This window comes from Sebastes fasciatus, chromosome 17 (assembly GCF_043250625.1).
Source record: "Sebastes fasciatus isolate fSebFas1 chromosome 17, fSebFas1.pri, whole genome shotgun sequence".
Classification (NCBI taxonomy): Eukaryota; Metazoa; Chordata; class Actinopteri; order Perciformes; family Sebastidae; genus Sebastes; species Sebastes fasciatus.
The window spans coordinates 4,043,878-4,269,178 of record NC_133811.1 but is presented as its reverse complement, the minus strand read 5'-3'; the positions used below and the strand labels follow the sequence as shown (position 1 = coordinate 4,269,178).

The 225,301-nt window shown below is 41.1% G+C and overlaps 4 protein-coding genes across 17 annotated transcripts; all 4 read right to left on the bottom strand.

Annotated features, from left to right (window-relative positions):
* Positions 1-6,644: 6,644 nt before the first annotated feature.
* LOC141754948 (uncharacterized) lies at positions 6,645-12,485 on the bottom strand. Its single transcript, XM_074614418.1, has 3 exons — positions 10,741-12,485; positions 7,185-7,432; positions 6,645-7,096 (listed from the first exon to the last, which is right to left on the bottom strand). Exons 1-3 carry the CDS (start codon positions 11,210-11,212, stop codon positions 6,962-6,964), a joined length of 855 nt encoding a protein of 284 aa, XP_074470519.1. The 5' UTR covers positions 11,213-12,485; the 3' UTR covers positions 6,645-6,961.
* Positions 12,486-14,339: 1,854 nt separating this feature from the next.
* pleca (plectin a) lies at positions 14,340-179,707 on the bottom strand. Of its 13 annotated transcripts, XM_074614384.1 has the most exons (37): positions 179,389-179,706; positions 178,659-178,696; positions 171,859-172,029; positions 160,832-161,045; positions 61,115-61,176; positions 56,682-56,771; positions 52,801-52,878; positions 52,073-52,165; positions 47,971-48,137; positions 45,185-45,300; positions 44,975-45,081; positions 43,278-43,397; positions 42,718-42,813; positions 41,245-41,372; positions 40,518-40,611; positions 40,275-40,429; positions 38,953-39,295; positions 38,512-38,589; positions 38,100-38,261; positions 37,900-38,004; positions 37,700-37,795; positions 36,979-37,104; positions 36,563-36,715; positions 34,976-35,130; positions 34,751-34,877; positions 33,430-33,613; positions 33,224-33,244; positions 32,484-32,641; positions 32,022-32,200; positions 31,792-31,930; positions 31,284-31,640; positions 30,961-31,044; positions 30,780-30,884; positions 30,098-30,196; positions 23,442-26,789; positions 15,374-22,407; positions 14,340-15,243 (listed from the first exon to the last, which is right to left on the bottom strand). In XM_074614384.1, the coding sequence occupies exons 1-36, from the start codon at positions 179,570-179,572 to the stop codon at positions 16,207-16,209; spliced, it is 14,133 nt and encodes a 4,710-aa protein (XP_074470485.1). In that variant the 5' UTR covers positions 179,573-179,706; the 3' UTR covers positions 14,340-15,243; positions 15,374-16,206. The 13 variants fall into 13 exon arrangements, with proteins under 13 accessions (XP_074470485.1, XP_074470487.1, XP_074470488.1 ...); XM_074614386.1 differs by lacking the exon at positions 33,224-33,244 and having other exon boundaries at positions 179,389-179,707; XM_074614387.1 differs by lacking the exons at positions 171,859-172,029; positions 178,659-178,696; positions 179,389-179,706 and adding an exon at positions 166,367-166,875.
* LOC141754943 (general transcription factor II-I repeat domain-containing protein 2-like) lies at positions 108,160-111,967 on the bottom strand. The gene has a single exon (XM_074614409.1). The coding sequence runs from the start codon at positions 110,361-110,363 to the stop codon at positions 108,555-108,557; it is 1,809 nt and encodes a 602-aa protein (XP_074470510.1). The 5' UTR covers positions 110,364-111,967; the 3' UTR covers positions 108,160-108,554.
* Positions 179,708-181,728: 2,021 nt separating the features above from the next.
* Positions 181,729-197,355, bottom strand: eif3eb (eukaryotic translation initiation factor 3, subunit E, b). Of its 2 annotated transcripts, XM_074614411.1 has the most exons (13): positions 197,197-197,355; positions 195,518-195,635; positions 194,952-195,069; positions 194,756-194,798; positions 193,917-194,021; positions 192,809-192,934; positions 192,201-192,325; positions 190,515-190,641; positions 189,308-189,409; positions 185,517-185,626; positions 185,065-185,167; positions 184,694-184,828; positions 181,729-183,035 (listed from the first exon to the last, which is right to left on the bottom strand). In XM_074614411.1, exons 1-13 carry the CDS (start codon positions 197,284-197,286, stop codon positions 182,997-182,999), a joined length of 1,341 nt encoding a protein of 446 aa, XP_074470512.1. In that variant the 5' UTR covers positions 197,287-197,355; the 3' UTR covers positions 181,729-182,996. The 2 variants fall into 2 exon arrangements, with proteins under 2 accessions (XP_074470512.1, XP_074470513.1); XM_074614412.1 differs by lacking the exons at positions 181,729-183,035; positions 184,694-184,828; positions 185,065-185,167 and adding an exon at positions 185,240-185,321.
* Between the last annotated feature and the right edge of the window lie 27,946 nt (positions 197,356-225,301).

The following is a 225,301-nucleotide window of genomic DNA, read 5'->3' as shown; positions in this document are numbered from 1 at the left end:
CAGGAGATGAAGAAATTGTTAAAAATGAATATAGTGCAGGGTAACAACTGAGATACAGGACTATTAGAAATGTGAATATAGTGCAGAAAGTGATATAGTGCTGGATAATAAAATATAGGAGATATAGATATTAAAGGTCCCATATTGTAAAAAGTGAGATTTTCAGGTCTTTTACATCATAAAGCAGGTTTAAGTGCTTTATAAATACTGTTAAACTATCAAAACACTCAATATACAGAGAAATACACACAGCTCGTATTCAGAAATTGTGGATTTGAAACAAGCCGTTTAGATTTCCGTCCATTTGTGATGTCACAAATATGCAATATTTAGACCATTACTCGGTTTTAAACGTAAACATTCTAAATGTGTCCCAGTTTATTTCCTGTTGCAGTGTATGTAAATTACATCAGCTGACAGGAAGTAAACATGGACCCAAACTGTTGCCTAGCAACAAAATTCCTTTGCAATTCCGTTGAAATGCGCTAAAACTGAGTGTTTCAGACAGAGTAAATACAGGTATATTCAGGCAGACAGTATGAGGAAAATAAAGTGTTTTTTGAACATTACAGCATGTAAACATGTTCTAGTAGAAACACAAAATACAAGTATGAACCTGGAAATGTGCATGATATGGGACCTTTAAGAAATATCAAATATGGAATATAATGTGGGATAACAACTGAGGTAGACTAAAAAATGACTAAAGACTAAAATGCAGAATAAAGCCGTACATGGTTGGAGAATACAGTAAGACCAGTCTATAAAGGTGCAGAGTAGAGCTGTTGGTGGTGTGCAGAATTAAAAACGTAGCTCAGTCTATTAAAGTGCACTCTGTGTATTAAGTATCTGTCACAATTTATTCACATTATATATAGTTCCTCACTTTAATAATTTCCCTCTTCTCTCTGCATGTGTGAGATATTGTATAATAAATTAAATCTTTTACACAGAAAGTGCAGCAGCAGACCATTGGGAGGCACTCAGACCCTTCTGACAGCTTTTCTCTTGAGACATCAGATCACAAAGAGTGAGTGTGTGTGTGTGTGTGTGTGTGTGTGTGTGTGTGTGTGTGTGTTTGTATAACTCATGTCCATGTGCAGTTACATGTGTGTCGGCATGGATGCATGTCCTAATGTGTGTGTTTCCATGACTACTGCTATGAATTGTAGGCTCCCTGGACAGACAGAGAAGCCCCTCAACCTCAGTTACGTAACACACACCATCCCTGTGTGTGTGTGTGTGTGTATGTGGGAGTGGATCGTCTCACCACCTGTATCTGGTGGGTTGTTTCAGCTGTTCGGTGATGTTTGCGTCACCGGCTCCCCCTCGTCACGCCGCAGACCATCTGCCCAAGCTGGTGCTGATGGTCCGAGCCAAAGCGTGCTACGCAGGCCCGCTCTGAGCCACACTGTGCCGAGCGGCACCAGGTGGTGCCAGGCCATGTAACCCGGCTGCTGAAGTTTACAGTCAGACTGGGGGAGTCCCAGACAACAGGCTTTGAAATCAACATGCAGATACATTTTTCAGCTGATTTGTTTCAAGGTAAATTCACACAAATCGCCGGACAAGACATTATAAACATCTATAAACTGATTTTATGATGCCTTTTGTGTCATTGTGTTGCTTGAAGGTTCTCTATACAACATGCAGAGCATTATTATAACAGCAAAAAACTATTTGCTGTAAAGATATAGAGGAGAATGAGGTCACTGTCTGTGTGTTGTAATACGAGTTTCTCTGTGCTTTGTTTACATAGCCGGGCCAGCCACGTGTGCGTGTTTGTGCATGTGAGCGTGCTCCACTGGCTAGCTCACGGCCGCCGCTCTGCACTACACTCATATGATGGCTACAGCTTATAACGCCACCCCGACCCATGGCGTCATTGCGGAAGCGTAGCACACACCCTCCGGCTCCCCCTATAGGTAAACATTATTAAAGTGGCAGTAGGCAGTATGTTTTTGACATCATTGGGCAAAAAATCCATTTTAACTTTTCAGCATATTGTAATTCAAGTGTTCTGAGAGGAAACTAGACTTCTGCTCCTCCTCATGGCTCTGTTTTCAGGCTTTAGAAAATCTCTCCCGTGACGGGAGACTTTGACCAATCACAGGTCATTTCATTGAGAGAGCGTTCTTATTGGCTGTGCTCCGGTCATGTGACCGGAACTTGGCGTTCCTTCAACAGATTTCACAATGGCGGCGGCGTCACAAACTTTCTAATTTTACAGCTAAACCGTGCACTACAAGATGATTCTGAAAACATCTGAGGAGAGAAATAGACATTAATGTAACATAATATTAATTCATATTTGATCAGCGCTGCCTAGTTTGACCGTTTAGTCGGAGTTTGTGAGTGATTGACAGCCGGCTCTCATAGACAGCAGATGGACATCAGACCTCAGATAAGCTCTTCCTGCTTGTTTTCCTCCGGTCTGTGAAATCTTGCAGATGCCGTTAGGAGCACCGGAGGACACAGAGGCACATGATTTTTTTCAGGTTATCTGTTTCATGTACTACTATCTGGATATAGCAACTGTTTTATGAAAATAAAATCATATTTGCTCCAATCTTGCCTACTTCAGCTTTAACTCTGTCAGCACCGTTGCTGTCGCCATGTTGAGAGCCATTGAGAGGCAATAGATATGCTCTCAATTTTGCGTTTAGCACCTTTAAAGTTAGACCTTCATTTTCTTTGTTCAGACATCGTTCATATCACTGCTCATGTTAACTCTCACATCAATCAGAAATTCCATTGAATATTAAGGCTTTAATCACATCTTTATAGGCTAATTGAGAAGTAGCCATTACTGTGGTGGCATCTCAGTTGTAAACCCATGCAATAATGTTGCTGTGTATACCCCCCCCCACCCCCCCCCCACCCATCATGTCTGATACTTAAACTTACTTTAAAAAAGTGGAATGAGAAATTCACAGGATATTAAAAAGACAAAAAAAATGCATCTACGTGAGATATGGCACTATTTATACAAAAGTTTGCAAGCTTTTCAAGGAAAGGTGTAGAAAACTTCTTGTCTAAGACCATGAGAGAATTCCACCTTCAGATTTCATGTTTTGATTAAATAAATAAATAAATAATAATTTCCCCACAATTTAATATTCACACATGTACAAGTCTGCCGGAGGATGAATTCAGACTCTGTGTATGTGCACGAGACAGAAAGGAAAGAAGAAATCCACCAAAAGAGAAGTGCGTGTGAAGTAATGAGAGAAAAGTACAGAGTCAGTGTGAGTAAAGATTAGTATCACACTACAGATACTGTACATGTGGAGGATTCATGGTACCATGAAAGTTTGTCCACCAGGAGAATTGGGTGAAAGGTGAGTTAAATGTTCCACCTCGAGTCTCAATGGGAACCAGATGGCTGACCTCCACACACATGCGCTCACACACACATGCACTCACACACACATGCACTCACACACACATGCACTCAAACACACATGCACATACCTTTCTTCCAATTTGCCTAGTTAGTTCAATTTAAGATTGACCTTTCACTAACAGGCTGTAACTCCATTACATTCACTTCACAAGTTCATTAGAATCATCAAATCAATTTAGGGAAAACAAACAAGTTTTAATTACAAATTTGGACGCACAAAATCTAAATAAAAGTCACTAATAAACTCATTAAAGTCAGTTAATTATTGATTGTAGCTGAGACTCTGCAATCACACACTTCCCTCCTCCTGCCTAAAGAAAGATCTCATCCTCTTTTTACACTCTGCTGTCATCCCTTTAGCCTCATTGGTTGCCTTGAGAACCACACACGTGTATGTGTGTCCCTGGAGTTCTAAGAAATGTCCCCCATTTTCCATGCACTAGCACCATATAGGAAAGTCTCCTCATCAGTGTAGATGTGCATTGAAGTCATGCAGGGGCGAGCTGCAGCGCCTCCTGGTGGTCGGCTGTAAAGACAAAACACACAGTTCTGTATAATGATGAAATGAGATGACACTTCATCATCATAGTGGAGAAATTAAGAACATGACAGAGCTAACCATTATTAGGAAACTGCAGGAGATTAAAGGCCTAATCTGTATAAATTATAGATATTTTTCCACAACTGAGATATGGGACTATTAAAAATGTGAATATAGTGCAGAAAGTGATATAGTGCTGGATAATAAAATATAGGAGATATAGATATTAAAGTTCCCATATTGTAAAAAGTGAGATTTTCAGGTCTTTAACATTATAAAGCAGGTTTAAGTGCTATATAAATACTGTTAAACTATCAAAACGCTCAATATACGGAGAGATACACACAGCCCGTATTCAGAAATTGTGTGTTTTGAAACAAGCTGTTAGGATTTCTGTCCATTTGTGAACCTGACAGGTAGAGAGGTCATGTCTATAATGTTAAATCCAGTGGTACATGTCCACCAGGTCTGGTGAGGACCAGGGTTGCGTTCGAAAAGTCAAAACATTACGTCCTAACGTCGTTTCCTAACCACTTTTCCTTGACCTCGATGGAAAACGTCATGAGGTCAAGGAAAGGTGAGAAGGAGAATTCAGATGGATTTAGGAAAAGACAACCGTGGTGTTCAGAGAATCCGACTGCTCTTTCACTATAAGCTCCGTCATTATGATGCAACGGCGACGGATGTTAGTGACGCGGGTCCGCGGTGTGTGAAAGAGAGATACCACAGGTCTTCCTGCTGCTGGAACACTCTATCAACATATAATAAAGATCATCTGACCTAACAAGGACAACCAGTGAAAAATATCACTTCATTACCAAGGTTGGAACTGAAATAAACAAAGGAATATATGATAAATATTGAGTTAATTGTTGGAGTTATGGAGAAGGTGTAGGACCATATACTTCTTCCAACTTCTTTTGGGACATGTAATATTTATTTATGATTATTTGTTAATTTATTGTTTACTGTTCATTTTATTTGTTGTTCTTGTTTTATTTTTTACTTGTTACACGTTCCAAATAGTGGAAGTGAAACGAAATGGTTGTCACTGTCCACTCATATTAAACATGAATCCCAATTACTATATGAGCGTATGAAAATAATATGCAGGATAAGCATATCGTTTGTTATTATGAACGGCCGAATGGTGCGTCGCTTTAAATGCTGCGGCCGCAAGGAATTATGGGATGTCATTCTCTCCTTTCCTTTGGTAAAGGATGGTCCAGTGTATCCTCTGCTAAAGGAGATAATAAAGGAAGCATTGAAGCTCCTTTCCTTAACTTTTGGTGAATTCGAACAGCTCTTGTCATGGCTGCTACTGAGGTTCTTCCGGGTCATTTCACTCAGTTAGGAACCTTCCTAAGCAAAAAGGACTATTCGAACGCAACCATGGTCCAGTGTATCCTCTACTAAAGGAGATAATAAAGGATGCATTGCAGCTCCTTTCCTTAGCATTTAGAGAATTCGAATAGCTCTTATCATGGCTGTATCTGAAGTACTTCCGGGTCATTTCACTCCGTTCGGTACCGCAGCCCAGGCTGCTCCACTCAACCGGCCGTTCAGGGATGCTCCTGATTGGTTCCTGGTTTTCTGCTCACTGTCTCAAACAGGAAACAACATGGCGGCCTGCTCGTAAACTTTCTGTTATTCCGTCTAAACAATCCACCTAAATCTACTTCTGGAAACATTTTAATCCAGAAATAGACTATGCCACTGTTAAATGTAGTTTAATTTAGAACTATCGCCTAATTTCACAGCTCGGTCCAAGTCTCGTGAGCCGGACGCATCACGCTGGACGGGCTCATTTGCATAAAGGACTGTTCCCTCTTTTTCATTTTGAGGATCAGCCAATGAGGAAACTCCAACACTGTGCCGACCAATCGTGTGACGTCATCACTCAGTCAGTGACTGAACTGACTTTCTTACCACTGGAACCTGTTGTTACTGGTGTTGGATCTGTCTCCTCTAAAAAGAACAATAATAACTGTGATATACTGTACGTGCTTTATTTCAAAAAGAAACAGTCTGGTTCCAAATGCTGTTTCCTACTAAAATAAGCTCACATCAGACCTGGACTGCAAGAAAATCTGGTGCCTACCTTCTAAATATCTGATTTTTAAATAAGGTTAAGGAAGTGACTTCATTGCTTTAATCCCTCAAAGGCATTCCTACAAAGATATAAAAAGGATATTGTTGTGGACTGCTCATTTTGTCAACTTGTTCCAAAAGATTTATGTCACCTATTTCGGTCTTGTCCCCACTTTTATATTTTTTGACAACACATTTGCACTTTGATTTCCCAATAGGCCTACAGTATATTGATTCTGAATTTTCCCTATCCTATGAAAATTTATTGTTTGGCTTCTTTTCCTACCCTTCTACCAAAGCAAATCAATATTATATTATTATATTATATATATTATTATTATCAAACAATACACGGCTTCAATCGTATATTCTAAAAATAGAAAGTCTATCAAAACCATAAATCTTTTTACCCTGTATAAAATTATTATTAATTGCTGTATGTTTTCTGTCAGTGCTCTGATGCCCTGGCATCATCTGTGTTTGTATTTGTTCTATTTTCACTTTGCTATTTGTCAATGAAAGGTTTATTAAAAATAAAAAAAGAAGAAGAAATAGACCTTTGTGTTCGTAGTGTTGGCCTGTGGTCCAGCCAAAAAAAGATGGATATTAAAAGATAAATCCAACCAACTTTTATTTTTCTTAGTAAACAAGCATATTACAAATTATAAAACTAGAAATACAAAATAATTCTAATCTTCAGCTGGCTTCTTTTATCAACAATGCCACGCCGTTATCATATCAATATATTACAACCAAAAGTGTGCAGAAATGCCAGCAATTTGAACAGAACTGTTGTCAATCCATGTGTGTTTTAATACAAAACAGGAGAAAATAAGCAGGTTTGCCGACAAACTGCAACAAAACCTAAAGGAAGTAGCTCAGTTCTTATAGTCTAGTTCCTCTGTTATCTGGCTCATGGTGCTTTAATCCAGCTCTTCAATGTCTCGCTCCGTGTGTTTGAACCGAGGAGGCTGTGGGAGCTGCCTGGACATCAGCTCCTCCTGGAAGGACTGTGGGAACGGGGGTGGTTGAAGGGTGAAGAAGACCCGTCTGCAATCCTGACGTGTTGAAACAAATGCATGCATTTTTATTAGGTCATAATAGCAGTTTATTTTCACTCTACAGCAAAGAGGAACAGCCGCTTACAGCAGGAGGTCCAGGCTCAGGTGGAGGTGGGTGATGATGCGCAGCACCCGGCTGGAAGTGGGGGAACATCAGGGGTCCACGGAGGACGTCGTTGTAAAGCCCAACAGGCACGGGCGGGAACCACGGCACGTTGAGCAGGAGGTTCGGATACGGCACGTAACCGCTGGGGTGATGAGCTGACATCCTAAATGGGAAGTGAATAACGGGCAGAGGTGGAGCCTGGACAAATTCACCAGAGTGAGGGGCGTCTGAAAGGAAAGGTAAGACATTATGAGATACATTTTCCTTTCATTTTAGACTGGTGTTTCAGGGTGAGGGAGGAGGTTTCTCCATATCCAACAACATACCAAAATTCAGTCTAAACTGGCAAGAATATAAACATGATAACATTACTAGGGCTGCAACCAATGACTTTAATCTATTAATTGATTGTTTTGTATATGAAATGAAAAAAAGTGAAAGAAAATACCATCAAAATGTCTCAGAGCTCATGGTGACATCTTCAAATTGTTTGTTTTGTCGATCATATAGTCCAAAACCCATCTAAACTATCATACTCTATGTGGTGGAAGAAGTATTTACATCCTTTACTTAAAGGTCCCATATTGTAAAAAGTGACATTTTCATGGCTTATAAAGCAGGTTTAAGTTCTATATAAATACTGTGAAAGTATCGAAACGCTGAATCCACAGAGAAATACACACAGCCCGTATTCAGAAATTGTGCGTTTGAAACAAGCCGTCAGGATTTCTGTCCATTTGTGATGTCACAAATCTACAATATTTAGACTATTTCAAAGTTTTAAACGTAAACATTCTAAATGGGTCCCAGTTTATTTCCTGTTGCTGTGTATGTGAATGACAACAGCTAACAGGAAGTAAACATGCACCCAATCTGTTGCCTAGCAACGCAATTCTGTTGCAATTCCATTGAAATGTACTAAAACGGAGCGTTTCAGACAGAGGGTAAATACAGGTATATTCAAGCAGACGGCATGAGGAAAATAAAGTGTTTTTTAAACATTAAAGTATGTAAACATGTTCTAGTAGAAACCTAAAATACAAGTATGAACCTGAAAATGAGCACGATATGGGACCTTTAAGTAAAAGTAGCAATAACACACAGGGGAAAATACTCCACCACAAGTAAAAGTGTGCAAGTATTATCAGCAAAAAGTACTTGTAAAGTAGACTACATGTAGGTATGAAAAGTGAAAGTAGTCATTATGCAGTAAAATGTTCCCTGTCAGTGTTTTACTATTATTTCTGATGTTTCTGTATTAATATTCCTGCTGCATTCATGTGCATGTTGGATTTTACTGCTGTTGATGTTTATGGTTGTGCTGTTTTTAACTCTTTATATACTGTTGGGTAGTCTAATCTACAGTAATGCATCATATTCTATAAGATCATCATATGTTTGTAGCGTCGCTGTCCTATGAGAACCACGTATCTCTAAAAAGTCATAAAAACAGCCTGTTTCCAGCTTTGTGACGATGCATTTTCAGCTGATCCAAAGAGGCTTTGTAAATTGTCTATTTAAAAATCACCAAATTGAGATACATGGTTTTCACTGGACAGGAAGGGTATGAAAAAATGAAATCTGAAAAGTAACCTGTGACTAATGCTGTCAGACAAATGTAGTGGAGAGTAGACATATATATGTTTTATAATGGAAATACTCACGTACAAGTACTGTACTTTGTAATTAGTTACATTCGACCACTGTATAATATGAGCAAGAAAAGCAGCAGCACATCCTCACATGTCAGAAGTGGTAACCACAGAATGTTTGGCTTCTTTTGTTTGAAAAATGACTGAAACTATTTGATTTATCATAGCTGCTGATTCATTTTTGGTTTGATAATCTAATCGATTATTTGTCTTGAATTGTTTCAGCTCTAAACATCCAGTATTATTTTAATTAGATTACATATATTTTTTAAACATAATTTACTATTCTATTATCTTAATGATGATAATAATTAATTGAATCTGTTTTCCATTTGCATGACCTGTGCTATGTAAATATGAATTAGTATTACTATGAAGTCTCAAGAATAATAGTATCTCCATGTGATTTATAGGTCATTATTTTTATTAAATACAAATGGAGTCAGGGAGTCCAAAGTCTAATCATTTTAAGTCCTTTCAGAGTAAAAATAAAACGTACAGTATTTCCGTTAAAATATTGAAAGTGAGCTGCAGGTGTTGATGGCATGATGTGGCTCAGAGGGTAGAGCAGGTCGTCCACCAATAGGAAGGTCGTGGTTCGATCCCTGGCTGCTCCGGGTCACATGTCGATGTGACTTGAGTAAGATACTTGACCCCAAATTCGGTGTGTGAATGAGTATTTAGATTAGATCCTGATGGGCAAAGTTGTCACCTTGCATGGTTTATAGATCAGTTCATACATCAGTGTGTGAATGGGTGAATGTGACATGTAGTGTAAAGCGCTTTGAGTTGTCGGAAGACTAGAAAGCTATAATATAATATATAAACTATATAAATACAAGTCCATTTACCATTAATGAACACTTGGCCGTTAGTGTTTTCTTTTAAATAAATTTCAATAAAACCCATCTTGTGCTATATAATGAAAGAACATGGTCTCTATAAAGTTTATAAATTACAAAACTGTTTATTTAGCGTTAGATAGAAAATCCCAAATTGTAAGGTTATAGTTTTAGTATGACTTTTTTAATGGCATATTATAACCTACTATGATGACATACTATACTATGACTTTTTATGACTATATACTATATATTGTGGCATTTTTATGACATTCTATACTGTGACTTTTCCATGACATAATATACTCTGACTTTTTGACGGTATTTTTTTGACATTTTAATGGCATACAATACCGACTTCTTATTTTTCTTTACTGACACACTATACTATGACTTTTTTTATGACATTTATGGCAACCAATATTGACTTTTTTAAATTTAAATTTTTAAATGACTTTTTACTATGTATGACGTTTTTTTTATGACATTTTTGTGGCATACTGTACTATCACTTTTATGAGATAATATACTAGGACTGTTTTATGATATTTTTTATGACATACTATACTATGACATACATACTGTGACATTTTTATGGCATACTATATTATGACTTTTTCATGACATCTTTTGACAATTTGATGGCATATTAGAGGCTACTATGACTTTTCCATTTTTTTTTATGACATACTATATTATGACTTTTTATGGCCCAGTAGCACTCACTCATTCCCTGCCAGGCTCTCCATCTGATCCATGGACTGCTGATTCTCTGGATGTAACTTGTGAACTTCTCTTAATAACTTTTGTCAGCCAGTTTTGTCTTCACTTGTTTGTGATGCTCTAAAAGTGGATCATAATTCATTGTTTTGTTGTTATTTTAGAAAGTTGATCTATATCATAACAGCTCTGCTTATTGTAACCCAAGATCTATATTTATCTGTATAAACGTTCTCAGTGTAACGTTATAGCTAATGTGGAGTTGTTTCAATCTACACTTTAAACACATTATAAATAACGTTAACTGATCAAATAACTTACTGTAACGTGTAACGTTAGCTGGTCCTTCCTCTCTGGAAGTGAAGGGCAGCATCTTCCCGCTGTCCAGGCCGGCCTCAGTGTCTCCTCCCGCCGCAGGTCTCCTCCGCAGGTCGTGAGGGCTCCAGGTGGTGGTAGTGGCGGGTCGCTCCAGGGCCGCATCACGACGAGCGTCTCCATCCGCGGCCAACAACACGCTACATGTACCCTCAGCCGGGGGTTTGTCCCCGCTGTCCCCGGTGTGGACAGTCGTTCTCTGCTCTTTATTTCTGTCTTTCTTCAGACTCCTCTGGAGGCTCGTGGTCCTCGTCCGCTCTGAGATCAGAAAGCACTTCCAGCAGTCACAGTGGAGGAAGGGACAGTACCTGATGTGGCCCTTCAGCGGGACGAGGATGCCGTGATGGCTGCACCGGGTGCATTTGGGCTGCTGGCGGGGCCGCTCGGCCACCAAGGACGGTTCTTTGGACAAGGACATTGTTTGATAACTAAATGATCAGGTTTGAATCAGGTTTGAACCGCCTGATGACTTTTTAACACAGAAGCCCCCTCCTCTCACACCTGTTGGGACTTGTCACTACTACTATTACTACTCATTATGACCCAGGGGGAACTTTGTATAAAATGTATCATTTTCATGCGTCCATGCGTGGGAACATGACTTTAATGGCCCAGATACCCACAGAGACCAATCAGAGACCAATGAGTGACCAATAAGAGACCAATAGGAGACCACTCAGAGCCGATTGGTCTGACCCCAGGCTTTGCCAAGACACCTGGCCTTCACTAATACATCCATGGGCCCACACCATCTGCTAACAGCAGAGAGATGCTGCTGTGGGATGGGAGGATAGGCTGTATAAAATTGATATCAAATATAATAGGATGCACTACCAACAGGGTCAAGAACCATGGATGTATTTAGAGAACCAGAACTAAGTTTTCAGCTAGCTGCCGAAAAGTGAGACATCAGCTGGGAGAATGGGGACACTGTGGGAGTATGTGTGCACCAAGCATTTTGGCATATTGTATATATATATATATTGTATTATAACTTTTCGTGGCATTTATTGATGACGTTTTTATGACATGCTATGCTATGCCTTTTTTATGACACAATACTGACTTTTTAAGTAATTTATTATGAAATACTATATTATGACTGTTTATGACATTTTATAACATGCTATATTATAACTTTTTTTATGACATTTTTATGACTATTATTACTATAGCCTACTGTCACTTTTTAAGGCATTTTTTTATGACATACTGTTGTATGACTTTTTTCATATTTTTTTTATGGCGTATATACCATGACATTTTATGCTATTATAACCTACTATCCTACGACTTTTTTTGATGGTATTCTTGGGACAGTACATGAAACCTGCCTTGGCGGAGGTCTGCGCTCTCCGAGTGCGCTTCGACATACAATGCTATGACTTTTTTTTCGATATACTATACTATGACTTTTTTATTTTTGCGACATACTATACTATGACTTTTTTCGACATACTATTCTATGACTCTTTAAAAAAAATTCGACATACTATAATATTACTTTTTTAATTTTTTCGACAAACAATACTATGACTTTTTTATTTTTGCAACATACTATACAATGACTTTAATTTTTTCAGATTACTGACTTTTTTTCGCCATACTATACTAGGACTTTTCTTATTTCTTCAAAATACTATACTATCACTTTTTTTCGACATACTATATTTGACTTTTTTCAGTTTTTTCGACAAACTATACCATGACTTTTTTTTTTCTTTTCTTCATACTATACCATGACCTTTTCGATAAAAACTATACTATGGCTGTTTTCGAAACCGCATACTGCATACTACTGAGGAGCGCAGTATGCAGTATACAGTACATACTGTATACTGCGTTCCTCAGTAGTATGCAGTATGTGACAGTTAAAGTGATGTATTTAGCAGTATGCTAGACGAGGCTTAAGCCTTCAAACCAGCTCTTAAAGCACAGGACAAAAAAACTAACTTGTACCACTATTACAATATTATCAAAAAATACAACTTTGATTTTGTTGTTTATGTTGTGCTTGTTTACTTTATAAGATACTGCAGGTTTAAACTATTTATTCTGACAGCTCATAAAGAAGTCCGACAAACAGGATCATCAACGAGGAGAGACGGGAAATATAAAACATTCATCCACAACATTTACTTTACTCAAACTGCTTTTTCAGTTACAGCAAAAGGACTGATCTCCCTCCAGATATTAGAGAAATGTTAAAAAAGTGTCATGTTGTCTCATCAGGAACCTCTCTGCCCCGTCAGAAGCTGCTCTTTCCCTCTCCTCTTCCTCTCCTCTCCTCTTCCCTCTCCTCTTCCTCTCCTCTCATCTTCCCTCTCCTCTTCCTCTCCTCTCATCTTCCCTCGCCACTCTGCTGCTCTACAGCCGCTCTGTGAGCGTCACTGGCCGGCTCTCCAGCGAGCTACGCCCGCGGGTGATTGTGGAGCTTTTTAACTCGAAAAAAGGCAAATAAACACAGGTTCCTGTTAATTTATAATGGACATCTGTGTTGTGATATTTAAACAAACTATCCGTCAACAAGGAAATCAAAGCCTCTCGTCTACAGACCGGTCTCTAGAGAGCTCCAGCAGCTCATAGCGGTCTCTGAGCGTGACTACCCGGCTTGCTGGCAGCGACCCGGGCAGGCGCTCGCTGGCTGTCACGGTATTCTGTGGAGCTTCTAAACTCCGACAACGGTGGAACAAATGTTCGATTCGCCATCTAACTTCGTAAAACTGCCGATATTAATAATCTACACAGTAGATTTCTCGCCTCAAAAACGTTCAGAAGTGAATTTAGTGTTGAAATGGCTACAGAAAACGTAAAAAAAGAGCAGCTTCCGGCTGCTGTTTTTATACCCGTAGCCTGTGCTGTTCCGGCGCTTTGCATTGTGGGATACAGTAGGCGAGATAGACTGGTCCGATGCATACTGGAGAATTTTTCCAAATCAGTACGTCATCCGGGTATTTCTGGCATACTGGAGATTTTGCTTTTGTTCGCATACTGCATACTACATACTACATTTTGGCCAAATCAGTACGTACTACTAGTATAGTATGCGGTTTCGAAAACAGCCTGACTTTTTTTTCTGTTTTTCGACATACTATGACTATTTTTTTTTTTTTTTTAATTTTCACGACATACAATGCTATGACTTTTTTTCCAACATACTATACTATAACTTTCTTTTTTTTAATACTATACACAGTGGTTGGTTGGAGTTGAACTGTACAGCCACTAGATGTCAGTCTTCTATGGCCTTCCAAAACCATACTTCCCCCCCATTACCTGTAACATAACATCACTAAATTGGATACATTCATATTGGATTTTTGTGTGCTGTAATTTGTGGTGTAAAGTTATAGCTGTGCTAGGTAATTAAACATAGAAAATGTGTCTATAGTAATCCATGTTGATTCAAATCTGCTGCTATCTGATACAAATCATTTTGGCTTTAAATTTGATGAAAAATGGTCTTTAAAGACTATACCATGACATTTCAGATTTAAAGCCAACATTATTGTCAAAATTTAAAAATGAATAAACTTGAGAAAAAATTAATTTCCATGTTTATTTACATAGCGTAAGGTGTTAAAATAAAATTCCTTGTCACCATTTTATTATAAATACACCCTTTTCAACAAGGCTTGACAACCCTCATTAAAATACATCCTTCAAACCTTTTGAAACATAATAAAACAAATGCTTTAATGGATACAACTATTTCGTTTTTGCACCTTTTTAAATGTTAGTAAATCATGCAAAGCAGAAATATAGAATATGAAAATAAAATGATATAGATCATATGTGTTGCTTTACAAAGGAGAATTCAAATCAAAACAAGTATATGTGTGGAAAATACAAATACTGGGTCTGGTGGCAAAGCTTAAAGATCTTCTCAAAGAAATGTTAATTCATGGCTTTTAGCAACAGTACATATATTACATTACTTGTGTAGGGGGACAAATTCAAATGTAAAATCTTAGCTATTAAATATTCAAACCATACATTTTTAGCCCGGTGTGACTACCAGATCTATGACACTGAAATGAACTGTTAGACTGTGACATACTGTAGTTGGACTGTAAAAAGGCTTACCTGATAACACAGTAATTATACCATTATGGGTAGCATTGCTCTCTCAGTCATGCATCAGCCAGTTTACAGCGTAACCACTGCACCATGTTATACTGTAATACTCAACATCCCATTTAAGTGTTTGAGTATTTTGCAGGCACTTACAAAGCATGGTTTAGGCCTTTAAATGAGTTCAAGGTTAAATGCAAGTTTCAAAATGGTCCACAGTTAAAAGAATCTGATGAAACGTCGTATGAGCAAGTGTGTTTCTGTAGTGTTTGCATAAAGTTCTTGATTACAGTGAAGGCCACAGACCACATTAATGCCACGGGTCTCTGGAAGACATCTGCGCAAAGAGCTGGAGACGAACTGTGGAGAGAATATCTGAAACAGAAAAAAAATCCACATTGAACAACATTAGACTTTAGAAATTCAGAACCTAAATGACACAAACATAACCATGAAATTGCACTAAATTGAAGCATGATTAAATGCAAGTGTTCTCATAACGTACCTCTTTAAAGTGTTCAGAAAGGCAGGGACTTGTACAGTATGTGTTGGTCTTGAGGTTGGTTGTTTAAAGTCCAGAAGTGTCAGTTTGGTGCTGATGGTCATAATAGGCTACATAATCCTTCCATTTATGGGAGCTTGCTCTTTGAGGTTCACTTTACAAGGTTAGCATGTTGCTGTAACTCCAGGTTATAGGACAGACAACTGGGAATGGAGTAGATATTGGGAGAGTATATGCGGCAGTGTAGCCCAGGAGAAAAAAGATCTTGAAGCTTGGCATTCTTAAAGCAGACACTCTTAGTGTTTATTCCTCTTCAGGAGAGACTCCTTATTCTGCTCTGCAAAGTGGCATTTATCGTTCTTTAGCTAACTTTTCTTTTTTTTTCCAATATTCAGAAATATACACATATACAGAAAGTTTTGTTTGGTTCAATCAGGCTAATGGTAATGAACAGTTTCGGTTATAGTGTAACACGCACAATATTGCAACTAGAATCTTGTTTGTAGAACAGCAAGTTCTTATGATCTTAAACTTTAAAAAACAAAAAAATATCATGTACACTTGAAACTTTTGGGATAGATATTGGAAATAATAAACAGCTTTAGCGTATGCTGCAGTACGCTAATCAGAAAGTCTGATAAGATAGCAGAAACGTAACTAAAAGTAAATGTGACGCATACGATAATCAAAATTATTTAACTTGTATAAAATTAAATATTAAAAGTCCTGTAACGACCACATGCAGAGCAGAATAAAGGCAGTCCTTATTCCACTGAGAAGTAGGCATCTGGTGAGCACTGTGGCTTTATAGTGTATCCTTCCCTTAGAAAATCTCATCAGTATCGGCGGCCATAGCTTGGTGAACTGTAGGAAGTGGAAGAGAAGGTTGTTGTGAAACTTGATCCCGTGGCATCAATGCTGCCTCTTCTGGAGCCGGACCTGGAACCAGATCTTGAGCCGGAACGTGACCCAGAAGCGGAGCCTGAGCCGCTGACACTGTAGGGGCTGTAGAGGCCTTTGCTTGATTGGGATGATGCTTCAAGTAGTCGCAGACCAGTCCCCTCCTCTATCATGCTTCTTTCCATCGCATCCTTGTAAGAGATCTTAAGCTTGGTTTTAGGGCATGTGAGGTATTTTGAGTATGCGCTAACATCTCGTAACTTCTGCGCAGTGCGTGCATCTAAGGTGCCCTTCTTCACAGCCTCGTCTATGGAGACTCTGCTAGTAGCATCTGGTTCAATTAATCCGCCAGTGAGATACTGGACCTCAAGGAACCGCTGCCCGGCCTCATAGTACAGCCAGCCTTTCTTTAGAGCTTGGGCCGCTGACATTTTGGTTTTGGTTCTGGGATCCTCAAATCCATTGCAAGCCTTCTGGGCTAGACTGATGCGGTCCACCATGATTTTATCCACGAGCCCTTTGTTCATGGCATCTGCAACAGCGAATTTCTCTCCAGTATTTGGGTCGAGAATACCTCCTGTGCAGGCCTGAGCTTCCAGCAACCTTTGACCTGTTATATTGTCCACAAGGTTTCTGTGTATGGCCTCTGTGATGGACACCTTCTCCAGTGTTTCTGTGTCCAAGATTCCAGCCACGGGGCAAGTTTCCTCAGTTGGGTCGTTCCATGTGGTTGCTGGTGTTTTTATAGAAGGTATTGGGCTCATGGTGTAAGAGGAAGAGGAGCCAAAGGAGGATGAGCGTGATCTGCTGCCGCTCATGTTTCCAGACAGCATGTCTGCAAACTCTGTGATGGACAGAGTTCCTGCACGGTACTGATCCAGAGCCGACTTGTCAATCAGGCCCTTTGAGATTGCATCATCGATGTCGTACTGCCGACCAGACCTTCTGTCAATGATCATGGATTTCACAACTCCATCAGAGGAAGTGATGGTGATTTCCTCCCATTCGCACTCCTGCTCTGCGAGCTCCTGATAGGTCTGGTGGTCAATGAGCCCCTTCTGGTACGCCTCATACACGGACATCTCTTTGCCTGTCTCTGGATCGACGATGACGACCCTACGTTTGCGAACGGAGGACTTGGATGACGTCTTCCTCTCGCGCTTCTTCTCTTTGAGCAGCAGAAGAGCGAGGCCCGTTTCTGGGTCTATCATACATCTCTCCATCAGCTGCAGGTAGGTGAGGTTTTCCTCAGTGTTGGGGTCAAAGAAGCCCTTTGTGTCATCAGATGGGTCAGTGAGGATTTCATTCATTTCCTCATCAAAGAGGCCACGTTCATATGCTCCTTCAACAGGCAAGCGATGGCTCTCCTGTGGGTCAATGATTCCACCAGTAGCAATTTGAGCCTCTAGCAGACGAATGCCGTGGTCTTTCAGGATGAGGCCCTTTTTCATAGCCTGGAACAGTGAGATAACCTTGCCAGAATAAGGGTCCTTGTAGCCTGTGACTGCCCGTTCAGCTGAGTGGAGTTTATCTTTAAACTCTGGGCCAACAACGCCCATCTGAACAGCTTCGGTGACGTTTAGTTTCAAGTTCTTAATAGGATCAATTACATACCCTGTGGCAGCTTGAGCCTCAAGGAGCTCAAAGGCAGTCCCTGGTCTGATCATGTTCTTCTTCATTGCTTGGTAAATAGACAGTCGGTCTTTGCTAGACTCCACATACACACCAGCAATACAGCTGGTACCCTCCAGGTATTTCTTCACGTCTCTGCTGACCTCCTCCACTGAAATGCTACCCTCAGTGAGTTCGTCGTATGTCTTTTGGCTGATAATCTGTGAACGGAGCAGCTGGTCCACGGTGATTTGCTTCCTGAGACCCTTGAAGAGAAGTCTTCTATCTGCCAGCGAAAGTAGCCGCAAACCACTTTCTTTATCAACTCTGCATCTTTTCAGTAGCTGGGCGTACGACTGTTTTTCATCCGTCGTTGGATCAGTGTAACCTCGCACATCCTCAGTAGGTTCAGATATTCTGTCAAGCGTCTCCTTGTTGATGTATCCGCGCTGCATGGTAACATCTGTTGGGAGGCGGAAGTAGTACTCTGGATCAATTAATCCACCGGTGGCATTCTGGGCCTCCAAAAGCCTCAAGGCATAATCCTCAGGAACAAGGTCTTTTTTCATTGCTTGGAAGAGAGAGATCACTTTCCCGCTGTAGGGATCCTTGTACCCTGTAACTGCTCTTTCAGCAGAGAGAAGCTTGTCATGAAGTTCAGGGCCCACGAGTCCCTTGCGCACAGCTTCATCAACTGTTAGAAGTTCATCTTTTACTGGATCGATCATGAAACCTGTCGCCGCTTGGGCCTCGAGGAGATTCAGAGCAACTTCAGGCTTAATCTTTCCGGTCTTCATAGCCTGGTAAATGCTGATCTTTGGAGGGTTGTCTGACATGATTCCAGCAATGCAACCAGTACCAAAGAGGTACTGTTTGACTGACGGCATTTCCATTACCTCACGAATCGTCATCTTTTCTTGTTTCAAAAGGTTGTATGTGTGCAAGTCGATAATTCGTGCACTGTATAGCTCCTCAATAGTGATCCTTCTTCTGATAACATCACATGACATGCTCTGCTCTGACTTGAGAGTCTCCCTTTGTTCAACGATTTCAATGATGATGATTAGCATTCTTTCCTTTGTGATTTGCCCCGAGCGATACTGCTCCATGAGGCGCAGCCTCTCCTCCTCTGGAAGCATATTTGAGTTCATGATTTCCCAAATGGTCATAGTCTTTCCTGCGAAACTCTTATGAGGAATCTCAATCTGAGTGCTTGCTAGATCTGTTTGGGCTTGCTCCTCTGTGTACTGATAAGATTTCTCAACTGGAGCAGGAGCTTCAACCTTTGACAGAGGCAGGTAACACAGGCCAGAGTTGGCATCTCTCACACATTTCTCCACCAACTCTTTGTAAGTGACACTTTCATTGGTGTTGGGATTGGTGAAGCCTTTAACGTCGCCTGAGGGTTCATTGAAGGACTTGGACATTTGTTTACTGCAAAAGCCGCGCTGAATGGCCACGTCATTGGGAACACGATGGCTGCTGACTGGATCAATGATCCCTCCTGTAGTAAACTGAGCCTCCAGGAGAGGAATCGCATGCTCCCTCAGGACGAGCTCTTTCTTCATGGCTTGGAATAGAGAAATCTTATTGCCTGTATACGGATCTTTGTATCCAGTCACTGCTTTTTCAGCAGAGAGAAGTTTCTCATGAAGTTCTGGACCAACAACTCCAACCTTCACAGCGTCATCCACGGAGTATTTCAGATTTTTGACCGGATCAATTATGAAACCAGTTCCAGCTTGGGCCTCGAGTAGGGCTAGCCCAGTGTTTTGCTGCAAAACATTCTTCTTCATTGCTTGGTATATGCTTAACTTCTCATTTGAATCTTCCATAGTGATGCCATCAATGCTGTCTGTGCCCTGCAAGTACTTCCGTACCTTATCAGTTTCACTAACTTCTTTCGGCGTCTTTTTGCCCTGTTGGATTTGGTCAAATGTAGCCTTATCGATGATGTTGGAATCAAGCAAAGAGCTGGCAGTGACTGGTGCTCTGAGGCCTTCAAAACAGGCCTCTTCCTTTGTTTTTTCCTCTCTTTCCTCAACCATCGTTATCACGATCGTTATCAGCTTTTCAATTGTCACCTGCCCCATTCTGTACTGGCGAATCAGCTCAATTCTTTGCACCTCAGTGATGTATTCAGAGTGTATGATCTCCCAAATTGTGACTTTTCTGCCTTTGAAAGGGCCATACTCCAGCTCCATAGTTGAATGGTTCAAAGCCTCTTTTGTCTTAGCTTCTGTAATCTGTTTGTCTTCTTTTGGCTTTGCAGCCTTCTTTGAAAGAGAAAGCAATGGGAGTCCAGTTTCTTTGTCCGTGACACATTTGTTCATGAGCTGAGCATAGGTCGAATCCTCTTGTGTGTTCGGATCATAAAACACCTTTGTGTCAGCAGTGTTTTTGTTCAAGGTCTTGCTGATTTCCTCATCAAAATATCCACGCTTGCAGGCAACTTCATGTGGGATGCGATAGCTGTTAACAGGGTCAATAATTCCACCTGTTGAGAGTTGTGCCTCAAGCAGGCGGATGCCATGGTCTTTCTTGATAAGGCCTTTGTTCATAGCTTCAAAGAGAGACACCTTCTTTCCTGTATATGGGTCTCTGTAGCCACTGACAGCTCTCTCTGCTGACAGAAGTCGCTCATGGAGTTCTGGGCCCACAAGACCCGACTTAACAGCTTCATCAACGGGGACCCTCTCATTTTTGATGGGATCGATAACAAACCCAGTCGCTGCTTGAGCTTCAAGAAGGTTCATAGCAGTTTCTGGCGACAGCAATTCTTTCTTCATAGCTTGGTAGAAAGGCATTTTCTCCTTGGTTGGTTCATCCAACAATCCAGCAATGCTCGGCGTTCCTTGCAGTGCCTTCTTCACAGGCTCCATCTCAGAGATCTCTTTCACCGTTACCTTTCCGTTACTCAATTTGTTGAACAAGTCTTTGTTTATAATCTTAGACTCTAACAGTTCACTGGCAGACACCGGAGCCCTCAAACCACTAAACACATTTTCCTTATCCTTCTCCTTGTCTTCCACAACAGTGATGACAATCTTGATAATCTTCTCTACTGTGATCTTGCCAGTCTTGTACTGGCGAATCAGTTCTCTTCTTTGCACCTCGGTGAAATATTCTGAATTGATGACTTCCCAAATGGTGACAGTTTTGCCTTTGAACCTTCCAAAAGGCACGATGACGTTTGATGTGCTGAACACTTCTTTAGTCTCCATATCCGTGTATGTTCTCTCACTCTGAGCAGCTTTCTCTGTTACTGGTAATACCAGCAGTCCTGTTTCTGGATCTTTGGTGCATTTCTCCAGCAACTGTTTGTAGGTGAGTTGCTCCTGAGTGCTGGGCTCAATGAATAACTTGCAATCATCGCTGGGATCAGTGAGTTTCTTGTTCATGTCTGCATCAAACTGCCCTTGCTTGTAGGCGGTCTGAAGTGGCACTCTATGGCTATTGATGGGGTCAACGATGCCACCAGTTGCAAGCTGCACATCTAGGAATTTGGTGGCCTGCTCCTTTTCAATAAGTCCCTTCTTCATGGCCTCAAAGAGAGAGATTTTGTCTCCAGTGTAGGGATCCTTGAAGCCAGTGGCTGCTCGCTCTGCGGAGAGCATCCTGTCATGGAGCTCAGGGCCGATTAACTCCTCTTTAACAGCCTCATCTACAGAGAGGAGTTTATTTTTCACTGGATCAACGATGTAACCAGAAGCTGCTTGAGCTTCAAGGAGCATTGTGGCAGTGTTAGGAGTGATCTTGTTCTCTGTCATAGCCTGATAGACACTCATTGTCTTTTTGGATGGAGTCAACACACCTCCGACACAGCTCTGACCCTGAAGACATGCTTTAACTTTATCTGTCTTCCCGAGGTCTTGCAGCGAGACTTTGCCCTTTTTCAATTTGTCTAATTCCTTTTTGGTCAGGACACCGATGCTGTGAAGCCTTTCAGCAGGAACTTTCTCTCTGATTCCATCAAATGCAAACGGTGACATTGCTTCTTTCTTCGCTCCGTCCACTTCCACAGAGCCATTGAAAACTTTCTTTGTTGTTCCCACCTTCGTCATGGTGACTACCTGCTCTTCAGGAACCTCATCAGTCTGGACATTAATGTCCTTCGTATTGGAGGCGGCCTGTTTGGAGGCGACCTCAAGACTCTGAAGTTTCTCTCTGAGCTTTTTGTTTTCCTCTCCCAGGAGCTTTTCTTGTTCAAGCCTTTTCTTTTCAAGCACTTCCATTTCTTTCTGCTTGTTTTTCATGTCTGCTTCAGCCCCCTTTTGCTTCTTTACAGCTTCATCCAAAACGGCCTGAAGTTTCTTCTTCTCCTCTTCCATTAGCTTCTGCTGACGTTCTTGTTCATCTTTGAGAGCTTTGGCCTTGTTCACTTCACCCTCAAACTGTTTCTCAAGCTTCTTCTTCTCATCTTCAACAGCCTTTTCTCTTTTCAACAACAGTTCCTTCTCTGTGAGGAAGGTCTGCTGAAGAATGGCCTTCTGTTGCTCAATTTGTTCTTGCTGTGCATTTGCCATCTATTTGGAAAAAAAGAAGAACAAAATCAGTGAAATGTCAGTCATTGCATGTAAGCTATTAATATTCAGAGTAATAGTTAAACAATTTTTTAAATATTCTTTCTTGCCGAGAGTTGGATGAGAAAACTGACACCCCTCTGTATGCTGTGAAATCTGTCAAATGTTCATTTTTGCATCAAGTTTTTATTGTTTTCTCCAATGTTTTTAATTCTCTGTATGTGTAGTTTATAATGTAGCAAAACTGTTTCACTACTCTATTGCCTGTATGTATTATTCACTCCTGAGAATTTTTGAGGTGAAAAATCAATGGTGTAGATTTTGAATATTGGCAGTTGTACGAAAACATTTTCGGAGTTGAGAAGCTCCACAAACTGGTGCGGCAGCAAGCTCGAGCCTGTAAGCTGGCCAGCTAGCTAGCCAACGTAGGTGCATCTACGAGACCGGTCTCCAGCCAGCTCAGCTCCCAGTGGGAGAAACTGTTGTTTTTTCTCGTGAATACTTCCCACAGAACACAATTATTACGTGGCAAAAAAAGCATCACTTTTTTCCGGAACATGGCAGGTCTTTTGGAGCTTTTGCACCATGAATAAAGGCATCAACCAATTATATTGTTCGAAACAGGTTGAGTTGCGCCTTTATTTATGAAACATTGTTTGTTTAATCTGTACAAAAACTGAAGTGAACTTGACAGAGCTAGCCAATTTCAGTCTTTATGCTAAGCTAACGTCTCCTCACAGTAGTTTCATATTCAGCTTACAGACACGAAGGCGATATCAATGTTTTTAATTTAACTCTCGGCAAGAAAGTAGTATTTCCTAATAAGTCGTTCAATGTCTTCCTAGTGACCATTTGGACTGCAGTATTATGTTTTGAATGACATTCATATAAATTGCTGGATGTTACTTGAAGTCTCTGCAATTTACATGAAATGTTACATGTCCTTCTACAAATACTGTAGTTAGTGTGTTTAACAGGACTATGTTAATTGGAGGGGTTGTGTAAATTGACTATTGGCGTTAATTATGTCAAAATACCTCTTTAGAGTTTTTCTGAAGATCGTCCGCCTGTTTTTTCAGTTTCTCCCTCTCTTTTTCGAGGTTAGCGATGGCTTCCTTCAGGTCACCAGCCTCTCTGGTGCTCTGCAGCCTCTGTGTCTCCAACTTCTGCACAACAGTTACTGTGGTTTGTTTTTCTGTCTCTTCAAGACGCACTTTGGCTTCATCTGCTTGTTGCTTGAATTTCTTAGCCTCCTTTTCAGCTTTGGACTGAGCGTCACTGAGCTCTTTCACCCTTAATTTCAGTTTCTCTGCTTCAGCTGAAACTTCAAGCTGCCTCTTTCGCTCAGCCTCTAATGATTTTTGGAATCCCTCTGTCTCCTTATCAAGGCGCTGCTGGATCTGCTGTTTGTCCTCCAGTAATTTTTTAGCCTTTTCCTGTGCCTGGTTCTTCTGTTTCTGGAGCTCCTCTGCCTCAGCTTTTAATTTTGTAGCCTCCTGGATGGCCTGCATTTTCTCCTTTAGCATTTTCTCTGCAAGAGCCCTCTGCTCAGTCAAGTCCGACTCGGCGATCTGTCTCTGTCTGGCTGCCTCCTCAGCTTCCACACTAAGTCTGGCAGCATCCTCCGCCAGGCTCTTCATTTTCCCTGCTTCTTCCGCGAGTAATTTCTGTGTGTTATCTTTGTCTTTCTTCATGAGGCGCTTGTTTTCTCCCTCAATCTTAAGCTTGAGTTTCAGGAGCTCATCCATCTGGATCTTGACTTTGGACAGTTCATCCTCCACCTGCGCCTTTTGCTTGACGGCATCATTCACTTCACCTTTAACTCGCTGAAGCTCCTCATCCAACACAGCTTTCTGCTTATCAGTTTCATCCAGCCGCAGTTTGACCATCGTAAGCTCCTTCTCAACCTGAGACTTCTGCTTCAGTGCTTGCTCTGCTTCTTTTTTGTGCTTGGCCATCTCTGCATCAGCCTGCTTTTTCTGCTTTAGAGCCGCCGCTTCAGCCGCCGCTCGCTTGGAGGCCTCCTCCTCTGCCTCCTTCCGCAGCTTCTCTGCATCTTTTTGAGCTTTGGCCTGTTTCGCAGCTTCATCCTCTGCAGATTTTTTCTGCTTTTCAGCCTCCGCGGCTTTTTGTCGGAGCAGGGCAGCCTCTTTCTCCGCTTTCTCTTTGGCTTTCTCGGCCGCTTGTGCAAGTTTCTTAGCGTTTTCAAACTCAGCTTTCAGCTTTTCCTGAGCAAGGCCGTCCTCTTTGTTCTTGCTGAGAACGTCTTGGGCTTTCTGCTCTGCCGAACTGCATTTCTGTGCTGCCTCTTTGGCCAGAACCACCTGCTTCTCTGCATCTTTCTCGGCCTTGTCTTTCTGTTTGTTTGCCTCGGCAGCTTTCTTCTTGAGGCGTTCAACTTCCTCCTGAGCAGCTTTGCATTGTCGAGCTGCCTCTTCTTCCGCTGCAGTAATCCTCTTCACCTTCTCCTCTGATTCTTTCCTTTTCTTCTCTTCCTCTGCAGCGAGCTTTTTCAGTTTCTCAGCCTCTGCCTCGGCTTTGAGTTTGCTCTTCTGCGTCTCCTCTGCAATAACCTTCAACTTCTTTAACTCCACCTCCAAATCCGACTTGCCTTTTGATGCTTTCTCAAAGTTGATCTTAATGATGTGAATTTCTTCTTCAACCACCTTCTTTTGCCTCAGAGTTTCTTCAACGATTGTTTTTTGTCTCACTAACTCAGAATCAGATGAGCTCTTCAGGTGTGTGATCTTCTCTTGGATGTCTTGTTTATGCTGAGCGGCCTGATCCTCCAGCAGCTTCCTCTGATAAGCCTCGTCCTCGGCTTTTCTTTTCAGTCGTTCGTTTTCTGCTTCTTTAGCTTTCAGAGCGATCTCAGCTTCCGTCTTCAGACGAGTTGCCTCGTTGATGGCGGCCAGTTTTTCTTTGAGTATTTTCTCAGCCTCAGCTCTCTGCCGAGCTGCTTCTTCCTCCGCGGTCTGCCTCTGCTTCTTCGCCTCTTCAGCGACTGATCTCAGTCTAGTTGCTTCGTCGGCGAGTTGTTTCATTTTCAATGCTTCAGACTCGAGAAGCTGCTTGCTCTTTTCGGTGTTGGACTGCGTCTTTTTCTCAGCTTGTTTCTTCATCTGCAGAAGAGCGTCCATTTCACTTCTGACTTTGGCCAGCTCGTCCTCCAGTTGTTTCCTCTGCTTCTCTGCGGCATTCACCTCATTCTTTAGACGCTGGAGCTCGTTATCCAGCAGGCCCCTTTGTTGTTCAGCATGGTCAAAGTCAGCCTTCAGCCGTATGCATTCCTGCTCTGCAGACAGCTTTTGCTGGGCTACCTGTTCTGCAAAGTTCTTCTGTTTTTCTAACTCTTTCTCTGCATTCTCCTTCTGTTTAAGAGCAACGTCTTCAGCTTTAGCCCTTTTCTTGGCATCACGCTCTGCCTCAACTTTCTGCCTCTCTGCTTCCTCTTGAGTCAGACTCTTCTTTTGGGCCTCCTCTTCAGCTTGCAGCCTCAGGCGGAGCGCCTCGTTGGCCTTCTGTCTCCACATTTCAAGCTCTATCTCCGCTTGCTCCCTGGCTTTGTTAGCTTCCTCTTGTTGCTTCCTGAGTTTTTCAGCTTCCTCCTGCAACTGAAGAACAGTGCCCTGCTCCCTCTTCAGGGATGCCTCCAGTTTGGTTGCCTTCTCGTTGAATGACTGGGAATGGCTTTGCAGCTGTGTGGTGGCACTCTTTTGTGCCACCTCCTCTACCACCTTGATCTGCCTCAGTTTCTCCTCCTCCGCCTGTTTCATGCGCCTCTCTGCCTCCTCGGCTTGCATTTTGAATTTCTGCAGGTCATCCAGTGCTTTCTGCTTCTGCTTGGCGGCCTCTTTTTCTGCCTCGGATTTACGTTTCAGCTCATCTTCTGCATTTTTCTTTTTCTGAGTCTCTTCAGTCACCTGCTTGCGGAGCCTTTCTGCGTCCTCCTGTGCGGCTTTCCTGAGCTTCTCGGCCTCGGCGGCCGTGTCTCTGAGCTGCTGCAGCTCAACCTCAGCCGTGCGTTTCTGTGTTATTGTCGTCTCTAACTGGACTCTAATTATGTGGATCTCCTCCTCGATTCTGGTCCGACTGACTAGCGCCTCTTCCAGCTGGTGACTCTTGGACTTGATCTCCTGCTCGGACAGATTCTTGAGATGATGCAGCTCATGTTGTATGTTCTGCTTCTGTTTCTCAGCGTCCACCGCAACATCTTGCCTTTTGCTGGCTTCTTCTTTCATCTGCAGCTTCAGCTGCTGGGCTTCTTGTTCTGCTTTGGCCACAGATTTAGCATGAGCCTCAGCCAACTGTTTCTGTTTATCTAACTCAGCCTGTATCTCTGCCATCCTTCTCCTCTCCTCTTCTTTCAGTTTCTCAGAAGCTTTCTGTATTAGTAGAAGCAAAGAGGGAGCAAAGGGAAATGTTAGGTGTTAGACTACAAAGTAAAACTTCAATATGAAAGTAGTTCTAAACCATGTAGGTACATGAAAATGTAAATACATGACAATATGTTATAGTTAATTATCTACAACAGTTCTGTTAACTAGAGGGAAAATACTGTATTGGGAAATGCTTGTCATGTTCATTTAATGTGTGGCACACAGAATGACACCTTACTTCACAACACCACAGCACGAAACTACACTTTACTTTCATGCAGTTGAAGTATTTCATTTGATCGATGTTTTAAATAATCTGTATTAAAGCCTGATCGGTACTGTATATTATAGGCTTGTTACAAATATAAAAAATAACATGTATGTAGTAGTGATGATAGCAAACTCAGTGTAAGTATTGTCACGTTGTGATGAGTGTGATGTTGCTGCTATAAAAGGTAACACTTGATAATATCCATCATTTCCAAATGGTTTATAGATGCTTTACAGTGTAATTATAAACAGTTTAACAAGGTATTATAATCAAAAAACAATTATTAACCATTAACAAAGTGTTACAAACATCTGTCTATGTAATGTTTATAGATGTTTTACAAACTTAAAGGTTTACAAATAATATCTTAATCATTAACAAATATCTATATATATATAAAATGTTATGTGTGCAACAATAAACTGTTAAAATAACATCAATTATATAATTACTAATAATTAGTAAACATGAATTAATCATTTCATAGTCTGCAGTAAAATAACTATTAACTAAGTTTAATTAACAATAATTTTACCATTTAGAAGAAGAAGGCATATGTTATGCTGATGATGGTTATTATAAAGTGTTACCCGATAAAATACTTAATATTTTGGTTTCTAAAGGAACGTTTCTGCTTAATTGAATCACCATTCAATATTTAAATGTTAGAGTTGTTCTCTCCTCAATCTTTACATTCTTAAAATATAAACAGCTTTTTGTAAAATGTTTAAAGTCATTAATTCTTGTGCATCACTAGGGACATGTTGGCTTTTTATTTTTTTAATAATTTTGACTGTGTTAATGCATATGTCATAAATCTTGGCAAGGGTGTGAGTTTTTATTTTATTTTGGAAGTTCATCTTCAGCTCCTATAATAAGTTTATAATAAACTGTAACCCATTACAACCACAATGTTTGATCCCACAGCCACTACAGCATAAAATCATGCATTCTGTTATTTCAAGTTTTCAATCTAGAGCCCTGGCTTTAAAATAGTAGTTTATATTATGTTCCACCAGATTGAGACATTTTCTCATGTTTACCCTATGGGACAAAACCATGCTATTCTCCTGGTTTCCACTAGGGGCATCGCTGCTGTATTATGGAGCACTGCAGTGTTTGCTGCAATGCATCCAAATCAATGTTGTTGCTAATCATTGATGTATCCCAGACTATGGAAAAAAAAATGCCCCTAGCATTTAAAATATATATAATTTTTTCAAAAAAACAACAACAGTGGCATTATGTAAACAAACATTTGGCATTGGCTTTTGAAGGGTTAAAATTCTGAAAATGAATAAATATTTGGTAGTTATGATTTAACTCTGTGAAAGTGCAAAATAATACATGTTTAATTTTATGACAGTTTTTTGACATAGGACATCAGAGCAATTATTTTAAAGGGATGCACAAGGGTTAAGAAGAAATAATCAGGGAATAAATAATTAGCAGCATGCAAAAAGTATGAAGCACAGTGGGAAAGATACCAAACACAGGAAGTCAGAATTCAATTAGAATAGCATAGTGATGCAGCAAACACAGCATGATCGGATGTAACGCAGAACACAAAGTCAGCTTGGATTGAAATGGAAGTGACAGGACGTAAATCCAAGATCGAGGCACACTTAACTCTGACCACAGATAGGCGAACATCAAGAGATGAGTTATATTCTTTAGTAAAACGGGCGATTGCATTGTGTAATTGTACAGGTGATTTGACACCTAAAAGAGGAAGGTCCAACACTTTAGAAACCTGTCATTATTGAGCTCTAATTAAGCTCTGGTTTAGGACGGTTACATTTCTGGTACATTTGCATCAGCCTTCTATATTTATTTGCTAGTGCAAATCAGAAAGAAAAAAAAAAGTATTAGAGCTGAAACAAGTAGTCAATTAGACAGAAAAATAACTTGCGACTATTTTGACAATCGAGAGCAGAAATCGGGTAAAATATTTAAGATTTTCTGAAATGAGAGGATCTGCTGCTTTTCTTTGTCATATATCTTTGGGTTTTTGGCTTTTGTTCGAACAAAACAAGACATTTAAAGAAAGCTCTGCAAAGTTGTGATGGGGATTTTTCAAAACTATATTTCATTTCATTCAGACTAAAAGATTAACTAAAAAAAATGAAATAGTTGCAACCCTAAACACTGCTGATACAAATCCCAATAAGTGTTTTATGTCACATTATTATATAAAGACAATAGAAATAAAAACTTGCATTAAAAGTTGATATTTCCACTAGCAAAGCAAAACATGTTTACAGGAACCTGATGCCAATAGATCAGAGACACGAGACTTCTTAATGTACTGTGAACGGGTTCAATTATGAAAGGTCTCCAAAAAATGCTGAACCTTCCCTTCACTACAGACAAGGGTCTGATGTAGAGACGAATGACATGAGCTGAGAGGGTCTTTCTCTTTAAATACCTGGTGCTTTGGGGGTTAATTCATCTCTTAAGCGTGTGATTAATATTCATCATGCCAAAGCACTGGCGAGCAGGTTCAAAAGGAACAAACACAATAGAAAGTTAGAAAAGAAGAAAAAAGGGAGGGAAAGTAAAAAGGTAGATTGAAAAATAATAGATCTGAGAAGGCAGGTAGTGTGGGTGATTTCAAGAGGAAATAAAGAAGCAAATACTGAATCAAGCAGTTGTAAAATGCGATCTGAGGTCAGGGCTGATGCCTGCAGCCAAATCAGAGTCATATGTACAGACTATGTGACATGATTTGACTAAATACACAGTGTAAGGGAATGACAGACATATACCGTAGTGGGGATGTGATGTGCTGAAACCGTTTGCTTCACCACTGAACGCTGTTCTATCACTCTAAACAGACTGAGTAATCATATGTTTTGAGTGCCAACATTTTGGTAGCAATCGATGACAAATGATTCAATTTATAAAAATAAATTGAATTGAAATGATTTCCCATACATCAATCAGTTAACAAGGTAAGGGTGGCGTTGTTTGTGTTAGTGGGACTTTAGGGTTTTTGACAGAAGCCTGCAGCTGCATGTCTTCAGAATTTGTGTGTAATTACCTCTTCATCTCCTAGGCGGCGTTGCGTTTCCGTGATGAACCTAATGTACTGGCTGGTGAGAGTCATCAGCTCACTGTAGCGGGTTCTCAGAGTAACATACTGAAAGAAATGCAGTGGATGTACTTGACTTCAAAAAACATTCATTTTCTATCAATTTCTCTCACTCTTTATACTACAGTTAGTTCCCCAGGATTACGTATAGAATAGCTAAAGGGGATAGTTCTCATTTTTGAAGTGTGGTTGTATGAAGCCCCCAGCAGACAGGAATACCAGCACCGACTGCTGTGGACGGAGGCAGCAGCAAAACGTATTTAAAAAAAATCGATATCAGTTTACGTTATATTTAGAATGTTTTCACCGCTTCACCTTGCCGTCAGACAGCCCTTTCTGATGGGGAACTGAAGCTGTTGTCTTTGCTCTCTTCAAAGCCACCAGACTCCATTGACATAAACAGTAATTTTACCTCTCAGAACACAGGAGCTGCTGGTCTACCACAGCCTCAGTCAGTCAGTTAGTTTGTTTGTGTTATTGTGTGACTTTGGTGAATCCAAACTAACCCTTTAAAACACCAAAGTCACACAATAACACAAACAGATTCACTAATGGAGGCAAAACCATGTTCTGCAAAGTAAAGTTAATGTTTTGCACTCTGCTCTCCTCAGGTGACATGGGATAAACCTACCTCTTGAATGATATCATCAGATGCGCACTCGATCTTGAGTTTCTTTAAAGGAGATGCTATGGGATCCTGGAGGGCTTTGTAAGTCAAAATCTGGAGCTCGTAATCCTACAAAAAGAAGAAAATAATTTTAAATCAAGCCAGAAAAAAACTTGTTTGTTAAACTAAAAATATCAGTACGTACCTTGACTGAGTCGATGTAAGCCTTTGCATTATTCTGACAATTTTCAATCTTGTCCTTGTTTTTCTCAATCTCATCCAGGAGTTTCTATAAGTATAAATGAAAACATTAAAAACAGACATTTCACTATTCAAAATGCCTTTTTTTTTTTAACAAAAAGGAAAAGCCAGTGACTACTCTTATTATCATTACTATAACAGCAGGTAAGTCATTCAAATCAGTAAAGTTCACTCTTACTAAATCTGTACCATCAGTGTGACCAGCAGAGGGCATAATGACTTTACTTCCTTTTGCCTCATACAGCTCATTCTTTTCTTTTACAATACCTTCTCCTCTGCCAGTTGCTCCTTGAGAGCCTCGCCGTCACCGATGGGCACGGCTTGAATTTTCTCCTGCCTCTTCCTCGCTTCTCCGAGCCAGTGGATGAGCCACTCGTAGCTTACGTTGTAGGAGTTCATGTGGCGCTCGAGGAGGTCGAGCTCCCGCTTCCTCAGGTCGACCTGAGCGAACACGGCCTGCCAGCGCTCCAGGAGGCTGTTGACCAGCTGACGGTAATGCTCCAGCTCAGCATCGCGCTCGCTGTGGAGCCTTGTCATCTTGTCGTTGATAGCCGTCGCCTTCTTCAACTCGTCCTGCAGGCGGTCGAACACCGCCTGGTCGGTCTCTGCTTCGGCACGCATCGACTGTCGGACGAAAAAACAAACAAAGACATTACCTTTAATATGAAAGAAAAGCAGTCCAGTTTGGGAATAAGCATGACGCAGGTTAAGAGTTTAATCACAGCAAAATATAAAACTAAATATGTACATTGATTGTAGATATCGGTGAATATACCTTCAGCTGACTACGCTGGTCCTCCACCTCCTTATCGTTTGCTGGCACTTTGTTAACATCACGCAGACGAGTCTCATAACTCTTCAGTGTGTCTTCTGCGTCTTTAGTGTTTCTGATCACGACATCGATGGTCTTCAGCCTGAAATCAAAAGAGGTTTACGCTTCATAAAAAAGCACAGTGCCAGCCGGAAATTTATCGAGAAGAGTTCAGAGAGTCACAAAAGCCTCACTTGTCCAGATAGACGGTGGAGAGGCCGTAGACATGGTCCATCTTCCTCAGCGTGACGTCCAGTTCGGAGCGCAGCATCGGGGCGGAGCTGGTCTGCTGAGGAGACGCCAGAACCTCCTCCGTCTTCTCAGTGATGGAGTTCAAGTCTTTCTTTAAGCCCTCCAACTCAGTCTGGACTTTCTGTCATTGGAAAAAAGGGAAATTGGTTTAGGGCAGGGGTCAGCAACCTAAAATGGCTCTTTTGATTGTAAAGGTTGCTGACCCCTGGTTTAGGGGAATAATGGGATATGCAACAGGATACCTACTGGGTTTTAAACACAACATAACTAACTTTATGAAGCACTGCTAATCTAACAAACTGTGGCACGTTGGAAGGGATACTGTTTTAATTGAGGTAATTCCCTTTCCTTCCTGACTTTGTGTTCAGGTTTTGTATCTCAGTTTTTCGTTCTCGTGTCGTTACCATTTGCTCCGCCGTCTTCAGGGCGCAGGCTTTGAGTGGCTCCCTGTCCACGGGCTGGCGGAGGCGGGTTACTGTTCGATTCTCACAACCCTCCAGCCTCAGACGAAGATCCTTGATATTCGTCAGGTACGTCTTGCACACCGTCTCGTCTTGCTCTCCTGGTTGGATTGAAAAAAAAAAAAAAAAAAGAGCATAGATATTATTAGTTTGCAGAGAACACAATCTCTGGATAAATAAGCCGGTTGCTAGTCCAAGACTAAGTCCAACTTTGCATCGTGTGTAAGATATAGGTTTTAATATCAAACAGTACAGTATTAGTTACAGGATCTTAAACTTATTTACTTCTACTACTTTAAATACTTACATACATCTTAATAAACTACAGGGGTTTTAGTACAATTACTGTCTAGGATTTGTGAATGTATTCATGTGCACAATAATTGACTTGTTCATGCTTGATTGGTTCCATGTTGATTATCCATTATAGCGGTTAATTTATCAGTTAATTGATTTAATCATTCAGTGGTAAAGGTTGGAAATCAGCTGTTGTTAAACCCATGCACTGAGACAAGAATGCAACGATGAGTGGAGTTAGGAGGGATTCCAGTATCAGTGAGGATCACGAAGCTGATAGAGTTAATGGATGGAATGAATCATGACAACACACACACACACACAGTCCTGATCAGCCAATCACAAGCTCCTACTACACATCTGCCACTGTAACTGAAGCACCTTACCTGCTCTGGGTGGCACATAGCCTGTAATGTGAATCCAACAGTCAACTTACACTCAAATGACCATGACTGAATTTCAACACAAATGTCTGAGGAATGATTCAATGAGAAAATGTTTTGTCCAACTGAAAAGTGAATACACGTCTTAAAATCAATATCAGACCATGTTCGGGAGAATAAATGAAATATAACAATCAAACAGTTCACACCTTGCTCTGCAGAGCTGACCATTGTGTTGTAGTGCTGGTTGGCTCTGTTGTAGTTGGACTCGACCTGCATACGGTCCTCTGCCCCGAACGTCTGGGAGTCCTGGCTGTCTCTCAAGAAGTCCTGGTAGTGCAGCTCCAGGTTCCTCAGCGCTAGACGGTACTCCTCCACCCTCAGGGTCTTAAACTACAAGGGTGGGACAGGGACGATGGATATTAAACGGAAACGCTGTGACTTTATTTAGATGAATTCTTTACAGTACAACAAGTACAGTGTAATCTACGTATGTGTTAAGGAAAGTATTTTCTCCCTCTGTAGCGAGAGAAGATGACAAACCAAATGAAAATAACGTAACCTTTATGCACCAGCATTGTTAATTTGAAGTCAGATTTATGTTTGCATGGCGATTATGAAAACTACATGCAACAAGTACATGTTTCCAAAATGAGGTGAAACAATTAAACTAGGCTTCATTTGAATTTAAGTTAACTTACGGAAGCCCTGAGAGGCAAGTGATAAAGAAAAAAATTCTGGTGATCCATTTTCTGAGTATGATCTAAATTGTTTTCTCTCCTGAATTTTTTAGTTTTTTGCATTCATGTTTTCTTCCAGGTGAGTTTTAATTTCTCCATGCACTCTAAACACAACGTTCATATATTGTGTGTTAGGAAGTTATGTAAATAAAACTGAAAGAAAACATGAATGCTTTCAGTCCTGTTTAGAACATACAGTAGGGTAGTGGTGCACTTCAGCCTCTTGTGGCCATAATGAGTAATACAACAACAAACATCCTGACACAAATTTAAAAAAATAATCACCTGCCCACCTGAAAAAAAAAAATGGTAACTTAGATCCTGGCAAAACTTTTTTTTTTCACCAGTTCATAAGTTATAAACAAGGGAGAGAAAACAATTTAGATAATACAATATAGAAAATTGATAACCATAATTTTCTTTTTCTCACTTGCCTCTCCGGGCTTCCGTATTAACTTGAGAGTAACTGAAGGTGAACTAATCTGTTTCCACATAATGATTAAATGCTCCAGGTATTAATGCAGCAACTATAAAATGACCAGGTATACTGGCACAAATAATATCATGATTAGCAGACAATGTTAAACTACTCTTCAGCAAGTCTCTGGGTTAATGACTATGTCGATTTTAATGCTGAATATTTAAAAGTAAAAAGATATTGAGTTATATTTTCCTCCTGTCTTTGGTAACAAGTTCATGCTTAAACCAATCTGTCACTGTGCTTATAACAACTTTAAGGCTCTGTTAGTGCATTAGCCTTTCTCTAATACAGTATATCCTGTGTTGTTACCATGGTGATGTTCCAGGTCTTGATGATGTGGATGTCTCTCATGAGGTACTGCCAGGACAGCATGCTCTTCATGTCCACAAACATTGTCTGCCACATCGCCTGCAGCCTCTGGAGGTTCCCATCCAGTCTGAGGAAGGTTAAGTGGACGTTAGCACTCGCGGACTGTGTGCATGTGAATTTGAGTTAATCTAAGACACTTTGGGGGGGGGGGGACTTTTAGCTCACCCGGCAACACTGTTCACAGCGTCTTTATTGGTGGGTGGAACCAGGAAGCAGATAGACGGTACAAGCGCCTCGCTGCCTTTATCGTTGAGCACCCTCCACTTGAACGGCTGCGAGTTGTTCAACAGAGCACACTCGTCTCCTCTGTGAACTGTGATCTGGAGGAACAGAAACATAGATGCTCATATCTGACTGACTCAATCTACTACTTGATATTCCTGTAACTTACTGGTGTTTATTAAGAAAACTATTTCACTTCATTAAAGGGATAGTTTGGGTGTTTTAAAATGGGGTTGTATGAGGTACTCATCCATAGTCTGTGTATAGACAAATCCAGCGATTGCTTTATGTGTTCCGCAAGCTAGCGGCGGCGCCATTACTGCGGTTGCAAGTCGTAGTGACTGTACTGTCTGCTAACCGTGTTAACTGGTGATTTTCAGCAGAAAGCTTCTGTGGTTGCTCGTAGTAACTTATGTAAATGGTCGCCGTAGATAATAAACGCAGATGAGTCTGTATCTAAAATGGATTAAAGTCAAATTGAAGGCTTTTACGAGGACACCCACATGTTGTCTTCGTGTTTTCAACAGCTGCCGTCACTACGAGCAACAACGACACATTTGGCTGAGAGTCACCAGTTACCACGGTTAGCAGACACTTTGCACGTGTTCTGTTTGTGATGCCGACCGATTAATGATGTTCGCTTTGTGCTCATTAGGTTACCCTAGTTAAGAGCGTTATATTTTACAATAACACCACAGTTAGCTGATTGAGTTAATTTATTCTGTGGGACCACCGCAGTCCGTAGACAGTGCCTTTAACCCACTATCATTAGCTACGCTAGCTAAGCAGTGTTAAATTAGCAGACGCTTCACCATGTTAGGCTAACGTTCTTCTCAAACTACTAGACTTCGTTGTCAAAAGCAATGTTACATAAAAGTGAAAGTAAAAAATTGTACGCATCTTTAAGGATAGTTTTTTGTGTTATTGTGTGACTTTGGTTCAGATTCACCAAAGTCACACAATAACACAAACATCGAGGCAGCGGTAGACCAGCAGCAAGTTCTGCAAGGTAAAATTACTGTTTTTGTCAAAGGAGTCTGGTGGCTTTGAAGAGAGCATAGATAACGGCTTCAGTACCCTGACGGAAAGGGCTGTCTAACGGCAAGGTGAAGTGGTGAAAATATTCTGGTGTACACTTGGTGTGTCTAAAATCTGTTTTGCTGCTGCTGTTTTGCCCCGTCCACAGCGGTACACTGCTTTGCGCCCGTTCTGGTATTCCTGTCTGTTTCTCCAAACTGGGGGCGTGCCGACCGTCATCTACTGTAGGTAATACACATACTTTGTACAAGTATCTCATACAACCCAACTTCAAAAAATCCAAACTATCCCTTTTAATAGTGAACTGAAAGTTGGGCGCAGCTTTTGAACTCTTTGGTATTCCATTAAGAATTTGGCAACTATAACTATATTTATGAATATTTAAGAATTGAACGATTTCTGTGATTTTTATGCATGCAGCAGCAATTCTGGGTGTGTCTGAAAATATTTAAAATAATTAATGTGTTCAGAATAATAATAATAGAATCATACCTCCATCTGCTTGAAGTCGCAGACGGCCTGGACAGGCTGTTTGCCCTTTATTGCGGTAGCAGGGTTACGTGGTTTTAGCTGGACGATGGTCTTGGCCCTTCGCTTCAGGCCTTCCAGGTGAGTTTTGAACTCAGTCAGTTGCTCTTTCTCATCCTGTGAAAAACACAAGAAATTTATGTTTTATAGTGTTTCATGCACAATTATTACCGTTAAGCTTCACTAAGAAAGCATTTAGCAGGAGTACAAACTCATATCTCTCCTCACCACAGTGCTGTAGTGCCTCGTGCAGCTTTAAATCAACAGGTATATATCGTATAATTCCACAGCACACAGAACAAGTTGTACCCTTCCACAGACTAATAACAGTGTCTTGATTGTGTTTGGTAAGTAAACAACAGAACGGTGAATAAACCCACAGCTGCGTCCTGCAGTAGGTCTTCCAGCCGTGTGACTGTGACGGAGCGGTCACAGGTGTACTTCCTCTTCATCGTGTCTTGCATCTTTTTGAACTTGTCCTCCGCCTCCTTCACGTCAGAGAAAAACTAGACGAGGAAAAAAGTGGATGAGAGAACTTAACTTACATAAAACAGGCATCAACAGTAGGACAAAGTTAACACTTTATTGATAAAATGAACAGGGCACAGACAGTTTTTAAGTAAGGAAGTCTTGTGATGTGAGCAGAGGGCAACTCCGGGGTCTGAAAAGTGAAGCCAATGCTGAAGTGCCTTAAACTTGCATTCTTTCTTATAGCCAGCAGGGGGCGACTCCTCTGGTTGCTAAAAGAAGTCTGATTGTTTGAGAAAATGAGCCTACTTCTCACTTGATTTATTCCCTCAGTAAACATTGTAAACATGAGTTTATGGTCTCAATCTCTAGTTTCAAGTCTTCTTCAATACAGCATGATGTTCATTTAGTAAATTATGGTCCCATTTAGAGTCAAATAGACCATAAATAAAGCAGGGGATGCTTTAGGGCGCTACCACTGTTGGTGTCCGGTCTGGTAATTGTGCGTGTGTTCTTCGTAGATTTTTAACCCTTTCACAGTGTGTTTTCAGTTCATGCAAACCAACGGGTGATGTCACGGTGACTATGTCCACTTCTTATATACAGTCTATGGATGTAAGTTAGTAAACATACCTGGTAGTAGGCAGTGTTTTCTTTCAGGTGGGTTTCGACGCAGCAGCACAGCTGGAGGATCCAACTCCACTGAGTCTGCAGAGCTGCAGTGAAGGCCTGAGCAGGGAGGGTAGTGAGGAAGAAAAGGTGTTTTGATGAGGAGGGTACGGTCTATAGACTGTAGTAGTCAAGTAAGTCCTTCTCCATCTTAATAATTTTACCTCTATAGTCTTCCTGGCTGGGTGTCCGTCCCTCAGCAGTTTGTCTCCTGTGGTCTGGACAACGTTCATCTTTTGCTCCCTGAGCTCCAGATCTCTCATCAAACCCTACTCACAAACAACGACAACGATCAGAATCACATCACGGTCATCATCACTAGAAAGCACTGTGGGTAAACCTCGTTAGAACATCGTCACTCTACCGAGTAGTTGTCTTTCTTGACCGTCATGTTGGTGTTCCGTTCGCTCCAGTCGTAGTTGACCTCCTCCTCCTCTTTGTCATTCAGCCACATCAGCTCTTTGGTGGCTGCAATGACAAAGGCGTGAAGCTGGTCCAGGTAGTGCAGACGGGCCTTAGAGGCGTTCTGCAAAGGGGTAGATGACAAAAATGTTATAATACATTTTGAGGGACTGAAAGACTGGTTCAGAAGATACTGAAGGGGAACAGACGGCTAAAAAGTGACATCAAGGTATATTTTCAATGCTGAGATTGCTGGAAGATCACCGTTCCAACAGCTCAGTCTCTACTTGTTGCTGAAGTTGGAAAATAAATTCTTTATCCAGGTTTTCTGCAGGTTTCTGAAATTTATTTTAGTGTCTTTTTTTGTAACTTACCAGGAGTTTGCCGTACTGCAGCTCCAGTTTTCCCAGATACTCGCGATAGGCAGCTTTACTGGCAGGTGAGACCTGACTCTGGAGCAGGAAGAGGCAATAAGAAACATTAGAAACTATCCGTGGTAACAAATAAAAAAAACAACAAATTTTTTTTCTGTTCTGAAGAGACTACTTTATTCTAATGTTGATATATTCTTTATTTTATTTGAGATTTATTTAACTAGGTTAATCTGTTCAAATCTAAACCTCTGTTTGGAGAAATAAATACCATTTTGTGTCACTTTACTCATTCATATATACAAATCACTGAACAAATGTGAGGTGTTAGCAGTGATTCTTGAACCATGTTGACCATGTTACACCCAATAATCCAGTTTTCCTTCCCAGATAAAATATCTCTCTGCTCTATCGGAAATATATCCTCATGTCAGCAGCTTGTACCTCATCGGCCTTCGCCCTCTCGATCTTGGAGCGGAACTCCTCCACAGACTGATGCAGGCCGCGGTGGCTGCCCAGCTGGGACTCCACGGTGGGCAGGTCGGAGCCCCACTCCCCGTCATCGACCCGCCGCTGGTTCTCGTCCACCCAGCCCAGCAGATCTTGGATGTAACGCATGGTGACTTCATCCAGCTCGGGCCGCACCCTCATGGGGGCCTGCTGCAGGGTGGTGACCTGGGAGGTGTGGATCTGAGTCATGGGGATCTGGGTGGTGGTCACACCGGACTTGAGGCGCAGGTTGTACTCGCTGCGGAGGTTCACCAGCCTCTCGTGGAGACGATAGACTCTAAAGCCAGAATAAGAAAACAGAATGTCAATTAACTAGGACTGTCAAATTTGTTTTAACCCCACTAATTTAATTAACGCATTAATGCAACTTGCAATTTTTAGGGTGTAGTGAGCTTAGTTTTAAAGTTAGAGTGATGGTACCAGCATCACATAAAACTAGAAAACCTGAGGCTCCATTGGTACCGACCATGTTGTACTAGCTTGGCATGGCCATGTTCAAAGCGGTCCCTTGACCTCTGACCTCAAGATATGTGAATGTAAATGGGTTCTATGGGTACCCACGAGTCTCCCCTTTACAGACATGCCCACTTTATGATAATCACATGCGGTTTGGGGCAAGTCATAGTCAAGTCAGCACACTGACACACTGACAGCTGTTGTTGCCTGTTGGACTGCAGTTTGCCATGTTATGATTTGAATGCAGTAGCTGTGAGGGTTTCTGTTTTGTGTTGTTAATTGATTTCTAATAAATACTGTATACACATGCATTTGCATAAAGCAGCATATTTTCCGACTCCCATGTTGATAAGAGTATTAAATACTTGACAAATCTCCCTTTGAGGTACATTTTGAACAGATAAAAAATTTATGATTAATCGCGAATAACTATGGACAATCATAGGATTAATCAAGATTAAGTATTTTAATCGATTGACAAGCGTAAAATTAATTCTTTGAATCAACTGTATTTTATAATTGGTTAATTGTTTAAGTCAACAAGAACAACTGCCAATTATTCACTGACTCAAATTTGAGAATTTAAAAAAAATTTCTGCTTTACATTTTTGTAAATTATTAACTTTTGTGTTTTAGATTGTTGGTTCTACAAATTTCACTATAGTCACATTTGATCATATTAACAATTAATTGATTAATACAAAAAAAAGAGATTTGCAGGAAAATGAATAATGAAAATAATCCGTAGTTGCAGCCCTAATGTCAAAGTTTGTGTCATTTTAAGAGTTTGATCTTTGCACCTGCGGTACATCTGCTCAGCCTGAAGGTGGCGTCCATCTTTGAGCAGCTGAACATCATTGAAGAGGAAGCGGATCATTCCTTCTGCTTTCTCCAGATCTGCCTCCATCTCTGCAGTGTGCTGAGCAGGTCTCCCTGAGCTCAGCATCCTCACATCCTGCAGCGCAGAGACAGACAGACGAGTTACAGCGCTGCTGCATGTGGCGGCAATGACTTCTGGTGAAATAGTAAAGATTTGGTCTCACCGTCTGCAGCAGAGTTTCCACCTGGTTGAGCTGCTCCTCACACACCCCCGACTCCATCTGGACCTTACTGACGACCCTCTGAAGTCGCTCCAGCCTGCGGAGGGAGAGGACAAAGGTCAAAAAGCACTTTAGACAAAGTAAACTACCTTCTACTTTTTTTGTTTTGTCTGATGTGATTAACTAAAGTAAAAACAATCCGTTGACAAAGTGAAACTAAACGAGTGAAAAAAACTGAAAGCACTCACTCCATCTTCCGGCGGAACAAATACTTTAACTCGTATCCTTGATGCATGAAAGCCATGTTGGAGCCCTGCGTGTCCACTAAAGTACAGATGATGTTTTTAAAACTTTCCACAGCACTTTCTCAAGTCCTGGGAGATCCAAAACTAAAAGCTACGCCCTAACAACGTTGTTATGAAAGAAAGTTTATGACTATCAGATTATATTTTTGCGAGATTGTTGTCGTGGCAATGCCATGGTTGTCATGAGTTTGCCCTAACACGATTTTTACTTCCCATCCCACAAAGCCAACTCAGTTGCATTTGACTGCCAGAGTGGACTTTATCATTAGGAAATGAGTCATCCTCGTGGTCACACAGTAACCAGCTGATGATTCATTTCTCATCTGTATTTCTTAATATCTTGTGGGTTTTTCTTTTTTTTTTAAAACGTGGCATTTGCTTTGGCAACAGAGCATGTGATGAGGTTTGGATCGTGGTCTACTCACCTCTCAAACTCTGTCCTGAGGAGGCGCTCTCTCTCCAGTATGGCGATGTGCAGACGACCCCATTCCTTCTCCACGTCGAAGGGATGGTAACTTGGCGGCACTTTGATATGACCTGCCTGGACCGCACCCTGCAGAATAAGAAGCAGGTTAGGGCTGTAGCTAATGATTATTATCAATGAATCTCCCAACTATTTTCTCGATTAATTGTTCTGTCTATAAAATGCCCCAAAAAAAATTAAATATCACAAAACCCAAGTTAACATATTCAAATGTGTTGTTTTATCCAAAGATGGCTATATATGACAAACAAAAGTGTCACATTTTAAAAGTTGTAACTAGTGACATTTTGAAACAATTAGTCAGTTATCAAAATTGATGCAGATTCATTATCTGTCAATGGATTAATCAAGTAATTGATTCATTGATTCAGGTCTAAAACAGATTAGGTAAACTGTAGTTAAACATATATGTTAGGATTCTCTCAAAGGATACACACCTCAGTTTTCAGGGATATTTTACATTATTGTAAAGTCAGAAAGAGGGTACAAAGACAAAATCATTTGAAGGTTTCAGTTGTATACCCAGTAATTTTTCAGTTGTAAATGACTAGGCTTTAAAGGAACAATATGTAGCACTGACAGCTAGCGTTTCAAATGGGTAACAGCAGTCCAAATTCAAAACATTGGAGCCGTGGCCCGCTCGCTCCTCCGGTGTGACTGATAGCAGCCCACATTTTTTCGCAATTTTAGGGTTACCTTCTAGACACGACTGCGTTAGACTCTGGCCAGCAGCAGTTGGAATCACTTCACCGGCTGTGTGTCTCAAATACTCGCCGCCTTGATAACCAGCTGCACACGGACCAGAGAGAGATGTGCCGAGGCTTTTCAGGTTGGGTAGAATCTAACGTTAATGTTATCACTGTTGATCCAGATGGTTTGCTTTCTTCCGTGGCTGCAGAAGGCTGTTTGAGTGCCGATTTGTTTCATATGTGGCAACGGGGTGTTGAAATGGGCAGTGGACGGGATCACACCGGCCAAAACAAAAACAGACGTTCTGGACCGGAGAAGATCCTGGCTGTAGCATTGTTGTCAGAGAAGCCAGTATTTCAATTCAGCATGTTTCCTTAATCTCTGATGGCATATCATGGTCATTTTATGATTTATTACAGTAAATATATTACATATTGTTCCTTTAATCTATTGATAAATATTACACACGTTCATGTCACTTGACTTTTCATAGTGCTAACAGTCCGTAAAGTGCTAGTTTCCCTCAGACATAACAGTGGGTGGCAAAAGGTTAACTATCAAATTTAAAACTGGAATATGTCTCGGTAATATTTGTACAAAGACATATTGATATTTAAGCATATTGCAAAGATGGCTGTACAGCATAAAAATACCCCTCAAAACATTCTGTGTGGAAAACTGACTTTAAAAACTGACAGAATGCAGGTTTATTGGAGACGCTCACCTCAAAAGACTTGAAGATGTGTTTGGAGCGGTTCTTGTCTGCCTCTTTTGCAGGAAGCTCTGTTTCCTTAAACTTCAGAAACTGACGCCAAAGAACCTGCAGATCAGAAAGGGGAATAATAAATGTATCATCAGCTTCATCATCATTTGTTATTCTGCTGTTATGGTAGTCAAAACACTTTCATTCTTAAAGGAGACTTATCCTGCTCATTTCAAGGTTCATACTTGTATTTTTGGTTTCTACTAGAACATGTTTACATATTTTAATTTTCAGAAAACATTATTGTTCTCGTACTGTCTGTCTGAATATACCTGTATTCACCCTCTGTCTGAAACGCTCAGTTTTAGCGCCTGTCTCTTTAAGACCCCCTCCCAAAAAAGCCCAGTCTGCTCTGATTGGGTTGCAAAATATAGTGCACTTTGCAAAGGTAGTTCTCAAGCCGTGGGTGACATATTCTAATGAGCCTGCATGTGACATAGGAGGGGGAGCCAGATCTGAAAGGTGTTTTTCAAAGTGAGTGTATCATGATATGTCCTCTTTTAAGGCCCAGATCTACTCACCTCGATCTCCTCATAGCTGGTGGGGAACTTCCTCTCCTCAAAGACGAGGATGTGGTGTCTGATCCACTGCAGCAGCATGGTGACCAGCTCATAATACTCCTGCCAGCGAAGCTCCAGCTCCTGGAGCACAGACACAGATAGAGGTTCAAGTTAACTGAAGACCTGACATTTTTTTTATTACACAGAATTTATTTTTTTACTATTTTTGGCAGGATAGAAATGGGGCGGGGGGGAAAGAGAGAGAGGGGTGTGACATGCAACAAAGGTTCAAGACAGGAATCGAACCCGGGACGTCGAGGTTATAATGTATGAACTGTAACAACTCGGCTACAAAGGCGCTCCTATTACACAGAATTTCTAAAGCTGCTGATGCTATGACTCATCCGTTCTACATGTTTTCTTTGAAAAGGGATTATAAATTGGCTTATAGGCTTACTTTCATTTCGTTCTGACTTCAATCCTGTTTTATAGTGATAATGCTGATAGCAATATATTAAAGTAAGTAAGACATTTGTACTCCTTATTGCTTTGATGAGGTTGGACCCTTGTTTTATTGTTGCAATCATTGTAAACTGCTTTAAATAAACTATAACGACTATATAAAATATTATGGTGATCATTTAGGACACATTTAAAATACAAATATTCGTAAGAATTAGGGCTGTCAATCAATTAAGATGTCTTATTGTAATTAATCGGACATTAGTTATCTGTTCAAAATGTACCTTAAAGGAAGATTTGTCAAGTATTTCATACTCTTATCAACATGGGAGTGGGCAAATATGCTGCTTTATGCAAATGTATGTAAATATTTATTACTGGAAATCAATTAACAACACAAAACAATGACAGATATTGTCCAGAAACCCTCACAGGTACTGCATTTAACATAAAAAACATGCTCAAATCATAACATGGCAAACTGCAGCCCAACAGGCAACAACAGCTGTCAGTGTGCTGACTTGACTATGACTTGCCCCAATCTGCATGTGATGATCATAAAGTGGGCATGTCTGTAAAGGGGAGACTCGTTGGTACCCATACAACCCATTTTCATTCACATATCTTGAGGTCAGAGGTCAAGGGACCCCTTTGAAAATGGCCATGTCAGTTTTTCCTCACCAAAACTTAACGCAAGTCTGGAGCATCCTTCCTGACACGTTAGCACAACATGGTTGGTACCAATGGATTCATTAGGTTTCCTAGTTAGTCATATGATGCCAGTATCTTCACTCTAGCTTTAAAACTGAGTCCGCTACAACCTAAAAATTGCAGGTTGCATTAATGCGTTAAAGTGGCGTTAAAACGAATTTGCGTTGCTTTGACAGCCCTAGTAAGAACATATCTTGTAGGGCTCCCCCCTCTCAGTCGACTAAGATTTCTTTAGCCGATTAGTCGTTTTTTTAAGCTGAATGTCTTATTTCCAAGAAACTATATCTCTGGTAAACACCAGATTTAAAGTGGTGCTTTTGTGTGATTCTTTGTGGAGAAACTCAGTTTTACAGATCTGTTGATTAAATCAACTAATCGATCAGTCGACAAAATTGTATGAGTGTTAGTGGACTAAGAACTTCTTTGGTCGAGGACTGCCGTAATATCTTTTATTAGTTACCACCACATTTCTTGTCTCTGCTGCAAAATAACTTTATAGTTATCTAGAAGAAGATGAATTAATGATGAAGAAAAGAAGGACTCACATTGGCTTTGACACCGTCCTGAACGTCTGGTACCTGGGGCATCGCATCATACAGAGAGGAGACGTATGTGATGATGGATTTCTCATCTGGGTGGGGCACATCCACATCTGTAGAGAGAAGAAAAAAGGATTATTTTTTTTTGAAATTGACATTGCTTTATTAATTTGAATAGCAATGCTCAAATATCCCGTGAGTAAAGCGTTCTCTCACCCTCGGGGTCCAGCAGTCTGGTGACGCCCAGGTCTCTCTCTGCCACGCTGAAGGCCTGCTCCAGATTCTCCTGGTTGCTCTGTCGGTACACTTTACTCATGTCGATCAGAGTGGGCCTGCGGACAGCAAGAGAGAACAGAGAGTCGAAATGGGTTATTACTGTCAATCAAGACCTAAGAACCTTAAATCATGTGTCAAAGTTGAAAAAGTCAGCGAGAAAGACACTCAAGAGCCTACTCGACTAGTGCTGGTCTGATATATAGACGGCTGCCAGTTAAAAAAAAAATGGTATGTTAAATATTTCATATTTGATGCTGCTGTAGGCAGTTTGATCAGGAGTAGTGGGCAAGCAAAAACAAGAGTCCTCACTGCCAGAGAAGCTGAACATTCCCCCTACACAAAGGAGACAGACACATTGAGTACCTTTGAGTACACTTTGCCAGGAATATATATGCAGTCTAATAACATGTAGGCACAAGCTCAGAGCATAAAGGATAAAAGCGCATCTCATGCCTACAAATAGCAAAAAGATAGATAACTTTGAGGACACAGAATGTAGAATAGAGAAGACTTCAGAACATTTAAGATGAATTTTTAACAAGTATTCATACACTTGCACAACTCTCTGGATGTAGTATTGTTTGAGTGCCCGGGGTGGTTCTTGCTCCACATAGCAGGCCTGTCTGTAGGACAGTCTGTCCCTGCTCAGGTGGATGAGGTGAGGCTCTGATCCTGATTCGTGCTCCTCGGTCTGGGAAACTCGCCTGGAGCGAGCCCCGGGGCTGGTGGAGCCTCGGCCCGAGTCAAAGGAGTTCTCGGTGGGGATGTCCTCGCACAGCATGACCACCCGTTCCTCCAGGTCACTGGCTGAGCCCGCCGTGCTGCTGGAAGCACTGTTCAGACGCCTCTTCGAGTGAAACTTCCTCTTTAATTTCAACATTGTAACAACGGCGAAGTTCACGGCACTTCCAAGTGAGTGAGGTCAAAATATTAGCTTTTATATAGCAAAAAAAACATAACCAAGTTATGAAAAAAGCATCACTGATTTCATTCTGGCTCAAGTCCACCGATTAAATCCAATTCTCTTCTCATTGGGAGCTTTTGATCAGACTTCTGTTTCAACGGATCATCGCTGAGATTCCTCGCTGCAGCCGTTGAATCTCTGCACGTCCTGCTCTTCCTCCATCAAGATAGAACCTACTAGCGTACCTGCGTTTTGCTGCAACCTGCCGAGCCTCCAGTGAGCACGCCTCCAGGGCAACCTTTTCTCATATATGAGTGTGATACACCCACACAGTCACAGAAGACGCTCCCTTATTTCACACCGAACGATGCCAACTCAGTAGTTGTAAATGTTATTTTTGTGTCGTGTGGTGAGCCACCCCGCAGGGCTTGTTTGTCAGCTAGTATTCGTGGACGTTACAATGGATCTTTATGACGAATGTTAAGTTTTCACAGCAGGAAAAAGTGTGAAAGCATCTAATGTATAAAAACTTCTTAAAACATTCCTGCTGCAAAATCACTGTCGATTTGTAGTCCTGAGTATGTTCAAAACGCTCATATTTTTGCCCAAATAAGGCTGAATAAACTGCTTCTGTCAGAACTGCAGTGCCAGAGTTAGCAGAGAGACTTCTGTTCAGAAGCCATCGGAGTTAAAATGAATGAATGATGCTGTGGTATTTATCTTGATTTTTGATCTACAATAACCGATCCACTGTGCTGCTGAAATATGAATGTGTCATTCCTGCCTCTGAACCAACAGTGGCATAAAACATGAAAAAGTTCAGAGAGAAGATCTTCTGTCGATGTGTAAATCTCATGTCCTACGGTGTTACAAGATCCCAAGTCCAGGCAAGCTTATCTAACAAGAAAATGTTCCTGCATGATTTAAAAGAATGCTTCTAAAATGCACCAAGTCTCCATGGCATCCTTTCTAACGGCACATTCACACCAAGAGTGAAGCAAACTTTGCTACTGTATTTTATGCCTAGATGTTATGTTGAGTGTTGATGGAGCAGCTATAATGTTAGCACAGCCTGGCACTGATCGATCTGAACTCCATTCAGAAAACAAAAATTTTAAAAGTAGTTTGCTTGTCGTCTTGTGGACCGACTTGACAAAGCATGAAGTCAAACTTTTTAGAAATCTGCATTATTATGTAGTTATTCCGGCATCCTTTTAGTCTGTTTATTGCAATTAAATTACAGCACAGTCTGTTTGTTTTGGGTTCATACCGCAGTAGTGGCGTGTGGCTTGCTAGATACAGTCAATGCAATGGCGCTGTATGTGAATACAGCTCGCTGCCGTGTGATGTTAAGAACTTAGACACGACGGCGTTTGGTTTTCTGACATATCTGGGACTTACGCAACATATACAAAACAGCAACAGTGGTGATTTCTTCCATGGCTGATGCTGGAAAGAAAAGTTGTTGGTATCTATGGAGACAAGCTCCTTCTCCGCTCTTGTGCATCTAGCGTGAATGATCACAAATGATACCAGTGGTCACGTGAGTAAAGCGAGTTAACACAGCATAAGATAATCATACTATTGTTAGACAAAGAGGTTTAATCCCTTTTTCAGATCTTTTTGCAATGTATTAGTGCTGTTTATTGCATCAGATCTATGTTAAATTGGTCTTGTATTCCCCTGAATTTACCTGTTTATCCAAAACACCTCATGGTAAAGTACATACGTTTTAATAGTATGTAGTTTGACTCAAACCCTTTAACCTGGTAAGTCTTAGGGCCGCGCTCTAACCTCCAACTACTGAGGATCGGTGTCTCACCTGTGTTTGTGTATGACGGCGTTGAAGAGCTTGCCGTCCCTCCAGCTGGTGGTGAAGTTGTCGCAGCGCAGGCCCTGGTATCCCTCCGACATCCTCTGAGACCAGAGCAACAGCTTCTCTTTGGCCGTCATGTCGTCCGACTGGCCGTTCACCTGAATGTCGGAGATCTGAAGGAGGAGAGGGTGCAATCAGTCAGCGATAGTAAACTTACTTTGATTTCATTTCTTAAAAAGAAGCCCTAAACACTTGCACTGTAGCTCTTTGTAGCTTCCTTTTGTGGAGGGTTCTGATGACGTCTAGCTCTTGATCCTTTTGAGTTTGAATGCACTTATTGAAAGTCACTTTGGACAAAAGCATCTTCCAAATGAGTGTAACGTTATGTAAAAAAACAACAACACTTGGATAGCTGTCAAATTACAACCCACAAACAAAGCAGAGTTTTTCCTAATCATTATATCTAAAGCTTAGACGAATAGTGTTTTGTTCATTGAAAGGTCTTCAGGGTAAAATGACCTTTCTCATCTTGGCATAGGACTTTCCTTTTCTTTGATATTCCTCTATTGAATGTGATTGAAGTGTTGGTTGAAGGGCAGGAAAAATGTTTTTTTCCAGTTTGCCCTCTGATTTCTTCCTATAATTTCTTCCAGACTTGAGATGAGTCACATTTCAAACCTCAAATAACAACTACCACTTTTACTTGGTGGGCCAATGAAACATTAAACTCAGTCTTTTGGAGAGAAACACAAAGGCTTTGATTATGAGCCAGCAAAACAGAAATCATTAGAGTGTAAAGTCAGTTATACTGAATGTTCCAAACAATAAATACTCTAGCTGCTGTAAATGAGTGTTGGACTGTTTACCAGAACCTCCACAGGCAAATTCCTCTTTTTTTTTTTTTTTAGGAGCTGCAAGGCTATGAGTCACAAGAACATACTACTGAAAAACCATCAGCAATATATCTTCTTTTTTTGCATGAAAGAAGACAGACTCCAAGATAAACCACAGGTTTAATCAATCCAGATGTCATTTAACATAAATCCCTGCACAGGGCAGGCTTAAGGCATAGGCCATATACTGTAGGTGGTCGCCTTGGGCGCCACCTTCTGGGGGGCGCTGGTCGCCCTCTAAAAATAAATTAATTAATTAATACAACAAAAAATGCCGGATATACACTTACACCCCTGTAACTCTCTTTCTCAAATTTTTTCATGTGCCGGCCGCACTTAATTGTAGGGATGCACCGATGCCACTTTTTTTCAGACCGAGTACAAGTACAAGTACTTACATTTGGGTACTCGCTGATACCGAGTACCGATACGAGTACCGACACGAGTACTTCTCTGTGCCAAAAGACCCTCGTTAACAGCCAGCCGGAGGGTGTGAGCGACACACGACAGGCTGGGGAGTCCCGCATACAAGGCGGTGCGCTGCGACCGGCTCTAGGTCGGCTTGGAAAGGCTCGGGGCGAAGGTGGCTCGCGGCCGCAGCTTTACAGCGCTCCCCGCCCGGACCTCGCCGCACCGTGGACAAAGGGCTTGCTGCGCCCTCTCTCCGCGCCGGGGACGGCTCCCTGCTCCCGGTGCGACTGTCGACTGGGGCGGACTGTCCTTAGTGCGCCCCAACCATGGCGTGCCGCCAGATCGGGGCTCGGCCCACATAAAAGGCGCCAGGGGTCTGCGGCGATGTCGGCTACCCACCCGATCCGTCTTGGAGGGTGCAAGCAAAACCCTGTGGCGCAATGAAAGTGAGGGCAGGTGCGCGCCACCGTAAAGTGGTATTGGTGCCGTTGTATCGAAGCCGTTTTGCGAGTACGAGTACGAGTACATGAGCACAGTATCGGACCCGATACCCGATCGGTGCATTCCTACTTAATTGTTGATAAAAGTGTTGTTGTGAAACTGACTAAACACTTTTAAGCCAACAATATCAGGGACCAATTGTTTATCTATATTATAATAAATACAGTTATTTATGAAAACTAAAATCTTATTTTTTTTTGTCTTAAAACCATTGTGATGTCTGATGTGTGTTGCAGTTTACGGGGCTAGGATTAGGGTTCTGGGGGGTTGAGCCCTAACAGGGGGGGGAGAGGGGGTTCTGCCAAGGGCACCATAAGGGCTAGAGCCGGCCCTGGTGTCGACTCTGAGGGATTTGAATTTTACAATTTGATTTTGACAGCCGGTCGACTCGCTGTGTCTACTTTGCATGAATCCATCACCTAGTAGTTGCTGCCTGTGCCATATCTATGATCAGCAGTACAGACGGTACTTATGAAAAGTCACTGATGTTTGTTTTGGTCTGCTTGACGTACCAGACAGGCAGGGCTCTCTACAAAACTAGGCACATGTCGTAAAAAGTTGCAACAATCACAGGAAACCTTTTGAAAGTTAACTGTATGTTGTGTTTTTTTTAAACTTGACTATTTGACTTGTCTTGATGTAGAAAGCTCCACTGACTCAGGGCTCCAATCAGTCCACAAGAAATATCTGCAACTTGTATTTGAGTATATGGTGTCTATATCACTACTTTGAGATTTTCACTCATATATGAGATCAGAGAAACGTCCAGACGTGAGGTAAATCTGCTGTAGATGAGCTGCATATTATGCATGAAGTTCCAGTCCAGTCTCTTACTGGAACAACTGCGGTTTTATTACCACTATATACTATTTTCAGTGTTTTTTGGTATGCTGATGAGTCATTGCAGAACTAGCAATTTCACTTACAGGCTCTTCTTTTTTTCACAGGAAAGGGTGGAGGAGGGAAAAAAGAAGGCATCTCTTCCTTCTGCTATTTTCCCCTCAGAAGGGAAACCCCGGCGCTACAGTGTGGACGTGGGCACAGCGTGACTCAGAAGCTGAATGGAAACTGGACCTCCGCCCTCGCAGTCCCTTTTTAAAAGTGTTGAGAGAATATCGACTGCCTCTCTGTCACGAAGCAGGCCCGCTATTCATACCGTGTATTAGTAAACTGTGATCTGCACCTGGGGAGGAAATTCAGCTCTGATTGTGAGGACTAGAATGCACCAAAACAAAGAGATTATTATGGGTTTGTTTTGAAGAAATAATAGCTTTCTGATGACTAACTGCATCTACGTGGAAATGCCTTGTTTTATTACTCGAACATTGGATTTATGTTCGGTTAGAGAATAGTTTTATAACCTTGACGAACGGTGGGAGATCGTTTCTCTCGTTTCCACAGTAGTTTTTGAGTCGCGCCCACGTCTCCGTCCAGCTTTCTCATGGGAATCACTGAGTCACACGAGACGGGGAAAAGGATCCCACATCCACATCCCAACATAACCATCATACCCATTATAGCATCAAAGAAGCTCCATGTATTCCCACTTTTTCCCCCCCTCCTAAAATCTACCAAACCATCTGCTAAATGAATATCCAAACACGCCTTCTTCTCAATCAGAAACACATCTGCCCGTTGACGAATGCTTTCCTCCAATGTGGCCTTCGCTGTCATAGGTGGTATTTGATACTGTTTATGTTTGGGATCCGGTTTGAATTAGACCCCTCACAGAGCCGCACAGTACAGGACCACAGAAAGGAGTAAAACAAAGTCTGAATGAATAGCTTTTTTTCAATGTTTAGTCTTTGTGCACTCGAGGACAGGAGAAGCGGCGGTAGTTGTGTATAAGAGCGTAAGTGCTGCCAAATGTGCAATAAAGCCCATTTGGAAATGATTGACTGTTGGCCTCCGCTGTACTGGAACTGCTGTGTCAACATCAGGAGAATTTGAGGCTGACGATTGAACCTCAAAGAGGGAACGGCACTCTGATTTTCCTTACCGTGCCACGGAAGTAAACTAATCACAATGTAATGAAAGTAGACTGCATGAAATCCATGTCTCTCATAAAATGGAGGAATTTGATCCTATATAATTAATGTGCTAAACAGATAAACACCACATGTAGCTCAGGAAATGTGAGATTCCAGTCAGTTCAATTTGAATACATGCAAAATGCAAGTAAATGCTATTTAAATAATGACTGACTGAGCTTTTGTGTCCAATAATGTCTGTACTAGTTTAATGTCCCTGCCGTAAATACAGTAAATTAGAGCTAAATTAGCCCTTAAAAGTGTCCTACATACCTGGAAGTGAAGGATGATGGTCCAAATCAGTCCCAGGGTCAGCTTGGGGTTTCCATCTGCAATGTCATCATTCCTGATGTTGACCAGTTTGACCTGAAAGGTGCATGGATACCAATAAAACACAATCAGTCAGTTTTAAGGTTTATTTGAACCGTGAAGAGTTGAAACAAAGAAACAAAACTCAACAAGTAGGAAAACAGAAAAATCGAAATGCTCCTTTGATATAAATGCGCATTAAAAGTGGCATTATTTAAAATGTGCTATTCTACAAGAGGGTTAAACATTTTATATGGTATATATACGGTATATATGGCAACCATTTTTAACCTTTATAGAAAAAATGGACGCTACTGATATTTTGACCCCATATTATATATGGTTTGCTTATTCATTTATTTATTTGTAACTTTTAAATCATTTATTAAGTTTGTCTTACCACTCATTTATTATTATTATTTTTTTATATATATATATTTTTTTTCCGTTTATTGCATTTTTGAAATTCTATTTATTTTATTGTTAGTGTCTCTTGAATTTATTTTATATGCACATGTCCGTGTTTATGTAATTGATTATGTTTGATTACTACTTTACTAAATGGTACAATAATATTATAATATGGATGGGGCTCTGTTGGAGCAGAAACGGGAGGGGAATTGTACTGTATCGGTGATTTTAAATACCAACAAAGAAAACCTTGACAAAAACAAATGTCATTGTTTACTGACCTGTCTGTGTTTGAGAAAGTCCAGGGCGATCTGTACATTCTGCAGCTTGTGGAAGCGCATCCGGCCTTTCTCCCGCGGCTGCAAGAAACGAGAGGACACCAAACATCAGGAGGAGGTGAACACATGAGGGTTGTCTGATCAACACACAGCAAGGCCCCATGACGAGGAACAGGTGTGTCGGTGTCCAGCAACACCTTTTGTGCTTAAAAAAAAAAATCGATTCTACTGTAGAAAAATCATTACAGTCATGGTCTTAACTTAAAAGTCAAATACAGCAAATTTGAAGTGCGATTCAAATTCTGCGTGATTGTGATCAAAGCGTTTTGGTCAGACCGTCGACCAGATCTGACCACAAATGACCCGAAAATGCATTTCAACAAACCAGCCAGGATGTCTGCAGGTGAGAGCATGATAATGAATGATACGTGATATCAGCGATTCCCCCGATCATCAGTCACGATCCTCATTTTTTCTCTGAGACCTACAGTCAACTGTTTTCCTGCCCCTTCTGAAACACCTTTTACATCTTATGCTGTCTTAGATTTTAACTGAACAGAATCCATGAGCATCTATGATTTCTAAACCTGCACAGGACAGTTACCCCAGGAGTGATGGCCATGACATGCATTGGTGCTTCGCACTTTAAGCTTTAAGCCGGCAAGAAGCTTTGTTGCAGAATTAGTCAACATATCAGCTTGCAGTGATGGAAGTTTGGCCTGTGTTTTCAATACAGTGAGGAAACTAGGGATGTCACGATACCAGAAATTCAGTAGTCGATACCTATACCAGTGAAATTCCACTATTCTCGATACCAATTCGATACCAAGGTAGGAAAGAAAAACAAAACAATAAATCTCATGTACTTCAACACACACTCCTTTATCACAGTTTGCATACTGTTTTTTGTCAAATTTATTATTAATCCCTGGTTAATAATCCGCCCTCAAATTTCTCGCCAAAAACTAAATTTTACAAGATTACATTTGAACACATCATGATAACGTTATACTGTAATTTACCTTTGCCTCATTTTTACAGAATAAAGCTTGAACACGTCATAATGTCAATCAACCTCTGTGCATTAGCCATTAGCTTCGTTATTTAGCCAAGCGGTACTGCGCTGCTTAAAGGCAGCTAACAACTACCGTTAACTAGCTCTGCTCCTGTCGATTTCAACACGGATTCATTGTTCACAATGTAGCGTTAGCAGGGAAACTTTTTATCGTCCCATGGACGACTGGACGACGTTAGTCTCGAGCCCTGACGGTAACTACGGTATCTGCGGTACTGTAGAAAAACAATGATGTCACGTTTTCAGAATTTTGCTATTGACTTGGTACCAAAGTATCGGTTCTTGTGACATCCCTAGAAGAAACCCAATACTTGACCTTGTATGTTTAAATTCAGAGCTAGGGATGTTAATAATTAACCGTTAAACCGTTAACCGACATTAAGCATTTTAACCGATTAACGCTATTGGTTAAACGGTTAAAAGAAATATTAATAATTAATTAAAAAGCTGAGCAAAACTCAGAGGAGTGGCTCGTCACTTTAAGGAGACTAGCTGGTCCACCTTAACAGCCACCTTAAGAGAGTCTGAGCCGAAGTTGCAGGATACAGGAAGTTGGCTCTGGTCTCTTGAGCTCCCTGGAGCGGAGCGGAGCTGAGGAGTTGTAGCCTCGTAGCATTTATTCACTGACAAATAAACTGTACATACACTGCTGGCTGCTACATAACTCTCCTGGCAGTGACCTGGAGACAGTGAACGCAGTATCGTGGCTGCTTCTCTCCTGACGGTGAACTGGGGACTCAGTTGTCTGTTGTGCTCGTACACTGCAGCTGGCGCACCGCTGCATGCGAGGCACAAATGTTTTCGGTTAACGGTTAATAATCGTTTAACAAGGGTCGGTTATCGGTTAAGAATTTTTTTCAAAATTAGCATCCCAATTCAGAGCATAAAATAACTAAAGATTGATTTCATACTTTCCTTGCACTGATCTGTGTCTATTCAATTAAGTTCAGTTTGATATTTAACTAACAGAGACAGGAAATGCAGAACATTGATTCACGTTTATTTTTATTTTTAATTTTTTTTTATCAAAATGATATCCTCCTGTCCTGGTGATGCAGGTGCATGCAGGAACTGTTTTGTTAAAAAATCTCCTTGTTGGTGCGTTTAAGCACAATCCACTGATGTAAAGCTTTGGATTCATGAACCCGTCTGTCAGAAAATTAAACCCAGAAGACAAATCATGAAAAGGATTAAATGTCTTGGATGAAAAAGATTTTGTTTTGCAACCAATTCTGAAATCTTGGATGTGGGGTATGGTCCTTTAAGTAGATATTTTCAAGGTTACGCTCTTCACTTCTTAATGAAATTTGAATGTTAACTTGAAAGACGTGATTACTCGACTTCATATTCGAAAAATCATCATAAAATGTCTTCAAAATATCTGTAGAATGATCACACTAAAAGCTCTACTATGGAGGACGGAACCTGCCAGAATAAAAAATAAAATGAATAAATAAATAAATTACTAGGAAAAATAAAGTCATTAAATATAGCAAATACAATATTAAAAATAATTGTAGCCATTATTAATTGATAAAATGGGACATAAATTGATATTTCTGCTTTGATTTTCTTATTTATTTATCTTTGTCATAATTCCCCTTATTTATTTACTCTTTTCCCTTTTATTTATTTATGTATTTATTTTTATTAAATTTTGTATTTATTTATTTATTTTTGCATTATTTTGTAATCATTTATTTTTGCATTTATTTTCAATTTTTTTATGTATTTATTTATGTTTTTATGCATTTATTTTTGCACAATCTTCCCTTTGTATTTCAACCCTTATTTATTTCATCAAAGTTATTAATTTTTGCTTGCTTTTTTTATACATCTCTTTACACATTTCTGCTTCATTATGCAAATGATGGGGCTGTCATTCAACGTGTCATGTGGTCAGAGTGTATAGATCAAATATATGCTAAATAGATAAGCAATTCAAACAGAAATATCAATTTATGTCACATTTTATCAATTAAGTAGCATTTATTTTTAATATTACTTTTGCTACATTTTCATGACATATTTATTAATTCATTTATCTTTTTATTTATTTATTTTTGATTTTGGCAGGTTCTGTCCTCCATACTCTACTTACACTTCGCCTGACCCGACTCGCTCACTGATAAAAATGGAAGAGGACGATGTTGACACAGAAAGGGGACAATACAGGGAGTGTGACTGTCATCATGCACAACCCAGCAGCCACCTGGGGTGGTGACACATGCCACGCCCGACGCCCACAGTCCTGGCGCCACTCACCAACCGCACGTTCCTCACAACGTCACGTTCCCTCGGCTACCACAGCAAGAACATCGCAAGAGAGGAAGGCAGAGGCACAGGGGGAGAGGTCAGGGTAAAGGTCAGCAGGAATTAGATAAAGGAAAAAAACAGGGGTCAAACAAGTCAGTGCAGAAAGGTTACGAGATGGAAGCAAAGAATGAAAATTAGTGTTTTAAGGCTACATCACCAGAAGGTGTGTTCCCCAAAAACTAGTGCTAAGGTAAGTAAAGTAAAAGAGTGCGCATAACCTCAGCATGTTCTGAAATGTCCAAAAAACCTTGACAGAAAGTCAACTCATGCAAGAGTGGAGACAAAAAACCCAGCAGAATAATATTTGACTCAGATAAACATTTAGAGCAGTTCATGTTACAACAAGTGGACGGGATAGTCGAACAAATATGACGGCAAATTAAGTCAGTAGGACAGGAGAGCAAGGACAATAAGACAGGTTTGGACAGGACAGGGGGTTACAGCAGAAGCGGATGTCTCAATATCTAAAGGGTCAAAGGTCACGGAAGCTCACCAGTGTCTCTCCGGAGAGCACCTCCAGCAGGGAGATGAGGTTGTGTCCATCTCTGAGGTCCTCATACAGGTCAGTGATGTGTCTCTGGGACTGTGGAGAGAAGAGAGGAGACAAATGTTGAAGTTTTTCAGTGATATAATATTGATCCATACATTCAGTCTCCCATCGTGTCAACACCACTGCTTTTGCTTTCACACAGAATACAAACAGCCACCGGAACGGCTGACCACCTCAACACCAATAGTGGAAATAGATTTCACATTAGGCACAGACGCAGTCGACTGAATCTCGTAATGTTACCTAAAAATAAATAAAGCAACTTAAAGGGAAGGGCCAACACACAAGAACAACAACTGTCCGCCTTCTGCAGCGGCAACTGGGTCCACATTTGGGGTTCTTTTAAGAACTTTTTTCATAGTTTGACTTTAGTTCATTCCTATTGGGACTCGACGGGACTCCCTAAAAATTTGGTATTTCACCCGGATGCGCGTGGTTTTGCAGGACGTAGCAGTGCGCGCTTCGGCGAGCTCCGCGGCTGTTTCAGCACGCGCTCGGAGTGCACGTTCATGAGTTAGTTTTGTAGGGGTTTATTTCACAACAAAGACCCTGCTAGCTGTACATTATCCTGCTTATTACAGCTACTTGCTTGAGAAATCAATGATTTGACACAAAAACGGTCCGCCAGAGTCTGACATCAGAACTGCGGTCATAGCAACGGTCTGTTACACATAGCAATATGATGATGATTGACCAATCACAATCGAATATTCCACAAAGCTGTGTAGTAAACACTGGTATCGGATCGGTAATCTGTATCGGCCGATAACCAAAGCCCAGGTATCGCTATCAGTAGCATTACATTGGTTAACCTTAATGTTAAATATTATAACCCTAACATCACCAGTTTGTCAACAAATTAAAAGTGAATTTCAGGTCAGTCAATTTACAGTTGGCGAGTGTGTCTGAGAGTTGAGTTAATGTTATGTGTGAGAGTGAGAGAGAATGAGCCAAGTAAATGTGACCAGACAGTAACGTTAATCTTTAAGTTAACGTTTTATAGATCTACCCTGGATGCCTTCATCTTCATTTTCCAGTATAATGTTATGATGGTCAATTTGAGAATTTATAAGCAGTCAGGTAAAAGTCATAAGTGTATCTTTGTAAATCGACGAGCAATAAAAAAAAAAATAATTATACAAAAATCATCTCTGTTTGAAGTTACAATTAGACGTGAGGTTTCCTGTAAGTTTGATCTTGGGGGTTAGGTTAATAAACAACTTTAAGGTTACGGTTTTCCTATCTTATCCAAAAAGTGACGAGACGACCAAATGCGAGCCAACAATAGCGCACATCAGGCACAGGATGTAAGGCACTGCACCCCTCGGGTGAAAGTTTTTAGGGAGTTCCAAAGTTTGATACAATAGGTTCACTATGGCAAGGAACGTGAGCGGTTAGATAGATTACCAGTTGTAAACAAACACCCAGTTTAACCAGATTATCTTCTGTAAACCACGTAATTAGAGGTGAAAACCAAAGTGAGTATACTAAATTGCCGGTTATAATGCCTAATTGCATAGAAAAGGCGTGTACAGACAAGTATTGTAAGTAGGATGGGTCAAAGTTGAAGTATAAAGTTGGTCTGCGAAATCTAATGGACGTTTTCAATGTTTAGTAATTTCAAAGTTTGCCTTCATTTTCTCTCCCAAACCAGTTAAGAAAATCTTGGAGTTTGTTTGGAATCTCTCTGATCATCCTCTTGGATGTGGTGATGTTACTACACCTAATCACAGCAATAAAGTTATGAGAACTATGAAAATAAATCCCAGGATGCAAAGAAAAAGGTATAAACTTAACACTGATAACACTTCTGAAACTAACTGTAGACGTACTGCATGTCCCCTTCTACTTCGTGAACTGAAGTTGTCTTTTAGCTGTTGCAAACAGAGTTAGAGAACATGTAAAGACAAGTCACAATGTAGAAAAAGGCTCTTAAAGCAGTTAGAAAAGAGTCCAAGAGTTAAAATGAAGTGGAAAAAGGTCAGAGGTTAGCAGCGTAACTTATGGGGTATGACAGAGGGTAAAAATGTGAACATGAGACATGCAGGCAGAAATGAATGTATGTCCACTCAGCACTCTGCTCACTGACAGCACCTACCTCTGCCTTCCAGTGCTGGTGGGGAAGGATGGGAGGACAGGATATAGGATGGAAAGAGGAGACAGTTCGATGAGAGAGGTTATAAAACTGCAGGGACCCGTGAGGGAAAAGAAGAACAAAATACAAACACGCAGATGCTGTTTTGATTTGACAGACAAAGACAACTATTTACAACTGTTTTTCAGAATTTGCTTTTATGAATGTAAATCTGTTTCTGGTCTGGATTTTGCAGTGGGATTCATACAATTTAAATAAAACACAGAGTGATGTCTGGGTTTCATTCTCTGTAATATGAAGAGACTCGCTAGATGTAAGATGGCACTTTTGAGACAGCGGATGACCAAAATGGAGCGTTCCTTGCATCATAGTTAAATCCCATGACTCTGTTCTGTTGTGACCACGAGTCCAAAACGCCTCGAGGGCAGCCAGATCGCCGACCCGCTCAAGTTCTTTTGGGCATGAATCTGAGGGATTTGTTTCCCAGACAAAGACACAACGACTGGCGACAAAAGCCTGTTGAGCCGTCTCGGACAGAGCTCTGCGTCACAGGACGCACCCAGAAGACAGCAGACATTCCTCACAGTTTAACACACTTCAGTTCCTGTGTGAAAACAAGGATTCATCAACCTGAACGTGTCGGTTGAATAGCAGTAAGAGAGCTGCAACACTTCAAGGTAGAGCCACGCTGGGCTTTAGTTTAATAGTTGCTAAAACAGTCCCTGGGAATGTGATTAGTAGCAGTAAACAAACTACTGCAGTTTTGGTGTTTGTATTCTATGTAATTGAACTAGTCTGTTATTACTGTAAACCTGAAAGATTCCTATTATACACATGTTGGTATGTCGGTAGTCATAACATAACAACACATGGGTTATTTTCAGGGTAGTTTTGAAGTACAGCGTCTTACAAATACGTCCTCCCTGACACTCTCCACTCCTCTTGTAGGTGCCAAAAGATAATTCATAATGTGACCAAACGCAAATGTTTTCTAACTTTCTGAAAGCTTTCCATTGATGTTCATGAGTATGGTTCGGTCTTTTGCCTCTTGGTAATATTTAATCAAGACTAGAACTGCAAAGATTGGCCGATTAATCGATCGACAAAAAATGTATCTACAACAAATTTGATAATTGATTCATTGTTTAAGTAATTTTTCAGGAAAGAAAAAGCCTTCAAGCCAAACATCCTCTGGTTCCATCTTTGCAAATGTAAGGATTAGGATTATTATTTCACAGACAAAAGGATTAATTAATCAATCAAGAAAAGACTCTGGGAAAAATAATTCCTACTGATGTGCTGAATGAGTCAGCAGAACATTACTTGATTATCCTGATAATTTTAGCCAATTATTAAGTAAGTAACATTGACCTTTGATCACCAAATTCTAATTGGCTCATCCTTGAGTCCAGGTGGTCGTTTGTGCCAAATTTGAAGAAATTCCCTCAAGGCGTTCTTGAGATATTGCATTCACAAGAATGGGACGGACAGACGGAATCACGCATGCATAACACCTCCGACCACATTGATTATTTTTGTTGTTGTGTAATGATATTTTAGTGGATTCTTCATTAATCATTTTGTCAATAAAATGACACAAAATAGTAAAAAAAAAAAAAAGCCCTTGAAATCACTTGTTTCTGTCTATTGGCTAATAGTTTCAGCACTAATTCATTGATGCAGTAAATAATTGTTACTGTAGCTGCAGCCCTTTATTCTGCACCTGACTGCTTAGATCAGGAGCTTGCATATTACACAGAGGAAGTGTTCCTTTTTTACGGGTCATGGGCCAGAATGCTTGACAAGTATTGCCTTACAGCATCATGGCTTTCAAACATATTTAGCTCCCCACATTCAGAGTAGGAGTTAAGTCCTGCCCCGGAGCTTCCTGTTCCCCTGCGGAGCCCTGAGAAGCCGCCCTGCCCTGACAGTCTGGAGCCCAGATGTGAAACCTGACCGAGCCCGGCCCCCGATGCTGCTGTTCCTAAAGCGAGGCCAGTTGTCCGTGACTCACTCCCTCACATGCATAAAGTTAACACAAAGGAGGAGCCATTTGTTTAAGGTTTTTTCAACTTTTCCAAAGAGTTTCACTTTTCCATAGAGAGATATAGTGTCTCAAAATCTGATTTTGCTTTGTGTTCAGTTTCCAGTTTATCTGTTGTTGCTTCCAGCAGTGAGACTCGGTTAGATCAGACAGTCCATTATCTCCTAAGGGAACATTTCTGTGTAATTTAAGCAAGTGTAACCAGGTGGGACATGAGTTGCTGAAGTGGGATCTTACCTTCATCAGGTGCTTGTTGACCCATTTTGTGAAGGTCTTTTTCTGAACTCGGTCCCGTTCATCTGTGGAGAGACGGATCAAACAGAAGCTCAGTTTAATTTAATGTGTCGAAGCAAGAGTTGTTGTTTTACCCTATTAAGTACAAATCATATATACCTAACAGAAACATAACAGAAAAAAATGTCCAGAACATACTGGCTAATAAACATCTAACCTTCCAGCAAAACCTATTGTTTCATTTAATGTCAGCATGCTATGAAAATCATCTAACAGAGACAGAAATCTTGATCTACCGATCTGGATCTGAAAATTTTATTGGCTGGTGCATTTAATAATGACTTGAAATTGAAATATTTGATTGCCATACAACAATAACACAACTTGGCCTGTCACAATAATTACGTCATCGACTAATCGTACGATATATGGGCATGCCCCCGATCATTTTAACATTGATCCACTTATCGTACCATACATGGACATGACCTCAATCGTTTTTACGATATATGGACTTGACCTGGATCATTTTTACATTATCGACATAACGTACGATATATGGACTTGACCTGGATCATTTTTACATTATCGATTTAACGTACGATATATGGACATGACCTGGATCATTTTTACGTTATCGACATAACGTACGATATATGGACTTGACCTGGATCATTTTTACATTATCGACATAACGTACGATATATGGACTTGACCTGGATCATTTTTACATTATCGATTTAACGTACGATATATGGACATTACCTGGATCATTTTTACGTTATCGACATAACGTACGATATATGGACTTGACCTGGATCATTTTTACATTATCGATTTAACGTACGATATATGGACATGACCTGGATCATTTTTACGTTATCGACATAACGTACGATATATGGACGTGACCTGGATCATTTTTACGTTATCGACATAACGTACGATATATGGACGTGACCTGGATCATTTTTACGTTATCGACATAACGTACGATATATGGACGTGACCTGGATCATTTTTACGTTGACATAACGTACGATATATGGACGTGACCTGGATCATTTTTACGTTGACATAACGTACGATATATGGACGTGACCTGGATCATTTTTACGTTATCGACATAACGTACGATATATGGACGTGACCTGGATAATTTTTACGTTATCGACTTATCGTACGATATATGGATATGACCAATTGTTTTTACGATATATGGACATGACCTGGATCATTTTTACGTTATCGACTTATTGTACGATATATGGACATGACCTGGATAATTTTTACGTTATCGACTTATTGTACGATATATGGACATGACCTGGATAATTTTTTCATTATCGACTTATCGTACGATATATGGACATGACCTGGATCATTTTTTCGTTATCAACTTATCGTACGATATATGGACATGACCTGGATAATTTTTTCGTTATCAACTTATCGTACGATATATGGACATGACCTGGATCATTTTTACGTTATCGACTTATCGTACGATATATGGACATGACCTCAATCGTTTTTACGATATATGGACATGACCTGGATCATTTTTTCGTTATCAACTTATCGTACGATATATGGACATGACCTGGATAATTTTTACATTATCAACTTATCGCACGATATATGGACATGACCTCAATGTTTACGATATTTGGACATGACCTGGATCATTTTTACGTTATCTACTTATCGTACAATATATAGCCATGACCTGGATATTGCCTGTTGTGTTTAAATGCGTGTTTGTTTCCATAAGAATGTCACCAACATTTTAGCAAATTGATGCCAGAATAAACAGAAGGGTTTTCCCTACCATTATAAGACTTGGTCATTGCACATTCTGATTAAAAGAGCCTGAGAGTCCATTTTATTTATTGTTTTGGTTGTGTGGTTTTATTTGATTTATATTTGATTTATTTAGAATATAATTTTTTTTTTTCATTCTGAATAATCTTAAGAATAAAAACTTCATTGCTCTTTTAAAGAGTCTAAACACAAATTATAATGCTCACATAGGTTGATTACCTACCCATAAGACTCTGCTAATTGATTTTGTTCACATGGTGAATGAATGGAAATCAGTGGCTGCCCGGAAGAATTCAAACTACAGAAAATATAGAAGAATGATTCCCAAACTTTTTGGTATATGACTTCTTCAAAGGGAGCATAGCCTACTTGTTTCCCATCGTCACAGATTGTATATATCTACCAGTTGGGAACAGTTAGCCAAAGGATAACTTCTACTTCTCAGATTGGTTGATTTAATAATTTTTAGAGGCCAGTCAAATGAAGCGGAAATTGGAGCAAAAATCATTTAAAAACTGAACTTTTTTTTCTGCTTTCCCATCCTTGGTCATCCCACAAGATTTAATTTGTGACCCCTCAGTCGGGTCCTGACCAATTAGTTGGGAACCAATGCTTCAGAAGATGTAAACATATTTTGTATCTAATGAGCTAAAAACATCCAAAAACCACAGTTATGGTTCCACATCTGATGAGGCCCTTCAGGGAAACATCACTTTTTCCATCTGATAAATATTTGTGCCATAAACCAGAACATGTGATGTCAACAGAGACTGCAGAAGATGCTTCAGGTGACACAGAAAGTGACTGTACAGTTGAGTTCTCCCTCTCATGGTGGTACAAATTCGGTCCGTCAAAACAACAAAGGAAAAAACAGTGTCGTGCTTGTCAGGTGATACACCAGTAAACTACCTCTAACTTCCCCCAGATTAGCACCTCTACAGGAACATGTTTCACCTTGCAGAACTGGTGCTGTTTTGGTTTTGATTTCACTGTCTGATTATTACAAACAGAGCTCTCACATACCAGCAGGTACTGTACAGTAGACTGTACGTTGTGCAATGTTTTCCCTATTTTCTTTTTTTTTCAACCATGCAGCAACTCTGGAGGGATAAATACCACAGGAACACTTTCACCTCTTCACCTGGTGCTTCAATAAGTGATGAGAGTGGTTGTCAAAGGTCACAGAGGCCGGTGGGATGCAACTAAACAAGTCTGGATTCGACACAGTGTGACTGTTGTAGCTTTTTTTAAATCTGAGGGGACAGTGAAACATTATGTTTGTATTTTCAGCCACCCAGTGTGAGGAGCTTGATTACATTATCTGGATAAGAACTGTGATCAAAGCTCAGGCAACAGACGCAGCGATCAGATGAGGAGGGAACAGAGAAACCAAAGAGGTCGACATCCCGTGGTGCCAACGCCCGCGTCAGGGTGCCGTTATGTCGGTGACTCACAAACGCGCTTGTGACTGTAAGCACAGAAGTGAAATAAACCTCAAAAGCAAAGAAAGTATACGGTTTAATTTCATCATGAATGTTGAACAATTTCAACTGTTATTCCAGCTGCTCAGGACACTGTTGTTTTCTTCACGCCATCACATACAATGTCAGGAATCAAGGTCAGACAGACACTTAAACATTCCGAAACTCAAACCAGTGAAACAAATGACAGAAACATTTGCAAATCCCTCTTTACAAATAATCTGCTTGCTTGACTGACATTTGTAGCCTGAAGCAGCAAACAGAGCTGTGGATGTTTCCTTTCATCCGCTGATTCAAAGAAACTTCTAAGATGGAGAAGAGAGATATCAAATCTCCTGAAAGATTACTGTTTGTTCATGGCGGTATGGCTGTGAGGTATCGGCAAATCATTCTGTCGCTCCGTTACTGAATAACGCGGCTGTATTGTGGAGTGTCACACTGGATGAGACAACAAGTTTATCTTTTTATAATTTAGTTTTAAGCACAGGGAAAAAAAACAGGTTAATGCATCCGATAACTGCATCAGAAGACATTCATGGTGTTTTGAACTTCTTCAACTACAAAAAAAGAGATGCAACAGTTCGTCATTTTGCTTAAGTTATTTGGAAGTTCTTCTGTCTTTCTAACAGGCGGCCTTTCTTCTGAGCTGCAAAGATCAGTCCTCATCTCAAAATGGGTGTCAGCACAGCTGACCAATAAAAAGAGGAAAGCCGTGACACATGAAGGGGTGTGGCCCGTTTGATAAAAGAGAGGCAGGAGACCACAGCAGAGTCGCCAAAAGCAGATCAGACATTAAACTACATTATAGCATTTCTTCACAGAATAACAAAGAATTTCAACCTGGTGCGATGGATTCAACAATGAGCCGAGAAGAAAAGTCAAAACAGAGCTATACTTCTCAATCAAAGAATTACACTGCAGAGAAAATACAAAGATCTCTCCATGCCAGCACTACTGAATCAATGTAAAGATGACAAGCTCTACCTTTCCTGCTATCCATGGCCTTGAGCATCCCCTGGTAGTAGGACTCCTCTACAAAGACCCCGTCACTACCAACACTGTCAGAGGAGTAGTTCCTGAATCTCCGATCCATCGCCATGCTGGCCTTATCTCCGTGATCGACAACAAATCAGAAGCCTCTGCAGGTTGAGAGGCGATGTCGTCTACTTTATGAGACTTCTCTTTATGGCCTTGCCCTGCAATGCTGCTTCACAGTGTGGTATCCTGTAGTTAAGTGGGTGTGTTTCAAGCCACTGATTCAGTTCCTGAACACAAGTCTTACTCCCTTTTTTCCTCCCTTTGCTGTCTCTGACATTCTGTGCTCCAATTTTTTTTTTTTTTTTCACCAGCTCTTGCAAAATGCCTGCCTGCGGGCTACAATGTCAGAAGCTGTCATTCACCACACAGTGATCTGTGGAAAGAGAGGGAGGATTCTCCCCCCTGGCCCAGCCCTGTTAAGTACTGTACACCCTCCGACCCCACCCACCGAACCACACCTCACCAAAGACCCTCGCTGAGTGAGCACCCAACCAAAACGACCTCTGCACCGAGTTTATTTTACAGCTGTACAGGTTTTTAGTCACTTTGGATACGACAAGCGGCCAACTTAAACTTCAAAAACGTAAACTTTATTGCGTTCGTCATATACATACAGGACAGGTACATACATAAAATGTAACATCTGTATTTGAGCCATCCTAAGCATTAGGAGCAGGAGGAGCCAAAGACCAAAAAGGGTTTCTTTTTCTATGTTGCAAATATCTTATATTACTGACAAACATTTTCCAATGCATCAATTTTAGATTAATTTCAAGGTTGTTCAAGGACAGTCTGACAGCCATGATTTCAGCTGACAAACCACAATCAACCAACCAAAAAAAAACATCCTTTTTCACATTTTATTTTCTAGCAACGGAGCTTGTTGTGAGTGTAATGCTTTTTTAAAACTTCTCTCAAATCTGGTCCTTGAATGCAAGATAATATTTAAACGATTCCTGCTTTCCTGTTTTTTTACCAAAACATAAAAGCAAATGCATGTTCACAGCGATTTCAAGCAGGCTGCAAGTCTCTGAAAGCTGTTTTTCAAATCGTAAAACAAATACATGCAAATTAAATGTTGTCTGGAAGAAGGTAAATGTAAAGTATAAGCAAAATATAGTCAATGATATTTTACTATACATGTAAAATCTTCTGTATGCTACTTCCAGTCACTTTTAACAAGAGCATCAGCAAAAACTGCCAACAATAACGATGCCAAGAGTTATGGGAGACTAATCTTCAGAGAAAAGTCAGAGGTCAGGCTCAGCTTTAACTCGGGTCAACTTAGGAGGGACGGTACAAAAAAAACGCAAACTAACTATGGCGTTAAACTTGTTTGTCAAAAAGTCTGCACAGACCACTATTCTGGATAAAGGGGGGCATAAACGGTCTAGTGGAGCTTGTTAACCGCAGCTGAACCCCACATGCGCAGGCTAGCAGTCAGTCACCAGTGTGTGGTCGAAGGCACACAACACCACAGAGTCTCAATGAAAAGCCTGTTCCTCAACACAGAGAGGAGACCAGGCAGTGGAAACAGTCCTCAGCCATTTCTCGACATGGTACAATCACAAGAAGAAACCTCCTCTATCGGGACACAATTATGGGGAAACTGGCACCGAGTGGTTAGTTTCCGTACATGAGGGAGACAGCAGACGTTTGTTTTGGAGGGGGTGGGGGGGGGGGGGGTTGGTCTACAGGAGAGAATCCAGCAGCAGGAAGAATAGAAGCATTTAAAACTCTCTAATGAGAACAACCTGTGAAACTACCATTTTATTTGAAGCATTTGGCTTGGACTTATTTTTCTTAGATGAATTTCCAATCTTGAATAAGTTGCTCTGTTGGGCCAGTAACCAGTTGGCTTTCACTCTTAACAGAGTAACCACACCGCTGCAGACAATTATCCCAGACACAAGGCAGCTATTGTGGCTTCATGTGGATTGAGTGGACAGTGTGTCTATGTGCATGAGTGGTGAAAGAAAAGGAGGATTGTTACATCTGCATCTTTTATCATGCAATAAAACTTCCGTCCGTCTGTTTAGCTGCATAAATAGTCTCTGAAAGAAACACTTCTTTTTGCAAGTGAGGCATTCAGGAGCTCTGAACTAGCACCTCCACTCAAACACATTCATGTCCCGTAGCACCTAAATACCTGGAACACCTTTCACCCTTGGGGATATCAATATTCCGTGCAGATACTGACATAAGACAGAGTGAAGGAGAGAGATTTTTTTGATTCCTACACAGGCATGTGGCTTGTCGGGACATGAGAGGTGGAAGCTGCAGACCTCAACCTGACACTATAGGCTGTGTGCTGTAAATTAAACCCTAGGATGTACATTTTGACTGTCAGTAACCAAGGACAGAGAGCAGTCACACATTCTTTAGTAGCTCTAGAATCAGCCAAGGATAATGTATGTTAAAACAATAGGGCTGTCAAAGTTAATGCGATAACTCGTTAACGCAAAGTCTTTTTAACGCCACTAATTTCTTTAACACATGAACGTAACTTGAGATTTTTAGGCTGTAGTGGGCTCAGTTAAAGGCTAGACTGAAGATACTGACGTCGTATGAAACTAAAAACCCTGAGGAATCCATTGGTACCAACCAAGCTAAATAGCTGTGCTTTTGTAACCAACAGTTGAGAAAAATGAAGTTATTTGTAGGGCTGTCAAAGTTAATGCAATAATAACGCGTTAACGCAAATTCGCTTTAACGCCACTAATGTCTTTAACGCATTAACACAACTTAGATTTATAGGTTGTAGCTGGCTCAGTTTTAAAGCTAGAGTAAAGATACTGGTATCATATGAAACTAATGAATCCATTGGTACCAACCATGTCGTACTAGCTTGTTGCACAGGAGGTTAAATAACGCTCCAAACTTGTGCAAAATTTCGGCAAGGAAAAACTGGCATGGACATTTTTCAAAGGGGTCCCTTGACCTTTGACCTCAAGATATGTGTATGAAAATGGGTTATTAAAGTCAGAGTCAAGTCAGATTGATATTGAGTTTGCCATGTTATGATTTGAGCATATTTTTTATGCTAAATGCAGTACCTGTGAGGGTTTCTGGACAATATCTGTCAAAGTCTTGTGTTGTTAATTGATTTACAATAATAAACATATACATACATTTGCATAAAGCAGCATATTTGCCCCCTCCCATGTTGATAAGAGTATTAAATACTTGACAAATCTTCCTTTAAGGTACATTTTGATCAGATACAAAATGTGTGATTCATTTGGGATTAATCCTGATTAACTATGGACAATCATGCGATTAATCGCGATTCAATATTTGAATCACTTGACAGCCCTTAAAAAACACAACATTGTTGGTCAGAAAGTTTATATAACAAAAAGATTTGTCCAAAGGCTTATGAACTGCTAATTTCAAACATTTCACTTACAATTGGTGCTCTTTGCCTAACTGCATTTGAACTATTGCTGTCATGTTGTGCAGCTCCCAAAACACTGGATGCAAACTGTTAAATTTGTGCTGATTTCAGCTGACTGAAGTCTTGACACAGTCAGACATTGCAGTAAGATTAGTTTTGATTTATTGACTTAAACCCAATCTTGTACAATATTTAAAAAGGTAACAAAGAGGCACGAGCACTTTTAATGTGATGCAATTATGTGGCTTTAAAGAAAGTGGTCTTATCAACCACCTCCTGGTAGGTGCACACAGTGCAGTACTGTGTGGATATTTCTCCTTTCCCTGTTACCGATAACATGTGGAGATAAACCTGAGAGCTGATTTTTATGATGACAGTTCTGGCGTGAGAAGCATGAAAGTCAATGCATTCCTGAGGGGCGCGCCCCCACCCTCCTCACAGACGGGGGGAGCCGCCTCCCCGCGATAACACCACCCCCAGCCCGACAAACTGTCTGCCGGCTCATCTGTGCAAGTGACAGCATGCGATGTCAGTCACACTGAGGACAGGAATGTTACCTAACGCCGCGTATCATCTGGCTAGCAGGTCTGGATGGGAGTTTACGATGGAGGGATGATCGTATGAAAGTTGGACAGTGCAGAGGAAGAACTTTGCCAAGGTTGAGGAATGAAAGCCCCAGGGCATTATGGGGCAGATCCAACCTGGAGCTGGCAGTGAAGAAGACATGAAAGCATGCACCACTACAAAATAAGACAGAGCCCTGTCTGTTATTATAACCTTGAGGAATGCGTTCCTTTTCACAACACACACACAGGTGCTGATGGGCGGAGAGGAGGGGAAAAAAACCTCTGTGAGATGCAGATGGACAATGAACTCAGAGAACCCAAAAAGCAACAACACTGAGGAATTTAGTTGTCCTCTAAGTTGCCCACATGATGTTTTCTCTGCATAATTACACAGGGCTGATGACTCCAATTCACTTTTGGAATAGGAGCACCATTTTTAAGGGAGTATGCATTCAAAAACAACATCTAATTAGCCACATGTGGTGTTTACAATCTTGCGGTTATGGAAATATGAAGACTCCAGATTATTGCTGGATTTATGATCTTCAGATGCGACAATTAAAGAGAAGATGAGGTTATTGCTCAACACGGTTTGTCTCCCTCTTCTGTTGGAACAGCTGCACTACAACACATGACAAAAGTGAATATGCTATGATAATTTAACTAGTAGCTGACAACCCTCTTTGCTCCCTAATCACAGTTCAGACTACTGTTAAGAAAGTCTAAGGTCACTTGGGGCTTCGTGGTGTTGACTTATGCTCATGGACAGTCATTATGAATGTGGGAAGAGTGATTTGTGAGAGTGTGAGAGTGGTTGCCATGACAACACAGCAAAAACACACAGAGTCCGTCAGCGCACTGTTTACAGAAGAGCGGTTTTGGCCCCCAAACCTCTGGAGGACTCTTAGTTTAGGAGGAGCAAAAGCATTTCTCACAGCAGTTAAATGTCTGAGTCCACGCAAATACAGAAGATCTGATAAATTACAGATTATCTTTGTGACACATTCAGAGGGTAGAATGAGTAGGTAAACAAACATTTAGGAACATTTCCATCAATGTCAACAATTACCTATTTATTATTCCTTTAAAAGATACATTTTTAAATGAATACAAAATAAATGCAAAAATAAATAAATACATTTAACTTGATAAAAATAAAGAAAAAAGGGAAAATTTAATAGATAAATATGGGGGATTAATACAAAGGTAAATAAATAAAGAAGAATTAAAACAGAAATATCAATTTATGCCACATTTGATCAATTAATTAATGGCTACATTTATTTTTTATTTTTGGTACATCTAATGGAATTTAATAATGAATTAAATTAATTAATTAAAATAATTTATTTACCAAGTACTTAGTTTTTTATTGTGGCAGATTCTGTCCTTACATAGCAACTAACATTTTTTTTTATTATTGATGAATTCGATGATTATTTTCTTGTTAAATCCATTAATCAATTGGTTTATTATCATTATCAGAAAATAGTTGCATTTGAGAAGCTGGAACCATTATAAAATTACTTGAACAATTTATTGATTATTGAAATTATTGCCTCTTAATTTTCTGTTGTTAAATAATTGATCAGTTGTTTCAGCTCTTCATTACAGTATCTGCTCTGTAGGAGGGGAGGTAACCAGGTTATTGCCATCACTGATAAGGCTCATATACACAATGTTATCTTTATGTCAACTTCGATAAAAGTGCAATAAAAGTTAATAAAACGATAATACAAAAAAAGAACAACAATAACAAAGCTTTGCTGGGAGACGCCCACTCTTTTGACCCTCGGGGCTTGTTGTATTGTGGGTGGAGGCATGGAAAGGGTTAACAGCATCACCATCGACCCCCTCCCCACCAGACCATCCTCCTGTTACAGTGCGCTGAGAGATGGACGCGGCGGCTGAGAGATGGACGCGGCGGCTGAACCTACCTGCGCAGCACATCTGGCTGTACAGATGAGAGCCTACTTGTCCGCAGCTCATTTCATGGATGTAATTAGTTCGTCGGTACATCATCCCGTGCTCCAGCCCGGCAGCGCGCATCATATCCTCCACTTCGGCCATCCCCGCTGTGTGTTTGTTGCTGCGCGTAAAAACCCAACACAACAACAGCGCGCCTGACTTTTCCCGTAAACGCCCCCCGACCCGCGTATTTCTCGTGAGTGGAACCAGCCCTCAAAACTTCCCTGAGAACACACTGGAAACGCTGAGGGTCGTGTCAGGTTGCAGACACTTTGTCACAAGCCCGGCCCACTTTCTGTCCTGTCTGCTGAGATGAACCGGAGAGCTCTCCGCTGCTCCATCCTCCTCTGTTTGTCGCCACAGAGCGGAGCGCTCACAGAGCGATTAGTGCCGTTGAAGCGCGGCTGGGAGGGACATCCCCGAAATGAAACGGACCGGAGGGCTGTTTGCTCTGCTGATGAGGACTACACGATACATCCCTATTTTAGTCTTTGCCTCTCCCCACATTACATAACCCCCGGGCCCCTAAATGCAAAACAGAAACTAGAATAACTTCTGGGAAGACTCGTTTGATTTGATCACAACCAGTGAGAGACGCTCCTCTCTATTGTCTCACCGGTGACTGTTAACAGAGGGCTTAGTGCACGTTTAACAGATCGCATATATGCATCGTGTGCCAGCGGGTAATAAATTATCAGTTCCCCCCCCTCCACATGCACAACAGCTGAGGGTCATAAATAACTCCAACATAGGCGTCTTGTGTTCTCTATTTCTTTGCACAGCATTAAAGAACAGCCCACTTAAAAACATTCACAAGCTAGTTATTATATCGGCTTATTTTCAAGATAAGGCAGGATACAAACCACCATGACCAGTACTTTAAATCCATTTGATGTCCTGCAAAGTAAAATCTGGCCATAGGACTGGAATTCAAACACAATAATAGTAACAAAGAGATTTTTCAGCAACTTACTTCACTCAATTTAAAAGTAACAGTCATCTGTACAAAGCACCCACAATATTGCAAATAAATGTTATTTTTCTCAACTGTTGGTTACAAAAGCACATATATATTTTTTTATTTTAAGAATAAATTAGCAAGAGATCACAGATCTAACACATACAGTAACTGTATAATAGTGTGCATCTGTGACCTTTAAATGCCTCTATTGTTTGATTTTTCGCCATTTTGTTTGCACAAAACATTTAAAAGTTCGGTAAAAGGGAATCACCGAAATTCATTCAATTTGATGTAGCTGCAAATTTTAAACCCTGTGTTTAAGAGTAAGAGAACTGACTTCAATAAACACCAATACATAAATAGCTAGCTGTCAAAGTTAAAGTGATAATAATGTGTTAACGGAAAATTAGTTTTAACTCCACTAATTTCTTTAACGCGTTAATGCAATTTGTGATTTTTAGGTGGTAGCATTTCAGTTTTAAAGCAAGAGTGAAGATACTGGCATATGAAACTAGTAAAACCGATGAATCCATTGGTAAAAAACATGTCATACTAGCTTGTCGTGAAGGAGGTTGAGTGACGCTCTAAACTTACACTCAATTTTGGCAAGGAAAAACTGGCATGGCCATTTTCAAAAGGGGTCCCTTGACCTCTGACCTCAAGATATGTGAATGAAAATGGGTTATTAAAGTAATAGTCAAGTCAGCACACTGACAGCTGTTGTTGCTTGTGGATATTGAGTTTGCCATGTTATGATTTGAGCATATTTGTTATGCTAAATGCAGTACCTGTGAGGGTTTCTGGACAATATTTATCATCGTTTTGTGTTGTCGATTGATTTCCAATAATAAATATATACATACGTTTGCATAAAGCAGCATATTTGCCCACTCCCATGTTGATACGAGTATTAAATACTAGACAAATCTCGCTTTAAGGGACATTTTGAACAGATAAAAAATGTGGGATTAATTTGCGATTAACTATTTTAATCGTTTGACAGCCCTAATTGCAAATAACAATTTTTCTCAACTGTTGGTTACAAAAACACAGATATTTAGCTTTTTTATTTTAAGAATTATTTAGCGAGAGTAAAGATCACGGATCTAACAACTGCATGACAGTGTTCATCTGTGCACACATATAGCATGCTTTTCTTTAAATGCCTCTACTTTTGCACAAAACATTTAAAAGTTTGGTATCAGGTTTGTATCTCTGACAGTGATATTTAAAGTAGGAATGATAACTAAACTAATACATCCATCTGCTATTGAACAGTATTCAAATGTTGCAGCAGCAAACATAGCCTGTGTTTAAGAGTAAGAGAACTGACTTCACCAATTAATTAATTAATTAAATAATTGAATTAAAGCAATCTATCAAACTACAGTTGTGTCTTTAATGTTTAAAATGATTAAAACTTGGATTGAAGGAGGATGCACGTGTTCAGATATTTGCAGTAGTTAGTGCCAGAATTGTCCTAAAAGGAGTGATCCAGACGTTATCACCAAGCGTGTCGAGGAGACACGGCGGCGGGTCCTTCACCCTCAGACATAAACACAGATCAGAGCCGAGCTGCTGCCTCCTCAACATGGGCACACGGTGTTCTGTGTGTGTGACAAGCCTGACTTTACCACTAATGTGTTTTATGTTAGGTTGTGTATTGTGCAGGGCATGTGGGCGTGTACTGTTTTCAACACTTCCAATAACGGAATGTTTTTTGTCACTTTTCAGTAGAAGCAGAGCAAGCTGTCCTCCCTCCTCAAGTCTGTTATTACCGCCACGGTGAAGGGAGACAGGGGAAGTGAGTCACAGCTGCACGCCACCAGCCAAAATCTAAACCCAATCCTACTGTATGGCTGGTGGCATGTGGTTTAGCAGACACACACACAGCCGCCACTCTGTAGCGGCTCCTCCATGAACACTGGGTGCAGATTTGGGTGTGGCTTCCTAAACGGATTAGACATATTCAGTGTTGTGAAGTGAATCGAGCTTTCTAATCTTTTGAGTCTTTAGAGCGTACAAAATCGTTTACGGAAATCTCAAGTTAAAAGTCAAACGCAACAAGAGACGGGATTCATAGTTGCCAACCCTCCCAATTTTCCAGGGAGACTCCCATTTTTCATTGCTCCTCTCATGGTTTCCTCCCGGGTTCACACTTCTCCTGTATTTTTCCCAATTTATGGCAAATTTTCTCACTTTTTTTCCTTTTCATTAACCTGTTTGCACTGTACATCAAGTATACTCCCTACAGTTTCCATTCGAACGACAACAGAGCTACACCAAATATTGTTTCCTGGCGGAAGAGAGCAGTCTACGGTCGTGACACAGCAATGTTTGACCTCATGTTTGAGCTGCGCTCGCTGCTGGGTTCAGGGCACATCATAGCGTGCAGCGCCCGAAGTTGGGCTTTGCTCGACGTAGCGAAAAGCCGTCGTGGTGTGGCGCAAGCCGTTGGAAATAACGGGGTTCAGAGCGCAGTGGTGCCGTTGTCGCGTAGTGACTGAAAGGACCTTCAGTGAGTGAGAGACGGAGAGAGCTAACTGAAAGAAATACTGAAGCAGGGGCAAAAATAATGAATAAAAACTGATGAATATTAGTTTATGTTAGAGATTCACACTCCAAGTTTACGCCAGAGGGGCCAATTATTAATTTTTCTTTCCTGAGAATAAAGGTAAAATAAAAAAAATTAACATAAAAATGTTGTTGCAGTGTACTTATTATTTTTTTATTTTCATTCTTTTTAAGTCAACAGAATGCAGGAAACAAGGTCTCTGAAACTCTGAACATTTTTCTGGGGGAGGACCACCAGACCCCCCACCTGGGTTTTGAAACCTTGCCTATTTTTAAAGACTCAAGGTTGGCAAGTATGACCCCATTACAGAGCGTTGAAGAGAAGGTCAAGATCAACAGAAGCCCTCTGGCAGAACTTGTAACGGTTTATGATTTATGAAACACATAATCACTTAGTGCAAATGACTCTTAATTATGTAAGCACCAACAGACAACTCAGATTCTCTTAAAGGTCCCGAGGATCGGCTTGAGGCCTCGTGAAGGAAAACCACAGACCTCCTCCTCCTTCACTTTGTTATGAGCGTATCCAGGATACACAGTCCACCGTCCCCCAGTGTCGAGTTTACTACTGACGGCCGGCCTCCATGTGTGGCGCTCTGTGAGCTTTTTTTAAACCAGGCTCTGGGTGAAATCCCTTTTACCTACTTTCACCTTCCCACTGTGTCAAAGGCACCTTGTCGCTCCTGCAAACTAAAGTTCAAACTGGTGCGTGTGTGGACGAGCTCAGCATGTCCCGGCATGTGACACTGCAGATGGTTGGAAGTGTGGTCATTGTTTACATTACAGCTCCGGTACAAATCAAACAGAAATCGATCCCTCCTCTGATGAAAATGCGTCATTAAAGTACTGAGAAGCGCTGGGAAGAGGGAATGTGACCGTTGCTGATGTACAGGGTGTAGACTTATTGTCTGCACTGCGGCAAATACACAGCTGAAAGCAGATCTCTTCCAATGCAAATTGGCTGCATATTGACAGAAGGTAGAGATAGCACGCGGCCTAGTTTTGCAATGCAATGTTTGCCCGCAATTTACCAGTCAAACCGCTCTTCCAGGCAACCTTCATACTTCAGCTGTCCAGCTTTACAGAGTATACATACACTCATGCTGCACACATGAGGGAGGAGAGGAGGATCTGTTTCTAATTTGTTCTCACTTTTTTGCTTTTTGTTCTATGACTTGTATAGTAAGCCTTCTCATGAGCATTTTAGGAGAACGTTTTTGGGGTCTTTTTCTGACACTGCTTAGTCATCCAGTCATAACAAACCCAGGCAAGTCACTGTTATGAAAACTATACTGTTATCTACTCGAGGTGTGTCCTCCTCGACTTCCTTAGAAAGAGGATTGTGCAGTTTATTACCCGACCTAGACCTGTGGGAGCAATAAGGGAAAAGTACAGAGCCTGGCTTCAGTTTTAGCAAAACAACCAACCGTTTCAGGATGGTGTGCATCTTGTTACAAACAGCTGACAGCTGGATTCATTTCAAGTCAGTGTTAATTTCACTAACGAAAACTATGACAAAATATGTTATATACATTATATATAAGTATGTCGAACTAACTGCAAAGCTGCATCATTCAACCTGTTTTTCATTAGATAATGATAAGATACAATTTTATGTGAAATAAGTTTGACTAAAATGACAGAAATGTTCAAAATAACAGGACTAAGATTAAATACAAAAAATAGATGACAAAATTAAGAGAGAAAACATATAGACTAAAATTGGTTGACTTTTCGGTGACTAAAATTGGACTAAAAAGTTTTGAGTTGTCGTCGACTAAAACTATGAAGGATAAAAAATGACTAAAATGTGACTAAAACTAATAAGCATTTTTATTTTAAGACTAAGACTAAATCTAAAATAGCTGTCAAAATGAACGCTGTTTTAATTGCGAGCTCTGTGCAGGTAGAGGAGTTAAAATATGACTTGAGGCTACTTTTTATGTTTCAGGCTGCTTCATTGTCCAAGGTGAATCTGCGGAATTGTTTTAGAGTGTCTGTTGGCCAAACTGGTTTCTCATGATAGTTTCGGAGCGAGGGGAAAAAACAAAACAATTGCCCTTTATCTACACCTGCAGACTGCCAGGCAGACATCCTTTAATTTGCCTCTGGGTGTGTCGCCTGCAGAGGTGTGTTTGACAGCTGCCATTGTGCCAAAGCTGTGTCAACAGTGAAATAGGTGTGTCTGGTGACATTAAAAGCAACAGGTGCCTGCAAGTAACCTTCAGGCTGTTCAGTGGGTTGAATAGACAGTAATGCTTTTTTTCCCCCGTGGCAGCACATGTTTGGTATGTGAAGAGGATATGCTTAATGCCGAAGCCGTTTCAAGAAGAAACCGGCTGAACAAGTCTATTAACAATAAAGGAGTTACCACAATGAAGATAAGATACTCTGATCAGAGTAAACTCACATCAAGTCCCTTTAAGGGAGCCACACAACTCAAGCTATAAAGACACAACTTGGACGAAATGATGGAGCATTTTTTTTTTTTTTACACTATTCAAGGAAAAAGCCCCAGCAGAGGAGAAAAGCTGATGCTGAGGTGTGCACACCGAAGCTCTGACGGAGCCAAAACTCCCCCCACTCAACCAGAATACTCCACCCCCGACGTCATCACATTACAGACGGCAATTACGGGGTTAACTGCGACATCTCCATACCACAGGAAACCCAGACGTGTGAGGGAAAAAGAGGGGGGAGTGAGGAAGAGAGAGAGAGAGGAGTGTGTGCCACAAAAACGCACAGGACAGGAGAGAGCGGAGACGACGGACGAGAACAGCCGGCAAGAAACTATTTCAAAAAACCTACTTTCTTCTTTAGGCACCGTCATCTCTCAGTGAAGTAAGCCTTGTAGCAATGAGAAGCTTTCTCTTACCTTGCTTCTTCCGTACTCTCCACTGCCAGGCAAAGATTAAGGTAACAATGTGGCCCACAACCACCAGGGCTGGGAACACACTTCCAGGGGGGCTTGCCGGCATCGGGCCTGGTACAAAGTGGACAGTCCCAGGCTCTGAAGACTGACAGACAGGAGGGCTGGGGACGGGAGGGCTGGGGGGGGTGAAAGGTGAGGGGGAGTGGAGAGGGGTGTGCGCCTAGGGGTGTGGTGCCATCCCGGACTTTAAAACAAGCCGCACGGCCAAGTTGTCCGTGACTTTTACGACAGAGAGAGAGAGGGAACAACGAAAGAGCACCCCTCCCGCTCCTCTCTTCCCTGTGACTCAGTCCTCTGGCAGAAGTGGCTGCTCTCCCTACCTCCCTCCTTCCCTCCCTCTTTCCCCCTGTCCTTTACTCTAACAATTCCCCTCTTTCTCTTCTACACACTCTTCTTTGTTATTCTTAAATTGTACTTATTTCAAAATTAACTCTAATTCTCCCAGCACAAGCAAACTTCGCAGCCTTGAAGTAGTTAAAAAGAAGTTCTGTCCTCCTCCACGGCTCAAGTGACTCCACTGGTTTTGCCCTACAGCAACTGGCTCGGTGCTTTCCTCGCTCGCTGCAGCCTATCTGCAGGAGTTAATAATATATGAGGCTGTTTTGTGTGACACACACACGCACCCACACACACACACACACACACACACACACACTCCAGTCAGCCTTGATAAGCAGCAAAACGTAGCGCGAGTGAGATCCACCTTGAGCCCGTGTCAAAGTTTCCAACTCACTCCATAGGAGTTTCTCTTCCTCTGAATCCCTTTCAGTTATTTTCCATCACGGTTTACGAGTCACAGATCATCCAAGACCAACCCCTTCCTCCTTTTCCAAATGTTTATACTGAAGCCATGCCTCCCCGGTACATTTTTCCCCTTCACATAATAACCCGCTCGCTATCAATTCATTCTCATTATGCAACTTCACTATGCTTCCCTCGCTGTGCTGTAATTGCTTCCTTATGCTTGGTCAGCACAGCCAGTGCCTATATAGGCTTCCCAGAAACCTATTTAACTGCATTCTGTTTTTACCACCAACCGGTTCAAAATCTCCCTTAAAATGTAACCCTTAAATCAGAAAGTGCTTCTCACTCTTCCTCTGGAGAGGTCCTGCTATTAAAAATACTGAAAAGCCTTGAGGGGAAAAAAATCCGTTTAAACTAGAGTGAGCCCCATCTGACACTAGCCGTGTTTCCATTCAAATATTTGTATTCACATTTTGAGGTGAATTCGCATTAGAAAGCTGTATGGAAACTTAAAAGAAAATTTGATAAAACTTCCTGAATTGTGAAAAAAATATTGTACGCTCACAAGGTGATTTTTTGTCTTAATCGAAAAAGAGTTGACACGCGAAATAGATTATGGAAATAGATTTGCATTTGAATAAATAGGCTACAGGAATGAGTCCTGCAGTAAAACACGGAAATGAGTTAGCATTTTAGCACTTAGGGTTCCCTCGTCTGGAAGTCAATGGGTTTAAGTTAGATGCCTGAAATAAGGTCTGTGGTTAACACAAGCTGAAGAGATTTTAACGTTTTGTTCAACAATATAAAACACATCGATAAATACCCCACTCGTGAATTTTCAAGCCTTTATGCGTCTTAAAAATGGCGGTTGCTAACAAGTGGCTAAATGGGACTACTAAACGCCATCACGCCGACTCGCGCTCATGCAACTGTGGTGTAGTTCGTTTATAGCCTAACGTTAGCTTTTTACTTCTGGCGACTGCATTCACACTTCAAAACAACAAAACGTGTAAGTATCATAAACGTTTGTTTGCCACAGAGCTTATTTTCTGCAATAATCCAAAAAGCCAATGGAAAAATCCCATTGGCTTTTTGTCGAGGGAACCAGGGCGATGCTAACTTCCTGGTTGGCCTACAAAAATACGTCATCCCTGGAGCACTCTATTCTGACGTAGCGAATAGGGATGCACCGATACCGATACCAGTATCGCGTATTGGGTCCGATACTGTGCTCATGTACTCGTACTCGCAAAACGGCTCCAATACAACGGCACCGATACCACTTTACGTTAACCTCTCGTCGCCATCTTTTTGGTCCTCACGCTCCACCTCCCCGACGGTGCGGGCGAGACGGGCCGGTGGTGCGCCCGACCCCGCTGGGCCGGGATCCCACCTCAGCCGGCACACGCCGGCCCTGACTTTCATTGCGCCACGGGGTTTTGCTTGCACTCTGACTCGCGCGTGCGTTAGATTCCTTGGTCCGTGTTTCAAGACTGCCGACAACGCCACAGACCGCTAGCGCTTTTATGTGGGCCGCGGCACGACGCGGTTGGGATGCACTGAGGACAGTCCGCCCCGGTCGACAGTCCAACCTGGAGCAGGGATCCCTGTCACGGTGCGGCGAGGTCCGGGCGGGGATCGCTGTAAAGCTGCCACCGTGAGCCACCTTTGCCCCGAGCCAGTCCAAGCCTACCTAGAGCCGATCACGGCGCACCGCCTCGTATGCGGGACTCCCCAGCCTGCCGTGTGTCGCTCACACCCACCAGCTGGCTGTTAGCGAGGGTCTTTTGGCACAGAGAAGTACTCGTATCGGTACTCAGTATCGGCGAGTACCCAAATGTAAGTACTTGTACTCGTGCTCGGTCTGAAAAAATGGTATCGGTGCATCCCTAGTAGAGAACATTTAATTCACATGACCGATCAGCTGTTTCTGCTGCCAGCGTCCTATCAAACCCATAACGTGTGATTGCTCGTCTTCATCTCCGGACAGCATGAAACATTTCCTAGGTCTTGAACAATTCCTGAAGCCCTCTCTCCATTATTCTATCGTAGATGGTTAGATGGCCAAGCCAGTTCTACTGTGTTTACTGTCGGATTACAGACATGCGTAGCCTATAGCGCAAACTGCTGACCAAACTACTACAGTAGAGCTATGCAAGGACTATGAGCCCCTAGACACTTGATGGGTCTTCTAATAAAACTAACTGTAACTGCAAAATTAAACAGACAACACCTGCTTGCATCACTGTTGAGACATCAAACCATCTTTCTGCGGGGCAAAACGACATCTCTGCCAGACATTCTGTAGTCAGAACATCAAGCGGGGAACGTTACATGTACTTAATTGGTGTGCTTTAGAAACAGTGTCACGCAGAAACCCGACACCAAGACTGGTGTCATGATCGCACACTGATGGCGATGCATTGCCACACGTCAACCGTGCTCCATAAAACAAGCAGAAATAGTCGGTAAATATATATATACATACACACATATATATACTATATATTGTATACTGTATATACTACAATTTCAGTAGAGGTGGGAGGGGGGGTGGGGAACAGGCACACACTGTGTTTGTTTACTAGAAAGTTCATGTGTTTTTTAAGGGTGACTACAGGAGAAGATGGTTTCTGCCAACCAGTGTATTGCAAGCCTAGCGGCACATAGCGTTGACGAGTGTCCGGTTGAGAGTGAGCAAGAGAGAGAGCAACCGTGTGATTGGCGGTGAGCATGAAGTTATCAGTAACGTTATAGCTGTGAACGTTGCAGTGCAGTGTGTGTACAGTTCAGACTGTTGGTGATGAAATGCTACAACTAGGGATGTTAATAATTAAACGTTAACAGACATTAAGAGTTTTGACCGATTAATGCTATCGGTTAAACGGTTAAAAGAAATATTAAAAATTAAATAAAAAGCTGAGCAAAACTCAGGAGTGTCTTGTCACTTAAAGGAGAATAGCTGGTCCACCTTAACAGCCCACCTTAAGTGAGTCTGAGCCGGTGTTGCTAGATACAGGAGCTTGGCTCGGGTCTTGAGGAGTTGTAGCATTTATTCACCGACAAATAAACTGTACACACACTGCACTGCTAAATTCACAGCTATAACGCCACCGACAATTCACCGCCGCCACACACACAATCTGTCGGACAATCGCTAACATTATGCCACGCTGACAGACCGTATGTGTGTGACAACTGCGAGCACAAATCAGCAACGCTAAAGCTGCAATCGCAGCACAAACACACACGGTGTGTCGGACATTCCCCAACGTTACGCCAGTCAGACACAAGCTGCAGGATACAGGAAGTCGGCTCCGGTCTCTGGCTGAGCTGGCTTGAGCGGAGCAAAAGAGTTGTAGTTTCGTAGCATTTATTCACCGACAAATAAACTGCACACACACTGCTACACCTACGTTCACAGCTATAACGCCACCAACAACCTCACACTCACAGCCAAAACTGAACTGGGGACTCCCGTCAGCGAATATCTGTTGTGCTCCTGCAGCTGGTACACCGCTGCATGCGAGGCACAAATCTTGTCGGTTAACGGTTAATAATCGGTTAACGGTTGAGAACATTTTTCAAAATGAGCATCCCTAATAGCAGCCTATACCCAGTGAAATATCAGGAAGGGTATTAAAAATGGATTCCACCCTATGCCTAGTATTCAGGATTGAATTGATAAACTGTCAATATATTTAGACTATTTTGCTCTGGCATCTTCTCTAAGTTTGTGTTCAACATAATGTTATTATTTCAATGAAATGTACTGAAACAAATGTATATGTGACACAAAATGGCAATCTTTTATTTTATATTTATTTATATCTCGGACACTGTTATGACAGAGTTGAATGAATACATTTAAAGCCGCCTCAAAAGTAGAGCAGTTGGGAACAGAAGCTTAAGTACACTCACAACAAAGAGTGATTGTAGGTGAGTGATTTTCATCTGTTTGCAATCATTCTGGCTGAGACCTTACATGATCCCAGTTTCAAAACGTCAAATCCCCAAAGCCTTAGAAACTGGCATCTCAAATTGGCAATTAGTCTCATTGGAGACTGAGCAAAGGGGAATAAAACCAAGGGAGCCGTACGGACGTCTGGAATAAATTCATTCCAGGACTCCTTCATGGGAGGAGTCGGCCCCCTCCCACTCTCTTCACATGGTATGCATTTGCACAATGATTCCCATACTCCCATACTGCTCTGCATACCCACACGAAGGCAATAAAGCCGAACTTCACATCAGTCTCTGTTAAGTGAGAAGTTCTTTGGATTTTAGTTTAAATGCATCAATCGCTAATGAGAAAGATTTCCCCAATGCCACAGGTAGGTGAGCAATGAGAGGAATGTCTGAGATGTTGTTAATCTGCAATCTTCTAAAAAGATACTGATGCTGGGAGTGGCATTGTCCTCAGATGACATGCATAATGAAAGAAATTCTACTTAGCTTATTCCTGTTGTAGCATCCCCCCAAATGCACCGATAACAGAGTTTCAAATGAAAAGTTCCTGTAGAAAGCAAACCTACCGCCTGATTGTCCTGGACAGAAACAGCAGCATAAGTCCATCTCTGCTCAGCGTCTTCACAACTTTTAGAGAAAATACTGAAGTGCCAGGGAGTCAAATCTGACCTCATGACATTGTGTTCCGATGAAAAGCAGGGGGGGTGTGTGCTGAAAAAGCACAGGAAAAAAAGAAAAAAGGAGAACCAGAGGCACGGCTGTGAAGTGAAAACTAGACAGCGTTGCGAGTTTAACTTAATTTGAGAGGCTTCCTCAGTGGAAACAGCATCTCATGCGCGGTGGTTTCTGACGAGCCACTGGCTCGAATCCACGTGCGGGGCTGCAGAAACTCCCAGGGACACATTTTCTTACAGGATTTAGACAAAGAGCGGAAAACATGATTTTTGCCAGCAAGCTACTAAAACAAAGGCTTCTCTGTGGGAGCACACGCACCATATGGACAGGACGTGGATCATACTGTATGAATACAGAAAGAGATTTAAAGCTAAAACAGTAGCAGCTGGAACATCTTACTGATACTAGATAACTGAAATTAAAAAATGATATTAGAGGATATTTTCTATCAAACATATTGGCTATATTAGCAGACATCTATATAACAGTATCTTTGTATAAATGTATTGCTTCATTGTGGACCCTAATTCTTACTGTGGTTTAGTTAAACTGTGATTTGAGTACATTAACTGAGTACTATTCCTTGTACTACCCAGTTGCAGTAACGTTTATGACACACTTGGAGCTGAAAAAACGACTTAATTTGACAAAAAATTGTCAACAATTTGATTGATTGTTGAAGTCGTTCAGCAAAAATGCCAAACATTCCCTGTTTCCAGGGAAATATGAGGTATATTGTGTATTTTATAAAATTGCAACTTAAATATCTATTTTTGGACTGTTAGTCAAACCCTGTCTCGGGGTCTTGGGCTAAATTATCTTTTAAAGATTTATCAAAGAAAAAATCATTTGTGGCAGCCCAACAGATAAATGACAATACCAAGCAAAACTAAAACGCTGCGTCTGTTCAGGGCAACATACAGTCTGTGCATCTTAAAGGCATGTTATCTATGCAGCTGTGTCTTATTTCTGAGCCAACCCAGGTCTGGTACTTCACTGTGACGCCTTGTATTCACCCGTTCCAATCTTATGCAAAGGGAGAGACATGGAGCAGCCAGTCAGGGGCCCCTCTGCTGCCCACACCCCCTGGATTTAACAGCAGGGAACATGATCCCAGACACTGTCAGGCAGCGTGGGTGGCATCTAACTCAAGGTCTTCACTGTAAAGTTATGAACTCTAATCTGCTTCACTCTTATTCTCTAAATAAACACTTGCTGTACATCTGGGATCAGAATAAACCAAACACCGTGTGCACTTCTGGTACAGAAAAAACTATCCTAGGAACACTTAAAACAATGTGTTGTCACTTAATCACAAACACAAAGCCCTGTAGTGAACTGTTATCTGATACACTAGCAGTGAGAGACACACCCATACCTGCTTCATCCTCTTTGGTCCTCTACACAAGCGGAGACTCACCATAAAGTATTTCTGTGCTGACACCTTTTGGTAAGAAGACAGAACTGTTCTAACAAGGAAGACTTCCTACCTTGGCCGTGTTGAATCAAAACCTCCATGAAGTCTCTAGTATAATTCACTTCCATCGTAGCTCAAGCGGTTTCTTGTGGATTTCTCTATAATCACGTAATAAATGCAACACATGCTACTATGAGACAGCAGGTTGGTGACTGTGTGCTGCTGCGGTGGCTACTCCATTCAAATACAGTACGGTCTTTCTAAAATGTTGGAGTTTATGTTCATTGCAGGCTGGGCTAAAACACTGAAGGGGCAGATGAAAGGTGGCAACTGCCACATGTCCTCATCTGGACTGCTTCGCCCGTCTTGCGGAGGCACAGGCAGGAAAAGCTGAGTGTGGCTTAATGGGACTCACATTTCCCAGTTTCTCTCTCTCTCTGCTTAGTCATACATCAGCCCTGACAATGAAAAGTGCTGCAAGGTGGGCTGCATATTAATGTAAAGCCTGGAACATAAATATGTTGCTTATGCAAAAAAAGCACTGATTCTTCATAAATATTTATATGGGAATGATGGGAAATGCTGCATGTTCTGCCAGATGAAGAGAAAAATGACTAGACGGTCTGTGCACATAAATAATGTGCAATACAGTAGCAGGACAGTATTTAAAGCAGAACGCTTTTTCCCCAGCAGGGGGCAGAATGAACTCCATCAGAGCAAATACAACTCAATATCAAATATATCTATATGTACAGTAAAAAAAAATATCTTCTAATTTGTTAATGGATTTAATTCTGCACACGCCATGAAAAAAGGCTTTAATACTTTATATTAGTAAAATACCTACAACATTTAATATAAACTAAGTTGCTCTAGTGTGCCCCAATTTCCTTGAACTAAACTGTATTTATATATGTACAGCATATATATGTATTTACATGCCTTGATGTAATTAATGCCAGTCCACAGCACGATAAAGCCAATTAGAATTATAGCTAAAATAGTTTCCCCACGAAGATACACTGTGTGTCTGCGGTCATGTGTCAGTATAGACTATAAATAAATACTCCAGGGAGACTGCCTATAGGTCTGTACTCGTATGGAACAAGCATGTATCAGCAGCAGTGTTGGGCAAGTTACTCAGGAAGTGTAAAGGGATGTTCACATGCCGCGTCTATAAACGCGTGGAAAACGTCAGCCGTGCCGCTTTCATCCGTTTATCCAAAAGGTGCTTCCGAGGTTGCGCTACTGTCGCGCACGCTGTTACTAAGCGTGCTGAGCATGCAAAATACGCAGCATGTGTACGGCTCTTAATAAGTTACTTTTTGCTTATTACTCCTTTAAAAAGTCATGTTAAATTACTTGTTACCAAAAGTAATTAGTTACATTAGTCGTTATATCACTATATTACTTTTCATAACAATTACTAAGCTATGTGACCATGAACGAGGTGAGACTACATTAGAATCATAGCTAAAATAGTATCGGTCCGATATAATCTCATGAACGGTTTCACCAAATCAAAATTTATTGAAAAAAAAAAATAGATATAATCATTTCCAAAATTCACAAGTTTGCATTGCAATGCATTGCAGCATGCTTTTGCACCCTCGTAGAACCAGGCCTGTCTCTTCCTCTCTCTCAGGGCATGATCACACATACCGCCGGGGGAGATATTCACCTCAAAGTTCACCAGAGTTCAACTTCAACACGCGATGCAAAGCTGCATACTGACCACCTGCCACGCGTTCACATCATCGTAACATAAGCCTACCTGGCACAAAATACAAATCGCTCTCTGGTAGTGCAGTAATGCAACGTAACTTGGATTGATAACTGTAATATAATTACACCCGTACATTACTTGTTACTGGGGAAAATACTAATATTAGCATCAGCATTACTAAACTGATAATCTGCTACCTCTGCCTAACATACGTCACAGCTTTCTGTCCGATTTCGCCCCTAAATGTCTCTCACGAAGCATTTATAAATATTTGCAGAGTAGATAAAACAGAGCAGACGTACAGCATCACAGGCCACTCTAAATGCAGGGAAAGACACTGAAGTCTAACTGTGCAGAACAACTCAGATTCCTTAAGAGTACAGACAGTGGCACCAAAAGTGAACACTAAATATGCAAATGGTTATGTATATTGTTTTAAAACTCTTGCTAGCACAGATGTCCCCTTTTTTTAACACAAAATTAACACTGAGATTTGTGCAAACATCTACATTAAAGCAATTATGGGATTCTTCTGTGAGATTGAAATTTATATATAAAATTTACACTTAATATCTGGTCATGCAAGCGAGCCAAAAAGGTTGGCTCAATTCTTCATGCATCTAGTAAAATGACACCTAATTGGCAGTCTGGTTGCTATTTAGCTGTATGGAAAATGACAAGAGCATTACTTGTATTGTTAGGAGATCTAATTATCCCTCTCTCAACCTGGCGAACACAAGCAGTGCCCATAGCAACGCCCAGACAGCCTTTACTGCAGACAAGAGGAAAGAGGAGGAGGAAGAACTAAGACAAACTCAAACCTTCCAGGAAGTCAGGCCAGACCCTATGAACATGCTGCTCCCTCTCAGGGTCCTCCGAGAGGAAGTCCTGGTCTCCTTGAAGCAGAGCGGTCTTCAGGGCAACAACTGGACACTCTGAAGAGACTATGGCGCCGAAGACTGCCCTAGTGGAGGTCTCCAAGGCGACATGAAACCCAGAGAAGGCTCTCATATGAATGGTCTTCATGACTTTCAGGGGATCCTCTATATCAGCAATGTCATAATCCACCACTTTTTCTCTGGCTGTTGATGGAGGGGTTGCTGAGTCCCGGTCAGGATCAGATTTAGGGTCTTTGGTCACAGGGCCGAAGACCTCAACATTCAGCTGTTTCATCATCTCAACATCATATGACAACTTCTCAACAGTTTCTTCAGTCGCCACATCAGCTTCCTCAAGAACACCTTCATCTCTAACGTCCTGCTGTTCTTTCTTTTCAATAAGCTCTGCCAACAAAGGGATTGTTTGCCGGTCCACCACCGCATGTTCACCAGGTTCAACCTCCGCTACTACCTCTCCAGGCACCTCCAAGACTAGATTTGAGGTTTCTCCTCTCGTTACGCCTGCGATCAATTCTTCTGGGGACTCCTTAATCGTACAGTCCTGCATGTTCATACATTCAGACTCTTCAAAAGCTGCAGGTGGGTGAGCAGCAGTCATCTTAACAAACTTCTGAAGGACTTCCTTCACTGGGGCACAAGGAGTCATGTGAACAATTGGCATTTCTTTTGAGAACTTTGGTACACTAGAAGAAAAGGGGACTAAAGAAACGGGTAGCTTGGCCTCCTTGGCTGAGTCAGGACATCTGGTGACTCTGTCCTCAGTGGGGAGACGAGAAGCTCCAAAACTTTCCTTGTTACCCTCCTTGGCCCAACGCTCCTCTCCTCTGCAGACACCCATGTCTCTCTTAAAAAAGGTCTTGGTCTGAACACCAGGCTGGCCAACTGATGCATCAAACTGGTAGGAACCTCTGAAGTTTTTTGGAGGCCTCTCAGATTGTTCTCTCTCTTCCCCGGCTCTCTTTTGGAGGCAAATGTGCCTGTCCATCGTAGCCTCTTGGAATTCTCTTCCAGGCTTGGGTTTTGGGATGTCCGATGTCGGGCCTTTCACTGTATGGACTCGAGCGGAGAATGCAGGGCAACCAACGCGTTGAAGGGGTGCAGGCGTGATCTCTGGCGGCAGGTGCAGGTAATCTCGCAGGTATGCAATTCCTTCGTTGGTCAGATAGTAATAGGCATGTTTCCAAGCAAAAGTCTCCCTGACACAGCCCTTAGATTTGAGAGCGCCCATAGTGCGGATCACCTTTAGGTTGGTAACCCCCGTGAGTTCAGGGTGCATGGACTGTGGACGCTTGTCCTTCTTGGCCACAATGACACCATCTCGAAAGAGAAGCTCATAGATTGCCCTTAGGTCGGCTAAGGGCATTACCATTCCTGCCACCATTTTGACATTGATTTTTCTTTTAGCTCTTTCTTTGCTAAATATCTGACTGCTACCACTTCAATATACAGTGTTCGCAAGCAGTAACATCAATCAAACAAAGACAGAAACTTTCCTTTTGCATCACTTGTTTCACTGTGATAAAGGATCTATCTACTAAATTGTCATCGTGAGTCAGCATGGAGAAACAGCGATGCCCACCCCTCCTACCTTTCTCAGTCCTCAGTCGAAAGAGAAACTGTGTTGACGAGAGGGAAGAAAGGAGGAGAATGCAAGTGGGTGTGTACATAGGATGAAAACAGAAACCAACAGGATCAGAGGCAGCTGAGTAGAGAAGGTTTGTATCCTGTGTGGCTGATGGGCACTACTGTTACAAACCCATCACTGTCTCATTAGCCCGTTTTAAACATAATATGCAACAATTAGGGATGCAGCGATACCAGTATCGGTATCGGTGCATCCCTAGTAACAATCAAACATATTAACAAGCAAACCAATCCTCAGGTAAGATTATCTCACACACATTTAGCCTAGATTGCTCTCTGGCAAATATAAATTTCAATGTAATTGGTAAGGATTAGGGAAATTAATAATATAGTTTTAGTCCTCACACTTCAATAGTTCCCCATTTCTAGGGTTGTCACGATTCAATTTGACTTTTGATTTAAACATGCCATTGTTACACTATGAAGTCTTGATTCGTAAAGATCAACAGATCATTGGTTTTATGCCCTGATAACTGCCATTTACACTTTCAAATTCTTCTTTTAGAGAGTGCTGAGAGACGGCACTCAGTAGTCCGCTAGCTTGTTGCTCTCACTACCAATAGCAGCTGCGCTGATTCAACAACGTTGAACTGAAAAGACGTGCATGTAGGCTGAAATTCAACCATGGTGTTGTTGTGTCGGGAGATGCAGTGACTAAATGTAGAAGAGTAGAAGAGCTATGGGTAAGGAAAAGTAACTAACTAAAGTCTGCTAGCTGCTAGGCTAATTCATGCAGTATGAAATGCCACAGGTATATGCAGGAAGTGCCCTGAGTATTGTAGCGACAATTTTTGTGCTGGTTTATTTTAACTAGGGATGCACCGATACCGATACCGATACCAGTATCAGGTATCGGGTATCGGGTCCGATACTGTGCTCATGTACTCATACTTGCAAAACGGCTCCGATACAATGGCACTGATACCACTTTATGGCAGCTTGTCGTTAACCTCTCTTCATCATCTTTCGGGTTCCTATCGCACGCGCTCACGCTCCTCCTCCCCGAGGGTGCGGGCGAGACAGGCCGGTGGTGCGCCCGACCCCACGGGGCCGGGATCCCACCTCAGCTGGTGCGCGCCGGCCCTCACTTTCATTGCGCCACTGGGTTTTGCTTGCACCCAGGGACCCTCTGACACCCGAGTCAGAGGGTCCCTGGGGGCACGACGCGGCTGGGGCGCACTAAAGACAGTCCGCCCCGGTGACACTTTGGCCACGGTCCCGGGAAGCACCTTTGCCCCGAGCATTTCCAAGCCGAGCTAGAGCCGGTCGTGGCGCACTGCCTCATATGCGTGACTCCCCAGCCTGCCGTGTGTCGCTCACACCCCTCAGCTGGCTGTTAACGAGGGTTTTTTGGTACAGAGAAGTACTTGTACTCGGTCTGAAAGAAGTGGTATCGGTGAATCCCTAATTTCAACCATGAGTGAGGTGACAGTTACATTTCTTTAGTTCAGCTGTATTTTCCTTCGGACGTACACAAGTAGGCGGGTGAGGAGAGAAAAAAAAAATGTGCAGATCCTGGCTTTTGATTTGATGGTCGAATTCGGAAGCTTATATCAATCGTTTTGCAATTTAGATCAAAATTGTAACACACCTACCCATTTCTTATACAAATCAATAATCTCAATATATTTTATAAATAAAATGTCATCAGTGTCTTAATATACGATATTTTGTTTTGAGATATTGACACTATATATATTTTTTAAAGTCTCTATCCAATGACAGATTTTTGGCTGGTTTTCTATTTTTAATAAAAGGGTTTTAATGCTGTTAATTACTTGATGAGATGGATAGTTTTTGCAGAATGAACAATATTTTTTCCAAGATAATGTATGACAGTAAGAAATAATTTCATTATAAAATATGCAGGTCTCTGTTTCAGGCCTGACAGTCATGAGGCTTTGCTCCTCTCTCTTTTCATTTAGTCATGTTGGAGAGCCCTCTAACACATTACATCCTTTGTCTGGTGTAAAGATTTATAAAAGATGACTTTGAATCACAATAACTGAGAAAGTCAATGTACAACCAATGCTCTGTTTGTAAAATCGGGTCGAGTGTATCCAGAGGAGGAAGATAAAAAAGGTTCATCTGATAAGAGGCAGAGATGACACACAACCCGCTATCAACCGTCTGAGGGGAAAACCACCATCCACACAAAACACAACACACAGCTGTAGCAAGGCTACAACTTTTATAAGCACAAGATTGATGGTATTGAACATGTCACTTAAGCAAGGGTACTGAATGAATAGCACTCTTTGAATGTTAAACAGCTGAAGGTGTCCAATATAATACTGTCAAAGCTAATATTCCTTTCCAAAGGTCGGGGGTTGTGTCAGAGTTCTTCTATTTGTTTTGGAACGAAATAAGGTCAACCACTGAGAGAATCCATGATCTCTGGTCTTTCCCTCAGCAGTCAGTCATAGCCCACATCTCCAACCAGCCAACTATGCAAACCTAAATGGAAAAGCCGTCAAGTCATTTCTTTCCCCTAAGAGAAGACAACTGTGCCTGTGTTTAATTCTCTGTTACTCAGGCTCCTCTGAGAGGGATCGACACTGGAAAGTCATATGGAGTCCAGGGTAACCACGGTTGGCAGCAAAATACAAGGAGGAGGTTTGGAAAAAGTTTGCAGGGGATGGTGATTTTTCCTATTTGCCTTTACATAATGTGTTAGAACTGTGCCCTCCCTCTGACAGCTGCACTTCTTCAATGCCATCCTATAATAAATATCAGAATAAAGCACATGCTACAGTGACCTCTGCAGATCACATTAAAGAGGACCTATTATACTTTTGTGCTTTTTCCCCTTTCCTTTAGTCTGTTATATAGTTTTTTTGTGCATGTTAAAGGTCTGCAAAGCTACAAAGTCCAAAGTCTACACCAAAGGGAGTTACTCTCCCCTACAGAAACACTGCTCCTAAACGGCCTGAAACACCTTGCTTGAAGTCCCGCCTTTTCTTCCGTAACGTGATGATGTCACCAAGTAACACATTTGCATAATACCTGCCTAGCGGCTAGTTCGGCACGCCCTCAAACACAGCTAGTTAGAGCGGAGCTGAGAGTCTAAAGAGTTTGGTTAAGTTGACCAATCGGAGCAGATTGGGCCAGCTGACTAATCGGAGCAGATTGGGCCAGCTGACCAATCAGAGCAGACTGGGCTTTTTGAGATGGGTATGAGAAAAATAAAGCGTTTTTCGAACTTTATGTGATACCAATCGGCCAATATGGAGTACCGATCTGATACCAGTGTTTAATTAATAAGCTGTATGCCTCACTGTGTGGAAGTGACTGTGATCATTCTTTTATGTGTAAGGCAACATTAGGCTTGACTTAAACATTGCTTTACTAACCTTGTAAAGCATAAAGTGACCAATAAATACATAGATATCAATTTATTTAATTGTTCTTTATTATTAAAATGATAAATCGTGCACCAGTGACTTGGTGGAAAATCTTTAAAATTAACAGGAATCACAATTCAAGTGTGGGCCTTATTAATGCAACCTAAACAGGAATTAAAATTCCAGTCAATAATGTATATAGTATATAAACATAAAACTGAGTTGAATTGATCAGCCCCATTGTCGCCGATATCCGATCCGGCTATTTGATTCGGTATCGGCCCGATATCCAATCCAATATCGGTATCGGTGCATCCCTATTGAGTAGAAACCCAAAACACAAGTATGCACCAGAAAATGAGCATAATAGGTCCTCTTTAACAGTCCCAGACTGTGTATGGCACCTTGCACAGAGAAAAGTAATGAGTTAACTGCAACTATTGGAGAACATCTGTTAGCACTGTTTGGTTTCGGGGAGTTGCTGTCTTAATAATTCATCCCTTGCAACCATTTTGTAATCCCCTAAATGAAAATCACCTTTGGCCTGTTTGTTTGTCAAAATAAATGATGTGAAACAGATTCTTGCTCTACTGGGAGCAAGGTTTCGTAACTAATTGCTGAGAGGAACATCATGCAGAAGAGGCGATAACATTAGGACTAAAGCAGGTCTGGGTTAAACTGTATTAGTCAATAGCCTACACAGTAAATTATAATAGGATGTATTTGAAAGTCCTTTTAGTTACACTGTGAACTCTGCAGATGGAGATAACCCCACCCTTATGGGACATGGCAACGTTACTGCTAATACTGCGCCAGACAAGATCATACCAGGCAAATGATGTGCTGCCAGTTCTCTGGTATTTAGATAGCTAGGGATGATATACTGCAGTGGCAAGTGAAGATATCTAGAAGAACGAATCACAAATCATAAACTTGACTGAATTGCTGCTTTGCTAGCATGGGCAAAGTCTTGATATATGGCACAACGGATAAAAATCACTCATGGTAGAACAAAACAGATTATCTCTCAGAGTGCAAGAATTCAGTGCTGTTTTGATTCATCTAAAACCTTGAGGCCTGGGTTTTGTTGGTTCATTGGATGCAGAGACTTTATCTTCATGTGCTCTTCATTACCTGTCCTTTGGCTCTAAATCAAACAGATTTTTGTTTGGTTACTATACCACCAAATCACAGATGGAGAGAAATGAAACAGTCTGTACCTGCATCAACTCTCAACTAAAGTCTTTTCTTATAACACACAGGACTAAAAGCCTTGGCTATAACACAATTACAAATGTATAAAATATTGCCGCAAGCGGCGATTCCGGGATTCAAGCCAACACAGACCGTTAGAGGTTGAAAGCTAGGGAGAGATCTAAACCTTTGACACTTTCCGATACCTGCATTAAAGATAACTAACAGGTTTTACGACGATTGGACATATGCTCATTCATTTACGACTAAATCTGTGGCCTTTGTAGCGCCCTATAGGGGTTGATTTGAATGAAACTTTCAGGGTATGTCTCAGGTACTTTTGTGGACAGACACTGCATGTTCTGTGAGGATTGGCCCAATGGTTGTGGAGTTACGTCTATTGAAGTGCTGAGCCACGCCCCTTTTGAAGTGCAATTTCTGGTCAATATCTTCAAAACACAATGAGATAAACAAGATTGTGATAACTTTTGATAAGCTTAGTCCAATAATGAATGAATGAATGATGAATTATAAGGATATGTAAAAAAAAATTAAAAATGGCGAAAAATCTAGTCAGACAGACATTTGTGGTTCTCGAGGCTTTTTTGGGTAGTGGCTAGAAGGGTACCAGCAAACTGAGGAAACTCGCTAGATTGTTAAGGTTAGGCATTGACCTCAAATGGTTAAGGTTAGGTATTGACCTTGAATAGTTAAGGTTAGGAATTGATCTTAAGGTTGTCGGGCAGCGAGTCTCGTGAGAGTTTTTACACGTTTTTGCAGATCTGAGATCAGATTTCACAATTTGCGGGCTCCCTTCTAGACACAACCACTTTTTTTGTAGAGTGAATGGAGATTGATGTCCGTAGCAAGTTTCGTGTAAATCGGAGTTACGACGTAGGAATTTTCAAAGTACAAAATTAAAGTCTTGAATCACAGCGCCCCTCTCAGGTCCTTCCAGGGCTTGAACCCCTAATAAACACTACTGAGTCACAAATTCATTATCAACCAAGAGGGAATTAATATACTTAGTACAAACTTCTTAAAATGAAGCCTGGGAAAATCTCCAAAATTCTGAGAAGCTACCCCATGTGAATATGTGTAACCCAGCATGCTTAACCTTTGCCTGGATATAAATAAAGACGTTGGTTTATTGTGTCCCTCTTTCAGCCGTGATGAAACCTCATTGCCATGGTGGAAGTGGCAGGCGACTAGAGAATGGAGACAACTCAAGGTGACAGTGGCTGCTTTAAAAACAAACTCATTAAACTCTTCTGGCAGATGAAGTGCCTTCTGCATTCCAGTACAGACTTTATAGCGTAGAGTCATTTAAGCTACATGTTTGTCTTCCAAGTCGTTAAATGCAACTCTGCATTTTGACATTTGGAAACGGAGCAGAGGGAAAAGTGGTGGGAGGAGTATTGCTTCAACAATATAAACATTCACACACATCTGGTGATAAACTCTCCGACTATGCTGTAACCATCACAATCCAGCATGCCAATCAACTCACACCTAAGGCCATTCTGCTTCGTAAACCGTCTACACATGAAGCCAATTCCCCCTGCATATCTAAGTATCAGAGACTTCATCTGTCTTCTTCTTATGTTCCATCTGTTTTCTCTGTTCTGGAGTTGGATCTGACATCTGTCCGCCTCATGTTCACTGAACTTAAAAATCCTTTGCTGATTCAAAGTAAGGCTAAACATCGATTTAAAGTGGAGATAGACAAGTTTTTGCTTTAACTTATCATTATTAAGTAAATACTGATTGCACAGTGTAATGGCTATAGATTAATGACACCATCTGTGTTTAAAATTGGTTCCCTATAAGCCTCGCTATCACTATGCAACTCTGTCTGCCACCGGGTACGATCTACCAAGAATAAGAAGGCTCAATATAGGGCACGAAGGAAGTGCATCAACAATTGTGCAACCAAAACAGGAAGAGGCTAGTGGTTTTGTTTTCGCCGGTAGCTATCGATAGTCTATCTCCCGGTTACCAATAAGTATGTTGTCATGTATCAATGTAAGTTCTTGTAAGTTTCTATCCCCAGTAGCAGAAATGGCAGACAGTGGAACAGCCAAAGTAACTGTGGAAAACAAAATGCAGCGTGTCCTGTGTTGTCGGTAGTTGCTCGGCTCTGAGGAAAACGGCATTTAGGGTCTCGCTTCTTGTATTGCTCTTCAACACATAAATAAGCCTTACTATGTAGTTTTAAAATGACCAAGAGAAAGAGAGGACAGAAAAAGAGAGTATACGAGAGAGAATGGGTGAGCATAAAATTAAACTTAACAGAAACAGAATCTAAACATTATTTGGTCTGGAGGTTATCACCAGATGTGTGTGAATGTGTATATTGTTAAAGCAATACTTCTCCAACCACTTTCCCCTCTGCTCCTTTTCCAAATGTCAAAATGCAATCATGGTTATTTAACTTAAAACCAAAATATATTATCTTGTGTGTATTAGCACAAGATAATAACCAGGTAGCAGCCTCACACAAAAACAACATGCAGAGCCGGCCTATTTTCACATCTAACTCCGTGAAATAAGGGTTGATTTTGACCAAACTAGAGTTGGTGATTGTTGGAACGACTAACCAAGAAAGACGTTTTTTGTGAGTTTTATTTTTTGTCAGTCGAGTTTGAATGAAGTGTGTTTTACAATGCTCTGCTGCTAGAACAACTGATCACTCAGCTGAAACTACGGCAGCGTGGGAGGGGGTGCGCACGCACACACACACACACACGCCTCTGCACGAATATGTCGGCGATCGCTGGTTGGAGAATTTGAACATATCGCCCAACCCTAGTTCAGTACGCTGCTCAAGGGTATCTCGGCAGTGCCCAGGAGGCAAACTGGCACCTCTCCAGCTGTGAGTCCACACTCCGTACTTGGTCTGTACGGGGACCTGAACCGGCAACCCCTCCGGTTCCCAAGCAAGTCCCCCATGGACTGAGCTACTGCTCAATTTGGCTATGAGGAAAGTCATGAAAATTCAATCTTCAACAGGATGATGGACATGACAAAGCAAAATGTTTCAGCTGGTATTGCACAGACCACTCAGGCTGTAAACGTTGCTCAGTATAAAAGCATTGGAAACATGAGCTGTCTGGAGGGCAACTGAGGTAAAATGGTTGTCAGCATGAGCAGCTAATGGATGCTCACAGCACTGTGCGCCATGACTTTGGCTGAGACCACTGAGACTTTACGAGAAAAAACCCCGTGAGGGATCTCAGGGAGGGATGAAGCAGCTGCGGTGTCGACAGAACGACAGAAAGCATTTAAAGTGGAAATGCTGCTCAGTGCAAAGGTGACAGGACTTAGTCCGTCTCAAAGATCGCTGTGCTAAAATGGCCGACTTGGAAAGCGGCTAATGGATGACTGCACTTTGCCAAATCGGATCATAAGAGCACTGTGTGATTAAGATGCCATAGCAACAGAAGAGGAGGAAATATGAGAGTTGCTGTGTGTGTGTGTGTGTGTGTGTGTGTGTGTGTGTGTGTGTGTGACTGGCCACTGCAGTGAGTCATCAAAAACTCATGGTAGGGTGTGGTCGGCAAGGAATGCCTGTAACCATAGAAACATGACGCACAATAGAAATATGAGTAAATGCACGAGGCCAGAACAGTGGTCAGAGAAGATAACATCGCTACTGGCAACACACAAAACACTCACACTCTTCCTGGAAGTGAGAGTCGCTCAGAAGGCTCATTACCCCGCAACCAGACCTGACCATCCAAAACGTTTCAGATGACTGGCAAACTGGCAGCGAGGATACAGGATGAGGTGGGTGCAGACTGGTTCTGACATTGTTTTGGAGAGGCTTTTCCATGTTACCATGCACACACACACATTCATCTATTAAAACCTGAACCCAAAATATAAACCTGACCGCAGGAACGAGAAGTTGAATTATTAAAGGAATACTTGTGTTTTGAGTATCTCTGCTGTTTTTGTATGTTACAAACACTCATAGCTTCTCCACAGCGAGGCTATTTACACCACATCGTTCTATTGCTTCTCCCCACAGCTCAGACGTTCTGCTGGAAGCAGCATTTTGAGTAATTTACTGGCAAAGGGAGGATTGTTTACTACATACTGAACATACCGATCAACAGAAGAGGAGTTAATCATGCTGTGGGAGAAAAATATCTATGAACATTTTTGACTCTTTGACATGCTTTTTTGCTGTGACTCTGGGTCACTACTGGAATCCATTGTAATTGCTGTGATACAAGCCAGCTGATACTAGGAAACTACAATATAGGAGTTTTCTTTTAAAGGGCCAGTGTGTAACATTTCAGGTGATCTATTAGCAGAAATGGAATATAATATAAATAACTATGTTTTCAGTAGTGTGTAATCACCTGAAACTGAGAATCGTTGTGTTTCCGTTAGCTTAGAATGAACCCTTCGTATCTACATAGGGAGCGGAGTCCGCCATGTTGCTCCGCCATGTTTCTACAGTAGCCCAGAGCGGACAAACCAAACACTGGCTCTAGTGAAAGCCCTTCCCATTTTTGGGTTACCTGTAGGTCACCGTAGTTCTCCGACACGCTTGTGAAACTGCGGTAACGTGAGCCGCATTGTGCAAAACCGTGGTACCGCCAGCCGCCGTCTGACTTCCGCTGCTCCTAAAGTAGTGTTCGCGAGGAGAACGGCGTTGCCATGGTATTGCATTCGGCGGCTCACGTTACAGCAGTCTTGGAAAGGGAGGAGTGAGCGAAGGGGTACTTAGTTGGTTGCAATCTGCAACCACACCACTAGATGCTGCCAAATCCTACACACTGGACCTTTAAGATTCAGATTCAAAACCAAACTGATATCTAGTGATTGACTGAATTTCACAACAGAACGTGAACTTTTCAACCACATGGACAATTTCTAGCAAGTAGATTATCTCTATATGTTGAAAAGAGAGGGTATATATGTTGGTTTGTTCATGGCTGAAGGATGCTCATGGAGAAGGGGGCTGTTCTCTCCAAAACAAAAAAATACACATCAGCACTGAAAAACTTGATTGAACCATGTCTAGTATAATCCATGGTGTACTGTGTGTAGCTGAAAAACCACACATGGTTACACTTCAGCAACTTTTTCTCTATAGAGGCTTCAAGGCCTCAAGCAGCCAGCTCCACGGCTCACTAAAGTACCCTAATTCTCAGACTTGGAACACTGTCTTCTGAGAAGCTAACTAACTACCGGATAAAGAAGAAACTTCATTGGGAGGATATCACCCGAAGGGAATTTAAGGCAATGGGTAATATATCCACCGTGGTGCAACAATGGTGTTTTTGACTGCCAGATAAGCAAGAACAAAAGTTAGAAGGCAAAGCCCTGGATGACACTCCCGCAATAACAACCCTCTTTGGTCCGGGAAAGACTCGGAGGCCACTTTGTCAGCATGATATGTGTGGGGTGCCATTAATGGAGTCCTATATATCAGCTTTGCCCTCCTCATAAACTCAACCCATGGCAGTGTGAAAGGGGCTACTTTAAAATAAACCCTTTCAGTGATGCTTCACCTCCCCTCACCTCCCCTCACCTCCAGCTACATTCCCCCTCTTCTCCCTCTTTTTCCAGATCACTCCCAGACTTTGCACCACCATGACAAGAATGCATGATAGCAACTACGATTTGCCTGGAAGGAGACTGGCAAAGAAGAGGTGTTGTGAGGAGGGAGCAGATATTTTCACATGGTGGGGCGTCTTGCTGGCTGTTGCCGGTTGTTTTGCCTGCGGTAAGGGCTGGCAAACAAACAGCCCCTGCAGCTTTTAGAACTTCATCTCGTGCCAGGCAAGTTCTGGAAACAGCACAAGGACGACGGCTTTATAACTTACAATTACTGACTTAAATGTCAGTGTAAGTGGGAGGGATGTTTGAATATAGCCCACTCTGGATAGTTGGCTACATAAGCAAAATATAGTGTATGTATATATATATGTATATGTATATCTATATATATATATAGATAGATATATCATGTGTAGGAAACTCGAGGTACTTTGAGCTTCAAGCAGACTTTGTTTGTAAGATAGAAACATTTCTCATAACATCTACACACAAAGTTGATCCACAAGTCAATAACTATTAATTAATGCTGAAACAACTACCCGACTGATCAATTAGTCAACTGGCATTAAATGTATCAACAACAACTGCTATTTATACAATTGTGAATTGAATAAATTTAGGTTTTTGAGAAACAAGTAACCTGAAAACATCACCCTGGGCTCTGAGAAGTTATGATGATCATTTGTCAACACTTAGAGGAACAGTGTGAAGCATTTCGGGGGATCTATTGACAGAAATGGAATATAATACTAATACGTATGTTTTCTTTCGGGTATAATCACCTGAAAATATGGCTGCACGATTATAGCCAAAATGCTAATCATGATTATTTTTTATCAATATTAAGATCATGATTATTTATTACAATTATTCATACATTTTAGGGACAAAATATTTTTAGTACAATTTCTTGTTGTGCTATAACTGTCAAAGATTCTAAATGTTATCCTTTTACTCTGTTATTGTCATCTTTAGTGGTTATAAATACAACACACAATACAAATGATTAGGAAACAAGTGATTGTGTTTTTACTTAAATATTTACTTTGATTAAAACAAATCTTGGCATTAGTAGTTCTAATATATATTATAAGCTGCTTCGAGCTAATGTTTAGTTAAGTTAAACAGTTCATATTTCTCTCTTTACTATCTATTTTATATTGCTGTGAAAACATCTCCTTCAAACAACTGGATTTATTCAAGTTTCTCACCAAAAATTACATTTTACAAGACTACATTTGAACGCATCATGACAGTGTTATTATTTACCAATCGCCAAATACTTATTTTTTACTGAGTAAAGCTTGAACACATCACAATGGAACAATGGAACCTCCGTTAAAAGAACTGGTCAGCTCTGTGCTGTCAGCAGACGAGCCGGTTAAGGTGGTTACTCTGAGCAGCATCATGGGAATGAATTACAATATAATAAGAGTCTGATTAAGTTAGTTGTTCCAAATGTTTTTAAAGTTGTTACTCCATGGCTTATTTTGGACTTACAGTGGTGACAAATTGCAGTTTTATGTTATTAAGAACTTCCACACCGACGTCATGTTGTGTGTGTGTGTGTGTGTGTGACTGTGCTGCTGTGGGCCGACGTAAAACCATCATGTGGCGGCTGCATACTGTGTGACTGGCGAAAAATCGGAATAATGAGACTGCTGAAAACCGTCCGGCTTCGATGGGCTGCTGATTGACGGAACATCTCAAGCTGTTAGTTTAGGAAGCACTCGACTTATGCTGCAGAGTTTTCTATGAGCAGAGCATTTTAAACGTCAATATAGAAGTCAATCATGTTCATTGAACCGTGGGAAGACAAAATCGTGATCGCAATTAATACTCTATTAATTGTGCAGCCCTATGTGAAGTCTTCTAATGAAGTTGTTTATATCTACATAGGGAGCGGGTCCTCTTCCCGGAGCCGGCGGCCATGCTTCTACAGTAGCCCAGAGCAGGCAAACCAAACACTGGCTCTAGACAGGGCCATTCGCATTTTTGCGTCAGCCACCGTAGCTCTCCTACACGCTTTGCACACGGGAGAAGTTTCAGTCGGTTGCAATCTGCAACCTCACCGCTAGATGCCGCCATTTAATGACTGATTGTAAAAAAATAATCAACAGAATAAATCAAATGGAAATAATAATTTGTTTCAGCTCTAATATCACACATAAAGCATGTGATTTCATCCTCTCACCAAGGGGTTAAAGATTTAATTTTAGATATACAAGTACAGAAAGAAAACACAGGGACAAGTACAGGGACAGAGACACAGCCTCGAGCTGCAGATCAGATACAGTTGATTCACTTGGCATCAGAGCAAAGAGTTTGTCAGACGTGATGACGAACATCCTGCAGCCACCAACAACCACACTAACAACCACGGCACAGGCTGCCCAGTCACTATCAGTATTATGTCAAATGAAAAGCTGTATTCATCTAAAAGCCACGCCACATAAGAGTACAAAGCTGGTGTGTAACAAGAGGGAAATTAATTTGGATGAATAGTATGGGAGTACATTGTGACAAAGACCTCAATTTTATAAAACTCCTGTCTGAGAAGACCATAGCATTAGCAGCTCACCCTTTCTGTGCCAGCCGACAGCATCGATTGGCCCACACCATCACCAGGGAGCCACAACTCAAACCCACAAACAGTTTTAAAGGCAGGAACAGCCACTTACCTAGAAGAAAAAAACACAAGAGAAAGAAGCAAACAAAGTTAGCCAAAATACAGCTTGTTCAAAAGTGAAATATCCACTATTTAAAAAACATACTCTTTAAAATGTAATTGCCTGTAAAAATGGAAATAAAGCTTTATTTTAAAACAGGAGAAGTGTTGACACACAGACACAAGTGTTACTGCAGATGTTAATGGATTGGGCAGCGCCAGCCCCATTGGAGAAAATGCTTTTAATGGCATAAGATGCATATTAATGTGTAGCCCACAGGACCATTTAGGCAGGATTAAAGGAAGGGAATACAAATCATGGTAATAGCTGTAAAAAATAGAGGCTGTCTTTATAGCACTTAACTCTGTGAATGCATTATCATTAAGGCCTCCACCAATTCTGGTAATTAGCATCTGCCTGCAGTAGCTTCACTAACGGTGCCACCTTCTGGCCACTTCTGGGAAAGCTCAACACTCAGCAGCAGTGTTGTTTTTAAAACTCGTCTTACAAGTGCTTTAAGAGCCACCTGGTTTCAATCCCACAGCTGATTCCCCTTCACCCTGACAAAACAAAGCATACAGAGAGAGCGTAATCACACCCCACCGAGACGAGGATTAGAGGAAGAGGTGGATGATTAGAGAGGATGTGTCAATTTACAGAGGCAGTCGCCCTTCTGAATTACAGGAAATCTGGGGTTAATGACATTATGTAATCACATCAGCTAAATTAGGAGGCCACGTGGCCAGACGTATCTACCAGCCTGACTGACAGACTCACTGACAGCTCTAACGGGATTACACTATTACTGAGGAATACAGACCCCTAAACCGACCACACAGTCACTACCCACACACTGAATTATACACCTAGAATACAAACTCTTCATCATACAAGGGACTCACTTTTATTGGACTTGTTGTAATCCATGTTTCTGGTACAGGTTACTTTTTTTTCATCTCGTCAATTGCTGAAATTACTTCACTGCTTTTACACAATCGCTGAACAAATCGGAAATGTGGGTTTCCTCAAAACTCTTTTCTACATCACTTAGTCTTAAGCTCTGAATCTTGGTTTGACAGTTCTATGCTGTAAAAATGTGTATTTCTAAATTGTTGTTGTGGAGAAGTACATTTTTAGGCCACTTGAGGGGGGTAGCAGAAACTGGCTGTAAACATAATACCAACATATTACCACCCGTTAAAGGTGCTAATTGTGCGATTGGAAGCGTTTCTATTGCCTCCGCACGGCTCTCAACATGGCGACGGCTGAGCCAGTGGCTAGCAGCTAACGGTGCTAACAGTGAAAACAACGGCAACAGTGCTGAAAGAGCTAACAGTGTTAACCTGGGCGGGGAACCAGAGGGTGGGTGCTACGTTTCCATAATGGTGCCGTCGGGACAGCGTTATCAGCTATAACGCCCGGGACACACAGGGAACGTCAGGAGTGCGTGGCGGCTGCGTGGCGTGGTGGCTGCGTGGCGTGGTGGCTGCGTGGCGTGGTGGCTGCGTGGCGTGGTGGCTGCATGGCGTGGTGGCGTGGTGGCTGCATGGCGTGGTGGCTGCATGGCGTGGTGGCTGCGTGATTCACGCGTCGGGTGTTCAGCTGCGTGTCAGCTGCTTGTCTGCTGCTGCCGTCAGCCCTTTCTTTCTACATAGATTTTAGGTGGGGAACCAGAGGGTGGGTGCTACGCTTCCATAATGGAGCCGTCGGTTTAAAATCAAATTTTTGGAAAACTTTCATAGTATGGAATGGAAGTCGCTGTAACATCCAACATCATAGCACCACTGTAGTTTTTGTGCAATCTGAGCCACTGTCTGTCACCAAACTTTTCCTATAAGCTATTAATAACAAGAAAGTTAGTGTTTTTGAGATTCAATACAGTATCACAAGACATTATATTGCGATAATCAAGTATATCAATATTTTCTTACATCACTATAAATGTTAGTTGCCAACTTTGTCTGATGTTTGGTGCTGAGCAGATAGTACAGTGGTTTATCAGAGCTGTTTTGCTGAAAATGGCTGCCCCCTGCAGCTGAAAACATTGTAAATGAGACTGAACCAAAACAATTAAGTTGCGACTGTAAAACCAAAACAAGCTGAAAGACACTAAAACGTTCAGTAGAGCGAGAGAGAGGGGAAGAGCAGAGTCGGGCGATAGTTACCTCCTTTGTTGGTTGTTTGTTTGTTTGTCAGCAGGATTATGGAAAAACTACTGGCCCAATTTACAAGAAACTTGATGGAAGGGTGTGCAAAAAGAAGAATCCACTACATTTTGATGCGAATCCGAAACACAGGGCAGATACACAAATTATTTTTCAGTTCCATTAACATTGTGAGATGTTGCGGGGGCATTTGGCCTTGGCGGAGGTCTGCGCTCTCCAAGTGCCTTTCTAGTTCTCTGTGTGTTTGTCACTACAAGCGACAAGCTTCACATAAAGTAGTCATGTGATCTATTGTTAATGTAAAAATATTGATGAAAATGTATTCAGGGTGTGGCAAGCTCTTTGATGTCTTTTTATTCCTCGGCATGCAGTTTACGTTGCTCCGGTTTTCCCATCTGGAGTGAATCATATACCACCGGCTAGACAGAAACAGGTGAGGAATCTGAAACGTGGCCGTCCACCGATTCGTGCAGCTCAAATAGCAGCTGAAGCATCTGAGAGCTACTGAACACTGCTGCGACTGAAACTGGGAGGCTGACATATGAGCCCTACATTTCTGACCATGAAATACAGGCAGGATGTACGCATCAGCAACATTCAACAGACACGCCTAATGAATGAAGACACTCGACACTTTCAGGAATTACAACTGTACAGAAATGTGACGATAAACATCTAGATTTCACAAACACATATTTGGTGCATTCATGAGAGTCAAATCTTGTAAACTATGAGCCCCTCCGCTCCGTCCCTGCTCCGTATTGATCCCCTGCATTGTCCTCATAGATCATTTTATACTGGAACATTCTTGGCAAGCAGAAAGTGCAGCAGTGGAGGAAAAAGAAAACGCTGATCTAATGCTGAACTGGACTGTTATCTGCAGATCGAACAGAGCGCGACTGCAGATACACATGTACAGGATATTGTGGGGAAATAAGGAAGCAAATCATAGAGGGATACTTAGTCATCCCCAGATTGCAGATTACAATCCAAACCATGTACTTATAGGTCATCAGGGAACCACATAACCCTGTAATGATGTGAACTATGTTGTTATTTTTACTTTACAAATTCGGTTAAGGAGAGTCCACATATTGTTTATATATGGAAGCTGCAATCATGCCTGTGAATCAATGCATCATAAGAAAATGGGGTTTCACTTTCACATCATGATCATAAAACGTCTTGCTCGATTAATCACATGATTGTCCATAGTTAATTGTGATTAATCGCAAATTAATCGCACATTTTTTATCTGTTCAAATGTACCCTAAAGGGAGATTTGTCAAGTATTTAAAACTCTTATCAACATGGGAGTGGGCCAATATGCTGCTTAATGCAAATGTATGTATATATTTATTATTGGAAATCAATTAACAACACAAAACAATGACAGATATTGTCCAGAAACCCTCACAGGTACTGCATTTAACATAAAAAATATTCTCAAATCATAACATGGCAAACTGCAGCCCAACAGGCAACAACAGCTGTCAGTGTGTCAGTGTGCTGACTTGACTATGACTTGCCCCAAACTGCATGTGATTATCATAAAGTGGGCATGTCTGTAAAGGGGAGACTCGTGGGTACACAGTAGATATAGATATAGATATAAAACCTATTTACATTCACATATCTTGAGGTCAGAGGTCAAGTGACCCCTTTGAAAATGGCCATGCCAGTTTTTTCCTTGTCAAAATTTAGCTAACATTTGGAGCGTTATTTAACCTCGCAACAAGCTACTATGACATGGTTGGTACCAATAGATGCCTTAGGTTTTCTAGTTTGAGGTATCTTCGCTCTAGCTTTAAAACTGATTCCACTACAACCTAAAAATCGCAAGTTGCGATAATGCGTTCAAAAAAAATGTGTGGCTTTAAAACTAATTTGCATTAACTTTGACAATCATAGTTTTTGGACAATTAATATCTTAAGTTAATAAATACGATATAAAATATTGTCACAAATACATGGATTTATTACAGCTTTGTTGAAAATTGTGCACCTGTCTCGCTGATACTGCAATCACAAGCATGTCACAACAATAGTCTCATGTATCGCGCATATTAGAAAGCACTTCCTGTCTGCCTCTGTTCATATTAGACACAATGATTGCACCCTCGGGGCTGCAAGCGTGGAAAAGACAGCTGATGGCCCAGGATCACCTGCAGGGCTTATTGGCAAAAAAGGCTGTCAGCTGCTGCCTGTTCAGCACTCTGTATATACAGTACATAACTCTTAATACAGTAAAAACAATGGCTGAAGCCTGCCTAAGCACCAGTCACTGTTACTGTGACAAAGGGAATGAACTGAAAGAGTCCAAGGAGGACTGGTGCCATCATTAAACACACCTGGACATGCAAAACACAGGTCATATTTATTATATATTTATTATTATGTGTGTATTGTATGTTTGCTCTCCTCCTGAACACAAATGTGCATATCACGTGTAGAACACCTGTCACCATTTTAAATGGACAATTTCTCACTTTAACTTTAAACTATAGGGCTGTCAATCGATTAAAATATTTAATCACGATTAATCGCATGATTGTCCATAATTAATCACGATTACTCGCAAATTAATCACACATTTTTTTATCTGTCAAAATGTACCTTAATGGGAGATTTTTCGAATATTTAATACTCCTATCAACATGGAAGTGGACAAATATGCTGCTTTATGCAAATGTATGTATATATTTATTATTGGAAATCAATTAACAACACAAAACAATGACAGATATTGTCCAGAAACCCTCACAGGTACTGCATTTAGCATAAGAAAATATGCTCAAATCATAACATGGCAAACTGCAGCCCAACAGGCAACAACAGCTGTCAGTGTGTCAGTGTGCTGACTTGACTATGACTTGCCCCAAACTGCATGTGATTATCATAAAGTGGGCATGTCTGTAAAGGGGAGACTCGTGGGTACCCAGAGAACCCATTTTCATTCACATATCTTGTGGTCAGAGGTCAAAGGACCCCTTTGAAAATGGTCATGACAGTTGTTCATAGCCAAAATTTAGCACAAGTTTCTAGTTTCATATGATGTCAGTATCTTCACTCTAGCTTTAAAACTGAGCCAGCTACAGCCTAAAAATCGCAAGTTGCGTTAGAAATTAGTGGCGTTAAAACAAATTTGCCTTAACTTAATTTTTCTACAATGTTTGTGACATTTAAATCACAGTTTAAATCACACAATCAAATACAGTTGCTTCTTTTATGTGAAAATATAGTAATGTTAATCTGTTACTATCTAAATCTGGGGCCAATATTGAAGTAGCTCTAGGGAACTGAAGAGTGAACCTGCCGAATGTCAGGAAGCCACTTTGCCACGTCCATCTGAAACACTAAACCGCTCAGAGGTCAAGAGCACTGACCCCTGCCTTGAACTTCCTTTTAACTGGATAGCCCTGGTTTGAACCTGCATCTGCTTAAAAGCCTCGTCATCTTCCTTTCACCGGCACATAACCTTCAGAAAGCATCATTCACAACAGTGCACTGTTTGTGAAAACATGCTGACAAGGGCTAAACAGAAACCCTGGAGTAGAGGGGGTGTTGAAACTCAAAGAGCCACAGACATAACTAACGGTGGAGGCCAAAAGGTTAGAACAGGTTAAGAGTGTCTTGTGTTCACTTTGTTCATGTTATTGTGTCGTGGTTTCTTCTCTTGTTTGTAAAAAAGACTTGGATGAAAAGGATGAGAATAAATTGTGTAATGTTGCATTCACACCAAGAGCGAAGCCAATTTTTGTATCTAGCAAGCCACACGTCGCTACGGCAGTATGAACCCAAAATAAACAGATTGTGCTGTGATTTAATTGTAATAACTGATCAAAACGATGCCGAAATAACTACATAATAATGCCAATTTGTAAAAAGTATAAATTCATGCTTTGTCAGGTCTGTCCGCAAGACGACAAGCAAACAACTTTCAAAATGTTTATTTTATGAATGGAGTTTGGATCAATCAGTGCCAGGCTATGCTAACATTGTAGCTGCTCAATCAACACAACGTCATCTAGGCATAGAATACGGCAGCAACGTTGTTGTAAACTAATCAAAAAGATGCCGAAATAATGACATAATGATGCCGATTTGTGAAAAAATCTGACTTCATGCTTTGTCGGGTCTGTCCACAAGATGACGAGCAAACAACTTTTAAAATGCTCGTTTTCTGAATGGAGTTTGGATCGATCAGTGCCAGGCTTTGCAGCTGCTCCATCAACACTCAAGGTAAAGTCATCTAGGCATAAATACGACAACAAAGTGGTTGTTTATACCCTAGACCAGGGGTGTCAAACTCAAATACACAGTGGGCCAAATTAAAAAAATTGGTACAAGTCGAGGGCCGAACTGGTTCAATGTTTATTGCAAAACTTATTGAAATTAACTTATTGCACATATTGAACCTGGAACTAACAAAGCTTAAGTTATTGCCTATAAAAACAACATTAAACATTAAATAAATGAACAATCTGTTGCATTAATTTCTTATGGCTCTATCTGCAGCTTTTCCAGAGTAATTTCTAATGAAGACATTTTTCCACAGGCCAACAACAGCCAAAAAATAATTTCCTCCAAAGAAAAACCAAACATGCCCTCTGGTACAAGAAAAAAAGTGCAAAAAGGAAACATACATTAAAGCTCAGTTTGCTGCTCTGTGATGCACACTAGTCTAAGCCAGATACTTGGCATCTCATCTTGGATGCAAGTTCATCAATGTTTGGGGTCAGGCTCTGAGCTGAGGAAATCCTCAGGATTGAGTGAAGGTGTTCATCAGTAAGACGACTCCTGTGTGATGTTTTGTTTATCTTCATCAAGGAGAACAGTTGTTCACACAGGTATGTGCTGCCAAACATAGAGAGCATTTGAGCAGCTTGGGTACGCAGCTGGGGCATTGTGTCGGGGATGAAACGTGGAAACTGTGCAGCACCCACAGAGTCATACTTTGCCTTGAGTGTGTCACTACATTGGAGTTCAATCAGCTCCATTTGGAGGTTGGTTGGTGCGCTTTCCACGTCAGCTGCAAATGGATTGCTGAGCAATTCAAACCTGCTTTTTTGGGCTTCAAAGTCGGCAAATCGCCGTGTGAAGTCGGCACCAAGTATGCTGAGTTTTTCAGCAAACTGTGCACTTGGGAACACGGCGGTAGAGACCTGCTCTTTCATAGTTTGGCAGCACGGAAAATGGCTCAAGTTTTCTTGCAGCATCTGCGTCTCCCACAGGCGCAGCTTGGTTTTAAAAGCTCTCACTGTAGCGTACATCTCTGTGATCACATGGTCGCGCCCCTGAAGCTGCAGGTTGAGCGCATTGAGATGGCTCGTGATGTCACACAGAAACGCCACTTCACACCGCAACTTTTTATCCCGGAGCTCTGTTGTGTCTCTCCCTTTGCTTTCCATGAACTGACAGATCTCCTCATGCAACTCGAAACATCTTTTCAGCACTTTTCCTTGGCTTAGCCATCGCACCTCTGTGTGACAGGGCAAGTCACCATATTCTGAACCCAACTCCTCCAGAAAAGACTTGAACTGGCGGTGATTTAAACCTTTGGCTCTTATGAAGTTAACTGCTCGTGTTATGGTGCTCATTACATGTTCCATTTTCAAGGCTTTGCCACACAACGATTCCTGGTGTATGATGCAGTGATAAGCTGTCAGCTCACCTGCGCCGTTTTCCTCCCGCATCTTCTCCCGGACCCTGCCCACCAATCCATTCTTTTGACCGCACATCGCGGGCGCTCCATCTGTCGTCAGTCCCACAAGTTTATCCCAAGGCAGCCCCATTTCATTTACACATCTGGATACCTCTTCAAAGAGATCTTTTCCCGTAGTTGTGCCATGCATTGATCTTAATCCCAGAAGTTCCTCTGTTACGCACAGACTTGAGTCCACTCCACGGATGAAAATTGACAGCTGGGCAGTATCAGAAGTGTCGCTGCTCTCATCCACAGCAAGGGAGTATGCGATGAAATCTTTTCCCTTTCCCACCAGCTGTTGTTGTAGATTGGTGGCAAGCTCACGTACACGATCAGCAACGGTGTTTCTGCTCAGGCTCACATTTGAAAATGCTTGCCTTTTATCTGGGCACACGACGTCGCAAACTTTCATCATGCAGTTTTTGACAAATTCTCCCTCGGTAAAGGGCCGGGCTGATTTAGCGACCTCTGTTGCCACAATAAAACTAGCCTTTACAGCAGCCTCACTTTGTGATTTGGCGTTTGTGAACATAGCCTGCTGTGACACCAGACTTCTTTTCAACTCTTCTACCTTCTGGAGCCTCTGTTTCATGTCCAGATGCTTGTACCTGTCGTGGTGTTTCGCTTCATAGTGTCTTCTTACGTTGTATTCTTTCATTACAGCCACACCGTCTCCGCACACAAGACAAACAGCTTTGCCCTTTATATCCGCGAACATATACTCTGCCTCCCACCTGCCTTGAAAACCTCTGTTTTCAAAGTCCACCTTTCGTTTAGCCATTTTTTGGGGAGTGGGATAGCTGAAAGTTAGCCACAGTTGACTAGCTCCATAAAGCTGCTGATGAGCGAGTAGTGCAAGGGCTCGCGCTTGAAGGCCCGCGCTTGCAGGCCCTCACTAGGCAACGCACTGGCAGTGCATTGTGGGATTTGTAGTATTAGTGGTGCGTGCAGTATACCGGCGGGCCAGCTCTAATAGTAATTAGATATTATCCTGCGGGCCAAAAATAATACCACTGCGGGCCGGGTTTGGCCCGCGGGCCTTGAGTTTGACATATGTGCCCTAGACAGTTTGGTGGTTTATACACAAACATTTATACACAGAGTTTCGTCCGGTCTCTGTACAATGATAGGTCTGGGTGACCAGAGACAGCTATAATATTATTTTCCCCCATTTCTGATTCAACAACGTCAGGACGTCGGTGATGACAGGAAGAGAATCTCAACGTTGATCGGCTTTCGCAACATCACGCAGTTTTCTCACTCTAGTTGAAATATTTCAACTCATGCAAATGACGCGAATTTCACGTGTTTGCATCACGTCCGTCACCCCATTCGGGTTGCCCAGCTCAAATTTGCGTCCATGCGCCTCTTTGCGTTGACTTTGTATATAATCGCGCCACATGGAAAATTTGCTTTGCTCTTGCTGTGAATGAGCCATAACACTTATTTGTAAGCCCCTTTAAAGTTGGAAACCACTTTTGCAAGGAAGACTTGCCCAAGATTGCAGCATAAAAAGTTGCAGACAAAACAACACAAAATCAGGCAACAGACAAAAAGAATATTACAGAATAAGATAACAGAAGATAGAAAGAAAAAGAGTCAAGTAAGAGAAGAAAGATTGGCTTCAAGATCTTCCATATAAATGGGGTGTCATTCAGCAAATGCAGCTAAATGCCAATTTTTTTCAGTCCTCGTTCAGAGATCTGCATAAGCCTGAAATGAGCTGAAAATATCTGGGTCAAGACCCACAGCTGGCTGGTACAAAGAGAGGAATATCATGGTGTTTTAACAGGTGAACCCTACTGTCAGTGATAAGTCACCAAGGCCTGTGATCACTGTGGCCTTGCATGTCTCAACACATACAGGAGAGCATCAACAGGCTCTTGTGTTAAAAAGCTGATTCTGTACCAAGTGCCTGTAAATAGCTGACAAGAATGCACTATGGGAGCACTGGTCTTGAGGTGACGACATGCTTACAAATGAACTGAGCTGCTCTGAGTAAGCAGCGGTGTTTAACATATTAAGTAACTCCATTGGGAGTGCTCAGTGAAGCGAGGGAGCTTTTGTCCCCGGAGCCCTGGGGAAAACATTCTCAGCCTGTCCCAGTGGGTAGGACTCCTTCAGATCCCTCTCCAGGATCATTTAAATGCCCCTGCCGGCCCGGAAAAGCTATGCCAAAGTGTTGCCACATTCTGCCAGAATACTTCAGACAAACCTCAACTCCACACAGAAGGAACAGCTTTTAAAAAGAGTCTTCTTTGGGTCGAGCCAGTTTCAACAGTCTGGTTGGGTTCTATCTTCTCAAATAGGAGGTCTTCTGTCCCTATAAATGTCAGTCAGTCTGCTGTTAATCCTTCACTTAGTGACATGTAGATGGTGCACACTGATTCAAAGATTGGTATTAAAGTAGCACACTCTCCATGGCCTAAATACCTGATGAACTATGTCTGGAAATGCAGTCAGTGGTACCTACAGCGTATGAGAGGCAAATGGGAGGAAAGTAGTAGTATTATGAATATATTAAGATGCCTTGGGGACACAAATTGCTCAGAATATCCATACAGTTGAGAGCATGTCAATTAAAAGACAGCACTATACTAAGAGTTATTTTTTTGTTGTTGTTGTTTTATTGTTTTTTTGTTTTAAAGAATACTGAAACACATAATGGTGAAAAGGCCTTTGCTTTACTTTGCAAGTTGAGCAATTAACAAAGTCCTATAGAGTGCTACAGTAATGAGTCCTAAAACCTGGAATGAGTTAGCATTTTAGGACTCTCCGGTTCTCTTGTCTGGAAGACAATGGGTTTTTAGTTAGATGCTTGAAATAAGGTCTGTGGTTAACACAAGCTGAAGAGATTTTAATATTTTGTTCTATCACATAAAATACGTCAGTAAATATCCCACTCATGAATTTGTAAGCTTTTATATGTCTTTGAAAAGGCGGTTGCTAACAAGTGACTAAATGAGACTACTAAACGTCATCACGCCGACTCGTCCACCTTTACAGCCTCGTTGTGTATACTCGCGCTCATGCGACCGTTGTGTAGTTGGTCTATAGCCTAACGTTAGCTTGTTACTTCTGCCGATTGCATTCGCACTTCAAAAATCATAAAAGTAGTGTTCATTTGTGAAGATTATCTTGCTGAACAAAATGTGTAAGTATCATTAACATTTGTTTGCCACAGAGCTCATTTTCTGCAATAATCCAAAACCCAATTAAAAACATCCCGTTGGCTTTTTGTCGAGGGAACAGTAACAGTGCTGACAGAGATAACAGTGTTAACCTGGGGGGAGAACTGGAGGGTGGATGCTACGCTCCCGCAACGACGCCGTCGGTCGGGACAGTGTCATCAGCTGTAACCGCCATGAGAGCAGTGCAGAGCGGCAGCCATGAGCTAGCCAGTGGGGGAGCTAACATGCATTAAAATCACACGCAACCGTCTCGGCTATGTCAACAAAGCACAGAGAAGCTCTGATTACAACACATACAGAGGGAGAGAGACTTCATTCTCTGCTCAGGTAGACATCACTTCTCTATATCTTTACATAGACAATAGTGTGCAATGCTCTGGATATCGTATAGGGCACATTTAACAAATAAGCCAAAAGTCACAAATATTAAATAGCACACATACAAGAACTTTCCCTAAATAAATGAAAACATTTGACTAAAATCAGGAGATATCTGATCTAGAGCAGAAATTATTAGTGGATCAACCAGAAAATTGCTGCTTTTTTCTGTTTTATATCATAGTAAACTGAATATCTGTGGATTCCGGACTATTGGTCAGACAAAACAGACACCTGAAGAAACCTGTCACATTGGATTCTGAGATGTTGTGATGGGGAGTCTTTCACTTTTTTTACTGAGGTTTGATAACAACAATCCCGTGTTGAAATCTGCAGGAGGAGAGTTAGTAACGTTACCTGTTAGCAGCAGGTGGGCAGCACAGTCCTGCTTGGCTATATAACGGAGCTACTAATGTTAACGAAGGTAACACTGAGTTACATTATGGTGCATTCAAGATCTATTCAGTAAAGTATTGGCTGAAGGTAAATTCTAACTTTATAATGATGTGTTCAAATGTAATCTTGTAAAATGTAGTTCTTTGTGAGAAACTTCAATAAATCCAGTTGTTTGAAGGAGATGTATTCACAGCAATATAAAATAGATAATAGGGAATTATGAGCTGTTTAACTTCCTAACACTAGCATTTTTTAATCAAAGCAAATATTTAAGTAAAAGTACAATTATTTATTTCCTAATCATTTGAATTGTGTTTTTTATGCCAATAACCACTATAGATGGCTATAACACAGTACATTACAGTACTGTGTACAGTAACCTCATACCCCCGAAAAATAGGGCTCCCCAAAAAGCTACTAATTTACCATGCATATAATGTTTTTTGTGTTAAATATAAAAAAAATGTAATGACATCAACTGGTCGAGAGAGATGGCCCCACCCCCCACCCAGAGCCTGGTTCTGCCCAAGGTTTCTACCAGCTAAAGGGGAGTTTTTCCTTTGCCCCTGTCGCATAACAATGCATGTTCTTGTTGGGTCTCTTAATTATAGAGTACGGTCTAGACCTGCTCTATAGGAAAAGTGTCTCGAGATAACTTCTGTTATGATTTGATGCTAAATAAAAAATAAATAAACTGAAATTGAATCTAAAATGTTATTCCCTCATTGGCAGACCAAAAATAATACTTACCTGCCACAGTGGCAGGCAGTGAAAAAAGTTCATTTCAGACCCTGGGGACACCTGTAAGTGAGAGAGATGGGAGGAGCACGCTCTGCTGATGTAAACGTAAGAAACATCTCACCATGCTGCAACCTGACAAGCAGCAGACAAGAATGGAGAAATACTTCCTTCACAACTACAGATGTTCACCCTCTGACCAGGCTGAACAGTCCCATCGCTGACTGAGGGGCAGGGCAACACTAAGCCGTATCTCTGCTGTTACTGCGGCGATGCAGCAGAAGCAGCCGCTCTGCAGCAGCCACTGTGCTCTGCATCTCCCGGCGCAGACGCATTCAACGTGCCGCATGCAGCAGCAGCAGCAGCCTCGTAACGGTTCGCAAAACACACCATCTCAGCAAAATCATTACCCCTGAACCCTGCTCCAACTGCCTTGGTCACGGCTGAACACAAAGGGGAACAAAAGCTTTTAAATTCCTTTTATCCACAAAAACATGCAGCGAGCGAGGGAGAGCAGAGGATTGGAATTCCTCCATTTACCTCAACAACCCCAATACATTCAAAACTGAAGTTTTTGATCAGCCAGCATCTATACGATGAGGAAGTCCTCACCAGAGAGGGATTGTGGGAAAATGAGGCGGTCCTGTAAGCATATGACGGTGATGACAGCAGTCTGAGGATGCTAAATGTTAAAAAAAAAAGAAGCGAGAGGAGTACCTTTAAGAGAGCTGATCTCATGCTGGATAGACCTTCCAGGATCCATGCTTGCGACTGCCTGAGGCTCCAAACTGTCGAGTCTGAGCTCTGCAAGGTTAGCTCAGCACTGGAACACCAGGCTGGAGGATGTCTCTCTCTGCTAACTGCAGGCAGTTTCTATCCCTCTCCCTCCCTCTCTCTCTTCTTTACTGCCGCCACAGAAGTTGGCAGCCTAGTGTTTTTGTGCACTCCCTTTCTCTCTTTCTCTCTCTCCTGCCGGCTCGCACACAATCCCTGTCAGCAGAGGAATTGTGAAAGAAAGGAGCACATCACCCTGCTTTCCACCTCTCACCCCTCCCTGATGCTGTCCCGTCTCATCCTTGTGGTGTTCAGGGAGGTGCCTCGACCAGTAACTGGCACGCTCCACCGTCACATCACAGCGGTGCGTAGAGCTTACCTAAAGCTGCCAATGCAGAGTGTGTGAAGTGATGACTGTTTTGACTGAGAGGTAGGAGGGGATGGAAAAAATACCTCTGATCCAGATACAGCTCAAGGAAAGATTTAAATGCCTTGATAACATATTACTCTAGTTGTCTAGGCGATAAAATAAACCACTTACTTTGAATCGTGGTGTTATAAAGCTAATAGGTCTGTTAAAATCTAAATATAAAATGCCAGTAAACCTGACAAATAGTCACTGGGTGGTTTATTTCTCCTCCATCACGACACCAGCGTCAGTGACTCAGCATTATATCCCCCTAAAATACTCTGGTCTGAAGGAGCCACTCTATTTTTCATGAAAAGTGCTGCAGAGGGGACCATGGACCTCGGAGGGGGGGGGGGGGGGGTCAGATGACAGAGCACTTTTTAGGAAACTACACTCTGCAATCTGAACGAAATTAAATTACTGCAATAATTTAGTTTCCAATATATATTCCCTCAACAGCTGAAAATACTCATTGGAGCTGAAAAACAAATTCCTACAAATTCCACTAAATTAAATCCAGGTTTCAGGACTGTGAGTTGTGATTTTGCAAGTTGCTATGTGTACAATTGAAATCCATCTATAATAATGAAATAATACTAGCGCTGTCATTCGATTCAAATTTTTAATCTCAATTAATCGCATGATTATCTATAGTTAATAGCAATGAATCGCTAATTAATCACACATTTTTTACTTGTTCAAAATGTACCTTAAAAGGGAGATTTGTCAAGTATTTAATACTCTTATCAACATGGAAGTGGGCAAACATGCTTGCTTTATACAAATGTATGTATATATTTATTATGGATCTCGATTAACAACAAAACAATGACAGATAGTCCAGAAACCCTCACAGGTACTGCATTTAGCATGAAAAAATATGCTCAAATCATAACATGGCAAACTGCAGCCCAACAGGCAACAACAGCTGTCAGTGTCTCAGTGTGCTGACTTGACTATGACTTGCCCCAAACTGCATGTGATTATCATAAAGTGGGCATGTCTGTAAAGGGGAGACTCGTGGATACCCAAGGGACCCCTTTGAAAATGGCCAAAACTTTTTCTTGCCAAAATTTGGCGTAAGTTTGCTAAATGTGTAAAAGAAATTAGTGGCGTTAAAACAAATTTGCGTTAACATGTTATTATCGCATTAACTTTGACAGCCCTAAATAATACATTTTTAAAAGATATAAAAAAAAAAAAAACAATCCAATCAATTAACTATAGTCAATGTACACTAAGGGCCCTATCTTACACCCGGCGCTAAGCGGCGTATACAGCGCAACTATCATTGCTAGTTTCAGACCAACGCAGTTGTCGTTGTCATTTTCATGCCCAGCTCCCACCTTGTGTAAGTAGCAGCAGCAGCAGAAAGTGACCAACAAAAACCTGGTCTAAAGTCTGCAGCAGTATTTTCCTGCTATTTAAGGGGCATATTATTTAGATAGTAAGATGCGTCTACATAGGCGGGTTGTTACACAGACAGGGACGTAGCAGCGCTCCTCTTCCTAAGTTTAATACAGTGTCGGCACTAGAATAAGGTTTTTATTTATATTAAGGAAAACGCAATTTCGGCTGCAGGTAAAAATTCAGAATGTAATAGACTATAACAAAGTAAGGCTCTCAGGGATAATGTATGCTCAACCTGCAGCGCGCTCTCAGCGCTCCTCCAGTCACAGGCGTGGCCGACGTGACCAGAAAGATCACGGTGCTAACACGCCTCTGTGGCGTCTCCTCTCCTCATCCCTCTGTGTGTGCGAGTGTAGACCCTGTGTCTACTTCAATGTTTATGGACCCTCTCCCCCTGAATGTCAGCCTTTTGAGGCTGATGGATCCGCACGTTACGTACCGCTTCTCCAGCAGCACCCGGCTGCAAGCCCATGTATAATGGAGCTCTGGAGGATTCCACTCAGCCGGTCCGAGCCACCCGTGGGTTGCATCGAAAAGCAATGCAGTTTTCATTATTTATCAATACATGTTTATGATATTTAGCCTATAGTGCTTATTATCATATCATGAATTTAACCTGCACCTGTTAAATAGGTTATCGGTGCATTTGCTCACATTCACAGTCAAATGGAGTTGTTGATGGGACAGAGGATTGGGAGACGATGGAGGCAGGGGGTCTACTGGCCAAGCACCACATACATCTGCTCGCACACTTTCACTTCACGCACGAGATCCGTTTCCTCAGCAGAAAACCGCTCGCTTCTCCAATTTGCAAAATCCGCCTTTTAAATAACAATGCGCACGTTACAGGCGCACCTGGCTTTTGGGAGTTGACACTCTGATTGGTTTAATTCCTGTTACGTCCAAAACACACCTATGAGAGACCTATTAAGAGACTAAATACAACCCATGTGCCCCTTGCGCCTTACTTTGCGCACAGATTATGCGCCGGTTAACTAGCAAAAGTGGAGTTGGACACGCCCTAAATGTACTTGCGCCATGCACTTTAGACCATGCACTATAGATGGTTTAAATAGGGGCCCTAAGAGTCATATAAAGGTTTACATTGTTAGATCCTTGACAGCGTTATTTCAGAAGATGACGGCGAAGGTCATGCTGACTTTGACTCAGCAGTCTCCTCAAGTCTCCAATGACTGGCTGGCGTTCTGCTGTGTCGTGCCTGAAGTCAGCAATAATAAAATTGCTAGTCTGCTTCAGTATGAATAGACAGACAGAGGACAAGACTTTGACAAGAAGAGCTCCAAATGACAAGTGGAGTTAAACATTTTAACTAAGAGCAATAATTGTGTTCTGTGAGTAGAAAAAGTAGAAAAGGTTGTTAAATCTGTGTACAAATCCATTAATGCATGCCAACTGATTTAAATTTGTCCATTACTGCACAATAGCTCTATTGTGGTAAAATGAGATTAGTGGTTATGTACACACTGTGTAGTGTATTAAGAGGGGACCCCTACTAACTGTTACACCGCTGAACGGCATGCTGGGTACAGCTCGCTTTCCGTCGATGTTCGTGTGAGCTTTTGCATTCAAATGACACATTTACTCTAGCATTGCTAGGGATGCAACTATGGCATGGCAGGTGTATAGAGTGCTCCAAGGTTGACATATTTTTGTTGGCCAACCAGAATCACACTGGTTCCCAAAAGGATTTTATCGTCGGAAGTAAAAAGCTAATGTTAGGCTATAAACGTACTGTAAAGGAGGACGAGTCAGCGTGATGACGTTTAGTAGTCTCATTTAGCCACTTGTTAGCGCCTTTTGTAAGACACATAAAGGCTTCAAAATTTACGAGTGAGGGTATTTATCGATGTATTTTATATCGTAGAACAAAACGTTAAAATCTCCTCAGCTTGTGTTAACCACAGACCTTATTTCAGGCATCTGACTAAAAAGTAATTAAAAAAAAGCCATGGACTTCGAGACGAGGGAACCAGAAGTGCTAAAATGCTAACTCATTTCCAGGTTTAAGGACTCATTCCTGCAGCACTATTATTCAGGACCCGAGGAAGCGCAGTGTCAAGTGTGAAGTTGTTTGGATGAGCGGTTCTTGAGATAACTTGCTGCAATAACGGAGGCCAAGCAATCAGTCCATTCCTAACGGGCACGTTTTCACTGCACTAGTGAAAAGAAAATAAGATTCTTTATTTATTTATTTTCCTGAATTAAAGCTCTACTTTTGGAAACTGACGTGTCAAAACAGGATGACAACAACAGACTGTTAAAGATTATGAGGAAAAACAGCTCAACCAGAGGTGAAATCCATGAGTCACTGAAACACACAATCAAGAGTGTTGTCTAAAGCCCAGATCATCCACCTCACAATGTACTGAGTCAGCACAGACGCATTTTGGAAATAGGCTTTTACTTTGTTGTGTTAGGAGTTGTTTGGTTTGTATATGACCTATTCGAGTTTAAGTCTTCTTGAGTTGTTTATGGGATAAAGAAGCATACCAAAATACCTCCTACTGCTACTACTTCTATCAATATCATGTCCTCTGATTAATTACACAGCTCTATAGGACAGATGGTGATGCGGCCCCGTCCATCAGGGCAGCAACACCACGCTGGTTCAAGTTTCAGAGTCAATGCCATTTCCTGCTCAACGTTTGACTCCCTCCTAATGAAATGTTCAGCGGCCAGACTATTTAAATGCAAAGCTTTTTAAAAGCATCTATTACAATTCAATGAACCTGGTTATAAGGCTCTCAGTACTGCATGCCATGATCCAATGAGCTGCTTTTTATTATAAAGTATAAAGAGCTGAAATATTTCACACTGCCTACAAACCCACCACACACACTAAATCATGCTAACAGCATTCAGTAATAAAACAAGGCTCCCTTTGTGAGGTAAATCAAAAACATGAAACATGCATTACACTAAATGACTGGGGACCAATGAGGTTATCTACCTTAAAATCCTTCAGAGGCTAATAGGAAGTCATTTGGCCCATATGAGGATAGATAGGTAAACTCAGCTCTTGTTTATTCAACTTTACGTGAGCCACCTGGTTGTCTTCTAACAGAGTGCTGCTGAATTCAACAGCCTGCCTCTGACCTCGCACTCTCTCACACACTGATCCTTCGTCCTGTACTTGTGCCCAACTACTTGAGCTGCCAAATGAATACAAGTGTGAGGTAGGACAACTTACATCAATGTAAAACACCTGTATAGCAAATTGTATTACGCTGCTACTGATATATTTTCAGCCATGGGTTTGCTACAGCATTGTGCTGTAGTCGAGAAATTATTCAGGAGGGCCGTAATGACCCCTATTCTAATCAATATGCAATCAATGAATGCTCGTTGGCACGGATCCGGTTTCAGACGGCTACAGCAGCAGTGAGGAGATAAACATACTGTAGAGGTACAGTATCTGTGGGTGGGAGATGGGGGGGGTAAACTAACAGAGATTAACCCTTCAAATGATGACAACACACCCTCAGTTTGGGATGAATTCACTTAGTGTAACAGAGAACAAATTATCCTAATGCTCCTTTTTACTGCCTACTAAAAAGGACAAGGACAACAACACAATTATACAACAAAACATGCAGTCGCTTCCGTGTTACAGAATTAAAGAGTTCCATCCTGTTTAATCAAATGCTTCACTTTGTTGTGACTCAGAGGACTTTTATTCCCAAAATTGAGGCTCTCAAGCAGAACACTCTCAAATCCTTACTCCTGAGTCTGGCAGTCCCTGTCCAATAATAGCCCTAACACCAAACTAAAGCCATCTTGAGCTTAATGCACCTTGTTGGGGGCGGTAAACAACCTGGGAGAAAGCAATCCCTGCAGACACGACTGAGAAGTCCTTGAACTTTTTTGGCTTGTAAATGTACATAGCATATTGTTTTAGCAAAACAGCGAAATAAAAAAAATAAATACTGGGATGTAATTAGGGATGCGCTGACACCGATACCAGTATCGGGTATTGGGTCCGATACTGTGCTCATGTACTCGTACTTGTACTCGCAAAACAGCGGCACCGATACCACTTTACAGCAGCGCGATGTTAACCTCTCGTCACCATCTTTCGGGTCCTCACGCTCCACCTCCCTGATGGTGTGGGCGAGACGGGCCGGTGGAGCGCCCGACCCCACTGGGCCGGGATACCACCTCAGCCGGCACACGCCGGGCCTCGCTTTCATTGTGCCACAGGGTTTTGCTTGCACCCTCTGACTCGCGCGTGCGTTAGACTCCTTGGTCCGTGTTTCACGACGGGTCGGGTGGCTTGCCAACTTCACCACAGACCCCTGGTGCCTTTTACTTGGGCTGCGGCATGACGCGGTTGGGGCGCACTGAGGACAGTCCGCCCCGGTCGACAGTCGCACCGGGAGCAGCGAGCCCTTTGTCCACAGTGCGGTGAGGTCCGGGCGGGGAGCGCTGTAAATGTGCAGCCGCGAGCCACCTTTGCTCGAGCCTTTCCAAGCCGACCTAGAGCCGGTCGCAGCGTACCGCCTCGTATGCGAGACTCCCCAGCCTGCCGTGTGCCGCTCACACCCTCCAGCTGGCTGTTAACGAGGGTCTTTTGGTACAGAGAAGTACTCGTATCGTTACTCGGTATCGGCGAGTACCCAAATGTAAGTACTTGTACTCATACTCGGTCTGAAAAAGAGTGTTGTCGGTGCATCCCTAGATGTAATAATGGGGTGTACTGTAGGGATGTCATAAGAACCAATACTTCGGTACCAAGTCAATGCCAAAATTCTGAAATCATGATGGTACTTGTTTTTCTACAGTACCACAGGTACAGTAGGTACCAACTAGGATCGAGACTAACAGCGTACCGCCGTCCCGGGAATAATAGAAAATGTGTTTAGGACACAGTTAAACTCACTATCGAGGTGTCTCAGAGCGGACATTTTGACTCTTCATAGCAGGGACGGCACGGGTGTAACCGATACTCAGTACTCATGGATCTGCTGCTTTCAAGTGTAGCCATAAGCCATGCCAGTGAGCCCTGGAACTGGCATGGCGAAATGGGTTGCAGCCATGTCATGACGAGTCAAAATGTCTGCTCTAAGAGGGTCTATTTCTCCTCATTTTGCCAAAAATTGATCAGTGATACCCGGTTAACCCGGCACACCAGTTGAACAAACTAAGGAAAAAGTGAAGCATTTATGAGTAAGATGAATGAAGTGAATTGGTAACATTAACATGATAACATTATATTTCATATGCCAAACTGTAGTTTAGTGGTGAGATATATCTTGAGTCGTATTAGTTAAGTTGCCAGATAAATGCATGAGAAAATTATAAAATAGCCATATTGTAATGAGAAAGAAAGTAGCCTACCTCACAGACCTCCCTATTGTTCCACACAACCAATATTTTATTACAAAGCTGGAGCACTCCTCCTCTTACATCAGTGTGCTTTGTGAAGGTACATACAGAAAACACAGCTTGCAAAGACATAGCAGCCTCAGTGCTGGAGGAGGGTGTAGAGCAAAGGGCTTCACACCAAAGAAGTGAAATCTCAGGTGATGACAGGCAGTAAACATTACGCACCAGTTGGCAGGCCACACCTGAAACATCATCTTAATGAAGATATCAAACTCTAAAATGAGAAATAACCCTACACCGCAGGTCCATTTCTCTACTGAGCATCTACCTTTTTAACAACGGTGTCCTCAAAAATACATTAGTTTAAAACATACATTATCATTAAGGTGCAATGTGTAAGATCCGGCCAGTATTTTAGTTTAAAATATAAAAAAACAAGGCAAAAGTGAGCATGGTTCACTTTTGCCTACTGAAGTAGGGCCAAAGGTTTTGCCCTTTAGGAACTAATGGAATTAGTCTATTGAGCACAATGTAGCTTGTTATTAGCTCACCTTCCTCAAGTCCAGGGTGCCCAAAATCTTTGAAATTTTGGGCACCCTGGATTTCTAACCCCCAAAAGGCACAACTAGACCACACTGTCAACCATCATACCAAATTTGTTGTTACCAAATCATCTCAGCCGATTAGACTGTCAGTGACTATCAGTCGCTATAAGCACCATGGATGTGGGTCAATAGGGGCCTACTACAACCACTAGTAGGTTTTATCATCTATCACGTTAGGGATGCTAATTAAAAAAAAAAATTCCAACCCATAGCTGACCCTCGTTAACCGATTATTCACCGTTGACCAACAAGATTAGGTGCTGTGGTTTTAGTGCTTAACGAGCCGCCCAGCTGCAACGATGAGCCGATGCACAAACAGGTTAAATCCATCATTTATCATCAGCTGCAGTGTATGTGCAAAACAGACAACCGAGTCCCCGGTTCACCTGTCCGGGAGAGTCACTGTAGCAGCTACTAAATCCAAAGTGGCAGAAACGACTTGTATGTTCGCTTTGTCCTTCCCGCCATCAGGAGATTACTTCGCGGGGAGGAGAGCGGCCGGAGACGGACCTTCAGTTAGCAACTGTGTGATCTGAACTCAGGTTAGACCCAGCACTGCCGCTGGCCACCAGCCTGCTGTGACTCCCGGTGCTGAGGTTTGCGCTGGCTGAATTCGAGTTGCTACAGCTCCGCTAACTGAAGGTCTGTCTCCCGGACCTGCCGCATGCTCTACTCTTGGCAAAGTAGCCTTCTGGCGGCGGGGAAGACGAATAATAAATCGATCAATACACGAACAGTAAAGCCCCCGCTTAGTGGCATAGTAAACATAAAGATGGCTGGCGTTAACTATAGGCCGACGACACACGTGAAGATTATAAAATAGCAGTGTTATTTTGACCAGCTCTCTGAGTTTCAGCAGAATTTTGTGTATTCTTGCCCTTCTGTTAGATAGTAGTTGGCTACTTTTTTTTTTATAACTGATGTCTGTAAAGTATGGACCCAGGAATAGAGGTGAAATGCTGCCCTCTATTTAACAGATAAATGTTTACCTCAGTCTTTAAATTTTTAAAAAGAGAAGAGATTGAGGCAATATATTTATGTCTTGATAGGTTCAGAATACAAATATCGATGCCAATAATCAGAGAGGAAGTGTGAGATATATGATACATCTGCAAATAATTACTTTTTATACCATTGTCTCATCCTTATTAGATACTGCTAAATTCAATTTGTGCTGACTTTGTTCTTAGAATTGGTTTAAAAAATTAAAGTTTCCAAAACACCACATGATAAATGCCATTATACATACATAATGCAATTGAAGTGTTTCAGAAGACAGATCAAATTAAGTTTCCTAGCTAAATGTCATCGCGTGGCATGGTAAGCCACCTGACTCCACACACCCCGGTGAGTGGATGTGTCTGTTTCCATGCAGCTGTTCAGTACTACGGTGTCAAAACTCAGTCTGATACATAGCCAGAAGTCTCAAGTCCCTTTTAATCAGAGGTGGAAGACCTGATACACCCCCCTCCACCCCTCTCTGGGATGTGGTACTTGCCACCATGGAGTTGAGCCATTAGAAGCTGGAGCTGGACCAGTACACTCTGTGGTGAGGGTGTGTACTGGCTCAGCTAGAGAGCCAAACCAATCTCAGACATGACACACACCATGAGAGGGGCCTGGGGAAGAGGAGATACCGTGGGGTGCCATCCCGATTCATTAAAGTGATATCAAACTCCAAGTACAGTTGTTGCAGCCCATCTGCACACACATACAGACAGACAACAAACCAGCCAGCGAGTCAACTGTCAGCAGCTAAAAATAATCTGTTCACTATTGCCACTCCTTACTGCGTCTCTCACACATTACAAAATCAACAGTTTATGTAAGCAATAATACACTACAAGTATTCTGATATACAAAAATAACAGAAAGAGTAAGGTCTCTTTTTTAATTAATTTAAGTGGGTCAGTAGAGGACCAGTCCTTCGTCACTTCCTTTCAGCATTTGCCAGTACATGAAATCTGTGTTTCTAAGAGGAGGACTGTCTGTATTTTCAGTAAGTAGTCACACTAATGAACTGAGCAAATTAAGTTGCTCGCCCAGTCTCGCACTTTTGTACTCTCTTTTCTTCGGGTGTCCAGTAGGGATGCTAATTTTTAAACATTTTCTTAACCGATAACCGACCTTCGTTAACCGATTATTAACTGTTAACCGACAATATTTTTGCGTGCATGCAACTGCAGTGTATGAGCACAACAGACAGTCTCCAGTTCACCCGTCCGGGAGCGATAACTTAGCAGCCACGGTGCTTCATGTAGTGTCGCGGACATGCAGCCACTTTCCCAGTAAAAGTCTCCACCGCACATTTAGTTTAGTTTAGCAGGTTGTCAGCTGTGTGTCTGCCCGGCGTAACGATACTCTGTCTGCCTGGATTAACAATAGCGCATCTGTAGCTCTGCTGTTAGCTTTGTGCTCCCCGCAGTCACACACACACAGTCTGTCAGCGCAGCGTAACTTCAGCGAGTTTCCGAGAGACCGTGTGTGTTGTCAGTGGCGTGATAGCTGTGAACGTAGGTGTAGCAGACAGTGTGTGTACAGTTTATTTGTCGGTGAATAAATGCTACGAGGCTACATCTCCTCCGCTCAAGTGAGCTATAGACGGGAGCCAACTTCCTGTATCTGTAACGCTGGATCAGACTCTCTTAAGGTGGACCAGCTTTTCTCCTTTAAGTGATGAGTTTTTCTCAGCTTTTTAATTAATTATTAACATTTCTTTTAACCGTTTTAACTGATAACGTTAATCGGTTGAAATGGTTATTGTCGGTTAACAGTTAATTATGAACATCTGAAGTATCCAGCAAAAGTTCAGAGTTGAATTTTTTTCGATTCGAAACGTTATGTGCGCTCCTGATAAAAACTCGAAGCGCATAGAGTGGAAAAACGTGAGGAAAAGCAGCGCACAAAACATTTCAGTCGCATTGAAAATGGCTACAAAAAGCCGCCCCAGGCTGCTAAAACGTGCTCCATCTGATCAGGGCCTAATAGCTACTCTTGCTGTGTAATGTATTTGTTAGCAGCTCGTAAACAAGTAAAACCAGAAAGAACAAACTAGCTCCTTTTAAATTAGCAAAATTTACTGTAGAAGTGATTTTATTTACATGCAACTGCCAACGATGGTGACTTTGCAGCCATCTTGTCACAGGTTTGTTGACACTTCTGTAGTCCTTTCACTAATTCGGAGATGTCGTCACTGTCAAGTTCCTGATACTCGGAGGCCGATATTAACTACATGGCATGAACGCAGCACAAAAGATACAGCAGGTGTGAGCATGGAGAGCAACTATAGAGTAACATGGTTTGTGTGTGTTCTCTGAGGCTCTTTGAGACAGAAGAAAGAGAGCACTTAACAGGAAGACACCAACACAGGAGGAATTCATAGAGTGTGTCAAGATGAAAAATGTATTCTGAGGCCCGCTATCCTTCAGATCTACAACTGTGAAAGAGGCACATTCAGGCTGTCTTTATGCCTTTTGTGTAGCACTGACAGAGATCCACTAGAGGCTGTTCTAGGGCCAGCCGGAGGAACAGTTCATTACTAAGTTACTAATAACTAATTTATATTAAATCACTCCATTTCTTCAGCTCTCCATCCCTCACACAAGACTGAGAACTTTTGGGGACAGAGCCTTCAGTGTGACAGCCCCCACCCTCTGGAACTCTCTCCCCATAGAGCTCCGCAACGCACCATCTCTGGACACCTTCAAAAGATTCCTCAAAACCCACCTCTTCACCAAGGCCTATGGCCTCTAGCTACTGTTACATTTGTTGTGTTTATTTATGTCTTTGTTAAGCGTCCTTGGGTTTCATGAAAGGCGCTATATAAATCCAAGCTATTATTATTATTATTATAACTGACCTTCAAAAGACGTGAATGAAGATGAAGCTGATTAAAACATTTTTGGAATACTTAACTGAGCTCTCGCAACAACAAGCGCCAGCAAATTCACGTGTGCAGTCACTGTTTTGTGTATGACAACATTGATACTGTCGCTGTGGAGTGGAAACCTTGTATTTCTGTCAACTTGTCAGCCTTGTTTCTTATGGAGGACAGAACCTGCCAAAATCAAGAATAAATGAATAACTTGATACATGAATAAATATGCCATTAAAAGTAGCTAAAAAATAATATCAAAAATAAATATAGTTTATTATAGACTATAATAAAATATAATCATTAATTAATTGATCAAATGTGACATAAATTGATATCTCTTTTAACTTGCTTTTTTATTTATTTACCTTTGTATTAATTCACTTATTTATTTACTCTTCTGTTTTATTTAATGAAGACAAAAGCAAATTAAAACAGAAATATCAATTAGTCACATTTTATCAATTAATTAATGACTACATGCATTTTTAATATTATGTTTGTTACTTTTAATGGCATATTTATTTTTTTATTTATTTATCAAGTAATTTATTTATAGATCATTTATCTTTTATTTTGACAGGTTCCGTCCTCCACAGTTTTGTTTTTTTTACCACTATGAACTTGGGATTTATTGAACTTTCAGACAGGAGAAGTTTTCAAATGACAAGACAATATTTTGAATAGCTTACAAGAAAGAGTACAAGTATTTTGATTATAATTGTATCTCTATAAGTCCATGACATGTTTCACACCTATGAGCTCATTCTTTCTCAGCTTTGAGAAAGAATTAGATCAAAAGGGTGAGACAAGAATCAATGTAAATGCTGTTACTGTTGAATCACTGGTCATAGCTACTGCTAAAGCCCTCTCACGGTTTAGCAGTAGCTGGGCGTGGAATGGATTCGTGGAAAAGGCAGCACCAGTGCTTCTCAAACTCAGGCCCCCTGCTGAAAAATAGAGTACATGCCAGGCAGCTCACTACTGACATTCCTGGCATTAGTCCGGCTTACTGTAGCATGCCAGAACCAGGGTGTTAGCACCATTGTTCCACACCCCAGGACCACCGTGAGGCCAGGATCTCTGTGTACCCTCATACGTGTGCACGCAGGTTAGGCTGTGGGATGACAGTCAACACATGGTGACACTCAAACAGTGATGTGTATTCTACTTTGTAAGACACTGATGTTTCATATTGCCTGGTTGTATTGCAGTAATGAATCAATATGGACATATGTGGGGATACAGAATTCCCAAACGCGATGCTACAGAGGGCAAATCACTATTTGGAACGATGTTTTAGTCTATTTTTGTATCCACTCGCAATCTTTTATAGCTCGACCGCACAGAGCACTCAGGCAGGATAAAATGACAGTTTGTATTTGACTGTTTCCAGGAAACAGAAATCTCCCTGCGACCAGACAGATTTCTCTGCCGGTGACATCATCCTCACAGGCAGATTAGAAAGACATCCTTTCATAGTGTCACTGCCATCAGTCAATACCTCACCAGATGCACCCGAGACTCCGTTTGGCATCTGTCTCTCTAAACACTGTGGGGAAAGTAAACACTGACTTCATACTGCTAGTTCACCTGAGGTTAATTGTTAAACACCCCATTGATTCTTTTCTTTTTTTACTTTTGCCAATGAGAGTAACAGATACAGCATCAGTTAAAGCAGATGTGCAGTAAGCAGGAAAAAAAAAAATAATGAATCCCATCACCTTTTATGAGGTTAGTGTTTGTTGTTGTCAATTAATCACGTGATTTGATCAAACATCTAAACATTTGCAGGGCGTCCAAATACCGACGCTTGTGCGGTTTTAAGCCAAACCACTTATTTTTCTAACCCTAAACAAGTAGTTTTATTGCCTAAACCTAACCACCACTGTTTTACCATCAACAACATTTTACCATGCGTTACATTAACCGCGTGTGGATGGCTTCTGACCAAGCGTCAAAATATGACGAGTAGGGATGAAATCATGTTGGCCAGTCACAGGTTACTGAAGTCAAACATGTCTTCAAAGGTTGCTAGTTTAGACCATTAACAAAAAAAGGCTCAAGACGAAAGACAAAATGAAGACATTTTTAGCTGTATTTGCATAGATATATGTTCTTGACAAATGACAAACAATTTACTATTTTTTTTTTTTTAAATTAATCATCTTAACATTTCTGCAACAGACCTCATTTTTGGTTTCAAATTTTAAAAACTGTCAAAAGCTGTGACATTTTCAAAAAAATATGTGATTGGGAATAAAAATGTGTTCTCAACATTCTTGGTATTTCTGGACCTTTCAACCACGGGGGATGAAGAAGACCATGAGATGTGGTTGAAAGCTTTTTCTGATTCACTTGTTGGAATTAATATTTTGCAGTCCGGTTCCATAATTACCGTCAGCTGTTATTGACTCTCTGGTTTTGGGAAGCAACTAATCCTCTGCTCTAACACAAATCCCATCTCAATTACAGCAGCTCTACCCCGAACCTCTCCAGGCTGAGTTCACTCTACGGTGGGTCACGGTTGGGACTTCTCTGGTATTTCTCTGCAGACTTCAAGTTGTTCCACAGAAGAAACCAGAGACACAGTAAAGAAACCAATTACATCTTGATGTCATTTATCATCAAAGGGGATTCAGACTCAGTGAAAGAATGTGAACTCATTCAATACTACCAGATAAAGTGGCATGACAGAATGGAGACTGTGCTGAAAAAACTGGTCTTACTGCAGGAACAGTGCTGTATGAGACCCAGTGGCATCGAAACTTACAGCTGTCATGGTCATTACGTCTACTCTGATATAAAAGCAAACTGAATTTTTTTAAATTTTTGGTGGCTTCAGTATGATGTTTAATATGTCTATTGGACCTCTTTACTAATTAGAATCAAGTATTCACTGTTTATTTAAGATATTTCATGTATTATCATGGTTTTTAGCTTATTAGATTAGTTTTTTTGTCTAAATCTGTGTGGTAATCTAGCCTGTTCCTCTAGTTGAGGACTAAGAAATTAGTGTTTATCTGTTTCACAATTTCCAGAAGGGGGCCCTTCCAGGAGTAATCATGTGAGTACCAAAACAATGAGTTAATAATATAATTATAATTAAGTTGACTGATGGAGAATGAACAGATGACGCATTCATTGTTTGTCAGTTAACAAGTAACAAGTTGCAAACATTTACTGGTCACAATACCTCCAATGTGAGGATCTGATATGTTAATGCTTTAACAAAATGAGTGGCGTTAAAACGAATTTGCGTTTACGCGTTATTATTGCGTTAACTTTGACAGCCCTACCATTTATCTAAAAAGCAATTCATTGGTTAATTGATAGTAAAACTCATTTGAAAACAAAGCTGTTTTTCTTTGTTCAAGGAAAGCTAAATTTGTGGAAATGCACGCGCGCACACAAACACACATACACACACATACACACACATCATGTACTCACTCAGCACACAATATGTTTCAGCTGCACATGTGAACAAACTGAGACCAAACAGGTCATCTCTTACAAACTCCTGTGAAGTAGCAGACAGGTGAGAAGATTCTGCTGCAGCAGAGAGTTCTGGGTAATCTACAGTACAGTACGCTGAGCCATCCTGTTGGCATGCCATAGAGGGATTGAGTGTAGGTGTGAACATATGTGGAGATAATATATGAGTATGTCCCCTGTCAGTGGAGGTCATCATCACACTGAGACGCCCCAAAACAGGGGTCCGAAATTAACACCTGCCGAGCCTCAAATGTGGGTAGATTTTCCGTTTGGCGAGTGAATCTCGGAAGGCTATCTGCCATACTGGCGAGTAAACGTTTGTACCATGATACTCATGTAATAACAAACTATGCTTGGTTTCAATGAGAGTCTCTACCGCGCTTTGGTGTCATTTAGGGGCGCACTCCTCTGCTTTCTGTGTCGGAGTCTGACACACACAGTAGGGATGTTACAAGAACTGGTAACGTTACTTTGTTACCAAAATTCCGAAAGTTAGTTAGTGTCACTAAAAGCCAGTCAGTCCAACGAGAGTACGTTACAGTGGGAACATCCTCCCTGCTGTGCAGCCTGTGCAGTGGACCGTTGCCCATACCGGGATCCAGTCCCGGTTGAGCGGAATACAGCAGCACGTAGGGCAACTGCACAGTAGCCACGCCATGGGTCCAGCTCAAACAGCTGAGGCCCGAGACATTCCCTGATAACGCCACATTGCAAACAACAAATCTGTGTTCAAATCGTAAAGACTAACAGCTAACGTTAACTAGCTCTCATCCTGCTGATTTGATTACATGATTACATTATGGTTCGTTCAGGCTCTATTCAGTAAAAACTAGTATTGGGCGAAGGTAAATTCTAATGTTATCATGGTGTGTTCAAATGTAATCTTGTAAAAAAAAATTTTTTTTGTGAAAAAATTACATATATAAATCTAGTTGTTTGAAGGAGATGTTTTCACAGCAATATAAAATAGATAATAGAGAGGGAATTATGACCTGTTTAACTTCCTAACAAAAAACAGTATGCTATGGTAATAAAGGAGTGTATATTGAAGTACCTGGATTTATTGTTTTAGTAGCCTATATGTGAAATGTCAAGAAAGTATGAAAAAATAGATACAGCGCCAGCCTAGTATTCAGGCTTGAATTGATTGAAATTATTTTGCTTCAAATTTTGCTCTGGCCTCTTCTCTAAGAATATACTTACTTACTCACAAATGTATATGTGACACAAAAAGGCAATTTATTATTTTGGCTGGTAAAAAATATCCTTGGCCGGTGGATTTTTTCATCTACCGGTGAGTCAAAAAGTTAATTTCGGACACTGCCCTAAAACAATACATAAGTGACCTATACATTTGAGTCATTTTCATGTTTTCATTCAAAGAATTGCCTGCTTATCTGTATCTGAGAAACTCTACAAACTCCCCCAGACATGACTTAAAGATACATTGTGGTCAAGCTAAAACATGCTGTTTTTCTTCGTCATTATCTGAAGGTTTTCCTCCAACAGAGATGATAATCTTGGCAGTCAGAAGAAGACACAGAGACACCCTCAGGCAACAAGCTTTCTCTCTAAAACAACTCAGTTCAGGTCATGGTTCGTGCATGCAGACTAAATCATATTCCATGACAGAAACTTTCCTCTGGACCAACCATACACACAGCCTGCCTTCCAACTGCAGGGCAGAGGGACTGAAGAATTGATGGATGAAAGAAAGAATCCCATGCCTACAATTTCCACAAATACGTCCAACAGCAACAGTCGGACTTATTTGTCTGATTGGTTTTAAACTGCCATGATCTGTGGATTAATCTGTCATCATTGCCGTTTCCTGTTGTGCATGTTGATACTAAATCGATTACGTCAGCAGATGATTGACAGCTCACAACAAGCCAACAGCAGACGTAGGAGGCCTTTAAATTCAAATTAGGAGTCAGGAGGAGTTCACACAGTGAACCAGACTGCACAAACAAACTGATTACTGAGATTAACTGGACACGTGCAGACACATACACTAATTTTAAACAAATAGTAAGTGACTGCAGTGAAGACACAAAATTACACCAATCCATCAAACTTTTTTACAGTATAGAAAGGTAACAAGCTTGTTGATAAAACTTTCACAGAGCAGATTCTTCATTGTAAATATTCTATATTATTTGACGGAATAGTTCAACATTTTTGTGAAAAAACGCCGAACAATAAGAATGACAATTTGTTACCTGGCGACCTTACAGTGATGACAAGACTCCAATAAATGGTTGGCATGGTGACGGAAAGTTGTTGTATTAACACTTCGGCTTTTAAAGGGCGGGTCCATTATTTTTGAGGTCTTTATATCACTCTGTAGCTTCCCAGTGGTGTTCCTTATGTATTCAAATCCGAACATTTGAATTTTGGTCAAAGTACATACAGTATGTTTTAGTGTCAAAATGTTATTTTCCCTTCAAGCCCTTCTAAAAACATTTTCCTACATGACCTGATGAAGGTTTCTGCATTATGACGCTGCTACAGTATGTACAGTATATATACAGCCTTGAAGTCAGTGTATATTATTGTATTGTGTCAGTTACATACTGTAACTTAGATGGTGGTCGCTCCAAGTTTGGTGAAGCAGACAGGAGTACCAATACGGACACTAAGCAATGTCCTGTTGTGGATGCCACATTAGTTTAAATTCGAAAGTCATACAATAACACAACCAACCGATCGATCCAGCTGTAGACCAGCAACTCCAATTACTGTTTTTGTGAATGGATTCTGGTCTGGTCGCGATATAACGGCTTCAGTCAGAGGCCTACCGCCGGCCTACGCTCGCTAACCAGTCAGCATCTGACGTTTGCATTTACACTGAGTGAGCTTCCTGTGGGTATATACACCTTATCGTGGTAGGAAGGTTTGCGTGCCACAATGACCCTGAAGGCTATGCCGTCTGGAGAATTGAACTCCAGGTAGGTGCAACCTTGGCGGACAGGCGGATGGGTAGTGGCCAGACGAAAAGATACCCAACCTTACCCCAGCTATGGGTCAAATAGTCTGCAAGATGAGAGTCGTAGCCTAGTAAGGCAACTCATCTAAGAGACGTTTCACTCTGAAATCAAAATCACGGGCAGAACGGGCTCGTTAGCTGTGGCAGGCAACCCATCTATTGGAAGGAAACCACAAATAAATTACCCCGGTCCACCAGGATGGAGGTTGAGCAAGAGGGTGATCTCCTCTTCTTATAAAAAATAATCTGATTACAGAAACAGGGACTAATAATATTTTTACTCCTCTTGGAACCTCAGAGTACCAGCAGAGTTTTGCTAGCATGAATGTCGTCAGTGAAAGTCAAATGAAAGCTGACAACAGGAAGAGTATTCTGGGCACAAGATCATTGATGAAAGTAGGCTGTTGGAATGTTCGTACAATGTATGAGACCGGAAAGCAAGCACAGATGTTGAGGGAAATGAAGAACTACAAGCTCCACATCCTTGGCATCAGTGAGTGTAGATGGACAGGGTTTGGAAAGAAATAACCTTGTGATAGGTGGAACTTTATTCCCACACAAAGATATCCACAAACTGACATGGGTGTCACCTGGAGGAAGAGACAAGAACCAAATTGATCATCTAATGATCAATGGCAAATGGAGAAGGTCTTTGCAAGATGTAAGAGTGAGACGAGGAGCTGATGTAGGAAGTGACCATCATCTTGTTACTGCTAACTTCAGGCTTAAATTGATGAAATCTGTGTCACCACCCAGCAGTAAAAGAAGATTTGACGTTGGAAAATTACAGGATGCAAAGGGAAAACAGGACTTCAAGTTGGAACTAAGAAACAGATTTCAAGCTTTAGATAGTTTAAATAGAGAGGATGACAATATAGAAACAGTAAATGATCAGTGGCAACAAGTGCAAGATGTGTACAGAAAGACAAGCGAGAGTCTTGGGTTACAAACGACAGGTGCACAAAGAATGGATAACACCTGGAACTTGGAAATTGATAGACAACAGAAAAGACCTGAAAAAGAAAATATGCCAGACACATTCAGAGAGAGTGAAAAAAAGACTCCGAGAACAATATTCTGCATGTAACAGAGAAGTCAAAAAAGCCTTAAGAAAGGATAGACGAGAGTTTACAGATGGATTAGCTAGAGAGGCTGAGAAGGCAGTTACAGAACAGAAGATGGGGCAGGTCTACCAAATAACGAAGAAACTGTGTGGAAAGAAAAACAACAGGAGTATGCCAGTGAGAGACAAAGCCGGTGCAATGTTAACATCAGAAAAGGAACAACAACTTAGATGGACGGAACACTTGAAAGAGGTACTCAACAGAGCAGAGCCAGAAACAACAGCAGATATATCCGAAGCCGACGAAGATCTAGAAATCAGCACCGAGGCACCCTCAAGAGTTGAAATCGAATTATGCATCAAAAGCTTAAAGAACAACAAAGCTCCAGGAAATGACCAATTATCAACAGAACTATTTAAAACCGACCCAACCCTTGCGGCTAACATTCTACATCCATTGTTTGAGAAGATATGGCAAAATGACACCATCCCAAATACTTGGCAAGAAGGAACCATCATCAAGCTACCCAAGAAAGGAGACCTAACCAATTGTAACAACTGGAGGGGAATTACGTTACTTTCCATCCCAAGCAAAATATTCTGCAAAATATTGATGAACAGAATGAAAACAGCAGTGGACAACATACTGAGGAAAGAACAGGCAGGATTTAGGAAAGGAAAAAGCTGCAATGACCATATTTTTGTATTAAGAAATATCATCGAGCAATGTACAGAGTGGCAGACAACTCATCATCAACTTCATTGATTTCGAGAAGGCATTTAATAGCCTCCACAGGGACAGTCTTTGGAAAATTCTCCGACATTATGGAATACCAGCAAAGATAGTATCACTTGTGAAAGTGTTCTACACTGACTTTAGATGCATAGTAGGATGCACAAATGACACCAGCTTCCTTGTTAAATCAGGAGTGTGACAGGGGTGTGTGATGTCGTCCCTGTTGTTCATTGTAGTTGTGGACTGGGTAATGCGAAAAACCCTAAACAACTCAAACACTGGCATCAGATGGACCCTCTTTTCCAACTTAGAGGACTTACACTATGCTGACGACCTTGCTCTCCTATCACATCTACCAAGTCACATGCAAGACAAAACATCTAGACTACAGAAGAATGCAAGCATGCTGGGACTTAAGATCAACATCAAGAAAACAGAAGTCATGCCCCTCAACATGAAAGAACCACCTGTCATAAAGCTAAATGGAAAACAACTGACATGTACGTCATCTTTCACATACCTCGGAAGTCGGGTAACATCAGATGGTGGAGCTGACCAAGACATTATGGCCAGATTAGGAAAAGCAAGGACAGCATTTCTAAGACTTGGAAACATCTGGAAATCAACACACATAACTAGAAACACCAAGTTAAAGTTATACAACAGCTGTGTACTATCTGTACTTCTATATGGTGCTGAGTGCTGGAGAATGACTTAAAGAGACACAGGCAAGCTTTCCAGTTTTCACAATACCCGCCTTTAGAAAGATCATGAGGATATTCTGGCCTAGAAAGATCACAAACCATGAACTACACCAAACGACAGGGTGCTTGGACATGGAAACAATATTGATAAGAAGAAGATGGAGATGGCTTGGACATGTATTAAGGAAACCATCTGATGACATGACGAAAGTGGCATTGCGTTGGACACCGGAGGGAAAACGCAAACGAGGGAGGCCCAAAACAACCTGGAGGCGAACCATCGAAGGAGAAATGAAGATGAGAGGATACAGCTGGAACAGCATTGAGAAGAAAGCAAACAACAGAGATGAGTGGAAATCCTTAGTCCTTGCCCTATGTGCCACTAGGCGCAACAAGGACTAAGTAAGTAAGTAAGAGCTGACGAAAACATTCCTTTAACTATGAGGAGTCAAAACTCCACAAAAGCTCAAATCATGTTACTAATGTTAACCTACTTACTCCTCTCTTCATCCCTTACGGGTAATAAGGCTGCAATGAGATCTCTCCATCACATTTTGTCTGTGGCAACATGCTGAGTCTCTCCCCATGACAGGAGCATCTTGTCCAGCAGCTCCTCCAACTTTAGTACCACCAGCTAGCAGGGCCGGTTCTAGCTTTTTGGGGGCCCTATGCAAAATCTTGTTTTTTGACAAAATGCAACTTTTTACATTTTTTTAAAAATTTAAATTGGCTGCATTGTTAACATCAAAATCAAAAAAACATGCAAATTATAAATAACAAACCAATAAAATTACTTTTTAAAATAAAAAACAATGTTTTAAATAAAGAAATCACTTTTGATGTTTTATTTATGTTTAAAGTAACAAAGTCACTGTTAAGCAATAAAAGCAAAACCGTTAAGAATTTATTGTCGTCCCGTCTTTCCACCAAATAATAGAAAAGTATCGATAGTGGTATCGATAAAGACTCTGATCGTTAAGCAGTCTCACAAAATCAATAAAAATGAACAATCCCCATCCCTAGTCCCAAGGCTGTAATATCTTCATTACTATTGGACATTAAAAAAAAAAAAAAGAAAAACTCCCTGCACGCTGATTTTGTTACAGCCTCAAATGGTGCAACCAAATCCCAAAACTTCCTCCAGCCTTAATGTGGATGTTTTTAAACTAAAATGTGAACTTTTACATTGTTAAAATATTATTGTACTTATTGGCTAAAGTTCAGTGTTTTGATTATGCATCTGTGCGTATGAGGGAATTTTCTATGTGCACAACATGCGTGCATAACTTGAGGACTATTGCTATTTTTGAATATGAGATCAGGTTGCATGAAAGCGATCTGAGGCAAGTACTGGAAGTGAAGTGAGGAGGGGGGCTTCTCTGTGGACGCTCCGGCTCAACAGTGATTCACAAGACTAACTTGTCGCAGACCTTTTAGAAGTGAACCCTGTTGGTATTTACACAGACACACACAGACACACACAGACACACACACACACACACACACAAACATACTGCAGAGTCTAAATGCAGAAACAGGGTGTGTTGTATCTGCAGGTTTTCCCAGTGCGTTGGCTTATCTAAGAGTGTTTGAGAAGGAGGAGAGGGACACTGAGTGCATTTAAAATGGGCTGGATTTAATTACACACACTTTACAGAGCAAACACAAAGATGAGATCAGCAAAGACAAAGACTATTGTCATTGTCTTTTGTAACCTGTCGCAGATTACCTGTAAACTCAAATGAGCAACGGGAAAAATAAAACGTAAAATTGTTTTATATCTAAAGTGGCAAATTTGAAGATTTGAACTTATATAAATGTCTGTTAAGTCACTATCTATCACTGAATGAGGTAACAAAATGGTGATTGAGCCTATGGCCCACTGATGAAAGTATTGCAATATTTATATATTTGCAGTATTACTACTCCCGGAATAATGCTATATTAATTTGCTGCTAATGCAAACCAAACATTTTGGACTGCTGCAGCTTCACATTAAAAGCATTTAACTGGCGAAACACAAGTTGACTTTTATTATAAGTATCCACAGGAAATGCAATGTGTTTGTCAGGGAGCTTGACACTAACCGCTATTGTTCATCAAAAATGCTTCCCCAAAACAAGATAACGGTCATTTTGGTCAATTTTGACAGCGGATCGGTTTGAAATATGTCAGGCAGTAATGGAAAGTCAGCAGCAGCCACAGTGCGATGTTAGATTGCATAAATGCATAAAAAATTTTTTTAAAAAGAAATGTGTAAAGAAATGTATAAAGAAAAGAATACAGCAATAAATAAGTTTGGGGAAATAAATAAAGGGTGAAATGCAAAGGGAAAATCGTGCATAAATAAATCAATTTAAAAAAAATGTATATTGAATAAATGCAAAAATAAATAAATAATAAATTCATAATAAATAAATAAATAAGGGAATTAATACAAAGATAAATAAATAAAGGCGCAAACTAAAACAGAAATTAATTAATCAATGGCTACATTTATTTTTTGAAGATTATATTTGCTACATTTAATGACATTTTTTATTTACATTTATTTATTCATTCATTTATTTTTTTTATTTTGGCAGGTTCCCTCCTCCATAAGCTGAGAACGTGCTGCAGAGTGACCTCTGCTTTAAATAAATTCCCTCAACTGCGCTGTTGTCTCATTTTTATACCCATTTCAGCTTATTGTAAAAGAGCTTTAGTCACCTAGTTTTCTTTTCGTTTTAGTTTAAAATGTAGAACTTTATTCATCGGAAAAACAAAAAGTTTGAGGGAAAAGTCTGTTTTATTTTGAATAACAATTCTTGGATGTTTGGCAGCAGAACCACCAAGTAACCTCAAAGGAATGCGTCCTTGAGGCTAAGAGAACACCTTAGTCTGAGGCGAGGTCAGTGGAGTCATTAAGTGTAGGTAGTTAAACTGTATTTGAGGGAGTCAGTACCAACATTCCAACATGAATAAAATGTGACTTGTATTCAAAAGACATTGATTGCACAAAAATGTGTTTTGGTGTTGCAAGACTAATAACATTTGTAGAAGGAAAGACCAGTTATTGCAACCTTCCAAAGCAACATCTCTCTGAGCTAAATGTCAGAAGTCGTTTTAGTTGGTCTTTCAACCAGAATAACTTGAGGACTGACAGAGTAAACGCGTGGGATGTATTTGTGGTGAGTATTTAAAGCAGAGCTGCGTGTTTTACATTAATAGATCTGTTCAGTTACTATTATAACACAGAGGTCCACTCAAGCACACTTTATCATTCACAAGGGAATTTCACCTGTTGCAATAACTTAAACAAACGGGCCTCACGAGACAAGAACAACAACTTGATTAATGGGAGATTAAGCCATTTCATTTAGGAAAAATATTCACATTCAACCTCCCAGTGGTAAATACAAGTTGTTCATGAGGCATACTTTTTTTTAGGATCTGATATCTCTCACCAGTGTTATGAATTTTGAACCGGCATCAACACCAGTGGTAAAAATAGAAGAGAATCCATCACTCAGCAGAGCAAGGTAATAAGAATTTAAATTATCCAGTAATACTAATAATTACATCTGCTTACTAGGGGTGGGAAAACAATCGATTCACCTGTGTATCGCGATTTTTTGTATGTTTGTTTCTTAAGATTTTGAAATAAAAATTTTTAATGCCAGAATATTTGCTTCATTTGAATCTATGTGGAGGTAGAAGGAAATTACCGCTTTTATTGTTGTAGCCTGAGTAACGAGACTTTAAATCCGTTCCATATTTTTCAAAAACCAAAACCAAAACAAAGCCGCAGCAAACCGAAACAAGGAAGTAGAGGGTCTGCGTGGATATGACCTGCACCCTCACATTTTAAATCCAAAGTGGTAAACACTACACATACAGTATGGAGCACATACACATTGCAGGAAAAGCAGGGCTAGCCATCACGGCTAAAGCCGCATTCCATCTCTGTCATGGACAGGAAATGTTATCGTATTGCGGTAACGTGCGGTCAAGCCGGCCGTCACTCGCATCTCCATGGTCAAATCAGCCGACGCTACGACTGTAGAGCACCCATACACTGACATTTATGTTAAATGCATTCAAACGGCCCCGATGGAGCTGACCATGGATGTATAAAGAGGAAGGAGCTGATGGGAGAGCTAGAGACGGACTTGGAGAAGTTAGCGAAAGTATACACGTGGGACTACGTCCGGTTTTCAAAATAAGGTGTTAACAAAGGGAACTGTATACACAAAATATATATATGGAAATAAGATTGATTGGATTATATCCATCAGAAGTATAAAACATTACATGTCCCTTTTGATTTACAAAGAAAATACATTTAATTTGTGAGGGATATGTCTTTATTCTTTGATTTTTACGGTTGCTGGAAAAATTTCATAATTAATGCTTGACGACTGGTGTATTTGACATCAGGACATGAAATATTTTAATATATTAATTTAGATATTTTCCAAATTAAAAGTCCCTAAAAGTGTATAATTCAACTTTTCCCCTGATCTAGAGTTTAAAAAGTGAACAAAAATCCTAATAAATCATAATATCGAACCGCAATACTTGTAGGATCGCAATACATATTGAATCGGCACCCAAGTATTATGATAGTATCGAATCGGGAGATAGGTGTATCTTCCCAGCCCTACTGCTTACAATAAATGAGGAATATCAGCTGCAGGTTATTAATCCCTGATTTTAAACTCATGAATGAAACTCCATTTGGAAGTGTGTCTTTCAACTAATTAAAAAAACGGTTCTCTGCTTCTTCCGATGACATGAATAAAGCATTAAGTACTTGAGTTCTTCAGTTCACCCACACAGACGTCTACACAGACTCGAGCAATGGCTAGGGAGAAAAGGCTGACATCTCATGACAAACTTCTAAACAATAAACACACTTTTAGTTCAAAAACCAGATCAGCTCCACACCACAATGAACAGTTGATGAAGCAACTTTCACTCTCTTTAAACTCTACCTCCCTTTTTCACCCAGATATAGTGTCCAGAATTTTCCATTTGCTCTGGATGTACAATTATCTAGAACAAATAGCACCAAGTCAAAAACCAACAATGAGAAAGAGCAACAGGAAGTGAGATCTTGGCAGAGGGACTATAGGCCATGACAGGGGCGTGGGGCACCAGACTGGTGCCAGAACTACACAGCAGGAACGCTGCCCACAGAGACATGCACAGTAGGCAACCACATGGGAAGAAAATGACTAGACTGTTGTGACTGGATGGAATGATACTGTTCCCAACATAGAGACCAAGCATAGGCCCAGTTGTCCTTATTGATAGTCTGTTGTAAGTGGGTGGAATTTGTGCCCACAGTTATAATTTCTGCTTATATTTCTAACCTATTTTTAACCAGAGATTTAGCTGAACATCCATGCTGCCTCTCAGCAACAATGCCTTGCTTTGATAGTTACACACAGAGACACTATAAGGCCTGCACACAGTACAAACTACTCGGGGTTCCACAGAAAGAGAGCTGCTTATTCACTTATGTCCTACTGTATATGGATGACAAGTGCAATAAGAGAGCACAGCTGGTCCTGTCAGCCTGTGTCCTAGGCCAAAACACCTCCAGATGTTGCTGTAATTCATCTGCCTTTACTTGCACATTGAGCCTGAGAGTGACCCATACAGGCAAGTTGTTGTTGTTTTTTACCGCAGTATCGAATTGGGTTTCGAGAATCGTGGAAATTCACTGGTATTGGTATCGACTACTAGATTTCTGGTATCGTGACATCCCTAATTCGGTATTATAGCAACCAGACACAACCGAAGCGTCTCAGCTGGAAAAAAAACGCTGCGCCTCATTGCCTTTCAGTATTCTTCAAGTTTCTTAATCAATAACCGACCCTTGTTAACTGATTCTTAACTGTTTACCAACTAGATTTGTGCCTCGCATGCTGCGGTGCGCCAGCTGCAGTGTATGAGCACAACAGACAACTGAGTCCCCAGTTTACCTGTCCAGGAGCGTCAACTTAGCAGCCACGATGCTGCGTGTAGCGTCGCAGACATGCAGACATTTTCCCAGGAAAAGCTGAGAGACTGGTACCAACTTCCTGTATCCTGCAACTCAGGCTCCGCCTCTTAAGGTGGGCTGTTAAGGTGGACCAGCTTTTCTCCTTAAAGTAATGAGCCGCTCAGCGTTTTAATTAATTATTAGTATTTCTTTTAACCGTTTTAACCGGTAGCCTTAATCGGTTAAAATGGTTAATTTCGGTTAACAGTTAAACGGTTAATTATTAACATCCCTAACAAGTATTTATTTTTCTTTGTCATTTAAAAAGCATCAATATACCTAATAATAGCCTAACAATGAAGCTTATTTATAGGGTGCTCCAGGGATGACATATTTTTGTAGGCCAACCAGGAATTGAGGAATCCCTCAATAAAAAGCCAATGGGATTGTTCCATTGGGTTTTGGATTATTGCAGAAAATCAGCTCTGTGGCAAACAAAAATGATGATACTTACACGTTTTGTTCCATAAGATAATCTTCACAAATGAACACCACTTTTATGATATTTGAAGCGTGAATGCAATCGCCAGAAATAAAACTCTAACGTTAGGCTATAAACGAACTACACAACGGTCACGAGTGTGAATATACACAACGAGGCTGTAAAGGATGACGAGTCGGCGTGATGATGTTTAGTAGTCTCATTTAGCCACTTGTTAGCAACCGCCTTTGTAAAGACACGTAAAGGCTTCAAAATTCACGAGTGGGATATTTACTGACGTATTTTATATCATAAAACAAAATGTTAAAATCTCTTTAACTTGTGTTAACCACACACCTTATTTCGGGTATCTAACTAAAAACCCATTAAAAACAGACGAGGGAACCGGAAGTGCTAAAATGCTAACTTATTTCCAGGTTTTAGGACACCTGTAGCACTCTATATAGCTCTAAAATCAAGATAAATGAAGAACAGGAAAAATAATAACGCATATCGTGCTGTTGAGCCAATTATTGTCACCGTAGGGGAAATTCCTTCACCGCCACAGCCCTAGTGCTAAAAGCAACTTAGTCTGGATTAGAAAGCAACAATGTCTGGATGTGCAAACACAGTTTTTCATTTCAACTTCTTAAACACGAGACACAGACTCACTCAAACATGCATACACCATAATGGTGCATCATTTAAGGCTCTTATTTAAGTTTGGTCTTTGAGTGCTACAAGGTCATGAAGGTCAGTGTTTGAGCATCGGTTAAGTAGTAGACTTGGACATTGAATGACAGATTTTGATCAGGGCTGCAACAGTAGAATTTTAACAGTTTAACTAGTCTAGTTTTCTTTTGTAAAATTTTAAATTAATCTATTTTGTACTAGAGCTGTCAAAGTTAACGTGATGACGCAAATTTGTTTTAGCGCCACTAATGTCTTTAATGCATTTAACGCAAGTTGCAGTTTTTAGGTTGTAGCGGGCTCAGTTTTAAAGCTAGAGTGAAGATACTGGTATCTGAAAAAAAGATAACCTAAGGAACACATTGGTACCAACCATGTGATACTAGCTTGTCGAAAAAGGCTAAATAACGCTCCAAATTTGCGCCAAACTTTGGCGATGAAAAACTGGCATGGCCATTTTCAAAGGGGTCTCTTGACCTCTGACCTCAAGATATGTGAATGTAAATGGGTTCTATGGGTACCAACGAGTCTCCCCTTTACAGACATGCTCACTTTATGATAGTCACATGCAGTTTGGGGCAAGTCATAGTCAAGTCAGCACACTGACACACTGACAGCTGTTGTTGCCTGTTGGGCTGCAGTTTACCATGGTATGATTTGGGCATATTTTTTATGCTAAATGCAGTACCTGTGAGGGTTTCTGGACAATATTTGTCATTGTTTTGTGTCGTTAATTAATTTCTAATAATAAATATATACATACATTTGCATAAAGCAGCATATTTGCCCACTCCCATGTTGATAAAAGTATTAAATACTTGACGAATCTCCCTTTAAGGTTCATTTTGAAGCGATAACAAATGTGCGATTAATTGTGATTAACTATGGATAATCATCAATTTTAATCGACTGACAGCTCCATTTTGTACATAAGTAAACCAGTAGAATAGTGTATAAAATCTGTTTCAACCTGTGGCTTCCTGCAGCACAGAGCTCACGATTCCCTGCCAGGTTTTGCATTGGTCAAATTCAGACTCATGATTCTAGCAAGCAAATGAGCTGCAGGAACATCTCGAGGTTGATCCGGCTTCCTGTGTCTGCTTTCTGAAATGAAAAACACTATCCAGTCAAGGCCGTGTTTACCCAGACATAATCAGTTGAATGTCCTTCTGATGTGCCGCCTTGTTGGCTGGTAGTTCTTACTGTATCGCTCATGTTGCTCTGTTGGACCTTTGCCATTCAACCAAGGGCCAAATGTCTCACCCCTGTGTGCTCAGTCCACACTGCCCAGTGATTCCCCTGTATGCAAAGGAGGCTGCCAGGTCAGAGAAGAGGACAAAGACGAGGACTCCTTTGTGTTTTATTGGTATTTAATTGCTTAGCCTGAAGGACACGGGTCAGCCTCCTGCATCTCAGAGAGACATCCTTTAAACGCTCAAAAATCACCACAGAGGAACCCATAGTGTTAAATTTGAAATGACACTGTTGTGAATCACTTCCACCGGCCTTCAAATATAATAATAACAAAGATTTGACAATGAACTTTATAACGTTTCTCCAGCAGCTCTGTGCAAAGGTGTCAGACCACATGTCAATGTCATTTTCTACAAAAGAAATATTATACTTCCTGTTTCATCCCACACAGAGCCCCTTGAACCAAAGTGCATCTGTGCACATCAATATGAAACCAAGTAAAGCTGGTAAGTAAGTCACCATACTGGAGCATGCACTCACTCACACCAAACCTCCCATTCAAACATATTGTCGACATCATTTGAGTTATATACAGTGAAAGCCACTACAGAAGAGAAGAGGGGGGTGTTGTTACCTTTATACTTTTCTCTGACGTTCTCATAGGCTTGCACATAGTCCTGCTCCTCTGACAGCCGCTGACCTGGGTCAAACATGGGCATGGACATGGCCTTGCTGATACTGAGTCGGAGTTAGGGCAACCTTCCTCTATCTTCAAACTTTCTTTTTAACTTCCCACTGGCACTGTTTCGCCCCTCTTTGACTCTCTGTCCCCTCAGTGCTGATAAAAGCCCTCCTGGTTGCCTGTCCACCTATCTGTCCGTCCCCACCTTCTTCCTCACCCACACTCAGTCACAGTACTCCCTCTAAAGCTGTAGGTTTCATTCCAGACCACCACCACCACTCCCCTCCTGAGCTTGAGAAATACCCACACACGCATGCATATCAGACCCTCCTCTTAAAGGCACAGAGGCGAACACACACCACAAGGGTAGATACCAGTTGAGGCAGACCGGCAGATCCCTCAAACACACACACACCGCACAGGCCAACTCCACCCCAGATAGAGAGACACACATGGCTACATCGATGAAAAAAACAAATGACGGAGCTGCGTGGGGTTATTCAAGTTCCTGCTGCTGGAGAAACTGGGGCAAGGCACGCCAAGTAGATCCTGAACTATTCACAGCTTTAAAAAACAACAACTCCCAGAGCACTTACATGGTTCTCTTAAAAGTCACGTCATATTCCCAAAACTGAATGACGGCACATTTCTATGGACCACACCTCTTCAGTACAGGACTGAACACTGGATCAGTGCTGGATCACACAGCTCAAAGATAAACAACTCTGAATATGTGTGAAAATTACAACCACAGCAAACGGAGACTAAAGCTGAAGACGGAACTAATTCCTTCAGAAAAAATATCCATGCGACCAACACTTGTGCCAAAGTAAACTGAAATGTCACATCACATAATGATGTCTTCATAATACTTGCTTCTTATTTGCAGTACTGCGCATTAGGGCTGGGACGATATGCTTATCTCCAGAGTCGATACTATCACAATGCTTGGGTGCCGATTCAATATGTATTGCGATTTTTAAGTATTGAGATTCTACAAGTATTGCGATTCGATATTACCGTTTACTGCAGGGCTGTACAGTGCAACATATAGAGGGAATTATTACCCGTTTAACTTCCCTAATAAAAAACAGCATGCAAATGGTAATAAAGGAGTGGATGTTGAAGTACATGGGATTTATTGTTTTATTTTTGTTTTTTACTGTATTTTTTTTACCAATGTTTTCATGCGCGATATCCTATTTCCCACCACAAATACTTGTGTACTACACATGTATCCTGTATCCCAGTAAGAAAGGGGAAACACTATAGTTTTAACATGAAGTTTAAACTTGTTTTATCAATTGATAGTTTTTACAATACCTGGTTTTAGGAGGTGCTGCAGCCCTCTCAGCACCCCTACTTTCTGGATCCATGCTGTATTCATAAATGATAATAATAAATAAATACATAGGCCTATATTTAAAACAATGTCAATTTATTCAGTGATATTCCTTTAAAAGGTCATGGAAAATTACTTTTTAAACTGTATTTGTGTATGCTCCACGCCCCCCCAACACAGAATTTGAGTGTGGACAGTGGACTTACTTGATACTTATTCCTGCTGCAATTTTGTGCCTAGTGCTACAAAACTTCCAACCTCTGTAGCACCAGTGCTGTGTAAAAAAAGGTAACGTACAGCCCTGTATTGTGATTTTTGTGTACTTGACTGCACGTTACCGCAATACCATAACGTTTCCTGTCCATGACAGAGTTAGCATGCAGCTTTAGCCGTGATGTCTAGCTCTGCTTTTCCTGTCAATGTGTGAAACCCAAAGTGTTTCCATCCGTTACTGGATGTGTAGTGTTTACCACGCTGGATTTAAAATGTGAGGGTGCAGGTCGTATCCACGCTGACCCTCCGCCGTTTTCTGCTTTCTCGCTTTGGCTTTGTTTCTCTTGAAACAGATATGAAGTCATGTTTCTCAGATTACAACAATAAAAGTGGTAACTTCCTTCTACATCCCCATAGACTCATATGAAGCAATCATATCAATTCAGGTTTTCAAAAATGTATTACAAAATTACGATACATAGGTGAATCGATTTTTTTCCCCCATCCCTACTGCTCATAAGCCAAAACATAATGAACTTCTGATCCTTTTAACTCTGACAATATCAACCAACTTTGACTGCCACGCCCTGATACAACTGTGGGAAACTCAAATTAATCAGATTCCGGCCATTTACAGTGCAAGACACAGTATGAGCAGAGTCTAATTCTTAGGCCACGTACTTCAAGGAGTGTGAAAATTCCTTCCTCACAGCTGTCCTGATGTATCATTTGGTGTTTCCTGCGTTTCTCCGGAAGTTAGAGCAAATAGAGTGGGTAAAGGCAAAGGACGTATATTGTTAAGAAGTGAAAGCCAATTGGTGGTTCCATTGCAACATTAGCGCCCAGCTGCAGAGCTACAGTTACGCCATTTTGTACTGAAAGCAACTACCATAATGATGCCATTAGAACGTCCGCCTACAAAGTGCAGTACAAAAGTAAAATAAAATGATTTCTGTTCTATTGTCATCATTTTAATGTCTCTACCGAAATGGCCTGTGTTGAACAACAAAATATTATAAATATGCATACCATTACAACTATTTACTTTTTACTAGCACAACAGATATTGGTTGACGGGAGTCCCCAGTTCACCCGTCTGGGAGCGTTAACTTAGCAGCTACGATGCTGCGAGTAGTGTCGCGGACATGCAGCCACTTTCCCAGTAAAAGTCTACACCGCACATTTAGTTTAGTTTAGCAGGTTGTCAGCTGTGTGTCTGCCCGGCGTAACGATACTTTGTCTGCCCACATAACTTTAGTGAGTGTCCAACAGTGTGTGTATTTGTGCTACGTTAGCAGCTCTAGCATTGCCGGAGGCTTCGTGCTCGCCGCCCCCACACACGTAGTCTGGGTAACTTAAGCGAGTTTCCAACAGACCGTGTGTGTGTGTGTTGGCGGTGAGTGTGAGGTTGTTGGTGGCGTTCTAGCTGTGAACGTAGGCGTAGCAGTGTGTGTACTTTTTATTTGTCGGTGAATAAATGCTATGAAACTACAACTCCTCCGCTCCGCTCATGCGAGCTGGAGAGACGACTTCCTGTATCCTGCACCTCCGGCTCTGCCTCTTAAGGTGGGCTGTTAAGGTGGACCAGCTTTTCTCCTTAAAGTGAAGAGCAGCTCCTCTGAGCCGCTCAGCTTTTGAATCCATTATTAACATTTATTTTAACCGTTTTAACCGATAGCATTAATCGGTTAAAATGCTAAATGTCGGTTAACGGTTAAAAGGTTAATTATTAACATACCTAGTGTGTGTCCGTATGACATGCTACACAACTGGAGTACCATCTCAAAAACAAAAATTCTATTAACAATGTTTGACATTTTGCACCATTAAAGTCAGATCAGTCGGAAAAGTAATGCATCTACACTCTCACTGTTAAAAGCAACAAAAAACTGCAGATATGATCCTTGCAGCCTGAGCACATGTGTGTGTTATCACTTTCTCATACAGCTGGGAGTTTTTGTTTACTCAGCTATCAGAAAGAATTTTCATCAGCAAGCATGAAACTGCAAATTGCAAAATTTACATTAATAAATCCTTCACATCAGGAATGTGAAAAAATATTTCAACACCCTGAGACACTTAAATAATCAAGTACAGCGTTGCAACTTTGAGCCACCCAACTCAGTGCAGCATTTCTCAACCAGTGAGTTATGACCTAAAAGTGAATTGCAAAGTTCTGACAATGATGATGTTCATCTGTAATGACTTCCAGCACCTACAGCACTTTCACTGGAGGTTTTTAAAACTCCATCAATCTCAATCTACATTAATAGCAGGGATACAGTGGGAATACATGAATATGGCTAAAATGATGATAATGTTGATTTTGTTGAATATAATCATGATTTATAAGGATTATTCATACATCTTTGGGAACAAACACCTGTTATCGGACTTTTCAAACTGACTTTTATAGACACATAAAACATGAAACGGATAGCCAGCATGAAAAGGTCAGAGAGAAGAGAGACACCTAACAGAGACAAACTGCATCAACAGAAAATCAAGAAAAATGTACAGTAAAAACTGTTTGAAAAGTCACCTGTGGGAAGTGCAATGCAAACTACCACATCAACGACAACTCAGCTCTAAAGATATCACCAAAGTAAAACACAGATTACTGATTTAAAACTGAGGGCCCATTGATTTATTCCATGATTTGTTTTCTACAGCAGACAGAACAAGTTGGCTCTGACATTAATATTTGATGTGCACAATATATGGTTCACTCTATGCCACAATATGGGTGTAAAAAAACACCCCGCTGTTTTCTCTTCACTGGCCAGCGGATGGTGTCTCTCAGAGAGACAGAGTCTCACTTTTGTCTCTCTGTTTGCTTGTCTGACTTTGGCTGAAGTGACTGACTGCAGTGCCAACCAGCCCTCCCACACATCACCCAACTAAAAGACTCCCTGCCCCGGCTGTGCCACTAATTTATGTTCTCGCTAAAATAAAAGAAAACAACAACACATCTAAGCAAGGATACGACCGCCCCCTCACTATTCATTGACTGTTTGGAAGCCCTCGCCTGGTTACTAGCTTACAGGTCGGCAGCCTGAATACTAATCACAGGTTGAAATGTAGTCAGTGTAGCACAAATGTGTTTCTATGTTATATATTACTTTTACCCCACCCCCACCTCCCTTTTTTAAACAGAGCAATGTACTGGGGTCCTGGGGGACCCTAGTCAAAAGCACCTAATTCCAGCCTATGCAGTTAAAATAGAATAGATGGATAAACTGTTTGGCATGGGTCCGAATTTAAAGTATCACACACTATCAGGGGGTAGGGGCACTCTGTCAAGCATTGTGAAAGAGACACAGACATGTGCTTGAGTCTATTTTCGTTTTACACAATATGCAAATTAACTAACTTTGCTAAAATAATAATCTGTAGTTTTTCTTCAGATGACATTAAATATATAACTAATAATGTTTTGAGAAGAAATAAGTTCACATTTTGCTGTGAAGGTTGTTTCTTATCGTTTATTCAGTCGATATTTCTAGCATGTTAAATAGGTTGGTAGGATGACGGTTAAACTTTATCAAACCACTTTTTGTGATTGAGATGTAATGTTTCTAAATGTCTTCTTAATTAGTAGGGTATCAGCTGCCAGAGTTTTCAGACATAAAATACACACCGCTGTCTGCTCATCTCCCACAGGCTTCACTATTATTTATATTTACATAAATGTGCTTTATGGTGCTGTTGGATTTCTGCTTTTGAACTGAGGCAGTTACGGAGAGGGGCGGAGCGCCGTGTCACTCGCTCCGTGTGTGTTTGAGAGAGAGAGGAGGGCAGAGAAGGTGGAAGGTAGGCTAATGTTTCTGTAGGTTTAATAATAATTACGATGTCAACGTTGTAAATGAAGCTTCGAACTTCTCGGTGCAGCCCTACTTCGTCATATTTTCTTTTGATTACCGTCAGATGAGAACATTGTCTTGTTCGTCTCCAAAGTATCATCTGTTTTAATTTTTGTCTCTATATCTGCCCAATCTGTAAACCTACAGACTACCTGTCTGAATTAACACCATTGCTACCATGGATGTATTAAAGGGACTGTTTGTAAGAATCAGAAATTGCTTGTTAACAGCGACACCTGTGGCCATTAAGTCAACGAAAGTCAGCGTCCTGTTGCTCGCGCTCGCTCTACATAGACATGAACGAGCATCGCTCAAATTAGTGAGGCGACACACATCAGCTAAAACCACAATATCACTCTATATTTCAGCTGCTTGGCAGTAATGTTAGCTGACCAGACGAAGGTCTCTCCATGAATCAATGCTGATCCTAGTGTTGGCTTTTCCTGCTTCAGCCTCCCGACCGCAGCCGGAGGGAACAGGGGAGACACTGGAGTTTTGGTCGGAGACGATAACGTTTCTCTCCCGTCACTTCAAAAGACACGGGAAACCTCTGTTGGTCTGGAGGAGCTGCAGCAGTTATTTCTGCACAAACGTCCACTGTACATTCACTATATATTCTCAGAGCTACGAAGTCTTCTGCAGTGTGGAGTGTGCGCGCATGCACGTGAGGCGAGAGAGCAAGCGAGAGAGCAAGCGAGAGAGCAAGCGAGAGAGCAAGCGAGAGAGCAAGCGAGAGAGCAAGCAAGAACGCGCGCGCGGTGTGAGTGAAGGCAGGCAGGCAGGTCGAGGAGCAGAGTACAGCAGAGACTCCGGTCCTGGAGACCAAAGCTCCGACCGCGGCCAACACTGTTTAACAGACGGGCTTCACTAGATAGACCATTACGGTTTTGGTGCTTCCGTGTAGTTTGTGTTGGAGTCTGGTCTGAACAGCGTAGCCACACACGAGCGCGCATGGGACACTGACCCGCAATGATTTATACGTGTAAGAAGTTACAAACAGTACCTTTTAAGAGCCAACTTGTTTACTGTTGAGCCGTGAAAAAGATTCCGACGTCAAAACATTAATTGCGCATCACATTTTCCCCCCGGTCCGCGCGCCCCACCTGTTATGCCTCTGCGCCACACAGTTTGAGAACCACTGTTATAATCCATGAGAGCATTTCTTTTGGTTTATGCTGCAGATGTTTTGGGTAACACTTTACCAAAAAACTATAAAAAAATAAATAACTCAAGATAAAACGAGGGCTGTACCGAATTCATTCATAACGTTGACATTCTAAATCAACATTCGAATGCTTGCTGCTTTTTTTGCATGTCTATTCATTCTGTTTAAACCCGGTACAGTTGCATATAAAGATTAGCGATTACACGAATAAGAGACCAGCGGTGGCTATGTAGGATTGTTTCCAAACATTTCCAATAACTCCAGAGTCATCTAAATTACAAGTAAAGCATACATGAACAAGTAAACAAAGTCATATTATAAAACCCAGACAGACAGACAGACAGACAGACTGTATCTTGATTAAAAACCTACATAGCTCGGAGTTATCTGAATACATTTACTGACCGAGTTAACACAAACAGCCTTCTAAAATAGTCTGAGGACATTAAGTAATAAGAGGTCAAAACTTGTAGTATATAGAACAACTTTGTACGACCAATGTATTTTGGCTTGTGGCCTTCATCCCATCCTCCCTGATGATGTTGATCTATACTGCTGGTGTTGCTTCACCATGCAGCTTGGAAGTAAGGGAAGTTGTGCCAGAAACCCCCACTCTGCTAGGACATAAAGTCATTTAAGTAATATATTACTTTCCTTGTGTAGTTTAAATATCAATGCTTTTACAACCTTGTTTGGCCAATGACCCCGACATCATTTTCTGTTGCTTTTTTTCTGCAGTCTGAACATTGGCTCTGTCTGCTGATCTCACCTCAACATGTTACTACTGTACACACACGCAGTTCTATAAGACTTTCCACAATCTGGAATCAAATGGTTCACAGAAGAAGATGTACACTGTGAGCAGGAAGGGACACAGTGCAGTTAGTGAAGGGAGACAGAAACATGCAGACAGACTCCACTGCACTTCATCTTTGGATACTGTCCTCTAGTGTCCAGCATGTATACTGCACAGACAAACCCCTACGTCCTGGTTCATGAGCTCTGATCATAGTACTCTAAACTAAAGCATGCAACTGTAAGATACTTTTCAAATCACTTTAAAACGGGTATGCACACACTGGAAGTACAAAGGCAGTCTTCATTATTTGGAAACAGCTTAGGTAAAGTGACAGGATCAGCCTGAGTAAAGAACCGTGGTAAGTGAGGAAACGCAGTAGTATGACAGACAGAGGAAACAAACGTTTGCACTTGTGAGCCGCACAAGAGTCCCAAAGAGATCCTTACACACTGCTGACGCAAGCAGCCATGCTGAAGACCGTAAAATCAATAATGTATCATCAATTCAATATTCTCACAAAAACTACATAAAACCCCACATTGAAAGCAGTTCTGAATAATTCATCTCAATCTTTTACGAGTAGACCCCTACGACGTTTTCTCGACTCAGTGTTCCTTAAAAACAGAACTAAGAAGTAAAAAACTACTGCATGACATTTTAAGAATTGAGCATTAGGTGTAACCTTTAGATCATTTTAAATAAGAGAATAAAGTACGTAAGGATAGCTAATACTAGTACTTTTACATCAAACAAAAGAGAAAAGCTGATGTGCTGTTCCCTCCCCATTCTGTATTACAACCTTGTTCTGTGTTAAAGTTAAACACCCTCCAGCAATGTTCCCGGATGAAATTCTGGAACGATTCACTGGTACTGCAATAACACTGCACTCCTCTCCCACACTGTGGGGCATGAAACAGCATGAGTCATGGTGGATCTCTCACTGAGAAACAGGAGTATTAGTTCAGAACCTTAAAAAAAGAACTATAAAAAACTTGATTTTGTGTTGTGTATTCAGGAACCGACCATGGACCAAAAAACAGCCAATCTTTCTGGACACTACTGTGTTTATATACCATTACTAGGGGGGGGTGAGGAAATACCGTGCCACGAAATATCGCGATATAAAAACGTGACAATATGCATCGTTGAGACGAAAAACTGAATCGCGATAACAGGGCATAATAGGTACTACGTACAAACGTACATACGGGGCCTGGGTCTTAAGCTGCAGCCTCTTCCTGCTGCTCTGCAAAGCCCATGGAAGGAGGCTGAGTAAAATCTGGTCTGCCCTCGCCGAAATTGAACCAATCGCAACGCACGGCCGCAGCTTCAGTTACATTGTGCATGTGTCATACCCCAAGAGCCATGTGCGCCCGTGACCCAGCCTACTTCAATAGGCCTTGTCGGAGCTCCTCACACATCAACACACACAGCGCAGTCAGTGAACAGCTGATCAGAGAGGCCGCGGTGGAGACGAGTTGACGCTACGCTCGCTGCTGTTAGTAAGTTCAATAAAACTTTGCAAGTGTGAAGCCAAGATACGTTATTACACCTGTTCAACAAGCATAAACACGATGAAACGGTTAAACATTTAGGAAAGCAACGTTTAAAATCTGCTCTGTCCGCTGTCTCTCATCCACCGCTGCTGTTCGCACAAGCAGAGTGCGTTAGCTTGACGGCTAACAGGTAACTGTAACATTACCTGCAGCAGTGATTGACATCAGCAGAGGACAGGAGGAAGGACTGTTACTGACTGATGGAGGACAGAAGGAAGGACTGATACCATACAAAATGGAACTATAGGACAAACAACAGCATTGTTTTGTATTTTGTGTCTTTTGAATAAAAGGCTACTTTTTCAGTCATATATTTTTATCATTCAAGTTTTGTTAAAGTTATTGTTATAATATCGTATCGTATCGAGATCGTGAACCCAATATCGTGTATCGTATCGTGAGCTGAGTGAATCGTCACACCCCTAACTATCACCGTACCAGAACTTTGTCAATAAACATTTACTGCTTCTAACAATGTAAAGCAGAGGATAACCTGCACCTTCAAAAAAATTCCAAGACCAATTGACAGGCTGACATAGTCATGATGTTAGCTGTGAGGTACTTATCCATAGTCAGTGTATTACCTACAGTAGATGACGCCTCCAGTTTAGAAAAACAGACAGAAGTACCAGCATGGGAGAAAAGCAATGTACTGCTGTGGCAGCAGCAAAACGTATTTTAGACACCTAAAAAAGGCCCACCTAAAAATCGATATCAGTTTAATTGTACGCTGTTAGGGATGTCCATAATTAACCGTTTAACTGTTAACTGACATTAAGCATTTTAACCGATTAACGCTATTGGTTAATACGGTTAAAAGAAATATTTATAATAAATTAAAGAGCTGAGCGGCTCATCACTTTAAGGAGAAAAGCTGATCCACCTTAACAGCCCACCTTAAGAGGCGGAACCGGAGTTGTAGGATACAGGAAGTCGGCCCGAGGAGTTGTAGTTTCGTAGCATTTATTCACCGACAAATAAACTGTACACACACAGCTACACCTATGTTCACAGCTACAACGCCACCAATAACCCCACGCTCACCGCCAACACACACACGGACACTCGTTAAAGTTACGACTCGCTGACAGACTGTATGTGTGTGTGTGGCGGCGAGCAACAAGCCTCCGGCAATGCTAGAGCTGCTAACGTAGGACAAATACACACACTCTTTATCGGACAATCGCTATGTTAATCCGGGCAGACAGAGTATCGTTACGCCGGCAGACACACAGCGGACAACCTGCTAAACTAAACTAAATGTACGTTGGAGACTTTTACTGGGGAAGTGGCTGCATGTCCGCGACACCACATGCAGCATCGCGGCTGCTAAGTTAACGCTCACGGACGGGTGAACTGGGTTCTCAGTTGTCTGTTGTGCTCACACACTGCAGCTGGCGCGAGGCACAAATCTTGTCGGTTAACGGTTAATAATCGGTGAACGAGGGTCGGTTATTGGTTAAGAATTAAAATGAGCATCCCTATACGCTATATTTAGAATATTTTCACCCCTCTATCTTGCAGTCAGACAGCCCTTTCTGACGGGGGACTGAAGCCGTTATCTGTATGCTTTTTCAAAGCCACCAGACTCCTTTGAGAAAAAACGGTAATTTTACCTCGCAGAACAAAGGAGTTGCTGGTCTACCGCTGCCTCGATCGGTTAGTTTGTTTGTGTTATTGTGTGACTTTAGTCTTTTAAAGGGTTCGTTCGGATTCACCAAAGTCGCACAATAACACAAACATTACATAGTACAGTACATGGCTTAGCTTCATTGCTGGTACTCCTGTCTGCTACTCCAAAAAATCAGAACTATCCATTTAACCTCAATCAGATTTTAACCCAGCTACTGTTACCCAGTAAGGTAAACAAAAATATGAATTCAATTATACTACTTATTTATACTTGTGGGTGATAATCATGTTGCATTTGTGCAACACATTTCCCCTGGGGCATTGGAGTGGTTTTTCCAGTTGATTTCAGTTTGTCCAGTCATTTGTAATAAGAGATTAGTGTTTTTATGTTTGTCTAGATGAAAAGCACCTCATGGGTCCAGTAAAGAACTCAATTACACATTCATTCAGCTGGGTTACATGATCAAAATTGAATCGCCAACCAGTTGTATTGTCTGTAATTTGGCATTTGCAATAAAAAAATAAGTGATAAACGTACACATTCATTCAATCAGTTCAGGCCTATCAGCCCCTGGTGGTCGTTATGAGCCACTTCTACAACAACACGGGACATGCTAAACCAGGATCATTCACTCTCCTCCTCTCTACAATTCTGCTGACCTGTCGATTTCTATGACAGTGTTTTCATTTCTTTCGCCAGTACAGTACTTTATTGTGTTTTTTTTATCACTATCACTCTATACGGACGTCAGCGGAGCAACTTTATAGTTATCTGATCAATAAACTTGCATGTTAGAAAGCGACAAAAACCTTGATTCAGTCTTACTGACATCTTATTTAGTATCAGCCAACACCGCCTGCCTCTCAAACTGTCTGCAGCTCGATAACAAATGGTCCCGTCTCCATTTGTTGTGAGATAAAGCTGCAGCTCCGGCCTCGCATACATGTGTCTCACAAGGCTAATGAATCAGGCCCGGGCCATTATGGCAGCAACCCAATGAGACAACATTGATATAGTCGCCTTTATCTAACATATTTCATTGGCCCCTGGCATCCTGCTAGAGGCACAACGGTTACTACAGAAAGTAACAAGATGGACATTATAGTGAAAATTTCAAACTGCAGAAATAAATCAAGCAGACACCTCACTATCTCTTGAAACTCTAGCTCATCAAGCAGCTCTGCAGAAGTACTCGGAGTCATACAATCCTGCTGCTGCTATTGTGTGCGCAGAGACAATAACAACCAGTCACACAACACTGCTGCAGTACCCCACCCCACCAAATCAATACCAGGGAGACGACCAGGGAGAGGGGGTGGATGGGGGGGGGGGGGGGGGCGAGTTGGTGTTGCTGTTTCTGGTCCAAAGAGACGGACCAATTCCCATCACAGGAAGTGCTGAGGCAGCGAGCCCCATCTTCTGAGTCCTGCCTCAGTGTTCAGACAGTTAACAGAGGTGGAGGAGCTGCAGAACTTCCCTATCAGTCTGAAAGTAACCCCCCCCATGGGAACTAAATGAGCATAATGAGAGATGGTGATAACGTTGTTATGCAATATATCTCTTTCAACTGCCTACAATAGTCTCTAAGGTAGTGTACAGTATGTATGCGGCATTGAAGAGTAGATCTTGACATTTCAGGTAATACAATGTCTAGTGAATTCAGATGGATGGATCTAAACCCAACAATCTACCTGATAAGCAGCTGCAGCATAATACACATAAGCTATGCAGCAGAAAGTTATCAACATATGCATAATTTAAATTCCTAATACCATACTATGACTTTTTGTATGGCATACTATATTATTATTTTCATGGCAAACTACACTATTATTTTTATGACATACTATACCACATCAGCCTTTCCTGGTGCTTTGTAATGTGCTCATTATGAATGTATTAATTTATCTTACATTGCTATTGTTGTTGTTTGTTATTTAATTCAATTTATTCATTTATTTATGGACATTTTCTTCCCACAGTCATTTGTTATTATGCATTGACTGTCTTATCTGTAAAGTGTCCTTGGGTGACTTGAAATGCGCTTATAAATAAAATGTATTATTATAATTATGACATTTTTTATGACATACAATATTATGACATTTTGTATGACTTTTTATGACATAATATACAATGACATTTTTATGACATACTATACTAGGATATTTGTTATGACATACTATACTGTGACTTTTTTTATAACATACAATGCATGGTTTGAAGCAGACAACATCTTCTTCTTAAATCTTTTTATGCTGTTTAGCAACAGATGATCATCAGTAAAAAATTAGAGTGGCTCAGTGGGGCAGCCGTGTAAACTGCAGAACAAGACCATTTAGGTGTACTGTAATTATGACATGAAGAATAGTAAACAAGCTCACATAAACCCCTAAATTTTGAGTAAATATTCCTCTAATGCTTGGCTCAATACAAAGTGTATGGAGAAAATGTGAATGAAACTACCCGTCTTGTGTGTGGCACAAGCCATGAAGCCAAGATTACAGGGAAATAATTACATGTATGAGCTGTGCACAAGGCGACAGTCATGTTTACTAGGGCTGTGCAATTAATCGAATTTCAATTACACTGGCTTCCAACGATTATGAAAACAAAATAATCTACATGAAACAATTATTTTGCCACATTCCGTTTCACAATAACGCTCTCATTCTGTTTTGTGTTTAAACCCCTTTGCAGCGGTGCCCTTCTGCCCCGCTCGGCGGGTCAGGGATGGCCGCTCCGTGTGGGAGGATCCCCTTGGGAACACTACCCGACGCTGGCTGGCACCCGACTGGCTTATTGGTGGTGCACCACGACCAGCTTTAGGCCGGCTTGGAAAGGCCTGGGGTGAAGGTGGCGCATTATAGCATGTCTCGCCCAAACCTCGACACTTAATGCTCGCTGTGGCCTCTCTCCCTGTGGGGAGGGACGAGGCTCCCTGCTCCCGGCGCGACTGTCAACCAGGACGGACTGTCCTCAGTGCGGCGATGAGGTTTTTTTTTTTTGCTGTGTCATTACTTTTCTTATCTCTACAACCAATGTGTTTATGATGGTTTAAAAGAGGACACATTTCGTCATATATCTAGCCTATTAATTATGCACTCCAGTGCACCAGTTAGATGAATTTAACTTTAAAATGTAGGCTACAAAATGTTCTTTCTAAATGCATGGTATATTTCCAAAGTCAATGAGTAATCATGTTAAAGAATCATGATCTCAATATTGACCAAAATAATCGTGATTATGATTTTGGCCATTATCAAGCAGCCCTAATGTTTACATCCCTAAACCAAATGAGCCCATCAATGTGTCCACAGGCAAACCCCCAAAACAACAGCAACAACCAATTCAGCCCATAACCCTCATCATAATATTCAATAATACCTAAGTCAACAGCAGGAAAGCATCAGAAATCAATTCATAAATGTAAATGCAAATACTGCACATAGGTAAATAGATATAGCATAAAAACATATGAGCAAAAACTACTCGCCATGCAAACGCCAAGATATCACCAGCACACAGGTTTACAGTATGGTAATAAAACAGCCAGCCGCATCCAAGCTTATTATTTTACTGGTTAGGGTTAGACACACAGAATGAATGTGTGCACATATGCAACAGATCCTCAGCTCGGTGAAGTAAAGCTGTGAGTCAATAGCCAACAGCACTGACAGAAAACCCCAGCTTCCAACTTGAAGTGCACATTTTAGAAGACAGCTGGTAGGCCGAGCGGATGACAAATACAGTCACAGCATGCCAGCACCCGCAGTGAGGACCACAGGCCAAACACAATTATCACAAAGCCACCCCAAAGTGATATGATCAACTGTTGAGAAGAGAGCTTCCACTTGAAATACTACATGAGTAGCAACATTAAGCACCGGTTTTAGCAGCAGTGTTACAGCAGAGTTTGCAGATGAGCACTACAGCAGGAACATAAAAGAAAATGAGTGGGCAGAACTTAAAGGTCACATATTATACTCCATTTAAACTAGTTATTGTAGGTCTCAGACACCTCCAAACCATGTCTCTGAAGTTTTTTTTTCAAAAAAACAATCAGATCATGCATTCCAGCATGTCTCTATAACCTCTGTTTCAGCCCATTTCCAAAAGTGCTGATTTCTGTGTCTGTAGCCTCTGTCTCCTCCCACTCTGCTCTGATTGGTCAGCGTTTTCTGTCAATCAAACGTCCTCAACAACACAGCGTCACTCTCCCCGCCCCCCTCGCGGCCTGAGAGCAGGGAGAGAGAGCAGCTAGAATAAAGCTTATAAACCACTTTAAAGTTTATAAACCAGAAACTTCACCCAGCGCACGTTACCGGAGGAATCTGATCAGAAATCGGCGACACATGATGAACATCTGCGGTCCAGATTCCAGGTTTTCCTGACGGTTTCTCTCAGGTAAATAATACTATTTATATCTCTGTTAGTTAGCTCAGTGTTTACCTCATGCATCAACTCTGTAAACCGTAAACATACACTCTGTTTTACGTCTGTCTTTACAGATCCATCTGTGAGAAATGACCGACAGAATCATCCCAGAGGAGAGCAGACAGCTGAGAGCAGATGGCTCTGTTTACATGGAGATACAGAGCTAACCCGGTAGCATGTAGCTAACCCGTTAGCATGTAGCTACATGCTAACGGGTTAGCTACATGCTACCGCTATGACACGGTGTGTAAACACAGCGACCATCAGGGTGGAAAATAGAAGATGTGAAACAGTAGTCAGTTCATTATTTCTGCTAAAAGATAAATGTATGGAAGATCAGAGTAATGGTATATTATTTACAGTAGTAGCTGTCTCTGTGTTACCATGACTACAGACCACCGGAGCTTAGCTTACCATAGTTTACCAGAGCTGAAGACTTTCTCCTGTACCATGTTAACATAACTGCAGGTGGGATGATTACAAATGCTGTGAATAATTAATATTGTCATCTGTCTACTCAAATAAAGTTTGACTGTGAAACAGAAATGTGTTGTGTTGCTTACAAGTCACTATTTACTACCTGTATTCTGCTACATGCATGACATCAAATATATATAATATATAAATATCATCTGTTTAAACAGTGTAATTACATAAAGCCTTTGTGAATGAACATGTTATATTTAGATGATGGGAGTACATGAAGCCTGTTCTGCTGGTTCTTGCAGACTAACTGTAGGAGCTACTTTGCTCAAGTTCGGTTGAGGAGGAGAGACAGTGACGCGCTGTGGGGCGGGGTCAGCTACTGAAGGTTCTCTCTGGTTCGACCAGGAAACCCTCACGTGGCTTGCATTCTCTAATGACGTCAGAATACAAGGAAAAAAGCGAATTTTTTTTCTGCACCCATTTCCGGACAAACGGAGGAGGAGAAAAAGAGAGAGGATGGTCTTTTATGATACTATGGTGGCCTGTAGACACACTGGGGACAGATATTGATGTTTAAAAGACATGGAAAAGTGTATTTTGCATAATAGGTGACCTTTAAGAAGCTTTGACTCATACATCCCCCTCACAGACACTTCTACCTCCATTTTCTTGTGTGAGCACTGTACCTGCGATGCGGATGACAGCCCTTTCTGCTGGGTCCAGCACATCTCCTGAGGCTGACTTGGAGCGCTTCATGCGATGGTGTTTGGGGAGGTTCCAGGGCAGCGTGTCTCCAGGGGATGGAGAGTAGCTTATTGAACTCAGATCACTGGAGCTCTCCTCTGACGCAGCCCTGACCAGAGGCCTCCTCTTGGGCTTGTCCTTCACCTCCTCCATGGTCTGGATGGATATAGGGATAAACATGGAGTTAGAAAACCTCTCAAAGCAGAACGGAGAAAGTCTTAATTAGTAATTAGTAATTCCTGTAATCTATTCTGTATTATTGTGAATGCTGTACCAGGCCACCACGGCAAGGCTTACTTTTCTAGAAATCACAACAGCAGGTGTTTTTCCTGTTTAGCAAATTTTCAAGCAGGCCAGAGGAGCTACTGAGAAATTGTCTGTTAAGTGTTTACAGGAATAAAATCATTTTACCATCATGACACATACCTGAGAACAAACCTCTACAAAATATTTCACGTTAGCCCAAATTATTAGATAAAACCTGCTCTTGTGACACTTGTTTTTGGATGAGGACTTTCTGAAGGCGAGAAAAACTTTGAACAAATAAGTTACGTTAACTCTTTTAAACAGTTACTACATTACATCCTTCACAAAATGTATCGTCACATTTAGATAAAACCACAGTAAACCAATTCTAAGGGTATATAAATTAGTTAGCTAATTACAGGAAAAATAATCCAAATACAAACTACTGGTCTCTCTCATTAACTAGTTAGCTAGCGTTAGCTATAGTTACCATCTTGGAGAGAGTCAACATGCTAACGGTTGAATTCAGCCATTTGGCTTTCTGTTAAAAACGGCTTAAGTAACTTTTAACAGAGTTCCCGTCATTCTGTTTTTCAGTCATGTTTATTAAAAGGGACTGTTTGTAACTTCTTACACGTATAAATCGCGCGCTCGCATATGCATGTGTGGCTACGCTGTTCAGACTCAGACTCCAACACAAACTACACAGAAGCACCAAAACAGCAAAGTTCTATCTAGTGAAGCCCGTCTGTTAAACAGTGTCGGCCGCGGTCGGAGGACGCGGTTTAGACAGTAGCTTTGGTCTCCAGGGCCAGAGTCTCTGATCCTCTGCTTGCCTTCACTCACACACCGCATTCGTTCTCACTCCACTCTCACGTGCATGCGCGCACACTACACACTGCAGAAGAGTTAGTTTAGCTCTGAGAATATCTAGTAAATGTACAGTGGACGTTTGTGCAGAAATAACTGCTGCAGCTCCTCCAGACCAACAGAGGTTTCCCGTGTCTTGTGAAGTGACGGTGCTTCGCAGAGAGAAACGTTATCGTCTCCGACCAAAACTCCGGTGTCTCCCCTGTTCCCTTCCGGCCGCGATCAGGAGGCTGAGGCAGGAAAAGCCAACTCTAGGATCAGCATTGATTCATGGAGAGACCTTCGTCTGGTCAGCTAACATTACTGCCAAGCAGCTGAAATATAGAGTGATATTGTGGTTTTAGCTGACGTGTGTCTCCTCACTGTTTTGACCGATGCTCGTTCATGTCTATGTAGAGCGAGCACAAGCGCGAGCGACAGGACGCTGACTTTAGTTGACTTAACGGCCACAGGTGTCGCTGTTAACAAGCATTTCTGATTTTTACAAACAATCCCTTTAAACAATCTCCCGTCAAACTTTTGGAAGGAAGGACTGAGTTTTAGGACCACTGAAATGTTTCCTCTGACTGTTGGTTAGCTAACTTTACAGCTCACTAGCTGGGAGGACTCACCGTCCTCCTGCTGGACTCTCACTGACATATTCTTGTTTCTTGTCCACCCGACAGACAACTCTGTAAAGTCCATTTCGCGGTTGAGAAGTTGGGACTCGGCTCGGTTTAGCAGTAAAAGTCCTCTGTGGCAGCAAAAATTATAACGTTAACATTAAACGGGACTAGCTAAATTAACCTAGAAACGTTTGAGTCTGACTATTTAGCTAATCATAGAAACACCTGTTGACGGTCGGGTATGGTCAAGCCCCATAGAGGGAGGCTAGGTCACTGGTCTTGAGGTTCGGGGAATAACGCATGTGCAGTGTTAACTGAAGCTGCGGTCGTGCGTTGCGATTGGCTCAAGTTCGGCGAGTATGGACCAGATTTTACTGCGCATGTGCAGAACCCCCCAGATATGACGCGTTGAGGACGCATGACGCAGCCTTCTTTCCATGGGCCTTGGGTGACGGTCTTCTTCTTCTTCGGCGGACTAGACGCTGTAATGGCGTTTTGCTGCCCTCTACTGATTATTAAATGATCCTCTTAACAGTTATTTATTTGTTATATATACATATAGTCCAATACTGTGCAGATATTCCACCAGTTTCTTCATTTTCGTCCAGTTATCCAGGTTGAGTAAAGTGCGCAGAGTTAAATCAGTTTCTCCAGCCGCTAGCTTAACATCAGGCTAAATACAACCCATAATGCAACGCTCTCTTAAAGCAACAGGCTAACTTTAAGCAACCTCAGGTGAACACAGGTGTCCTCATCTCATCCATTCATACAAATATCAGCAGTTGTGAATAAAAATGTCTACTCCCCAAATACAATACGACACCCAGTTTTTCCTCAATAATTCCCAGAATAAAATAACATCTCATATTCAGGCTGGAGACAAAAATATCTTAAAATAACCACTTAAAGGTATTATTTTAAGTCAGTGATTGAAACAATATTCTGGAGCAGGACTGGGCGGTATGGCTGATATCCATGTCGTGATGTTAATAAGAATAATTTTCTGATGTTTCTATATCACAGTATGGCTAATGTATCACACATATAAAGTAATCAAATTGGTGCTCAAGGCAGGTAAAGGTGATCCCCTGTTATGCAGATAAAACTGTTCACATAACAAAACAACAACTTCAACAACTTATTTAGTTTTCAATTACAGTTATCTGACCATGATTAATATTAGCAACACCATACAATCATACCATCATAACATGATTCCACAAAAGGTTAATAAACAATGATATCGAATGATTGCCGTGCCATAATTTGGAGCATCTATATTTAGACCTAATGTGCAGTAAATAGGACACAGCTCAGTGTTGCAGCCCGGTGCTCAGACTGCTCTCTGAAGTAGGAGAGTTTTTCACCAAAATCCTTGAGCCCTGGCTCCTTCAGAGAGCTGCTGTGAGGAGCAGAGCAGGTGCTGCTGATGCACTGTACAACGTCACCAGCACACTCCCAGCTTCCTTTTTTAGCTGAGTCACCGTCCAGCACTCAGGATGCACCCCACAGGGGCGCTGGCTGCACTGCCACAGCCTCTCTGATTGGACAGGACCAAAGTCAAGGGAGTAATGTCTACAGTGCAGCAGATTCGGTTCACATTCAGATTACGATTTAGCCAATTTTGGCTACTTACTGTTTGTTGTTAGAACTGCAGTACCACAACACTATTCATTCTTGTGTTGTCATTATATCTTTATTTCATTCAGAGCACAGCAAAAGGCTGTTTTAGAAATGAAGAAAGAGTGACATTGAACTTCTGCACATGACATATTATTACTAGGGCTGTCAAACGATTAAAACATTTAATCCTAATTAATTGCATGATTGTCCATAGTTAATCGCGATTAATCACAAACTAATCACACATTTTTTATCTGTTCAAAATGTATCTTAAAGATTTGTCAAGTATTTGATACTGTTATCAACATGGTAGTGGGTAAATTGGCTTGCTTTATGGAAATGTATGTATATATTTATTATTGGATATCAATTAACAACAAAAAACAATGACAGATATTGTCCAGAAACCCTCACAAGTACTGCATTTAGCATAAGAAAATATGCTCAAATCATAACATGTCAAACTGCAGCCCAACAGGCAACAACAGCTGTCAGTGTGTCAGTGTGCTGACTTGACTATGACTTGCCCCAAACTGCATGTGATTATCATAAAGTGGGCATGTCTGTAAAGGGGAGACTCGTGGGTACCCATAGAACATATTTACATTAACATATCTGGAGGTCAGAGGTCAAGGGACCCCTTTGAAAATGGCCATGTCAGTTTTTCCTCGCCAAAATTTAGCACAGCATGTGTTTTGCCAGTCATCTTATCGTGCCATACATCAATATTTCACATACAAACTAATAACAGCATTTGCCTCTGAAAGCAGAGCAGTAACACATAATACCTTTCATCGGCAGTTCATTGACTCATCTTAATGGACAGATGGGCATTTATTGACTGGTCAGCTAATACTGGTGTTTGGGTTCAGCTTGGCTTTCATGTACAATACAAGATACTGTATGAATACTACAGTAGAATGCGGACTGGGTTGTTTGGAAGGCTAGAGCTACATACAGTGAGGGAGCCATGTTAAAAAATTCATAGCTTCTAAAAAAAGCCCTTACACACAGCAGAGATGGCCTCAAGGAACCACTGAAAGTTATCACATATGCATACGAATAGCCTCAATATACAGAATCCTTTAGTCAGTCAGGCGGCAAAGTGTGAGCCTTTTTCATGTTTAAGGTAATCTGTGAATTCATTATCACTGTACTGCAGAGCACTGATCTATTCAGCTGAAATCATCCACTGCTTTGACTTTGAGACAATTAAAGGAACAGTGTGTAACTTTTTAAATATAATATTCAGAACTATGTTTTCATTTGTGTATAATCACCTGAAACTAAGAATCGTTGTGTTTCCGTTAGCTTAGAATGAGCCCTTCATATCTACATAGGGAGCCGATCCTCTTCAAGGAATCCACCATGTTGGTGTACTCAGTTGGTTGCAATCTGCAACCACACCATTAGATGCCGCCAAATCCTACACACTGTCCCTTTAAATACACCTAATAAACACCTCTAATGACCAATCACTTCTCTCAGGTCCTGCCTCTAAACCCATTACTATTCAGACTGACATTCTTGTATGGCCTTCACCCAAGCGAGCTGAAAAGCATCAGGGTGATCCGTAGTTACCAGGCAACCGTGAGTAGCTGTAGAGAGCATGCTGCTGAAAGTCTCAGGACTTGGAAATGGAAGAAAGTTAAGTGGTGTGTGGTGGTATGAACAGTGTCTGAATAACACTGACAGCTGACTGAGGCTCCTCTCTCTCTCACACTCACACTCTGTCTCTCTGTCTTCCCCCCTCTAAACTGTGAACAACTGATGGACTTCATTAGGACTGGATCTGTTGATTATCACTTGACAGATAAGGCTGTCACATCTGGATCCATCCCAGAAAAGCAACCCATTCAGGCTTTGAGCTGCACCGCATCGCCACACCTGAATCTGACCTGAGCCGCAGTGATGATGACAGACCTGAGAGGTGCACCTGCTGTCTGACAGGTTAGGAAGATGTGCAAAAAAAAAAGAAAAAAGAAAACACTATAGCATTTCCTCACAGTGGTGACAGGTCGGATAATTTCTAATCTGCAGTTTCTTTCAATGACACTAAATCATGTGATTAACAGCGTCAACGATGCGGCAAAACATGAATTATGAATTATCTGTATTCCTGCTTTTACTCACGCTGAAAATATCCAGGATGACGTGCTGATTTGGTCCCAGATGAACAATCGCAAAATCTGTTTATCGCAGTGTGGTGGATACCGTCGGTGGATTAATTTGTCCCAGTTAGATCCGCTCAAACTTAGAGAAGCATCCTCCTCTCAGCCGCAGCAGCGGGAGTCGCGCCTGCGTCCTGCGGTATCCTCCTGGAGGTGGGATGTCCAGCCTCCAGCCAAAAGCCTCCAGCCGCTCAGACCTGCACTGATCCGGGCTGCTGCGGGTCGAGCATCAGATAGGTAGAGTCTGCTGCTGCTGCTGCTGCTGCTCCCTCAGCCTGCATGCCTCCCCTGCTATAGTAGGCTATACAACTGCAGCGGAGTTGTCGCTATATAAACAGCAGCAGGCCCGCATTAGGATGGATGAAGATGAGAGGAGAGATGTGATCGCGTGCTCGGTGCGCGCATCATGTGAAAACTGAGCTCAGATCAGGTTGATAGCAGATTGCGGAGGGAGCTGCTTCTCCACACGTTACACCCAACTAGAGTGGTTTCATTTCAAGCTTGTGGGAGAAATATATGAACTATTGTTTCTTATTTGGAGTGAATAAATCATAAATCCATTATATTTCCATACACAGGGGGATTCTACTGTTCCCTTGAACTTCACACCTTCAGGATGATGTTACAGGAGAGGCAATATGCCAGCACACTTCTGCTGAGCTCAGCATCTGTCCTGTATGTGGAAACAGATGGCTGCTGGCATACAAAACATGCTGTGATGACATTGATTTTATATACACTTACTGTACATATGGGATCTGTCATTTTGAACCCCTATGTGTGTGTGCTCTGGACAAAACTGGAGTTAGTTTTCCACTCAAGCTTCAAGTCAACAGTATGATTAAAAATGTTTTTTGGGGGTTAAATGAAGAAAAAAAAAGTTAATAATTTTGCCAGCTGGTTTTGGACAAATGCCTTCAACTTCGAGGTTAATTTTATTGCTTTTATGCCGCTATGTCGAGGAGCCAAAACAAAAGAATGTTTCTCTCTTGTACCTGTATGAGATATAACAATAAAGGAATCTTGAATCTTGGTCGTGTTGAAGGGGAACTATACCCAGTTTCAAAATGCATAACTGTTATTCCTTATGGAGGACGGAAACTGCCAAAATAAAAAAATAAGTAAATATGAGCAACTGCAGTCGAACGTTTATGAAAGCAGTACTGTAGACTGTATGTGTTTGGTGTCTGCCAGCTGGACCTCCACCTGCACTTTGATGCCTTAAAAATGCTATTATTTAATAAATCTGTTCCATTTAGTTTCCTTTTGCCGTGCAAGTTGTTTATTCTGTTTTTCAAGTTTCTTCTTCGCTCTAAACGCGGCCAAGTTGTGCTGAGTCAAATTAAAAACTGTCATGCTGAGCCATTACGTAATCACAACACCATGAATGATAGATTGCTTGTTTGTGTGGCCCTACTACATTATTAGTTCTCCCGCTTGTAGAATAAATCAATGGGCATGGAGGGGTCGGGGGCTGAGGGGTCGGGTGGGGGGGGGGGGGGGGTGACGTGCTGGCTCGATCCCACCCTCGGCCCATTCTTGTATTCACAAACGATGCGTATGACATGCAGTTCTGTATGCCAACGTCCGGGCCAGCTTTGTACCCATTGTGCTGAAAGGGTCAACCATGTGCTTCATGAGAGCCAGAGAGCGGCGGAGCTCAGAGGAAGGTGAACGATGCCGTGGTAAATCATTCAGTCATGAACAAGTACTGTGACCAATAAAAGCTTTTTATCAGAACTCTAAATACTCCTGCTCCTCCAAGTGTGAAGTTTGCACTTTTAAAGGGACTGTTTGTAACTTCTTACACAGATAAATCATTGCGGGTCGGTGTCCCATGAATGCTCGCGTGTGGCTACGCTGTTCAGACTCAGACTCCAACACAAACTACACGGAAGCACCAAAACCGCAAAGTTGTATCTAGTGAAGCCCGTCTGTTAAACAGTGTTGGTCGCGGTCGGAGGACGCGGGGGAGACCATAGCTTTGGTCTCCAGAGCCAGTGTCTCTGCTGTACTCTGCTCCTCTGCCTGCCTTCCCTCACACACCGCGCTTGTTCTTGCTCTTTCGCTCCGCTCTCACGTGCATGCGCGCACACTCCACACTGCAGAAGAGTTAGTTTAGCTCTGAGAATATCTAGTGGACGTTTGTGCAGAAATAACTGCTGCAGCTCCTCCAGACCAACAGAGGTTTCCCGTGTCTTGTGAAGTGACGGGACTCGGCAGAGAGAAACGTTATCGTCTCCGACCAAAACTCCGGTGCCTTCCCTGTTCTCTCCGGCCGCGGTCGGGAGGCTGAAGCAGGAAAAGCCAACACTAGGATCAGCATTGATTCATGGAGAGACCTTCGTCTGGTCAGCTAACATTACTGCCAAGCAGCTGAAATATAGAGTGATATTGTGGTTTTAGCTGACGTGTGTTGCATCACTGTTTTGAGCGATGCTCGTTCATGTCAATGTAGAGCGAGCATGCAAGCGCAAGCGCGGGCAACAGGACACTGACTTTCGGTGACTTAACGGCCCCAGGTGTCACTGTTAACAAGCAATTTCTGATTCTTACAAACAGTCCCTTTAACTACTACATAAAACATATTTTAAATTCAATTTAAAGGTGCAGTGTGTAGGATTTGGCCACATCTAGCAGTGAGGTTGCAGATTTTCAACCACATGAAAATTCTCCCGTGTGCCAAGTGTGTAGGAGAACTACAGTGGGCGACGCGAAAATGTGAAAACGTGAATGGCCTTATCTAGAGCAAGTGTTTGGTTTGTCCGTTCTGGGCTACTGTAGAGACATGGCGGCCGGCTCCATGAAGAGGACCTGACCTGTATGTAGATATAATATATATATATATATATAATATCATATATATCATTCTAAGGCAGGGGTCTCAAACTCGCGGCACGCGGGCCAATTGCGGCCCGCAAGACGACATTTTGTGGCCCCCACCTTGATATGAAAGTTTAATGTTAGTGCGCCCGCAAAGTTTTTTTTTTGGGGGGCATTTTTTCATTTTTATTGACAGGACAGTGGATAGAGTCTTGGAAAGGGGGGAGAGAGAGAGAGAGTGGATGCGGAAAGGGCCACAGGCCGGATTCGAACCCGTGCCGCCGCGGTCAGGACCAAGTCTTGTTACATGGGCGCCCGCTCTACCAACTGAGCTAACCAGGCACCCTCGGCCCGCGAGATTTATGTGAATGGCACTTTGCCGCGTTGTGTGTGGAAGGTCCCTTTGTTGCGCGAGCCCGAGCTGAACGAACCTACCCATCACAGTGGGGTATATGGCTCCCGGGGGCGGGCAATCGGCCGGGCTTGATGCAAGCAGAGAAACATTTCACAACAACTATGGCGGCGCCCGTGTAACATCGCATAAGCTTGATTAAAGCTTGATTTATACTTCTGCGTTGAATCGACGCCGTAGCCTGACGTGCACCTCTCTAGAAATGTAACTACACGTCGCGGCGACGCAGACCGCAACAGCTGTGATTGGTCCAGTCTCTCAGCGATGCTGAGCGGCCAGGACCAAGTTCTACTTCTCTCTGCCTCCATCTTTTCAATGTTTGTTCACACAAATCCACTCAGATATATTTTCTCTTTTCGGCGTTCCAGTAATGTCAGTAAAAGTTCTGTGGTTCAACAGTTATTAGCTCCAACTCCCTCAGTTTCTGTTTGTAGTACAAGAAGAAGAAGAAGAAGAAGGAAACTCATAGAGACGCCGCCGCCAACTAGCGGTTTGGTGGTGTAATTGCAGAGCAACACAAACACAGCAGGCACAACTTTATTGCGGAGTGACACCAAGTGGAATGAATATATATCTTGTCACACAGCCCCAATCATGTCTTTTTCAAAGCCTGCAGTGAAGAGAAAGGTTGGTGACGAGCACAGACAATTTCAGGAAAAGTGGGAGACGCAATAGAGGCCATGTTCAGAAGAACCGTTCATGTTCTTCAATGTTCCATTCATGTTCAGGACAGTTCATGTTCAGAAGAACCCATTCAAGTTAAAGAACTGTTAATAATGACGTTTGAGAAGATTGTTTTTTTTTTAACAAAGCTTTTTTTGTGGAATACCTGATGCGGCCCAGCCTCACCCAGACTCTGCCTCCAGCGGCCCCCAGGGAAATTGAGTTTGAGATCACTGTTCTAAGGTAAAGAAAACATTCCTATTTTCAGGTAATTATACACTAAAGAAAACACTTATTAACCCTCTGAGACCCACAATTGACCATAATTTTTAGGGGGGTTCAGGGGGTCTTTAGGGGGAGATAGCAGATGTTACATAGAAGTGGTGTACATCATCTGAAAGCTGGGAACCTGAAGATTAATTTGAGATGCAGCTCAGCGCTGGTGTAAAATTGCTCTAGTCATAAATCAGAAATAAATAGGAATAAATGAATGAATTAATTAAAATAAATTGGAAAGCGTATCAACCCACCCAGGAAAGCCATCCGTCCTCTGAATGCTCTATGTCTCTAGTTTTTGGCTGTAAAGTTTCATGAGGCTGTGATTATCCTAGAGGTCACCACAGGTCATTTTATACAGGGAAGTCAAGTCTCAAGAAATGGTCTCACTACAATGAAATGTCTCCTATGGGGACTAACATCATCACACATGAATACAGTTGGGCCCATTGGATCCACAACAATCTCACCTTTACATTGATACCCAATTTATGTAATTCAAGACAGTTTACGGACCCCAGTATGCAGAAATATTAAAATACACCGTTTTAGAATATGCAAAGATAACACATTTATATGGTATGAAAAAAACGGCATGGTTTTTGCCCCAAACTGCATGTGATTATCATAAAGTGGGCATGTCTGTAAAGGGGAGACTCGTGGGTACCCATAGAACCCATTTATATATATCTTGAGGTCAGAGGTCAAGGGACACCTTTGAAAATGGCCATGAAAGTTTTTCCTCATCAAAATGTGGCCTAACTTAGGAGCATTATTTAGCCTCCTTTCCTTCGGGTCTCACTACTTATTAATATTATATTCCATTTCTGCCAATAGATACACACTGTTCCTTTAAAGGTAAAAAATTAATACAAATAAGTACACTATATTGTGATCAGCTTTAATCTGCACTCAGTATAGTATACAGTAATTCATATGTGCTAAGTACATTGAGAAAAAAACACACCTTAAGTATATTTCCTGTCAATCACTATTATGAATATACTGCCTTCATAGCCACAGTAAAATACAATATTTGGCTAAAGAAGCAGTCCTTCCGTTTCCTCAGACACCCCAATGCCAAGCAAAATCATCACAGTGAAGTGAACTGAAAGACTGAAAGATCAACATGCATTAGTTATTTCTGCTTCTAGTTTAGGACAGTTGAGTTAAAAACGTCCAAAAAACGGCCTCATTAAACCAACCACAGTGGAGAAAGTGATCCTAAAACGCCGGGAAACGAGGCCTTTGATGACACACAGTGGAGAAACATTCCTCACCTTCTGTGATCTCACTGCAGTCACAGTTTCCATGCCGACTTTGAGAGGTCGTCTCTTCCTTTTCCTGACTGCCGGACGCGGTGGCTCCTGTCCAAGGGCCACAGACTCCTTCACCACAGCTTCCTCTGACTGGACACAAGCAACTGGCTTCTCTTTAGGCTTTTTCTTCCTCTGAAATTACAGGATGCATTCACATTATTGTTAACCTGACCATCAGAGCAGAGTTGTCCCTACTGTTTCAGCTGCCTCTCTGACATTTATTTAAAGGCTTCAGTTGGAGCTTCAGCTACAACGAGATGTTCCCCATTCTGCCGAAAACACAGTTCACTGTAACATAGCATCCACCATCCCACATGGAACCAAGCTCAGTTTTTTATTTCCACATTAAGGCTCATTTTTAATGTTTGCTTTGAGGAAAAATCCACTCTGCAATTACAGATCTCAGCACTGGAAAACAGCAACTCTTGATATCTGGCATGCACTGACTGAGCCGGACAAAAGCCTCCTTATTCAGAGGCCATTGATTGTGATTAGTGCTGTCAGGTAAACAAATGGGGTTTTGTTTTTCCTGCTGCTGAAATTCCCTGAAGGCGAATATAACTACATCCAATGAGGTTTTTGCACCCAAGTGAAAAATCGGATTTAATTGAATGGAAACTTTGGAACTTTTAAGTAAGTTACCTAAGCTACGTTCTTACTTGGCATCGTGATTATAGCTTTTACGGAACGGATCTGCTATATTTTAAAGGTCCCATATTATAAAAAAGTGAGATTTTCATGTTTTTTTAGTTTTTTTATCATAAAGCAGGTTTAAGTCCGATATAAATACTGTGAAAGTATTGAAACGCTCAATCCACAAGGAAATACACACAGCCCGTATTCAGAAACTCTGCATTTGAAACAAGCTGTCAGGATTTTTGTCCATTTGTGATTTCACAAATATACAATATTTAGACCCTTTACACAGATTTAAACATAAACATTCTAAATGTGTCCCAGTTTATTCCTGGTTGCAGTGTATGTGAATGTCATCAGCTGACAGGAAGTACACATGGACCCAAGCTGTTGCCTAGCATACTTAATTCTGTTGCAATTTCGTCGCAATTCTGTCGAAATGCACTAAAACGGAGCGTTTTAGACAGAGGATAAATACAGGCATATTCAGGCAGACAGTATGAGGAAAATGTTTTTTTTTAACATTACAGCATTTAAACATGTTCTGGTAGAAACACTAAATACAAGTATGAACCTGAAAATGAGCACGATATGGGACCTTTAAGATTATAAATCAGACAGTAGAGTCTATTATATGTCAAATGACAGTTATTTTTATATCATTTGGTCATCGCTCAGCAGACTTTGGGAGGAGTCATGAACTGTCAATCATTTCTTTCAGGATTAATAACGTTCTGTTTTATCTTATCATGCACTAAACAGCAGTTGAGAGTTTTTAGGAATGCAATATTTTAAAAGGAGTGATTGTCTTAGTCCTTTCTATATTGGCCTCGAAAGTACAATGCCCTGCAGCAAACAACTTCATTAATTTGTTTTTTTAAAGGGGACTTATCATGAAAAACTCACTTCCAGTGCTTATACACATACATTTGGGTATCTGGAGTGAAATAAGACAACCCAGTCCGTTTTTTGTGGGCTGCCTAGATCAGAAAACATGTGATTCAACAAGCCATTCAGATTTGGTTCCCCTTCCTATGTTACATGCAGGCTCATCAGAATATATATATATATATCAACCCCAATTTTTCTCGCTAGCCAATCAGGGCAGACTGAGCTTTTTCAAGACAGGGTCTTAAAGAGACAGGTGCTATAACGAAGCATTTCAGACAGAGGGTGAATACAGGTACAGTATATTCAGACAGACAGGATGAGAAAAATAATGTGTTTTTTGAACATTAAAGCATGTAAACATGTTCTAGTAGAAACCCAAAATACAAGTATGAACCTGAAAATGAGCGTGGATATGTCCCCTTTAAGTTGCAGTGTGTTGAGCTCTCAGGGCCACCGTAACTTTCTTTACTATGATTTAAAACCCAAAGAATGTGTGAGTGACATTTCCATTGTACAAAAAAAATGAACACGCCTTTCTTTCATACAGCTGTTGAACGTCACATAATGAAATCATTCACATATCTTACAGTGTGACAGATTGAAATGTAAGGTAACCTCTGAACCGGCAGTAGATCATGATCTACGGACCCTCCCACAGCCTCCTACTGTCCTTTTAAGACATTTTTGCATTAAATCGATCGTAGTGTGACCACTCTTCCAAGACATGGAAGTGCATGCATGCTTATACAGTATTTAGCTTTCACCACAATGAGATCCATGTGTTCTCCATAGTCACATACTTTGATATTTGGGTACAAATACTTTGTGGGCATTTTCTTCAATGTGATCGGATTCATAACAGACTGACAGCCTAATAACTTATGGTCACAGCATTCCGTTGGTTACTGTGTGTGGCTCTGTTCTTCAGACAGAGACCTCACATGTCTCTTTGTCCATATTCTCTGGCTGCTACAGGAAGAAATGGACCTCTGTTGGCATGTTAGTGCCAAACAGACAAAGGGCTTCACTCATGGAGGCATTTCAGAGAGCCTCTCAAACTTATCACACACAGTGACAGCACAGTGTTTCTCCACTGTGTAACAACACTCATAATGACGGTGCCAAAACACACTGAGCGAGGCCAGTACAGTGACAGATCTCTCAGTATAACATGAACCCACTTGCAGGATACTTTGCAGTGGAACTGCAGGGTGATAAAGCTGCAGCTGCGGAGAGGTTATATTACAGTACTATATAGAAATTATGTATGCAACAAGATGGGACAAGACGGGGCTAAAGCTGAAGGCATATTGCATTTATATTGCATGACTTGTATGCTACACACACTGTAGTAGATGTTGCATGTCATGGTCAAATGACTGGGACTGAGTAAGAACAATGTACTTTGTTTTCAGCGAATGCCAGTTCCTCTTGTATTTATAAAGAAAACACTGTTGCTCATGCTGGAAACATTAAATGCATCACTTCCTCTTATTACTGAAAGAGAGCATCACATTTAAAAACAGGAAACGCTGCAGGTTGAATCACTGCAGTGCTACACACGTCAGCAAAATTAAAGGTCCAGTGTGCAGGATTTGATGACATCTAGTGGTGTGGTTACAGATTGCAACCGACTGAGTATACCCCTCCGCTCACTCCTCCCTTTCCAAGACTGCGGTAACACGAGCCGCCGAGTGCAAAACCTTGCCTCGTTCAGAGGCCATCCATACCGTAATAAAACTACTTTAGGAGCAACGGAAGTCACTCTGCGGATAATGTTTCACAAGCGTGTCGGAGAACTATGGTGGCCTTCAGTTAACGTAAAAGCGCAAAAGTCTCTCTCTACAGCCAGTGTTTGGTTTGTCCGTTCTGGGCTACCGTAGAAACTTGGTAGAGCAACATGGCGGACTCCGTGAAGAGGACCCGCTCCATATGAAGGACTCATTCTAAGCTAACGGAAAGAAAAAAAAAGATTGCTCACTGCTACACCTACATTCACACCAACAACCTCACACTCACCGCCAACACACACACACACGGTCTGTTGGAAACGCAGACTACGTGTGCAGTGGCGAGCACAGGCAATGCTAGAGCTGCTAACGTAGCACAAATACACACACTATTGGACACTCACTAAAGTTACGCCGGGCAGACAAAGTATCGTTACGCTGGGCAGACACACAGCTGACAACCTGCTAAACTAAACTTAATGTGCGGTGGAGACTTTTACTGGGAAATGTCCGCGACACTACTCGCAGCATCGTAGCTGCTAAGTTAACGCTCCCGGACGGTGAACTGGGGACTCCCGTCAACCAATATCTGTTGTGTTCCTGTAGCTGGTACGAGCACAAATCTTGTCGGTTAACGGTTAATAATCGTTTAACGAGGGTCGGTTATCGGTTAAGACATTTTTTCAAAATGAGCTTCCCTAGTCCAGACTGAAATATCTCAGCACTACTGAATGGATTGACACAAAATGTGATACGGACATTGATATTCATTGTTCCCAGTGATTCCCTGATTGTTCCCCTCAAACGCCACCACGAGGTTCACTTGTGGTTTTCAGTGAAATGCCTCAACAACTGTTGGATTGTTATGAAATTTGGTTTCAGATATTTGCGTTCCCCTCAGGATGAATTGTTTGGTTATTCCTTAACTTCTCATCTAACGCCATCATCAGGTCAAAGTTTTTATTGACTTTACCTCCAAAACTGACATTCCCAGCAGCCTCAGCTGTACCTTGCTAATTAGCAAATGTTAGCATGCTAATACTAACTAAATAAGATGGTGAACATGGTAAACTTTACACCTGCTAAACATCAAAATGATAGCGCTGTCATTGTGAGCATGTTAAAGAGGAACTAGGCCCAATTTCAAAATGTATACATGTTATTCCTATGGTCGAAGACAGTCCAAAAAATATTAGTAAATATTACTATAAATATAAAGTACAACAACTCTCTCCCAAATCCGAAAACTAGAGTGTTAAAACTCAAACTCGTGATGCTATAGGGTATAAAGTGTGGAACTGCTCCGTAGACGATGAATTGGGAAAGATAACGACGGCACTGAGAGCACCCAGGGGAATGTTCTGAGTATATGGGTATGTTTTTTGTTTCACAACTGAGAACATTTCAATACAATAAAGCTCATTTGGGTATAAAAAAAGAAAACAAACATTCTGTGGGTCTCCCATTCATTGTCTATTGAGCAACTCCAGACTTTATACTTGATGACATCACCAGTTTGAGACTTACTTCTCTGGTTTCTTTGAGAGAGAGGAGCTCGTGTTCACAAATATTGATTGAACTTTACTAGGCCACGGAAACAACATATAGGAATTCTTAATTTAGGTGGTGTTCCCCTTTAACGTCAGCATTTAGCTCATAGCACTGGGGTGCCTGGAAGTACAACAGAGTATAACCTCACAGAGACTCTTAGTCATGTTTAAAAAATATGATTATTTCCATTTCATAGTGTGTTGAACAAATAGCTCCACACCTTCTCAATGCTTGACAATGATGTGCAGGCATTGACTCTATATAAATATATATAGAGAGAGACGATAGAGGTGTCTATGTTTACCAATTTAAATGCTGCTGACCTGCTTTAAGAACTCATTCCAAGCTGTGTGTTCATTTCAAAGCATCAAACCTAGTTAAAGGGAGGCGCTCCTGAAAGCAAGGCAGCTTTATTGAAAACTGAAGAATGTGGCACTTGTTTCCAAAGAGGTACCAATCAAGGCCTAATCCACCAGAGCTTTGTTGGTCTTTATTTATTTATTTATTCTCAAAAGATGTTCAATTTAGGTTTAGATACGCAAATTCACATTCACTGACAGTCACTATATTAAGAGCTGTGATGAAACTGTGGTAAAATCCTCCAATATGGTCTCTTCAAGGCATTATGGCATGCAAGCATGACTTCAAAAAATTACATTTTGTGGCGCCTCTTCTTCTTATTTTTTGAGAAACCTACTACAGTAATCTTAGTTGCTTTTTTATTTTTATTATTTTATTTTATAATTTTTTTTTATTAATTAATCTAATTGATATATATATACTGTTTATATTCCTATCCTATTTATTCATTTTCTATTTCCATTATGTCTTGACTTTTTCTGTTATTATTAAAGGGACCATATTGTAAAAAGGGAGATTTTCAGGTCTTTTACATTATAAAGCAGGTTTAAGTGCTATATAAATACTGTTAAACTATCAAAAAGCTCAATATACGGAGAAACACACACAGCCCGTATTCAGAAATTGTGCGTTTGAAACAAGCCGTGAGGATTTCTGTCCATTTGTGATGTCACAAATCTACAATATTTAGACCATTGCGCGATTTTAAACGTAAACATTTTAAATGTGTCCCAGTTTATTTCTTTGCAGTGTATGTAAATAACATCAGCTAACAGGAAGTAAACATGGACCTAAACTGTTGCCTAGCAACACAACTCCGTTGAAATGCACTAAAACAGAGCGTTTCAGACAGAGGGTGAATACAGGTATATTCAGACAGACAGTATGAGGAAAATAATGTGTTTTTTAACATTACAGCATGTAAACATGTTCTAGTAGAAACACAAAATACGTAATATGAACCTGAAAATGAGCACGATATGGGACCTTTAAGGTATATTATAGATATTCTCTCTATATTGTTATTATAATTTCAACTTTATTCATCCATAATTTCGAATATATCATCCGTTATCAGCTGTGGTTGCCTGTGCATTTGTTTTTTGTTTTAGCAGATGGATGTGTTTTAACCCAGGTGAGTGTTGTTCAGAAAAACTGAAATTCCCGTACAGTTACTGTTTAACTCCTTATTGACAATCAAGTAAAAGACCTTTGAAAGAAAGAAAAATTATATTTAAACAACTAACACTCAGTTTAAATGTGTGTGACATGGTAGAGGAAAGGTTCAACCATGTCATACCACTGAATAATAATGGTTCAGTATAATGAACGTGTCAAGCTTGCTGGTCTTGTGTGCTCCTCTCGTCCTCAGGCTGGTGGTATGAAACTGAGCAAAGTGCAAGTGAACGAGGACCTCTGATGTCTGAAGTAGGCATTACAAGCTGACGTGCTACTGTGTGATAATAAAAGCACAGTGCACTTTGAGGAGTACATCACGGTTATACAGGAATGTAAGGTATGAGGTGTTCACATTTTGTAGTAGTTCATTAAACAGACTGAACAAAGTCGCTCTTAGGAGATAGATTTACTCACCTGAGTTGAAGCTTTAGATTTGGAGTGCTTAGCCATCACTGTATGGAAAAAATAAAATCATTATTACCTCAGACAGAACAAAAAATGTAGGTTAATAATCTTTATTTCTACTACTATCATGATAAAAGTAAGTGCTTTAAAATGTGCATTATGCAGCAGAGATGACACAGAGCCATGTTTCTTGCAGTGTACATGCATGTTACAATGACTCTGCAAGTAACTTGTAGGCTTGTGCATGCATGTAGACCCACGATGTTACATCATGTCAAAGTTATAACATATCATTAAGCTCACATTCTGGAGTGTGGTGCAACGCTCAAGTGTACTTTCCCATTCCTAGCTGAACAGAAAAGCGTGACAGTGTACTAAAAATAAACTTGTTTTATTGTACTAAAAAGTATGAAAGCCCCATTGTATCCTCTCACGTGGGTAAAAGCACATTTAAACAGGAATCAGAACCACAAAACGGATGCAGAGCCAACACGAGCTGGCAGTTTCTGGAAAATGTGTATACTGCAGTCCTTGGAAAGGAAACACTAACAATTTACAATTACTGGACTTTGGGAAAAAAAAAAAAAAGCATTTCCACTGAGTGTTCCTCCTCATAAAACTGAGCCTGAATTGAAGTTAAAGCTTCACAGTAAGCAGCAGAGTGTTGTTGTAAGCCTGTCAGAGGCCTCCACACACACCCCCACAAGAGGGGGAGGTGAGGGGATGAGGGCCCACCTACCTGCCAGGTACCTCTCCATGGAGGGCGAGGATCTCTGGTTCCAGCTGTAGCAGCAGAAGAAGAAGAGCCAGATCAGGAGGGTGGCCAGCACCAGAACCAGGACCCAGAGGAGCCGGGCCACAGCCGGGTTCGTGATGGCCCAGGCTGTCAGGATATCCATGCTGAGGGCCGGTGTGCTTGTCATCAGTCAGAGCCTCACTATCGATCTACTCAGTGTGATTCCCAGAGTGTGACTGCTGCAGCAGAGCTCATGAATGGGTTGCAGCGGGCCGGTCTCTGTGTCCTCTCAGGGCAGCCACGGTGCCTACAGCAGCAGGAAGAAGAAATCAGCAGCAGCAGCCAGAGCAACGGCAACCACAGATGGATACCAGCTGTTCCAGAAGGAGCCGTGCACAGAACTCAGCCCACGTCAGCTATGAGTGTGTGGAAGCATGTGTGTGTGTTTGCTCGAGTATGTGTCTGTTGTGTTTTACTGAGTCCTGGAAAAGTGTGTGTGTGTGTGTGTGTGCACAAGGAAAACAGTTTGGAGGAGTGGCTAGGAGTTGTACAGCGGCAGGCTGAACTGTCAGCCACTCCCAGGCTGAACATCAGAAGGAGTCCTCACATGGACCAAGAGGCTGTAATGCTGCTGAGGGCCGACTCCCCTCTTTACCTGAACAGAACACCTGACAGTAGGATGTTTGACAGAGGTGTGTTTGTCTCCTAACACGACATTAACATGACAAAAACAACAACTGCACATTCAGGTCCAGATTACATCTTTTAGACAGACACAGACAGTTGTGAGACAAAGGTAACAAAGAGAGTACACTTTAATTGACTAAAACTATTCACCCAACAGGTTTTAAAGAAGCCCTGTTCAGTCATTATGGTCCTACTGTCTGGAACGCTCCACCACATGAACTATAAGGTCTACTACAACACTGTCTTCTTCTAAAAGCACACTAAGAACACATATGGCATAAGCTTTTAGTCATGTGTGTGGTTAATGGGTACAACTTTTTATTTTACAATCAGTATTATTTCCTTTTTAATAATACATTCTTTATCTTGTGTTTTTATACATGTAATACCTTCTTATCTTATATGATTTTATATATGAAATACCTTCTTATCTTATATGTTCTTATCTAATATGTTTTTATATATGTTATACCTTCTTATCTTATATGATTTAATCCCAGTGAACCAGCGACAGGGTCAGACCCGAGGCTCATTGATGCACGTGTGGAGCTGAAGGCTGGCCCGTGTTGTCTGATCCAATAGAAGAGCTACTGGAGCTCAAACTGCTGAAAAAGTTTTGCCTTTTATTTTGAAGCACATTGAGTCTACACCCGTTGTATGAAATGTGCTATATAAATAAACTCTACTCTCGATCAAACCCTGGCTGCATGCTACGGTTTTAATATGTACTGAAGACTGGTGCTACAGCATATTAACACAAGTCAAATATTTGCAGAGGACATACTGAAACGGAGTACGCTTTGCAGACTCATTCAATATTCAGAAATAAGGTGTGGTTAAACATTTACTACACGAGCAGAAACAACCAACTCTAACTGACATTTAACCTCTCCCGCTCCTTGAGGGTGCCGGCGCCCTCGGCTGAGTTTACCTTTCTCCAGAAGCTGTAGCAGGCTCAGTTTTAAAGCTAGGTAAACAGGTAGAAAGGTACACGTAGGTATTATGCTAGCATGTCGGGAAGAGTGCTAAATAACACTACGAAGCTAGGCTTACATTTTGGTGAGGAAAAACTGGCATGGCGATTTTCAAAGGGGTCCCTTGACCTCTGACCTCAAGATATTTGAATGAAAATGGGTTCTATGGGTACCCACGAGTCTCCCCTCAACAGACACTTTATGATAATCATATGCAGTTTGGGGCAAAAACCAGGCCGTTTTGGCAAAAATGTGTAATTTTCGCCAATCCCAAAACAGTGTATTTGAATATTTCTGCATACTGGGGTCCCTAAACAGTCTTGAATTACATAAATTGAGTATCACTGTCAAACTGAGACTCTTGTGGATCCAATGAAACCAACTGTATTCATGTGTGATGATGTTAGTCCCCATAGGAGACCTCTAGGATAATCACAGCCTCATGAAACTTTACAGCCACAAACTAGAGACCTAGAGCATTCAGAGGATGGATGGATCAGACTAGAGACCTAGAGCATTCAGAGGATGGATGGATCAGACTAGAGACCTAGAGCATTCAGAGGATGGAGGGATCAGACTAGAGACCTAGAGCATTCAGAGAATGGATGGATCAAACTAGAGACCTAGAGCATTCAGAGAATGGATGGATCAAACTAGAGACCTAGAGCATTCAGAGAATGGATGGATCAAACTAGAGACCTAGAGCATTCAGAGGATGGAGGGATCAGATTAGAGACCTAGAGCATTCAGAGGATGGATAGCTTTCCAGAACAGAAGTGCTCGCCATCCAATCGCCGAAAAATGCAATTCTTGCAGAAATGTCAAACTTTTTGGTACCAAATCACAGCATGGCTTCTTCTATGGTGTTCCTCAAGGTCTTGGTGTCTTAATGTGGTATTTTTGAGGGATTATTGATCATTTTTATCAGTTCTCGAGTGGTAAAAAATGGTTAAATTTAGCACCAAATCTGTGTAACAAATGGTATCAACCCCAAAATTGCTGCAACAATTTATGTGCCATAAGTGAGCATGGGAATGACCATCATATACTTCTATCATAATGTTCTAAGCCCGTATACACTTTGACAAATTATTTTAATTAATTAATTAATTAATTTGTGTTTATTTCTGATTTATGACTAGAACAACTTGACACACAGTGCTGAGCTGCATCTCTAATTAATCTTCAGGTTCTCAGCTTTCAGATGAGGTACACCACTTCTATGCGACATCTACTGCTGACCTGCTATCTCCCCTAAAGACCCCCTGTATACCCCTAGAAAAAAACTAAAACAGGTCTATGAAAAGAGATCTGTCATGTAAGTTGCCGTTGCAGTGCTTTCTTTCTAATTTAATCTCCATACCAACAGAATTTCCCAAGTTCTGTGTTCATTTTCAGTTCAAAAATGTTTTTTGGTTTCATCTAAATGTCAATTTTGCATCTGTTGTTCTGTCTGTTCTTACTTTTACAACAAATCATGCAAATATTAAATTCTGACACTGTAGTAGGAACTACAGTCCGGCAGAGATGACGAAACTGTCTGCAGACGGCAGGAAACAAAAATTAACCAACTGCGCCATCTAGTGGTCAAATATTAATAAAAACAAATCTCTCTACGGAGGCAAAAAATTTAATTTAACAAGTTCATTTATGATATTTCTGGTTGGATCGTTACTTCCAAAGTTTGGGTGAATAATTGTGAAATAAAGACTTTGTACCAGATTACAAATAAGTTATGATGAAGAGAATGTCCACTAAATAAATAATACCTTAATCAAGCCATGCTGCCTCGTCTTGGACATTTTTTACTGCAGAAAGTTAAGCTGCCAGTTAAATAACAATAGTTGCTAACATGATAAATAAATAAATAAATAAATAAATAAATTCGATAAAAAGTCTAAATAATATCCGTTAGAAGCCATCTGCATCCTCTTGAAGCTGATTTCCATTTTAATAGAAGCCGGAGTCTTGAGCAGCCCAGTTTGGTGTCTGAGAAATTAACACAAAAACAAAACAAACATGAGAAGAAACGCTGAAACTACTTTATAAGAAAACAACAAGAGATTTGTTCCAAAATTAGAAATCCACCAACTGAAAACACCTGCCAGCTTCTCTCTCATAATGATTGACAGGACAAAAACAATGCTCTGATGAAATCATGAGAGATTGTACAGACTACTCTAATTAAAATCCTGATTCTTTTTTTTTGTACCCAAAATGAAATGTTGCGCTGTACAATCAACTCTCTGAGAATGTTTCCACATAGATTCATCAGAGGGCAGTAGGACACGAGGTCTGCACATACTGACATGACAGGTGAGCAATAAGAATGGGTGTGATCTAACGTTAAGTGCCTCACTTTTCTACATTTCTATATTTGAATGCTAACATGAAAAATGGCCAGTTTACACTGGATCCAGTGTTAAGTATAAACTAGGGCTGTCAATCCATTCAAATATTTAATCGTGATTAATCACACATTTTTTTTATCTGTTCAAAATGTACCTTAAAGGGAGATTAGTCAAGTATTTAATACTCTTATCAACATGGGAGTGATAAAATATGCTGCTTTATGCAAATGTATGTATATATTTATTATTGGAAATCAATTAACAACACAAAACAATGACAGATATTGTCCAGAAACCCTCACAGGTACTGCATTTAGCATAAAAAATATGCTCAAATCATAACATGGCAAACTGCAGCCCAACAGGCAACAACAGCTGGCAGTGTGTCAGTGTGCTGTCTTGACTATGACTTAGGGATGCACCGATACCGGATCGAATTATCGTGCCGATACTGAGCCAAACAGCTGGGTCGGGTATAGGTGACTTTGGGGCCGATCTATTCAATTCAGTTCTTTTTTTATATACTCTAACATTATATACTGGAAATTAATTCCTGTTTAAGTTTTGACTAATTTGTTGCTGCATTCAAATTATTTACACTTTGGTAATTCATATTCATTTTAAAGATTATTTGTTGTTGGATTCATTATTTTAATAATAAATTCAGTAAATTCATATCTATGTATTTATTGGTCACATTTTGTCTACAACGTTAGGAAAGCAATGTTTAAGTCAAGCCTGATGTTTCCTTACACATATAAGAATGATACCAGTCACTTCCACACAGTGAGGCATACAGCTCATTAATTAAACACTATCAGATCGGTATTCGGTATCGGCCGATACCCAAAGCCCAGGTATTGGTATTGGTATCGGGACTGAAAAAGTTGGATCGGTGCATCCCTACTATGACTTGCCCCAAACTGCATGTGATTATCATAAAGTGTGCATGTCTGTAAAGGGGAGACTCGTGGGTACCCATAGAACCCATTTACATTCACATATCTAGAGGTCAGAGGTCAAGGGACCCCTTTGAATATCCTTCGCTACAAGCCAGTATGACATGGTTGGTACCAATGGATTCTTTAGGTTTTATAGTTTCATATGATGCCAGTATCTTCCCTCTAGCTTTAAAACTGAGCCTACCTAAGTTGCGTTAATATGTTAAAGAAATTAGTGGCGCTTTATTATCACGTTAACTTTGACAGCCCTAGTACAAACTGATGAAAAAATGGCTCTAATTTTTAGTGCATCTGGCACTAAACATCCCGACACAATGTTTAGTGCTTTGTTTACCTCGTTCCTGTTGCTGTGGGCCACTTTCTTCTCTATGTTCATTGCCAACATCTGGCTACGGAAGGACAGGCTCTTGGTCTTCTCGATCACCTGCTGGTACGGCGACACTGCGTTGTTGCCCATCACCACATGACCCTGAGGAACAAATTCACAACAGTTAACATACCTCTAGGACTGCCTTTTAAAGTACCACAAAAGTGGTAAGTGCTCGGATGCTGCTTTCAGTCTTACACAAGAGCAAGATAAATACATTGCCATAACTACAGTATATTACCAGCTAAATGAGTAGTCTAGACAGGGCTGTTTATGCTAGGCTCTGTGATTTCAAAGCTCATCTGACTGGAGGTGGATCAGCAAACGCAGAGCCTCACCAGTTTGGAGTCGATCTTGGCATCGAGTCTGGCGTTACGGATGAGGTTGACGATCCACCTCTCCGCCTCCTCCGGCGTCATGTTGAGCTTGTCTGCCAGCATGCTGAGTGGAGACAGCGAAGGAGGAGGAGGAGGAGGAGGAGGAGGAGGAGGAGGAAGAGGAGGAGGAGGAGGAGGAGGAGGAGGAGGAGGAGGAGGAGGAGGGGGCATTTCAGTTAAGTAATCCAAAGTCTTCAAAACTCCCTTTTTACAGTTTACTGTTGAGTATAGTTGGAAAAACTAGCAGGACATAAATGAATAACATCTACAATTTGGCAGCAATGAGAACATCAATGATCTGGGTAAACAAGTTGAAAGAGCCTTTCATCCTTTTTCTCTCCTGTTAACTGTGCCTCCACAAATAAAAGGCACGGCCGTTTATGACAAGTATGCCTATTACAAAGACGCTGTACCTGATGCTGATGCATTGATGAATCCGACAAAATGTCTCAAAGATGAAGAGACGGGCATTCTCGATGAAATCCTCGAGGCAAGCGACCAGGAAGAAGTCATTCACAAGAACCTGACGGAGAAAAGAGCACACGGCTGTAAGTATCCATCACTTACATCACGTACAAAGCATTCATGTATAGAGTGTATGAAATAAATCTGGAAAAGACAAAGTGTTCTTTGAGTTAGTAGTTCTCTGCCAGCACATTTTCCAATATATATATACACACATATACATATATATATATACATATATATATGTATATATATATATGTATATATATATATATATATATATATATATATATATATATATATATATATATATATACACACATATACATATATATATATATATATACACATATATATATATATATACACACATATACATATATATATATATATATACACATATATATATATATATACACACATATACATATATATATATATATATACACATATATATATATATATACACACATATACATATATATATATATATACACACATATACATATATATATATATATATACACATACATATATATATATATATATATATATATATACACATACATATATATATATATACATACATATATATATATATATATATATATATATATATATATATATATATATATATATACACACACATATATATATATACATATATATATACACACATACATATATATACATATATATATATATATACATATATATATATATATACATATATATATACACACATACATATATATACATATATATATATATATATATATATATATACATACAGTGTATGCAGACATATTCAAAACATGTGTGTGCAGCTATAATTTCACACCATAATCCATCTTTGACTGGAATGATAAGTATACTTGAGTACATAATAGCATCACCAGACAACCACATATGATGTGCTGGAAACTATGTCCTCTGGTTTGGCTGTTTTGTCAGAATTTCCAGCTATTGGTTTATGCACCCATACATTAAAATGTCCTGGTCAACTATCCTCCCTCACAATGTAGAGCATTTAGAAGACAGTTCTGTATTGGGTATCTGGTTTGGATACGTTTTTTTTTTTTGTCCAAACTTCCAATTCCCCATATATGTACAGAAGATATGGTCATAATGTACATATAATGTATATAGTATCACACATATAAAAAAAAATGGAAAACCAGATTTTCCTCATTAAATGCACATTTATGCATCGATGTACTTCCAAATCTCTTCAGGTTGTCTGCAGTGTAGGAGCTTATAGGAGCTTCCTGTGGTGTGAGAGTGAAGGCTAAATCATCTACCGTCGTTGAGAGAAAATCACAAGACAATGGGCCTCACGCAGGAACAATGTCTTAAAAGGGACTGTTTGTAACTTTTTAGGAGTGTAAGAAAATATTGAAAATATCAAATATTGCGATATTGTGTTTTGTGATATTGTATCGATTCTCAAAAAAACAGATTTTTAATTAATAGTTTACATGCAAAGATTAAAAGGGACTGTTTGTAACTTCTTACACGTATAAATCATTGCGGGGCGGTGTCCCATGCGCGCTCGCGTGTGGCTACGCTGTTCAGACTCAGACTCCAACACAAACTACACGGAAGCAACAAAACCTCTTGGTTGTATCTAGTGAAGCCCGTCTGTTAAACAGTGTTGGCCGCGGTCGGAGGACGCGGGGGAGACCGTAGCTTTGGTCTCCAGGACCGGAGTCTCTGCTGTACTCTGATCCTCTGCTCCTCTGCCTGCTTGCCTTCACTCACACCGCGCTCGTTCTCACTCTTTCGCTCCACTCTCACATGCATGCGCGCACACTCCACACTGCAGAAGAGTTAGTAGCTCTGAGAATATCTAGTGAATGTACAGTGGACGTTTGTGCAGAAATAACTGCTGCAGCTCCTCCAGACCAACAGAGGTTTCCCGTGTCTTGTGAAGTGACGGGGCTCCGCAGAGAGAAACGTTATCGTCTCCAACCAAAACTCCGGTGTCTCCCCTGTTCCCTCCGGCCGCGGTCGGGAGGCTGAAGCAGGAAAAGCCAACACTAGGATCAGCATTGATTCATGGAGAGACCTTCGTCTGGTCAGCTAACATTACTACCAAGCAGCTGAAATATAGAGTGATATTGTGCTTTTAGCTGACGTGTGTCTCCTCACTGTTTTGACCGATGCTCGTTCATGTCTATGTAGAGCGAGCAAGCGCGAGCAACAGGACGCTGACTTTAGTTGTCTTAACGGCCACAGGTGTCGCTGTTAACAAGCATTTCTGATTCTTACATAGAGTCCCTTTAATTTGCATACAATAATATTATCTGTCAGAACTTAACCCATTTAGTGCATTTAAGTGTTATATTACATTCTGGGTTTTAAATAAAGCATTTTCTGAAATGCAAACATATAAATCCAAAAAATAATTTAAAGGTTCACATCTTGTGGGAAAACTTCTGTAAAGGTTCTTTAACTTTAACTGATCGAACTGTGATGATGTGTTTGAATTCAAAATTGATTAAACAAATCTTCCATGCAAAGACTCGAAGATTGATTCACTGACTCCAGGAAACGTTTCAGCCCTCATTCTTATTTCAGGTGATTTATACACCATTGAAAACATAGTTATGAATATTATATTACATTTCTGCTAATAGATGCCCCAAAATGCAACACACTGGCCCTTTTATGTATTCACAAAGCAGGTTTTTGAGATAAATATGTTAAGATGTACTATTACACAACAAGATGTTAAAATATTTCTCCATCACTGTCTCCGAGCTCGTGCTAAAGTAAACATGGAACCTGCCCGTCACGCAACATGACTCATAAAGCGATCACCAGACATAAGTGTAGAAGATTATGTCGTGACGTCTCCATCTGTGGTTTTAAAGCAACGATCACAGAAATATCAAATGGGGATGTTTGACCACCTCAAATCTCCAGAGGAGCTTAAATGTATGAATATATTAGTGTCTCAAAGGAGATGTGGCACCGTTATTTCACAAGGAGCTGTTTGTGTAAAACAAAATCCAATTATTCAGTGCTTTGCTGTGGTAAACACACAAACTAAGGTGCCACCATAAATATTCCATTAGTTTACCAATTCAATCATTCTTATCATGTGATTGAAACAAACCGGGTCCACTGCTGACTTTAATATTTTTACATCAATCGAAAAGTTCTCTTTAAACCACAGAAGACATTATTCTAAAACAAAAACATCATGTGATGTTTATACAGTAACTAAGACAAGTTGATGACCTCTAGAGGGCAAATAAACAAAAAACATGGTAATTTGAATTCCCCTGACAATTTAAAGTGCTCACACTCCGTATCTGACAGGATAGTTGAGGCCTTCGCAATTACTGCATATCTTATACAAGAGGGGGTTAAAGCCAATTGATGAGGGTGCTTGGCGAATGCGCAAAGTGGTCCCCCAACACGACTAACAAAAACTGCAGGGTTTCTAAAGAGAAGGCAACCGAGCCCCAAATCTGACAGCTGTTCCGCTTTGAAAATCAAACTGAATAAAAGTAAGAGCCAGCAAATCAGGCCAGACATGGATTTGCGAAGGCTGAATAGCTGCGAAGTCAAATGCCTGGGACTCAGGAGATCAGAGCACCATAGCTAAGGGAAGCTTCATATTACCCCTCAGTCCCAGGAGACAGCTAACTTCTATGGGGCGATTTAGGCCTGTGCGCCGTGACAAACGCACACTGTCAAAGCAGGAGAAACTTTAGGAAGTGATCCTTACTGACTCGCACTCTCTCAGCTTCTTCTGGGCGCTGTCAAAGTCAAAGTTCACGTAGAGACACTCCACAAACTCTGTGATTGGGTCCTTGTATGTGTACGACTCCTGCAGGAGAGAGAGAGAGAGAAACCATCGTTCATCAGGGCTCCAGAGTGCACCCATTTTGCATATGCGAACCGGTGCGTGTGTGTCAAACCGCGCCATGTACTCCTCCTCGAGAAACATCTTAACCATAAAACATACCGGTAATTTAAAATGAAGAGAACTAGTGTTTAGGGGTGTAAGAAAATATTGAAAATATCAAATATTGCGATATAATGTTTTGTGATATTGTATAGAATCCCAAAAAACACAATTTTTAATTAATGGTTTACATGCAAAGATTAACTCAGACAATACTTCATTTCATTTGCGCTAGATTCATTTCAGAAGTGGGGGGAGCAAAAAGTGAGAATGTGTGTGTGTGTGTGTGTGTGTGTGTGAGACACTACTGTACATTTAACAACAGGAGGCAGCTTTACCGCTAATTTCCTCTCTGCTCCGATGATCTCCGATGCTACATTGTGAACAACAAATCTATGTTGAAATCTGCGGGACGATCTGCAGCTCGCAAAGATACTCTATGTCTCTGGAGCTAGTTAACGGGAGGTGCCCCTGATTTACATTATGATGCGTTCAGGCTCTAGTCAGTGTGAGTATTGGGCTATGGTAAATTCTAACGTTATCATATGTTCAAATGTAATCTTCTAAAACGTAATTTTTTGGTGAAAAACTTGAATAAATCCAGTTGTTTGCTGTTTTCACATTAATATAAAATATATAACAGAGAGGGAATTATGACCTGTTTAACTTTCTAACCAAAAACAATAGGCAAATGATAATAAAGGAATGGATGTTGAAGTATACGGTGTGGTGAATCATGGAATTTCACTGGTAATCGGTACTGACTACTAAATTTCTGGTATGGTGATATCCCTAGTGTAGGCTTATGGGAACTGACGAACACTTAAAATGTATTATTGCAGTGCCAAAAGGCGCAGTGAAAAATCTTGGGTTCACCTAAATGATGTGCTGGTGCACCTAAATGAAAAAGTCAGGCGTACCAGTGCAACCAATGTAAAAAGTTTATTCTGGAGCCCTGTTCATATGTTGACTGAATCCTTGAACCACTTTAGATAAAAATAATTCTGCTAATATTTATCTACCTTACCTGTTGAATGACTTTCACCAAGTCCTTGAGCACTTGTCTGCGTTTTCGTACGTCTTTGTTTGTGATGACTGCGGTTGTAAGGTATCTCAGGATGTGTGGGCACATTGTCTGGATGGCATTCAGGTACCTGAAAAACACAAAGGCAGCACACCGTGGCAGCATAATGAGTTGCCATCACAACCAAATTGTCATTTAACTCCAAAAGAAAAGAAAAAACACTTATTTTTTTGCTCGCAGAAGCTTTGATTCATGCAGTAAGTACAGTACAAAGTACAATTTGAAACAAAACCTGTACACTTATGTAGCTGCAACATATGTTGAATCAAAAATACATTTACAAAATAAACTGACAACACAACAGCAGGGTGGCCTTCAAACTAAAAAGGCCTTTTCAATAAAAGTCTCAGGTTTAAGATGTGAAAAAGCCTGTGTGTCTTTCAGCAATATGTTCTGGAGCAAGATAAAGAATTCAGTATATTATGATCTGGATGACAGCACCATCAAGCCTGTTTATTAGTTGTGGGAAAAAAAACGATTCACCCATTCATCACGTTTTGTACAATTTTGAAATAGATTTTTTAATGTCAGAGTCGATATATTTGCTTCATTTGAGTCTATGCAGCGGTAGAAGGAAGTTACCGCTTTTATTGTTGTAGTCTGAGTAACGTAACGTCATATCCGTCCCGTATCGGTCAAAAACCAAAACAAACCGCACCGAGCCGAAACAACAAAGCAGAGAACAGCAGAGGGTCCACGGGGATAAGACCTGCATCCTCACATGTTAAATCCAGCGTGGTAAACACTACACATCCAGTAAAGTATGGAAACACTTTGGGTTTCACACATTGCAGGAAGAGCAGAGCTAGACATCACGGCTAAAGCTGCATGCTAACTCTGTCACGGACAGGACACGTTATCGTATTGCGGTAACTTATAGTCGAGCCGGCCGTCGCTCTCATCTCCATGGTCAAATGGGCCGACGCTACAACTGTAGAGCACCCATATACTGACATTTATGTTAAATGCATTCAGACGGCCCTGATGGAGCTGACCATGGATGTATAAAGAGGACGGAGCTGACCGGAGAGCTAGAGAACACCTTGGAGAAGTTAAAGGAAGTAGACACGCGTGACTACGTCCGATTTTCAAAATAAGGTGCTAACAAAGGGAACTGTATGTTCAAAATACATAAATGAAAATAAGATTGATTGGATTATATTCACCAGAAGTATAAAACATTACATGTCCCTTATAAATTAATAAGAAAATACCACTAATTTGTGAGGGAAATTTAGCTATTTGATTTTTGGGTTGCTGGAAAAAAATGGACTAAATAATGCCTGAATGACTGATATGATGTTTGACTTCAGGACACCTCTGACTACATACATGCTGAAAATCAAACATTTTTACTGTATCAATTTAGAGATTTTCCAAAGTAAAAGTCCCTAGAAGTGTATGACACAACTTTTTCCCATGGTCTAGTGTTGAAAGAATTCCAGTAAATCATAATATCGTATTGCAATACTTGTAGAATCGCAATACATATCGAACCGGCACCCAAGTATCTGTGATGATATTGAATCAGGAGATAGGTGTATCGTCCCAGCCCTACTGTGTATGTGCCTTGTATTGTTTCTAAAAAAGGTGTCTGTTCTTCGCTTTATTAAAAGCACAGCGACTCACTGGGGCTGATAGAGGAAGAGCTCGATGATGTTGTCCCTGCCTTTAGGATGGTTGAAGAACACAAAGAGGGACCAGTGGATGAGCCAGGTCCTCTGCTGGAGTGACTGGAGAGGAGAACTCACAGACTGAAAGGAGAGGTGGGACACAAATGGTAGATGTTCTGTAATGTTGCATCAGGCAATGTTTTTTTAGAGCAAGAATACCTATAAATACAATTCAGACCCATGTTCAATAATGACTTTCTTGCCAAATTACAGAGAAACGGTCCAGAAGCAGGTTCACATAGCAACTATTGAGGTAAATGACCTATAAATAGCAGTAGATCGTTCATTAGACCTTCATCTGGGTATTTGATTTCAGTCAGAATACATTGGTATTGATTCGGACATTTCAGAAAAAGAGCTCCACTCTCACAATACTGCAATGTTCTACTTCAGAATTGACTTTACTACAAACTGCAAATATCATCCCATGTTGCAATGTGCTGCTTGGTCCATCATGGTCTTATTTTAATTCTATATTGCTAATGTAATCGCTAGTAAAACTAGCTACTCTCGAGAACACCTGTAAGCTTCTTATTGAGGATTTAGTAAGTATTATTCATTTACATTGTTATCAATAGTCTCCCTTAGTCGAGTCAGATCCTCCATGGCAGCTTCCCAGTTCTGCATCAGGATCTCAGAGGCCAGTTTCCCCCACAGAGAGCTCAAGGCATTCCTGTCTGTTGAGGGAACCTGAGCAGAGAGCAACGAATTCAGTGTATCATTATCAAAACAGAATGAGCAGCATTTTGGAAATACTACTACTACTACTACTACTTCTACTACTACTACTAATAATAATAATAATAATAATAATAAATAGATGAGAATTTTTTATATATATTGTGGCTTGTAATTTATGGGAAAAAAATACAAGATAAATAAATAAATCATTAAATGTAGCAAAAATAATAGTAAACATAAATGTATCCATTAATTAACTGATAAAATTTGACACAACTTGATATTTCTGTTTTAATTATTTGCTTCTTTATATATTTGTCTTTGTAATGATTCCCTTATTTATTTACTCTTCTGTTTAATTTTCCCTTTCATGTATTTATGTTTACTTGTATTAATTTTTATATTTATTTTGTATTTATTCATTTGTTTTTGCATTTACTTTTAATTAATTCATTTGTTTTTACTCTTATTCTTTATTTATTTTGTATTTATTTATTTATTTCTGCACAATTTTCCATTTGCATTTCACCCCTCATTTATTTCCCTAAACTTATTTATTTATGTATTCTTTTCTTTATTAATTTCTTTATGCATTTCTGCCTCATTATGCAAATGAGGGGGCTGTGACTCAACATGTGTCACCATGGGGTCAGGGTGCATGACTATATGCTAGCTAGCTAACTGTGTCTGCTTCTGCTTATCAACTCCAGTCTTCAAAAAATAAATGCGTAAATAAATTAAAAAATGTATTAAAATAAATACATAAATAAATAAAAGAGAAAATTAAACCGAAGGGTAACTAAATAAGGGAATTAATACAAAGATAAATAAATAAAGAAACAGATTAAAACAGAAATATCAATTAATGTCACATTTTATCAATTAATTAATGGCTACATTTATTTTGAATATTATTTTTGGCATATTTTAGCAGGTTCTCTCCTCCATAGTAATTCACTTTTTCTATTCTGATGTGTTTAATATTTCTTACCAGGACACGGAAGAAGTAGAGGTATTCTGCAGCCCCAGAGTAGTTACCGCACTCGTACTGGAATTTGGCGTACCTGTACAGTGTGTCCAGGTATTCTTGTCGAAACTAAGAAATAAAAAATACAAGGGACATATAAATGAAAGCACACTGGACAAGGTTGAAAACTGACAAGCAACGAATTACATGGAGGAAAAGTCTGGCTTTTACTGAAAGGTTTGTCATTTCATTGTCATTATAAAGAAGAAGAAAGAAGAAGAATTACTTTATTTGGGAAATTCAATTTTAAAAAGGTGTGGCACGATATAAAGGCTGTAATGAATGTGGCTTTAAACAGTCTATAGTTGTGGAGTGCAGTAACACTAATCCACTGTTTTTCAAACTGCTAACACCTTTGCTTTTGTTTCCTCTTAAAGAAAGCGAACTGTGAGAGGCTGCAAGGCTGACAGACTGGGGCTGACTGGGGAATGTGGCAGCATCTTCATCTTTTTAGGCAACAAAAGCCTGTTCTTTCTCACACTGACAACAAGTCCTCTTTTTAGGGTAGTGTACGTGATGTGGACAATATTTCTATGCAAGCGTAATTTATCTGTTGAATATATTAAAAAAAAGGTAAAAAAATAAAAAAACTTGGGCAGAAAAGTTGAAAGTAGTTATTCTAATTATTGAGTGAATAATGAGCACATTTGTGGGTGTTGTTGGATGTTTTAAGATTCTGAGACTTGGATAACAGTCCTGCTGGCTCACAGCGGCAGCTGGTTGTTATGGAAACAAAAAACACACTGTGCACTCTTTATACAACAAGAGGTATGTGAATACACCATTTAACATTCAAACCTTACATTGTGTTTCTCTGAAAGATAGTCGAAGAGCATCCTCCCATCTCTGATGAAGAATAAAACAAATAGATTAATAGATGTCAGATGAGCCATTAACAGTCCACAGACACACTTTCACAAGTATTATAATACTGTCAGTACTATAGAATGATCGAACTGTATTTAAGAGAGATGCATTTCTTTGACAAGTTGATCGGACCTTGTGGACTGCATCTGTCGAGTCGTCTCCGGGTCTTCAAACATCTTCACAATTGGCTCCGTCTCTGACTGGAGCTGCTTCAGCTGGGCCACCACTGTACTCCTCTTCTCTCTCAGAGCTGAAACAGAAGCAGTTCTCACATTATCACAATGTTGTTACATCAGTGGCAATGACTTCTGACATCTATTCATCTGGTTGGGAAATTAACAGCATCAAACAGCAAAATATAGGCAAGATGTTTTCTACCAAACATTTCCTGACCAGTAACCAAGCACACTCCGGATAATGGTACTATTATACAATACAGTGGCTGGTAAATCACAGGCAAAGAGGCTACATAACAAGACATCTAGTTTATTCTTCCCTTTGACAATGTGGTTTATTACATGACTAATAATCTGCTTCTAATTACACATTAGGTTAACACAATGTAAATCATTAATTCTCATTCTTACCACCAAAAGTGCCCAAGATGTATCATGAACTGAACTGTTTGAAAGCTAGATGTTATGACACAATGAAATGCTGTTAAACCAGAACTAAACTATTGAACTGCTGTTTCTTACAGTGTGGGATTTCCTTGTCCGGGTACAGGTTTTTGTACACATCCATGGCGAAATCCACCATGTTGGTCTCACTGAGGAGGTCCAGCTTCCCCTGGAGGAGTTCCTTTTCATTGTAGATCTGTGAAAAACAATAAATATGTCGTTTTCTTTGGGACACACACTCAGTTTTACACACAACTATACCAAACCGAAAAGGGAAACAACGTCAGGACGCTGTAAAACAGTCCTGAACGAAGCCTCTCATCACATGGAGCCTCTCATCACATGGAGCCTCTCATCACATGAAGCCTCTCATCACATGGAGCCTCTCATCACATGGAGCCTCTCATCACATGGAGCCTCTCATCACATGGAGCCTCTCATCACATGAAGCCTCTCATCACATGGAGCCTCTCATCACATGAAGCCTCTCATCACATGAAGACATGAAGCCTCTCATCACATGGAGACATGAAGCCTCTCATCACATGGAGCCTCTCATCACATGGAGCCTCTCATCACATGGAGCCTCTCATCACATGAAGCCTCTCATCACATGGAGCCTCTCATCACATGGAGCCTCTCATCACATGGAGCCTCTCATCACATGGAGCCTCTCATCACATGAAGACATGAAGCCTCTCATCACATGAAGCCTCTCATCACATGGAGACATGAAGCCTCTCATCACATGAAGCCTCTCATCACATGGAGACATGGAGCCTCTCATCACATGAAGCCTCTCATCACATGGAGACATGGAGCCTCTCATCACATGGAGCCTCTCATCACATGGAGCCTCTCATCACATGAAGACATGAAGCCTCTCATCACATGAAGCCTCTCATCACATGGAGACATGAAGCCTCTCATCACATGGAGCCTCTCATCACATGAAGACATGGAGCCTCTCATCACATGAAGCCTCTCATCACATGGAGACATGGAGCCTCTCATCACATGGAGCCTCTCATCACATGGAGCCTCTCATCACATGAAGACATGAAGCCTCTCATCACATGAAGCCTCTCATCACATGGAGACATGAAGCCTCTCATCACATGAAGCCTCTCATCACATGGAGACATGAAGCCTCTCATCACATGAAGCCTCTCATCACATGGAGCCTCTCATCACATGAAGACATGAAGCCTCTCATCACATGAAGCCTCTCATCACATGGAGCCTCTCATCACATGGAGCTTCTCATCACATGAAGCCTCTCATCACATGGAGACATGAAGCCTCTCATCACATGAAGCCTCTCATCACATGGAGACATGAAGCCTCTCATCACATGGAGACATGAAGCCTCTCATCACATGAAGCCTCTCATCACATGGAGCCTCTCATCACATGAAGCCTCTCATCACATGAAGCCTCTCATCACATGGAGCCGGCTGTAGCGTCAACTCGCTCTGGTAGCTAAGGTAACGGTTATACAGGCTAACACGCTTGTTAGCCGAAGCCCTGACAACATCAGCAGTTTCGCAGTAATTAACCGCTAATATAATGGACATGACAGCAACACATAGTTATAAAAGACGTGAATAAATGAGTAGTTTAGCTTTAGACAGCATATAACGGGATTACTAGCCAGCTAGCCGGCTGGGCATCAAGCGCTGCTCCTACTACATGTCGTGTTGTCATGACTCGCTAATAAACAGCCACGTTATATTTCACGCTATGCGATGTTGTACCTCTTTCACAGAAAGGAACTCCAGAAGAGGAAACACCAGGTGCCGGTCCAGAAAATGAGCTATTCTGGTTGTCAGGTCGTAGTCCGCCATGTTGGCTGGCTTCAAGACAAACTTTATTGACAAACAAGAGCAGCCGGAACCTGGCAAAGCGAAAGCATCTCATTTACCCCATTTTCATCTCTCTGGGTCATCTCTGGTTCATCTCCTCCACAAAAATGAAATACAACAGACATGACAATACATATTCTAACTTTTTAACTGAACAGAAAATAAAAAGATGTGATGAATGGTAAGATAAAAAGGGAAAGAAAGGAAAATTACAAATGAGCAAAATGCATTAGACCACAAACTTTGCCTTTCTGTCAATATATCCTAACTGACATAATTAAATTAGTTATCAAAAGACACATAAATTGGTCTGCTCTTATTTTTTCATAAATATGAACATTAGGCCTATATTTACACCCCAAATCTGTTTATTGTCAATATATACTGCTCCTATTTTTATACTTCCTTCTATTTAAATGATTCATATTTTGTTACACTTTGTTTAGCTCTTTTTTTACTGTGTTAGCTGATGCTTCTTGTTTTTGCACCATCCCTTTTGCTGCTGTACGTGGCACATTTCCCCACTGCAGGACTAATAAAGGAATATCTGATCTTAATGTGATTAACCCCTTATTATTCCACCCTCTTTTTTAGAGGGGTGTAAAAGGCTTTATCTACCCCTGAACATCCCCTCACATACCCCTAATGTGAGGGGATGTTCAGGGGTAGATAAAGCCGTTTATGCTGAGGACTTGGGCGGGGCTTAATGTAGCCAGGACGCATTCACGTACACACTGCTAAAAGAATGTGGCCATATTTGGCCCAGACCACCTCTGAATGTGGTCTGAAAGATCTGATCTCAATGCGACTTCAATGCGTCTTGAGTGCGTTCACACCTGTAGTTAGAGCTGTCCACTTGTGATCGGATCACTGAGGACGCATGTTAATACCAGGTCTGAACAGGGCCAAAAAGTCAACAGTAGATGTCACATAAAGAAGTGGTCATCTGAAAGCTGGGAACCTTAAGATTGATTTGAGATGCAGCTCACCATGTGTCAAGTTGTTCTAGTCATTAATAAGAAATACAAATGTATTACTAAAGTAATGAATTGAAATAAATTGTGAAAGTGTATAAGAGCGTAGAACATGATGATATAAGTTTGTTATATACAATTGGGCTCATTGGATCCACAAGAGTCTCAGCTTCCCAGTCATACCCAATTTATGCAATTCCAAGACTGTTTAGGGACCCCAGTATGCAGAAATATTCAAATAAACCATTTTAGAATAGGCGAAAATAACACATTTATACTGCATTCAAAAAACTGCATGATTTTTGCCCCAAACTCGTGGGTAACCATAGAACCCATTTTTCATTCACATATCATGAGGTCAGAGGTCAAGGGACCCCTTTGAAGATCACCATGCCAGTTTTTCCTCACCAAAATTTAGCGAACTTTGTAGCGTTATCTAGCGTTCTGCCGACAAGCTAGCATGACATGGTACCAATGGATTCCTTGGGTTTCTAGTTTCATATGATGCCAGTATCTTCACTCTAGCTTTACTGTTAAACTCAGCCCGCAACAACCTCTGAAAGACAAAATAGTGGCTGGGCCCGTCAGAGTGTTAAGGGATTAACATCAGATAGATAGATAGATAGATAGATAGATAGATAGATAGATAGATAGATAGAAGTAGTGTTTGTGTTTTATATTGAATGAAAGTTATTGCTGACCCTGTCTAGTCAGTGGAGTTTTTTTTATTCTTGGATTGGATAATGTTTTTGGGAACCAGTAACATCAAAGAATAAAACCCCAAAAGCTCTGACAATATCACCATAAGTGCATTAGCCCCATGAATGTAACAGTTGGTTTTAGAGCTCAAGCTGTGGATTGGTCCACATTAGTACAGATTTAGAGCTTTATTCCCTGTAGCTGTTTCAAGCAGCCAGGAATATGGTGCACAAAATACTTCTGTCCTGGCACTAAAGCATACAAATATATAGAAATACACATATATCAGGAAACATAAACATATTAATGGCTGAATTGTTATCACTTTTGTCTTGCAAGTTGTTAGAAAGGCATCTCACATCCAAGAAAAAGCTTCTGAAACTACCACAAGAAGGTACTAATGTCTCAAAAATATTTTAGGTCAACCATATGGCTAGAAGGAGACTTTGGACTCTGTGTGGTCAACCTAAAGGAGACTATATGGACCTCTTTGAGGTCAGAAGAGGGACAGGTCAGACAGGTAGCAGCTGCCACCACAGCAGGGACTGTGATCAGAGATGTGAGACACTCATCAGTCAATGAGGAGGGGAAAAAAAACTCCTCAGCCTGCTGGGGATGTTATCAGCTCGAACCAGTCCATAGTCACGGAGAAAGATCCATTCTGTTTAAGGAGGCAGTCTTGGTTTGTTTCCTGAGTCTAATTTCTTATTGGCGCGAGGAGGAATGATCAAACACCTCAAAGCCACTGTGGCTGCCAGAAAGTCAATGGCAAGGGAAAGATACAGTGGTTCAACATGAAGTCAACTGAAATCTAAAAGACTTAACAGAGAGCGAATCTACCATCTAACTACGTAATAACTGATCAAAAAACAAAACAATGCAATATAGTATGCTACAAAATAGACATAACAGGTCTAGCTAAGCTAACACCCATTCTTGACTACTCACCACCAAACTCTCAGAAAAGACTCCCAAGAAAAGCTTACGAGAAAAAAAGAACTTGCCATGCTAGCAGCTCAGTAAGGCTGTACTCAAGGACAACAATGCTTTGAGGTAAATGCTAACGTGAGCCTGCGATAATATTCTCACAGTGACAATGCTAGCATGCTGACGTTTAGAAGGTATGATGTTTACCATGTTCACCATCTTGGTTTAGCATGTTAAACTAAGATGTTGTAAACACAATGTACACAAGGATAATGGGTAGATATTTGGTCGTAAACCAAAGTAATTGCACAAATTAAAATGTTGACCCTCTGGAGGCATTAGAGCAAAAGTCAGAGGATTACCATAGTAGGAAGAAGTCCCCTCATGGGGACCATGAATGTCTGTGGGAAAGATCCGGTTCTGAAAAGTGAAGCCAATGCGGAAGTTCCTCAAACTTGCATTCTTTCTAACAGCCAGCAGGGGGCGACTCCTTTGGTTGCAAAAAGAAGTCTGATTGTATAGAAGTCTATGAGAAAATGAGCCTACTTCTCACTTGATTTATTACCTCAGTAAACATTGTAAACATGAGTTTATGATCTCAATCGCTAGTTTCAAGTCTTCTTCAATACAGCATGATGTTCATTTAGTAAATTACGGTCCCATTTAGAGTCTAATAGACCATAAAAACAGGTATGCTTAAGGGCGTGGCTACCTTGACAGGTCCCTACCACGGTGTTGTCCCAGTCTAGGAGTTATCCGTACTTTCGTCATACGACTTTAACCACTTCGCAGTGTGTATTCGGTTCATGGAAGTTAATTGCAACATTTTGGTCGCCTAAAAATGGCTTATTCAATGTTCGGTTGTATCTCCACCCTCTCGTGTCACTTCTGGTTGCAAAAAACCAAGATGGTGACAACCAAAATGTCGAACTCAAGGCTTCAAATTGGCAGTCAACAAGCCAATGGGTGACGTCACAGTGACTATGTCCACTTCTCATATACAGTCTATGCTTAATGCCACAAATGCAAACCTGATAGTGGTGCTAGAGGAAAAGCTCAAGTAATCACCAAATCCAAAGTCATTAGGATTCTCATTCTGTGCAAAACCTCAATTCATCAAACAGTTAGTCGAGATATGTCAGTGGTGGACTGACCGATAGATGACACTGTCATCCCTATAGAGTTGCAGCTAAATGCATATGAAGTACAAGGGTGCATCACAAACCAGTGCAATACAAGATTTGAGTTACCAGAGTTAGTACTCGAGGAAAAAGCTCCAACTGCCTTCTTCCATGGGCCCCAGGGGGCAGAGTGAGCAGCAGAGCATGTTTTTCATGTACCTCTTAACGTTTCTGAACCTCAGCGGCAACCAGAGTGCCAAATTGCTCAGGAGCAAGGTCAGCTTTGATCCCATATGTGAGAAGCTGGTTCATTAAAACCTCCAAACAAAATGAGGCTCATTTTCCCCTCACACAGGATGCATTGTGCTGCTCAAAGACCTGCAGTACTAGATTGTCGTTGAGCCATATAATGTCTCAGTGTGTGTGTGTGCAGATCCATTTAAGAGTTAAATAGAGGCAGCGACTCATAAAAAGAAATAAAATTGCTCCCTCATCACTTTTGCAGTTTTCTCAAAGGCTGCAGTCGAGCACAGACATTTTCATCAGTTTCTGAAAAACTATAGGCGATGAGTTCTCACATGAAGTCTCTTACTCATGCCTTACTATCACACAAAGGAAACCTCGACTTGAGTAAATGTAATGTCGCTCTTACTGGCACACATCCCTCATCCCTCTCTCTCTCTTCTTGTCCATCCTCGAGGCCTGCACATATCCTGGGCTCAATCTCAGCGGCTGGCTGCCTTCCACTTCCACTTCTTTTTATGAGAACAAGAGCCAGCTGGATGTGAAGCGCTTTGGAGAAGGAGCCAAGGATTTAATAAAGACACAAGCGCAAGAGACACTAATGAAACTGATTAATTACCGACAAAGAGCATTCTATGAACAAAAAAATGTAATATCCTCCCTTGGATGATAATACAAACTCAGTGCTTTCTTGTGCGATTGCTCTGCTTGCTACCAGGTGGTTTACTGTACCGCTGCTCTCTGGAACCACCGAGGATCACGAGTGTCAAAGCGAATGAATTTCCACGCTCTGACAGTGAAGCGAAGGAAATAAAACAGCAGGAACAACAGCCTGTCCTGGGGGACTCCTACCCCCACCCTGAACATCAACTTCCAATGCTGTTTCCCCGCTAACGCAGTCTGCTGGGTGATGTTTACTGGTGCATTGGTAGAAAACGAGACCAGTGACGGTTTATGGCTCAGCAATAGCGGTGAGACGTTTTCTCACACTGTCCAGCCCTGTGAATAAAACTGACATTAAAGATAAAATGGTGAGCGTTGCTATCATTGAAGACAGTGCTAGTCTAACCTTTTCCACTCTCCCCCTCTTTTTCATAGACCCATTTTGTCATTTTTTATGGGGTTACAGGGGGTCTTTAGGGGGAGATAGCAGGTCAACAGTAGATGTCACATAGAAGTGGTGTACATCATCTGAAAGCTGAGAACCTGGAGATTAATTTGAGATGCAGCTCAGCACTGTGTGTCAAGTTGTTCTAGTCATAAATCAGAAATAAAAAAATAATTGATTAATTAATTAATTAAAGTAAATGTTTAAAGCATATATGGGCTTAGAACATTATGATTGGAGTATATGATGGTCAGCCCCATGCTCTATTATGTCTCATGAGTTATTGCAGCAATTTTGGGGTTGATACCATTTGTTACACAGATTTGGTGTTAAATTTATAAAAAATGTTACCACTCGTCAAATGATAAAAATTATCAATAATTCCTCCAAAATACCACATTAAGACACCAAGACCTTGAGGAACACCATAGAAAAAGCCATGCTGAGATCTGGTATCAAAAACTTTTGACATTTGGAGATTTCTGCAAGAAAGCCATCCATCCTCTGAATGCTCTAGGTCTGTAGTTTGTGGTTGTAAAGTTTCATGATACTGTGATTATTCTAGAGGTAATTTTATTCAGCGAAGCCAAATTTAAAAAAACAGTCTCACTATATGAAATGTCTCCTATGGGGACTAACATCATCACACATAAATACAGTTGGGCTCATTTGATCCACAAGAGTCTCAACTTTACAGTGATACCCAATTTATGTAATTCAAGACTGTTTAAGGACCCCAGTATGCAGAAATATTCAAAAGCACAATTTTAAAATAGGAGACAATAACACATTTATAATGCATTCAAAGAACTGCATGTTTTTTTCCTAGTTTCATATGATACCAATAGCTTCACTCTAGCTCTGCCAGTTAGCTCTACAAACTGAGGCTGCAACAGCCTCTGAATAAAGTAAAGTCGGCTGAGGGCGCCAACGCCCTCTAGGAATGGAAGAGGTTTGCAATTTTACCAGGACACACCAGGTAATATACTGCTAGTGTCCCTCCCTATGGTTTCTTTTGTCCCTTACTATTTGCTGCAGAAAGGCTGAGCTGGATGGAATAAAATGAGCAGTTACACTTCTATCACTGAAAAATGTCCTGAGAGACAATAATCTACACATGATGATTTAAATAAAGAATCGAGCTGTCTATCATCTAATTCAAACGTGCACTTGAGGTCGAGCTTTGAACCTTGCGAAGCATCCGTCTGTTCTGCTGCTACGCACGACACTTATGATTTGTGTCTGAGGGAGGCTGTAGTCACAAGCCTGTAAACGTGAATAAAAACTATATATATTGAGTGTCACCACACCCAGGGCTTTGAGCTACTCCAAGGAATTTAGACCATCTTCTCCCTGTCAGCATTTTCCCTCCAAATCATGACTGAGGGCGGAACAAAGAGACTATTTATTTACATTCAAATTAGGATGTTACACAGGCATAATTAGGACTTCACTCTTATCTATTTGGTTCATGTTAGAGTGTTGGATTGAGTGTATTAAAAAAATAAAGCTATTGGTGTTGAAGTCAAAGTTGCATCCTTTTTTCATTTTGCAAGTCAAGTCATCAGATTGACAAGGCCTTCTATATATTGTATTGTAACATACACACTATGTAATAGCCAGCGATGGAAGAAGTACTCAAATCTTGTACTTAAGTAAAAGTAGTAATAGCACAGCGAAGAAATACTCTACTTCAAGTAAAAGCCATGCATTCACAATTTTGCTTAAAGTACCAAAAATAAAAGTACTCATTATGCAGAATGGCACATTTCAGAATCGTATAAATTATATTATTGAAATATGATTATTGATGCATTATGTGTAAATTACTTTAAAGGTCCCATATTGTTAAAAGTAAGATTTTGATGTCTTTTATAATATGAAGCAGGTTTAAGTGATATATAAATACTGTGAAAGTATCAAAACGCTCAATATACGGAGAAATACACACAGCCCGTATTCAGAAACTGAACGTTTGAAACAAGCCGTTAGGATTTCTGTCCTTTTTTGATGTCACAAATATACAATATTTCGACCATTACACAGTTTTAAACATAAACATACTAAATGTGTCCCAGTTTATTTTCTGTTGCAGTGTATGTAAATAACATCAGCTGACAGGAAGTAAACATGGACCCAAACTGTTGCCTAGCAACGCAATTCCGTTGCCATTTCGTTGAAATGCACTAAAACGGAGCGTTTCAGACAGAGCGTGAATACAGGTATACTCAGACAGACTATAAGAGGAAAATAATGTGTTTTTTTTAACATTAAAGCATGTCAACATGTTCTAGTAGAAACCCAAAACACAAATATGAACCTGAAAATGATCACGATATGTACCCTTTAAGTACAGTATTTGAGTAAATGTTCTTAGTTACTTTCCAGCACTGACAATAGCATGTATATACTTTTATTATCATATATAGATTGAGGCAAACTGCAGTACAGTATATACTGTAACTCTTCCATCAATCTATGCACATTAAACCCTTTCTGTATATAGAGTAATTTATTATCTTTATTATATTATATTTATTTCCAGCATTCTTTGCATTGCCATCAACAACCCTGCAGCAATCTGACCTGTTATACACTGTTTGTCGGCCAGATCTCACATGTATACAGCGTGTTGTCTTTGTTTAGCTGTCTCTATTTGTGTCCTGCAAATTTCTTGACTGCACTGTGGATAAGACACTCTGCCAATAAAGCTGATTATTCTAATGTATGTATTAGGTAAAGACTGTACAGTATGTGGGGTTATACAGTACATTGTCATAGCAATTGTGTTACGGATTAGACCATTGCTGAGGAAGCTGGTTGCAGCAAAGTGCAAGCATTTCACAAAATTAAGACCCATTTCCCATAAACCCCTTTTTTCTCCCGTCTACCACAAAGACAATGTTGCTAGTTGTTGTCGCTACGAGTTGGCCCCGACAAAAAGCTGCTGTTTTAAAGTAGTTTTTCTCTTTTTCTTTTACTCTTTAAGAAGAAAAACACTTTGGAAGTGCATCTTCCTCTGAGAACCTTGTGAACTCTGAAAGCTTTGACTCCATTTGTGTTGGAAGATGTGTTTTATCTCCCAGATTTCCTGTAAAGTCTGACCCAGATGCAGTTAAAGTAGACTGCAGTGCAGAGGCCATAAAAGGCTGCCAATTTTCTCAATAATGGTTTGTTAATTACACTGATATGTAAAATCAATACGTAATGCTAATGTACTGTATGTAGGAGTTACTGCATCTCCATATTGTATGTATGAATATTGCATGTATATATATATATATACATATACATGTATATATATATATATATACACACATGGAATGAATGACATTAAACCTAAGATGGGTGGTGCACTCTTTATCACCAGCAGAGCAAAGGAGACAGGAAAGGCACACTGAGGATATAGTCTGTGGTGTGAAAGAAAACAGTGTGAGAGAAAGAGAAATGAAAGAGAAAACATAAATAACAAAAGACAGAAGAAGGCAAACAAAAGTCTCACTCTATGAATCCGTCTCGCTGTGTCTAAGTTTGTCACAGTTAGAGATTTAGGGCAAAACAAGGACATTCAAATTAATCTGCAAGTTTATTTATAAGAATAAACTCAACAGAGATACACGACAATTCAACAAAATATGTGTTTGTGCATTTCCATGTGAGTATGGATGAACGTGTGGAAAAACCAAGCTGTTTTCACTCCCAACTTGTCCGATACTGCCGTTTGTTAAGTGCCCCTCGGCATCGGAAACCGACGCACAGAGGCACCCTTTAGCTACAGTATGTGACGAACCCGGGTTTTCAACTAACTCCCCTGTAAACCCACCCGTGGTGTTAGCATGAGAGTCCATTCAGGGTGGGCGGAAAGAGCGGTGGTTGGGTCAAACAAACAGATTTTCAACCAGGAGCCCGGTGTTCGTGTCCCGTGTGAAATTAAAAGTAATGTTAGGCTCGTTCGAGAAGAGCCAGGCCTCCGCAGAATTGATCACCGCCGATCACCACGCAATGCGTGCTGGTTAGATTTGTGTCCGACTTGATGCTGACTTGCTCTGACGTCATGCACACGTGGGCGACGATAACCTCACGAGATCGAGGCGGCCGCAGCTTTTAGAGCCAGGCGCCGCAGTTGCTCTCCACCGACTGCAAGACCCAGGGCATTATGGGAAACGCCTGGCTCGCGCCTGAGCAAAGAGCTGATTAGCTCTTAGATTTGACAGCAAACACCACGTGTTGTAGAAAGTCTGAATTTTCTGTGTATTTGTAATATTTAATGATCGATTGTAGGATATTAATCTCATGTTGTGAAATGAAGATTTCATCTGTTAACAAACATATCTTGTGTGGTTGATAATAACAATTACTAAAATAATTAAGGTTATCTATATATAACGCTTATCAAAACGAGTGCTCATTACAAAGTGCTTTACAAGGCGGACATAAAAATATTAAAGAATAAAATCCAGTGCCAGATACACGCACATTTCCACATATATTTACAAACAAATATAGATAAATCCCAACGTGGTCTGAAAACTACAAGTGACCTACAGATCGGATCTAACAGGAAGTAACTTTTTCTGTGACTTCCTGTAAATTCTTTGAGGGCTGCTCGAAACCGCTAGAAGCTGTCCGACTTGACTGCAGCGTTTTGTCTCCGCCCCCTGCTGCTGCCTGATCTCGTCCACTTTACAGGCGAGGCGCAGTTCATCTCGAACGAGCCTATTAAGAGAACTGGATCCAGCGTTGGAGGCGGGGCCCGGTTGATTCCTATGAAAGTTGCTCAGTGGTGCATGATGCCAAAATGGCTCGACTTCCAAGTAGAAAAGTACCCGGATCTTCCGGCAATCTTCCACATCCATTGGGCCCATGGAGCAGGCGCAGTGGCGTCCGCTCGGTCACATGGCTCGGTCACGGGGTCACAACCGTCATGGTGTCGTCACGGCTCGCTAACTCCGCCTCCCAGCCCTCGCTCCAGCCTCGGTCTGGGTCTCATTCACATGAACGGAGGAAGGAAAATAACTCTGGATTCAGCTATTAGTTAATTTTACAACTTTTAGGACCTAATGATTTAAATAAGGGATGTTCAAGTGTTCGTACTGGGAAGTTGATTTAACTAAAAAAAAAAATGATCCGCTGAGTTACAGACGTCTCTTTCCCAATGTAAGTCTATGGGAAAATTTCTTTTTGGGCCCAATGGCATCACGTGACGGACACAGAAGTTGTAGTACCGCTGTTTGGCCACTACGAAAATTGGCATCAACGACAGGCGCTCTTCCTGGGGGCTTGAGTTGTGTGCACACACTCACAGTGAGAAGTGAGGCTGGAGTTCAGGCACTTTGCCATCGTCTTAGTAATTTGTCTGTAAGGTGGAGTGTTTCAATGATTTTATCCCAAACACTCCACCACCCTGATGACTTTGCCCCGCCATCAAACACGCTCATGCCAATACATTACGTGTTGTCTATTCAAAACTAGACTAGGTGGAGACCTATTATATGGCTGAACCGTGTACTCCCAAAGCACTTGGCAGGACTCACCTGACTGTGATCTGGTCGCACCGCTGGTTCACAAAAACAGAGCCCGCGATTTCCTCTTGTGCACACAGAGTAGCAACTAACCATCGACTTTTGGAGGTAAATGGTGAATGGACTTGCATTTATATGGTGCCTCTCTTGTCTTCAGACCACTCAAAGCGCTTTACACTATATTTCATATTCACCCATTCGCACACACATTCATACACTGATGGCAACCATGCAAAGTGCCAACCTGCCCATCAGGATCTAATCTAAATACTCATTCACACACCAATGGCACAGAGGAGCCGGGGATCAAGCCACTGACCTTCCGATTGGAGGGTGACCTGCTCTACCTAAGAGCCACGGATAGATAAAAGCAAACGCTCCGTGCAGAGAAAGTACTGACAGCTGCTGATTCTGAGGACAGACAGGATGAACATCTGAAATATGATACATCAACAACATGTTGAACTAGAGACCATCTTACAATATGATCACCCCAGGCCCTTGCTCAGATCCTTGCTCGGATCATGCCCATCTTCAAACTCGACCTATATTTTGATGTCAACTACATACCTGTAAAGTTTCATGACTGTGTCTTGCACGGTTGTGACGCTATCATGGTGACAATATCTGCCCACAGACATATGAACATCTGGCAAAGTACTCAAACCTCCTCTGTGGTAGTTTTTCTGCTATGCAGTAGTTGTCTCCAGGACCACATTTTGCCATGATGACTCACACACAGACTCACTAGGTGAAAACAATACCAGCATCACTGTCGCGGCTGGTAATGGAAATTGCGTTAGTGCGTGAAAGTTGGCAGCCCTGGTGACAGACACGTTGCGCAGCACAACAATCGAGTATGTATTGAGGAAGTGGATCATGACCGAGGCAATGACGTTACCAGCGGAAGCACCGTCGCACCAGTTCATTTTGAAAGAGCAACAATGGCCAATAGGGAAACTCGACCACTAAATAGGGAATGGGTGTAACTTCATCACTGACCCCCTTTTAGGGTGACCAGATCCCAACAAACCAAATGCGGGACAGAGTATGTTTGTGTGGGACAATGTGGGACACGTTACCAAGGCAGAGAGGTAGTCTACAATTTTGATATAATGTCTATTTAACTTTCTATTCTGCCCCCTTTATTTTGTAACATCTCTATGCTTTGCCCGAATGCATCCATAGATCAGCAACCTGCAGCTTGCTCCCAGCACTTCTCCGTCGTGACCAGAGAGATCACCGCGGCCGCCACTGCTCTGTCTGCAATCAACATCTCCTGTCCTCATCTGTTTGTGTGTGCGAGTGTAGACGTAGGCTATACCTAAAAGTCACGTTTGCGGGCCCTCTCCCCCTAAATGACAGCGTTTTGAGGCTGATGTGTCAGCCCATTACGCACCGCCTCTCCGGCAGTGCTCGGCTGCAAGCCTGTGCGTAGCGCAGCCTACGCTGAAGGCTTCCTCTTAGCCCTTTCCAACAGAGCGATGGGATCTCAAGGTGGCCTCTGGAGACACATTTTAATACCAGATATAAATGTAATCAGGTTAAATCATATCTCGATACAATCTGGATACGAGACATTAATGCCAGGTGAAAAAGGGGGTCTCACTCAGGGACTCAGTGACTGACTTGGCGTTTATTTGGCTGGCCCCGCTTTGCTGCAGTGTGGAAGGCAGGGTTGCGTTGACCTGAGGGGATGACTTTATGTATATAGGCAAAAAAAAAAAAAAATAAATCAATGTAAGATGAAGAAGGGAAAAAGGAATATTAACTTGTGGCCTTGAGTGTGAATGAACCACAGTCACCGAGTGGCAGCTTCACAATATACTCTACTGTACTATAAAACGGGCGTACAATCTATAAAAATGATTTGTAAGATAGTAGTTACACACTTTACGGTTGAGAAAAACTTTGCTCATATTTATTTCTTCTTACTATTGTGCTGTCAGTCTCACGACAGTTTTCTGTAAGACGTGAACATGGTACAGTAGATGATGCCGCGGTAGCCTGGGGGGCAGAGCATTCTGAGATCAACAGGAGAATTAAAATTGTTCCTACACATTTGGTCTTGGATTGTCAACAGAATACTCAGCTCATGCAGAATAATCACACTTTAATCTTATTAAAGACTACAGCTACGCGTTTAAATTACTATTTGGCTTTATTGACTTTAAAGCACAACACTACCTTGTAAAGTTGATGCATGCTAGCAATCAGTGTAGGCTACACATTCAGCAGACACGGCGCAACATTAGCATTCAACTGAAGTCATGTTTCTGGCCACCCTACGAATATAAGTTCAGTAAGTCTCTTTTAGCTCAGTTTTGGTCTCCACCAACTCCTGGAGGAAATATCTGGCTCTTTAGCTGTTAAATGCTCTACTATGTTCACCAGCTAGATGCTCTTTGGTGCTGGACCAACGCGTTCTCATCCCAACTCGTTATATAGCCTACTGACGCTTTGTCAGAACCCTCAGCATCACTCTTTTCGGTCGCAGTAAACACATGCTTAATGTTGTGAAATAAACAAAAACATGTTCTTAAGTTCAGGCAATAAAATCACTACAGTTAGGTTTAGGAGAAAACAACATGGTTGGGCTTAAAAACTATGTTTGTACAGTGAAAATTACACTAAAGTTGTGAACAGGGGACACGAACAAACAGCTGATTGTAACGTGACTCACAGTCACATAGTCACATTATAGGCTACCTACTCATTTAAAGTGGCAGTAGGCAGTATATTTTTGGCATCATTGGGCAAAATTTCCATAATAACCTTTCAGCATATTGTAATTCAAATGTTCTGAAAGATAACTAGACTTCTGCAACTCCTCATGGCTCTGATTTCAGGTGTTAAAAAATCATCTAGCCCGTGACGGGAGACTTTGACCAATCACAGGTCATTTCATTGAGAGAGCGTTCTTATTGGCTGTGCTTTGGTCATGTGACCAGAACTTGGCGTTCCTTCAACAGATTTCACAATGGCGGCAGCGTCACAAACTTTCTCACTTTACAGCTAAACCATGCACTACAAGCTGATTCTGAAAACATTTGAGGAGAGAAATAGGCAGATGGACAGCAGACCTCAGATCAGCTCTTACTGCTTGTTTTCCTCCGGTCTGTGAAATCTTGCATATGCCGTTAAGAGCACCGGAGGACACAGAGGCACATGGTTTTTTTCAGGTTACCTGTTTCATATACTACTGTCACGATATAACGACTGTTTTATAAAAATAACCTTTTGTAATCATATTTGCACCAATCTCGCCTACTTCAGCTTTAAAGGTCCAGTGTGTAGGATCTGGCAGTACTTAGCGGTGAGTTGAGGAGATTGTAACCAACTGACAGCCTCTCCCGTGTGCCAAGCGTGTTGGAGAGCTACGGTGGCCAACGCGAAAACGCGAATGGCGCTCTCTAGAGCCATTTGTTGTAAGAGTAGTGTAGGTCATCTGGAGAAGAGTCAGTGCCTACAGTGTGTGTGTGTATGTGGGAAGTGAATGGGGACGCAAGAGAGAGAAGGCGGTGGCGGCGGCGGCAGCGAGTAACGTTGTCAAACGGCTCGCTCTAAGGTAACGAAAACACAACGATTCATATTATCAGATGATTATACACTAAAGAAAACATACTTATTAATATTATATTCCATTTCTGCCAAAAGATCCCCCTACACACTGGTACTTTAATCCATTGTTAAAGGTCTTATATTGTAAAAATTGAGATTTTCATGTCTTTTATATTATAAATCAGGTTTAAGTGATATATAAATACTGTTAAACTATCAAAACGCTCAATATACGGAGAAATACACAGCAACCTGTATTCAGAAACTGTGCGTTTGAAACAAGCTGTAAGGATCTCTGTTCATTTGTGATGTCACAAATCTACAACATTTAGAACATTTCACAGTTTTAAACGTAAACATACTAAATGTGTCTCAGTTTATTTCCTATTGCAGTGTATGTGAATGACATCAGCTTACAGGATGTAAACATGGACCCAAGCTGTTGCCTAGCAACGCAAATCCGTTGCCATTCCGTTGAAATGCGCTAAAACAGAGCGTTTCAGACAGAGCATGAATACAGGTATATTCAGACAGACAGTATGAGAAAAACATTTTGTTTTTTGAACATTAAAGCATGTAAACACGTTCTAGTAGAAACCCAAAATACAAACATGAATCTGAAAATGAGCTTGATAGGTCCTCTTTAATATAAAACATTTATTATTGGGCATTTAAAGTAGATTTCACTATTTCTGCCACATACAGATTAGTTTGAAAAGATCTCTTTCTAAAGTCTGCCTTCTGCTGTAAAGTTGTGGCATCAAAGCTGCAATGTGCAGACGTGTTTAAAACCGAATGAAAGCACAAGAGCTTAATGAAGGTGTGAATGGTGCTACTAATGAATTTGGGCTTGAGTCTTAAAACGTAATGGTTTACTCATCACATTTTAAAACCTCATTCTCTCTGTGTGAAACGAGCCTTTCGCCCAGATTTTCTAAAGTCTCACACCCCCACTGAGATCTTTACAGTTATCTTCCAAAAAAAATTATCTAAACCACACAAACACTTTTGGACTCATTATTAATGAGTGTGTCTTGTTAGGCGTGTGTGTTTTTTTCCGAGAGCCTTCAGTTTTATGGATTTCACGGAAGGGTGTTTTTCTGACTCACATGACATGTGTCACCATTTACAGGGCAGGGTGATTGTGTCAATGACTGGGACAATATAACAACCTCAAATTAACCCTTCAGTGAGAGTTTTAATTTGTATGTCAGTACACAAAGGAGGCAAAAGATATGAAAATATAGCTTGTTGACACCTCTAATTAGCAAATAGCTAATTACCCCGATACACTTGACAGAAATCGTAATAGAGAATACTTAATATATGCAGAAGAGAAATGAATACTGAAATAAAATATATATTTTTCGCAACTCTGCTGCTGGAGGATGCACATCAGAGTGAAGAGGAAGCACGATGTTGTCATCTGCATTACAAGGGATTTAAAGGCAGGAACCTTCGACTGAGTGAGGTCTGTGAAGTTCCCCGCTCGGTGCGCAGGCTCATTATTTTTTCCGTGTAAAAGGGGGAGAAACAAAGTGTAACGTTTGTGAGCACGTGTATTTTTTGCATCGTGGTACAGATGTGAATCACCTCAGTTTGATGTGGTTTGAATGACAGGCGGCATAATTCACCCTGGAGAACAGACGAGGTGGGGTGTACACGCAGGGCAAGAACAAGGAACCGTTGTTCTGGAGCTTCAACCTGAAACATTTCATCGGGAGTCTACTCAAAGTCACGAGTCTTCATTAAAGGAGACTGCCATCCCTGACTGCATGCAGCCACATTAAATATATAAATATATAGAGACGAGTAGTGTTTGAAATGTGTACATCTTTAGCTTGTGTACTTAATAATGTGTATTTGTAATTGTAAAGATTACCAAAGAGATTTCTATCAAATAAAACCGATCCCGCATCGTGTGTTTTATTTGGTCTCCAGCATCCAGTGATGATGGATATGTTGTCACGACGAGTCGCAGACAATTTTGTGAGTCAGTTGACACATCCTGAACTCCACAGAGCTGCACTGCTCAGCAAACATCTGCCAGTCTGTGAAGAAAAATAATTAAAATATGAAGTAATATTTCGAGTACTGCTTGTTAAAGATTGGTTCACCTGAATAACAAAAAAAAAGGGTTTTATTTGACATTTCTGCCTCCTCCCCAATACTCTGGAGATGAAAGGAATTTCATTGAAAAACATCACATAAAATTCAACAGCACACTTATCCACAAAAACATGCTGCCAACAGTTTTTCACAGGGACTATTTCTTCAGTAGAAAGTGGTTCCTGTGAAAACTGTTCTCAGTGCATTGGAGGAAATATTCAGATCCTTTACTGAAGTTAAAGGTGTAATACGTAATAAGTAAAAGCCCTGCATTGAAAATGTTACTTACTGTAAAGCAGCAGTAAGCAGATTGATTTTTAAAAAAGTTATTTTTATAAAACGGTCACTATATCCTGACAGTAGTGCATGAGACAGATAATCTGAAAAAAATCATGTGCCTCTGTGTCCTCCGGTGCATCTGCACGATTTCACAGACCGGAGGAAAACAAGCAGTCAGAGCTGATCTGGAGCCTTGCCGTCTCTGAGCAGCTGTCAATCATTCGCAAACTCCGATCAAACGGTCAAACTAGGCAGTAAATTAGAAATACGTCGACTGCACTACATGTGTCCCGAAGCCACCAATACACACGGGGCTACGCCTTTTAACAGTAATATCCAACACTGTGCAGCTCTGCCTCTGTTGGTTTGAACAGACGAGGGAATGAGATTCAATTAATGCTGCTTTCATGTGACACTTAATAACAAACATTATCATTATCATAATTTGTTGATGTTGGAAAAAAAATCACAATGATGCACATTTTGACGATATATATCAGGCTATAAGTATAGTATAGTATAGTATAGTGTAGTACAGTATAGTATAGTATAGTATAGTATGGTATAGTATAGTAGTCAAATATGTGGCAGCCCCTAGTTAGCATAATGAGGCAGAAATGCATAAAGAAAAGAATACAGAAATAAATGAATTTGGAGAAATCAATAAGGGGTGAATTGCAAAGTGGAAATCATGCATAAATACATAAATAACTGAATAAATAAACACATAATGAAATAAATAAATACACACATTTAAATATAAAATAAAATAAAAAGGAAAATGGAATTATAAATAATGCATAACGCACAATTTATTTTTGATTAGAGTGAAATAATTCTTTAAAATTAAGTGGGAATAATTTTAGAAGATTATTTTTGCACATTTCTGTAACAAATGACCTCTTGCAGGCATGAATCTAAACCACGAAGCCAGCAATTACAAACACTTTTCGGTAATTTATTTTCTTTTTAGTTTTAGAAAACATGTATAGCTTCCCAGCAGGGCACTTTTACAAGCAGACATCAAAGCACAAGAGAGAAAGCACACTTTTAAACTTCCAGGTAATTGTACAGAGTCGCATCAGATGACAGGAAAAGCCACAGCTGAGACAATGTAGCCTCAGAAATATACAAATATTGATTCTGATAGAGCAGCACAAAAAGAATAGACACAATCAATGTTAGAAAAAAAGAACACTCTTGTAGTGTTTGATACCGAAAGATTGCACTCAATTGATTCATTCCAAATAAAGCCATTCAAGGCTTTTATCTGAGAAAACCTCCTCTGAGTCAGTCGGTATCCAGGAGAGTGACGTCAACGCCCTCTGAAGATCTAGACTCAGCATTAAGGAACATTTTAAAAATGGAATTAGTATTCTGTAGAAACCTTTTATGTTCTCGCTCGCGTACGATCTGCACAGATATGAAAACCTGGCACACAGGGATAAATGGCAGCATAAATCAGAGACGAGGTGAGCAAAACTGTCCTGCTGCGAGATTAATTTACCCTCCTCCCTTCACTTCACCCCCAATGTGTTGAAATATCTACTCAGTGGAATTACAGAGAGGCTACATCATGTTTTTTTCTCCGAGAGATGCTTGTAAATGCTCACATGTCATCTTGATGCATCTGTATCTGACGGACCTGTGTTTTTATAAGACCAACTGGTCCATCTTAAACTGTGGAACTTGTGAATAACACTTCAAACATTAACAACCGACTTCCTCAATCATTTTGATTCACAGTTTAATCAGTTATATTCAACAGCATTTTAACCATTTTATATCACCCATTCCTCTACATCGGCCGCATGTCAGCAGTGCTCCCGAGGGTCTGAGGGCATTTTATACTTCTGAGCTTTTTATGATTCTCCTCTCAGACTCTGCCTCATACATGCAATTTTAATATTAGAACGAGCCATCATCTAGCAAAATTAGTCATGGTTTGCATTTTTGTATATACTGTAGAGCAGTGGTTCCTAACCTGGGGTCTGGGCCCCCCTAAAGCTGGGCATACATTTACGATTTTAGAAATGTTGTTGTGTAACTCCTACTCCTATACTAGAGTAGATCATTTGCGATGTAAAGCCAAAGCTCACGATTTATGTGCTCAAACTTTACGGTCCGATCGTCAGCCAAGACCTGAGTGCTCACACTGTATGTGTAAAATAGAAAGAAAAAAAACACTCCCCCTGCTGGCCGTTCTGGCTGTTGACAGTTGTCAATAAAGATTTGTTTGAAAGCTCTGAGGCAGGTAAAGTTTTTTTTTCTAGCAGAGGTCTGTACGGGTCACAATGCTAACAAGGCAGAAACGTGCTGCCTTGATCATCTGTGCCATCCTGTTTTGCTGAAACGTCTTTAAAAAAGAGGTGCCGGCGTATATGAACTCGCAGGTGGCGAGGAAGATGTGGACAGTATGGCTTGTCCATTTTTCCAGTATGCTCTACTTAGGGATGCTCATTTTCGATGATCCTCGTTGACCGATTATTAACCGTTAACCGACAAGATTTGTGCCTCGTACCAGCTGCAGGAGCACAACAGATATTGGTTGACAATTCACCGTCCAGGAGCGTTAACTTAGCAGCCACGTTGCTGCGTGTAGCGTTGTGAGCCACTTTTCCAGTGAAAGTCTCCACCGCACATTTAGTTTAGTTTAGCAGGTTGTCAGCTGTGTGTCTGCTCGGCGTAAAGATACTTTGTCTGCCCGGCATAACTGTAGCGAGTGTCAAACAGTGTGTGTATTTGTGCTACATTAGCAGCTCACACGTAGTCTGCGTAACTTTAGCGAGTTTCCAACAGACTGTGTGTGCTCACAAAGTGAGTTTTCGCACATGTATTAACCATAAACCAGCATAAATAACATTCATTTAACCACAATAACAAAAAACTATTTTGGCTCTAACACTATTATATAAAAGAAAGATCATATTATTATATTATGTATCTGCATTCACTTGGCAAATCCATCAAGACGTCATCACTTTATTTATGTTGACGAAACTGACGAGTTCTATTCCTTAAAAAAGTTAATTTAATAAAAAAGACTAACTAATTCAATACACTGAATCACTTTATCCAAATTGAGGATTTTGTTCAAGGATTTGTAATTTTTTTTAGGGTGAGGGTGTCCGGGGGGGGGGGCTCAGTTTTTCTTAAATCCATACAAGTAGGGGAAGCTTCAAGGAAAATAGGTAGGGAACCACTGCTGTAATTCTATACAATGGATGGCCTTTCTAAAATCACCTCTGAGTGTTAAAATTCAGTCTTGACCATAAAAACTGTAGTCTTTCCTCAGAGTTTGCTCAGTTGTCATGGAAATAAGTCACTTTTCATCAAGTTGTCATTATGCTCCATAATTAGGTCACATGGCAATGTGACAACTGACCTTTACACTCACCCTGAGAGGTTTTTCTAAATCACTGATGTATGAGCAGTAGTGTGAAATCCAATTGATTCTAATAATATTCCAATATCCATTAAAAAAACTAAAAACTTTCCTTTTATATATATGTATGTTAGGGATTAAAATATTTAATCATGATTAATCGCAAATTAATTGTTTATTTCTTATCTGTTAAAATTGTACCTTAAAGGGAGATTTGTCAAGTATTTAATACTCAAATATGCAAATGTGCTTGCTTTATGCAAATGTATGTATATAATTATTATATTTGTCCCATTATTTGAAATCAATTAGCAACACACAACAATGACAAATATTGTCCGAAACCCTCACAGATACTGCATTTAGCATCAAAAATATGCTCAAATCATAACATGTCAAACTGCAGCCCAACAGGCAACAAAAGCTGTCAGTGTGTCAGTGTGCTGACTTGTGCTGATACTTTAGTGTAAGTTTGGAGCTCGCTCTAGTTTTAAAACTGAACCCACTACAACCTAAAAATCGGCAGTTGCGTTAATGTGTTAAAGAAATGAATGGCGTTAAAACGAATTAGCGTTAACGTAAAAAAATTAAGTTTGACAGTTTGATCGGAGTTTACAAGCTTCACAAGCAGTGATTGACAGCTGCTGAAGAGACTCCTTCGTTCGGGCGCTGTGGAATCTTGCAAATGCCATTAGGAGCACTAGGAGGTACCAAAGGAACTGGATTATTTCACACATTATCTGTCTCATGCACTACTGTCAGGATATAGTGACAGTCTGAGCAAATAAGACCAAAAAGTTATTTTTATTAAAGTTACCAACTGCAACTTTAAAGGTCACATATTATGCAAAATGCACTTTTCCATGTCTTTTAAACATCAATATCTGTCCCCAGTGTGTCTACAGGCCACCATAGTATCATAAAAGACCATCCTCTCTCTTTTTCTCCTCCTCCGTTTGTCCGGAAATGGGTGCAGAAATAAAAATTCGCTTTTTTCCTAGTCTTCTGACGTCATTAGGCAGAAATGCAAGCCATATATGGCTTTCCTGTTTCCAGTGAAACAGAACAGCACCCCCCTCACCCCATACCCCGGCTTGGTAACCCCGCCCACGGAGTAGCCGGCTCAGCAAGCTGCGTCCGCCATTGTTATTTCGACTGTTTACTAGTAAACATGCTGAAAGGAAAACCCACTTGTTCTGTTGTTGGCTGCAATACTCCACACAAAAGCTTGCACCATGTACCCACTTCGGATCCTCTGAAGACCCAGTGGATGGACTTTATTTTCGCTGGTGCTGTGCCTAGGTTTATAAACTTTATTCTAGCTGCTATCTCTCCACTCGTCTCTCAGAGAGAGAGAGAGAGAGAGAGAGAGCTGCTCCTGGAGGGAGGGGGAGGGTGACGCTGTTGTTGTTGAGGAAGTTTGATTGACAGAAAACGCTGACCAATCAGAGCAGAGTGGGAGGAGACAGGCTGTGAATCAGTGGTTTTCAGACAGAGGCTGAATTAGGCTCTGAGGCAGGCAGACTCAGGCTGCAGTATGAGAAGAATAAAGGGTGTTTTGAACATTGCAGCATGTAAACATGTTCTAGTGCAACATTAAAATACATCTATGAACCTGGAAATGAGCATAATATGTGACCTTTAAATGGATTCTGCTTTGCATTTTTTTTTTTCTATAGTCTTCACGCAATTGGCATGTAATGTAATTATGACATGTGTCTGCATGTACTGATTGTGTATTTCCATGTATGTTTTGAACAAACTTTGAAGGAGGACACTTTTTAGGGAGGATGCATCACTGTATGTATTGTACCGGACTGAAAGGAGACATTCTGTTTTGTTTTAAGATGCAAAATTTTGATCAGAAAACAAAAGTTTAGGGGAGGTTCTGCTTTATTTCATTAAATAGAGAAGACCTTGGCTGATTGGGTGACTCCGCCGTTTTGAAAGACAAACATGTCAAAAGCTTTTCTTTGAGAGCAAGCTCAAATTAGATACTAGGGAGCTGCAAATGAATGTGAAATTATTCGGAGGGCTGTTGGTGTCTTCATTTCCTTTTTTAAAAAAAGGTTTGTTTTCAATGCATACAACAACAATGAGGCTCTACTTCTTCCCGACACCACCCGATTCGACTGTTGTCAGGCTAATAAATAGGCGTTATCAGTCACTATAAGCACAATAGATGTGGGTCATTAAGGGCCTACTACGCCTCCTACGTTGTAAAAGTGAAAGTGAAACACGTGAAAGCAACACGTTCTAACACACAAACAAAAAGGTTCTTTAGGTCTAGGCAAAAAAACTACGACTTCTTTAGGTTCAGGCAAAAGAACTACAACTTCTTTAGGTTTAGGAAATAAAACTACAACTTCTTTAGGTTTAGGCAACAAAACTGCAACTTATTTAGGTTTAGGCAACAAAACCCACTTAGTTAAGTTTAGAGGAAAACATTGTCTTTTGGGTTAAAAAAACAACAAACACAAAGTCAACTACACATTGTTGGTTTCAGACGGGATGTAAGCTCCGGTCTCCTGGGTGAACACCCTGTTTTGTGTCTCATCCATCGTCCCCGACCTCCACCCATTATGGAGTTTTGTGCTATCTGTACTACAGTGCCAAACTTACACTTCTGCTCCTGCCATAATTACTATGGTCGCTAGAGGTCGCTGTCGTGTTCTTTTTCACCTTCTTTCGGTGATCTTACATGTGAATAGATGATAAAACCTACAAGTGGGTGTAGCAGGCCCCTATTGACCCACATCTATGGGGCTTATAGCGACTGATAATGCCTATTTAATAGTCTACGAGACTGGCACACAACCAAGCAAATAAAATACAAAAAGCACAATAAAAAAATGAAGGATAAGAAGCGACTCTGTGCAGTTTTATCTTCTCAAGTGTCCTGACCCAGGTCGAGGATGTCTGTCTGCATTAACAAACCTATAGCTGAAAATGCTGTGCTACAGTGAAACACCACCGCGAGTAGTCTACTCAGCAACTCCAGCTCCATGTTTGATCTAAACACAGTGCAGGTCTGCAGAGGAAGTGTCTTCTCTTACATTTCTGAAGATGTCTGACAGGAGACAAACGGTGACAGCACCTGACACGTCTATACTCAAACGAGGTGTGTAGTTCAAAAAAAGCCTCATCATACCGCGTATAATAGAGGGAATGTGTCAGCCTCCACCACACACCGCCTGCCACGGCTGCCATTAGAGTGGCAAATCAAGAGAAGAGCATCTTTAACTCCCTTACACTGAGCCGCCGTGGCACGCAGGCATTTCTCCGTAGCAACAGGCTGACCCCGTTTCTATGGTTATGGTGTCCCTTCTGCATTTCTTCCAGGACAACGATGGCAAAAGGAAAGAAAAAAAAAAAAAAAAGGCACATGAGTATGTGGGCGCAGCTCAACCTACAGCAGGCGGTTCACTTAATCACCACAAACAAAGGAAAGGAAGATACTAGCAGTTAATAAATGGGAGTTTGGAGTCGGATTCCTGCACCTACAGCACGGTTCACATCTCCGCTCCTCACTGTGATACACTGAGTTAAAGCTGGAGTAGAAAGGTTGGAGCAGGGATGATTAGAAAAAGTTATTTTTACAAAACGGTCACATTATCCTGACAGCGGTGCATGAATCTGAAAGAAATCATGTTCCTCTGTGTCCTCCGGTGCTCCTAACGGTATCTGCAAGATTTCACAGACCGGAGGAAAACAACCAATCAGAGCTGAGCTGGATCCTTGCCGTCTCTGAGCAGCTGTGAATCACTCACAAACTCCGATCGAACGGTCAAACTAGGCAGCGCTGATCAAATATGAATTATTATTCTGTTTCTGTAATGCCTATTTCTCGTAGAAAATGTTTTTAGAAACATATTTTAGTGTACCGTTTAGCTGTAAAATGAGAAAGTTTGTGACCCGGCAGCCATCCTTTACCAAAAAGAAGTTTATTCAAGTGTGCTATTAGTATACATCTTTTAAACTTAAAATAAGAGAGCATACTTTCAGTTTACTTTTTATGTACTTATCAGAGATATACTTAACAAAAGTATACATAAGTATAGCTTATACTGACAAGTATACAGAAAAGTCTAAGTATACTTGGCCTATACTGATAAGTATACAGAAAAGTGTGAAGTATACTTGGCTCATACTGACAAGTATACAGAAAAGTCTAAGTATACTATGCTCATACTGACAAGTATACAGAAAAGTCAAAGTATACTTGGCTTATATTGACAAGAATACAGAAAAGTCGAAGTATACTTGGCTTATTGGCCTACTTGTATTTAATATTTTAATTTAGATATACTTAAGAAAAGTATAATTAAGTATTCCTACCTTATAGGCCTACATAAAGATATACTTGGCTTGTGGTTGGGCCCCCTTTTTGGCAGAGTAGTCTATTAAAGTGTTGAGATCAGTTGAGGAAATACCAAGCACCGCCCACCAGCCAGAGAAAACGTTCTTCTTTTACAGCTAAACAGAACACTACATGATGTTTCTGACAACATTTGAGGTGAGAAATAGGCATTACAGTAACAGAATATTGATTCACATTCGATCAGCGCTGCCTAGTTTGACCGTTTGGAGTTTGCGAGTGATTTACAGCTGCCTCCGTTGAATGAACAGCCAATAGGAACGCTCTCTCTCTCTCTGAAATGACCTGTGATTGGCCATAGTCTCCCGTCACGGGCTAGATTTTTTCAGAAGTCTAGTTTTCTCTCAGAACACTTGAATTACAATATGCTGAAAGGTTATTATGGAATTTTTGCCCAATGATGCCAAAATGATTCTGCCTACTACAGGTTTAAGGGGTTGTAGCAAGTTCAACACAGAAGATTGAGCTTTTAAACTGAAACCAATCGGTGAATACCTCCAGGTTGACTTTTCTTTCTCCCCCACCCAAGAGTGCCAAGTTAAGATGCAGCCTGCAGGTATATCAGCCTCCACGGCTTTCAGCTCTGAAAACCTCCTGAAAGACAGCTTGAAAGAGGGGATGTCAGTCTTTGCAGGATTTTGGGGGTTTTAAACCCTCTGAGCTGAATGAATAAAGCTGATAAATGATGTGGATGGTGATTTTATTTCCAACATGTTCCTCTATATACCTTCTTAGCCGAAGCTCTTCTCAGTCCCTTCTGTCTCGGAGCTGTGACTGCCTGCTGTTGCTATGCAACAATCGGAGTAACGGGAATCATTATTGAATAAGTCATTAACTTAAGGCAATAGTTCAATAGGGGCATTGCAGGCCTGGAGGCATGATCTTACTCCTAATTCATCAAGCCAGCAGAACAGAAGTATGTGAGATTATGTGATAGAGGTTTTCCTGTGCAGTGCGGTTCACTCTGTCGCTCATCGTGATGAGTGGTTATGACAGCTGATTAAGGCTGCCAGACGCTGATGTAAAGCGCCGCTGCAAAGGCTTTTCTTCTTCCTGGTCCCCGGTGTCCACAGCCACACCCAAGCTCCTGACCCCCAGTGACCCCTTCAGCAATCCAATCCCATTTCCTGCTGCCAGCTGCCCTGAATGATTACTCTGACTAACTCCATTCACAGAGGGGGGTGGGGGGGTGCGGCTATGAGTGTGTGTGTGTGTGTGTGTATGTGTGTGTGTGTGTGTGTGTTTCAGCTGTGAGTGGAGTGTTTTGTGTCTCTGTCCGTCTGTCGGGGGTGCGTTTTTGCAAGAGACAACACATTTTGTGCACAAGCCCGAGCGATTTGCGGTGTGCTTGAGTGCGTGGGATTCTGTTCGGTGTGTGTGTGTAGGTGTGTGTGTCGTTTTTTATTACAAGTTTGATTTTGTGTCTGGGAGAGTCCCCTGGCAAAACAAACACAGACAGCAATTAAAGCTGCTGCAGTGTCCCAGCCCCTTTACATCACTAATAATGTGCCTGTAGAAGAAGAAAGGAGCCGCTCTAACCTTCTCATCCTCACCTCAGCTTCTCCTCCTAACTCAGCTACAAGCAGCGAGGACATATACATGAGCACACCATCATCTGCTAAAGTCAGACCCAGACATGAGAGAGGTCTGTATTTGACCTTTGAATTTAACAATATAAGAACGAATCACAATCTGATAATAGCTGTTGGATTGTTTGGTTAGGTTACCATGGAAACACCACTGTCAATCAAACCTTGAACAAACCACAGAAACACAATGCTACCAGCTCTTCACCTAATTAAAGTTACTGTGATGAACTTCTAATTGGTTATGAATACAGTCTCAGTGTAATACTGATATTACACGAGATAATAACTGAGACCATCAATGAGAAGATTGTCATCGGCCCCTGCACCGGGTCCGATTCCGTGTAAAATCAAACAAAATCTTGCAGGTTCACCAGAAACTCCTTCAGTTCAGACTCCAGCGGGGGCCTCCGGCAGGGACCAGCCCACCGCGGACACGCCCAGATCCAGCTTCAAGCTGCCGCCTTTGACCTGTAGTCGGAGCTCCGGCTCCTCCTCCGGCCAGGAGCAGAGCTTGGCCTCGCCGCTCCCCGCTGAGAGCCAACACCGATACCACGCTGCTGGAGGCCCAAGCCGTATTGCTGGGCCCGCTGGAGGGAAGGGAGGCACGGGAGAACCAGAACCAGGACTGCGCGGGGCAAACTGTCCCCCCCTGCTGCAGTAAATGAGAGGTTTTCTAAAGGAAATCTGGTGCTCTGAAACACTATCGCTTTTGTCCACAGGGGGCGCCAAAATCAACACAAAATTAAAGTTCCTCATATTAGCTTTAAAAATGTAAGAGTTACGCAGAAATTTACACACCACTAAATTAAAACAAGTTGCACCACACAAACTAGTTCTTACCTAATTGTGACTAAATATTTAGACCTACTAACTGCCAGGCGTAACTGAGGCATAACTAAAATGAAGCATTAGTTTGTTAATATATTACCCATTTAAATTGGAGAGAAAAGGGGAATATGGTTGACAAATCTGATTTCACACTTGATCATAATGCTGTAACGTAAACACATTACCCCCCCCCCCCCCCCCGAAAAAACAACAACACAATACACCTTGAATTATTAATACTAATTACAATAACCTGAAACAGTCATATTTCACCATGTATGCTGATATAAATGACACTTTTACAACAAGTTTGCTGTTAAGTTTAATATATATATTTTCTTTTGGACTCCTATAACTGTTCTTTGAAGTAATGTCAGCCGCAGCTCAGTGACTTCCTGCTCACACTGTTTCCTGGCAACAGAATATACATTACTAAAGTCTTTACTGGCTGAGACATTTTTTCTTTTAGTTTTAATGGTGCAACCGATGTGGTAAATCACTAGTTTGAAGTTGTGAGAATGCTGAGAACTAAGAAGGGACTTTACACACACATTTTGTGATGGATTTAAGAATAGCTGGTCGGGCAAGGCAGATTAGCTGAGTTTTTAAATTTTAAACTAGCCCACCATAATTTTATAATTAGGCAGTTTTTTCTCGTTTTAACATTGTCTGTAGCTTATTGAGGGGCTGCACGGTGTTGCAGTGGTTAGAGTTTGTATGTTCTCCCTGTGTCAGCGTGGGTTTTCTCCGGGTTCTCTGGTTTCCTCCCAAAGTCCAAAGACATGCAGGTTAATTGTTGACTCTAAATGTCCTGTAGGTGTGAATGTGAGTGTGAATGGTTGTCTGTCTGTGTCAGCCCTGTGATAGTCTGGCGACCTGTCCAGGGTCCCCCTGTACCCCGCCTTCACCCTATGTCATCGGCTCCAGCCAGGAATAAGTGGTTACAGATAATGGATGGATGGATGTAGCTTATTGAGTCACAAATATTTAATAACTTCGATTTGGAAATGAGTTTTTAGGTTAACATTAACAATTAATTCTTGAACTTGGAAACAATAGTTGACAAATATAATCTGAGCACAATATTAAAAGGATTGTTGGTAGGGCTGTTCAAATACATTTTTTTGTTGAAATTCTCATTATAAACCGACAGCAATAAATAAATGAAATGCTCTGACAAAAGGAAACAAAATCTGGTATCTGTGGCTGTCACAGGCTTGTAATAATACCTGTCTACCTGCGTGCACTCTGTTTGTGCACTCTGCTCGTCGCTA

Excerpts from the sequence above, each read along its gene's own strand:
- pleca (XM_074614384.1), bottom strand. The coding sequence starts at position 179,572 with ATGACAAGCACACCGGCCCTCAGCATGGATATCCTGACAGCCTGGGCC. Across the intron at positions 56,772-61,114 it reads TCAACAAGCACCTGATGAAG|TCCCAGAGACACATCACTGA; the intron begins GTAAGATCCCAC and ends TTCTCTCCACAG. Across the intron at positions 39,296-40,274 it reads GCTGAGCAGATGTACCGCAG|AGTCTATCGTCTCCACGAGA; the intron begins GTGCAAAGATCA and ends TTCTGGCTTTAG.
- LOC141754948 (XM_074614418.1), bottom strand. The coding sequence starts at position 11,212 with ATGTCCTTGTCCAAAGAACCGTCCTTGGTGGCCGAGCGGCCCCGCCAG. Across the intron at positions 7,433-10,740 it reads AGCTAACGTTACACGTTACA|ACGCCCCTCACTCTGGTGAA; the intron begins GTAAGTTATTTG and ends CTTTCCTTTCAG. Across the intron at positions 7,097-7,184 it reads CTGAGCCTGGACCTCCTGCT|GATTGCAGACGGGTCTTCTT; the intron begins GTAAGCGGCTGT and ends TCAACACGTCAG.
- LOC141754943 (XM_074614409.1), bottom strand. The coding sequence starts at position 110,363 with ATGGCTAAACGAAAGGTGGACTTTGAAAACAGAGGTTTTCAAGGCAGG.
- eif3eb (XM_074614411.1), bottom strand. The coding sequence starts at position 197,286 with ATGGCGGACTACGACCTGACAACCAGAATAGCTCATTTTCTGGACCGG. Across the intron at positions 195,070-195,517 it reads GGACAAGGAAATCCCACACT|CTCTGAGAGAGAAGAGGAGT; the intron begins GTAAGAAACAGC and ends CTTCTGTTTCAG. Across the intron at positions 192,326-192,808 it reads GGGAGACTATTGATAACAAT|TCTGTGAGTTCTCCTCTCCA; the intron begins GTAAATGAATAA and ends CTCTCCTTTCAG.